Source organism: Hesperophylax consimilis, chromosome 4 (assembly GCF_061612785.1).
Source record: "Hesperophylax consimilis isolate HC1 chromosome 4, BYU_Hcon_1.0, whole genome shotgun sequence".
Classification (NCBI taxonomy): domain Eukaryota; kingdom Metazoa; phylum Arthropoda; class Insecta; order Trichoptera; family Limnephilidae; genus Hesperophylax; species Hesperophylax consimilis.
This window is the reverse complement of record NC_142839.1, coordinates 8,168,106-8,379,868: the sequence shown is the minus strand read 5'-3', so window position 1 is coordinate 8,379,868 and position 211,763 is coordinate 8,168,106. Positions and strand designations below refer to the sequence as shown.

General features: G+C 34.4%; 4 protein-coding genes across 5 annotated transcripts; 2 read left to right on the top strand and 2 right to left on the bottom strand.

The window, feature by feature from the left end:
- Window positions 1-1,853: 1,853 nt before the first annotated feature.
- On the bottom strand, window positions 1,854-6,705 carry LOC149424136 (oligosaccharyltransferase complex subunit ostc-A). The gene is made up of 2 exons (XM_089631177.1): window positions 6,480-6,705; window positions 1,854-2,866 (listed from the first exon to the last, which is right to left on the bottom strand). Exons 1-2 carry the CDS (start codon window positions 6,616-6,618, stop codon window positions 2,556-2,558), a joined length of 450 nt encoding a protein of 149 aa, XP_089487303.1. The 5' UTR covers window positions 6,619-6,705; the 3' UTR covers window positions 1,854-2,555.
- A 1,079-nt stretch (window positions 6,706-7,784) lies between these two features.
- On the top strand, window positions 7,785-109,116 carry LOC149424135 (SUN domain-containing ossification factor). Of its 2 annotated transcripts, XM_089651294.1 has the most exons (4): window positions 7,785-7,945; window positions 8,028-8,300; window positions 101,455-103,717; window positions 104,447-109,116. In XM_089651294.1, exons 1-4 carry the CDS (start codon window positions 7,875-7,877, stop codon window positions 105,632-105,634), a joined length of 3,795 nt encoding a protein of 1,264 aa, XP_089507420.1. In that variant the 5' UTR covers window positions 7,785-7,874; the 3' UTR covers window positions 105,635-109,116. The 2 variants fall into 2 exon arrangements, with proteins under 2 accessions (XP_089507420.1, XP_089507421.1); XM_089651295.1 differs by lacking the exons at window positions 7,785-7,945; window positions 8,028-8,300 and adding an exon at window positions 99,015-100,562.
- Window positions 109,117-112,340: 3,224 nt separating this feature from the next.
- Window positions 112,341-128,559, bottom strand: LOC149424134 (eEF1A lysine and N-terminal methyltransferase homolog). Its single transcript, XM_089631176.1, has 9 exons — window positions 128,363-128,559; window positions 127,626-128,187; window positions 124,389-124,529; window positions 123,706-123,824; window positions 118,118-118,310; window positions 115,728-115,908; window positions 114,305-114,634; window positions 113,174-113,302; window positions 112,341-112,648 (listed from the first exon to the last, which is right to left on the bottom strand). Exons 1-9 carry the CDS (start codon window positions 128,452-128,454, stop codon window positions 112,371-112,373), a joined length of 2,025 nt encoding a protein of 674 aa, XP_089487302.1. The 5' UTR covers window positions 128,455-128,559; the 3' UTR covers window positions 112,341-112,370.
- Window positions 128,560-192,478: 63,919 nt separating this feature from the next.
- Window positions 192,479-193,298, top strand: LOC149424133 (double-stranded RNA-binding protein Staufen homolog 2-like). The gene is made up of 3 exons (XM_089631042.1): window positions 192,479-192,520; window positions 192,633-192,848; window positions 193,074-193,298. Exons 1-3 carry the CDS (start codon window positions 192,479-192,481, stop codon window positions 193,296-193,298), a joined length of 483 nt encoding a protein of 160 aa, XP_089487168.1.
- Window positions 193,299-211,763: the final 18,465 nt, after the last annotated feature.

Below are 211,763 nucleotides of genomic sequence, written 5' to 3'. Positions count from 1 at the left end.
CTGTGGGAAGTTTGGTATCAAGACACTTTCAAATGTACAGGCGTTGAATTTAACTTACAACTACTTGTTCCAACTAATTTAATATAATTGATTTTTTGTGTCATTCAACGACGATGTTGCTATTTTATCAAGAAATTATTCTGCCAAATACCATCTTTTGAAAAATCACACATTACTGGCGCAGTGACAATGTCCGACAAAAGACTCAAATAAGCTTGGAATAATGCCTATAAAATAATTGACAGACCAAAGAGAGAATAAGCGGCACCAAAGTCGGTGCCAGCTCAATATTTTCATACGGCTCAGAGTCGACTAAATTAAACAACGGCTCAATTGAAAGACGGTTCAATTGAATGACGGCTCAATTAAATGACGGCCCATTTGAAAGACGGCTCAATTGAACAAAGGCTCAATTGAACGGGTGCCGTTAGCTCAGAGCGTGTGAGCAATCTCCCGATAAAAAAGAGTAACCATTCAAATAAGCCATGGTACGGCTCATCAAAAAGAGAAACTCAATTATTGTGCGACTCGTTCATGAACGACTCGCTTCTATTACACTTGGCTATGTCAGCAAGTGTAAGAATAATGTCTACAATTGTGCAGTTATTATATCCGACGCACTTTGACAGAATAAGATATAATTACAGTTTCCTGTTCAATCAAGATTTGTAAAACCAGAAATAGAAGGGAAAATGCAAACAAAAATCACATTACATACAACAGGTAAGCGATATTTAACTCAATTTCTATCTTAACCACTCGAACGATAGCTACCCAAATTGGAGTAGCTGTGGGTAGGTGATTTTTATGAATTTATTTCGAATTACCCGCTATCAGCTAAGATTAAACTTTTATCAAATACCAAAAGATGTCACTGTTCGTCTCATTAAATATTCCAGATAATATTTGGTAATGTGAAGTCTGCTTGTAGACATCATTTCAAATTATTTTCTTAAATTTAAACATCTGTTTACAGGATAAAAATTACTTTTTTATCTCTATTTCCATAGACATTTCCAGTAGACTATAGATGACAGAAAATATTTCCCCAAATAAGTACAAGTTGGGGCAATTTCGGTAACTAACGTACTAGCAAAGAAGTCACGAGTTTATAAATTTAAAGATTTTTTTAAATTTACTAAACCGAAAAATTCGGGATGGACGGTGAAATATAGGTGGATTCGTTGGCATCAAACTGCAGTAAGCAGTTTATACGCTTCCATATTGATTTTCGGAGGTATGAGGTATGTGAAAAAAGTTATTTTAACATGGTACATAATCTAGATTATAAAATAATTTATAATCTTACAAATTATTATAAAATTATAAAACAAAATAGTTGATGTAAACAGGAAGAGAGATTGTATTATTTTTATACTACCAATGTGGTTTGTAAGTTTTTCATCTGAGATTTGAGACGAAAAATAGTATGTATTTACTGAGCAAATTGTGTAAGGCTGCCTTTACATTCAGTTTTTACCCGTAAGTCGCTCACGTAAGTAACTTATGGCAAAATTACTAATATAAACGACACTAAGTCTCTTATCGTAATTTATAACAAGTTACAGAAGTGGTAAGAGGCACAAGTTTTTGACAGGTCAAATCACGTTTGCGCGAACTTACAGCCTTCTCACAGCTTATGAAATCAGTTTGATAAGTTGAGATGCTTACCGTAAAAAATGGTATAAAATATAAAAAAAATCTGTATCTGCCAATCATAAAACACCTCTTGTGTTGTTCGATTATTATTTACTTCTTTCCATTGAGTATATTTTAACTGTATGGCATCTAAACACGTGACGAGATAAATTAATACGTAATAGAAAATGGAAGGAATATAAATAATATGGACATTATTATTTAATGGTTTATTCAAATAGAACAGAAAAGTATTTTTAAGCTAATTGTAAGGGCTTCAAGCACCATTATACAACATAAAAGTTTCTCATTATAAATGGAATGATGATGTTGAAATTTTAAACATAATTTGTGACTAAACATACATACATATATGGTACAATTTCAAGTATGTACCAAACAAAGATCGGGAATACACACTTAGTGAAATAACACACATATTAAAGGGACATTACGCACAGTGTGTGAGGCAAACACTCGAGGTGCGCAAGTCAGGATTCTGGTCATGGAGATAATAGCACATGTTAATATAGAGGAACAGAACGTCCCCTCTTAACACTTCACAGGGGCGCAACGACGCTACACAACGACACTGGATCCTTTTGAATGGTTGTAAAATCTCAGCATCCACATAGCGCCATCATTAAGTCTGCACTCATGTATATTAAGAAGAAAATTAAAAAGTGCGTGTCTAGACAGATATGTACAATACTCTCTGCCTGCAAGAGAAATATTTTCCATAGTGCATTTTGCATAAAAATAACAATAATAACCTAAAATTTTAACAAAACTATTTCAGTCTGTTTATTGTGTATTTCTATACTAACCATTACTTTGAACTTTAATTTTACAACTTTATAGTAATTGAATTCCCGACAAAAGTTGGAACTGATGGTTTTACGATAAACCAATATGAATTAGGCTTGAAGGTATCCTGGCAGTTTCATTCTCATAAAGATCCAAGTTGTAAAGAAGGAGACGAGAATGCAGATGAATCCAACGGAGGTCAGCATAATTCTGTTGAGTTTTGGCGTGGAGGGGTTGTGCGTCCGGTCCAGGATGATGAAGCCGAGCCCACCCATGGAGAAGAGGAAGCTGGAGGCGAGGCCCTCCATGATGTACTGGCCGTTGACTCGGTTGGGCATGAAGGCCACAGGACGGGAGTGACCGTGCTCGTCGGTGGTTGAGCCGACGCTCGGTGGTTCAACAATGACATCGAATATAATTCCTGCAATGAAAATATAAAAGTTTAATTCTGATTGGTTCATAATGTATACACATCATGAATGATGGAGATATCCAACAAATAATAGAAATTTTTTGTTAATATAAAATAAATTATTAACCTCTTAAGGATCACGCCCGAGTATACTCGGGCGGCTATTATGTGCCAGAATTCGGAATTCATACTTAAGAAAAAAATTATTTTTTCACACTATGCACCACAGCATCAATATTCAGTCCCATTTTGGGCCCGAAATGGCTTTTAATGAGGATATATTTTTTAAATTTTTTAAAAAGAAAGACAAACATTCCCAGGTTACGAATAACCTGACAATATTTGAAAATCTCCTACTACCACCACAGTAAGCTGAAAATGTTGCTTGTGTTGTGATGGAGGACTTAGCCAGCCGAGGAATTGAACACACTACGCCTGGGTGGGACCCAAACGTGATGTCAACTCGGCCACCGAACGGTGTATATTTTGAGTAAATAAAATTCATTGATAAAAAAAAGGTGTTTTTTTTCCATTTTTAATTTTTAAATGATTACTGAAGGGGTTAAACAAATATAAGAGAAATTTGGCTTTTACACGTCATAATCTGACAGATAAGACGGACTAATTTTTATGATTTAGATATCTTGATAAATATCCAGAATCGCTGAACACTGTTAATACGCACAAAGTATGTAAAAAAACATTTCATACCAGTTTAATAACAATGAGGAACATCTATCTTAGCAGCTGGAAAAGCTAAATAATGTATTTTAATTCAATATACGGATAATTAAAAGAAATTATTAAGGCCATGTTTTGACAACACATGAAAGTAGGTGTTTAAGGCTATTTTTTTTTTATAAATTTTTTTTCAATAAAAGAAGAAAAAAACTAACTAAAAAAAACTGTCACATGAATAATAATGGCTACCAATTTTTATAAATATCTCAAAGCCAAGTATAATATTGAAAATTGTATTTGAAATAATTGATAGGCATCTACAATGTCAACGTTTTACTTAGGAATTTTCACGAACAATATTGAAATCTTTTCAAACTTCTAAAACCTAGCTCTATACACTGCACGTTGCAGTGCGCCTGAAGGTAGTCATGATTTCACTTCAAAGTGTTTTTTTAAAATAGTTTGTGCGTATTAATCACAGACATAGGAATTAATAGACGAGAAGATAATGGCGAGGGGTAAAATCAAATGTTGAAGAACGAAGGGAGTGAAGCTGACTGTGATTCGTCAATAAATCAATCTGACAGTAAATAGGCATCTCGCATTATAATATCACCATTTACTTCTTAAAAGTAAAATCTGCTTTTGAATGAATAGACATTTTTACATGGGAGCGCAAATTACTCGCCACGTTATGAACAAATTTGCGAAGTCCAAATTCGGCAAAAAAATTCGGTTCTATTTTCAGAGTCGAATATTTCGTTTAAGTATTTAGTTAAGACACTTTTATAAATGTTCATAATTTACTTCCCAGCAACCAACCAGCCTGTGTTTCGCGTCCAGACGTTTCTCGATGTGATAGTAACAACTGATTCATATTATACGATGTGAATATGCTTAAAATAAAGTAAAATAATGCTTATATATGGAATGTAATATGACAATTGGGTTTATTCTCTTTTTCACATCTATTTTTACAAGTTTTCATAGTACAAGTCAACATTTTGCCGTGTTATTTCGTAAAATGAACCGATGATGCCTCGACCATAGTTCGCACAAGAATGATGACGTCACGTTTTCAAATTTCACTTGAGGCCATACGCGAGCACAGCCGGCTCCAATGGAACCGGTATGGGGAGTGGGATAATACGCTTTTAATCACTTAGGGCAGGTCTACTAATATTCATATGTCTATGGTATAATGTCCAGCGATTCTGAATATTTACCATTTTTTTCAAACATTATTTATTTGGTTATGATTTGAGATTTTAACGGTCAAAAGTATCAAATTGACTTATTTTTCAGGCATTACGCCTTGTTGGGCTACCTCCTTCTTTATCCAACGTGTCAGACAGCGTTACAGTGTCAGCGTTACATGGAGGTGATGCGAAAAGAAGTTGGTAGCCTAGGGCACACTGTGAAGAGAAGACCAAATCGGTATCTACACGCTGAATCGCACCACAACCCAGCGCAGAAAAGAGTACGTAGGTGACCCGAGCAACCAGAATATTGAAGAACCAAAAATCGAATCAGAACTTATTAAACTAACCGGTGCATTAGAGCGAAACGGTTAACCTTCAAGACAAATAAGGCGAATCATAAGTGCCAAATCTACCCCAAAGTTAGACAGAAATGAACCAGAACCGAAAGGCTGCGCTTTCTTGCCTTATGCTCACAATGTGATGGACAGAATGGCCAGGCTACTGAGAAAAGAAAGCATCAAGACTGTCTTCGGAGACACAACAAAAATACAAGACTTACTGAGGCCTGCAAAAACCAAGTTTCCTCTTGACACAGGTGGGGTTTATAATATTTATTTTCAAGTATGTAAACTCGACCAGCCTGACAAATCGACAATTGTCAAGCATTTAATTGAAACTTACTTTTTATTTGTCTTGATAAGACCCAAAAAGCATAGAGCATGTCAAATTACAGAGGTAATTGAAATTCACAAAAATCCCATTGATATTAATAAAGACGACGGGACTAAGCTAAATAGTTCTTGGTATCCGGTAATTGACGGCTACATAACGCATAAAACAAAACGCAGAAAACCATTTTAAATTATACTGTAATAACAGCTCTTAGAAGATCGGAGCTGACAGCACGGTATCACATCTACATACATAAGCACACACTTTGCCAGAATCTTCGATTAAACATCTGCCCTGATGTTGGGACACTGTAAAGCTGTCCGAAAAGTTGGCTAAAGAAGGAGGTAGTGCAGCAAGACATAATACCCCAAAAATAAATCACTATGACATTATTTACTTATTTATTGAACCCCCGTAGGGCTTTTACGAACATGATACATGTTGAAAAGGTAATTCTTTACCAGTTGAATCAAATGATTGTTTTTTTTAAATGCGTATAAAAAACGGTAGTTGAAGGTAAAGTTTTACCGTTGAAAATTTACAAACACACAGAATTACATATCAGTGCCTACATATATAATAAATATCAGTGCAGTTAAGCGCACTTCAAGTGAAATAACACAAAACTGCGGTATCTAAATTTTATGTTATTATTATTAAAAAATACTTATCTTTTTTTAAACATAATACAGAAAGATATTAGTTATATTCACAATGTTGTATCAACGGATGTACAATATTTTATTGGTTCGGGCTAGTTAGGCGTGAAATTATTAAGTACCTACCTGATACCTGATACCTACAATCTAAACATATACGTTTAAATTAAATACACTGAATCCAAGCCAATCCTTGCTCAATCGGAAAGAAGCACAACAGAGTAAAATCCCATAAATATGATAGTGCTTTAAATAATATAAATTCACTTATGCTCGATTAATTCATTGAAAAATAATTCGGCGTCGATAAAATCTTGAACATACCCGCCGCACATAAAAATTAACCAATTCAAATAGTAATACCAGTGTTATATAAAATATTGTATAATTAAATACCGGCACACTAACCTCCTGTCACCAAAAAGTAAGAAACCAAGACAAATGAAAACATAACCATCGCCGAAGGTTGCTGAAGCCATGATGGCTTCTTTATTTTGATATTTGGAACTTCTAATACGTTATAAGGTAATGCATAAATTGCTTCCATGATTAGTTTTTGAAAAACAAAAAATCAGCAATAAGTTTCTGACGATTGTTATTTCCACTAGCTCGACGCATAGCTCGACGTGTCAAAAAAACATTTCTATGGAAAGAATCAAACTCAAAACTTCAGAGATAAAATAAGAAACGGAAATAAGTAGGTACCAGCGATACAAAATACGTGAGTGGTTTATTCATGCGCAATACGACCTGCAGGAAGCGTAAAATAATTAGTGCTTGGTGGTTCTGAATGCATTATTTATTTTTTAAGTTTCTACTTTTTTATAATCCAACCAACTGAAAAGTACTCCTACTAGCCATAGATAACACGCCCCGCCCCATATTGAAAAAAGTATATTTCAGTTTACCTACGAAATATCTTCAGGTTCCAAGTTCCAATTTTCCAATAGTATCATAAGGTTCTTAAACTGGACTGACACGGCTTGACGTCAAGGTGAGTGGTTTATTTATGGTCAAGAAGTACGTTCTTTATTATTGCACGATATTAGCATTTTAGGGATTCTTCTAGTCTCTGAATGTTTACGTTTTTAGTAATGTATTTCGATTATACATGGAATTTACACAAGTCTTAGCTTTTGGTTGGCGTAGTTATTTATTTAACTTGTGCTTTCACATTTGCACGTTTTTTTATTTCTCTAGCCTGTCGGTGAATCGGTAAGCAATCACAGAAAAGTTCCACACTGAGCTACGCTGCAGACCGTTATCTTACCATAGCGAACTTAAATTTCTGCAGGGTTTTACAGCACTCGGTTTATGTCGATTGCTTACCAACTAACGATCCTTTTGCCACAATTTAGTTATTTTTGTACGGATTGATGTTTGCAAAGTTTTGTTTCATTCTAAAGCATAAATAACTTAATTAACCCAAACTAAGTCTAAACTTATCCTAATAGCGTACTTTGGGCATCGTTGATCTTGTAGTGATTGTTGAAACGATGTGTAATTTTTATAATCTGTGCCTAAACGTGTGGTGGTTAGGTAAATATCTATCAATTTTTCCTGCAATTGTAGCATAAATGAACCACTCAAATTGTAGCGTTCATGATTGTAGCGCTAGGTTTGCATGTTCATGCGATAAGGCTACTAAACATCGAGACCGGCTAGTGTTTCTAGTCCCTCGTAACAGCTGTGAAGTACACGTCAGACTCAGTTTACAAATTTTCTTTGGTATTTTTGTGCAGTTTGTTGTTTTAAATAATAAATTCGTTTATTACAGAAAATGTTAATGTATTTTCAATTTAAATGTTTTCCATCATGGATTCTGGAAAAGGGAAAGCCTACAAATGGATATTTTTATTGAATTTTCTGTCAAGGTACGAATTTTTATAATTCTTTAATATACATAACCTATCAATGAAATGTTCGTTAAAATATTGTAATTTATTTCCATTTCAGGTGTATCATAATTACCTTGCTATTAACACAAGTGAATTCGTCAAGTGATAGTGTCAGTTCTACAAATAATAGCACAGTTGGGAGTGATATATTTGGTCAGACGTTACTGCCTGAAAACGAAAAATATATTCACGAAGAATCCAGCCCAAAAGTTGATCTAACGGAAAAGGCCTCTGAATACGCGAAGCAAAAATCGAACCCTGAAAATCTTGGTTCGCAAGAGTTTATATTTGCCGAAGTTTTATCTCAGAATTCAGCAGTTGTCAACGGAGGGTGAGTACTATTGATTGATTTTTTAATGTATCTAAGTCTGGGTGTCATATGGTTTTCTCAAATCAATTGATAATGCATTCAATTGTTCAAAGGTTCATTATTCTCACATTTCATATTTATTACACATTAGAACAATTGTTTTTAACTGATTAATTTAAAAAAGTACATTTCTTTATCACATCCTGTTTAAAAATCAAGTTTTACACGAGCAATAGAGCTTTTTTTCATTTTGCCAAAGTTGTTTATCTCTTTTTATCAATGTTTTTTTTTCTCATGAATCAATACTCATTGTAAAGCTATTTTTTTTTTCGATTATTTAAATATGTTTTTTGACGTCGTGTTGAAAAACCAGTTATTTTCTAACATAACAGAAAATATATCGATTCCTGTTGCTTTTGCGCCGAAATATCCGAACACTAGCAGGTTTTTATGAATGTCTTTCGTCTCTTATTAATATTTTTTATGTTGACCTTGATACCATAGTTTGCAAACCGAATCGATGGTCATTGCTAAACACCGTTCAAACTCACGAAAAATAGTAGAGTAAAACTATATCTATTTACTCTAATAATTATCTATCTATAGTATTGAAATGAGGTGTTCTGTTAATCATTAATATAATAAACTTATGTCTAGAATGCGAATTAATATTCTGATTATGCTTCTGCTTAAAAAATGATTCAGATTATTCGAACTAATTTCCTCTAATATCTACATTATTTTCCTTTTACGCAGTTCTCTGCAACTACTGCCCAACGCATTAGTCATTAAATTATTTAGTTATCATTATCAGTGACATGATTTAATAATAAAATTACGTTTAATAATGATATGACATTTTATTTTTTCTTCTGAAAGACTGTAATGTTTTTCCCTAATATATGTGGACAATGAACCATTCATATTTTGGTGCGATAGTTGTCGTGACCTGGCAACCCCGTTTATCTAAATCAGAAAAACTTTCAAACGATAAGATCTGGCTTCATATTTGCAGTATTTTTTTCTCATGCCAACCAATTCCGCTGTCATTTCCATCATGAGGTATGGATCTTTGAAATATCAATTACCGTTAAAAAATAAAATAAGACAATACTATCTTGTTGGTTCCATAAAATCTTAAAGACACTAAAGTGCACAGCACCTAAACGTTTTCTCGTCGTATTGTGCATTCTGATGTCTAGCTTTGGAAATATGTATTATCTATAGACCTCGCTCAATATTTTCTACATGTGCCTATTCTTGGCGATGTTTTTACCATTTTTCGTTCTTACTTTCAGTTTTTGCTGAAGCGATTATTCCGATTTTAATTTATTCGAACCTTTCCTACTACGTCTCTTTCTATCATGATCTATCAAATTGCAAAATTCGAAACGGCTTGGGACAGCTGTTTCACAATTGAGCGTAAAGCACACCGGCATTTTTTTATCCCCTACTTTGAAAATAAGAATGGGCCCGGCGGTCTGCCTTGTGGAACGCCCTTCTTCAATACTTCCTATATTGTGTTCTACACAAACATTTTAAAATTCATTAATGGTGCTCAAGTATCTCAAAAGTGTGTTGAAAATGCAGTCACGTTTTTCATTAGCATCTCGAGGCGTTTAGAAGGTATTTGTTAAAAAATTAGCTTGCAAAATATTTTCGTGTCAAACACTGCAGACGTAGCTATCGAAAGTTCCAAATTTAGTATTTTATTCCATAATTACTTGTTCCTCAAAATGAGTTGAAATGTTTTAAAAATAACTGACATTCTGTTTGATTATAATTCTTTTGATAATAATTTAATGTCGTATTTAGATGGCCTTACGATAATAATTTACATTAAATTATTTATCCAAATAGATTTTGAATGATTATTAATTTCAGACTTTTCAAAAGTTCGTTCGTTCACCCCGTTCACTATTAATTGACTACGAATAACTGAGTGCAAATTCCAGTTGATTACGTAAATCGTGTTAAAAAACCTTGTTTTGTGAATGGATCTTTATGATTTACAACACACTATAGAGATTACGTTTTAAACGGAATTTAGTACTATGATGTATGAAACATTTCCAATGATCACGACAAACACAAGAAAAGACTTTCTAGGGCTCATCTCCTGTTTTCGTGTATCAATGGCCGTTATAATTTGGACGCATCGCAAATAGTTTGAAATTGTTATGAAAGGAGAGTGCCAATTTAATTTGGAATCTTTCCATGCAAGATTTTTTTAGGTTTCAGAATAATTTGATCTGTAATCATAACTCAACCCCTTATCGAAGTCATAAATCATGTTAAAGTGCCTTTCCTTTCTTATTCAGAATCGGTAATAAAATGTGCGACTTATGGTTTATTGATTAGCTTCTTTTCAGTTCACAGCGGGAGTATTTGGTGCCATGCAATTATTGCTATCTTGATTTAGTATAGAATTTGCGGGAGTGTTTATTTATTTCTTTATTAACGCCATTTTAGGTGCTTTTACATATGAATAGTTAAACGTATATATTAATACAGTACATATTTATTATACATAACTAAACTGTCTCAGTAACGATATTTTGTATTTGTTAAGGCGATGCACTACGTCGTGTAATATTTTAAATTGAGCCGCTATCAATAACAACCCTTACGTAGATGGCGATAAGGTTTAAATTCCCGCTTAACACCATCCGCCTGTTTTGATTTATGCAAGATAAAAACATGGCCAAAAAGTGCCTTTTATTTTATTTTGTCGATGTTCACGCATAAATATTAAATTTTTTTTCGATCATTTTATAAATAACTTATTTTGCCACATTATACGATAAAATCATAACCGAAAATGGGTTCGTAAGTAGGAGATTTTGAACTTTAAAGCAGTTTTCATAGGCCTTATACATTATTTTTTTCTGGGCTTATAAAAAGACTTATCTAAAACATACTCGATTATTGCAAAGGCCAAGATGTATTCTACTCGCAGTATTTAATTAAAGCATCTGAAACATTTCTAGGCGACCAAATTTTCAAACCAAAAACACATGATTTTGCATTACTACGTATGACATCGCCTTAAGTGATAACTTAAAGATGTTCACTGACTTGGTATAATTATTTCCCTCCATAAGTATTCTGGGCAGTGAGGAATTCATACGGTAGTTAGTACCAGAATTTCTGCAGTGAAATACCCATTTTAATACTGAGAAAACGTAAGAATTAATTTTTATTTTTTCAATAGCTTGTTTGAATATTGCAATGTGGGTTCTAGACGGGAGAGCTGTATTGAAGTTGACTTCTAACAAAAGCAATATTATATACCATGATCGCATGGGAGTTGCAAGAACCATACGATTTTGCCGATCAGTTTTTGAGGCGGTCATTGACAAGAAAAGTACTCCGAGAGCTTTTTGAATACGGGGAATAGCAATCCAAGTAAAGGTTTGACTTATAATGGACCTATTACATTAATTAATGTTTCTTGGATTCGTTGTTCTTTCCATTCTAGTTCAACACGGTGCGATACTGTATAAATCTAGACGCATTTTAAATTACGTATTGAAATTGATAAAAAGGAAAACAATAATGCTAATTTTTTATGATCATTTATACCGCTTTATTTAAATTTAATTATTGAGTTGAAAAATCGGCAAATATTGTTAACGTTATCTAAATCAGCTCATAAAATTGCATGCGCCGCCAGATGGTCGCCAAGGAAACTCAATAATGTATTGTAGACATAGACATATGAATATTCATATGTCTATGATTGTAGATTAATTATTATTTACCTATTACAATCATTCCGAAAGTTTTGTAAGAGAAAAATATAATTTTGCTATCGATCTTTGTCTAGCTTATAACATTGATTGTTTGTACAATTTTATATCTGAATAAAAATCCACGATGATCATTAGAGCGAGATGATAAAAGCAGTGGCGTATTGAGAAATTCCCCGGCGAGCTTGTAATTGATTGCCTTGCTTTGGGTCTTTCCAAACATTCATTATATTACATTCATTACTTCAGTATTACAGAAATATTTTTCAATGCGCCACAATCTATCGTTGACACTTTTCATTTAATTCATTTTACAATTTCAATACATGTTTTGATCCATTATTTGCTACAGCTTGATATTGCCAAATATTGGTAAATATTAGTGGATACCGAGCCAAAGAAAGTGATAGGTACTTCGTGGCCAGTATGTCGTGATTTATATCTATAGTATAATCGATAACCGGGTCACAAGTTCATCACCAATTATTTTTAAAATAACTTCTGAGATTAATCTTGACATTGTTTATATGTTTTTACGACGTGAATATTTTCCGAAGCTCATTCGATGTCCATTACCTGACGTGAAACGTTGATGATTATTGGCTATTAATTTCCCATGAAATCGATTTTTTAGAACAATGTACCTAATCGTTTTACAACGGTTCGATTTTTCACAGTATTTTCGTCGTAGTTTTGCTCACGTGGAACTTTGCCAAAATCTCACGAGTCGTAAAGACGATAATTCAACAAGAAAATTATCAACCACACCTATTAAATTAAGACAATTCGACTCCCGTGTTAATCTTCAAAGAATAACAACCGATTAAAAATCGATCAAAATTATCAAATATTAAAACGGATTTAATTTTTAATTGCACATAGGTGGAATGCTGTATAAATAAAATCTCTGAGGTATTACGTAAAATCATATTATTTGTTCTGAATTGAATGTAAGGAGTATCGGGAGATATGAAGTACGAAGGTAGGTGGATGGAAGGAGAACTCTAGGACGACCCAGGAAGACATGTCACTGACAAGTGATTCACATACTTATGTCGTTGTATGTTTTTTTTACGCTTAGGAATATACAAATAAAAGTATGATTGTTAGATTTTCTCAACTTTTCCAGTTCAGTATCCATTAGTTGTGCCTGCAACCTGTGACCATCTGTAACTTATTTGCGTTCATTTCATGATACAGGTATATGTACAGACTTTATCGTGATTTATTTTTGGGGTATTATGTCGTGTTAAGCTACCTCCTTCTTTAGACAATGTTTTGAACATCGTTACAGTGTCCAGTGGCAGATGCGTAATTACACCGCAACGCTGTCCGAAACATTGGCTAAAGAAGGAGGTAGGGAAACACGACATATTTCCCCAAAAATAAATCACGATTATCCTTTTGGACTTGAAAATCTCAAATCATTATATTTGTATACATTATTGAACATCAATTAATTCATTTATAAATTGTTGAAAATTATTGTCGGAAATTCAGTCAAATAGTCGAGTTTTATTGGCATTAATTTCAGAGGCGCTTCGATTGGTTCGATTTAATGAGCTGTTCACTGAAAACAGATAACAACATGCTCATTTCATAAAACTGGATTAATATACAAATGAATAACTCAATAAATAGAAACACTGTTATCACAATTCGTTTGTGAATGAATATATTTTTCGCAAATGGGGTCGCTGATTTATTATTCTGTGTTCAAGTGGATTTTAAACGAAAACAGAAGGCCTTTTTCCGTTGAGTCTAGGTCATTTTTAGAATCTATTACAATATTCAGAGTATAATCCTAGTATAAAAATTCAACATCTACGCAGTTGACCAAAATCCAAGCACTCGACATTCGTCTGTACGACTCTAGGAAGCCACCTATTACAAATCATTGATTATATAAAGAGGCGTCACAAGTGCTAAACACTGCTGCTTGTTATAATTTATAACATTTCAAGGTAAATAAGCTAAATCTTGATTACAAATCGCACATACCTGAGATAATTCTGTCAATTTTTATGATATTTTACTCCGCCTTGTTTAGCGCGTAATTGTTATTTCAATTCTCGTAATCCACGCTGAAATCTTTGCAAAGGTCAACGTTTTTTTAGATTTCCGATAGTGCCTATCTATTGACTTATCTATTGTTTTTAAATTCTGCACAACATTCCCTACAGTCATTTCCCAATGGAACGATGGCACTTACAATTAATGCGCAGAATTCACACACGGATTTGATCGGCGGACAGATAGGCTCAGCCCGTCGCGTCGGTTTGCCGTCCGCATTTCCGTCACGAGCCGATTCGTGTGTGAATGTATTCAACGGATCGGCTCGCCCAGCATAACTTCGTTCGCAGTCGGTTATTCTGCAGGGTGGTTGTGCTTAATTTTTCCACTAGATTTCTGAATGAGTTTGGATGAGGTACTCAACTACGGAATTCATTTATATTCAGTATTTATTTATATTCTAGGGGGGTTATTTCTAGTTTCTACAGAATTATAAATTCCTTAAATTTCACCAGACTATTTTGAATTTCCCCCAGATTGGTTTCAGAATTTTACGACGAAGCTAAAATTTGAAAAATTCTAGATTTTATAGATCCGCCGAGCAAATCCGTGTGTGAATTCTGCGCCGAAACGGGCCGATCTGTCCGCCGAGCAGACCCATGTGTGAATTCTGCGTTTTAGGGAATGTTGTATGCATTAGCCTAGCTAAGCTTGTGAGGATGGGAAGGAAAATTGGGAAAAGTAATTTTCGGAAATACCTTGCTATTTAGATCTGGTTAGTAAACATTGCTAATGCCATTTCAAACCATGTTTGAATTCCGAATTGTTGTCTTTCAGTCTCTACGAGTCTCACCAGGCAAGAAGTACCTTTCATAGTGTTCGAATTTGGACCGCCTCGACCTGTGATCTTCATGCATCATATCATTAACTATGCATGTACGTTACTTGAATGCCACATAAGTCTCTGGGAACATCTCCGTCGGGCATAGTTTTCAGAAAGTTACTATCTGTCTAAGCAGTAGCCTAGAGTGATCGATTTTTTCTTCTGTTGTTTCCGCACTTGTTTGTGAATGAAATGGCACGTCAAACCTTCGCACGAGTCTATTGATGACTATTAAAATCTCCGATTAATTACCTGCTATAAGATTCTAACTTTCGCTTCGGCGGCAGTTTGATGACCATAGGGTAAGTTCCCAAAGAGAATGTGTGGATAATTTCTCTGGTCACGATCTGCAATGTACAATATTATGTATATCTGCATGCTCTGGGCTTCACACGTCGTTATGTCTCCTACGTCGTTAATAATGTAATAAATTATTATTGATACTCCTAGATCTCAGCTTTCACTAGTCTGTGTTTCTGCATGTTGTGTGTTAATGCAATTCGTGCAAGGTGTTTCCGACCTGCAACACTGTATTATTGCAGTTTCAGGAATTTAATGTTTATTCCTCAGAGTAAATTCCCAGTATCGCATCGGGGTGATCTGTATATTGCATTTCAGGGCATCAAGTGATAATTACTGTCGGTAAATAAGTAAATACCCAGAAACACTCAATTATCTATTAAACTCACAGAGCCATTAAAAAAAAAAAAACATTTCGTGTAAGTTTAATAACGACGATGTATTTCAATCACCGGAGAAGCAAAATAGGACATTTAAATAGCTTTTTATTCAAATTAATATACCCAGCTACCATACGGATAATTTTTCGTCTTTTTTTCACGCCATGTTTGTGACATGAAAATAGGTTTTTGGCTAGTTTTTTTTTTTTTTTTTTTTTTTAACTAAACCCAAACTAAGAACCTATTTTCAAATATTATAATAATTATTTTATAGTTAAAGTTATTTTATTAACCGTCAAGATGTCCGCTAAGTGAATACGACGATTTTTTGAAATTTTAATTTTTACGAAATGTTAATCAAAATGCATTATTTGATTTCTCGGGTGACGGAAATAGTTGTTCCTCATAAACTTATCGGAAGTATTTTTAAAATTAACTATATTTACCCTATTTTCTTCCTCTGCATTTAATTAAGTTCCTAATGCCGCACCTTTTTACTATCTCGTAACATTGATTTCTTCTTATTTATTACGCAAATATATTTGGATCCTTCTCAACCCTCCGTTATTTACCGAAACCATAATAATACACCCTTTTTAAAATAACGCATGTTGAATGGACGAGAATTTGGCAAGGATAATATCTTCCCTTACCACGCGGTTTCTGCAATGTTCCCCATCCCCTGCAATACCCGTGTACATAGGTGTTATATCTATAGGTTCTCTCTTAAAAAACATCTGCTCCATATTCCAGGTATCTCCAAGAGCGCGTGTATATTTAGGAATATCGTTTTAATGTAGTGAATATTTGAGAATTTAGCTATACAGACCACATTCGAATACCTTTTTAAACATTAAAATCACACAGGAGGTAAGTTTTTAGATTCTCACGGCCAAAAGCATTTTTGTTGTTTGTTTTTGGGGTGTTATGCCGTGTTGCGCTAACTCCTTCTTTAGCCGACGTTTCGGACAGCGTTGCAGTGTCCATCATCAGGGCAGATCCGGTATATCACATCTTCGGATCTACCGGATCTGCCCTGATGATGGACACTGCAACGCTGTCCGAAACGTCGGCTAAAGAAGGAGTTAGCGCAACACGGCATAACACCCCAAAAACAAACAACAAAAACACACAGGAGGTATTTTTAAGGCAAGGAAGGATAGGAAGTTCAGGCAAAGAAAAGGGTTTGACGAATGGGTAGGAATCTGGGGTTCAGTATGTTCAGAAGTAACAGACGCATGAGTCCATCCCTTCTAAAGGCAATGGGTCGAGAGAGTCTGCCTGGATATGTCAAAGGGTCTTCCTCAACCACCCTCTTCTAATATGACCCGCCACGCAGCCGGTGGGAAGACTTGTCCACCACCAAGACCTGGAGAAACCTCACCTCATGAATCCGGGCACCTCTGTTTATCACCAAAACGTAGCGAAGCACGTAGCGGAGCGTAAAGTTCTATCTATAAAACCAAGCAATAAAGTACACGAATATTATTATCACAGTAATATTGATGTGTTGCGCCTTGGTTTGTGGGTTTCAGTAGTTTTACTCTCTCTCTGGTCCAGACACCAACGTCTGTAATTTTTAATGATTAATATCGAATAAAATTACCCTTCGAAGTAATTCAAATTCATTTCCTCGTCTAAAACATGTACCCACTTGTTAGATAACACTCTCCAATGCTCAATAGTGTGGAAATACGGCCAGCTTTTCCAATATTGTTATAATTCCAATGTACAGTGTTTAGTGTATATCAATCGATTTGGATATTGTTTCAGTTTTCTCGATGAATAAGTTATAATTTATAGAGTTCCAGGAAGTGGAGCTTTTAAGCAAATGAGCATTCTCCCTCATCCACCCCGAGCCATTTTAAATTGGTAGGTCTACTGCACTCTGTCTGCTGTATCTACACGGGTATAAAACCTGTACTTTCACTTCGTCTAGGCAACCAACGTGTGTCAACCGGTTAACCTTTTCATTTCAGAAAGATTGCAGGAATTCCGCCCAAATGCCAAAAAAAGTGACCATTTTTAAACATAAAAAAAAAAATATTTAGGCTTATTGTATCGTTTGTTATCGTATGGTTTATAAAATGTATTTTTCCATGTAAAATAATCCATAATAGTATGTGCTGTGTTATACACGGTGTCCGGAAACTCGTAGTACAAGCGGGAAACTGGAGAATCTACACCACATGGGGAACCCAAAAAAACATAAATTTTTTTGATTTGAGCATTTTCAAAAAAAAAAAAAACCAAAAAAAAATATTTTTCGGCTATTTTAGGGTTAAAGTTTTTTCTGGTGTTTAGGGTTGAATAACAGATGTCTTAACCCTGCAGAGCAGAAATATTTTATGATTACACCGGGTTAAATGAAGGGTGATTTCAAAATAATGCTTCAAATCCGAGTTTCTTCATTTGTTTTACTTTCAAATAGTTTTAATTAGTTGGGTACTTTGATCTTCAGTAATAATTTATAAGAATTTGATTAAAAAAAAATAAAAAAAAATCAACTTCAAACTCGATTTACTCGATAGCGAAAGCTCAAATAAAAAAAAAAATACCACAAAATCGACTCCAAATGTGATGTAGATTCACCAGTTTCCCGCTTGTACTACGAGTTTCCGGACACCCTGTATACGACGGACCATAGATATATAACACCCATAGTAGACTAGATCGCCAATCACCCTTCCTCCCGTATAGCAGTGCCCGTAGTGATTTGAAGAGCCGATCCGCCATCTTGAAAAGGTCAGCCGTGATTTGCCTGCTTGTGTACAGTGGAGAATTGATTGCAAGTTTATCAAGTTTAATTAAATACTTTAGATTGTTTGAACCATGGTTGTGGCGTGTGCAGCATGGGGTTGCACCAACAGACGCGACAAGAAGAGAAAATTAGAATTTAATTAGAAATATAGTATATATTTCATAAAAAGATGTTTAAACAAATATTTATTTATTTATTTATAAATATATATACGCCTAAAAAGGCTTTTACATAGATAGTGATACATGATGCAGTGTACATAGGAAAATATGTATTATACAGGAGATATTGACAGTAAATAGATATAATCCATTTTAAAGAAGGTACAAAATACACACTTGTAAAATTGTGATTACAAGTATAATAAGAAAATATAAAGCAATATTAGTAAAACGTAAGAGTAACATAAAGTAAAAAAGAAATTACAACAACACTACATATAAGACAAAACATTAAAACTAATTTACCAACGCTACTCTAATTTGTAGGATTCAACAAAGTGTTGGTGTAGATTATGCTTAGTTCTATATATGGAGTCAATAAATAAATCAATAGCGCCCCCATACTTGTTGCCCAGATCATGCATCCTATTGGTCAGTGAGTGTGTCTGATAGTTGGTCGAGTATGTATTACAGAAAAATGTTATATTTTGTCTTGTATCCTTGCCCAGGTTGCTACAGTCGGCACATGTAGTTTAATAGTGGCAAGGATGGCAGGACTATCAATTAAGCTGTTAATGACTCTGTGTAACACAACCAGGTCTGAAATAATTCTCCTGTCAGACAGTGTTATTAGATGCAATTGATTCATCAAACTGACATAATTAATGTAATCAATAGGAATTCCGAGCTTAAAATTTACGTACTTAAGAAATTTGTGCTGAACTCTTTCTACATTATTGGAGTGAACTTTATATAAAGGGGACCAAATAGGTGAATTATACTCCAATTGACTTCTGACTAATGAAATATAGAGGGTTCTCATACAATCTATGGACTTAAAATTAAGTTAATATTAGTTAAAGTTCTGCAAAGGAAGCCAAGCATCTTTAAAGTCTTATTCGATATAGGTATAGTTGATGTGTTCAATGAATGACAAGTTTTCATCGAATATTACACCCAAGTCACGAATATGTGATACTGGTATTAATTTAATATTATTTAATGTATATTCATGTAGTATATTATAACTGATAATATACTACATTAATATAATAATATAGTAATAATAATATAATGTAGTATATTATAACTGATAATATACTACATAAAAAATATGTTCTTAATGTACGATAGAATGCATGTATTTTGAATTCCCGCCGTAATCTGACTCTTTCAAGATGGCTTCAAATTCCTACGGCAATGGCCGCCAGGTTGGCGATCTAGTCCACTATGGGTGTTATATATCATTGCGACGGACTCCCAACGTTCTGTAAAGTCATTGAGATTCCTCGGTAATTATTGAATAGAGAGCAAAAAATATGAACATCTGATCTGAGCAATATCACACGGACAAAAATGAGTATTGCTGATTTATTATTGGCAGTTTTCTAATAAAATGTTAGCACTTTACGAATATATCGGAACACGTGTTCATGCACCTGCATTTGACCTAATTTGTAATAACGAAATACGCAAATATAATGATTTTTAAAAAAACACGTGTTCCGACGTCGCGTTAATACATTTCTTTTTTTACTAAAAGTTTAATATGAAACAAATTCATCAATCAATCAATTCATTTGTTAAGGGCCCGCAGTTCCGTTTTTAACAAGATTAAGAATAATTTGAAGAGATTCTTTATAAATTAGCAATATTTTATATCAGTAAGTTTTATCAGTGCAAAAGAACACGCCGGATATAGAATAACATTTCCATCGAACTCTTAGGGCGAAGCTTAATGCCAAATCACTATTTTGATTAATCTTAATAAAGAATTGGTGTACATTATAAATACCAAAAAATATGCTTTAGATAAATTGAAGGTTTTCCAATCGTTTCGCTTGAGTAGAATACAAATAAAAAAATAAATAACTCAATAAAAAATATAAATGTAAGCAATTAAAAAATATTTTTTTTCAATAGAAATGTATGAACGCATAAAGGTTTAACTGAACTGTATTTGTAAAAAAATGCATTTTAAATGCTTTTCTAAAAACCATTTTGAATTTTGCATTTTAAATGCTTATCTCAATGCATTTTCCATTTTAAATGCTTTTTGCAACATTCTTCCTACTTTCTCCACTCATCTTTTTTTTAATAAGCCCCAAATATCAGTCGGTCCTCAACCTCGCTATGAGAGATAATTTACATTTGTCAAGTTGCTCCCTGGTAGGAGCCCTGGCCATACCATTACAAAAAATACTGATTCAAATACTGAACATGGAGCCATGACGCTGTAATATTAAATTTTAGATTTCTATGTTCTTACGTTGGCAACATTAGTCCCGCGCAAAATTTTTGTGTTTCATAATCTGTAGTCGTCACAGACATAGGAATTAATAGACGAGAAGATAATGGCGAGGGGTAAAATCAGCTGTTGAAGAACGAAGGGGGTTAAGCTGACTGTGATTCGTCAATAAATCAATCTGACAGTAAATAGGCATCTCGCATTATAATATCACCATTTAGTTCTTAAAAGTAAAATCTGCTTTTGAATGAATAGACATTTTTACATGGGAGCGCAAATTACTCGCCACGTTATGAACTAATTTGCGAAGTCCAAATTCGGCAAAGTAAATTTCTTCTGTTTGCAGAGTCTAGTTAGTTTCAGAGTATTTAGTTAAGACACTTTTACAAATGTTTCATAATTTACTTACCCCAGTAAACAACGATGAGCACACTTGAGAATCGCTATATTGTGATGTGATAGTATATGTTTCTAAAACTGATCCATATAATACGGTGTGAATAAGCTTAAAATAAAGTAAAATAATGCTTACTTATGGAATGTAATACGAAAATTGGGTTTATTCTCTTTTTCACATCTATTTTTACAAGTTTTCATATCACAAGTCAACATTTTGCCGTGTTATTTCGTAAAATGAACCGATGATGCCTCGACCATAGTTCGCACAAGAATGATGACGTCACGTTTTCAAATTTCACTTGAGGCCATACGCGAGCCCAGCCGGCTCCAATGGAACCGGTATGGGGAGTGGGGATAATACGCTTTTAATCACTTAGGGCAGGTCTACTAATATTCATATGTCTATGGTAGTCGTGGTATTTTTGGATTTACCATCATGTAATATGTTTGTTCTACATTGATGTCCATTATTAAATGACAAAATTGTTTAAAAATTCTATAATTATTTTAATTGTTTGACCTGAGAAACCATTTTGCATTTTCAATGCATTTTGAAAATATGTATTTTGCATTTTGCATTTGAAATGCTTTTCTAAAAACCATTTTGCATTTTGCATTTTCAAATGGAAAAGTTTTGACCCATTTCCATTTTGCATTTCAAATGGTTTTGTGTACCCATTTTGCACATCTCTGATTATTACATTACATAACATTTATATTTGTTTATTGAAAATTATCTAATAATATCATAATACAAAGCATATATAGGTACAGCGCCGTTTTTATGAAAAATAATCTCAAGGGCGATGTGTTTGGACGGTGTTAGGTATTATCGGCGCCTTGGCAATTCCACGCCTGGAGCGGACTGCTCCAATTGAGCCCGCCTAGGGCCGGCCCTGCATACGAATTGAAAAGACAGTACAACATTAATTAAGAAATTAGTAGGGACCCACCTACAAATCTGAATAAAGTATAAAAGTGTAATTTGCATATGTTTACATCAGTAATATTATGATTTCTGAATATTGTTTTGATGAAATACATGATTCATGCAATTTCATATGTTTTTATAGTTACAGTACATTCCAGCCCTGATGAATGTGAACCTACAAAAGTAGTTATTCATTAATCTTTCTAATTTTTCAGTCCATACTAACAATTTATCAATATCGTACATATTACTTGTGTATTTTATTTAAATGTGTACAGGTGTTATTATGTCTTGTCAGGTCGATATTATTTCCCAGCTAGGCAGATTGCCCGTTCTAAGTAACCAAATGGTGATGGTATTTCTTTACAATATAGCCCCCACATACCCAATTTCTACCTATTTATAACAAAGAAATAATTATTTTTGAAAATAATATCTTATACATTTGTTAAGCCGAAACGTTCATTATATGAAATTCCTCGATGGAAAAAAAAATCGCAAAATAAGCTCCGAAAATTATTAGAAACACGTATATATTATGGGCATGAAAAATTCACAGTGTATCTTTAAATGCAACTAAAGCACTTGTCGAGAGTTTTTTGCTCTATTTAAAACGAGTCGTGTTTTATTAAATATTTTCATATCTTCTTTTAACATAGCGCGCTCCGTCTAACATTCATATTTACACATCTCCCTTTAAACCCTTCTTTGAACGCTTACTACGGGGCCTTAAACGTTCATGATTGTTTACGTATATAGTTCCCTATGACTTTAACGGTATTGTAAATTAGTCGCCGACGATTGCATGTTTATAAATGCTTTGACGCTTACATTTTTATTATTATTTGCTCAATTTTATACTTGAGCGTCACCTCTAGAGCGCTGAAATTATTCAATTGTACCTATTATATTCTACGCTAACGATTAAAAGATAAAATAATTAACAATTAAAAGATAAATTAGTAATATTACCACTCGTGTAATTAAAATATAAAATAAATTTTTAAGTTTATGGATTTTTCAAAGATGGCCGGTAAAAATGACATTCTGAGCTGAAAAAAATAATTACGTAATTTCATGAAGCTAGACCTAGACGTGTAAATAAGGTAATCTCAATTTAAAGAAGTTTATGTATTTATAATTCCGTTTAACCATTTCGTTTTTGTACACGTGAAAAATCACGAGATTTCATAGTGGTTAGATTTGTAAAGCTGAAAGTTTATGTAAAGAACACACAAGAAAAAAGACTCTTAAATAATATTTTTTAGATCAGTTATGTAAGTTACCAAATTATGTCTGAATTCTTGATGCATCTGATCCAATTATGACCGGGCAGTGGCTGAGTTGGCATCGCGTTTGGGTCCCACCCAGGCGTAGTGTGTTCAATTCCTCGGCTGGTGAAGTCCTCCATCACAACACAAGCAACATTTTCCGTGTACCTACTGTGGTAGTAGTAGGATATTTAAAAATATTATCAGATTATTCGTAACCCGTCTTTCTTTTAAAAAAGAAACATGATTTTGAAAATGAGAATTAAAATAATTTTTTATTAAAATATTACCTACATTATAGTTAGGTACTTTATCGCTTGTCTGAATTCTTGACACAATCGATTCCAAATTTGAAAACGACAAATAAATTCAAAAAATTTCCGAGTTCATTGAACGAGATTATAATCACAGATGATAACCGAAATGAATATGTTTGATGTAAATAATATGAGAGTTGTATGAAGGGTTACATAGTGCAGCTGAATGAAACATTACTGTAGAACTTTCCCCACTCTGAGAGCAAAAACCGACTTGCATAGGTTGTTGCATCTATATGGAATGAAGAGTCTAGCGAATTGCGAGATGCATTCCGACTGCATAATACAGCATACCTTTCTTCTCCGTCTCAAGAGGCACCTGACGTTGGGTTCGTTTTTCTTATTACGAACCTTCGGCTGTTGGTAGGCTAAGGAGATTCGCTGAAAGACCGTGTACATTTTTTTAAAGGGTGTTTTTTTCCACATTGTTGAAAATAACAACCTGATTCTTTTGACCTTTATAAGTTGGCCTCCCCTGTAAACGGTTCAATTGAAGCTTAATTCAGTTTCGTTGACCTTCAGACGCTGTTACTATCAATTGACCGCAGTATGGGTACCCCTGGTTGGGAACCAATGAAGTGGAAACATGTTAAAAGATATTATAATACGAAAGATGCAGAAGTAATTGTTTATTTTGTCACTTTTTATCGTTGATTCCAAGTGAAAATCTTGATTTGAGACATTAACTCTTTGGAAGGCAGTGGGATAATAGCCACCACATTATATTTTCTTCATTTGCAAATGTGGTAAGGCAGTGTCCTTCCAACAAAATGTCACTGTGTAGCTACAGACCGTAGATATTATTAACAATCAAAAAGTGTACGTTATGTTAAACAACACTTTGGAGTGACATCTATCAATGTTACTCTGTGTCAGCTGCGAGAGTTTGTCGTATTTTTAAATTTTGTATGATTTTTGATTTGATCTCGCGAAAGTCTTTTACCTATTATGTTTTATAAAACCTTTAAAAGTACCTGCCATTTTTTAACTTTCAATATCATGGTGTTATAATTTGTAAAAATGTACGCGACTCAACCGGGCTCTGGGAGATTATTTACCAAGTCGTTTTCCAAAAAAGTTGGCAAAATAGAAATAAAAAAACGAATATGTACGCTTGCTTCTCATCCTTTCCTTACTTTAAAACTGTATTCAAAATAAGTAGATAAAAATGCACCCTCTTTAAGTCACTCCTTCCAAAGTGTTAATTTAATCCGTGGGAATATTTTTGATTTTTTTCTCGTAACCCAGTGAAAAACACTACTCACCGATTCGACATAAAATTATATTTTAAAGTACTTATGAACATACTATAAGTATTCTTGTCGACAGTACTGTTTTTCGTAGATAACATTGTTTGTCAAACGTTATACCACTTGAGAGAAATCGATTTAAATAATAATGCTTTCACTTGTGATAGCATTGCATAAATGCTCCAAACTAAGCAATTCACAAATTTCAGGTATTGATTTCACTTTAATCGCTTTATTTGATCGGATTATTGTAGTTTATCTCGCTTGGAATGGTTGTCATAGAGACGCGGCAATAAATCCGTAAGTGCAGCGGAGTGAATGCACCGCCACGCCCCGCAGAGCGATATGGGCAATGATAAAAGTTGACAAGTCGCCGCCAGCTTAGTCCAGCACATAATGCATTATTTGCCCAATGCACATAAGTGCAACCTGCACGAATGGGTCGCGACTTGTCGGCCTTTCTCCACTCCTATGGACAATGTCTCATGACGATTATTATTTATAATCAGGTTCGATTCCACGAGAGTCATTGATTTATTAACTGGTCAGGTTTATTTTGCTGTAAGCCATCTAAGTCATCTGCAGTTTCTATCCGTGGCTAGATGAAATATCCACAATTTTATAAAATTTACATTGATATTTTACTTTCGAATGTGATTGCTTGAGTCTGCGCCATGTGTTTTATTGTGTATTTAAAATATATATTATGTTAGGTACATGTACATACGTACCATTGCACCCATAATCGAATAAGTCGGGGACGCCCGTTGAAGACATGGCACGATCAAGTGAGTCAGATACTTGAGTCGGGCCATGTCAAGAGTCAGAATAATAGGAGGATATGTATAAGACGATGTATGAATGTGATGAAGCAAAGGAGTGTGTGCCAAGCCCGAGTTGTTGGGTGGTCCGTCCTCTCTGCCCACCCTGTTGGGAAACGACGTGATGGTTAGTTAGTTAGTATGAAATCATAAAGAACTAGAGCAGACCCATGGAAATTCACGAAATGTTATAATTATTATTGTACGATTAATAATTGAATCTTAGCTAAAAAACGCGAATTCTTGAAAAATAACGAAATCTGACATTACTTGTCAAGATTATCCCTAATCGTGCTGACACATTACGCTACACGCTTCAAAGCGATTTTGGACGTGACCTATTTCACATATAGACCTGTCACACCTGACAGATGATGTGTTATAAGCGTGGGCGTGGCGATGACGCTACGCCGTGGTCTGACAGCCAGGCGATATTTGTAAATAATGCGGGGTTTATATCAATTTAGGTAGTTGCCGCGATCACGCGGCTCTCAGTTGTCAAGGTGACATATCCCGTACAAAGAAATGATATTCCGCGGAAGCTTCCCAATTGATCTGACCCCCTCTCCTGCCATAGGGAGAGGAAGATTATAGTGTAGTGTGATACCCCAACATCTAATCTGTGTATGCCACGCCCAAAAAAGCTTTGATGCGATAACGTGGTCTGTCACTAGCATAATAAATTGAATGTAATGAAATACAAATTTCAAATATAGAATTAAAATAATTTTCTGTAAAAATATTATACTGTAGGTAGATACTGTATTTTCACAAACTGTCTGAATTTTCACAAATCAGTATCAATTTTGAAAATGACACGTTAATTTAAAACGAATCCGAGTTCATTGAACCAGAGATATAATAATAGACGTATTAAATAATAATAAGAAGGAATATGGGAGTGCACATTTTTCCGAGTAATATTTCAAGAAATATAAAAAAATATATATTCTTTAGATTTACAAACTTATTAGTGCAGTTGGTGGCCGCCATTTATTTTAAGGATACATGTGCAATTTTAAGTTCATTATATATTTGTTTGTTCCTATTTTGATCGTGTTAAAAATAGCTGCTTAGGCACGATTTATTCTAAAACGAAAACAAAAATCAAAAAAGTTACACCACAAAATCGACTCCAAATGTGATGTAGATTCACCAGTTAAATTAAAAATAATCAATTAATTTGTGGATAATATCATAAGCTACGACTTACGGCTGCGTGCATCATCATAATATTGATTATTATTGTGTCTGGCTCGCTTCTGTGAAATTAAGTTCCCTGGGTGGGGTCTTACGTCCCACCTGGGAGACTTACTTTAATTTGCTGCACATTATTTGCAGTTGAACATGCACATACGTACCTAGCACCTACACACAGTATGCAGCAAATACCACACACCACACACATGAGCAGCGCCGTACAAATGCGATGGCGAGAACCCTCCAATCTACAGTCTAGCCTAACACAAGCACAAGTCGACAGTGGTCCGCGTCGCGCGGTCGCGTCAATGCTGAAAAGGCAATACGCGAACCACGGACCGTACAAGTTTCCGTGTTTCAATTTTTAACATAGTGATCACTATCCGTCAAACAAGCAAGACAATTTTTTTAAAACCATGTTGCCCGCCTTTACTAAACATTAAAAAAAAACAACAAACATTTTGAGTGTTGTATAATTTAATTTAAATTGTTTGAGACGTCATAATTTTTTTAATTTTAACAGTGAGTGAGATATTATTATCGTTTAAGTGTACAATATTGATTGGTGTGAAGAGTTTTAATGAGTATTTACTATATTGTATGTTGTGTTTTGTAGTTATCGTGCGTTGGCCAAATTTATTGCTGGTCTGCTATGGGTACTTGTTTTGTAAATTGAAGGTCGCCAAATAGTTGATTACTGGTTTGTTATTAATGTTTTTTGTTGCGTATAAATTTGAATATCTAACGACAGAGTAGGTACTTCACAGATACGTCATATCGTATCTATTACAATACAGAAATAATACCTATCATATTTTTTTAATGTGGAAAAGTTCCCGGTGGATTCATTGATGTCATTCTAATTCCATATTTTTCGTACTGCTGGTTTTATAATATATTATCTTCACGATTGAACGTTAATATTAAGACAGGTGGGTAACTATTATTTAATATTAGTATCTTAATAATAAAAAAAATCTCCAACATACTCCAAATCTCAGTTGTATCGAAGCCAACGTTAAAGTTCACAAGACTCTCTTGTATTACTTTGATATACTCGACTTGTTATAGGAATTTTATATTTATTTAATTATTGCGATGTTATAAATCTCAGTTGCATCGAAGCAAACATTAAAGTTCACAAGACTCTCTCTTGTATTACTTTGATATACTCGACTTGTAGTAGCAATTTTATATTTATTTAATTATTTCGATGTTATAAATCTCAGTTCTATAGAAAACAAAGTTAAAAGTTCACAAGACTCTCTCTTGTATTACTTTGATATACTCGACTTGTTGTAGCAATTTTATATTTATTTAATTATTTCGATGTTAAAAGATGCATTCAATACATCTACAATATCTACATAAACAAAGGTATAGACAAAGTACAAACAATATGTAAAATCTGCAAAAGTTACCAAGAAATGAATTAAAATTTACCGGTCCAACTTTGGATATGGAATTTTTGCTCCTGATTTACCGATTCTTGGAGCTCTCAACCATCCGACGCCTGCAGTTCTATACAAATCGTCAGCCAATCTCATCTATGGGCCATCTCTGCTCATATTTCTGAAACAAAAAATAATAATTCACTGCTTTCCGATACCCCGGCTTCGAAGTGTAACAACTCAAAAAGCATAGTTTTAAGATTATTGGAAATAATATTTTGGACACGTTTAGTCTTATATTGTAGATCTAATTATTGTAGATATTAATGAAATTTGAGGATACCTACAAAATATATTTTATTTATTTTATTGCAATATTAAATTATTATTTTTAATATTAATCATTTTTCACTAGATTTTTTTTGTATTTTCGATGTAAAGTAAATATTATTGGGATTTAGTGTATGGTGGTGACTTATAATTTATTGTTATACTAAGAAATAATAATAACCACTGACATTGTAAAATAACCACAGCTCATTTTGAAACTGGTAGATATCTGTACTCTAAGCATTTCCTCATACTCAATAGTGCAAATTTTTGAGTTGTTACACTTGGGAACTGAGTTACCGATTTATGTAATATTTTTCGTGTGGACCAATTTTAAATTTTGCAATATTATGCATTGGTGTCGGCTGCACTTGTCCGATGCTTTATCTAATCTATTTTGTATGCGATTTCGTAACACGATCAAAAACATAATAATGTGTTGACCTTCTTATCTTGTTGTGTGGACATTATTCAACAGTTGGACATTTGGCAGCTACGACCAAGTGAAATGAAATGATTACATTATGTTAACAACATAAATCACACATTAATGTGAATGGACCATTTGATATATTTCTGAAGGAAGATGATTCAATGTCAACGATCTTTGATCTTTTATTTCAATTTCCCTTTTCTCCGGTAGATTGAAACAAATCCTTTAAAAATCTTTTTATTAGATACTGCTAATCATGGACTCCGTCAGAACCACAGACATAGGAATTAATAGACGAGAAGATAATGGCGAGGGGTAAAATCAACTGTTGAAGAACGAAGGGAGTAAGGCTGACTGTGATTCGTCAATAAATCAATCTGACAGTAAATAGGCATCTCGCATTATAATATCACCATTTATTTCTTAAAAGTAAAATCTGCTTTTAGATGAATAGACATTTTTACATGGGAGCGCAAATTACTCGCCACGTTATAAAAAAATTTGCGAAGTCCAAATTCGGTTCTATTTTCAGAGTCGAATATTTCGTTTAAGTATTTAGTTAAGACACTTTTATAAATGTTCATAATTTACTTCCCAGCAATCAACCAGCTTTGTGTTTCGCGTCCAGACGTTTCTCGATGTGATAGTATATGTTTCTAAAACTGATCTATATTATACGATGTGAATATGCTTAAAATAAAGTAAAATAATGCTTATATATGGAATGTAATATGACAATTGGGCTTATTCTCTTTTTCACATCTATTTTTACAAGTTTTCATAGTACAAGTCAACATTTTGCCGTGTTATTTCGTAAAATGAACCGATGATGCCTCGACCATAGTTCGCACAAGAATGATGACGTCACGTTTTCAAATTTCACTTGAGGCCATACGCGAGCACAGCCGGCTCCAATGGAACCGGTATGGGGAGTGGGGATAATACGCTTTTAATCACTTAGGGCAGGTCTACTAATATTCATATGTCTATGGTCAGAACCTTATTCAGGGTTTGGTAAATATCCAGATACGCTGGACATCCTTCTTACGCAGAAATTATTTTTAACTAGCTGACGTGTACCCGGCGTTGCACGGGGTTGTGAATAATTTGGAGTAAAGTTTTGAGGTTTTAAATTCTATGATAAACATCGGCTTTTCTGTACTTTCTATAAATACATTATGCTTGTATTGTATATTTAAACCTTCCGGAAGAAATTCTCTAAATGATAGTGAAAACCCTATCAAAATACATTCCGTAGTTTAGAAGAACTAAGCGCACAAACAGACAGATGTTGATAGCGACTTTATTTTATACTATTTAGAGCAAACACTTCTTATGCTGCGTATAAATAGAACAACATTTCCGCGAGCAAAGTCACAAATTATACGCATCCTTAGATGCCTGGATTTTTCTTTAAATGCTTAAATTAAATACTGCAAGTAGAACACATCTTGGCCTTTGTAATAATCCAGCATTTTAAGCCCAGAATTTTTTTTAATATCAGGCCCATAAAAAACTGTTTTAAAGTTCAAAATCTCCTACTTACTAACCCTATTTCGGTTATGGTTTTATTATATAAAGCGGAAAATAATGTTCTTTATTCGATACTCAACTTCGGAAAAATAAAATAAAATATGCCTTTTCTTGCATAAATCTAAAGAGGTTACTGGTTTAATTTAAAGCTTATCGCCATTTGCATAAGGAGTGTTATGGTTAGCGGCTCGATTCCAAATGTTACACGACGTGGTGCATCGCCTTAAGGATGTCCAGGTAAGGTAGTCCCAGAGAGAGTTCGTACGTGACGTCATCGTTCTAGCATCTTTTCTCCTTTTCGTTTTCATACAAGACTTGTGAGAAGGAAGAGGACGACCATCTACTACGTACGTACGACCTATCTCTGGGACTGCTAAATTTAGATATTTACCCAGGGTTTGTACAATGTACATTTTTTTCCAATAATTTGTCATCTGTATCGATATTTTTCATTGAAGGTATGTATATTACCTACTGTTTATAACATTAATTTTTCTCATTTCGTGCCTCCTTCCAATCCTCCAAGCATGTGTTCCAAGTCTTAACAAAAGAGTACCCCCTGGTGTACCTGTCTCACCGGGACAGGAGTGCTCCTGACTGGGGTGGTACAATCTTATCGTATTGTATTTAGCAGTGTTTTTTCCTCATTTCGTGTTTATATGAAATATTATGACAAGTTAGTCCGTAAACATTTTTTTTAAAAAGAAAGACAAACATTCCCGGGCTACGAATAACCTGACAATATTATAACCTACCACCACAGTAAGCTGAAAATGTTTCTTGTATTGTGATGGAGGACTTAGCCAGCCGAGGAATTGAACACACTACGCCTGAGTGGGTGGGACCCAAGCGCGATGTCAACTCGGCCACCGACCGGATAAATAATCGCGGTAATTTACGAGTAGGGTTAAATAATTTTATTTTTCTTCCTAAGGTAAGGCTCCTGTAGCGAACCTTTTGATAAGAAAATTTTGTAACCCGATCTGACAATTCTGTTATTCTAGGGATGAAGATAAATGATATTGCCGTGTAGGTAGGTACTAAACGTATTGGTGAAACAATGTTTGGTTATGAGAGGTTTCTCGATTTCGTCGTAAGTTTCGCCCTCTAAAAATAAAATTAAAAATTATTTAAAAAATTAATTATTTGGCCAGTGTCGGTATCTTGTCTTTGGTGATTTGGTTAGGTAATAGTAAAATGATCATATAATGTATCGGAAAATTTAGATTCATCTCAATAGTTGCGAGATACGATATTACGTTAACTAATATTGGTTTCGCCTTTCACGTGAATACATGGACCTGCATCTCGTTGCTACCATATTGGATATTGCTAAACGCTACATAACCTACGTATTATATACTAATAAAATAAGTATACCATTTATTAATTTAATATTTTTACCACCCGACTTCTCTTGGGATTTTTATTATATTAAAAAAGTAAATAATAAAATAAGTCACTTATTAAGTTATTCCAAAAATAAAAATATTCATCATAATCCATCAGAAGAGTCAATAGATGTCGCAAATAAAAATAAAAATGGATATATTTATCTAAGACACTATAAGGCCTTAAGGGAAGTTATTTTCTTCAGGGCCTCCTGTGTGGAGTAAATATAAAAAAAAAAAAAAAATCTAGATTGCATTTAATTTAATAATGTTGAAAATGAAGATAATTTTGGTAGTTCTTCGGGTCCCGCGTTTTCCAATATTTACTCTCGTGATGATAACGGAAGCTGAAAATGTTAGGTTGACTTTTTGAAGGTTTTAAAATCAGCTCACCGTCCGAGAGATTTTAGCTGCTTCTGAAATCACACACGCAGATTTTCAGCTGTATCTATCGTTATGAATATAATAAAATTTTAGGAGACACAGTATTAGGCTGCGTCAATTTTAACACAATATATTATATTATGTAAAACCAGAGTGAGGAATACTTGGAGCATGTGGATTAGTTTGTATATTTAGGAAGTATGTTTAGGACGGATGGGAAGGTTGACTTGAGATATTGAAAGATGGATAAATGCAGGTAACTCCATTAATGGAGGACTGAACGCAGTTGGCGCTAATAAAAATTGTCCAAAGAAGCGAAGCTAGCAGTCCACAATGGAGTGCTGGTACCTACCCTGATGTATGGCAGTGAGGCATGGAACTGGCAGAGAAAGGATGGAAGTAGACTGAATGCTGTATAAATGAGATCGTGTGAGAAATGTTGAGATCCGCAAAGAACGCAAGGCTGATGATTAAGAAAGGGACACTTAGATGGTTTGGGTATGTAGAGCGAATGAGCGAAGAAAGGAGTGTAAGGAGAATATATGACGCAAATGTGAATGGTATCAGAAGTCGGAGACGCCCGAAAAATACATGCACGATCAAATGAATAATAGAAGAGTATGTATGAGACGACGTGTGAATGTGAATGAGGCAAGTAGTGTGTGCCAAGACCGAGTTGTTTGGCGTTCCATCCTCTCTGCTTACTTCTGGTTAGTTAGTTAGTTTTATGTAAAACCAGTTTTCGCAATTAATTGGCTCATTTCGGACGATACGTTCCCTGGCATTGTTTCTTGTAAAAAAAAATATCGAATATTCCACCTACTATGCTGAGCAGTTGTAAAACTAATATTAAAACACTCGAACTTCGACAAAGAAGAAAATTTCTTGCAAATAATAAATATTATAAAGTATGATTTATTGCAATATCGGCAAAACAACATATTTTATTGTACAATATATAAACAGGTGGTTAGCACTAGGTGGCGTGTCTAAAGAAGATGTTAAAACAATAAAGTGTTTCTTTAGGTTTTCCGAAACTTTCGTCAGCTATTATTATTATTTCGTCAGCTATTGATATCTACATGATCTGAAATTCCTAAACGTGAAACATTCAAGTATCCCAACTTGTAATATGTGTATTTAATTCGTATTTCAAAGGACGTTGACACTTACCTTCAATAAAATACATAAGTTTTATATCTAATTTGAATACAAAGGATCCGTTACACAAACTGGATTTGCTGCCTAACCTCTATTACAACTTTAAAAACAAATTGAATCATTGAAATTTCTCCGTGATTCAAAGAAAATTGATACTTTAAATGTTTCACATTTTCTCTCTTTCTAAATACATCTATTTGAATTTCACTTATATTTTCGGGATTGAACGAATGCAAATCTTGAAAGTGGGAATAAATCCACTTCTCGACATCCGATCGAGCTGAAACTCTGCAGGTAGACTCGTTGTCGATGACAACAAGTCTACATGTATATGTGTATACACGCGGCCACGTACGCATTTCTCTGAAATCGAATGACATTACTGCAGTTAATATACGAAATAAAAGTCTGTTCTAGCCGATCGGGATTTGACTCAGATGTTAGCGCGGTTGACTCCAGTCACTGGGGAGGAAGGTTCAATCCTCCAGAGAATGTTTTAAAGATATTTGAAAAATTGAAGCATTGTGAAAAAAATACATCTAACATATAATTTAATATGTTTATAATTTACACACACAAAACTGTGGTTTTATTTATATTAATACTATCTGAAGTCCCCGGCTTTGCCCGGTACACCGAGTTTTTTTAAGTCAGGCGTTTTCTAATCAGTGACCTTCCTCTTGTTTTGGAAGTCAAGTATGCAAAATTTCATCTACCTCGGAATAAAACTAGATTTGTGTAAAAATCAAATCCACCCGCCACAAATACTATTCTTTATATAATATATCACTTGTATATGATTGTTTTTTTTTTTAAATTATATTTTCATCTAATCTCGTGATCCTACAAGAATATGTTCGTGCCTCGAAATGTATTACCTCGATACTTGAAAGATGGTGCGTTTATTTTCAAAGATCCCAAGCTCCTGGAATCACATTTTCATGAGAAAATTGATGAAATTGATAATATTATTAACTTATTAAATAAAAAATAATGACTTTTAACTTTCAATTCTAATCATAATAAAATCCTGCCGCTAGTCTGTGATGCAATTTCATCATGCTGTTCCATTCTAACCCACTTTCCGTTAGATGTCTGACTTTTCTATCATATTCCGAGACCGGCTCATCAAATCTCATCGGTAAGCTAGTGATGGGCATAATCGAGGCATGTTAATAATCGAAGTATTGCTCCCTTCACGTTTTGAGAATCGAATGTTTATATATTTTTTTCTTGTTTGCTTTAGAAATAATAGTATATTTTTTGTCTGAAATAATATATATGTAAATACAATCCTGTAAACGTTGTAATCGTTATTTTTCTTCTGGAATATCTCGATCTTGTCGTATCCGAGCGACGAATTCGAAGTATCATTATATCACAATTCACAACCTAACCTAACGCTGGGTATAAACACGAGAAAAGTTTCGCCAGCTTATCCACGAATTAAGGGAAAGGAACGAAGCATCCGCAAAAGGCGCGAAACGCCGCTCGCGGTTGCTTCGTTCTTTCCCATAATCCGTGGCTCGGTTTGCGGAAATTTTCTCGTGTTTATACGCAACGTTAAAATCAAATTCAAAAAATGTTTTATTATGGAAATTTAATCTCTATCAAAAGCTTTACGTAGGTAGGTACTTATATAATTTTCTTCGAAAATTGCTGAAATTTGACAGAGTTTAAAAATTTAAGCAATTTTTCCATCGCGCCGTTTCTCCACAGAATTAGGCAGGGAATGATGTGTCGTAAAACTCCGTCTTTATTATTGCAAATACTTTTCTGTTCTATGGCAGTGAGGTAAGGAATTGGCAGAGGAAGGATGAAAGCAAACTGAGTAAAAATGAGATCTCATTTACGCGTCCTTTCTCCATGTTCATTATGCTATTGTCGGCTTTGAGTTGATCTATCTAATCGATTGCTAATAAAATGGTTTTTAATTTTTCCACTTAAGGCGATGCCATACGTAGTAATGCAAAATCATGTGTTTTTGGTTTGAAAATTTGGTCGCCTAGAAATGTTTCAGATGCTTTAATTAAATACTGCGAGGAGAATATATCTTGGCCTTTGAAATAATCGAGTATTTTTTAGATAAGTCTTTTTATAAGCCCAGAAAAAAATAATGTAAAGGCCTATTAAAACTGCTTTAAAGTTCAAAATCTCTTACTTACGAACCCTTTTTCGGTTATGATTTTATTGTATAATTTGGCAAGTTAAGTTATCTATAAAATGATCGAAAAAAAATTAAATATTTATGCCTGAACATCCACAAAATAAAATCAAAAGGCACTTTTTGGCCATGTTTTTTTTCTTGCATAAATCAAAACAGGCGGATGGTGTTAAGCGAGAATTTAAACCTTATCGCCATCTACGTAAGGGTTGTTATTGATAGCGGCTCAATTTAAAATATTACACGACGTAGTGCATCGCTTTAAATAAAAATGCAAATGTTCGTTTGTTCAAAATTTAAATCTCCGAACGTTCTTCACCGATTGCTTTGAAATTTTGACACAACTTTGCATTTGAATACGCGTGTGTTTTTATATACCTATATGGTATAGACTTGACCTGTGACAGGTAAAAACATGGTTTTTTGAAAAAAAAAAAAAAAACAGCGCCATCTGTTGGACGTAAAAGCAACACGCACTATTGTTTTTTTCTATCTGCACAGACAGACTGGGCCACAGCAACGCTTAGTATTCTAATAAATGTGAAACATATTTATGGTTACTACATAATGTTATGTATCATTTCGAAATGAATAATCTCACTTCTACCCAGCACTTCTGTTAGCTAGCTGAAAGCGAGATCCAATCTGTCTATTGATTTCCGAATCCAATAACCTTTGCCGTATGAGTTTTGCAGCGCACATACGAAGATATCGATCAAATGTTAGTTAACGATTCAATAAAATAAATTACCGGAATTGACCTGCATCGGATGTGAATAATTTTATTTGAATCATATGGTTATTAGTTTGGTTTTAGTTATCTAATTAGGTATACCTATGCGTATTGTCTGCAAAAATAATCGCCTAGTTGCGTTATTTTGTGTTGTATGGTATCTAATTGATCTTATAGATTCAAGATATTATAATTAGTGTAGTTTGTTGTGTTATCTTTCGTAGGTACTATCCTATTACATTGTTAAGGATGGTAAACGTATTATGATGACATGCGGAAAAAGTTCGACTATTGTATGATAATATCATTAATGTTTTAAAAACTCAATTACATAAACATATACCTACAAAGAGTATTAGTACGCACCCGAGGGTTATAATCAGCGATTCTTGGTTAAAATATATTTTTAACTTAAAATATATCCATATATGAAGTCAAAAATGTAGATCTCATTTTGCTGTCCAATGATATTTTTTTTAAATTAAAAAAAAATATATGCCACACGTCGCAATGGATCACGTGATACGCACCCTGTCGCGTCTGTGCGGTGTTGGCCATAGGCGATTCATTATCAGACGACTAATTTAGTGAATAATAGTTGAACTCAATAGTTGTAATACGAATAAATAAGAGCTCCACCCCTGTCCCGATCTACCAACACCACCTACATCACTAGGTGGTTTTGAATTTACATTTGATAATCGCATAATTATTTTTATGATTCAGTGAGATTTTTTTTCCAATTGAATGAAAAAATTAAAACGATAATGGCTGTCGTATTATGCCAGTCAACGAACGTTCAGTTGGAATTTAGATTGACTAGCGTCAGGAGTTGTTTTAACGATGATTATATTGTTTATGAGGATGGTTTTTGTCACTGTAAACTTTGATTTATCGATTAATATTCCTAAGATTCTGCCAAAATTTTGAATTTGTTTGGAACTACGTGCATATCGTATCGTAGACTACTATTTATTTATTTTTCATTTCAAGTAATAATGTTGTAGGTAGGAAATCTATTAATCACTTCTTTATTTTATTTTCATATCAATTTTCACTATCCCGACCAAGAAGCCATCGGGTTTGAAACATGTAGATTATTATTAATTAAAAGTCGTGTTTACAAAGTGTTTCATTTTCATATAATCTATTAATCTCTCATAATATTCCATTTTCATCTGAATTATTATTTCAACTTTAATTGCTGTTTCTATAAATATGTTAGTGGATAATTGCAGTCGAAGATATAACAATTATTAAATAAGTGCTTTCGGTTGTGTGTCTCTGTGTCTGTCTGTAACTCAGATTCAATGAACTCTAGAACTCGTTTTTTTTAAATTTTCTTTCATTTTCAAAATTGGTTTTTAACAATTTATTTTAATTTCCATTTTCAACATTGGAAGAATTCAGAAAATCCATGATTTTTGCGCTAGTATAATTGTTTTTATGGGCATTATATATTCAATGATTATAAGTATTTGCGACGTTCTTTTTATGACTTTATTTTCGATCTATTTTTGCGTGGAAAGATTATTTTTGATTTAAATTTACGATTCTCTGTTGAAAAAACCGTTCCGAGGCTATTCGTTCAGGATTTCTGCTATTTTTGTAGGCGATTTGTGAATTTAAATAATATTTTTGCGTATAGGCACTCAACAAACTTTTAACACTTGAACTTTACTTCAGGAAAGGTCACGCTATTCTTTCTGGATTTTGGATATTTTTACAGACGATTTTATGATTTTTCAATAATATTTTTGTGTACAGACGCTATTCTTTCTGGATTTTGGATATTTTTACAGACGATTTTATGATTTTTCAATAATATTTTTGTGTACAGGTACCTACCAAGCAAACTTCTGCTTTGAAAAGTTTACTTCAGAAAAGGTCACCGCACTCTACTTCTTGCATGTACTATTTATTGTCCGCTGTTTTTAGTTTAACAGACGATAACAATTGACATTATTTTGTTCTGTTGAATTTAGCTTCTTGCCTACGTGCAAAAATTTGTCTTCCCCCTTTTAAAAATTCAGTTTTCTTTTGTCAAATTCCCCCCTATTGGATCTGCGTTCTCAGTGTTAGTTCTTCTTTACTTCTTTGTATGAGTATGTATTAATTCCCATGTATTCCTCGTACCCACGGCCAATGCCACTGAATCGTAATCTAAAAATACCCGCAACGCTTCATTGGATGCTTTATTTCGTCTCCTGTTGAATTGTTGATTGAAGTTTTGAACACAAAAACATAGTGCTAAAGTAGTACTCGTTCGTCTTTTTTTGTTTTCTGTTTGGAAGTTTTCAATGTGTTGTTTGGAAAGAAGAAAATGCCGAGGAATCATTGATATTACTTTACTGGTCGATGCGAGAAATGCATTATATACATAGGCACAGCACATTGGCGTGGCCAGTTTTGTTTTTTTAATACTTTCACGGAAACTGTTATCTACGCCCACTCGTCAATATAATCTCCCATAAATAGCATTATTGCATTTCTCTAATCACCAGTACAGTGACATTGATTGACTAGAAACACAATTAAATAGATAATATTATATTATTAGATATCACATTTTTATGAAGCTTTTCTTTGCGGCGTTACTTTTTATATTGTACCAATTTTACCAATGTATAAATGGAATATGTTAGCTTTGACATTATTCCAATGTTACCAATCTAGAAATGGAATACGTTAGCTTTGACATTGTACTCATATTAACATTGTATACATTGCATACGTTCGCTTTGACACTATACCAATATTACCAATGTACTAAATAGAATACGTTAGCTTTGAACATTATAACAATATTACCAATGTATAAATGTAGCTTTTACATTATACCAATATTATCAATGTATTAACTGTATCCGTTAGCTGACATTGTACTAATATTACCACTGTATACATTGCATAATATGTTAGTTTAATATTATACTAATGATACATGGAAAACGTTACTTTGACAGTATATCAATATTACCCATATGTAATTAGAATACTTTTTTATTTCTAAGAAAATTTACATTGGATGATACATTTTAAATATTATTTCAACCGCCCTGCTAGGGATGCCCCTGTGTTTTCAGTTATGGCGGGTGATGTTTACAGATTAAGATTTTGATGATATATATAATAGTTACTAAACTATACAATTCCGATTTAGTTAATATTTTATATGGCAAAACCTAAGTTTATAATTAATTAAAGATATTATTAAATTTTTAATATGAATTAAGTCAATTGAGGAATGTGAGAGATGTGTGGAGGGAGATTAGGGGGTTAAAGTGTAGAATGTATGGGTGTTGTAGTTGAAATGTATTGCAGATGTAAGGATCCATACAGTAATTTGTGTTTTGAAAGTATGTAGTTGACTTTAGCTTTGGTATTGTACAAATAATACCAATGTGTAAATGGAATACATTATCTTTGACATTCTACCAATATTACCAATGTAGAATGGAATACCAACTACCCAAAAAAGTAAAAAATATGATTTTTTTCATTAAAGTAAACGTTAAAATATTAATAACATTGGTGGTTTTAAACAAAGTTACTGTTTACCATAAAATATCGAAATCCATAATTAAGGTACATTTTATTACTTAATTTAAAATTTTGTAATAATTTTTTAAATAATAAAAATACTTTTAGTGGCTGTTTTGATATTGCATTTACGCAGCAATATAAAAAGTTAAACATTGATCTTCAAGGTGAATGTCAAGTGGTATGCATAAATAAAATTGAAAAAAGTGTTTTCGTACAATTTTAATGATGAATATTAATTCAGTTTGGATTAACCCTTTCAGCCCCAGTGTTAATTCAAATTAACATGAACTTTGTGAATTTTTTTACCGTAACTGTAGCGATTTAGAAAAGCCATGTTTTCGTTTTCTTATAGTTTGTAGTCTTTTCTGTAGCGTCTATTTTTTCCGCTCCGTTGAAATCCTTATTCCCGCCACAAAAACGATCAATATTTTGACATCTGCTGATTGTAAGTTTCATCGAATTTCTGCCGTCATTGATTACTTAATTTAAGGTGAGATATCAATATTTTCTACTCGAATTACAAATATTTTCACTCATAAAGATGTGTTCTATAATAATAACATCAGTTCAATTCACTGATCACAGTCATTTCCCAGAATATTGTAAATGAATCTCAATGTTCATTCAAATTAACACTGGTAGTGAGGGACATGTTTTCGACTAGTATGGCGAATTTTTAAAGATTTATTATCCCAGATTATTTCTTTATTTATGAATGAATTTTAGTTAAAATGTTATTTATTTGTACCTTAGTGATTATCACTACATTGTCAATGTGCATTTTTGATATGAAACCTTTATTTGTATTACTTTTGTGCTATGTTTATTTTACGTTACTATGTAAAAAATACCCTCTGACGCCCAATGTTAATCCAAATTAACATGGAAAAATTTCAAAAAAAAAAAAAAAATTAAATGCCAAAAATTTTCAAATAATTTTCTGAGGTATTATCAAGCATTACATATTTTATATGTGTGGAAACAATAATGCGGGTGTGAAAGGGTTACCGCAAATCGTTTGCAATGTACCTACATGCCAATCACTGCCACCTGTGCTTTGCAGCGCGCGCCATGTACCGTGCCGTTTTGGTTGCACATTTCCCGGTAGCTGACGAGGCACGTAGTTCGCATCCTCGTTGGACTGTTGGAGTGAAGGAGACGTTTGCTGACGATTCTCCAATCAGTCAAAGTGCTTCTCTCACTATTCACTGGCCACACTATCCTGACAAATGTTCACTAGTCAGAAGGGAATAATCACAAAATTTTACGTGACATTTATAAAACTCTTGTTTTTTCCTAGCAGTATTAGGGTCAGTTCAAGTTCTATTTAAGTTCTGTTTTTATATCACTAAGCACGGAGAAAAATGAGTATTGCTAATTTATTAAGAATCTCTTCAAATTATTGGTAATCCGGTTAAAAACGAGATTGCAGGACTTTGACAAAATAATCAACAGGTTTCTAAACTTTCGGAAACGTGTTCCGACATCGTGATAATATATTCAAAATGTACCAAAAGTTTATCAGGATAACAGTTAATTCATTCGTTAAAGTCCTGCAATCCCGTTTTCAACCATATTACTAATAATTTAAGGAGATTCTTATAAATGAGCAATACTCATTTTTCTCCGTGTGGGCTAGTTGCTTCACAGAACTGAAATAATAACAGAACTTGAATAGAACTTTCACAGAACTTATATATTAACTTAGAAATTTGAAGAATTGTTCAAATTCTATGAATAACCCGTCCGTTTTTAGTAACATATTTTGAAACCACATTCGGACAACAACAAAAAAAATATTTTGCGACGAAACTCCACAACATCCTTCCCCCTGATATAAAGCGAATAGAAAATTTAAATGATTACAAAACAAGAATAAACATCTGGCTGAAAGAGATTAATAAAAAACTCCGAGAAATGAATAACTTTAGTTCGCATCAGCACAGGTCACCCTAGTGAGGAGGACTAAGAAATACAATTTACTATACATATGTATAAAAATGATGTTTCGCTTACCCCCGCAATTATCAAATAATTAACAATCTAACGGACAAATCTGTTATTTTAAATGGATAAGAGCACGCGCTATCGTACACATGTTCCTATTTTTATAATTCTGTAATGACTATTACGAGCTCTGTTTTATCTGTGTTGGTCACTCTTCTAGAATCGTCTGTACGTTTAATCTAATTTACTGTTTTTCATTATAAATATGTTTGTTTCTTCGATGTAACTGTAGTTTTAAAAAATTGTTACTTAATTTTAATAAAAAAATCTGAACTTTGTACGGCCGAGAGGGTGAACGCTATGGGTGAAAACCAAATTTATCTTGCGAATCTCCACATTTTCACATGGTCACACATGTAAAATACCATGATTCTACCACATGTACGCCTCAGGGATCTCATTTTTACACTATTCGGTCTACTATCATTCTTCCTCTGTCAAGTTCCTTGGTTTTCACTGACTTACATCAAGTTTGGTATCACCACTCCATTGTGGACTGCTAGCTTCGCTTTTTGGGACAATTAACAATCTGTTGCACTTCTTTAATTATCTGGTCTTGTACAATATACAGGTGGGAATCTCATTTAGATTTATTTACAGTCGTGTTATCAGGATCTATTTGAAGGCCTATTTAATATTCTTATACCATTAATTTATTTATTTAATACGTTTTCGTCTCTTATAAACCATCGTTTTTATGTATATCTTTCCCCGCTTCTCGTCCAAAGTCAAATGTACGGAGTGTGTAGATCACTACGCTACAGATGCCATATTTGCTTTATGTAAAATTACCAGCTTTACGATAAAACATTTTTTTATTGAATACCGCACAAGAGTCCCAACTGCTCCCAAACGTCTGGAGCCAGCGATATTATGGCAGCCTCAATTGGGGTATGTTGTGAGGCTGAAGGTAGCGGGGAGGGGAAGGAGATGGGGGAGTACCTGGCTATTCAGATCTGGTAACCAAAAACGGCTAAAGCCATTTCAAGCAACGTTTTAATTTTGAGTGGTGGTCTTATACCTGGGTGATACTGAGAGTATCTTCCACTCTCTAACGTGCCGCAAGTATACTATACATACATTATTTTGAATTAATATACTGTGAAATAACACAAATTCATCGAATAAAATTTACTTGCGCACACCGGAATTTAATCTGCGACATTCGAATTTCCAGTCGAGAGCCTTACGAGTAGCCGGTCGAAAACCACTTTATTTCAGTTTAAAGTGTTGATATATTTGTAATCAAATTTTGATCACTCCTCGACATAAATCAAAAATGGAGTTGGCTGGTTTGCAGATACGCCACGCTATCTGGTAATTTGACAGCCACTTTGAAATGTGGTTTGTTCCTTCCTGCCCTTCCAGGGCTACACGGACGTGACTTCCTTTGCCGTTCAATGCACCATGAAAAGACCGTCTAGCGCAGTGATGGTATGCCCTAAAAATTCCCTGTATTTCGGATTTTGGGACGCGACGAGGCATAATGCAATCACCGAAAGATCAGACAATTTTATATAATATCTTAGAAAAAACTTTAATTAAACCAATAACATTAACATTAACTTTACTAGCATTCCGCGTAAAATTTCCATGTGTAGAATAAAAAGTTTTGCCAAGAAATGGGTTCCAAATTTTCCCTAGATTTTGTAGTGATTTCCCCTTTCCCTGAAAACTTTTTTCCCCTAGATCTAGGGAAATGGTATTTACTATTTACTTTGTTAACAATATAATTTTATATAATATCACTTACTTTATAAATACATACTAGTGGACCCTGGTAGACGTAATCCTGCCGCAGACCGCCTTCTATGTAGGGAAGTTAAAAGTCCAAAACTATTCTATATATCAAGCTGGAACCAACCATACACATTCACAAAATGTTACTGAAATCGGTTTGGCGGTTTCGGAGATTAGCGTGTACGAACACAGAGAGACGCGATTTTTATATAATAAGATAGTTTATAGATATATAGTTTAATTTTACCTTATCTATGTAGATACATGTTTTTAATGTGTATTTCTTATCCACTCAAGCGATAGCTACTCAAATTTGGGTAGCTGTAGACAGCTTACTCTAAGGTCAGCAGATCTAGATGTTAGTAATCGTCTAATCGAATTTTTTAGGTCAAATATAGCTGTTTACTATGATCGCTCTTTTAGTGTAACAGGCCCGCTCATCTGGTTAGACTTCCTTCAGCTCTTACAATCTCCAGAATTTGGCTGAATTTAAACGGGCTTTAAAAATAACATTATTTAAAAAATCTTACCATTTATAAATCTTAACTTCTTTTCAATATTTTGTAATAAGCCATATTCTAAAACTTCTGGTAATTGTTTGGTTTCGGTTGCCTCCTTATTGTACCTTTTTTAAAATGTCTGCTCATAAGATTCTCATTTCTGAGCACAAACTGCCTCCTGTTTTATATTATGTTTTAGTTTTAATATTCTTGTTTTGTCCTGTCCTGCTGTTATTGTTATTCCAAGTTTTGTCATCACTTTGCATAAACAGTATATTTAGTGTTATAATATTAGATCTGTATTGGGTAATGCACACTGTAGGAATTATTTTAAGAACATGACCACTAATACTAAATTACCGTTTTTAAGTTTGTTATAGTTAAGCGCACTTGAAGTGAAATGACACTAAACTGCGCTATACATATAAATACCATGTTATTATTATTATTAAGTAATTTTTATAATTTGCGTAAGGCACACTTACCTTTTTAAGCTGTCATACCAAAGATATTAGAATATTAGAAGAACGAGATGTGCTATGCGCAGTTCGTACTGAGTGGAATTGTTTTGCCGAGTGTCGCCGGTTTTGTTCACCAATACTACTGCACACCTTCGCTTGCGCTAAGGTATCCGCACTAATACATAGAACAGATTTCTGTGCGTACACGTCCCGATACCGTTCAAAGTACCCTAATTAGGTAGTACTCCGGCTACGGTCCGGCGGTCAACATAGCATATCTCTTTCTTCTAATATCTTTGTGTCATACCCTTAAATTAAATATACCATTCCTGAGAGAAAATCCAGTTATATCCAATTTGCCAATATGTCCTAAATCCTGTGTCTAAATTTCGCTAATAAACAATTAGTTAATGTTAATTAAGTTTTAATCTCAAGTGACCTACCAGGTAAGTATTTTCCTGTATATTATCTCCATAAATAGTTAGTAATAACATAGATCACTGTAGAAATGTATTATAAATTTGTACAGCGCCCTTGAGGTGATTTTGAACAAAAACGGCGCTATACAAGTCATCCAAATATTATTATTATTATTTATGAATGAATGAATTTATTTTAAACTTTCCGCTATCAGCCAAAATGTTCAGTTGTTCAAATACCAAAAGACGATTCTGTTTTGTATCGTGTAGTCTGCGTGTAGATGCTATTTTTGTTTTCTAAAAATTGAACATCTGTTTCATGTAGTAAAAATTAATATATCAAAATGTGTATGCAGCTGTATGTTTTCATACATTTTGAAAATGCATTTAAAAATAACTTTATCGGAAAAATTAGGATTTTCACTTTCTTCCCTGTCTTACGTGGTCTTGTTTTTTTTAATAGTAGGAGGGGGATCTGTGGTACACCACATAACATAGTATGTATATCTTTGTTTCATTCACTGTTCCTCCGTGAAAGCTCTTCTATTATATAGACTCTTGACATGATTGTCTCAAGTATTGTATTCTTGTCTACTTGGGGTGTTCTCGACTTCTTCTCACACCCACTTTTGCGTTTATATTCTCCCGACACTAATTTCTTAATCTTACACGCCCTCCTTTCTTATTTTTTTCACTACGCCTACATTCTTTTCAGATCTCATTCGTAGATAATACGTTCCACACGTACGTCTCAGATACATCAATGAAAATTATTCGGAACTCACCCAACCCATATTCAATCATCTTATTAACGTTTCTCGTGTCTCTGCATCCAATTGAACGACATTAGTAATTTTTAGGTCAGTCAGATCAAATGCTGTTATGGAAGGGCGCCCAAATTCACTCAAATTCTCTGCCAAAGCCGTGCATGGACATTAATCATACACAACCCACAGCATTAAATGTGTTTGTCGTAATTTTTACTACATATTATTAGAGTAAAAAGAAAAGTAAAAAAATATATAATTAAGGTATTTTAATTGTATTTATGTGCTGACGAATACATTTTGTAACGATTTAAAATGTACCATTTTCGATTTGCCGCCAAAACGACATGCTTGTTTTTATTTGTGAAGTGAACAGTTGGTGCCGTTTCGGAATGTCCGGTTTTGGATCGTTTTTTGTTATTAATAATTATGAATGAAAATGTTAAAATTATACATTGCAGTGCAATTATCAGAATCAGAAAAAATAAACTTTAAATCTACCACGCATTTTTAACTTATTCATCGTTTACGTATTAATGCGTAATTCCACATTATTTCTGAAGGAAACCTTAGGGCTTATGTCATCTTTGGAATTCCGATGCTTTGGTGTGAAGTCATAGTCATAGTCTAAGAATAGTAAGAAGTGAACCAGGGTCTTGAAGATAGATGAGATAGGCTGTGTAAAATGTCAACCGTGCGCAAATGTTACGGTACCGTTGATAAATCAATGCTGAGTGATCAACGACGCCAGTTCCTTGGAGCCAAGGCTGACCGAAGTACAGGTCTTGGCACGTGATTAAGTCAGTGCCATCGAACAACGGCAGTTTGCAAATGGCGGCGATTGTTGATACACGTTGTTACTGCTGATTTGTGTTGTTTTCCCGCAAGCATATTGAATAAACAGAGTGATTACACTATTTTAAACATCTGAGTTTACTTAGCAGGTCTGGGCGCACAGGTCTGGACGGCCAGACCTGTACTCCAATCGACCTTGATCCGAGCACCTTTCATGCATTCTCACACCGCATTTGTGTATTTTTCTTTATTATAAAATGCGTTTCATGTATTACAAAGTCAATTTCTACCGCAAGATTGAATCAATAAGTAGTGTTTTATCTTGGCGCGGGAGGGAAGGCAGTCAGGAAAACAGCAAGGAAGCCATGTTCCGTGTCTATAATCTGCCGCCCCCGCGTCACGCGGACAGACACCCGACCGCCCCACTCCTTTGTCTTGTGGATTTCTAACAAACTCAACTACAGGTACAGAACGTGACTAGGGAGTGTGCATTCATCCACTTTTACTTAAACCGGTAAAACTTTCCAGCAATACAGACTGACCGGTTTTTTTTAAAAATATTTTTCAAAAAAGTGAAAACAATAATTACTGGCATACATCCAAATTGGGCTGGCATAAAAGAGAAGCAGTAGAATAAATTAGTTTTGGAGCATTGCACGTATTTGTAGAATTCTATAGTTGTACACGAACTGTTGACAAAATAATGCTACTTTGTAGTTATGACTACAACATTGTGGTTTTTACGTTGTTACTTTATTGACACAACCCACGGAACTCCAAGTATTTAACAATGTTGATTTTTAAGGCTTTATCCTTGTTTGGCAGATGAGAAAGCAATTTGAACCTTATTAATATTGCTACTCCTAATTGTATTTACTGTTTTTTTTTTTGTAGTAGTAGCTTTATTTTTTAATACTAGTACTAGCTGACATGTACCCGGCGTTTACTTATAAATTGTTTGGGGTAAAGTTTTGAGGTTGTGAATTCTAGAGTAGGTACCTGACAACTGGTGGAAATACTATTATTGTATTGTATTAATTATTTGTTTCACTTGATCGTGCCATGTCTTCTTCGGACGTCATTGATCTCTTCAACCATTCATCTCCAAGTCACACATTCTTCTTACACCTCTTTCTTCACTTATATCTCATTTTACCACAAATAATTATTTGATTCATGTCTTCCTCGGGCCTTCCCGACTTTTTATGCCATTTAGTATTCACTTCATTTAGTATCATGAAATCCACATTGTTTCTGTTAAAAAAACTACATTATGTCGAGTTTAATTCGACTCCGTATCTCATTCCAGTGCAGAGATAATACTTAAGTCTTTCTCGAGGGTCCCTGACTTCTTCTATCATTCAAAAAAACTCTCTAAACGCTCCTGGTACTAATAAGAACAAACTTTGAAATTTTAGACAAAAATAATACAAGCAAAATATATGTATATACAGGGTGTATCGGCACGTACCCGACAAACTTTAACCAGCTATTCCTTAGCACATTTGGAGTAAAAAATATTATGGGCACTTTGCTGTCCGGTAACATTGTTTTTCAATTAAAAACAAAAAATAAATAAAAAATCCACACTCCGTCACTGTCATTGGAATTGTTTCTCGTGTTCAACAGCTGTTATTAGCAAGTGTGTCAAAAAGTGTCCTCGCTCTTTCGTACACACTAAATAATAATAGTTAAAAATGAGACGAATGGTGCCGTGCCATTTCGTTGTGATTGTAAAAGCGCGCCAACGTATGTACATACGTACATTATTCAACGAAACTCAAAAGACAAAGACGAAAGACAAAGGATAAAACATTGGTGACATGTGGTGAAAATATGAATAGTAAATTTTTTTATTAAAAAAAAATGTTACCGGAGAGCAAAACGCCCATAACATTTTTTAATCCAAATGTGCTAAGGAATAGCTGGTTAAAGTTTGTCGGGTACGTGCCGATACACCCTGTATAATGTAATGTTTCTTTGTTTGCACTGTACTCGTTCCTATACCAATCAAAAAATAAACATTTACAAAAAATAAACTAACTATTCACTCTAAATGCGAATAATCACTACACGTGATGTTTTTCTATGTTGCAGAATTTTTAAAATAAACAGAATACTTGTTCGTTGTAAAACAAGATAATACTAACAAATATATACCAGACATGAAAAAGTTATACACTTATTCCTTTATTGGTAACCGGTTTACTAATCCCTGGACCTCACCACCCTTATAACTTCTAAACAATAATTATTCTAAAACAGCAAACACAATATTATTCTAATACAACGAACTAATGACGAGGAAGCATTATTTGTATAAATCATTATTCTTAACATTGTCTAAAGACGAGACAGTTTCTATTGAAATATTGCAGACAAAAGAGTTAATAGTTAGTTTACCTTGTTGCTTTGGTAATAGGAATAACGAGTATTTATTACACAGGGTGTCCGGGGGGGAAAGTGCACAAACTTCGGGTGGTTATTTACCATACAAAAATATTTTTCCATAGAATAATATAATTGTTTCCATACAAAAAATTCGACTTTTGTACATGAAAATTACATTAAAATGTTTAAATTTCGAAATAAGTTTTTTTTTGCTTGTACTATCATGTAGAATCACCTACATAAGTTTGTGCATTTTACCCCCGTTCACCCTGTATTATAACGAGCTTGCCAGCGAACGTGGCTAAATGAGTCTGAAACAATTAATTTTCTACATATTACACGAGTTTGTTAAGCATTAAAAAAAACTATCTATACATATTTCAATACAATATATTTGATACTTTGACATCCTGCTTGGATAAGAAAAATCATAGTGCAAGTACTGCAAGTTATGACAGAAAGTGTGCGGCTTATCAGTAATAGTTGTTGATTTATTAAATTCTATTTTTCGTTATGTTATTTATTGCAACATATTAAGTAATATGTTATCTCAAATACCAATTTAATACATAGTAAATACTAGGCATAACTATATTTTATCAATATATTTACATTGGGAATATCCTAACTTTGAAGCTGATGCGCAATATTGGATATGCAATATTCTTTGTTTCAATACTAATGCGAGTAGAACACATCTTGGCCTTTGAAATAAATCTTTTTATGAGCCCAGAAAAAAATAAAAACCGCTACTTAAAAAAGTTCAAAGTCTCCTACTTACGAACCCCCCTTTGCGATTATAATTTTATTGCATAATGTGGCAAATTAAGTTCTTTAGAAAATTATCGTAAAACATTTAAATATTTGTGCCCGAACTGTAATAAAATAAAACGCACTTTTTGGCGATTTTTTTTTCTTGCATAAATCAAAATAGGCGGCTGGCGTTGAGCAGGAATTTAAACCTTATCGCCATTTTCATAAGGAGTGTTGTCGTTAGCTGCCCGATTTTAAATGTTACACGATGTGGTGCATCGCCTTGTCACAAAACCACCCATATTCTTTTTGTAACTCGATAAATAATTTTCATGCAAAATTCTAGAATCTTGGAAGTTTTGTCTTCTACGCATTCTTTGAAGAAAAATCTCAAAGGAAACAGATTTTATAACCGTTTGAGTGCGGTATCAATTTCCTTTGAAACATGAGTATGGTTGTATTTAACCTTTGACTTGATCAAAGTCTAAGGACTTGTAAACTGATATTATAAAAGCTGTGTAGGTAGGTATGTATGCTATATTTACGAACCACACTTTGTTCGGCTTAAACTGCAATGACGCAGACACCACCCATACTATTATTATTAGTAACATATTTATTAAATTTGGAGTACGTGCGTTGGAGCGTCTCCGTCTGACGTTATATACTGAAGTATTTACCTGTCGCCTCCTATTTACTATTATCAGAATAAACAGATTCACTCGGGACGTCGGCCAAGACTAACACAGACCGCGATCTAAATATTATCGTGTGATTAATTTTTCAATTTAATCAGATCTAGTACCGCTATTCGCGAAAGCCGATATGTACGAATTCTTTGCGATCGTAGTTCATAGATAAATTCCAGTTCAGTTCAGTTCAGTTCAGTTCATAGGTGTAGTGTAGTGTCACGATTGTAACCGTACGACATGTTGGTAAACGTTTAATTGACAGAACACACTTTCATTTGTAGAATTCTCATCCTTTATAAAAACATCGGATATGTTTTAGTTGCCACAAAGGTATTATATGACGAGTTAATATATTACTAAATATGTGCATTTTTGCCTACATTAACTTTATCCAACACGTGCTCAACTGATAACAATTTTGAATTCTTAATCTCGTAAGCAGTCGCATGCAAATCTTATATTTGCGATGCAGTCGTTGATGCAATATCATTATCTATTTAGGTATTATTTCAATGTTGTCAAACGACATCAAAGCTAATCTTTATAACGTAAAAAACAAAACAAAAAACAAACGTAACGTAAAAAACAAATAAACACTCCTAAGTGAAGACTGCACAAGGGCAGGCCGAGCACGAACGCGTGGAAGATGCCCTCGTCCTTTGTTTGTTTTTGTGAAGGAGTTGCGAGTCATTGGATGCATGCCCCACAAGAGACACTTCACACTCAATACCAATCCAAGCAACAACTGCGTGATACGAGAGTGAAGTCAATTGCATTCATTCTTCCTCGCCTCGAGTAAAGCATCACTGATAAGCCATTAATTATTCCCACACATCAATATATTATTTACCGGCGCTATATATGTGATCATAGAATGTTGCAAATTGATTTAGTTGATACTTGAGGTCTCGACCTAGTTGATGGCTGTATTTTATCAATACTCAAGTGGACTTATAGTGGACGTCCCTTTTACGTTTGTACTACGCTCGAGGCGAGTGATTATTGACAATTTGAACGGGAGTGGCGGACTTTATAACTGATTGGTTTGATTGCCCGAGCTTTACGACCAGCTCGTTTATTTGTCTCTCCTACGTTTGTATCAATATGAGCTCCGTTTTGTGGTCATACTGTTTGGTAGTCCATATTTCTGTAGGGCAATCGCCCTATAGATATTCAACATTCCCGTTCCCTGCGGAATGCTGGACACTGTGAGGTGCCAATTTGTATGCTAGCCGAGAGGCGGCTTTGTTGTGGTGTGGATATTTATGCTTTTGTCCAGTGTGGTATTTACCCCTGCAAAGAGGACATTGAGCCATATTAAAAGTTGTAATACTATGTTCGATGTTTTTGAGGTTTTGTTGACATATTTATTATGATGCATCTACTGTCGCGTTCAGTAATCACCAACCAAGAACAGTATCTGCACACTAAACGGTATTTAATCGGTTTCGATCATTATTCATCGGAAAATTCTCTACAATTGGCCCATTTTTATCGCAGTAATTTTGGTACTTTTATTTTCCGCTCTGATATATCTGCTTATCATTAATTTAATGACCCAGTATTACACTAAACTGGCAAATTGTACCGTCACGTTACAGCTACGCAATCGCATCCTCCGCTGTGCTCTGCGCTCCTTGCCACGGCTTGGTGGATCTGTAGTTCGTTCCCCCGTCCGTGACGATTTCGTCACCACGCGCTCCAGTTACAAAACTGATTCCGCATATTCATAATGATGTCCAAGACGTGGCTATCACACGTGATGCATGACGTTTCTAGTCCATCGATAAATTCTACTTACCGATTTACACGCGGCCAATTAACATCGATTTGTTTCTAGATTTTCGTCATCTTTCTGCGAAATCAGATTTGCACTTATTATCATCGGCAATTTTATATATATGTACTAGTAATTTTAACGAGTATTTAAAAATATATGATGTTGGATTTTATGTAAAGAAAGTTTATGTTACTCACCAACCCTGATATATGGCAATGAGGCACGGAACTGACAAAGGAACAACGAAAGTAGACTGAATGCTGTACAAATGATATTCTTAAGGCGTGTGTGTTTGGTTTTCTCCGAATAATGCAAGACGCGCAATATACAATAAAGAGATGCTTAGATAGTTTACACATGTAGAACGAATGAACGGAGAAAGGAGTAAGAAAAGAGATGATACGCAAGTATCGATGTGACTTGGTTGGTCGATGCACGCAAGATATTGTCAGATCAAGCGGTTCAAATACCTGTCATAGACGAGCAGAACAAGCCATGAAGGCTTTTACGTGTTTACAATGTTTAAGGTAAGGTGTAAGTGTGGTAAGGTAAGCTGATCAGGAGTACAATAATGAGTGTATATTACGGAGCATAATAGGCTGAGTACGGACAATATAAGCAGGTACAATACTAGTAATCGTTGAGAGTTGTTACATTCAAGTAATAGCTATTCAATAAATAAATATAATAATAATATGATTACAATATAGGTACTTAAGGTACTATGAAAGTAGTATGGAAAAAATATTTAGTAACATTGTTGATGTTAGTAAAATAAATATGAAATGTTTATTGTTAAGCATATTAGTATTTAGCAAACCTTTATAATGCCAGATTGGTTATTTTACAGAGCATAACTTAACATTAATAATGGAATAAACAAAAACGGTTTATTGTTAAGCAAATTTGTAATCAACAAACATTTATTACGTCCGATTGAGTGTTTTATGGAACGTAGTAAAAATTAAATAATGATAAAGTGTGCATGTAAAAAAAAATTTATTTTGTTGTATAGTTACAAATATTCTAATATATTGATTTTTATTTTCACTTTCTCTCTCTATCTCTGTCTTAGTTTCTGAAACTGAATGTTGCTCTATTTGGACATTTATTTGTTTAATTTATGACATTATCTTCTTTATTAATCCCGCGTGCTTTCAGTGTGTTTACTCTTTGTATATACATATATTCACTTTTCTCGTCTTTTCTAAATTGGTCCGACGTCGTTTTGCTCCGAATTCGTTTGACCGCGTTTCTGCTGCATTCTATTTTAATACTAATTTTATCGTTCACATGCATCGCATCGCCACAAAAGGAATGCAACTAAACCTTTTTATAAATATTGTAATCAGGGGTTAGTTTCACTTTCATTATTGGTCAGCGAAAGTAAACCCATGCTCCTACATTTAGAATTTTATTTGTATAAAAATATTTCCCTATCACCATCATACTTCACTACATGACCACAATTCTTTACTTTGTGTAATAAAAAATGCATACAAACATTAAGCCCGATTCATGCATTAAATTGTTAATTAGAAGTTTTTGTTGTTGGAATTTTGTGTGTGACGTTTTGTAAAATAGAAGATCTGTTTATATATTTTTGTTCATTTTACAGAATCATTCATTATTGTACCACAAACACATTTCAGTTATTTATATTTCAAATAATTATGATTACTTTTTATTGCAGATTGACAAGTTTTGTTACTTAAATGAAGTATAAGTTTTATTTCTAGTCTTATTATGTTGCACATTATTTTAATGCTAGAGCTGTCCCGTTAAAAAATATCGGGATATTTGCTAGTAAATCTAGTTATATATAGTAAGTAACGCTTTCTTGATGGTAAAAGTGTAAACCCTTGAAATTTCACGAAATATTACTTAACTTGTCAAGAAATGAAAGAAATATGAATTCCAAAAAAAGAATTAAAATAATTTTCTGATATTTTTTATAGTATAGGCAGGTAGTTTATCGCTTGTCTGAATTCTTGACACATTCAGTTCCAATTTTGAAAACGACACTTCAACTCAAAACAGACTGGCGTTCATTGAATTGGAGTTACAATCACTCACAGATAGACCCACAACCGAAATTATTATTTTGATGATATTCTTTAAATGAACACCTCTATAGCTCAACTATCCCACGTTTTCCCGACGTTCAAAGAGTAATATACGGACATTACAAACTGACAATTCGCTTTTCTCAATTGTATCGTACTGTCACCAAGCTCATATAATAAGGCATCAAACAGTTGGCCAAAGAACAGAAAATCTTTACGATTCCTTGTTATGTAATCCGGTATTTTTTTAGCCAGCCCTACTGTTCCAGTTCAAGTTACCGACCTGTTTTCGCTTCTGCACGCCGTCGCAGGTGCAATCCTTGACCTGTGAATGGGGCATAGTTGCATGTTGCACTTACGAAAGTGCCCTTATATCGCGGTACACCGTACTCACGCTCGACTGCAGTATATTACCTTCGATGGACACTTAAAGGGCATGTGGAATGTGAACTAGTTCTGTCACCTACATGAAACTCTGAATAAAATTAAGTCAAACCAAAAAGGCAAAAAAAATATCTTTGAACGCCGTTCGCTTAATACTTCAACGCCAAGAAAAATAAGTATATTTAGAATTGAATAGTTAGATTTTTATTGTACCTTTTTGATTAGTATGGCTTGGTTGCGTATTCTATCGTTTTTACCAAGATTAACGTCCTAGCGAAATACTTCAATTTATAATTGAAATTAACTTTATTCATTTTTGACACAATCCGTAAACGTTGCACAACTGTTGCAAAAATAACGTATGAAATTGAATTTTATCTGACGTAATTTTGAGGTATACAAAAACATGTCTCACCGCTACTAAGCTCATACATATTCCAATTTCGAACCTATATTATAATATTTTATCTCCCTCTCTCCGCTCCATTGTTTACCCTCGCGAAATTCTATAATATTATTAGTGCCATTTTTCAAAATAATTCCGGACATTTGGGACTCTTGGGCAGTATTATAATAAAAAATGTGAATTGATTGAATGTCATATTCTCTTAATTATGGATCTTTAAATTAAATTTATTCCTCGCTTGTCGTCTGATCGTGTTACATTGTGACGTCTTCTTGGATCAATAACATTAACAGCGCCACCGGTTTTGCTGGCTTGGCTCCCAAATGTTTCCTGGCGGTGCATCGTCTCGTTTATTTGTTTTTCTTATGTTTCTTATTACAAATGCACTTCTCGCCGGTCGTCCTATCCGAGAGGTCGAAATTCTTTTCGTCTCGTGCTTTCACATTCTAAGCTTGTGCCTAGACTCTAGACTTACTATATTGCATAATCATTTTACCGATCAGGAAGCACGGCGAATGAAAGATGTGCCCTGCTATGAGACGTTGACATTTCCATTGTGCATCCGCGATTTCAACTATAGGTCAATTTGGAATAATACATTGTATACCTATCCGAAGCCTCGTTCAAACAAGGAGAATTGTATTAGTGCGACATTATTATTGTTGTCAAAAAGTCGCCCTAAATCTGATGCTCTTCTTCGGTGTCCTAATACAGGGTTTTCCAATAAGAGGTGTTATTTTGATATTCAAAGAAACTTTTCCCGTAAGAGATCAATGGTTTCGTTGCTTGTGTGGCACGTAGCGCCGTCTTGTTGAAATTAAACGTTGTCCAGATCAATACCATCCAATTCCGGCCATACAAAATCATTCATCATCTCTCGATAGCGCAATCCATTCACCGTAACTGTTGCTCCAGCCTCATTTTCGAATAAGAAAGGTCCAATGACTCCGCCGGACCATAAACCGCACCAAACAGTCACACTTTGAGGATAGAGAGGCTTTTCAACAATAACTCTTGGGTTTTCCGAGCCCCAGATGCGACAATTTTGCTTGTTGACGAAGCCACTGAGGTGGAAATGGGCCTCATTACTCAAGATGATTTGCATTTGATTCACCCAAGTGAATTTTAATAATTTCAATGCGTTGTTGAAGCGTGTATCGTTCCATTTTTATTAATGGCGTAGTTCTACTTGTCAAATGTGAAAAAATGACAGCTTCAAAAGTAACATCTACCAAAATAGCGGGCTATTCAAAATAACACCTCTTATTGGAAAACCCGTATAATTAAAAATATACCTATATTATCTCCATCTCGATCGTAAATCTTAGTTTTATCAATATTTTAATTTTTTTTATTCTTTAAGTAAGTTTTCCGTAAGGCTCTCGAGTAGCAATCCAGTGGTAGCGGGTTCAAATCCCGGCGTTCGCAAGTATGTTTTATTGTTTAATTTTTATAACAACTTATTAATTTAAAATAATATAAATAGTATATTTTCGGCACTTTCCAATGTTGAAGATACTCTCAGTATCGCCCTGACGTGAGACCACCATTAAGAATTGAAACGTTGCTTGAAATAGCTTTATCCATGTTTGGTGACCAGATCTGAATAGCCAGGTTCTTCCCCACCTTTCTCTTCTCCATCTCCTTACCCTACCCAAATCCTTTAGCCTCACAACATACCCCAATCAGAGATGCCATAGTCTCACTGGATCCAGACGGTTTGGAGAAGTTCTTGTGCAGTATTCACATTATTTTATTTTTTAAATAACCTGTTAAATTTATTCTTCATTTGCATAAATCGGTATCTATATGTATCCAAAGCCATTAACACTTATTTTCTTCACTGCTTAAATCCTCGTAAAACCCAGTTAATTTAATTAGTCTGCTTATACGGCATTCGATATGCCACGTAATGTTACAAATTGGTCGAATCAGAGTGAAAATATATTTTTAATCGCTGTTTCAACACAACCGTGTCGTATGTTTATAATCGTACGTGATGTATTTTAACGGAAATTATTGAAAATTACGGTTAATTAGTTCGGTGAAACATGTCGCCAACACGCGGAAACGAAGAATCGCTTTTGTACGTTGCACAAAATGGTTACGACAGAAATTATGATATCTGCATTTTTTATAAATGCATCAGGAATTCACGACAATCAGCGTGATTCTAACCACGCTTGATTCAATTACAGAACCAGCCTACACATGAAGCATTTGGCACCAAGACGATGTTAGGAAACAAAAGATCACATTACGTCTCAATGTCTTGTCTATGATTTGACTCAATAGCCGTTTTTGACAGCACCGTAAATAATATCAATATAGTGTCAATAAAACAACCTAATAACATAACCCGCTTAAAAAAAAACAATATATAGTGATACGCTAGACAAAGTGGCAGTATTTGTGACGGTGGCAGTGAAATTAATCATTTGTAAATTGAAGTGCAAAAAGAGTATTGTCATTGTAACCCAAAATCAACTTTGGTGAAAACATACAATAACCATAGACAATACAAAACTATTTCGCCATAGACAATTTACATTAATTAATATATACTTAGGGGCATTTTTGTTCCAACATTAATAAAAATATAATTAATAAACCAAAAAAAAAAAAAAAAAAAGAAATAGAAAATGGCAAACACAAGAGGAAAGGGAGTTATAACGGAAACCGAAGAAAAATTTAACATTGATAAAATTATACAGATTATTGAAAAAAAATTTGAATCCATGAAAAAAGAAATTATATCAAAAATTGAAAAACAAACCCAGGACACTCAAAAAAGCATTGATTTTATGAGTAGTCAGTACGATGAACTAATAAAAAAACTAGAAATAACAATTATACAAAATAAAAAAATTGAAAATGATTTTGAAAACATAAAAAAGGAACACCAGGAAAAGAATATCATTATTAAACAACTTGAAATAAAAATTTCAGACCTCGAATACAAATCTCGGTCTAATTTCTTAGAAATAGCGGGCATTCCCCAAAAAAATGGAGAGCAGCAGATGGAGATAGTAAAAAGAGTTGCGGCGGCGGCAGGAATGGAAATCCAGCACAATGATATAATTGATATAAAAAGGACACATGATAGAAGGAACAATGCGCCACCGAAACTGCTAGTGGAATTTGCGGAAAAAAAGACAAGAGACAATCTTCTTTCTAAAAGGAAAAATATTAATTATGCAGCTATAAAAGATATCTCCACCGAACCAATCTATATTGCAGAGGAATTGAGCCCATATCAAAGGGAACTGCTCTGGAAAACGAAAAAATCTGCCAATGAAAAAATGTACTCCTACGTTTGGTTCAAAGATGGAAAAATAATGACGCGAAGAAGGCCAACCGAAAAAATAATTTATATAAAACATGTAGATGATATAAAAAATATTGTATAACAAAAGGGCACAAAAACGATTACGAAAAAAATATAAAAATGGCTGACATTATATTAACCTCGGAACCAAATGATCTATCGAATTTAAATAACAACTCTTTCAATATACTACACAAAAACATAAGAAGCATAAGAAAAAAATTTGATGAATTGCAATTTTTATTGAAATATTTAAAAGTTAATTTTCAAATAATAATACTTACTGAATGTTGGATAAATCATAAATACATGAAATTGGAAATTGCTGGATATACAACCTACTCAAGTTTGAATAACAAAAAACAAAACGATGGTGTAATTATATACATTAAAAATGAAATAAAAGCCGAAGTTGAAGAAATTATTATCACAAATGCCAATTGTTTAAAAATTAAAATCAGTAAAGAAAAAGCTATATTAGCAATCTATCGATCGCCCTCAACAAGAAACATCGACCCATTCCTTAAATCCGTAGACGAGGAACTCTGCCTTCTTAAAGAAACGAAAAACATATTTATTATTGGAGATGTAAATATAAATATTTTAGAAAATGGACACCCTAAGCGAATTCAATATCTGCAGATGCTAGCATCCCATGGACTGGAAAGCTTAATAAATGTTCCTACTCGAAAAGTGGACAACAGTGAAAGTTGCATAGACCATATAATGAGTAAAACAAAAGACATTACTCAAACTGTTGTATTTAATTCAACTATAACCGATCATTATACAACTATGCTTTCAATAAAAATAAACAAGTCAAATAAAATGAAGAAAAAACCATTAACAACAGAAAAAACAGAAATCAACTGGAATATCATTAAACATAATCTACAATGTACCGATTGGAAAAAACTGCAAAGCATGAACAATACAAATGATGCATGGAATTATTTCATAGAACTTCTTCAGAATAATATACTATCTAATACCACAAAAATTACTAAGAAAATCTCACACAAAAATGTACATATTAAACCATGGATTACACAGAATGTTATAAACTGCATAAGAAAAAGAGACGAGTTACACAAGAAAATTAAAAAAATTCCATACGATATACACATGTTAAGATACTACAAAAGATACAGAAACATTTGCAAAAAAGTTATTATGTATACAAAAGAAACCTACTATAAGAAAAAAATTGTAGATTGTAAACAAAATCCCAGGAAAATGTGGCAAATAATAAATGAAATAACCAGTTCTAAATCTGCCAACGTTACATCAATTGACGTGCTGAATATAAACAATGTTCCCAGGACATACGCTGATAATCCTGACCAAATACTTGAATACGTCAATAATTTTTTCATAAATATAGGATCAAATCTAGCAAAGCAAGTTACAAAATGTAACGAAGATGTACAAATAAACGAACCACCTGAGCAAGGAAATCAGCTCAATTTTAAACAAATTACAGCTGACGATATCAAAAACACAATTTCTTCTTTAAAATCAAATATTTCTTCGGGGGAGGACACAATCTCAACCAACGCAATAAAATATCTCTGTAAAGAACTTATCGAACCACTTACATACTTAGTCAACATGTCTATAACGAATAGCATATTCCCTACAGCCCTCAAAAAAGCGATTGTTATACCAATATTTAAACAAGGATGTAAAAATGACATAAACAATTACCGACCAATAAGCCTACTAAATGCATTTTCAAAAATATTGGAAAGAATACTAAAAAAACAACTCTTATCCTACTTAGAAGACAATAAAAAATTATCAAAAACTCAGTATGGATTTAGGGAGAACTTAAGTACTAGTGACGCCATAGAAAAAATTACCGATATGATCACTAAAAGTTTAGACAGTGGAGAAAAAACTTTGGCAATCTTCATAGACTTACAAAAGGCTTTTGATACAATAGATCACAAAATACTTTTTTCAAAACTTTCAAAAATTGGTATGTCATGTACAACACTAAACTTACTAAAAAGCTATATGACGGAGCGTACACAGAGCGTCCAAATTAACAAGAGAAAAAGCAAACCTCTCCTAATCAACCATGGAGTACCACAAGGAAGCGTACTAGGTCCGATATTATTTTTAATATACATTAATGATATCTGTAACCTAGAAACAAGAGGAAAAATCATTAGTTTTGCTGATGACACAGTAATTTTATTTAAAGAAAAAGATTGGATAAATACCTACAAAGAAGCTGAACACGGACTTGGTCTCCTGCAAAACTGGCTTAAAAGAAACTCCCTGACGCTTAATGTCAATAAAACAAAATATCTGACATTTTCTAAAACAGCCAGAGGGCAGCCGTCAGAGGACCTTAATCTCAAATTACATTCATGCCAAGGAATTTATCAAAAAAATCAAGGCTTATCATGCCTCTGTCCCACTATAGCACACTCCAAAAGCATCAAATATCTTGGAATTGAAATTGATGATAATCTCCGTTGGAACTCACATATAGATGTAATTACAAAAAAACTAACCAGGTACATATACTTCTTTAGAAACATTCGCAATATCCTCAATATAAACGATATTAAAAAAGTATACTATGCTTTGTGTCAATCACAAATAGAGTACGGAATAACTGGATGGGGGTCTGCCTTGAGCACTCACACAGAGCGGCTCAATATAGCACAAAAAGGAGTATTAAAGACTATACTGAAAGTTCCGCTTAGAACTCCGACAGAAGAAATATTCAAAAACTTCAATGTTTACAATGTACAGAAACTATATTCAAAAAATATTTTATTTAAACTGAAAAAAAACATACCCGAATACTCCACTGCCCAACATAAATACACAACCAGGGCAAAAAGCGAAAATATCCTGATTACTCCCAGTTTAAACACATCCTTTGGACAGAGAAATAATAAATTCCATGCTATAAAATTGTTCAATGCTCTACCAAATGAAACCAAAAAAATAAACGAAATGAGTATATTTAAAACAAAAGTCAAAACATGGCTTAGAGATCAAAGTAACAATCAACTTACAAACATTATGAAGACAATGTAAAGACAATTCAAAACTAAATACAAAAATTTAAGAAAAACTACAGGCCGCCTCAGAACAGGAAACCCTAGTGAGGAGGACTGTGAAAAAAATACAAAAAATATACTTATATTATACTTTAAACCTACATAATGTACAAATTTTGCTATTGATATTAATAAAAAAAAAAAAAAATTTAAGATTTCTAAGGAATTTTTCTTTTTATTTAAAATGTAACTTTTTAAATATATCTAAGCGAAAATTAACCCACTTCCCGACATCCGATCGAGCCTAAACTCGGCAGATAGGCTCGTTGTCGTTGACAATACATCCTATCAATGTGGTGGTAATCACTCATACCCCGCAACCCGCGGATATGTACGCATTTCTCGGAAATCGGATGACATCGTCGGTCCTATCCAATCGGGCTTTGGTTCAGTTGTTAGCACGGTTGACTGCAGTCCCTAGGGAGAAAAATTCAATTCTCGATGAAACCAAAAATTGTATACGTTTTTTGGGGGTTGATTTAAAAAAAAAATTGACATACCTACACTACACCTAAAATTGGTATCTTATCAAAATTAATAATATGTACTTTGTTATCTGGCACGATAAATTAGTGTTTTAATATGACATTGAATGTTTTTATAAAATGTTAGCGTCTTTATCGGAAGTAAATGAATTAATGCGGAAGCTTGGAGGCTGTGATCCCACTTTTCCTCCACAACATCTATTTATACTCCAGTTTTTTCAAATAGTTTTTCTTAATATTTGCTGAAAATTGGCACAGATTGCCGTTTTGCAGTGTAAAGTACATAACGTACAAGGTACAACCTACCAAGGCGCTAAATACAATACTGTAACTTCGTTCTAATTATGTTCAACTATTGCCTTACGAGCATTTTACACCATCTTTGGCGTAAAATCATTTGCGATTGTGGGGTCATCTTTTCGTATGGATCTGAGACGAAAAAAAATACGCTCATTCTATTTTGGTTCAGATTATCGTACAGTTAATGATGGCGGACGTTTATTAATTGTAAAGGACAAATATGCTTGCGTTTGCTCTGTGGTTATCTTTAAGGTGTTGCCATTCTTTGATAATTTAGTACCGTCCCAAAATATTATTTCTTCTCTAATGGTAACAACTATCTGTATGGAATCTTAAGCATGAAAATAATGATCGTGTAAAGCAAAGATTTTTCATATGGGTCCCGAGACCCGAAGTAATTTCTATTGTATGGGGATCGGTATGAAAACAAGCATAGTGTAAAACGTCCATTAGAATCTCGCCTCATATGCCACTGAGATTAATATTTGAGTTTATAGTCAACATACATGTATTTTTATTAATAAGATGTATTATACTAAAATAATATATGTACCTATATATAGTTTTGTTGCAATATTAACTGCTGTAATGTCATCTAATTACAGATAAATGCTTATATATCCGCGTGTGTATGCGTGATTGAAACTAAGGATACATTGTCATCTGCAACAAGACTATCTGCCGAGTTTCAGCTCGATCGGATGTCGGGAAGTCGTTTAATTTCAACTTCCAAGATTCCGCTTCATTAATACATTCATTCAAGAAAACAATAATGATCTTCAAATAAATGTATTTATAGCCAACCACCCCTGTTTTACTAAATGTGAAGATTTGTTTATTTTGGTTCATCAAAGCTAAATATTATTAAATGTGCATATTTGATATCAAGTAGATATATACTTTATATATACATATACATACTTTATACTCTACGAGTATAAACACTTGATCTCCAGCATCCCTTCTACAAAAACTCTCCGACCTCCACTAATATATATCGTTGGCTAACTGAATAATTTTTATAATGTTTCTGAAATTTCATACTTCAAATATCTGATTTTAAACATAACCTTTTCATTTATTTTTATAAAAAATAATAAAAATTTATGTTTCATATTTTTTAAATTTTTTTTAAGTTTTATAGAATTTCATACATGACTAATTTCAAATCGCATTTTTTTGTGACGAAACAACACGATTTAAAACAACACTTTTTTCTAACTATTATTTTGATAATTTATACTCGCAGTATCTAAAAATATGTGTATGTTTTTTGGCCCCAATTGGCGCATATCAGGAGATCGTTCGCTAATCGTAAAAGGAAAACGTGCCGCCGGGCGACCTTCGCACAGGCAGCGGCCCACAGCGCCTGCGAACTGACCTCACTCTTGATTAATTTGCTGACGAATTAGTATATACAAAAACTCCTTATCTATTGCTATGATTACCGAGTACATAGTACCTGGCTATTGCAAGAATTCATTCGGTTTTTTTGTGACTCAAGGTTTATTATCATTTCTCGCAGTGCAAAAAAAAATTATTCACGTTCAATATCCGCATATTATAATAGTTTATTATATACTTTCTTTTGACCAATCAGTATTTTTGTACACAAAATGTTTATGTATGGGATATTTAAAAATTACTTAGGAACTTAGGAAAGTTAAAATAATTTAAGAAATTATTTTAGTACCTAGCTAACCTACACCTAGGTGAGCTACCCTAAGCAATTTCAATACTTATGCTTCCCCGAAAATTTTGCTATATACAGGGTGAAAGGACATACCTAACTTACTTTAACCACACTGAGAATACTTGTTGATATATAAAATACTGTTGTTTTTATTAAACATCTTGTCAAATTATTCGTTTCCGTGTTAAAAAAGGGACTGCAGACCTTCAATGAATGAATTGAGTTCCTAACAAAGTATCAGTTAAAAACGATTGTTTTATGAGGACAGCGTAACACGCGTTTCGATAATTTCTGACTGACTAATATTTATTCAGGAAATTGGAATGCTATCACTTTTTTGACAGGATCATTTTTCTCCGTGCAGTTATTCCTGACATCGTTTGGAGAAATTTTTTTAATGATATTAAATTAAACGATTTTTTTCACATATCACTGAATAATCGCCTGACCCCTCAGACCGAGAGTCCAGTTTTTCAGTCCGGTTTTTAAATGTTTTTAGGTGAAGAAAAAACAACTGGCAGAAAAAAAACAGGACACCAAAAATTGATTTACACTTTTTATTCCAAATAATGTCAGGAATCACTGGTTAAAGTGTGTTAGTTATGTCACTTAACATCCTGAACGTACACACCCACATAGACGATCATGGGCTTTTTCTTCGTGCAATTGACGGCAAACTCTTTAAATTACGACTCGGCGATTTAACATTTTACGCCTTTCTTCACTGTGCGATTATTACGCTAGATGCGCCCTAAAATTTATTTATTGGACATTTAGTAATAAAACGACTAATACCAGCAATAGATTTTTTATCCAGTCTTGAAAGCATTTAAAAGTACAACAAACATCTGCGTGAGACTAATAATTGGGTGAAGGTCTGTTTAAGGATTTTGAAAGTTTTATTTCTGTAAAACCGTATTCTAAAATTCACAATGCTTAACAATGTTTATCCAACAGCTGTTTTCAATACTGAAAATATTTCATTCTTGAGCTCATATTATATTTGCTTTTGCTCAGGTCTTTTCTGATCTTTTAATGCATGGTTTGATTCGCGTATTGTCGATGTTATAATTTACCCAACACTGTTTCATATGGTTTTAAGATAAATATTATTGTGTGTCATGTTTACACAAATGTGAATTTACTGTTATTGTCAACGGAATATTATTATGTTATGGCTTTCGATCGTTTTGCATTTTGCCGATATAAAATTCTGCTTTTTAAATGATATCTACTATAAGGATAGGATAATTTTTATTAATTTATATTTATAATTGATTAGTTATCACGTTTCTACGATGAATAATTCATTAATGAACATTTTAAAAATATTCCGTATCCATCATCCAAAAATCAGTAATAAAACATCAAACTATCATCATAATGTGTTGATTCCTATTGAATTCGTGTTCCTAATACTCGTAGCTACGAGTGCCTAACAGCAGAGGTATAGTGTGACAAGATACAGTAATAACGATGACTGCCGACAGGTTGACAGCCAAGACAGATATCTGTTTCCTGATATCCTTGTAATGGCGCTCCCTACTCACCACACTCTGCTCCCCGCTCTCACCTGTGCCAGGAGCGTCGGCGTCGCGGCGCAGCTTCTAAACTCACCCACTCGTGTAATTGCTATAATTACCTACATCCCAATCCTGCTCGGTTTAACACACTCCACAATTATTCAAGCCGGTTTCGCTTTCATTCTAAATTACGAGAAATATTTCGTAAATGACTTAATTATTCTGCATGATACCACACCTCTTACAATAAATATTTTAAGACTTCCGCATTTTGCATTTCTACATACATATGCACACTTCCCTTGAAAACGTATTAGGATAATCTTTATTCATTTGTTGAGTTGAAAAAGTAATTACATTTAAAAAATACCCTCGATAAAAAAAAATCGCTGAGCATACTCAGATAGTTATAAAAAAATCAGGGTTTGTTTAAAGACGGGTTGTTTCGGAGAATTTGCACAATTCATCAAATTTCAACGTTCATTTTCAAGTTCTGTGAAAGTTCTATTTCAGTTCTGTTATTATAGACTGGTTGCTTGACATAACTGATATTTTTATTTATTTTTTATATTGCCGGTAACCCGGTCGTTTATTAACATCAATGGGTTATTTACAAATCATGTGCGCTACCCGACTCACTAGACAATATCTGTTCTGAGCCGGGTAGCAGTATCATTGCATATATTTTGTAAACAAATCAGTGCTTAATAAAAAATACAAAAGAATACATAAAATAATCTTGATATAAAATATTACATACATTTATAAAAATAATTGAACAATCTTTAGTGTGAGAGTTCTTATTGAGATGGAGTACCCCATAAAAAACCTATCATATGGATGGAGTAAAGTTGCATTTCAAAATAGAAATAAGTAAGAAAAATACTTTAGCAATTGCATTTGAAACATTAGAAACAGTTTAATAGTCTGTGTATGTGTAAAAAATAAAATAAAATAAAATTATAACACGCTCAATTGCTTCACAAAAATAATGTATCCATAATAAATACCTTGCAAGAAGGAAAGAAAAATGCAATAAAGAAAAAAAAGAGAGAAGAAAAGAGTATTCAATATATATGAGACACATTAGAAACCATTTTCAGTGTAGAAATTACATTTACTTAAAATTATGATAATAATTTATGATAATTATGATAATAATTTACTTAAATATATGAACACAAAGATTAAAAAAATCTTTCGCAGACCTTTGAACGTTGAAATTTGATGAATTGTTCAAATTCTCTGAAACAACCCGTCCTTAATGTTAATCAAGTAATTTGTTCTAAAATGTCGTGTTTTAGTAAATATTTTCACAGCAGTCGCTTGCGCCTATTAATTCTAAACGTTATTAATATTAGCGTTCCCATTTTCATAATTTTTTTAAGGTTTTGAAGCGTTGAAAATTTAATGTAAATGAAATGTGTTGTAAAAGTGCTTCCTAATGACCAGCAATATATCTTAGTAAAGACATTAAACAACTACTGTTATTATTGCCTCGTACATTAGTTTTACCAATAAATTATAATTTGTGTTAAGTTGTCGTAAAATTGACACTTACATTTTAATTTTAAAGTTTTACAATGGCATGTTATTGAGATTAAACGATGCTCAGACGTTTTTTCCTCCTTTCAAGAGCGAAAATTTAATTTTTCAAGAACATTTGTAAAATAAACTAAACGTTGGAAATGAATAGTCGAAGGGCAATTCATTATTTAAGTTTCATTAAAACACTGAGGATATTTTAAGCAAAACGCTATGTAGTTTTCAACTTTGCACTATTCTTTGGTAAAATGGTTGCGCACGTAAAAAATAAATATGCATAAAACGGGTATACGAATGGAATCTATAAATATATACGCATTCGCGTATACGTTGCGTAGTACCCAATTTTATTTATAATAAAGGTAAATGGTAACGAATAAAAATAGCATTTTCTGAGAGTTGGTGATGATTGTATTGTATTCAACATTGATAATTGATAAGAGCTGTGCTGCATCCAGTTAATGTGTATATTTCGTTAAAAAATTCCTCTCCGTGCGAATCTGTTGGCAACTTTCATATATCATACTGTGCGCTGATTTATTTCTGGGTTCGTCGTATTCTATGGAGGTCAGCTTTCTTCAAGTTCGCTTAACGTAACATGACATGATTGACAACCTTGAGAGCATAACACGTTACGCGTTCGCTTCTCATTTTGTTGTACGTGCTCTGAAAATAAGTTCGTTTATTTGTCTACGGGCTACGGACCGCGAGATCTTTGACACTCCCCCGTTACGCAAGACATCGTATGTTGTCCTGAAACCATTATCTTTCAGTGTTTCGCTGCCGCCTGAAAATACTTTCACGGCTTCTTCCCACGCCAAACAATTTTACTCACAATAATATTTTTTGCGACAAATTGACTTGATGAGTCTTTTCACCCTTTTGGAGTGCTTGACATATCGTTTTATTTATTTTTGAATACTAATAGATTCACAAATAAATAAAACTTCACCAATCAGTCTGTTCCTCACAGCCTGACTGAGATAATAATATTATCTCCATCCCTACCTCTCCCTGGGTTTCAAAGCACCCCAACCCAAATTTATGTTATTCGCCAGGGTAACTATTCATTGCTGACCTAATATCTCTTTCATGGAATTGGGACACTCTCTCCTCCGTTATAACTCGTATTTATTTATTTATTTATTTTACAAGAAACAAATAGCTTTTATTTACAATTCAAATATATAAACGAGGTTAAAAAAGGTTAAACCAAAAAAGTTTTCTACGATAATGTTGGTTAGAGATAAGAGTTGTATTTTGCCTTAAAACTAATATCAAAGTAAAGGGAATAGGAAGAGGAAATAGGATAAGAATAGGAAATGATCTCGATACATTCTATTCTTCTGCATTAATAAAATTTGTGATTGTATGCATTACTTTGGTGATTGTAATACTTTGGTTCGATATTTCTAAAGGTTACTGTTAATAATATTGAAATTATAAAATTGTGTTTTACTGCGCACATATAAGCGGCATCATTAAATAGTTTTTTTTTAAATGAATTGGTGAACCTCAGGAAATATAATCGCCACCGGTGTTTGATCTCCGGGACCTTTGCTAACCGGGCGACTGAGAACCATTGGACTATCAAGCTGAAGGTAAAATGGATCCTTCGTAACATGAAAAACTTAAATACAAGTATTAATAACCTCATATAAAATAATATAATATTAATGTATGTGAGACAAAATATCACGCCACTTGCTAAATATATAAAAAAGTGTTTATGCAAAGGTGTGCGTCGGACAGCATTTGCGTTTGAGTAAATACTTAATAATTTGTAAACAGTTTTGGCAGTTCCTTGAAACTGTATTAATGAGTTATTATAGTATTGCTCGTGCTTGCAACTCCACCGTTTAAGAAAAAACATGTTTTCTTTTATTCTTCAAAGTCATTCTTTCTGTTCGTTTTTGACGGCCAGTTTTTCAGTTAGCTGATACATCCTAATCACATTGTTTCATAGCCAATATTCATGAAGTTTTTGACGGCCAGTTTTTCAGTTAGCTGATACATCCTAATCACATTGTTTCATAGCCAATATTCATGAAGTTTTTGACGGCCAGTTTTTCAGTTAGCTGATACATCCTAATCACATTGTTTCATAGCCAATATTCATGAAGTTTTTGACGGCCAGTTTTTCAGTTAGCTGATACATCCTAATCACATTGTTTCATAGCCAATATTCATGAAGTTTTTGACGGCCAGTTTTTCAGCTAGCTGATATAAATATATATATGTAGAGACTAGATATGATGGACTCGCCGAACGTCACAGTGGTGCTGCCAAGGTCTGTTATCTATGTGAGGATATTGTGTCAGCGCTTTATTAGCAGCAGACACATACCTGGACGGGTGACGAACCTCGTGCTGGCACTATTGGTGGACGAGGTTGCGTCTCTCGCCGCAGGAGCTGGTCCAGTTTCTTCATCACCTAGGATTCTTGCTGCAGAGTCTCCATCTTCTATCTTTGTTGAACGTCATCTGTATCGTAGATATAAATAAATTTGTTCATGTTTTGTTCTTAGTAAAAATGGGGATGAATAGTTCTTGGCTAAAAACCTCTTCCTAAATCAACCTGCCCGATCAATCTAACAAACTAATCTCATCGGCTTAAACTAAGTACATGGATACATTTCAAAATGCTATCTAGGTATCTACTTATTTTCATAGTATTCAGATTTCATTATTGTCTTTGTTTCAGTCTAGTTTCATGATTGATTTTGTATTGTATTACTCGTACTTCTGAAATCGATCCTATTGTTATTGCTAAAAATATCTCTCCATCTGCTCTTCCATGTGGCAAAATGTCCCCTTCGTCCCACGAGTATCTCTAAAAACGCAAATCAAAATATCATACAAAGGTTTGCAAATAAAAAATGATATACGAAATTCAATAAAAATTCAAAGAATGTTTAAATGTCAGCAGTTCTGTTTTGATCAAATGTCATAGTGTGTTGTTGTATTTGAACACATTCCGTCAGTCATTATTATTTGGTGATTTTCTTTTTGAAAACATTGATTCGTAAATATTTTGCCAGGAGAACAGGAAACAGCGTTTCTGTGCGCTGTCGGCTTATGTATTTTTGAACTCGTAGAGTTTTACGGTATTTTGCGGTGAAAGAGATGATTGGAGGCGTTGTGCAATATAGATGTGAATGGTGAATCCTTGGAGAAGTATGTTCGCGAGAGATGGGAAGGCTAATAAATATACTGATAGGCTATCAAAGAATATTTAAAAGAAGTGTATTGAGAATATTATGTCGTGCAAGGGGATGAAAGAAAAAGTCGTGGAAGACTTCGCGCAGTCGAGTAAATAAAATGTATTTTACATAATATCCTCACAGGAAACCCCGAGGAAAATAATTTCCCTTATGGCCTGTGTCATCTTTTGGGAAGCTGTGAGGAGGGTATTTTTTACAAAAGGAAGGCGAGGAAGTTCTGGAAAGGAGGGATGTGTAGGAATGAGGTCACCAAAGGCCGTTTCCCTCAAAACTTTTAGTAGATACATAATATATCGGAACACGTGTTCATACACCTGCGTTTGTCCTGATAATATACAATGCTAAATGCGAAATATTAGAATTTTTATGATATTTTAAACACATTCGTGTTTTACTGAAAGTTTATTAGAAAACCTATCCATACAATAGTTATAGGTCTGCAATGCCATTTTTAACCGTATTACAAATAATTTGAAAAGATTCTTATTAATTTAGCAATATTTTATTTCAGTTAGTTTTCTCCATATATCACTGAGGGGAATGGCATAAAAGTTGTTATAAGGTTTCATGGTTTTACCCTTTGTGGGATCCTATTAAAACGTGACGGCAAATAATGAGAAATATGTATGCAACCTTTCGAACTTTGTTTTATTGTTTAAGAAAGTCTGCCTAGTTGTGAGTAATTGTGAAATCTGTTTCTTAATGGGAAGGTGTATCGATATATGAATGTCGATGGGAAGGTAAAATAGCAGTAGCTACGTAAAGAAGGGAGAGGAATTATGACATTTATGACAAAATAATGTTGAAACGAGAAGTTATATTGCAGAGTTGTGATTGTCCCAGTTTATATAGACAGGCGGTTAGTATATTCGAGAATCTTGTATTGATAAAAAAAATATTCTTGTAATTTTTTTTCTGTTTTTAAGTATCAAGGGATATTACAATGGTAGGATTTTGTGAAGCTGAAATTTTATGTAAAGAACACATCAGAATAAAGACCAGTTGCAGCATAATGAACAAAAAAATATATTTACAGTAGAAACTCTTTAACTATACCGCAGCCAAGTGGGGGAGTAGGTAGTACCCAAAATTACTATCCTCCTTATATTAGCTTGATTATTTGACATATCATTTTAGTATTTTACGTATTACTGCGCAAATACATTAGTTACCATTAATAATTGACTGAATAATTGGAATTTCTATAGTTTATAAGCCCATAAGACAGAAAAATGCATGGGGTCGTCGGAAGACTCACTTGGTTACAGACTTTTGTTTGGCATCTTGGCCTGTCGAGAGTTAAAATAACCTTTTTTTGTCTGATGTCTGATTTCTTGACACAATTTTGAAAATAATAATTTTTTGCTCTAATAAATACTATACAGTGGGTTGCCATATTAGTAGGGACACCTATGGAGAATGTGTTTTTCACACTTTGTGTTCATAAAACACAGATGTTTATGATTTTAGGTGCGGTTATTATTATTTATTAACAAGGATATTGAATTTTGAAAATTTAAAAACCGTTTTTGTCCTTAATCTAATTTTTTTTTAAATTATTATTTTTAAACATTATCGAACAAAAAGTTAATATTTCGTAATTTCGCCTTTAGCCGCAATAACAGCTTGTACACGCCGTGGTATACTCTCAATGCACAATTTTGCAGTAATCTTTAGGTCAGGACAATGATGCCACACCCAGATGAGGGTTTAGATGAGCTGCTGCTTTGTTATGATCACCTCCTTGGCAATCTTCCTCTTGGTCAGCTCCTACAGGTTTTCAATAAGGTTCATGTTAGGGGAATTCCCCGGCCAAGGTAAAACCTGCACATTTTTTCAGCCAGGAATGCAGTGACAGTCCTGGCTTTATGAAAGGGTGCGGAGTTGTGCATAAAGACATATTCCTGGTCACCAGGGAGCCATTCTCCGACTTGAGGCAGTAATCGATTTTCGAGTATTTGTCTGAACTGATCCTGCCTCATAGTCCCTTGCACGATGTGGAGGCGCCCCATCCCTTTGGAAGAGATGACTGACCACACCATGATACTGTTAGGGTGTTTGATCGTCTCTACAAGGTAGTCCGGATGAAATTTCTCTCCTGGGCGTCGTCGGAAGAACGATGTTTTTTCCAACAAAATTCGGAATATGGACTCGTCAGAGAAGCACACCCAAAAAAGGGCAATAATCAAACTAATGGAATTTTTTTAAAGCTTGAAAAGTACAAAAATGTTAATTACCATATTCCAGGTCTCTATAGTTATGTTTTGGTGTGCGTTGGCCCATTCCAGTAGTTTTTTCCTCATATCTACTGTGAGGCGAGGTTTTTTAGCTGGCCGATGACCAATGAGGTTCTCCTCAGCCAATCTCCTCTGGACTCTCCTTTGGGAGACTTCGATATCTTATTAGTTGATCATCAAGGTCAGACGAGCCACACTCTTTTTGCGGTTTTGGAGACAGACGTCTTTGATTTTGCGGTCAGTACGAGGTGTAGTGATTCGTTTTCTGCCACATTTCCCATAGTGATCCAATTCAAGGGGCAGGTTTTGATTGATTTTCTAATTTATCCTGTTAACCACAGACTTAAAAATAGTTGTAATGGCTGCTATTATCCTTTGGGAATGTTGATTGTTTAACAATAGTGTCTTCACTTCCGGAAATTTTCTTGGGGACGTGTCTGATGACCTAGCCTTACTGAAAAAACAGAAAATTGGACTAAATATGGAAAAACTATTCACTGAAATAAGATATGAAAAAAAAAATTACAAAATTAATAAATAATTAATAATTACTTACATTTTTGTACAGCTCAACTGTTTAAACTCGTAAATATAATTATTATGTATATTTATTTACCAGAACTTTAATCACGCATTTTCACAAAAATGCTGGCCACGTGGAAAAAACCTTAAATTTTCGAGGGATGTGGCAATTTCCAAGTGTTGCCACTTATTAAAAGTGTCAGTGGTGATACCAGCAACAAAAATAACGAAGGAATGGCCATCATATCCAAGTTATTTAGAAGTAGAGACAACGTAAACATAAAAATCAGGAAATATTGGAACTGTCCCTATTAATATGGCAACCCACTGTAGGTAGGTAATCTATCGCTTGTCTGAATTTTTTACATTATCACTTCCAATTTTGATTCGAAACAAATCCGAGTTCATCGCACCAGACAGACATAACTCCGATCTAAAATTGGAACCGTGAATATTGTGACTACATATTGTTGCCTAACTATATCCACCAATGGAAAACTCTGAAAGTCTATGGAATAAACTTTCAGAGTTTTTCATTGGTGAGTCTATGGAATAAACTTTCAGAGTTTTTCATTGGTGTATAGTATAATAAGTAGGCTCCAAATGAGAATTGCACTTTCTTACGTATTGGCATATCTATGGTTTTCAGGATTTGTTTTATACAAAAAGCCCGAAGATATATCTAGTGAGTGCTTGATTTATGCCTGCAACCGAATTTAATGTTTTTGACGATGTTTCAACGAGTAGTAGTCGTAGTTGAGATTCAAATCCGAAGAAATTAGGTGAGAGTAGGTACATATAAATTCGAACAAACCTTTACAAATAAAAACATACAATTAGGTTAGGTATCTTAAACGGTTAAACGTTGCGAGAAAATACAGTTTCCGAATGAAAGAGTTTTAAATCCCATGGATAAAAAATATTTAAATTTTGAGATTAAATATACGACTATGGTTAATGTGAGGGTTTGGTCGGTTACTCGTCTGAATGGGCAAGTGAAATATTTTTTTTGAAAAAAAAATATTCACTTACCCAAAAAAAAAAAACAACCAAAAAAGTCACCGGAGACCAATATTTCGCTAACATTATTTACCTCAAATGATGTCAGGAATCACTGATAAGTAAGTCAAGTAAAACACATAACACCCTGTATATATATGAATGGACAGTTGAGTGGCTGCCATCCGCCAGTGGGGCCCTGCGTCCAAACATGGCATCGGCCACATTCCTCGGCCGGAGTTCCTATGACAGAGAAAGCCTTCCTCCATACCAATTTCTCCGCGTTGGCTGAGAATTGCCAGGTTTCCCATGCAATGACCACTGACCAGTAACTGCCTACCTGGCCGGCCTCTTTTTTCATTAAAATGCACATAAACAAACAGTCAATTTTATAATGTATCAAGTTTCATTAAGATCATTATTTTATTGGTAATTTTGTGTACAAAAGGAATCAATTCAAAGATACTTTGAGTTTATTTGAACTAGAGTTGCGTAGGACACACTTACAAACCGACATTAGTATTTTTGATAATAACGGAGCTCTTCAAAATTTATATTCAGAAGCTTTTTTTTTTATAATTCACATTACTTTAATAAACATGTTTTTCATTTCGTACGTGCATTCATGTCAAGCTCTAAATTTGCATAATTGTTATTCTTGATGGCTCAAAAGTGGTAGGATTAGAGCTAATTAATTTTATTGACTGTATCTATCAATAAAAAAATCTGAACAACCAGGTTCTTCATAACAATCATATCATTACCTTCCCCTCGCTCATTTCGTTCCGTAAAATGAAACAGGTACAAATCGAAATCGATTACCTAGATACTGACCTACTAACAAGTAAAAATCTGGAATGCATTCTCATTTTTACAACCGGTGTTCCGTTTTAATGTGTGGCACCGGTTGTTATTCTCGGTGTCGAGAGAGATCGGAACATTATTATTTGAGGCAGGCCCACCGCGTGTACACACGTGTACTTTACCTAGATATATCAAATTAAAAGACTTTCACTTACTCTCTACTATTATCCTCTTGATCAGTTGGTCAAAGTAACCACGTTGGCCTACGGTACCTACTTGCCGGCGAGGGACACACCTGCTGCCTGCTGCAACGGTAATTGTAACTACTAGCGCTAGGCGAGAGTCTAACGAAACCGCCAGACACCTGGGCATATGATGGTGTGGTTCATTTCAAGAGATACGTTTTATTAGAGACATTTCGTATAGCTGTAATTCAGATTAATATCTGAAAAATAACCCTTTTTGGTAAACTTTGGTAACCCTTTCAGCACCACACATAGAAATAAATCGACTTTTGCCCTCACGATAAATTGCAGGCCTTAACAACTCCAGAAACGTCCTCATCATCGAATCCCGCCAGACCTCAGGATCGAGCGTCGAAAAACATTGGAGAAAAATATTGGCCCCCATAATTATCGCTCCGATATACCAATAAGCTTCAAGAAATGAAAATGTTTTATGATATCACTCTCCATTCTATATATTTCCTTTTATTTTTTCTTATGTTTTATTGGCTTTATCAAACTTACATTTTATATTTTATTTTATTTGTACTTACTTGAATCTCTGTATATGACATTGTAGTTATATTTTATGGAATGTGTGGGATTGCACTCACCTCCCCACATTCTGGAATAAATATTATTATTATTAATAAAACTTCAATTTAAGATTGTTTTATCGATTTCCCTTGATAATATATCATGACGATACATAGAATTTTCGTTGTAATGAAAAAATAATCATCATGATAATATATTCGTAATTTTCCAAAAGTTTATCAGGAAACCGTTAAATTGTTAATTCATTCGTAAGAGCCTGCATTCTCGTTTTTAATCGGAATTTCCAATTATTTTAAGAGATTCATAAGAATACATTATCAATAGTCATTTTTACTCCGTGCACTTTTGTTTCCATATAATAGATCATATTTTATGCTTGAAAAACATTAAATAATTATTTGATTTTGTACGAATTATTTATTTTTGTGCCTCAAAGGGTTGTTTTTTATTAGCAAGGGAAAAACCTATCACACAAACTATTGTTTAATTTTAAAAATATTGATTTAACATGCATAAATATAAAAATAACATAAAAAACAAACAAACATAATAATGAATCTCAGTCCAAGCAAAACAACCGAAACGGGATCTGTCATTGGAAATGGGATATTTACGGTATCTGTCGGTGGCCTAAGGATTGCAACCTATCAAAAAAAATAAACCTCATTAGTCTTCAATAGCCATGCAAAATACAGAGTTATTTTTTTTACAAAATCAAGAGTATTTTTTTTCATATTCCTGGGGAAGAACTCTAGGTATTGAGTGCCTATGTTTGAACCGCTATTTATTGAATCTTTCAATCAATATTGAATATCTCGCTCTAGATTCCACAAAAATAGTCCTTTAAAAGTTCGTATGAGAAAGGGTTAACGACACCGTAAAAAAGCTACAATTTTTTTATTTTTAAATATGGTTTTAAACGTAATTTTTCATGATTTGCCCGTGTATCTGGGGAAGCACTCGTTAGACGTTGTCGTAAAAGATACACATTTATTTCTTTTTTTATTGCCCGTACAGAATATCTACTGCTAAAACTTGCATGTATTTGAAGCATGTTTCGGTACTTATGTAACTTAAAACGACAAAAAATGAACTTGTGTACATTTTACGTTTTTTCCCATTACTTACTTTTTACTATCGAGGACAGCTTCTTTCATGTAATATTATGTACGCTGTACGCTGGATTTCGAGTCTGAAGTTTTCGAATTTTATCTCCGTCGAAGCGCCGACATTATGCTACGTATACATTCGGGATCCGAACTGCCGAACTGAACCTCAACTTATGGGAAAGGAACAAAGCAACCGCAAAGGGCGCGAAACGCCGCTTGCATTTGCTCGTTCCTTTCCCGTAATTCGGGGCTCAGTTCGCGTTTCCGTTCTCAAATGTATACGTACCATTAGATTTCGACTAAGGAGTGGGGGAATGTTTTTTATGCTAATTTGAATCGTCAATTTTAATTTGGGAGGCGGTTATGGGTACCATTTATTAGATAACTAACAACACTGTCATATGTCACCCCATGTGGTTCGTTACGTTTGGTGACTTAGCAGGGGTGCTCGGGTTCAAGGGGGGTGAGGTTTGTCGAGGTCTTGACAAACTCTGACAAAGTCTCGTCCGCCTACTGCTTGGCGGGCCGGATCGGAAGACACTGGTTGAGGGAGACCCGACCGCACCGCAGTTGGCGAAATGGACTCATACGTCCGTCCCTCCTGAACAAACTGACCCCCAAGACTCACCCCTCATACCTGTTTCCTTCCCAGAACATCCTCTCCTTTATTTAATTAATACTCTGCACACAGCATCCCCACAGATATAGACAAAGGCCATTATGGAAATTACTTCAGTCCGTTTTATGTAGATAGATTTTCAATCAAGTTTACTGACCTCTAACTCTACATTACTCGTATCTCTGTATACATTGTCGCGACCTCTACCAAGTTCATGCAGAACGCAAGAAGTATCTCGTCTCTTGCACCAGCAGTGCTTGCAACTAGTACCCAGTCACGGTCTTCACCTGAGACAGGTCTGACAAAGCCATCATTAGAAAGATATAACAGAAAGCAGTCAGAATCGAAAGTTGATCTTGCAATAAATCTGTGGAGTCACCACCGGCATCGGCACCAAGGAGTCAATGCTTGCGAATAAACTTGACCGGTTTAAAATTAAGCAATCGTTATTGCGAATATTATCCATCGATACAAATTCGCAAGGTTCCCAATAACCGTTAAAAAATAACTCTACCTGAAATTATTTTGAGGGTTATTTTCGATGAACGTTTATAGTAGTCCCAACTGTCTGTAGCCAGTGAGCCAGCCTCACAACATCCCCAATTGGGGTATTTTTAGGGCTGAAGATAGTGGCGAGCGGAAGGAGATGGGGAAGAGGAAGGTGTAGGGGGAGTACCTGGCTATTCAGATCTGATCACCAAACACTGCTAAATCCATTTCAAGCAACGTTTCAATTCTGATACTGAGAGTATCTTCCACTCTGGAACGTGCCGCAAAGATACTATATTTTATTTCAAATGAATAAATTGTGAAATAAAACCAGTTCATCAAATAAAGTTTACTAGCGCACGCCGGGATTTGAACCAGCGACCTTCGGATTGCTAGTCGAGAGGTTTACGACTCGACCACGGAGTTGTTAACATAATAATTTCTTCCATTATTATTCCAATTTTGCCATCACGTGTATAACACTGGATGATGAAGAAGAACTATTCAATTCAGCAATGGTTGAAAAAAATAAAAGTCCTGTTCAGATGCTTTCGTGAACATCACGCTTTAGAATAATATTCATAAAAAATATTAATAATTTTATCTCAGAGACAGTTCGTAGTAGTAAGTACCCACCCAAATTCCTGTCTTACGGAATTCGAATGCGACGTAATGTAAAATCACGTGTCTTTGGTTTGAAAATTCGATCGCTTAATGAAAAGTAAGAAGTCACATTATAAATAATAGAAGTGCAAAATCTCTTACTTACGAACCGCTTTTCGGAAATGGTTTAAATTGCATTATGTGACAAATGAAGTTCATTAAATGATGACCAGAAAAAAAAATTGTAACCGAACTTCACAAAATAAAATAACACGTATATTAAGTAATTACACTCAATTGGTCACCATGAAACAGGCAGCCGCCTAGTATGGTGATTCATTATATCTACTTTATGTAAATTTCAAAACAATGTAACATGTATTAAATAAATAAAAAATAAAAATTTTAACGATGTTTTTTTCTCTATAAATCAAGCCATCTGGGAGTGCCTGATTTCGCCCGATTTGAATCGAATGTTACACCCCGAGGTGAATCGCTTTAGAGATAAATATGACAAAAAATTATATTTATACCTTTATATTATTAGACGGTCCCGAAGAATGTTCAAATTTGTAGTTTTGCAGTAGAGCTGTTTAATGTTTCGTTTCTGTCTCATTTTTACTGTTTTTGAGAACAAGAAATATAGTGTTGTTTGAAATATGATTTAAGATTTTCACGGCCAAAATTATTTTTGTTATTTGTTTTTGGGGTATTATGCCGTGTTGCGCTAACTCTTTCTTTAGCCAACGTTTCGGACAGCATTGCAGTGTCCATCATCAGGGCAAATGTGTTATTTTTCAAAGATTTAAGATTTTCACGGCCAAAAGTATTTTTGTTATTTATTTTTGGGGTATTATGCCGTGTTGCGCTAACTCTTTCTTTAGCCAACGTTTCGGACAGCATTGCAAAAAACAAATAACAAAAAAAAGTGTTGTTTGATATTTTGCATTAACCTATTTATTTAATTGAAGAAATATATCAACAAAAACAATAAAAATCCAGAAACGAAACATTAAACACCTCTACTACATTATTCTTGAGGACCGTCCTGCAATATGTTCTAGTATTCTTGTAGTTCGACCCACAAATCAAAACCCTTCCATAACTCACGACATCTGTGAATATCTGTTTTTATTTATTTTATGACGATATATGAAAGTTTTTTGAAGTGCCCCTGAAGCGACATTTCAAATTTCCTTTGTCAGAACGAGTCAATTATTGTTATTATAGGAGGTATTTAAATTATTTTTTGGTTAAAGCCTAATACGTCTGTGCGCCTACAGCGTAGCACTTTGAAGATTGTCATTATTATTGTGTACCATAGCACTGTCTGTCTGTCTGTCAATCATCACCTGTACGGTCATTTCCTTCGCCTCTCGGTGTAATTGAACTTTCATTTTGTCTCGGTTTTATTAGCCGATTGTTGCTGCCATCCATTTGATCAAATGATGCAATTAAAATGCAATGGAATTATGGAAATGGCCGTTTGAATAGTTCTTGTCTGCTTTCTAAAAATCCACTTGTGTGGAAAGTGGAATTAAAGTTTGATTGGAAAACGATCATCATTGTAACGTTTCAGATTATATCGTTCAACTTTGTTTGATTGACTCTTGTTATCATTCATTTAACAACTTTACTCAATAAATATAGGAAAGGTAAGAATAGAAGGGTAAGTGAAATAACATTTTATCTTTAGTTTTAGATTAAAAAAATCAACGATAATTACCTAGGACGGGTTGTTTCACAATTCAAATGTAACATTGTTATCAAATGGCCATTTAGCGCCATTTTGACAATTGAAAGGTCCCCGTTAAATGCCGATTCTAAGTCCGTTTAAGCTTTTGACAAATTGCGATCATAAGAAGAATACAATTATCATGTTGTTAAACTTGTCAGCTTATTGCAATTTGATAGAGACCTTTTAAATGTAAAAAAAAACACAATATGGCGCTGAATAGCCATTTGATGCCTTTGTCAGTTTTGTCAATTGTGTCAATTGTGTCAATCAACGTGAATTTCTGCGAAACAACTGGGTCTCAATAACTGATGCCTTAATAATGCTCAATGATGTATTTACTATCTTTGTATTGCGACTTTGGTTGACTGAATCAGTAAATAATAACTTAGGAAGTGACGATAGAATTTTAAAAGAGGCATTGTCTCTCTCTGCCTTCGTTTGGAAATCACGACTGTTTGCTAATTATAAACGCTGTATCTACAGCTAAAAAGTAATTTCGCATGCCTGTATTCGATATTCATGCGGCAATTATCCGTAGCCAAATACATACAAAGTTCGCATTCAAGCTAATAGGCACATTTATTTTAGAGCACCTGACCGGCAATCAAAAGTCTGCGGGTTCAATTTCCGTCGGCGGCATGTATTTTTTCTCGGAAGATTTTTTCAATTTATGTAGGTGTTTTAGGCTAGTATTTATTGCTTAAAAATAAAATGTTATCCTTTGTGCTATGCATTATAACCTTGTCTCGTAAAATCTAGTTTATCTTTAAAAATAATTTATTTTATTATTCAGATGTATTTTTTAGAGTCTTTAACGGTTGAGGTATTCAAAATAGACTCAGATTACAAGCATTGTATTCTATTACAATCTAACCTTATTGTAATGACATATGGCGCCACTACTGTTTGACATTATTAGCACGTAGTTCTTTTTCAAAGTGACCTTACATTTATTTTATTTAAATATAACAGAATTCAAGTTATATCAATAAAGAATGTTATATCCTCATATATATATATATATATGTTAAGAGAATATATGACACAAATGCGAATGGTAGCAGAAATCGGGCCATGCCAAGAGTCAGAATAATAGAAGAGTATGTATGAGACGATGTATGAATGTGAATGAGGCAAGAGGTGTGTGCCAAGACCGAGTTGTTTGGCGGTCCGTTCTCTCTACCTACCCCTGCGGGGAAACGGCGTGATAGTTAGTTAGCATTTCTCTAATAATCTAGTGCTTATTGCATAATAGGAAAATGATCACAATAAATGCAAGTAGGTACCTGCATTATTTTGATATGCATATTACGAACTTCAAAAATGGACACTGCAAGTTTGTCCAACATCCCAAATGCAACATTATTTATATTTAAAGAAAAATAAAACAATAATTTTGTAAACATTATTTTATTCATTTTTATTATTTTTTTTATTTTATTTTATTTTATTTCATACTATTTCCGATCAGGTTTCGCCACCAAAGATTTTAGTAGAGTAGATACTGAAGAGCTTTCGGAGATTTAAGATTTTGAACCAACGAACAATTACTTTTTAAATTATAATGTCATATCACAAATAATGTATTTGCTTTATATGAAAATGTACTGATAACACTGTTGGCCGTGCGAATAACATATCTTATCTGATCCCAAGATGGGAATAACATATCTTATCTGATCCCAAGATGTTCCAAAAAGAAAATCTGGCCCCGTTAACCTTTTACCAAAACACGAACCTTGTGCTACGTATACATACGCAGGCCGAACTGCCGAACTGAACCTCGACTTATGGGAAAGGAAAGAAGCAACCGCAAATGGCGCGAAACGCCGCTTGCAGTTGCTTCATTCCTTTCCCCTAATTCATGGCTCGGTTCGCAAATGTTCGCAAAGGCTCGTAACGAAAATTGTTACATACAAAAACATGAATCATTATTGACTTGACTAGTGATGGATGAAAACATCCGATTCCGAAACATTAATAATCGAATCATGTTTCGAATTGTTCGTTGGGACATGATTAAGGTGGAAACACATTATTAAAACCCGACGCGACCCGATGAAACGCGATGCGTGTTGTTGAGTCGAATCAAATGTATTGTTTTCTTATGACCAGAATCACACTATGAACATCCGACATGGCATCGCGTCGGATGTTCATAGTGTGATTCTGGTCATAAGAAAACAATACATTTGATTCGACTCAACACGCATCGCGTTTCATCGGGTCGCGTCGGGTTTTAATAATGTGTTTCCACCTTTAATGTTGATTTGCATCTCGAAAAAAACACTCTACTTTTTTTTTCTGGAAAAAAACGATAAAATTTTTTTAGACGTAACACCATGTGTCACTAAATATATCGATCGTATCGAAATCATATACATACTTCGAAATGTTTCCAAACATGTTTAAATTTATTCCTAGAGTTTAAAAGGTTCGATTTTTAAAGTAATCGATATTTCAACAATTTATATGGCGATTAATGCCCATCACCGATTAACGAATATTGGTTTTATTATGTCAAGCTGGTGAAAGCGGGTGGAACTTGGCTCATATGCTCCAAACAAGTCCAAAGTTCCTAATACATTATTTGTTTTTGGGTTGTTTTCTTGCTATCACCTCTAAGTGGTTTACCGGGGTGTGAGCAAGTCTACTGTCTACCAATGGATCTATATTTATAGATTTGACATTTACAGTTTTTTCATCGTTTAAACCTTTAATGTTATGTACAAAATAATATCAATGACAAACCTTTGCACCCATCTTGAATAATACGATATTTGATGAGTCTATTATATAGTCAATATTCAATAGCATTTTCCTACTATTTGTTTAGTGTAATTTTACATTGATATTTTTGGTTAGTGAAAAAAGAGCAAATAGCACCTAAATTTAAAATATAATTTTCAACGCAAACAGGAGATGGAGCAGTGAAACCACACTGGATTGGATAATATGTTACTCGCAAGTTACTTTTTAAATTATTCATATTTTTAATATTTGAATTTCAATTTTGTTTATGGTAATGAATGAATCTTGGAAGCGGAAATTAACTCACTCCCCGACATCCGAACGAGCTGAAACTCTGCAGATAGACTCGTTGTCGATGACAATGCGTTCTATCAACTTTTGGTGGCAATCGCGTACGCACGCGGACATATAAGCACATCTCTGAAATCGGATGACATTACGGAAGTTAATATACGAAATAAATATCGGTCTTACCAGTTCGGCATTTTGCGTGGATGGTAGAGTTGTCGAATCCAGTTCCTGGCTAGAAAAACTCAATCCTCAGTCAAACCGTTTTTTAATAAAGATTTTTTTACATTATCCCCACACAGGAGGCCTTGCGGAAAATAATTTCCCTCAGGGACTTTTTCATCTTTTTTCAAGGAAAGGAAGGAGAGGAAGTTACGGGAAGTTAAAGGGTACGAGTGTTGGGTAGGAATCTAGGGATCTAGGGAGTGTGTCCGAGTTACGGACATATGAATATATATCTCCACTGCGGCGCAAGGCGTCGCACAGTGGGCTGAAAATCGCCTTTCATAGACATAGAGACTTGAATTTTCAAGGGTATTTTTTTTGGCTAGAAATGGATTCTGCTGATCATTACTATGCTATAAAATTTCGTACGAAGCAATTGCGTGTACAAATGAAGGAGTTATCATTTTTTTAAGAAAAAATTGTATGGCACTGACATTAAAAATGAGGCTATCTCTGGAATCATAAGGTTGGCCATTCTATCCTTACACACAGATATACTACTATTTATTCGTATTTTTTGACATACTTCGTATTGTGGCGCAACTTGCGATTTTTTTTTAAAAACCCTCAATTTGAAAAAAAAACTTTTTTATGTTGATGATTCATTTTAATGCTTAAATGCTTTACATATGAGTATGCTTTGTCTAGTTTACAATATTTTATTTACACTGCAACCCAAAATACTGTGTCGGGTCGAGAGACCAGTTTTTTTATTATATATGTAATAAAAAACAACTTTGTTTTGTACTGGTTTATTTTTTAATCAAAGATGTTTAAGGTACATGTAAAATAGGTTTTAAATTTGGTTTTCATATTTGTTATGTTAATACTACACTTCCGTGGAAGAGTTTGCGTTGGTTGGTTGGTTGGAAGATGAGTGTACAATATTGCAGTAAATTATTAATTCGGGTTATTCTATATGTGCTGTAGTAAGTACACTGGAGTTAGAAATTTATGTATGGTAAATGTGATATTATTTGCGTTAAATGGGAAACAAATATTTAATATAGTGGGATACGTAGAACTTTTGTATTTTGTAGTCACATTTAGAATTTTTCTAGTGATGAAATAAAAAATGAGCTTTGCAGCGCTTTGAAATATTTTTCTTAAATTTAAACACAATCACTATTTATTTAGAGCAAAGTAATACAACCGGGAGCATAACTACATAACCTGCCTATATTGACAGGTTATGTATATTTGAGTTCTTGTTTAGCTTAATAATTCTAGCATAATAATTTCTGCCGACCTTGGTTTAACATTTAATGAAAAACACATTTCATAGTCACCACACACGCCGAGATCTCCGAGAGATAATCACCAATAACGCGATGAATGCATAAATCCATGCAGCATCAGTGTGTCCGCCTCTTTAATCAACTCCAGAGATGATGAGATGTTCCATGTCTGAATATGTCAGTAAATATTTATTCAACGATTGTCATTTTTATTTCCCAACTTAAATTTGAGAGATAGCGGCGCAAACACTTTGCATTTTTAACCGTGACATTTTGTTTCTCAGATGTTGATTTAATACGTGGTCATAGAGCACACAATACTGTCTCCGTATTCCGTATCTCTTCGAGATGTGAAATGCTACGTGCTTACTTCGGCTTATGCAACCAAACCACTGTCATCAGTCATCCGAATACAATGATCTATCAACATATTAACATCTGTGTTTGTTAACTTCCCTGTGTTGTCTTTAAACATCACTTCCAATCACATTATTTGCTAAACTGAACAGAAATCATCCTAAACATTTGAACATAGATCTGGTTTTCTAGTAATAGACAGATCATACAATGGCTATATTTCTCACAATTTTATGAGACAGTCCCTTTTCCAAAAATGGTGATGCCTTTATTTTAAATATCTCCATGAATTATTTTTTTTGTGTCGGTTGATTGACGCTGCAGATGTTTACACAATTTTATTTATTTTGATTGACATTTAAATATTGATCTTTGATAAACACGCCTTTATCGTCGCTGTGGACTTGTAATACATATATCAAGTTTGCGTATTTTATTTGTGATTACTTTACCTACATGGGGACTTATTTTAAAGAAGCAGTCAAACAAATTAAAGATCGTGTTTTTATTCTAATAATATTATGCACAATCCATACGAGATCCCGTACATCATTAATTTTAATCCTCTGTCATAGTTTACTCTAACGCTTGATGTGAATTTAATGACTTTGTTGTTTTACAATCACACAATCCAATCTAAAAAATAGATATCAGTCAAATTTTATTTTCCAGCTGTAGTTTTTGTATTCGCTGAAGTGTCAACATTAAATTAAGTATTCATCACAATCTTCTAAATTGGACTGTCATGCCGGCGATGGTCTCTGAACCTGCGAACTTGCGTCCGTAGGCGGCCAGCTAGCACCGAGCATCAAGCGGTCTTCCCACCATCGTCGCTTGTTGTTACTGTTATAATACATGCTTAACGTTCATAAATAATGTATATTCATACGTAATATTCGTAACAATCATGCCCATCCTGCGGTACTTGGGACCTCGATCCCCCAAAAGACACGTCTGTTGTGGCAGAAGTGGGAAGCTGTGTTGGGTGTGTACCAGCAATGTACTGAGGTAGTATGGAATACCGCTGACAGATCGGTTGAAATGTTTCTTTCTTATGCATGCATCGTTAATGAGAAAGAGGGAGAGGATTCAACGGAATGAATCGGTCAGAAGTCCCGCCCAGCCGGCGCTCTGGGCGGCCCTTCCTCCCACACTTAAACCCTCACACTCTCCACTTCTAGACTTGTCCTCTTCCTCCGCATGGCCTCCAATAGGCGGGCGCGGCTGTGTTGCCATGCTAACATGATAATGACTGGGAATTATCTATAACATTTTTAAATACAGTTAATCCATCAATCTTTGACATAATAACACACCCCCTATTGAATACAATATGCAGGAGATATTGAACACGACGCGTTCCGGTATTCATAAACCTACGGATCGCCTTTCTTTATTCATGCAGTATACGAGTTACCAGGTAACACGAACGGTACATTTGCGATCAATTCAATTATAAATTTAAGCTGCTAAGTATATTTTAAGTTCACTTCTTAATTTCTATACAAGATTAAATTCTTTAATTTATAATTACATCGTGATGCTAAGCCACTAACGACTAAATAGTTATAACGGTCGTGTTGTCGAATTTCTTGATTTTAGGAAGTTAGAAAAATAGATTTATAGACAGAATCAATGGCTCGTTTACTATCGTGGGTAATATTAAAACGATCCAATTATCATCTGTCTATACATTAGGTACCGCCCCACACATTTTTATCTCGGTCGGTGGGTTTTAGTACAATACTACGGGCACCACATTGTAGCTCGGTTATAAATTCATATTGTGGCTTGTGGTATTGCTTACATCTGGGTTCACATTGAAAGAAAGTGATTTGACTGAATTATGAATATACTGCTTGTACCCCGTACCAGTAATTAATTTCATTTTGATTTGGTCACCTAAAATAATGTACTTACATAAAAAAATACGTAGAATATCTTACAATAATTAATTAAAAATTCATGAAAATTGTATAAATTACTGTTATATTATTATTTTCCTTGCGTCAATTGCGTATACCTATTCACCCCTGTGACCTGTTAAAAAAATTCCCAGAAATTTGACAGTGGTTTTGACAAAAAGGCCAAGCATAATTTTAACAATTTTTTTTTCTTGAAATTTTTCCACTGTCCGAATAAAATAAATACAATGTATAACTTGCTATTTCAAGGGAATAATTCTTTCATTTTAATATATTGAGTACTTAGACTGCTTACATTTTGGCATTGAATGTGAATAGTATTTAGAAAATAAACACATCTTAAATATTCCCAAATATTAAGTCCGAGGTCGGCAAGCAAATCTCTGAACGACGAATCCTTTTCTTATATCTCCCTAGTATACGTGTATGATGATGGCATCTACAGGGTGTCAGGGTGTGCGCTAACTTCGGGGTTGATTCTACGTGATAGTACATGTAAAAAAGATGGATAAGTTTTTTGCGAAATTTCGACGTTTTATGGTAGTTTTTAGGTAAAAACAGTTGAATTGTTTTCATATGGAAAAATAAACATTGTAATTTCGAAAAAAGTTATTTATCTTTTTTACTTCAACCATCACCTAGAATCACCTCCAGAAGTTAGTGCACTTTACCCCCGTATGTTAATTTAGGTTAGCCTGGAATAGTCAGGAGGGTATTGTAAAGGATTTTTCTGACCTGTTAAGGATAACTGGGAATGCAGCGTACTTGTACCATGTGGTTGCATAAGTTATGTATAAAACACCGATAATTCACCCAAAGTAACTTTTGCCATTTCTAAACGCGTCTTTCTTTGTCCGCGATATTCTATCTCTTACGTATGCTTTTTCGTATGGCTACTTTTTCCGCACCTTTAGGTACCTAACGCAACCGGAACCATTTTCAAATTCTCGGGTAGGCAATCTACGTGCCACGATCAAATTAAAAATATCAGGCAAAAGGGTAAAAAAATACTTGATAAAACCTGAAATGGCTTGGAAATGTAGTTTTTGTAGCCATCACACGCGACTTGCTTCTTAAAGCCTCCTTCGCGGGTAATAATTAAGTAGTTCATAATAACTGCTAACTACTTGCTGGTATGACGACCAGGGTTGTCAATTCGTATTGAACTCCCTAGATTGCGGGAATTTCTAAGATTTTTAAAGATTGGGTATATTGCGGGGAGAACCTTTTTGTGGGGAAAATGCGGGGATTTTGGACATTTCTTGATTATCTTACTACCATATTGGAAAAAATATTCACAATAATTGTGAGAATGTACTATAATTTCGTTTTCTTTGGCAGAATTTTTTTAAACAAATATCTATTTTTAAAGCTTAAACGAAAGAGAAAATCCGAAAATGACTAGATAATAAAAAAAAAATGTGAGCGTCTTATTATTTCATATACTTTTATTTTTTACACCTACACAGACAATTTTACTGTTTCTTATGTTTTATTTTTATTAAGCCCCTAATTTGTCTACAAAATAAATGTAATTATACTGCTACCCGGCTCAGAACAGATATTGTCTAGTGAGTCGGGTAGCGCACATGATTTTGTTAATAACCTTAAATAAAAAAAAAGTAATAGAATTTTGTCTTTGGATTTGGATGCTTTCATTTTGGAGGTAGAATTACGCATGGAACTTGTGGAGAATTGTTATTTTGTTCTCTCCAATTTAGGAATTTTGAGCACATATTGTGGGTATTTTAGAATGTATACATCGGCAACCCTAATAACGACATGAAACTGTATTGTCTGTTTTACAGATTGTTGATTTAGAGTCACAAACAGCTGATAGTTTTAGTTCGAGAACTTTGTCAGCATATTTCCGCTGTCCCGGAACGAAAAGCAACTCCTAATGTGCCCATAAGGATAAGCCGTGAAGTCGACCTATTTTCACAAACTTTCAGCACAGCGTTGTTTTATCTTCACTTTTATTGGCGTTAGAGCCGAGGACCGACCGCTGACACAATGGAGAATGAGGAAAACTTATTGGAATAACGTTCGCGATTAATTTTAATTGCAAGTACCTTGCTCTAAAACACGTTTTTGAGCGATAACCTAAATTTTTTTTTACAGGTAACCGTTAAATGTTTTTGCAGTGAAGATTGTATTTTGTTGCCTCATAAAATAAATCAGGTTTTTTCAGCACATATTAATTTTTTGCATTATTCTTCAAGAATTTCGTGTAATAAATAGGTCAAAAAAATCAGCTTAGTAATAATATTTGGCTAATTTCTATAGCGCCGTTTTAGCGAAAAATCACCCCAAGGGCGCTCTTCATCAACAATAATAATTATTATTGTTGATAACTTAAATTAATTCGTGTTGGAATTTGATGTATTCGGATATTACTGGCATTTTGGCTTATCTTACGATATTTATCAGCTGAAAATAGCTACGTTAACCCAAATATTTCAGGCCGAATAACCACTGCAAATTTCATGACGCCAGAACTCACGTTTTGAGTGGTTTTGCTGCCTCAGAACGCAGATCTGCTGTAGGTATAATTATGATGATTTTTTAAACGATTCCTTCCCGGGAAACAGTTTAAAAATGCTATTCTAATTATTCCAAGGGTCCCTCTTTTTAATAATTTTTTTATGTGAATACTGCGCAATAGTACCAACTACTCCCAACCGTCTGGCGTCAGTGAGACTATGGTATCTCCAATTGGGGTATATTGTGAGACTGAAGGTGGCGGGGAGGGGAAGGAGATGGGGGAGAGGAAGGTCCGGAATTAAAAATAATTGTGAACAGATAAATAAATAAAAAAACTATCAATCGCTTTAAAATTCATATCACCTTCTTAATAATTAATATCTCTTTTGCAATGGGAAATCATTTATTTTATTTTATTTTATTAGGAAATTTTTTTCCTGTCCTTTTATCTGCGGTGTATTGAGAGGTCTCGTGTATTGTGAATATCTTATTTCCGATATGGACGTGATCTCCGGAAATATGAATAATTTGTCTGTCCCGTCGTGTTGGCGGGCAGATCGATGCCAACCAGCCCGCCTGTGTACGGAAGCCAGGACTTGCTCCGCGCCTCCTGAACGTGTTCGGGTCTAATCTGCATAACTGGTAACTGCATGGAGCGACTAAACAAATTGCTTCAACCAAAATTAACTTGTAAAACACGCAGTACCTACTCACACATATGTTGCTAGTTGCAGTGTTGCCAACTCAACTACTTCAAAATATGCTAGAGTGATGGGGAAAATATGCCAGAAATATGCTAAATTCCTTTAAAAAATGCCAAAAAAAGCCAACATAAATTTAGAAAAATGCTAAATTACTAAAAAGCTAACATAAATTTAATTTAGAAATAAAATCAGTGAAGTAAAATATCAATATCTTCATCTTCATCTTCTTCATTAACAGCAGCTGATGTGGAAGGCTGAGAGACGGAGTGGTAACTTTCTTTGGTCCCAATGCAGCGTAGTAAGTACTTCGTCAGGAACAGTGTAAGAATAACAGCACTTTCCTGCTCTCTTTAGGCCAAATCTCACGTACAAAATGGAATTTAGGGTTCTCACCGCCGAACGATTTCGGAGTTTTGTTTTGACCAGACTAATTTGGCTAAATACACGTTCAATGTCCGCATTTCAATGCGGCAATGTTAAAATAGACATTGCAAACTGACATAAATCACCGAAGGGGTTATTATTAGCTGCATCTTTATATTTCATGACTTCATTCCAAAACTCTACAGTGGAAGTCAAGGATTCCCCTTTAATGTGAACTATGTTTCTCCATTGAGACACCAGTTTTTCAATCGATATCATTTTTGTTAGTTAAAAAATTGGTTTTTATTATTTTCATGTTTCTGTAAAAATAAGCCAAATAAATATGCTATATGCTAAAAGCATAATAGTTATGCTGAACATGAGTAATTATGCCAAATTTAGCATATAATATGCTAACTTGGCAACACTGGCTAGTTGCTATGCGCGATAGAGCAAATTGTGAAAAGTAAACGATAAATAAAATAACAATTTAGATACACACTGCGGTGTTTATACTTGTTTCGACGTCTCTACATACGAAAGAATTTATAAACTTTCTGTTAAGGCGATGCAACGCGAGATAATGCAAGATAATGCAAAATCTTGACTGGTGAGTAATAAATTGGTATCGTGTTTGGTTCCCATCCAGGCGTCGTGGGTTCAATTCCTCGGCTGGTCAAGTCCTCCATTACAACACAAGCAACATTTTCCGCTTACTGTGGTGGTAGTAGTATTCGTAACCCGGGGATGTTTCTTTCTTTTTGAATAAAAAAATGTTTTTTTATTGAAAATTTGATTAAAAATATTGTTTTGTTTTTTTTTTTTGTAAATCAACAGTTCATAAAATGGTTCGTTTATAGATGCTTTAATTAAATACTGGGTGTAAAATACGTCTTGGCCTTTGCGATAATCGAGCACTTAGTTATTTTTTTGACCAATTTTTTTGAGCCTAGAAAAAATATCAGGTCTATAAAAATGCTTTGAAGTGCAAAATCTCCTGTTTACGAACCCCTTTTCAGCTATGGTTTTATTGTTTGACTAAGTCCCCTGCATTGCCCGAGCTTTGGGTAGAATTTTTAGAATTAGATGTTCATTGATTTCCTCTTATTTTGAACGTCAAGTGTGCAAAATTTCATCGAAAGGTGGGAAATGGGGATGGGGTGGTTTTTACGAAATTTCATGATACAACCTTTCTCTTGGTTTGAAGGTCAAGTGTGCAAAATTCTATAAAATATCGGAATAAAACTGTAGATTGGTATGAAAATCATATCCGCGCCACCCGCCACATACACTCTTTCTATAAATCGATGTACAGATATAGAAGATGTGTGGAATTATCTTCTATAGATTATGATTTTGACAACGTAAAATAAAACTATGGCTATGTTTTTATATGCATAATTCAAAAGAGGCGACATAAGCGGGAATTTCAACCTTTTCGCCATCTTCGTAAGGAGTGCTTGATTTCGCCCGATTCCGAATGTTACAGTCGAAGTGGATCGCCTTTAAATGAGAAAGGAGTTGATTTGGATGAAAGAAGAGGTGTACCTGAAGTTGTGTGGTTTTATCTAATTCCTGCCTACCTTTGCGGGAATTGAACAATTAGTTACCTATCTTTAATATTTTTCAAGAATGGCCTATAATAATTGTTTATACTTCCCAATAGGTACCTAGTAGATTGCTCGAATAGATGTCGATGGAATGCCCCGTATTATGTGAAACACGTGATTAACCGATTGATCAATAATCTACGTTTTATCTGGTGTCGTACGACATATGAAACTAAGTTTATCGCTGGGGAAATTTGTTTATTATATCAATTATTATCTCCTCTGTGTAGGATTGAAGAGAACAACATTTTATTTTAAAAACATTTTGTATCAGTTAGATAACAATGTCATAGTTAGACATATTAGATAAACGGTGTTAGAAAGAAAATATACCAAGATTTACATTCAAATATATGTCAACCACAGAATAATTAAAATGTGCACCTGTATGAAACCAAAGGTTCCGAACGCAATTTAAGAAAAAAATTATGAAACTTGATTTTATATGAAACGACAAAAAATGAGGTAACAGCATTGATGTATTATACTAGATTAGCCCTGTCTAGCTAAATTCATTTTAAAAATAACGCCACGTAGCGTACGTCACAAATATGGAGATGAACTTAACAACCCAACTCTGTTTAAACTCCTTGTACAAGCGTTCAAACTCGTAAGCGAAACCATGGAGAATTTGTTGTCAGAGGTGTTGTAATATGGGCATAATTCAAATTTAAATATTTGGAAATGGGTTATTTTTGTGATTGAAAAAATGAACCTGCCCAGCATAGCTGAGAAGCAAAATAGCTTACTCTAGACCAGGGGTCTCCAAACTTTTCAGCCGGAGGGCCACATTGACTACTCCAGTGAGTTCGGAGGGCCAAAACTGTTTTAATTTCTAGACACCCATATTTTCGTCCACGGGGGGGGGGGGGGTAAAAGTAAAAAGTGCAGAATAAAATTTCCAGGGATCATATTTCTTCATAAATCAATTCACTCCAATCCCCCAGATATGACGTGAAATCCGTTAAGTTGGCAACACTGCGCTTACGCTAGTGTTCAATTACTAAATTGTGTTGTATTGTATTGTCACAACTGCGACATCTCATGGTTACACTTGTGGACGCAATGTATTGGTGCCCAGTACCTCGCCAATGAACATATATATTCGCACGAAAAAATTCGCGGTGAATTCGCCCCTTCTGATTAAGGTCTTAGCCATTAGTTGTCGCGGGCCTGATTGATGAAAATGGTCATAAGATGTCGCGGGCCCGATGGATGACACTGGCGGGCCGGACACGGCCCGCGGGCCGTAGTTTGGAGACCCCTGCTCTAGACCAACAAAAGGTAAAAACGCAATGCACAGTGCCCATTTCGCATTGCGACACAGTGCGTGGGCCTTTTCATAAATGTGCACGTGAACCAAACCAAAATTGTGTTGGGGTTATTTTTAAATTAATATGCCGTGTCTAGTCTAATTTAGTCTATGGGTAACAGTTATATTTTAGCGTTTAGACGCAAAAACCTAAGATGAGCAAATTTTTAAACCTTTATTTATGTTTGATTACTTTATTTAATATTTCAAAAATTAAATTTTTATTTTAATAATAAAATTTTGAAAGCGTATAAACCTTTAAACCTTTAAAATGATGTCTTAGAAATATCCCATTATTTGTATTTTATTTGAGAAGCGGAAATATACACAAATTCTTCAACTTTCTGACAGCATCTTTAGTAAACGTAAAGGTCAGACGCCCGAAGGGTTAAAACTTTCACATCAATGGCAATGGCCGCCAAGGGAACAATTAATTTAATTTTAACGGAATAACTAAAGATGCATTATTTAACGTTTCCGAAACTGAAGTAGGTACATATGACGGGTTGTTTCAGAGAATTTGAACAATTCTTCAAATTTAATGTTTCAGTTCTGTCTAGTAAACTGGCCTATAGTTATATAATAACAGAACTTGAATAGGACTTTCGATGAACCCGAAAATGAACGTTAAAATTTTATGAATTCTTCAAATTTTATGAAACAACCCATCCTTACTTTCTCACTAACATTTAACTAAAGTGCGTAAAAAGTGTATTTATGTATATTTACCTTATATTTCAAGCCCTGCCCTTTAGATTTTTAAATATTTTTAGTCCCAACGACATGGTGATTTTTATGGAATTTTGGAATGCTCCCGAGGTATCTAAAATAAGCTACATATTACTTATTTTTGAAGTTGTCGCTGAAAGAAATACTATTTTTGAAAACTAGATTAAATTGTCTTTGAAATGTATGCATTTGAAAATTAATTGATCTTTCTAAAAAAATAATTTTCTAATATCAAACGCGAAAATCTTAACAAAAAACCTACCAGGACATTTTGACTCGTAACGTCCATAATTTTTAAATAATTCGATATTTATAAAACATATTCCGTGTAGGTAATTAGTAATAAAACTGACACTTCGCTTTTTATGCCGTTTATACAATAAAAAAAATATAAATAATATTCTAACTTTCAACTGTTATGAAAAAATGCCGCCAATTCGTAACTATATATACACTTTGACAATTTTTAAAAATTTTATCCATGTAATAATGTATAAATATTTGATACAAACTGTAAAGAATAATGATTTATTTTTCCAATGACGAGCATATCACATATCTGAGCATTATAGAAAAAAAATATAAAAATACTTCTATAATGTATTGACACCCTGGTAGGCCAGTGCAATTAGCGCCAAAAAGGGGGTCGCGATGGAAGTAATTCCGGTAGTCCCAATTTTTTTATATGTTATATAAACTGATCCCCTGATGTAAAATCTGATTTTCCGACCTTGGCGCACCTGTGCTCGCGCCGCCATTTTGAAAAAACTGGCCGAAATCGGGCCAAAATCTAGTTTTTCCCAAATATCTCATTTCCAATGCAAATTTCGGCTAAAGTATCTTAACAAGTATAATATAAAATAAAATAACCTACAACTTTTGTTAATAAAAATTTCTTCTATCTCTATTAGGTACCGAGGTAGAAAGTCGTAAAGGTGCGTATATTTTTGAAAAAACAAGTTTTTTGCGCGACTAAGTTTGGTTTTTTATAAATACCTCGTTTCCAGTGGAATTTCATGAAAATTTTATTGGTACCAATTATGTAGAACATAAAATTTCAAAAAAAGCTGTCCCGTTTTTATGTTTATATAGTTTTTTTACCGATATAAAGAATCATTAATAACATTTGTGAGGGTATCGAGTCATTCTGTGGGATTGAATCAGGAACGTCAGAGCAACATGTAGAGATGAGGCCTACAAGAATTGAGAGGGATGATCGAGACGTTCAAACTCTCATTGATTGGTTTGCTTGCCATGAACCATTTCCTAAAACAAACGTGATTATGTCTATTAGCAGTGGCACAATCGGGGATAGCAAAGTCACTTGTCACATGGCTGAAAAGATGGGGAAATTAGGTATGTCTAAAGTTATCAACCAGAACTTTGGAAACCTACACTTAAAACGTAATGATGCTATCGTTTCTCTTGCGGCGGTGACCAGCAGTGTCAAAAATCAGGGTGTGACTATGGCAATAGATCCATTAATGCTATTCCATCGTATGTGTATTGCCAAAAAGTCTGAAAGTGAACTTACAGAATATTTTCAATATGAACTCTCTCCTGTACCATTGTCTCTTTTCTCAGAGGAAGGCATGCGCAAAGGAACGAAGTCTATATTTTATTCATCATTCAACCCTCTACCGAATAATACAGAACTGGGAAGCAGTAAAATACACTTAATTGATGGCGGATATTTACTGCACAAAGTTGTATGGGGTCGTACTCAACCTTTTTCAGTAATTTTCCAGCAATATGTCAGGTATGTACAAAATCATTATGGATCCAATGCAGTAGTGGTATTCGATGGATACCCAGATTCTATGGAAAAGAAAAGCACTAACGGGGTGGAAAGAGCACGGCGTGCCACGGAGTTACAACTTCTGCTGAAGTTTTGTTTTTTGAAAGCATGCACCCACAAGTGCCAAAGGAAAAGTTTCTGGGAAATGAGAAGAACAAGTCTCGTTTTATTTCCCTACTCAGAACCTCATTTGTACGATCCCACAAAACGACAGTACAAGCTGAAGAGGATGCTGACGTTCTCATAGTGAACACAGCAAATTCGTTGTCATCTCAACATGATGTAGTCATAATCGTTGGTCAGGATATTGATCTGCTGGTACTCCTCACAGCTCTCTCACCTCTCAACGTATATTACCAAAAAGTTCTAACGCGTTGTACTCGAAAAAATGTTTTAAACACATTGAAATAGTTGAAAACATTTTATTCCTTCATGCCATAAGTGGTTGCGATACAACTGGAGCTCCGTTCGGTCAAGGCAAACACAAATTTTGTAATATTCTTCTCAAGAACCACTCAGTGAATTAACTTGTTCGTGTATTTCAAGACCCAAAAGCAAAGACAGAAACAATCACTTTGGCTGCCGAACAACTATTTGCACTTTTGTATGGCGGCAACGAGAAATCAAATTTGGAAAATGTAAGGTACATCATTTTCGTCAAAGGAGTAAAAAAGAACAAATTCAATTTATCCAGGCTACCACCCACCAAAGATGCAGTCCAGCAACACGCTTCAAGAACATACTTGCAAGTGCAGACTTGGCTTGATCACGATAAAGATCCGACTGAATGGGGGTGGAAAAAGGATGCTGTTGGGTTACTTACTCCAGTAACAATGTTGAAGGAAGCTGCACCTCAGGCCTTGCTGAACTTCATATCATGTCAATGTAAAAAAGGTTGCGCTGGAAAGTGCACCTGCAGAAAGTCGGGTTTGAAATGTTCCCTACTCTGCATTCATTGCAATGGCAACTTCTGCGAGAATGCTGTAGAAGCCTTCGTTGATGACGATGACAGGAATATGATGACCCAGTCGCCACAAATTTGGGTGATCAGACAGATGAAGAAGCTATTCAGGGCCAGAAGTAAGAAACTATAGTCAAGGGCTCATACTTCTGTCTAAACTGATCTACCATTAATTTTATTTTTTGTTATGCTGACAACTTAACTAATAAAGAAAAGAATGTCAATAAATGTTAATTTTACGAAAATACCAATTTTTTTATCTTTTTTATGTACCTTATCATCTTAATTGTATTAATAATCTTAAATGTATGTTGTGATTACGTTGATAGGCTTGTCAGACCAAGCTGCGAGCACAAATGTAGTGGCTTGGCCTATTTTAGTGGTCTTCCCATTGGGAATGTATGGCGACCGATATGCTGAAATAGTCTATCTACTATATTTATAGCTAGGTCTGACACAGGCATGACGATTGTTGTCAACGTATATGTTCTTAGAACAATAATTGTTAAACAAAAATAAAATCAAGGAATGCCAACTTTAAAACACCTAACCTCAGTTTCAATTTTTGGCCTGGTTTTGGTGGATTAGAGTTTGGATACGTAATAGAGATAAAAAATATAAATTATATACCTATTTCTTTAACGAAATTTTATTTTCTACAAAATTATTATCAATAAATTTTTCACTAAATTGTACTGGAAACGAGGTATTTATAAAAAACCAAACCTAGTCGCGCAAAAAACTTGTTTTTTCAAAAATATACGCACTTTTACGACTTTCTACCTCGGTACCTATTAGAGATAGAAGAAATTTTTATAAACAAAAGTTGTAGTTTATTTTATTTTATATTATACTTGTTAAAATACTTTAGCCGAAATTTGCATTGGAAATGAGATATTTGGGAAAAACTAGATTTTGGCCCGATTTCGGACAGTTTTTTCAAAATGGCGGCGCGAGCACAGGTGCGCCAAGGTCGGAAAATCAGATTTTACATCAGGGGATCAGTTTATATAACATATAAAAAAATTGGGACTACCGGAATTACTTCGATCGCGAATCGCTAATTGCACTGGCCTATGGTCAGATCTGCCCTTCAGAGGCTATAATGGAATATGATGTTTGTGGCTATTAATGTCCTTCCGAGGCCTGAAGGATTAATGTCGTCTACGTTTTCTGTTCTTATCAAGTATACATGGATAAAAATGAGTATTACTAATACATTAAAAATCTCGTCAAATTATTGGCATTCCGGTTAAAAACGGGACTGCAGGCCGCGTAAATTAGTTATAATATCTGAACACGTGTTCATGCACCTGCGTTGGTCATAATAATATATAATGACGAAATGTGAAAATGTTTGGATTTCTATGAACACGAGTTCCGACATCGTGACAAAACATTGGTATTTTACTAAAAGTTTATCAGAATACCTATCAATTCATTTGTTGATGGCCTTCAATCCCGTTTTTAATCGAATTAAGAATAATATGAAGATATACTTAATAATCTAGGAAAAGTTTTTATCAGTCAGTTTTCTTCGTGTACCTAGTAAAGTGGAAATTTTTGCTTAGTATAAAGTACCCACCTGTCACTGTTAATATTATTGTTATAGTGTCAAACTTTGTCATTCCAGGGTGGAATTTTTGTTTAATTAATGTTCACCTCTCTTGTCTCCGTTCCCTAGCCATTCTTCTCTCCAGACCTCGTTCTAAGGAAGGAGGAAGATACAAGCACACCCACACCCTTATGATTTCGGTATCCTGTCATCTGGCATACTTACTTTCCACCTACATCAACGGTTGTTCATCTCAATTAGATTTTCATGTTCACTGTTCATTTTAATTATGTATGATCCATTTTTTTTACCAAAGGTTAGATACATGAAATTAATTTTAAAAATAGAATTATTATGCTTTTTACACGATGTTTTTTTTCATACCTGTCCCCATATGAAAACTATATCGGGACCCATATGAAAAATCTTTGCTCTACACGATCATTATTTTTCATAAACTTAAGATTTCAAACAGATATTTGCTATTAGAGAAAAAAAAATTTGCCTAATCAGTATTTTTAAAATAAAACGAAATAAACACGCAATAATTCCCCGTGATGTAGTTGGGTAAAAGGATGACTGACGATAAATGTCAAATTTTATAATGTCCGAAAATCGGTACCAAAATAGAACACGTAATTTTTTTTCATCCCGAATACATACGAAAAGACGACCCATATGGACGTGGAAGAACAAAAACGTCATCTAAAAGGCCCATCAAACTGCTAACATGGATTTTCGTCAAACTATATTGCAACTCCAATATTTTGTTTTTCTTTTGATAAAAAAATCTGAAAGTTATCTGTAATATGGAGCATGCCCCCCTATTGTTCTCATAAACATTTTCGATTATGAATTTTTGCTACGGATATTTATCTTAGCGCCACCATTCCATCAGACTGCTAGTATTTGTAATTACTGACGTGGTTCTCCCATATTGGTATTTACTATTTATACAATTAAATAAAACAATTCTGCATGGTTGTTGCTATGTATCAATAATATCTACGAACTAAAAATGAAAATCATTCATGTGCAAACAAAATAAAGACACCACGTTAAAAAGGCAATCCGAGCTATCATTGGTTGTTTTTTTTTCATTTCTTGTCAGAGATATAATTTTCTACATGGTGCCATTTTCTGATGTAAATTTTATGTTTTCCTCATTGGAATTCAATTGATAACACAATAATAATAATAATTTTCATTACGCTACGATCGCGAACATTCTTCAACGCGTCGTATCATCGCGCTATTTTTTGTTGATAAAAAGGGTATTTGACTGAATTAAATTTGCATCTAATTGGAGCAGCACTTTTGCCGAAGTGGCTTTATTTGAATGTAGTTTTTAATAATGGTGAGGACAAGTCTTGAAACACGGCCAAAAGCTGGACAAACCTCGTTCATTCGCGAGCCAACGTTTGCGATTTGCGCTCGTATTCTTGGCGGCAAAATATCAAGAAAAACAGTGTGAATTTTCTATGAGAAAACGGTTTATAATTTCTTTGAGAAAATATCTTTGTCCGTGAAAATAATTAGCATTTATTTCCACTTCTGAAATAATTAGGCGGTTTATTTTTATGTCATAACATAAAAAAATCTAAATTGTGTTTTTTTTTTGTCAAATTTTCCAGAAGTTAAATAAAACCTCTAAAATGAAATGCAATTAGTATCATCTCAAATGCTAAATTACAGTGATGTGTGCCATAAATATGAAATGTGTAAAACTCTTCGAACTTTTGTGAATAGATGAATATTTATAAAAATAAATTAATAGTGAAAATCAAAATGAAAAGTTCAGAAGGTGATACGAGACAATGAGTTCGTTTGGTTGTGAAACTTTTTTTATTTTTTGGTTACGAATTATGTAGTTACTTTTGTGCGTACGGTGTACCAAAATGTTGGGTAGACTGTACCAAGTGATTCTGTGTTTCTTGTTGGCGATGCAACCTGCCTCACGGAGCCTTTCTACTGATATCTACTTTAGGTAAGAAAGTAGAAAAAAATGAAAATCCTATTCCATATTGATTAAAATATTGTAGATTCTTAATCATAACACTGACAAAACTGAAATTGGCGTTCGCAAACCTCCGAAAATTAGATTTTGTGATATAAAAATAATTTTTCAATTCTTTTTGATGTAAATACAATATTTTGGCATGAACCTTCGTTTAGCATAAAGATAGTCATAAAAATATTACCCGGAGGATTTACAATATACATATTTTAATTTCTTTATATCTTTAGGACGGAGGTTTAGGAGATGCAATATTTGAACCCTAAAAATATGGGCAACTTTAGTAAATTTCAGTACTTAACTCGTTTTCGACCAAAATTGAAGATACGTATTTTAATTCTAATTCATATATATTGGTGGTTTGGCGTTTAAGGAATAAATTGCAAAGAATCACTACCGACCACTGAAATTCCCTGAAAGACGTGCCGAAAAGTTTTTTTTTTTCAAATTTTTCTTTTAATAATATTTAATGTGTTTGTTTATTTAAATGAAGAAGAAAACAACTTTTTAATTATTCTTTTGTTTGCTCTAATTTGAGTTGTTTTTTCTGTAAACAAACAGTAGTTTGATTGAGGGCTTTTTCCTTATTTTATTTACTTAAACACCCACGACTTTATACACAAAATATTTCCTAATGATTTGCTAACATTGATGTTTAGTCATGATTATGTTTAAATATTTTTTTAAGGGAATGTAATTTTGACATTTATTTAAATAAGCCTTAGCCAAATTTAAAAATTAATTAGGAAGCACTAACGAGATGGAAAAATCTTTATTTCGATTATTTTCTCAGATTATACTAATTTGTCAAATATCCTCGTGTCTTCCAAATTAATGTATTAACGATTTTGTCAAATTCCAGATTGGCCGAGACAGGACAGCCGGTGTTGGTTACTTTGGTAGACACAGCTGCGGCGGAGCTCACCAACAATGTGGCAGAGCTGCTGGACCTCGACAAGGGGGGCCAAAACTACACGGATGTGGATCCCGACTACGACAGCGCCCCCGTCACGCTGGAGGTCCCCAGCCAACTAGATAACTCCACAGCCAAAGTCCTCGAAGCTAAAGCTGTCGGTAATGAATCTCAAGAGAATCTCAAAGCTCTCCCCGTTGTCAAAGACATTCCCAAAGAAAAAGATGAAGAGAAACAAATGGAAAAAACGAAAAACGAAACAAATAATACAGACGATAGTTTGATTCCATCAACTAATGAAAACTCAACAGAGTTGGATGCCACAAAGAAGCCAGATGTGGTGGCAAAGCCCAGCGAAGTGCAAGAGGAGATACCCTCCTTTGCGGAGTGGGCACAGAAACAGTTGGAAGAGGCGGAGAAGAACAAAGAAAATGGTGTGAACCATTCCGCACACTCTAGTCAAGGGACCGCCTCCATCAATGTTAATCTTAAAGTTAGATCCAAGAACTATGCCTCTCCAGATTGTGGGGCCAAGATCGTAGCTGCCAATCCCGAATCTGTATCTTCTGGCTTTATCTTGTCTCCCAGTAGAGATGAGTACATGCTCAACACTTGCAACAGCCGTATCTGGTTCGTAGCGGAACTCTGTGAAGCTATCCAAGCCAAGAAGGTTGAAATGGCCAACTTTGAATTATTTTCATCTACTCCAAAGAATTTTTCGGTGTTTGTAAGTGACAGGTTCCCTACCAGGGAATGGGCTAGTGTGGGGCAGTTCATCGCCAAAGACGAAAGAGATATCCAAATCTTCAACTTGCATCCACACCTCTTTGGAAAATTTATTAAAGTTGAACTACACTCTTACTATGGGTCTGAACACTATTGCCCTATTTCAATGTTCAGAGCTTACGGAACCTCAGAATTTGAAGTGTTTGAAACTGAAAACTCACCACAATCCCAATCCAACCAGGCTGCGGATGATGATGATGATGACGATGACATACTAGAGGCCACGCCTGATAAAGAAAATGTCGAGCTTTCTAGAAACCTATTTGGTTCAGCTAGAGACGCTGTCATGTCAATAATGAAAAAGGCTGCCCAAGTTCTAGTAAAGAGCGGTGATTCTAAAAATTCATCAGAGAATGTACAAATTGTTCCACGAGACACCAAGAAATGTAAAACACCGAGCCACATCGTTGTTTGTGATAATTGCAGCAATTCTCTCTTCACCGATGTTTATGATTTGATGAGTTGTAAAAGTGACATCCTCAATGATTTGATTGAATCTCCGTTCCTTCATAATGCCCTCTGCAATACGGACATGTGTCAGCAATACGGCTTGGACTTTAAAAGTAAGAGAACATTGTCTTTGAAGACTGAGATAACAAGCTATATTTCAGCTCTGTTGATGCCGAGTTATGTGGCGGCCTTGTGCAATATGCTAGCCATTGTGGAGAAAAAAGTGGTACTTAACACTAGCTATGAGACTGATCTCAATGTTACCAGTAATTTGACAATAGACAAGAAAGTTCAGAATGTTGCTGAAACAGGAAAATTGAATGATTTATTACAAAACCCCTTTGCAATTTGTGAAGAAAATGCTGATCACCCATCTTGCAAAAACAAACCTACGGAAACTTATGAACAGAAAAATATAGTGCCGTCTATAACAAGTTCCATGCCTTCTGATCTAGAAGATGGCGATATAACAGATATAAAGCCAACCAAAACACTACAAAAAGATACTGATCAAGTAGAAGCCAGTGTGGTGACTGTAGGCTCAGCTTCTGAAAAGCCAATAAGCATAAAACAAACTGAAAAACACTACAGCGATGGACAAACAATTGAGGCTAGTATGATTAACAATGTCGAACAGAAAGCAACAGAAATTCTTGGCAGGGAAGAATCAAACAACCAGATTATTGAATCTGTCAAAGATCTTCCAGTGGACCCGGTCAAACCAGAAGAACAGGAGTTTGGTTTGGTCACTCCGCAAGAAGTGGATGCAGACAGTCTGAATCTGGACGGCATGGAAGAGGGCAATATAAAGCTGTCCACCCAAGATCAGATCACCCTGGACAATCTGCTAACAGAACTAGAACAGGGTCACGTAGACTCTGCCACCCCCTCCCCACACAACAATGCTGCACCAACTCTTCTCACACATCAGGGACAAAAAGAATCTGTCTTTTTACGGCTGTCTAACAGGATAAAGGTAAATAAATATATGTTTTTGAATAATATCGCCAAAAATATTTATTAAAATATCAGTCTTTAAATATCTGTCCGTCCTGCAACTCCAGTTCAATGAACTCAAATTTGCTTTGAATTTAAGTGTCATTTTCAAAAGTGATTGTGTGAAGAATTCAGATAGGGGATAAAGTACCTACCTATAACCTAATATATAAAACATTTTAGTAAAAAATTAGGTAATAACCACTGCCCTTTTACGCACAGATTATGGAAATTACACTTTGTTTCAACAATTACTACAAGCAGAGTAATTACTACAATTAATTAAGTAATTTATGTGTATTTATATGAAAAAAAAACTTTGGTAAAAGTCAAATCCATTCTAAAAAAATTCAAAATGGCGGCAAAGGAACGTTTTTTGGGAAATTTTGAACTTTGAATAAAAATGGGATTTTAATGCATCTTTTACCATCTCTCTCGACATAAATGTTTGTTTCTTGTAGTAATTAAGCTGAAATGAAGTCTAATTTCCATAATATGTGCCTTATTAAAAGTGCGACGGTTAGGTAAATATTTACCGAAAATTATTTTAATTCTTATTTAAAATTGATTTTTCAAGAATTCAAACTATCCTGTGATTTCTCATGGGTCTGCACTAGTATTATATACTAATTTAAAAGGTGTAATTTATTAATAGTTGTTGAGTAAGAGTTATTTGTGAGTAAGTAATGTATGAATTTGTCTGTTTCAGGCTTTGGAGAGAAACATGTCCTTGTCCGGGCAGTACTTGGAAGAACTCAGCAGACGCTACAAGAAGCAGATGGAAGAAATGCAGAAGACATTTGAGAAGACTTTGATCACCATGAATGAGGAGAGCAAGAAGGCAGAAGAGAGAGAGCACAAGAGCTCCGAAGAAATGATATTCCTCCAACAGCAAATTGCTCAGCTCTCCACGTCTGTTAGTTTATTACTCACAGACAGAGATAGCTTCTTCGGAAGTGCATCACTCCTCAAAGTTATGTTGCTTCAAGTGTTTTTAACTATTTTCGTTGTTTACATTTTCAAAAGAAATAATCCACCAAATCCCGTTCCCGAGAAAAATGCTAGTCAACTTCGAATAAAAGAATCTCGGGAAAATTCTAAACCCAGGAGAAGGTCTACTGAAGAAATAATATCGAGCCATGCGGCAGAACAGAGACAAGCTCGAAGGCGAAGGCTTTCTGAAGAAGCTCCGACTGTTACAAGACGAGGCACTGAAATAGGGGAAATGGACACCATCAAATTGGAAAAAAAGAAAAGGAAACGCAAGTCACCCATATTCCAACGGAGCAATTCCATCGCAGTTCCCACAGAAGCGCAGCTTGTTAATATTGTAAAGGAGTTACCACAAACTCCCGATAGTGAGATCTGGGCGAGGCCTGATATGAACGGAAGTAGAGTAGAAATTCCAATTGCTCTAGATGAAGCGGAGTTCATAGCCCCGGAACTGGAGATGGTAGATTTCAGTAAAATGGGAGAAATGAAAGGACCAAGTACCAATGGCATCACTCCCAAAAAAGAATTCCCTAAAACCAATGGATCCATATTTGGGATGAAAACTCCCGACAGTGATAAATCTGAAAAGATACGCAGACTCAGCTCTCCGGCTTTTTTCCGAGGGTCAGTCCACCGCCAGAGCTCCAAAAGTGTAGCTTCCAACCATTCAGTTCGAGGGGTTTCTCCCATTGTTGAAACACCAACCAAAGTAGAGGCCGAGGAGATGGAGGTCCGCTCCGAAGAGAGGCAGGTGAGAGCCGGGACAGAGTCTCCGCAGCTCAGTAACTGGTCTAGTATTGGAGATGTGTCGCAAGCCAGCAGTTCTGCAACAACTGACTCTGTTGTTAAAAAAAAGAAATCCAAGGCGAAATCATTAAAAAACATCTTCAAAAAAGTGTTTTAAAAGTTTCCAGTGACAAAACAAGTGAAAAGATTTAAAGACCATTTCAATTAGATTATTTTAGTATATTATTACAAACTATTTAATGAATGTTGTTAGTGTTAATAATTATCATTTCGGCATCATAATACACATTTTGCTTATTTACTCCCGAATGTCTGATTTCGTGATGCTAATTTAGTGAATAAAGACGCATTCAATTTTATTTATAACCTAGTCAACATTAAAATATAATTTATGAGTAGAGTGTATTATAACCTTACACAAAGAAGACGACTTTAAATAATGGTGAATAAACACCGCCCTCGAACTAATCTACAAAAGTGTGAATTTCTAAAAAGTGAAGAAGTTTAATTTTTATGGATCTTTCTTTCCCTCTGGGATAAAATAAATATTATGGTTCTATTTATTTATTGAAAAATGTTTGTACTGCCTATAATCACTAAAGTAATTGGGTATGATCCCATTACATTAAATCATTGACATCAGATTCAGTTAGTCGATATTTATGATTATTTCCAATATTTAAAGACAAATCTGATTTACAAGGTTTGTTAAAATAACAGAACAGGTATCACTTTAAAAAGGTTTCTGAAATTACTTAATTTTGAACACTGTTTAATTTTTTTCGGTGCAGCGGATGTGGAACCTAATAAATAATGGATGCCAAAGAATTCTTGTTATTTTTAAAGTTATGTTTTCTTTATAATATGAGAGATATTTGTCTGCAATTTATTCTTTTGAGTAATAATTTCAATGTATGGTGGTTAGCGCCATATTGGGTGACTTGTGTAAGCCAAATACGTCATAGAATACGCAAAATTGGCCTCCACACTTTTAAAAGGCAACCGATCGCTTGCTGCAAACTATTAAGTGATGAAATCAAGTATATTTAGCTCTCACTGTGTATTTAATATCAATGTATGAAATGTTTTGTTTGTTTCACACTTTTTTCATCATTTTGGTCAGAAATGGCCGCTTTCAATATTAGATATTCCATCAGAACTAAGAGAAAAACTGTGAGAAATACATACTTGCGTGCACCGAGTACAGTTGAGGGGCCCCACCACTTTCCCAACTACCCAAGTACACTAGAAATGTAGATTTGAATGGAAACCGATGTCACCACTGACTTGGTATTTTCTGGTTTTAGCCCATTTAGCACGCGCTCTATATCTCTTACACTGCCTGATATTGTATATCGCCATTAAATTTGATTGATATGAAAATTTCATAATGATATAAAACAAATTTATCATATTAAAATTGGTCAGACTTTTGCATCACAAAACACGCCCACATCGCATTTCTCGTGTTCTTTATTCTGTGCTTACGTGTAGTCACTAAAGTATCACTTACAAAGATATTAGAAGAACGAGATGTGCTATGAGCAGTTCATACTGTGTGGAATTGTTTTGCCCAGTGTCGCCGGTTTTGTTCACCAATACTACTGCACACCTTCGCTTACGCTAAGGTATCCGCACTAATACATAGAACAGATTTCTGTGCGTACACGTCCCGATAGTATTCAAAGTACCCTAATTAGGTAGTACTCCGCCTACGGTCCGGCGGCCAACAAAGCATATCTCGTTCTTCTAATATCTTTGATCACTTATGTTTATACTAAGTGCATAAATGTCTAAATTTAACAAAACATTTTTTTTTAATTACATGTGAAAAAAAAATTATGTCAGTAATAATACTAATAGTATAAACTTATATAGCTCAATTTTGTGCTGTTTCGCTTCAAAGTTGTCCCAAAGACAGCTGATACGTCATCGACGATCGTCCTCTTTCTTCTCACACGTATTATATGAAAACGAAAAAGACAAGATAACAGAACGATGATGTCACATACAACCTTTCTCTGGGACTACTATACATAATTATGATTTTATTGTTGTAATTGTGATACATTTGTGGTTTGTCATTATTGAAACGAGTGTTATTTTTCACATCAAATTTTTGATAGTTGTGTTTGCCTGTACATAATAAATGAGAGAAGAATCTTCTCTCTAAGAAGACTATCTGATATTTAAGATGTATGAATAAATGTTTGTGGCTGTGAAAAATCACACTTTTTTATGTTTTGTTTTGTTCAATCTGACTGTCTATTTTCAATGATTTTAATTGGGCTGGATTTGGATGTACTCTAATTTAGTTGAATATTAAATTATTGTTATTGTCTTTGTCGTTGTTTGCCAAATTGTTAGGATAGGATTCTTTAATTGTGTTCCTATTATTTGATGATGTACCTATGATCTTTAAAATGTCTAAGAATTAACCATTTATTTTTAGACAGATAAATTAAACTTATGCAAATTCATATACATATGTATTGCATTCTGTTAATTTGAATAAATAACCACTAATAGTGTATATTTAAAAAAAATCTACTGTCAGAAAATCTTACAGTTAAAATTTTCAAAATACAGATACTGAACTTTTCAAATATGTACTTTCCTGGCAGAAAATGTTCAATATGGTTGATGTTTTATTGAAAGGACTAACTAACATTGTGTTTGAGAAAAGACCCACAAAGATGATTCACTTCGTAAGACATGTAATAAGCCTAGACCCATTAGATAGTGTAACAATTATTAACTGAATCATAGTTAACTCACTAATGTTCGCTACACAAGTAGCGATTTTATTTGTCTGAACCGATCTGCGCAGATTTATCATTTGTGTGTATGATAAATTGTTGCAGTTTATCTGGTTTGCACAGTCGAACGGCGGCAGTTGCATTTTCTATTCGATATATTATTCAGTAGATCATTCTCAGCTGTGCATGACATGTTTCTCACGCATGCAGAGCACTGACAATTGACGCAGATATTGGTGGCTTGTAGAGACACTAGAGCCACCATAACTGCAGTTTGAAATCGCTACATGCTTTAGTAATGTCAAACATCTCAAAAGCTTCTCTTGTAAAATATGATTTGGCATTTTCGTGTTTTCTACCAAACATCAACCATATGCACGTGAAAGAAAATAATATGTATTTTTAAATTGCATTTTAGTAATTACTTTTAATTTTAACCGTTTTTAATGTATTTTTAGCTGTGTGTTTCATTTCTGTACAGGAAATGTTATTTAAAAGCTTTTCTTACTCTATGAGTAAAATTGTACTATTTTTTTTAAGTCATGTTATGCTATAGGATTCATTTTGTATGTTGTAAATGTAACTCGGACATTTATCAAAAAATATTTTTATTTAAAGTCGTAAACTTCCTAAGTATCCTTTAGTAAAAGACCCGCTCTAACCAAGTCTCAGAAATCCATAGCCCACTAATGTAGTGTGTTAATTTTACGGTTGTCTTATAGACATACAAGACATTCTAAATGTAGAAGGTTGACTTGAAAAGCGCCGATAGTGGTAAATATTACTTAAACCTTTAGCTTATTTCTGTTTCAATGTTCGGAGGAGTGACAGTGTTGTCATTAGTCATTGTATATATTCACAATATATTTTTGATCGAGAACGAGCTGGTAATTTTATTTTCCTGTTATCATTAACCCTTTCCTTGCAGTGCTAGAAAATCCCTCCAGCTCTAGTGCTGTGTACTCAGTGTACACTGTGTACTAGGTACACATTTAGGGCCTTGCTAATAAATGTGTTTAAAATTTGACACAAGTGATAAAAAACCATTAATGTGGGGTAAATGATTGTTTATCAGTAGAGTAAAATTTATAAAAACATATATTAGAAGGACCCTCGGAATTTAATAATTAAGCTGGTTAAAAATGAATAGTTTACATTTATTACTAAGGCCTGCCATACACCTTCAAGTATACTTGAGCTGAAGACCTGCACAAGTACACTTGATCGACCTTATAACTACACACCTTCAAGTATACTTGATTTGGTATCAGTTCTGGCGGACATCAGACGAAGTGGTTGTGCTGTCCTATCAATTTTTTCCACGGCGTCCACTGATGATGCTTTCGCTGCAATTGGACCATTGTTAAAAATGAAAGAAGCAAATAATTAATTATTTTTTCTATTAAAGAAGCCAGAAGGACAGAACAATGTACTGTTTGGTATAACGATTCATTGAAAGAAAGAGAACTATGAATATTCAAATATAAACTTAATGAATGAATTGAAATTCGCTCTGAAAAATTGGCACAATAATTTGCGTATGGACCAAGAACGTTATTTGGAAGTTCTGGCTGTCTTACAGTGGGTTGCCATATTAATAGGGACACCTATGGAAAATGTGTTTTTTACACTTTGTGTTCATAAAACACAGATGTTTATGATTTTAGGTGCGGTTATTATTATTTATTTACAAGGACATTGAATTTAGAAAAATTAAACACCGTATTTGTCCTTAATCTACGTTTATTTTATTTTTTTTATTATTTTTAAACATTATCGAACAAAAAGTCAATATTTCGTAATTTCGCCTTTAGCCGCAATAACAGCTTGTACACGCCGTGGTATACTCTCAATGCACAATTTTGCAGTAATCTTTAGGTCAGGAGAATGATGCCACACCCGGATGAGGGTTTTGATGAGCTGCTGCTTCGTTGTGATCACCTCCTTGACAATCTCCCTCTTGGTGAGCTCCTACAGGTTTTTAATAGGGTTCATGTTAGGGGAAGTCCCCGGCCAAGGTAAAACCTGCACATTTTTTTCATCCAGGAATGCAGTGACTGTCCTGGCTTTATGACAGGGTGCGGAGTTGTGCATAAAGACGTATTCCTGGTAACCAGGGAACCATTCTCCGACTTGAGGCAGTAATCGATTTTCCAGTATTTGTCTGTACTGATACTACTGATCCTGCCTCATAGTCCCTTGCACGATGTGGAGGCGCCCCATCCCTTTGGAAGAGATGACTGACCACATCATGATACTGGTAGGGTGTTTGATAGTCTCTACAAGGCAGTCCGGATGAAATTTCTCTCCTGGGCGTCGTCGGACGAACGATGATCAATCCAACAAAATTTGGAATATGGACTCGTCAGAGAAGCACACCTTAAAAAAGGGCCATAATCAAACTAATGAAATTTTTTGAGAGCTTGAAAACCACTAAAATGTTAATTACCATATTCCAGTTCGCTATAGTCATGTTTTGGTGCGCGTTGGCCCGTTCCAGTAGTTTTTCCCTCATATTTACTGTGAGGCGAGGTTTTTTAGCTGGCCGATGACCAATGAGGTTCTCCTCAGCCAATATCCTCTGGACTCTCCTTTGGGAGACTTCGATATCTTCTTCGTTGATCATCAAGGTCAGACTAGCCATACTCTTTTTGCGATTTTGGAGACAGACGTCTTTGATTTTGCGGCCAATAAGAGGTGTAGTGATTCGTTTTCTGCTACATTTTCCAATGTGATCCAATTCAAGGGGCAGGTTTTGATTGATTTTCTAATTTATCCTGTTAACCACAGACTTTAAAATACCTGTAATGGCTGCTATATCCCTTTGAGAATGTTGAGTGTTTAAAAGTAGTGTCTTCACTTCCGGAAATTTTCTTGGGGACGTGTATGAAGACCTAGCCATACTGAAAAAACAGAACATTTCACTCAATATGGAAAAACTATTCACTGAAATAAGATATGAAAAAAAAATTACAGAAATTAATAGATAATTAATAATTGTATACATTTTTGTATAGCTAAACTGTTAAAACTCGTAAATATAATTATAATGTATATTTATTTACCAAAACTTCAATCACGCATTTTCACAAAAATGCTGGCCACGTGCAAAAAACCTTAAATTTTCGAGGGATGTGGCACTTTGCGAGTGTTGCCACTTCTTAAAAGTGTCAGTGGTGATACCAGCAACAAAAATAACGAAGTAATGGCCATCATATCCAAGTTATTTAGAAGTAGAGACAACGTAAACATAAAAATCAGGAAATATTGAAACTGTCCCTATTAATATGGCAACCCACTGTAGTTACACCATTAATTTAAAAAAAAAATTATACAATTCTGCGACAAACTATATATCAACTACGTGAGAGAATGGCAACTTAAAGATTTCTCGTAACTGGCAGAAGTTACGAAGACCTCAAGTTTACTACTACAACTAGCTGAAGTCCCTGGCGTTGTCCGGGCTTTACGAAATTTTCGAGTTTTTCGAAATCTCAATGCATCCCCGACTTCTACCGATCAAACAACCTAGGAACACTAATAAGAACTCACTTTGAAATTTTCAATGAAATCGGTTGAGAAGTTTTTCAGTCTATAGACACGAACGAACATCGCCTTTTATTTATATAGAGACCACTACAGCCGAAGTCGATACCATGACTTATTCAGAGTACCAAAAGGCAAAACCAACGTCCTGGCAAAGCATAGCATGACGAGGGGAGTGGTGCTGTTGAACGAACTAGCAAAGAATTTAGATGTAAGTGACTGTTCTCTAAATAATCTAAAACAATTATTGAAGAGTCACTTACCTAAATGCTGATATGATGTAAAATTGTACTGTAACTGGAATGAATGTTCTGTTGTACAATAAAATAAAATATCACCTCAAGCACTCGGTCGCATTATTCCAGAAACGTTTGAAGCTAAATATGTATATATGTATAAAGTATCATACAAAGTATTTGAATATGTATAAGTAAAGTTGCTGTTAGATGTTGTGATGTTGATTGTTAAGTTTGATAGAACTTTCCAGCTGTCATGAGCACCATTGATAGCACATAATAATAAATGAACTTACTTTCTATTATCAAAAAGAAAAAAATAAACATTAAAAAAATAAATTTATTTATTAAATCACACATTAATATCCAAAGCTTCTAGCAGAGCGGGAATGTCAACCACATCCTCGTATTGCAACTTGCTCTCAATGGCTTTAGCGTTGACGGCTTTAGAAGCGGTTTCCAGGACATCTGCCCACCCAGTGATGGAGCTGATATTGGTGCAGTAGAACACCTCATTCACTTCCTGGGGCAATTTGTAGGAGGCAATATTACTGAAGCTTAATTTCAAGTCTCCCAGCACCTTCTTACGCAAGCTCTCGTCTCGGCAAACTAAATTAAGTACAAAAAAGCCTGAAAATAAAAATATGTTAAATACATATACAATACAAATTTGGCTGTAGAATGCAAAACAGAAAAACATATTTTTTTATCCTTTGAGCTTTAAATACATAATAATGTAGAAAAAGATTACACATATGGGTCAGATGGTGAGGCTTTAAACGTAGTATGGAATTTGGTTCTTGAACTCCAGGTTATTTTTCAACATGAGTCGTTGATATGTACTTGATTGGTGCAACTATATACATCTCCCTTTAACACATGTTCGCTCGTTCTCCCACCCAACTTGTTGTCCATTACCTGTCCCTGTCTGACATTGTGGAGTTCATACCTGAGTGACCTTACAGTCTATTACACTTATGCAGTGATCCCCCTGTGCCAAAATATCGATTCTCACCAAAATATACAGTGCAAAAAAGGTAAGTCAGATCCCTTCCCAATTTCACTGTTCACTTCTCCTAGTTTGAGTCACTTTTTACTACAGTCCACCTTACATAGAAAAAACCACAAATTAACTCATTTAAGAGATAAGCTTACCTTTGTCTCCAATGCAACATTTAATATTTTCGAGGACTTCATTCTCCAGGAATTGCTTTGGAGGGCACGACATGCCGACACTCATGTCTTTGCTGTCCACGTCGAACAATATGGCATCAAATTTGTCTCCTGAAAATATTAAGATCAAATTAGATTTACAAAATTTTATTTAAAGTTTACAAATCACGAGAGAAAAAACACTTAAATAAAGGAGGAATAAGTGGTACATAATATTTACAATTTATTAAAGACAAGGAAACTCAAAATAAGAAAATAAACAATTCTACACAAATGATTCAGATGTTGGAATTTGGAATATGTACATATAAAATGGCACACATGGTTCGTAACTAGGAGTAAGTACACTACTTATTACAGGCACTATGTCATAACTATGCATGTGCATATTTAGACGCAGACCCAAGTGGAAGTTTATGTGCACATGGATAAATAATATTTTATATCACCTATGAACGCGTAGATTATAACGTACGTTGCGTATAACCTTAAGTCATTTATAGTTTTAACTCTGTAGGACAACATTTATGTATCCATGTGAACATGTACTTCCAGTTGGGTAAATAGTCTGCGTCTAACAGTATGTATCACCATCATAGTTCACCTATTTTATATTTTTAGGAGGCTCACTGCAAATTCGTTCCTAAGATAAAACTGCAAGTGCATAAGACAATTAAAATTGGCATGCAGAAAAATGTATGGGTCTCTTTTTGGGATTTGGTTGCTATGCCACTATATTAATTGGTTGAATTTTACTTTGTACTTTCAAAACAAATTTCACAAAAACATCTTTCCCAAAAAAGTCATGCAGAAGAAATTAACTTACTGAAGAAAGTATAATATGTAGATATTTAGAACACCCTGTAAGTAGTAGACTTCAAAGTAATGTTAACTTGAAATAAAATTAAAAAGAAGATATTGAAAAAATACAAAAGTAAAAATAGGCATATCAAGTAGAACTAAAGAAAATACATTAAAAGAAAAATTACAAATTGGCCTTGGCATCCAAAATTACCTAGCATTTCTAAGTTTGATCAGTACCAATCTTCAGTTGCGCTGTAAAATATTAATTTAATTACGTACAATTTATTTGTACTTAATTATTGATTTTACCTTTTTCTTTAGAATTTTTAATAAATTCTATTCCGTCCTGTATCAAAACATCCAATCTCTCGTCACAATGAAGTCCGAAATAGGAGATAGCCACTTGGAGGATGGCGGGGTCGATGTCCACGGCCTGGATACTGAGTTTGGGGAAGCAGCGGTGTAGGAAGGTGCAGAGGCCGCCCCCGCCCAGCCCCACCACTGCCATCCTGGGGGACTCCTGCTCCTGCAGGTTCTGTATGGCCAGCTGCACTCCCACGGTCATGTAGATGTGGTGGGAACACGCCAGGTACCCAGGGTCCACCATCATCTTGAATTTTCCCTTAATTGTTCTCGTAACTGAAATTTAAAATTCAAAAGCAAATAAAAAAAATGCATCTCATAATATCGCCCAAATAGGTGACGATGTTATCTCTTCAGGTGTATGCAGTACATACTGGAAAGCTCTTGTAAGGTGTCATATAAGAAAATAAAAATAATCTCTGAAAAGATTAAATCATACAATAAAGACATGAGGGTGTGTTTTGTGATCCAAAAGTCTGACGATTCTCTGCTTAGATTTAACCCTTAGAAGTTGGAGCCATTGCCATTGCAGTGTTGAAGAATTGTGCCCACGCACATCATAAAGCACTGCAATTGCAGTGTCAATCTTATACATTCATTATGCCTTTGGATATTACTTCTACTGGGTTTGTTGTACACAAAAATCAAAATATTAGTTTATCAAGTTTGGTATTGTCTTCATATTGGCCTTAACAAAAATGTATTTTTATTTATTGAATATTTTTGCCGGTTTCTACGGGTCAATATGTAGAACTGTGTTTCACCATCATTACGAAAATCAAAAGGGATTGCGATGTATGATATCAGGTGAGTATAAGAAAGACAGAGGGCATGTTTAAGAGACTAAAACGAAAAGGTTAAGGGATGGCGATATATGATATCAGGTGAGCATAATAAAGACAGAGGGCATGCTAAATAGACTAGAACGAAAAGGTTCTAAGTCAGTGACGACATTGCTTTCCAATCAAATTTATGTATGTGGAAGGCATTTCTATTGTTCTTCGTTATTATATGGGTTAAATCAACTTCATATCTACTCGAGTGATTTTTGGCATATTATGCCAAGATTGCAAAAAGTTTCGAGCGATTGCTCGCCATAATGTTCCAAAGTTATAAAACCAAAAAAAATAGGATGGACGGTGAAATCTAGGTGGATATGTATCCATATTAATATTTTGAGGAATAGTATTAATTAAATAATATGGTAAATGCATATATACAACAACAATCGCTCGAGTGGATATTTCTGTACCCATGAGGCTAATAAATGTTGTACTACATAATCCGTCTAAAAACATAATAATTATTTGTTTTGCAAGAAAGTGTACATGCACAATACACGAAACAAATAAAAAAACAAAATGATTACCGATTTTTAATTTAGCTTCAGACTGTATAAGGAATGGATTCTTGAGGAATATCAGTCTGCGGAAGGTGTTACCCACTCCTCCCACCACATCTTCCACCACAAATTCTCCGGAGAACTCGGAGAAACCCTTGAACACCGTATCTCTCTTGCCCACGTCCAGTCCCAGAGACAGGTACGGGATCTGAAATAGACAGGAGGGCTATTAATACCTCGGCGCTATTCATAATCCTATTTATGTATGGCAGGCCATCAATCACATAACTGTCAGGAGGGCGTGATTACTTCGCAGAACAGCTGACGGTTGAAAGATTTATAGAAGACATTATCACACATGACCACTGGCCAGAACAGATTAATAGCAGCAGAGTTAAATGTATAGATGATTATTAAAAGCTTACAACATGCGAAAAAGTTGCTTCATAATTCTATTTTATTATAATAGCCAAACAGTTTTTCAGAACCAAAAGGTAACATTTAAATTAAATTTTAATTGTGTGTCGAAGAAATTTGTGATTACACACTGTTATAATGTATCAGAAATTTCAAATTTACCTATACTTTACGACATAAAGATTTCAATTCAGTCCAACGTAATGTTTAATATGTAACGGATCGCTTTCTCAATTTTTTTTATAGAGAAATTGTGTTTTATTAGATGGCTGTATACTATATTTTTTTTTAATGTATGTATCGCACAAGAGTCCCCACTGTTTGAAGCCAGTGAGGCTATGGAATTCCCAATTGGGGTATTTTGTGAAGCTGAAGTAGTGGGAAGGGACTATATAGATCTGGTCACCAAACATGGCTAAAGACATTTCAAGCAACGTTTCGATTATGAATGATGGTCTTCACCATCGTCGTTACCATGACGATACTGAAAGTAACTACCACTCTAGAACGTGCTGCAAATATACTATATATTATTATAAATTATAAATAACACAAATTGTCCAAAAAAAATTTACTTGCTCACACCGGGATTAGAACCCGCGACCTCCGGATTCGTAGCCAAGGATCATAACCACTCAACATGGAGGCTGACAAAATCATATTACATATGTATAATAATAATTATTTTGCATAATAGTATAAGCCACACATTTTCAAAAATAACAGAAAAAAAATTGTTTTTTAACAAAAATTACTGTAATGAAGGTATTTTTATGGTGATGAATAAATTTTCCGCTGCCAAAACGACAAGATCATATTTATTCGTGAATATGGCAGTGTTGACGTCACGCCGGGCCACGTTGGTGACAGCCGCCTTACCAGCGAGTGGCGTTTTGTAAGTCATAATGACGTTGTAGCCAGTTGGAATCGTTTCAGAAGGTGCGGTTTCAGATCGTTTTTAAAATCAGTAATAATTATGAATGAAAATATAAAAAATTACACATTTTTAGTCCAATGATCAGAATCATAAAAAATAAACTCTAAATTTCAAACTAAAAACTTTCAAAATTTTATCTGGACATTACAGTTGCCCTAGCATCCAAGAAATCTTCACTACTAATAAAAATATAAATCTCCGTGGACACTCAAAAAAAATTACCAAAACGCCTTTTGCATCTAATCCTAGAAAACACTTCCTTGCAAATAGAGTAGTGGATGCTTGGAACAAACTCCCACAACATGTCATCGATGCAACAAATATAAATCAATTCAAAGCTCTATTGGATTCACATTTGGAGAGAAGAAAGGACTTAGTTCAAACTTAAAACAACTCAATTACTGTCAAAATTGTTGTGAAATCAGATATGAGCGCATCAGCAGAATGCTGCCTGCTCATTACATAAATAATAATAATAATAATAATAAATAATAATCTTCCACACATTTAAACGCTACTCATAGTGTGTAAAAATACTTTATTCCGACACACATACGAGGGGGTACCCAAAAGAAACCGAATTGATGTTGCGGAGGGGTTTGTTTTTGAAGTACCGGGTTTTGCCGGTAGAACCGTGTACAGCTATTTTTCCCCAGTCAGTATCCCAAGCACTGCGCTGGAGAAGTCGTCCTTTCGGCTGTTGTAAATTTTTTGATGATGGTTGTTTTATGAGTTTGTCGTTTTTGCGATGGCTCAAAAACGAAAAGCACACAAAACAACACTTCTACCCTCTCGTATAACGAATAAAAAATAGAGATAAAAATAAACACGGTAAAAAATATTATGTGTGTGAATTACTTGGAATAACTAGACATTGTTATACTGTCTCCAACCAGTTCTACTTCACCTCTAATATCTCTTCCTTGAAATAATAATATATGGAGTGCAATAGATCCCTGCCTTTTGTGAGTGAGAACCCCCATTGAAAGTTGCATAAGTATTATAGTAATCATAAGTATCTACACAAAATTTTTCACTATCCAACAGTATTGCTTTTACTTACAGTTTTTTGCACCTCCTTGGTGAGGCCCTTGGGTGCCAGCGACTTGACGCTCATGGACAGCTCATCCTTGACGACCTCGAGACTCTGGTAGGTCTGATCACGGTGCATGCTGATGATGGCGAGGCGGTTGTAGCCTGCCGACTCCAGCAGTTTCCTTCTTCCCTCGGGCGTGGAGAACAACCAATCCGCCTCTCTGGACAAAACACAAAATAGCTTTTTAGAACCATGTATATATTTGGAGATAGACATGAAATGTCAGGATTACAATATGTCACAATCAGTTTGATTAAGGACGGGTTGTTACGGAGAATCTGAACAATTCATCAAATTTCAACGTTAATTTGCGAGTTCTGTGAAAGATATTTTCTATTTCTGTTATTATTTCAGTTCTGTCAAGCAACTAGCCTATAATGATATAATATCAGAACTTGAATAGGACTTTCACAGAACTCGCAAATTAACGTTGAAATTTGATGAATTGTTCAAATTCTCCGAAACAACCCGTCCTAACCTTTTTGCCTTGAATAACATATTATATTTACATGTTATGTTATGAATCGTAAAAACAGTGCAGTGAATCAAGTTTTAAAAACAAATGCGTCGCATTCTGTATTTAGAAGTTGTTTGTTTTGAAAATGTGTGTTGATGTAGATTTTTTTACAATAATACATTTTTGTGAAATATTACCTAAAGGATGCTGAGTTTGAAGTATAGTTTTGCTAATTCCATGAGTCAAATTCAAATGTATATTCAGAGTAACAGCGATTCATTTTAATTAGTTTTTTTTTACAGTGGGTAATAATATAAGTTAGTATGATATGCTTTAATACAATGTTTAGCTCGTCCTAAACCGTTTCTCTTGGTAAAATTACCGATTTATTAATTGCTCATACATATTAAAAAAAAAACAAAGTATTTTTGTGATAAATATTAATTGTGTACTTTATAAAGAAAAAATGTTTTATATCTTTAATTTTTTTTAAATTATTTATTCCGATTATAGATAGATAACAAAAACTTAAACCACCTATTCTAATGATGAGTCTATTCTAAGGTGGTTAGCCGTATAATGTAACTCGCGACTTTTGAGTGTGATAGAGTGCTTGAAGTTTAAAAAATTCGACATTAGTGATGTTGTTTAGTCCAAAACGATGTTTTATTTTTTTGATAAGAAGATTTTCGGGAAATTTCTGTTTGGTAGCGGCGCTGCACCGATTTCCTAAAAATCTTCATCTACAAGAACATCAATAATGCCATTTTTTTTAAATATCAGCTCTCCCCACGTATCCAATGCCACCAACGACAAAATTTCTACAAAGAAATTGTTTTTTTATTATTTTAATCTTTTTTACTTCCAAAAAAATGATCACAACTAAAAATCTTTCATTGAGCATTTGGATATGACCTGTGTGGATAAATGTGGAAATAATTCAAAATAATTAAGATTAAGCACCTTTTTTTTGAACACCACCAAAATTTTGTGTCACCAACAGTTGAAAACAATGAAAATATCTACCGTTCTCACTTTGTTTACCTATTTGATCTAAATCTAGAGAATGAATGGGGCAAACAACAGATGCAAATAGCTACTACTACTAATAAGAGCCAAGAGAACAGAGAACAGGAGGTGTGAATAGATGTGACCGCCGTAGAAGCTGCAGAGGAACTGACATGTTATTGCAGGTAGAGGTGGGAGGGCCCGACCACAGGTTACCCTACAAACAAATAGTTTTGCTTATTCATAACAGGCGAACGTGCAAATGCACCACGGGCCTTCTCCAGTAGTCCTCTACCATTTTTTTGAAAATTAGAGAATTTACACAAATAATATTCCATGTTTGTGGCAAGGCATAATCAAGATTATATTTTATATAAATGATATCAATGCATCGACGTAGTCAAAACCTAAAATTATTGTTACATAAACAAACTGTTTGTGAAATGGATGGGTGTGCTTGGGCTTATTTGTTTTGGGCACAGAATATTAATATTTTCAGTGCAATTTCTCCATTATAATTTGTATGGAATTATATATTATTATTACTATATTAGGAGGCTACTAAAAATTCTTAGAGTCTGGTGTCAACTCTGTGATCTGCTTCTAAAAGGGCTAATGTCTATTTTCAATATAAACATATACATATGTCTTTTCAATTTTGCCTCAAAATTGAGGCTACCTTCCGAATCCCAAAAGAACCTTTGATTTCGAGAAAGGATTTTTTAATTTTCGGGAGCCACTAATATGCTAGAAAATTGCTTTTCTTAAAATTAAAACTTGCTAAAAAGAGCAAATTCTACATAGGCCTCATGAAATTTGAAACACTGGCCATTTTAGAAGCAAGCTACAGAACTACAGACTAAGTATGAAGCTAACTTATAAAAAGAACCTGCTATTATTTAAATGGGTATAATCTTTTATTTAAACACATCTATTTGAATCTCGATTTTGTTTTCTCAATCGAATGAATGAAGTGGAAATTATCCCACTTCCCGACATGCGATCAAGCTGAAACTCTGCAGGTAGTCATATGGTGAAACCAGCCGGTCATTAACCCTTCAATGCCTCTGTTATATTCGTCAGAGGGTTTGAGTATTTCCACTTTGCAATAAAATCCGAAGAAATGGAATATTTCTGAATGTTTCCGAAAACTAAAAACTGTTTTTGAAAGGTGATGAAATAAACTTACAAATATTATTATTAGAAATAAACATACAATTTTTGAAATGTTAAATTTTTTAATACAAACATAAAAAAGTTTTAAAAGTGTCTCGCCTTATGTTTTTGCTGAACTAAAATTACTGATAAAAAAAAAACACTTTTTACTAGACAGTCCCCTCATTTTTTGGCATTTTATATAAAAATAACAATAAGTCATAGTTGTTTTCAAATTGCGGCCGGAACCTTTGCTTTCATAGAGGTGTACATTTTAATTCTTCTGTGGTTAACTTCTGGATTTGAGCGTAAAGCATGGTGTTTTCACTTTCTAAACCATAGTTCATGTTTCTCACCATGACAGTAAGGGAGACAAAATGATTTCTATAAGACCGTACGAGGTGTTCCTAAAAGCGAATAAATCAGCCAGAGGGGTTAATAAAAAAATGTAAGAAAGTTATAAATGTGTTTTAATCCATAAAGAAGTCACATTAAAATGTAAGAAAGTTATAAATATGTTTTAATCCATAAAGAAGTCACATTAAAATGTAAGAAAGTTATGAATGTGTTTTTACATGAAGAAGTCACTTTAAAATGTAAGAAAGTTATAAATTTGTTTAAATCCATAAAAAATTCCATTAAAATGAAATTTCACCATGAATTGGTTCCAAAAATACAAATATCTTAATTAATATTAATGATGACTGACAGAATACTCTTGTGAAATGGGATTAAAAAAAAATTGGATTTTTGCTGGGCGTTATTCTAATATAAAGGTGTTCCTGATGCATAAGAGAAGTTGTGGAGTTACACATAATTAAATTGAGATTGATTCAACTGTTAAACAGAAGTGTGTATGTTTATTATATCGATAAAAGATTTCAACAAGAAATAATAATATATACCACTTAAAAAAAGACTAAAAAGTCATGACCCATTGGAAATAGCGGAAAGATGCCAAATGTTACCGGAACAGCCACTAATCCAAAAGTTGTTCAACTCTGGTAGTGAAAGCTTGTTGATAATGTGTTTGGCTTCGGGCCAAGCCACAAATATCAGGCACATATCTCTCAAAAACAAGTGTTTGATCTCAAATCCTCGCTATTTCTGGAAAAGGTGGGTTAAATATAAACAGGTGCCTCCATCATCAGCAGTCACCTCTGTAAAACGTATTCATTCGCGTAATTCCATTTCAGAAATAGCCTCAAGTGCGACAAAATAAAACAATAATATTTTGTAGGTATATAATTATATCGCTAAACAAATAAATCAAATCTATATCGATTTGAAAGAAAACTGATTTCATCACTAATTTACTAAGATTTTCAACTCCTAGGCCCCAGACATGTCAATGAAATTGATAATTTGCTCAAGAATTTAGATATTGGAAAGTGTTTGATTAATTTCAACAGAAGGTAGGAAAAATTGATTTTATTTACAGCACACGGACACGCCCATAACACACTTTTATCTATTCAGAATTAAATCGACAGCCCAGAAGAACAATGTTGAATGTGCAAATTTGTAGTTTTGCATTAGAGCTGTTTGAAGTTTCGTTTCTACATTTTTACAGTTTTCCTAACTATCCCAATTATTTCCCGGATTTGAACCAGATACTACCAATCTCTAATTCATACTCAAAGTCGTTAATTATATTAGCAATATTAATTAAGATCCTGTGTGCACATCTTTTAGGTAGGCGCAGTTATCTTGAATTTAGCACATCGCTCACTCCGGAATCTTTAGTTTAAACATACCTGCAGGGTTAAGATCTATTATTTTTGGCAGCATTGGTGTAATAAAATTACATAACAGTTTACGAAAAAAACAGAAGGCATAAACCACAAGTAAACTAGTATTCAGAAGAACAAAACTGGTATTACGTATACATACATAATTCCCTTGCCTATCAAATTTCTTGGCATCAGTGAAAGCCCGCCTCCCAAATGAGAAACAAAATAAATTGTCTTGTCATAAAGATTTGAACAAATAAGCATAATAATATGAAAAAACTGGGTGATAATGTAATAGGTAAATAACAGCAAAATCAAAGACAAAATAAAATAAATTGCCATGTAAACACATCAATTTGTTTGAAACTAGCGATCTGCCCCCTGCTTCGCACGGGTGCAATGTGTAGTGTGGCGTCTAAGTGTCCAAGTGATTTAGCCACATGAACTATCCAATTCATTTTTGGCACTTTGACATTGACAGTTGATAGTTCCAAAAAGTTTGTTTAAAAATAATTAAAATAAGACTGTACTGCCAGTATCTACAGAATGTCCTGTTTGAAGCTGTTTTTTCAATAGACGGCACAAACAGATTTTGATTAGAAGTTACACGCAAAAGGGCTACTACATATAGTTGTCTACGTGAAAAACACTCAATGCTCGAACCTACAACATTGAACGTTTGACTTATTAATGGTCATTGAAAAAGACAGTTTTATTGGAAATTGAAATAGTTTAAATTGAAACGGTATATCCGTTGGTCTTAAAGGAACCAAGGGAATTAGAACAACTTCTCCAGTTCCACATCCGGTCAATATTGTACCAACTATTATGAATATTAAGTTTTTACCTGCAAACGTGTACCATTGCACAATTTGGGTGGATTAAGGTTCCGTAATAAAATAATAAGACACCCTACTTTCAACACCAATTATGTGGGGAGAGTCCAGTGGGCTGCAAGAAATTGCGAAATTCTGTAGGAAAATGAACAGCATCTTTAAGATCGAGCACAGTGTCTACAGAGTAGTATGCTTGCGTCGGTGCATCAAGCCTTAGACACATTACGCTATATTATGAAGAAATTTCCTAAATGACAGTGAAAACCCTATCAAAATCCGTTGCGTAGTTAGGAAGAACACAAACAGACAGACGCGGATGGCGACTTTATTTTATACTATTTAGAGATGTAAAATGAACTGAATTACCTTCCAAGTGGAACGATAAAGGCAGCAAACACTCCACTTCCTCGGGTGCTCTTCTGATCTAGCACGTGGACTGTGTACCGAGGAGTGTCTTCCCCAGGCTTCATCAGATCTAAGTAAACCTGAAAACATGATACGCCAACTATGTACGCAATGAAAACCATGAAACAGGTCTAGTAGTTAGAAGTTTAATAAGATTATTTGTTGATAATACCTTTATAATAAGATTATCATTGGGATCTTAAAAATTCATGTTATTTTTTGGCAAAATTTGTGATATTTTTGACGAAATTCGCGTTATTTTTTTGCGGCAAGGGCGTAAATTAATTTTTGCAACAAAAGTAATGTTATGTAAACTTTTAAGTATTTGGCAGCAAGAAAAGTGGCGGAGCGCCATAATTTTTTTTTTTTACAAAATCGAAAATGAATGACAGAATCTACATTGCATTTTAGAGGTGAAGTTAGCTGCCTTATGTCCTTATTTTATAAACCAGAAAATCGGCTGAAAAATATGCATTATTTGCCCCAAAGTGAAAATGGCAAAATTCGCATTGTAAAATTACGAATTTCGTATAAAAATTTGCATAGTCGCAAATGGAAAATTTTCAAGTCTCCAGTTATTACATTTGGTTAAATGGTAAAATGTATGATTCAAATTTGTAGATCATTTGCATATATTATTATACCTCATCTAGTCCCACCAAGCTGGAGTTGGTGAGTCCATTGGTGACCAGAGCGGCATCCTGTGCTGAGCGGACTATGGATATCACCTCCTCGGGGGAGGAGATCCTCTGCATCTTGTCTCCCCCCATACACACTTCCAGGATCTAAAAGCAATTCCATCCAAGCTAGATACAAATTTACATAAGAACATAATATTTCTATCCACACAATAACAAACTTGTTTGAATTTTAACTTTGCAATTTGATGAATTTTGCCGGTTGATATCTTCGTCGCCCGTCAGCTTACTGATGATATGTGCCCTAAATACTTTATTTCTTGTACTAGTTTCAGAAGCCCACCGTTCAGGAAAGCTGGTGGAATGCTTTTCGGACCCTGCCCGTATCTGAAGACCAACAGTGCTGTTTTTCGGGCTATAAATCATGTTTGTTTCGAGTGCAATATTAACATTGAAATTTGTTTAACTGTTCAAATCCTGTGAAGCAACCCACCCTTAGTGATTCATTTGTAAGGTGAGACTCAAGGAAATTAAAACAAAAAATTTAATCATCAAAACACCCATTAATGCATATGGATCAAAATTTCTAATAAGAATAATAATAATTAACAGTTTACTTGTTACAACCCAACCATACCTGATCTTACCCAACCTGAATTGACTCAACCCAACTATGAAATAGGTGAGCTTATTTTTCTAAAAATCGGAAATAAACTTGGAGTGAAACTTTTGAAAAATGTGATACGGGTTTAAGAGTAGTTAATAGTTATCTAAGTAAAATCTGTTAGTGAAAAAATAAGAAAATACACAGATTTAGGAAATGAAATTAATAGAATTTGGCATTCTCAGACTATACAAATATTACCATTCGTTATTTCGGCTACTGGCATTATACCTAGCTCTCTAATTAAAAATTTAGGCGTATTAGATTTATCAAAAAATTTATATATAAATATGCAAAAGTCGGTAATTTTGAATACATGTAGGATAACAAAAGATTTTTTAAATATTTATGTTGAGGGATCAGTAGGATTTGTAGGCCCTGTTAGAAGTTCTACCGAGCCGAACCCTCTGATATGAAAATATCTGGAGTCGGTGAATTATTTTCCCATTTGATCTCTGGTGAGTTGACGTGTTGTTCTTGTATTGTTTTGTATTTATTTTGCTTATATAATGCACTTACATAATGTTGATTGACTAGATGATCATTTGTGGAAAAGTGTGTGGAAGGGTTAAGTTTTTCCTTTGGGGAAGATTTAACCCGGACAACAAAATCGGAAGTTTTAAAAATATTCTAACTTTAAATACACAAAAAACCAAATACAAGTCAGCCATCTACCTCTCATAACTTGATTATTCACAATTGTGTGCAAATGTGTAACTGCAACCCCTTAGTAAATGTAGAAAACATCTAATTAATACCTAGGCGTAAAAATAGATAAATTTTTGAGATGGAATGATCGTGTCGAAATGTTGGTAAATAATATTAGGAGACTTATCTATATTTTTAAAGATTTCAGACATGTAATAACAAGGACAAATTAAAAATAGTTTATTTTGCTATAATTCAGTCTCTACTTTCGTATAGTATAGTGTGCTGGGGTTCCTGCCTGAAAACTATTATAGAACTACTTAATATTGCCCAAAAACTGATTCTCAAACTTACGTTAAAAAAATATCCAGATATCCTACACAGTTACTTTATAAGGAATGTAATGTCATGAATTTAAAACAACTATTTATCACTCAAACGCTTTGCAGATTTTTTAGCAATATTAGTTTTGCGAAAAGAACGCAGCAAATTTGTACTACAAGAATTGGCTCTGGTCTGAACTTTATGGCAATTCACACTAAGGACGGGTTGTTTTGGAGAATTTGAACAATTCATCAAATTTCAAAATTAATTTTCGGGTTCTGCGAATGTCCTATTATAACATTATAGGCTAGTAGCTTGACAGAACTGAAATAATAACAGAACTTGAAAAAATCTTATACAGAACTTAAAAATTAACTTTTAAATTTGGTATCTTATATTTTAACTGATATCGTGGGGTCCCCGGTTCCGATTTGACAGTTAGGGCGGTGATCAAGGAAGCGATCTAGGGTGCTCTCCACCACTGCCCCGATATTGCCTCCGAAAGCAGGGAGGTGTGTAAGGCCTTTAAATTGGCAGGGCAGCATAAATGGGATTCACGCAAATATCTACCTTACTGCAGTATGATATGTAGAAAAACGAGAGTAAAATTTGAATGATTTGAATTATGACAGATTGTTGAAATTATCGAGAACTAATACTATAAAACATATTATATAATTTTTATAGTGCCGTTTTTGTCAAAAATCACCCTAAGGGTGCTGTAAAATAAATTATGACCAGAAAAATTACATATAAATATATGTTTGCAGAGCGGCAGGAAAATGACATGAGACTTTGAGACTCAAAAGTGTGTATAAAATGAAACTATGGACCACAGACATAGGAATTAATAGACGAGAAGATAATGGCGAGGGGTAAAATCAACTGTTGAAGAACGAAGGGGGTAAAGCTGACTGTGATTCGTCAATAAATCAATCTGACAGTATATAGGCATATCGCATTATAATATCACCATTTAGTTCTTAAAAGTAAAATTTGCTCTTGAATGAATAGACATTTTTACATGGGAGCACAAATTACTCGCCACGTTATGAACAAATTTGCGAAGTCCGAATTCGGCAAAAAATTTCTTCTATTTTCAGAGTCGAATATTTCGTTTAAGTATTTAGTTAAGACACTTTTATAAATGTTCATAATTTACTTCCCAGCAACCAACCAGCTTTGTGTTTCGCGTCCAGACGTTTCTCGATGTGATAGTATATGTTTCTACAACTGATCCATATTATACGATGTGAATATGCTTAAAATAAAGTAAAATAATGCTTATATATGGAATGTAATACGACAATTGGGTTTATTCTCTTTTTCACATCTATTTTTACAAGTTTTCATAGCACAAGTCAACATTTTGCCGTGTTATTTCGTAAAATGAACCGATGATGCCTCGACCATAGTTCGCACAAGAATGATGACGTCACGTTTTCAAATTTCACTTGAGGCCATACGCGAGCACAGCCGGCTCCAATGGAACCGGTATGGGGAGTGGGGATAATACGCTTTTAATCACTTAGGGCAGGTCTACTAATATTCATATGTCTATGCTATGGACACATATTATAATAAAGATAAATATTAAAGTAACTCACTACTTGTGGGAGAAGTTTAAACTTAGTAACAATCACGGCGAAGACCGGCATCACCGTGCTCTCCCCGCTGTCGGCAGTTTTCTGTTCAGCTTCGTGGCATCGAACTATCCGGAACATCCAATTGGTGTTTGCAAAATATGCCAGCATTTTTCTCAAAATGTGATCTTGCAGCAGCGATATACAGATGTATCTCCCTCCTAACCTTAAAACCCTTCCAACTTCCCCGAAAAATTTGTCAATCCTCTCGGAAACTTCTTTGGAATCATCGGGCATCAGAGCATCAAGTGTACCTTTATCAAAAACGACACTGAATTGACCTTCTTCAAACATCATGTTTAGGGCATCCATGTGAATAAATTTCATGTCAGGACGGCGTTCCTTATTGGAACTTAGCATTTGTTTTATAGCAACTTGGGAAATGTCAATGTTTGTGATTTGTTTATAACCAACATCGTACAGATCGGAACTGAGAGTGGAGTTACCGCAGCCAACCATCAATACTTCGTCTTTAGGTTTCACATATTTGTGGATTTGCCCACAAAGTTCAGGATATTCACCATACCTGGAAATTATTTAGGTTACAATATGATTATTATCAGATTTATAAAATGATTACATTAGAAGAATCACTACACGAAAATGCAATGGTTTTGTATCGAAGGCTTCCTACGGATACGAATATTGAGTGCCCATAATCGGGGTAAAAAAATAAACAAGAATGTTATAGGTTAACTCACCACTCAAAAGCCTTCTTCCCTCTTTTCTTGAAGAAAGTATTCCAATATTCCTTTTGACTAAAGTCTTGGTGACTTTTAGGAAGTAAATTCATTATATTTCAAAATTTATTTGTATTTTCAGTGAATTTGACTCTCAACGTGTGTTTAGTACCCGTATTATATGTATTTTTCACAATGTTTTGAAGTTTTGGGTTTTGACAGCTCGTAACGTAACCACATTTTTCGACCCTCTGGCGGTAACCAGAATAGTTTTTATGCAATAATAACAAAGACCAAACTGTTCACGTTAAATAGACTCTCCGTTTTATTAATAGATGGCAGTAACCGTAGTAAACATTTCATTAATTTTTATTTCAAAGACCCAGCCAGTGATGCTGGACAGTGAACAGAGTATTAATTCGGTTTTGTATGAATGTTATTGAAGCTAAATCTAGGGTGAGGAGAAATTGCCTGGCAGCCATCTTGTATGACTAACTTTGAACTGATTTGTATGCAAAGTGCTGCATAATGAACTATTATTATATTTTATCGGGGTATTTGATGAGATAAGGAATGGGATACGTCATTAAAAAAATTAAGTAGGTTTGGCATTTTCCATACATTTTCCCCCTCACCCCGCGGCTTCTAATTTATCTCGAATTGCTCCGTCCATTAGATCCATGAATGCCATTCCGCTAAAATGAAAATCGGCAGATGTGAGTGAAAAATTCAGTAGATAGATTAATGACAAACATGGGAAGATCGTCAAAATATTTACAGGTGATACATCAGTGACGATATGCCCAAAATTTTTTCCCTAGATTTCAAAATGGGTTTGTTTGTGGTTTCTCGACTGCTGACAATATTTTCAGGGGAAATCAGGAAATTAAAAAACTTTGTTAATTTTCTGTTGTTTTTAGATGAATTAGATAGATTTTCAACAATTTTGTTGGATTTAAAACAAAATCAGTTAATTTAAAAAAAAATCGGAATCTTTCCAAAAATTTCAGTTTATTATCAAAAAAATTCGGTTGATTTTCATAACTTTCGTTGGATTTTCTACGAATATCGGTAGATTTATGCCGAAATCGGTAGATCTGCCGAAATTTCCGAAGGTATGGCATCGCTGGACTCAGCCAACAGTTCGTGTATGGATAATAATAATTCACACCGTATGGAAATAAAATGATGCAATAAATAATGATAATGCGCACTTGAAGTGAAATGACACTAAACTGCGCTATACACGGTGTCCGGAAACTCGTAGTATAAGCGGGAAACTGGAGAATCTACACCACATAAAGTTTTTTGATTTGAGCATTTTCACAAAAAAAAAAAAAACAAAAAAAAATATTTTTCGGCTATTTTAGGGTTAAAGTTTTTTCTGGTGTTTAGGGTTGAACAAAAGATGTTTTAACCCTGCAGAGCAGAAATATTTTATGATTACACCGGATTAAATGAAGGGTGATTTCAAAATAATGCTTCAAATCCGAGTTTCTTCATTTGTTTTACTTTCAAATAGTTTTAATTAGTTGGGTACTTTGATCTTCAGTAATAATTTATAAGAATTTGATTTAAAAAAAAAAATCAACTTCTAACTCGATTTACTCGATAGCGAAAGCTCAAATAAAAAAAAAATATACTACGAAATCGACTCCAAATGTGATGTAGATTCACCAGTTTCCCGCTTGTACTACGAGTTTCCGGACACCCTGTATAAATGTCATGTTATTATTATTATTATAATAATTACAATAGATCTGCTTGATAATTGAGTCAATTTGTTATCACTCTTTTTTGTACGGATAGAGGAAATTTTCAGGTAAGTCAAGTTTTCGAGAGTTTTATGGTACAAAAATTGAATTGTTTGTACTTATAGGAAAAATAATATTCTTTTATGGTAAAATGTTTTTTTAATCCCTTTTACTTCTACCATCAAAATCACCTTTCCATGTAAAATCACCTTTCGAAGTTAGTGCACTTTACCCCCGAACACCTGTATAAGTAATAATCTTATCATTATTATATATAGGTAAACGATGTACCCCAATTTAACAAATATATTTTTACAGCTCCCTTGAGGTGATTTTTCACGAAAACGGCGCTATATAAATTAGCCAAATATTATTATTATTATTAATCAAGCTGAGCTAGAGTGGTGTATTAATGCTGTATTAGTTTTATTATTGTTATTTACCTAATAATAAAATAAATAATAAAATTTACCGAGCCGAACCCTCTGCTATGAAAATATCTGGAGACGGTGAATTTTTTTCCCATTTGATATCTGGTGAGTTGACGTGTTGTTGTTCTTGTATTGTTTTGTATTTATTTTACTTATATAATGCACTTACATAGTGTTGATTGACTAGCTGATCATTTGTGGAAAAGTGAGTGGAAGGGTTTAGTTTTTCCTATGGGGAAGATTTAATCCGGACAACAAAATCGGAAGCATAAATAAAAATAAAATAATAGTTGTTTATTCCAGAATGTGGGGAGGTTAGTGCAATCCCACACAATCCATAAAATATAACTACAATGTTATATATAGAGATACAATTAAGTACAAATAATTTAAAATGTAAGTTTGATAGAGCAAATAAAACATAAGAAAAAGTAAAAAGAACTATATAGAATGGAGAGTGTTAATATAAAACATTTAAATATCTTGTAAGCTTATCATCGGAGCGATAATTATGGGGGCCAATATTTTTCTCCAATGTTTTTCGATGCTCGATCCTGAGGTCTGGCGGGATTCGATGATGAGGATGTTATTGATCCTTCCCCTCGTTCCGGCTACCCTGGATCTCATTAGGATCTCATGGATCCTAAATATTAATATTATAACATTGCTATATATATTGATGGTTGTGTATGTTCCACCCCATCCTATAATTCCATAATTGTATTATTGATTAGCAGCTGGAGTCAAAGTATGTCATTCTTTAAGTAAATCTTTATATATTTTTTTATTGTTATATTTTGTAAACGTATGCCCTTGGTCGATTTCAAAATTGATTATGTGGCATAAAATGATTTTGACTTTCCTGCTCTGACTAAACTACGAAGAGGATAGGTGAGTAAGTACCTAACTCCTATAACATGCATATAATACCAGTTCAGCGGGTTAAACATAGGGGTGGGTCAGGGCGTACAGTATGGCGCAGTGTGCAACGGCGAATGGGCTTATACTTGACACACTCGTACACTTAATATTGTAGGTATGTGTGAAATAATATACAAAAGCCAAACTTGAGAGGTTTCTGTTACCCCAACACTGGCCTTACAACGGCTACTGGGGAAATCGCATTAGTGATTTTCCTACCTACATACGTAGTTGCATTGAAGTTGTGAATGTGCTTACCACGTAAGAGGCACATATGAAGGGTGGTATAGGTGCAACACAAGTGTTTGAAGTGCAAGCTTTATCTGGTGATTAAACTCTTATCCTTAGGTGATGAACTCTTATTTTCTCATACGCTTATATCTAAGACAAATACAATAAGCGGTGTTAGGTGTTAAATATAAATATATTCTGATACTTTCTGTTCAGCTATTATAGGGACATCTCTTGGCATGGCGGGCAAAAAATACTTGTAGCAAACTTATTTTTTGGTTTTATGGTAACTCAGGAGAGTGGCACTTCAATACACTTTTCAAAAGTGATGATAAAATACCTAAAAACCTACCCCAACGTAACCTGTTTAAATTTAACGTAGTTTTTTTTCAGCACTTTTCATGACTTTTTATCACTATTTAAGAGTGTGTTGGAATGTGTTGAATTTCCACTGTCCCGAGATGCACGGTTCCCAACTTTCCACTAATTAATAAAATATAGTGGAACGAGCTACCGGCATCTGTTTTCCTCCCTCCTATAATCCGAGCCTCTTCAAGGCCCGCATTAACAATTCTCCCTTTCTACAGCCCCTACCTTGCTCCGCCTCACAACGCCGCCCAACCGGGTGGTGACATAGTTCCCCTGTCCGTGCACTCCACAGGCAGGGACACTCTTGTGAGGTGTCACATAAAAAAAAAAAAAAAAAAAAAGCTTCTGTAAAAACATACGTTAAATTCGGATGGGTTGTTACGCAGAAGTTGAACAATTCATCAAATTTCAACGTTCATTTCAGGGTTCTGTGAAAGTCATATTCAAGTTCTGTTATTATATCATTATAGGCCTGTTACTTGACAGAACTGAAATAATAACAGAACTAGAATTTTTTTTCACAGAACTTGAAAATTAACTTTGAAATTCGAAGAATTGTTCAAATTCTCCGAAACAGCCCATCCTTTATTTTCACAAGAATGTCCTACGTGTACTGAATCGGTACCTGCAAATAATAATTTAATAATTTGAACAAAGACAAGATTCTCAATTATCTTGTGTTTTTTCCTTAGATTTGGATTTTAGTAACATCTTTTAACCGTCGCATTCAATATATTTTTTTAATGCATCATATTATATTACACATTTACATAAAATGCCATATTGAACTAGTCATTCTTTGTTGTAAGTTATCATAATTACTTCCAACCTGCTGAAATATCACTCTCTGTAAATGTTGTACTCAATTAATTAAAAAAATATATATTTGTTTAATTTTTAACGCCTTTTCTAGGGGCTTTTAATATAGGAATAGTAAAAATGACATAGTTTTTTCTTTCTTTTTATACATAACTGAACTGCCATAATATGTTATATTTTCATACATTGCATTTTATTAATATTTTAGAAATAATAGCGCGTGTTGTTTTTACGTCCAGCAGATGGTGCTCTTTAAAAAAACGTTTCTTACCTGTCACAATTGACATCGAAATAATATAGGTATATAAAAACACAAGAATGAAAAGTATATAATGCAACGATTTAAGAGTTTGAACAAACGAACATTAACTTTTTTTATTTATAAAGATCTTTACACGTAATACGGATAAAGGTAAAACAGAAGGAGTTTGATGGAGTTACCGCGTCATATTATTTTAGAATACTAGCGATTGAGCTAAGCTTCTTGGGCTTATTGTTAAATCCGGGTCGGTGAATTTTCACAGACCACATTCTATGTGAAAATAATATTTGAATTCTGGATCTATCTGTCCAGAAACGCAAAAATTATTTTAACAATGGTCAACGTCTATGTATGATAATGAGATAACTCACCCCTACCATTATAGCCACTTGCGAAAGACGTGAGTATGTTGCACAATGCACAACCTGTACGGTTTCCGCTTTCCCCAGCCAATAAGCTTATTAGGAAATCTTCCCCCGACAAGGATTTGTGAGTGCAGTAGGGTTAATCGAAGCCTTGGGTGCCTAGTACTAGTAGTATCTCCTTTACCTGTGACCTGCGCTGTGCACATTACGGGTTGGGGGTGGCGGCAATAAAAGGTTTCCCCGGTGCCGTTGACTGCAACAACTAACAGCGGCTTCCTGCTTATCCAATAATAGGGATTATTTAGGTTTATGTTTTTACTATGCAACTATTTTGTGTGTGATTATTTACACGCGAAATATTGCGCTTGGATAGTTTGTAGGTACGTAGGTTCTGTGAGGTACCGCACGTTGGAGAAAATTTCTCTCATCATTGACACGATCCAAAGCGAAAAAAATGTCGTTTGGCTGAATATCACAGATAATCTCTTTTATTATTATTTCCAATATACCTACATCTTGAACATAAAATCTAAAATTAATAAAACATTTTTCTATTTAAAATTCACTTATAGAGAGCCCTGCATTATTGCAATCGATTTCATTCCATGTTCATAACAGACTCAAACGAACTAAATAATATTTGTCTTTATACGAGTAGGTATAATGTCCAAAAAAAGTTTATAAACTCCCTTCTACCACGCATGCACCTGTATACACGTATTTTTAGTAGCACCCTTTTTAAAACAGTTATTAGTGTAGATTTTGTTTCCGACTATAGTATGATCGTAAATTTTAGTTTCTTTAAATGTATGCAATGTTAGTATGTTTACGCCTTTTTATTATTTTGTAATCCTTTTTTGTAAAAACATGCTTAATTCTGAGAGAATATACCAAATACCAGAGCCAAGGAATTTTTCCTGGAATTTGGGGCTTCAGACCATAGGGGGCTGCCGAATTCAATAGTGGGGCGCACCTGCAAGCAGTTACAATACAGGATAAGCAGTTGTGTACTATTGAAGTAACTGCGGGCCCTGTACAGTACACCCAGCTTCTGAGAGGCTAACTTGACTCTGACTTCGATGGAGGGGACTCCATCTCTCCGTCTCTGAGCTGGTAAGAAATTAGAGTGGCACTAAACATATCAATAGAACGCATGTTGAGAAGACTGTTTTCGTTGAAAGAGACAAGATGGTCATTTCGATCCATTTTAGACGTAATCAGACAAGATTGGGTCTTTGAAATATTAATTTGGACCAAGTTATTCTTGCCACAGGAGAACCCTCCCGAGGTTCTCTCGATTTCGGGGACCGTCGATTCTCTGCTTCAAAGCCCTCTGAGCTGTTGGAGTTTGTGTATCCTTCGGGGGCTTGTCAAACAAAAACTATCATGGACTGTACTGCGATCCGCGTAGCAATGAATTGGGGCACACGACAAAAGGTCATGTATATGTGAGTTATATGTATAGCGAGCAAACAATTGATTTAAAACTCAACTGTTAACACAAACGTAATAATTCACAGTCCAATACTGATTTGATATGTATTAAATTTTGCATTTCCCTAATTATTAGTAATCCTCAGATTGCTTTCCTTAATGACCCGTTACAATCAGTTTGATAAAATCGCAGCTAATGTCACCCGAGGGACAACTAGTCTATTTTAATCCATCGCACGCGCTCTGAATTCATAACTCATTCCAATGGATCCTTATCACATGATTTGATTGCTGGTGTGCTACAGCAGGTAGGTATTTGTCCTTTTACTTGTTTTATTATAACATATATTATGTCCTACGAGTTAATCAATGATGTGTTATTTGTTACCTAGTACTTATATGCAAATAGATTGAATGTCCTCGGCATTTATGAAATACCTACTATAAGTCGAGGATGGACCGCCATACAACTCGGTCTTGGCGCGGTTCTTGTTACATTAATATTCTTCTTAGTAATTCTGACTCTTGACATAACCCAACTCAAGTATTCGATTCAATTTTTCGTGCCATTGTCATTGCCACATGTCTTTCTCGGGCGTCCCCGACATCTTCTACTATGCACATTCGCATAATATATTCTCCTTATAGTCATTTCTTTGTTCATCCGTACCGTAATAGAATAATGCATGCTCAAACTATTTAAGCGTTCTTTTCTTAATCTTACTCATTACGCTTTTATCATCTTTGCAGATCTCCACATTTTTAACAGGGTCATATAAGGTTTTACCACACACTATCCTCAAGGATTTGATTTCTACAGCATTCAGTCTACTTTCATACTTCCCCTGCCATCAGGGTTGGTATCAGAACTCCATTGTGGACTGCTACCTTTGCCTTTTTGCACATTTTTTGTTAGCGCAAACTGCGTTTAGTACTCTGGAGTGTCCTACATTTACTCTTCTAACCATATTATTGTAGCAATTCTATATCAACGTCCCAATATCACACTCCTATGCGACGGATTCAACAGCTAGGAAACAAATACTACGATGTTGATATATTTAGTATATACATCAATTTCAATATATAAGCATACCCTATTGAAGTTTTTTTCATCTGATTTGATCTTGATTTTATATTTATTTTTCTGCAATAAATTCTCAGTTTTAAATAGTCGTTTCCTGCACTATTTTCATGTATAATTTTCGTAAATATTTTTTATAAATATGTATGTAAAAGCCTTAATAGGCGTGAAATAAATAAATATCCCCTTTGGTCCTTCCATTTTTCGTAAACATACTTACCAAATACACAAATTAATCCACCTGCTCCAAGTATTCATCATTAACAACTATGTTGCACACTCATGTATGATTTGAGATTCTCCCGGCTAAAAGTATTATAGTGATTTGTTTTTGGGGTATTATGCCGTGTTGCGATATCTCCTTCTTTAGCCAACGTTTCGGACAGCATTGCAGTGTCCGTCATCAGGGCAAATGTGTAATCTGAGGTTGACGTGAAATGCGGGTTAATCTATAAAGATACGATATCGTGTTGCCAGCCCCGAAAAACGGGATGGTTTTCGGGGGTAAATCTGAGGTAAAGCAACACGGCATAATACCGCAAAAACAAATCATTATAATGTTGCACACTTTTTTGGTAATCTGTATTTAAAACACCATGACTTGAGACTTACGTGCATTCGTCATTAATTAATTATTCATTCATACTTACATCTTTCATCCTTAGAATTTGATTGTAGATCATGATTACAATGCTACATAAAATAAATCTACATACCACGGGACCGCTTTCGCCATTCAAACTGAGCAACCGCTAAGTTTAAATTTGACTATGAAGTTTATTAAATAATTAATATCATCTTGGTACCAAGCACATATTGAATCAAAACAGTATGGGGAAATATTAATGAATAATTCTTTGCTCAATCTGCTGCTAAGGCTCTTTTAAATCTAAGTAGAGTTGTGATTGGTGAAAGCGGCCGTTGGTATTCGTTAGTAGTTAGTAGAGTTATTTTGGAAGGTTTAAGAATATGAAACGAACAAATTAAATTGTGTAATTTTTTATAATTATTTTGTGTAATATATTACAGTTAAAACATACATTTGTGTACTACTTACTACAAAACTTGTAAAAATCAATAATGGCAATAATACTAATTAAAGAATTTTTATAAAGTGAATATAATTTTTATAAATTTTCAAAGAAACAATAAATTCTTGGATGAAAAGCAAAACAAAATTTCTGTCTGAAAACTGATGGATAATTTATAAGTAAATAATTGTTTATTTAACATGTTGAAAAAAATACGACTAAAAACTGATGTGTAAAAGATGAACATTATGATGCATCCTAAGGTTTGTAGAAAACATATTTTCTACGAAATCTAGATGCATCCATTAAATTGTTACACTGATAAATCATTTACTAGTTGGTACATTTTTTGAGTAAAATTTCATAATATAATTTAAAAAAATATATATTTAAGTAACAACAACAACGCAAAATTCTTGCAAACAATCTTTTAAGAACAAATGAGCAATACTGTTAAGCTAGTATTCTAAAAACATAATTGCGTCAAGTAAAGCTGGAGAAACTTCTTACGAAGGCAAGTGAATAAAAATATGCAATGATTTTTTTATGCTGGAAAGAAGATGCATGTTATTCATTAGATTACATAATTTTAAATTTAGTGCAATAATTTTTACATTGGTATATTTTAGTCCATTTTCAACAAATACTTTTAAATGGATTTTTGTATTTTCTTTGGTGTATTTAAAAAGTCTCCTGGGCGCCAAAATAGCGACAATTTGTAGGTATAATTAGATTCAACGGTAACACAAAAAATATTTTAAAGATACTTTAATTGTTAATTATTCACAACTATCATTCATTCATGCTCGGTATGAACCATCTACGGGTCAGAAGAGATGTGCATATTGTATCACACTTCTTCAAACTGATTCGTGGATGGTTTGAAAATCCGACTATCATGGAGAGTATTAGTCTCTATAAAAGGCAAGCTCTATTGATGCTGGTATAGTTTATACACCGCTTACTTATTATGTAATACCATTTTACAAATGTACTTTAAAACGAAATAAAATGTAATTTTGTAATGTTTTTAAAGGAATAAAATAAATTGAATTGAATTGAATCATTAGTAGATTTATCATCAGAGAGACACCTATATTTGTAACAAGGATAATTATATATGTTCAGTATTGGTGTTATGTAAATTAATCACAATAAACACTTCTAGTTAACCTACTAAGAGCAGATACCCCTAGTATCGACAGTCAGTCTCTGAGAGTAGTCTGTCAGAAGTGGTAGGTAGGGAATACCTACTGATTAAGAGAAAATACACCCTTAATCTGTGACAGTTAGTCAGAAGTGGTAGAGAGTGGAATACCTTCTGATTTTGAAGATCTAAGGTAGAGCTAATAGTTATAGAAGTACCCACCGGTACACTTCAGCTGCGGCTGATAGAAAGTGTTTTCCTGCCTACCATTGGGTATTTTCTTACACGTTTTAGTATTGTACTCCGTATAAATCATGGAGAGGCAATAAATGAACTTTTCGCTAACCATGAAGAAAAGGAAAAAGAATTATGTTCATTCCAGAATGCGACAATACCCATTTTAAATTACTTAGACTTAAGATTAATTTTCCCACCATTTTAATTTCAACACTAGCCCAATAGAATATTTCTTTATCACATCTGATATGTAAAATTCCAAATAAACAGCAAACAGCCTGGTATTTTATAATCACAATTTCCTTCTAGGATTAAAAATTATTTCTCTGTAATACGTTTTTAGTGTCGGTACGTTTTACTTTTAAGTACCTTTCTGAAGCCTCTGCATATTTTTTGTTGTTGTTGATTAAAATCTCTCAAATTTTATGGCTCTCAGCTTCAAAGACCGACTTTATTGCCCTTTGAATGTAATAATTGCAAGGATGCCGCTAACATATAATAAAATAAGAACTTGCAAATTGCAAAATGCAACTCTAAGATAATGCAAATACATTCTTATTGTTAATGTCACTTTCTTTAAAATTATTGTTTTAGGCTAAGAAAAAATATACCCCACACGGCAAGGTGGGCAAGACGTGGGAGAAAAATGCTTTAGCAAGGTCGACTTATTATGGTGTTTTTGTATTTTTATTTAAAAGGCAGATACCCCGAGTATCGGGACTGAGTGGGTCACAAGCACTGAGGCAGTCAAGTCAGTGATGTAGAGTCGTCGAGAGACAGTCTCGAAGAATAGTCTGGGACAGTAGGCTGCCACAAGTAGTAGAGAGTATTACCACAACTGATTAAGGGAACTTAGACCCTTAATCTGAGAGTAGGCTGTGATAGTAATCTATCAGAAGTGGTAGGTAGTGGAATTCCACTACTGATTGGAAATTAGACCCTATTTCTGGTACCTACCAGTAAACTTCAGCTGCGGCTGTTAGTTACTAATATTTGTGTTTGTATTGAATAAAAATAAAACAGTTGTGCTGAAAAGAAGAAGAAGAAAGTGTTTTCCTGCCTATCATAGGGTGATCTCGTACCAAGATAGTAGAAACAAATTAGACGAGGTAGAGTTTATTTGTAAAATAATTCCGACTAGGAGGTAAATGATATAAACTTTTTACAGAAGGTGTATATTATAATTGATATGTGGAGAGGATGGGTGATTCGACTTACCCTCATGATGCAAAGCATCGAGAGGTAAACTTTTCTCTAACCATGAAGAAAGGGAAGTAGAATTAGAAGAATCAGAATATATTACGAAAATGAAGGTAAATAGTATAACATTTTTACCATAGGTTTATGTTATTACTGTTGAGGTGTTTTATAGGATGGGTAATTTGTCTCACCCTCGTGATGTAAAGCATCGAGAGGCAAAACACTTAAATTTTCGCTAACCCTGAAGAAAATATAGAATAAGTAGAAGACGCAGAATTTATTGTGGAAATTCAGCCTAGAAGATAAATAGTTTTTTTCTTTTTACGGTAGCTAAATGTTATTAATATTTTCTGTGGTTATGGAACTGGGCGAGATGAATGTGTAATAATGCAATTGAAGTGTGCTGCAACGATGAGACTACATGCCACATTTCTCGCCTCATCGATTAAATACCTAAACGGATAGTCTAACTTCCCCCGTTACGTACGCCCTTGTCTGACTATTAAATAGATTAAATTTTAATGTAGTTCCCGAGTCGGATGAATAAACCAATGGGTTCATAATAATAGTAAGGCTGGGAATTTGTACTAGAATTGGATATTTCCATCTCCGTCATAAACGAAAATATTATTGGAAGGGATGGGTAATTTGTCTTACCCTCATGATGCAACGAGTCGAGAGGGTAAGACAAATATTTTTCGCTTACCCTGAAGAAGAAGTAGAAGATGTAGAGTTTGCTATGAACATAATTCCGACTACGAGATAAATAGTACCTAATACCTTTTTACGGTAGGTTTATGTTATTCCTGTTAGTGGAGAAATCTCTCAAAACTAAGGTGAACATCGGGATCAGTATTGGTCACATTCAACTTTTAAATAAACGTGCTTTAAAAGCAAGGGCAGTGTTTTCTTGTGTATCCATTAGGTGATTAGAGAGAATTGTCTAACCCTCAAGATGGAAAGAGTCGAGAGGGTAAGACAAACAATTTTCGCTAACCCCGAAGAAGAAGTAGAAAACGCAGAAATTTTAATGCAGATCCAAAGTCAAAAAGAAGGGTCGAATATATTACGGTCGAGTGAAGATATAAATGAGTTTTTTGGGTAAGATCAGCTAACGTTCCCGATAACAAATCAACGCACGTTCAAAACCAATAAGTACATAACGGTAGAGGTAAAGTAACGGCTGGGAATCTGTCATAGAATTGGCGATTTCCATCTCCGGCGGAAGAAAAAAAAACCAACAGAGTAAAATCTTGCGACATGATGCAGGTTAAACGAAAATGTGATAAAAGAGGTTGGGTGATTTGTCTTACCCTCATGATGCAACGAGTTGAGAGGGTAAGAAGAAGTTGTAGAAGACGGAGAATTTATCATGAAAATAATTCCGACTATAAGATAAATACTACATAATACCCTTTTGCGGTAGGTTAATGTTATTCCTGTGAGTGGAGAAATCTCTCAAAACTCACGGTGAACATCGAAATCAGTATTGGTCACATTCAACTTTTAAATAAACGTGCTTAAATAGCAAGGGCAGTGTTTTCTTGTGTATCCATTAATTAATTAAAACCAACTAGTATAATCCGCTAATTAAAACGGGGCAACTCTTAAGTTGGGAAAAAACATCATAACACAAGTTTATCGGGATAACGTACCACCATCAACAGTAGCAGATGCTACACAATACGTCATCGTATAAAGTGATGGGATATTCCACTATTTTTTTAAAGAAAGACGAACATTCCGGAGTTATGAATAACCGGGTGATAAATGAAAAACTCCTACTACCATCACTAAAAGCGAACAATGTTGGTGGACTTATCTAGCGGAGGTAGCGGAACTAAAGACGCCTGGGTGGGAACCAAACGCTATTGTAAACTCAGACGGTCTAAATATAAGGAAACTAAATTATAAAAAAGTGTCAAAAGACGTTAATTATGGTAGTTTAGTTTTGGGCAGGGATTGATAATATTTCACAAATTAAAAATTCGAGTAAAAAGTTTTCTGTCTATCGCGTGCTGCGTTAAAACTATAAATAATACAGTTTGCTTCGTGGTCAAGTGTTATGGCAGGGCAGTGATGGGATATCAAAAGGCCAACTAAACTTTGACTAACGGCTTAGACAATTTTGATGTCAACGGTGAGAAAACTTTAACAAACGGCAAACTAAACTTTGTCATTTGTACTGAAGGAACAACAAACAAACGTAAAAAAATAAATTGTTGAAACCAACTAAATACTAAATACTGCCCTCATAATTAATTTTAGGAAATCCACTGGAATTACCTGCGTACCACAATAACAGAAGAACCAAATTTCAAATGCGCCAATAATGATCATTTGAACGAGTTACATCTCAAACTACAAACGTGTCATAATTAAACAAAAAAATAAATAATCACATACCCACAAGTTGCGATTCCAGACTTTTGAATTAAATAAATGAAGTCTGGCGTAAATTAATTGATAATTATTGGATTTATGTATTTCTCAAAGAAACCTTGATAACAGTAAAATGTAATAAGTCCAAACCATATGACATTGTATTAAGAAACACCGGAATATTACATGTAAACCCATCATGAAAAATATATAGTACTTTCACAATGATAAATAATGCTGAAATCGCAAAATCAACTAAAAAAATATCATTCTCAATAACTCAACATACGTTTAACATACTCGAAGATGACTGTTGCAGGGTTAATAGAAGTAAAGAAATAATACAATTGCCGTTATTAGATCCTAAATTGAATGGACTCAATCGTGATGATTCAACTGCTAGCCATAAGCTTAGTAAAATATAAGATGTAATAGAAAACAACATGAATCCTGAAGAACACGTATTGAAAAAACTTGTAAAAAATCGTTACATATTATTTGTCAACTTTTTTATGTGTGTCTTTGATTTTTTTCTAGTTTTAAAAGAGCATCGAGAGTCAGTTTCTGAGAGTAGTCTGACACAATAGTAGGTCGTAAGTGGTAGGTAGGGAATACCGACTGATTAAGAGAACTAGGACCCATAATTTGTGATAGTAGACTGTCATAAGTGGTAGAGAGTATAGAGACCTACTGATTAAGGGAACATAGACCCTTAATCGAAGTCTATGATCTTGAAAATCTAAGGTTTTAGAAGTAAGAATATAGTTAAAGAAGTGAAAAGTTAATGGTTACAGAAGTATCCTACCAATACACTTCAGCTGAGGCTGATAAAAATTGTTTTCATACCACGATAGTAGAAACAAGGACTTTGGGTACAGAATTAATTAATTATTTGATGTTTCCATTCACGGTATTGAAACACACTTTTTAGTATTGGAAAGGATGGTTGATTCGTCTTACCCTCTTGTTGTAAATCATGGAGAGGAAATAAATGAACTTTTCGCTAACCACGAAGAAAAGAAGAAGAATTAGAGGAGCTAGAAATTATTTGTAAAATAATTCCGTCTAGGAGGTAAATGATATAAACCTTTTACAGAAGGTATATATTATCACTCGCTAACTCCGAAGAAAATAAAGAAGAAGTAGAAAATGCAGAAATAATTGTGGGAATAATTTCGATTTGAGAAGTATATGGTATAAACTTTTTAATTTAAGTTTATATAATTACTGTTGATACGTTGGAGAGGATGTGTGATTCGTCTTACCCTCGTGATGCAAAGCATCGAGAGGCAACACACTTAACTTTTCGCGAACTCTGAAGAAAAAAAAAGAAGCGGTAGATGCAGAATTAATTGTGTGGAAAGTAAATGGTACAAACTTTTTACAGTAGGTTTATATTATTACTTTTTATGAGTTGGAGAGGATGGTTGATTTGTCTTATGCTCGTGATGCAAAGAATCGAGAGGCAATACACTTAACTTTTCGCTAACTCTGAAGAAAAGATAGAAGAAGTAAAAACGCAGAATTGATTGTGGAAATTCCTACTAGAAGATAAAAAGTATTATCTTTTTAGGGTAGTTTTATGTTATTACTATTGATGTGTTAGAGAGGATGGATGATTCATCTTACCCTCATGATGTAAAGCGTCAAGAGGGTAAGACAAATAACTTTTCGATAACCCTGAAGTAATTCCGACTATGTAAATGTAAAAAAATTCCAATAAATTTTTTTAGTTTTTTAATTAATGCCAAATAACTAATTCTGGATTTATTGTACGTCAACCAACTGGGATCTTTTTCACAAAACTTACGTTCTGTAGCAAAAACCACAATGAAATTCAAACGCAAATCAAACTACTTCAATCGTCACTGCTTAGGAAATAGACTCTGAGGATAAATAATATCAAATTTTCCCTGGTTCCATAACTTGGCTAGACGAATGTGTAATAATGCAATTGAAGTGTGCTGCAGCGTTGAAGCTACACGCCACATTTCTCAGTTCATCAATTAAATACCCAAATGGACCCTTGTTGGGAAGTGAGTTAGCTAAGAGCTTCACAAATGCACTCATAGAGGAAAAGGGCAAAGAGCTTGCTTGGAAGTCCGCAAGATGGCAGCTAGTAGTCAGTAGTCGCTAGGACCATTTGGGCTGCTTCCATACAAAAATGGTGTTTGCAGATCTCATTGAGCCAGCTCCTAGTTAGGTCGACCATCAAAGTCACTCTTTTAATACGCGAAGTATTGAATATATCCCTGATTTAATATAAGAAGCTTATTCTCTAAAATCTCCTTCCTCGATGAGTTGGATAACTGTTTGTGGGAACACAACAATCCTCCCCCCACAACAACTCCCCCGTTACGTTCGCTCTTGTCTGACTATTCAATAGGTTTAATTTTAATGCACATCCCAAGTCAACAAGAATGGTCTAATATATTAAGTGTGAAAATATTAAGTTTTTGGGTAAGATGTGCTAACGTTCCCAAGAAAAAACTGTTCGGTACATACCAATAGTAACGGCTGGAAATTTGTACTAGAATTGGCGATTACCATCTCCGTCGTAAGGAAAAAAAACCATCGATGTAAACTCTTGCGACATGATGCAGGTTAAACGAAAATGTGATTAGAGAGAATTGTCTTACCCTCAAGATGGAAAGAGTCAAGAGGGAGAAGACAAATAATTTTCGCTAACCCTGAAGAAGAAGTAGAAGACGCAGAAATTTTAATGCACATCCAAAGTCAAAAAGAAGGGTCGAATATATTACGGTCGAGTGAAGATATAAATGAGTTTTTGGGTAAGATCAGCTAACGTTCCCGATAACAAACTAACGCACGTTCAAAACCAATAAGTAAATAACGGTAGAGGTAAAGTAACGCCTGGGAATCTGTCATAGAATTGGCGATTTCCATCTCCGTCGGAAGAAAAAAAAACCAACAGTGTAAAATCTTGCGACATGATGCAGGTTAAACGAAAATGTGATTAAAGAGGTTAGGTGATTTGTCTTACCCTCATGATGCAACGAGTCGAGAGTGTTTTGTACCAATGTACCCCATGCTATCATTTGTTATCAATTCTCAGACAGTATCGCTGTCCGTGCATTCCTGTAACGTAATACCGATAAATAAACTATATACAGAATTTATACCGAGTACTGAATCAACATTGACAATCACCTACCGGACCCTAACAAAAGTGGTGTCAGAAGTGGGATCCTCGAAAAAATATTTCCAGAAATATTGAGGAACTCTAACAGGGTTTGACGGTACAATTGGTGAAATTGTTAATTCACAAGGAAGCGAATTAAGACAAAGGACTTCTACGGCACATTAAACCGACAGGAACGTCAAATTAAAGAAGAACACATATATTATTCGACAATCCGCTGAAGCTGCTGGAAAATCTTCGTCTTCTGCTGAAGCTGCTGGAAAATCTCCGTCTTCTGCTGAAGCTGCCGAAAAATCTCCGTCCCCTGCTCAAGCTTCCAAAGTGCTGGATGCTGGAAGCTGATAACTTTAAATTGTCATTTTTTATGTAACTTCCTTAATATTCGTTACCCATTCTATTCGGAATCCTATTTTTCCTGTAATATAGGTTAATTTCATCTCTCTTGCCATTCAATTCTGCTCACTCTCAGGGTTTGACGGTACAATTGGTGAAATTGTTAATTCACAAGGAAGCGAATTAAGACAAAGGACTTCTACGGCACATTAAACCGACAGGAACGTCAAATTAAAGAAGAACACATATATTATTTGACAATCCGCTGAAGCTGCTGGAAAATCTTCATCTTCTGCTGAAGCTGCCGGAAAATCTCCGTCTTCTGCTGAAGCTGCCGAAAAATCTCCGTCCTCTGCTTAAGCTGCCGAAGTGCTGGTTAGATATCTTCTACCAACGACAAACTAAGCTTTGTTGATCCCAAGCGGTTTAAATCTAAGGAAAAACTCTCAATAACTAGTAAAATAAATTGTTTACCAAATCAAGAAGTCACTCATAAAAACGAAGAACCTCAAAACCACGAAAATCAACAATAACACACAAAAAAGTCTACATTACAGAAGCCTTCATCACATTCCACAAAGGGACCACCACCTGCACAAAGAATAAAGAAGAACCCTCAAAACTTGGAAGAAGATGAACGTGTCATAAGGAAGAAAATAATTATTTTAACGTCAATCTTTTATATTTTTTTAAAAAGCGTATGGCGGCCGTAGAATGAAGTTAGATGACTTCATTATCAATTTTAATGCGGCGTTTATACTTGCTAAACCCGATCAACACCATAATTTATTAGAGTACCTACACCGAAACACCTTACGGAAAAGCAAAAATCATGTCAGAAATTAAAGTAACACCTATTTTAATCTTTGAGAAACATCCTACAAGATTAGGTACTTCTGTCCCACTCAGTCTGTATAAAAATTCATACTTGAAGCTCAAACCTTTTAACGATTGCCTGATGAAAGTATAAGAGATTTTAAATTTCGCCTAAACATTTTAGGTAACCAATTTTTCAGAGCAATAAAATATGAAAACGACAATAAACCCCATTTACTAGTCGGCATGTTTAAGATGAAGGACGACATTTCCCTGAGAGTCTCGCGAGTTAACTACTCCAGACGACCATCATTTATAAGAAGATAGTGTAGGACGTCCCTTACACCCCGCACTTCACCTAGTTTAGTCATAAGTATTGTTTAGTAATTTATATTGTTTAAGTAATTAGTAATTGGAATGTTGTTAATTAATATGCTGGACCCAATCGCCTCCAGCAAATAAACTTGCCGATCAAGAACACGATCCAGTAATTGACATGATCGATCAATTAGGACCGCTATATAAACGGCCGCATCTTCCTTAGCAAATAAGTCTGTCTTGTTGATTGAATCTAAACACTTGTTTATTGTATTGCTGAACTTGATCGCTTCCACTTGAAATTGTACCTTACCTGTTGTTTATATTTTTGTAAAAACTATACAAAAAATAAAAGGATAATTATATCCAAATAAGAGATAATTTTTTTAATAAAAAATGAACGATAAAAGTTAACTGGCGCCCAGTACGTGGGTCATAAAAAAATCGAGGAAGCTGTTAAACTTGGCCGTAGCCAGGACTCCTTAGGTATTTTTATACCACAACGCGAAGGACCACCACAAAATAAAAAATCGTTAACTGAAGAAAATATGCTGAAGATAGCTGCAACAACATTCATGTAAGAACATTTTTCAATCGTTCGTCTGTCCCATCCGAATGATAGATCCTTTTCCCTTCCTTATCCAAAAGGTTAGAGATAAAATTAAAGTCTTTTTTACGTTTTAAAAAATGACACAGCCAAATGAGAGACCCGCTCCCCAATAGTCGGAGTCGATTCTGGAGTATAGCGGTTCTGCGCAAGATATCAATTTATTTATAAAATCGGCTAGGGGTTTCAATGTCGAAAGAGTGATTTCGAGATTGCGTGGCAATTCATTATAGGTGATCCTTATGAATGATAATGAAAATAATATTGAAAAAATCTTGGAAACATTGAAATTGAATGTGGTGACCACAAGTCGGTCAAATTGCTTCAGACCGAGTTAATAAACTTCAATCGGGACAATAAAGATTTCGGAACCCTGATTCACGAAATGAATCAGATATTATTTTCAAGATATTATTTTGAAGCTTTTTTTAACGACGTGCACTGTGGAAGAACATGTAACGCATAGCGAAGGTAACAGCAAGAATACTTCGAAGAAGCGGGCCGCCGAGAAGATGCTGGAGGAGCTAAAGAAATTGCCCTCGGTCAAGAAGACAGAGACTCTAAATCAAGAAACCTAACCTTCGTCGATTCAACGATTACGCGACACAAAATATGCTGTCCTTTTTTAACGCATGCGCGGATGATCGTGTCGTTCCTTGCCAACTCAGTGCTCACCTACCAGGTAAGTATTGTACCGTATATTTTCTCCATAAATAGTTTAGTAATAACATAGATCACTGTAGAAATGTATTATAAGTTTCTACAGCGCCCTTGAGGTGTTTTTGGTTCATGAGATAGCGCTCAAATTCAACCTCCCTGTCAACTTTGACGTCAAAAGCGAAAAAGGGCTTCCACATATGAAGCTTTTTTTAACGACGTGCACTGTGGAAGAACATGTAACGCATAGTGAAGGTAACAGCAAGAAGACTTCGAAGAAGCGGGCCGCCGAGAAGATGCTGGAGGAGCTGAAGAAATTGCCCTCGGTCAAGAAGACAGAGACTCTAAATCAAGAAATCTAACCTTCGTCGATTCAACGATTACGCGACACAAAATATGCTGTCCTTTTTTAACGCATGCGCAGATGATCGTGTCGTTCCTTGTCAACTCAGTGCTCGCCTACCAGGTAAGTATTGTACCGTATATTTTCTCCATAAATAGTTAAGTAATAACATAGATCACTGTAGAAATGTATTATAAGTTTGTACAGCGCCCTTGATGTGTTTTTGGTTCATGAGATAGCGCTCAAATTCAACCTCCCTGTCAACTTTGACGTCGAAAGCGAAAAAGGGCCTCCACATATGAAGCTTTTTATAACGACGTGCACTGTGGCAGAACATGTAACGGAAGGCGAAGGTAACATCAAGAAGACTTCGAAAAGCGGGCCGCCGAGAAGATGCTGGAGGAGCTGAAGAAATTGCCCTCGGTCAAGAAGACAGTGACTCTAAATCAAGAAATCTAACCTTCAACGATTACGCGACACAAAATATGCTGTCCTTTTTTAACGCATGCGCGGATGATCGTGTCGTTCCTTGCCAACTCAGTGCTCACCTACCAGGTAAGTATTGTACCGTATATTTTCTCCATAAATAGTTAAGTAATAACATAGATCACTGTAGAAATGTATTATAAGTTTGCACAGCGCCCTTGAGGTGTTTTTGGTTCATGAGATAGCGCTCAAATTCAACCTCCCTGTCAACTTTGACGTCAAAAGCAAAAAGGGCCTCCACATATGAAGTTTTTTTATAACGACGTGCACTGTGGCAGAACATGTAACGGAAGGCGAAGGTAACATCAAGAAGACTTCGAAAAGCGGGCCGCCGAGAAGATGCTGGAGGAGCTGAAGAAATTGCCCTCGGTCAAGAAGACAGTGACTCTAAATCAAGAAATCTAACCTTCAACGATTACGCGACACAAAATATGCTGTCCTTTTTTAACGCATGCGCGGATGATCGTGTCGTTCCTTGCCAACTCAGTGCTCACCTACCAGGTAAGTATTGTACTGTATATTTTCTCCATAAATAGTTAAGTAATAACATAGATCACTGTAGAAATGTATTATAAGTTTGTACAGCGCCCTTGAGGTGTTTTTGGTTCATGAGATAGCGCTCAAATTCAACCTCCCTGTCAACTTTGACGTCAAAAGCGAAAAAGGGCTTCCACATATGAAGCTTTTTTTAACGACGTGCACTGTGGAAGAACATGTAACGCATAGTGAAGGTAACAGCAAGAAGACTTCGAAGAAGCGGGCCGCCGAGAAGATGCTGGAGGAACTGAAGAAATTGCCCTCGGTCAAGAAGACAGTGACTATAAATCAAGAAACCTAACCTTCGTCGATTCAACGATTACGCGACACAAAATATGCTGTCCTTTTTTAACGCATGCGCGGATGATCGTGTCGTTCCTTGCCAACTCAGTGCTCACCTACCAGGTAAGTATTGTACCGTATATTTTCTCCATAAATAGTTTAGTAATAACATAGATCACTGTAGAAATGTATTATAAGTTTCTACAGCGCCCTTGAGGTGTTTTTGGTTCATGAGATAGCGCTCAAATTCAACCTCCCTGTCAACTTTGACGTCAAAAGCGAAAAAGGGCTTCCACATATGAAGCTTTTTTTAACGACGTGCACTGTGGAAGAACATGTAACGCATAGTGAAGGTAACAGCAAGAAGACTTCGAAGAAGCGGGCCGCCGAGAAGATGCTGGAGGAGCTGAAGAAATTGCCCTCGGTCAAGAAGACAGAGACTCTAAATCAAGAAATCTAACCTTCGTCGATTCAACGATTACGCGACACAAAATATGCTGTCCTTTTTTAACGCATGCGCAGATGATCGTGTCGTTCCTTGTCAACTCAGTGCTCACCTACCAGGTAAGTATTGTACCGTATATTTTCTCCATAAATAGTTAAGTAATAACATAGATCACTGTAGAAATGTATTATAAGTTTGTACAGCGCCCTTGATGTGTTTTTGGTTCATGAGATAGCGCTCAAATTCAACCTCCCTGTCAACTTTGACGTCGAAAGCGAAAAAGGGCCTCCACATATGAAGCTTTTTATAACGACGTGCACTGTGGCAGAACATGTAACGGAAGGCGAAGGTAACATCAAGAAGACTTCGAAAAGCGGGCCGCCGAGAAGATGCTGGAGGAGCTGAAGAAATTGCCCTCGGTCAAGAAGACAGTGACTCTAAATCAAGAAATCTAACCTTCAACGATTACGCGACACAAAATATGCTGTCCTTTTTTAACGCATGCGCGGATGATCGTGTCGTTCCTTGCCAACTCAGTGCTCACCTACCAGGTAAGTATTGTACCGTATATTTTCTCCATAAATAGTTAAGTAATAACATAGATCACTGTAGAAATGTATTATAAGTTTGCACAGCGCCCTTGAGGTGTTTTTGGTTCATGAGATAGCGCTCAAATTCAACCTCCCTGTCAACTTTGACGTCAAAAGCAAAAAGGGCCTCCACATATGAAGTTTTTTTATAACGACGTGCACTGTGGCAGAACATGTAACGGAAGGCGAAGGTAACATCAAGAAGACTTCGAAAAGCGGGCCGCCGAGAAGATGCTGGAGGAGCTGAAGAAATTGCCCTCGGTCAAGAAGACAGTGACTCTAAATCAAGAAATCTAACCTTCAACGATTACGCGACACAAAATATGCTGTCCTTTTTTAACGCATGCGCGGATGATCGTGTCGTTCCTTGCCAACTCAGTGCTCACCTACCAGGTAAGTATTGTACTGTGTATTTTCTCCATATATAGTTAAGTAATAACATAGATCACTGTAGAAATGTATTATAAGTTTGTACAGCGCCCTTGAGGTGTTTTTGGTTCATGAGATAGCGCTCAAATTCAACCTCCCTGTCAACTTTGACGTCAAAAGCGAAAAAGGGCCTCCACATATGAAGCATTTTATAACGACGTGCACTGTGGCAGAACATGTAACGCATAGCGAAGGTAACAGCAAGAAGACTTCGAAGAAGCGGGCCGCCGAGAAGATGCTGGAGGAGCTGAAGAAATTGCCCTCGGTCAAGAAGACAGTGACTATAAATCAAGAAACCTAACCTTCGTCGATTCAACGATTACGCGACACAAAATATGCTGTCTTTTTTAACGCATGCGCGGATGATCGTGTCGTTCCTTGCCAACTCAGTGCTCACCTACCAGGTAAGTATTGTACCGTATATTTTCTCCATAAATAGTTTAGTAATAACATAGATCACTGTAGAAATGTATTATAAGTTTCTACAGCGCCCTTGAGGTGTTTTTGGTTCATGAGATAGCGCTCAAATTCAACCTCCCTGTCAACTTTGACGTCAAAAGCGAAAAAGGGCTTCCACATATGAAGCTTTTTTTAACGACGTGCACTGTGGAAGAACATGTAACGCATAGTGAAGGTAACAGCAAGAAGACTTCGAAGAAGCGGGCCGCCGAGAAGATGCTGGAGGAGCTGAAGAAATTGCCCTCGGTCAAGAAGACAGAGACTCTAAATCAAGAAATCTAACCTTCGTCGATTCAACGATTACGCGACACAAAATATGCTGTCCTTTTTTAACGCATGCGCAGATGATCGTGTCGTTCCTTGTCAACTCAGTGCTCACCTACCAGGTAAGTATTGTACCGTATATTTTCTCCATAAATAGTTAAGTAATAACATAGATCACTGTAGAAATGTATTATAAGTTTGTACAGCGCCCTTGATGTGTTTTTGGTTCATGAGATAGCGCTCAAATTCAACCTCCCTGTCAACTTTGACGTCAAAAGCAAAAAGGGCCTCCACATATGAAGTTTTTTTATAACGACGTGCACTGTGGCAGAACATGTAACGGAAGGCGAAGGTAACATCAAGAAGACTTCGAAAAGCGGGCCGCCGAGAAGATGCTGGAGGAGCTGAAGAAATTGCCCTCGGTCAAGAAGACAGTGACTCTAAATCAAGAAATCTAACCTTCAACGATTACGCGACACAAAATATGCTGTCCTTTTTTAACGCATGCGCGGATGATCGTGTCGTTCCTTGCCAACTCAGTGCTCACCTACCAGGTAAGTATTGTACTGTGTATTTTCTCCATATATAGTTAAGTAATAACATAGATCACTGTAGAAATGTATTATAAGTTTGTACAGCGCCCTTGAGGTGTTTTTGGTTCATGAGATAGCGCTCAAATTCAACCTCCCTGTCAACTTTGACGTCAAAAGCGAAAAAGGGCCTCCACATATGAAGCATTTTATAACGACGTGCACTGTGGCAGAACATGTAACGCATAGCGAAGGTAACAGCAAGAAGACTTCGAAGAAGCGGGCCGCCGAGAAGATGCTGGAGGAGCTGAAGAAATTGCCCTCGGTCAAGAAGACAGTGACTATAAATCAAGAAACCTAACCTTCGTCGATTCAACGATTACGCGACACAAAATATGCTGTCCTTTTTTAACGCATGCGCGGATGATCGTGTCGTTCCTTGCCAACTCAGTGCTCACCTACCAGGTAAGTATTGTACCGTATATTTTCTCCATAAATAGTTAAGTAATAACATAGATCACTGTAGAAATGTATTATAAGTTTGTACAGCGCCCTTGATGTGTTTTTGGTTCATGAGATAGCGCTCAAATTCAACCTCCCTGTCAACTTTGACGTCGAAAGCGAAAAAGGGCCTCCACATATGAAGCTTTTTATAACGACGTGCACTGTGGCAGAACATGTAACGGAAGGCGAAGGTAACATCAAGAAGACTTCGAAAAGCGGGCCGCCGAGAAGATGCTGGAGGAGCTGAAGAAATTGCCCTCGGTCAAGAAGACAGTGACTATAAATCAAGAAACCTAACCTTCGTCGATTCAACGATTACGCGACACAAAATATGCTGTCCTTTTTTAACGCATGCGCGGATGATCGTGTCGTTCCTTGCCAACTCAGTGCTCACCTACCAGGTAAGTATTGTACCGTATATTTTCTCCATAAATAGTTTAGTAATAACATAGATCACTGTAGAAATGTATTATAAGTTTCTACAGCGCCCTTGAGGTGTTTTTGGTTCATGAGATAGCGCTCAAATTCAACCTCCCTGTCAACTTTGACGTCAAAAGCGAAAAAGGGCTTCCACATATGAATCTTTTTTTAACGACGTGCACTGTGGAAGAACATGTAACGCATAGTGAAGGTAACAGCAAGAAGACTTCGAAGAAGCGGGCCGCCGAGAAGATGCTGGAGGAGCTGAAGAAATTGCCCTCGGTCAAGAAGACAGAGACTCTAAATCAAGAAATCTAACCTTCGTCGATTCAACGATTACGCGACACAAAATATGCTGTCCTTTTTTAACGCATGCGCAGATGATCGTGTCGTTCCTTGTCAACTCAGTGCTCACCTACCAGGTAAGTATTGTACCGTATATTTTCTCCATAAATAGTTAAGTAATAACATAGATCACTGTAGAAATGTATTATAAGTTTGTACAGCGCCCTTGAGGTGTTTTTGGTTCATGAGATAGCGCTCAAATTCAACCTCCCTGTCAACTTTGACGTCAAAAGCGAAAAAGGGCCTCCACATATGAAGCATTTTATAACGACGTGCACTGTGGCAGAACATGTAACGCATAGCGAAGGTAACAGCAAGAAGACTTCGAAAAGCGGGCCGCCGAGAAGATGCTGGAGGAGCTGAAGAAATTGCCCTTGGTCAAGAAGACAGTGACTCTAAATCAAGAAATCTAACCTTCAACGATTACGCGACACAAAATATGCTGTCCTTTTTTAACGCATGCGCGGATGATCGTGTCGTTCCTTGCCAACTCAGTGCTCACCTACCAGGTAAGTATTGTACTGTGTATTTTCTCCATATATAGTTAAGTAATAACATAGATCACTGTAGAAATGTATTATAAGTTTGTACAGCGCCCTTGAGGTGTTTTTGGTTCATGAGATAGCGCTCAAATTCAACCTCCCTGTCAACTTTGACGTCAAAAGCGAAAAAGGGCCTCCACATATGAAGCATTTTATAACGACGTGCACTGTGGCAGAACATGTAACGCATAGCGAAGGTAACAGCAAGAAGACTTCGAAGAAGCGGGCCGCCGAGAAGATGCTGGAGGAGCTGAAGAAATTGCCCTCGGTCAAGAAGACAGTGACTATAAATCAAGAAACCTAACCTTCGTCGATTCAACGATTACGCGACACAAAATATGCTGTCCTTTTTTAACGCATGCGCGGATGATCGTGTCGTTCCTTGCCAACTCAGTGCTCACCTACCAGGTAAGTATTGTACTGTATATTTTCTCCATAAATAGTTAAGTAATAACATAGATCACTGTAGAAATGTATTATAAGTTTGTACAGCGCCCTTGAGGTGTTTTTGCACAAAAACGGCGCTATACAAGTCATCCAAGTATTATTATTATTATTATTATTAAGGGGGGAGAGTTAACTACTCCAGAAGACCATCATCTACAAGAAAATGAGCAGTTTTTAATTCAAGAATAAGAAAATTTCTATTTCAATACCAATTTTTTTTCTGGCATGGTTTGCAGATGCAGGTGAAAGGAGACGTTCCTATAGTTATCAAGGGAAAACAATGATCCCGGATAATGTTCGCATGCTAAGGTTTCATTTTGTATGAAGGCACGAGGATACAATAAACAAAGATACTTCTCGATTGCTTCTTTTTTATTATGATTTGTGATCTGTGAATAGTGATTCATTCACGCACTCACTTATTCATGTGTCATGGACCTTGTACTTTGTCATGAACCTACACATCTACCCATAGTTAACTTACAAGACTGATTGTAGCTTCCTTATTTATATTGATATCAAATAATTAGAAACCATTAAATATCTTACATAAATGTTTATGCTAATATCTATCCTCAAAAAATTGAAGTAATGATAACCAAAGGCCTTATTTGCGGTCTGCAGTTTTAATATAAGTAAATGAATTCAGTCCTTATCTCTTATTGGAAATACAATATTTGAAGTATTAATCAATACATTGTTACACAACAACTAATACAAATTCAGCAGAACTTCTTCTCAGCGAGCAGTCAAGTGAAGTATCACATCAGAATCAGTTCGGTTCAGTTCGTAATATAATCTACTTGTGATTAAAATGTAAACTAAGTGATTTAATTGTAAATTATAACTTAACCTCGAAATAAACAACCTAACAATAAAGGTGTTTTCATACTTCAAACAGGACCATAACAAGAAGAAAATAAAATTGGTGTCAGAAGTAAAGATAATTTAAAATTATTGTGTTTTGCGAATCTTCGGAAGTTGACGTTTCATCATCGACGGACAGCTGATTACCAATCACTACAAGTCCCCGACACAGTGAAAATTGTCAATTCACCAACCGATTGGTTGCAAACTCTCGGAAGTTGGCAATTCTTTATCGACGGATAGATGATAATTCATCACTACAAGTCCCCGATAGTATAAAGACTGCCATACAGGTCATCATTGATAACCTGTTGACGTTGCTGTGAAGAAAAGATCGTGAGAATAAATTCTGCAAGTTGCTGCTACCTTTGGGACAACCATTCCCGTAGACGAAAACCGCAGGAGTCATCATTCATCGTTCTGTTATCCTAACAGACATCACTGGATCCTTCAAAGCAATCATCATCGAAGAAACACCAGACGACATCAAGATGCTGATGCTGTCATTATTGTAAGTTGTTTATTTTGTATAGGTTACAAATTTGTATATATTATAAGAATTTAGTAATTAAGTATTATATTAAGTATAACAGTAATTAATTTAAAATGGCTAAAGAAGAAATAAGTAATTCTTCAATATTTAAAAAGGAACCTGTAACTATGAGTTTCCTAACCTCATTTATTTCTTCATCTACATATGACGGAAAATCAGATAATTTACACAAATTCATAAAAGATCTAAGAAAACTACTCTTACAGTTTAGCGAATGATTCACAAAAATACATGCTATATAGATATATTTGTACAAAAATTATCGGTAAAGCGGACGACGCTTTATCATGCAGACTAATCAACACCTGGGAAGAATGCAAAGAATTTCTTATAGAAAATTTAATAGAAACAAAAAATTCTACACACTTAGCAATCGAATTATCACAATGTAAACAGAGAAAAGGAGAATCAATAATTGCATACACTCAACGGGTAGATCAATTTTTTTCTAAATTAACACGAGCTGTCAGGAACGAAACGACGGATCAAAATGAATTAATCGGTAAATACGCGATGGTAAAACAGAATGCATTGCAAGCATTTTTATTAGGGGTTTTACCGCAGTATCGAACGACTTTAATCGCGAGAGAGCCGAAAGGTTATGAAGAAGCCGCACAAATAGCGATCAATCAGGAAAGATTAACTCAGGCAGCTTCCTTCTCAAACGATTCCGGTCAGGAGAGAATTTGTAACTATTGTAAGCCTGTTAATACTCGGGTGTTTCAAATATCTGAATATCGGGAACGCGATAGAAATCCTATTAAAAATAGAACTGAAACATATAGTAAGAATAATGATCCTAAATCCATTACATGTTTTTTCTGTAACAAACCAGGTCATATAAAGAAAAATTGTTATAAATTTAAAAATTCTCAAGGCAATAATTTGACTAAGAGTTCGGGAAACGAGAAATCCCAGCCACTCACTGCCGGAGTGCAACTGGCGTCGGTTCAGGCAGAATTTTAAGCTCTCATATTACAGCATACATTAGAATACCAATAAAGGAAAGTAATAATAGTAAAAAAATTGTGGAATTATTAATAGATAGTGGAGCAGACATTAGTCTTATTACGCCAATGGTTCTAGACGGTAATATATGGTGCGATAGCAGAGAAATAATTGATATTAAGGGTATAAGTGCGAGTAATCCAATAAAGACTCTCGGAACTGTAAAATTGACATTGGATGTCAATGGAAAGCTGTTTTCTCATAAAATGCATTTGTTGCCTCGGGGAACAAATGTACCTCTCGATGGGTTACTGGGAACAGACTTTTTAAAAAGGTATAATGCTAAGCTAGATTATGCGAAAAATAAATTGTTAATTGGTAACAATGCGATTCCGTTATGTTTTCAGTCAGATAAGATTGATAGGAGTTGTTATAACTCAATAGTAGTACAGGCACGTACTGAAACGGTTATCGAAGTAAACATTCTTAGTCCGGAAATAAAAGAAGGGATCATCCCTGATACAGAAATCGCGGAAGGTGTTTATTTAAGTAAATGTATTTGTAAGGTCAATAGTAATGCAAAAGCATTTGCTAGTGTCCTAAATACAACGGAAAAACCAATTACGATAAAGAAATGTTCTATTGTTTTAGAGAAATTTTATGAAAAAAGGTCATCAAAAATTGATGATGTGCGTTTTGCTGATAAGGGCAAAGCTTTAAATAAACGAATTTGTAAAGTGTTACAAGTTAACATCGCGTCCGATGAATCAATTAAAAGAATAAATAAATTAAAGGATAATATTAGAACTGAACACTTAAATACAGAAGAAAAGGAATCTTTGATGTCAACATGTTGCGAATTCAATGACATTTTCCATTTGGAAGGAGACGTGTTAACGAGCACTAATTCGATTACTCATAGTATAAATACAGGAGGTCATCCACCGACCTTTACAAAATCTTACAGATACCCCGAAGTCCATAAAGCAGAAGTAAATGATCAAATTCAGAAGATGGTGGATCAAGGGATAATAAAACCTTCGACATCTCCTTGGTCTTCTCCATTGTGGGTTGTACCAAAGAAAATAGATACATCCGGAAAACAGAAATGGCGAATAGTTATAGATTACCGTAAAATTAATGATCTGACAGTTGGAGACGCGTTTCCTCTTCCAAATATCTCAGATATTTTGGATCAGTTAGGTCACTGCAAATATTTTTCAACATTGGACCTTGCATCTGGTTTCCACCAGATTCCAATGAAACCGGAAGATTCTCCAAAGACAGCATTTTCCACACCTACAGGTCATTATGAATATACACGCATGCCATTTGGGTTGAAAAATGCCCCAGCGACATTTCAACGATTAATGAATAATGTTTTAGCCGATATCCAAGGAATTAAATGTTTTGTGTATTTGGACGATATAGTTATATATGCGGATAATTTAGAAACCCATGATAAAAAACTGAGAGAAATATTTCAAATTTTTAGAATACATAACTTAAAACTACAACCAGATAAATGCGAGTTTTTACGACATGAAGTAGCATATCTCGGACATGTGATTTCAGAAAACGGCGTAAAACCGGATATTACTAAAGTAGATGTTATAAATAAATACCCAGTACCAAAATCGACAAAAGACATTCAGTCATTTTTAGTTTTAGTTGGATATTATAGGAAGTTTATTGAGGGATTCAGTAACATTACCAAACCATTAACTAGCCTTTTAAAAAAAGATAAAACATTTGTGTGGGATAAACCTCAACAAGAATCATTTGATAAATTAAGAAATATTTTAACAAGCGATAGCATTTTACGATATCCAGATTTTAGCCAACCTTTCAATCTAACTACAGATAGCAGTAATTTTGCATTAGGTGCGATCCTGAGTCAGGGACAGATAGGTGAAGATTTACCTATTGTTTATGCATCTAAGACATTAAACAGAGCCGAATCTAATTATTCAACAACTGAACGAGAATTATTAGCTATAATATTTGCTGTAAAACATTTCAGGCCTTACCTGTATGGTAGGAAATTTAAGATCATAACTGATCACAGACCTCTAACATGGCTATTTAATGTAAAAGATCCAGGATCTAGATTAATTAGATGGAAATTAAAATTAGAAGAATACCAATATGAAATAATATACAAACCAGGGAAGTTAAACTCTAATGCAGATAGCTTATCGAGAATAATTCTTCAAATAAACAATTCGACTAAAGATACTTATGACGATTTTATCAACTTTGAGAAGTCCAATTTAGACCCAAATATTTATAGTTTTAATGAGATAGACGAATGTTTAATTACACGCGAAGACAACATTGGTCATTGTTTATCAGCGGACCTTGAAATGAATGACGGTATAGCTTTGGAAATATTAAATTTAATAAATAATTTTGATGAATTAAAAACCAATATACCTAATACTGGGGATATTTTGTATAGTACACACGGTAGTAAAGGCATTTACAATATGATAATAAAAACAAAACTTTTGGGATAAACCCGCATACAGAGACATATTTTTAGCTCTGAGAAATCTTAAGGAAAAATTAGAAAATGATAACATTCATACAATATCACTTCCAAGATTATGTTGTAAATACAAACATCTTAAATGGGAAAAAATTAAACAAATAAATCAGTACGTATTTAGAAACACTAGAATAAATATTACAATTTGTAATGATAAGATTATTATTCCAGAACCAGAAATGATAGAAGAAATTTTAAAAGAAAATCACGACAACCCATCCTCGGGACATTCAGGTTTTCATAGGACTTTCAATCGCATAAAAACTAAATATAGTTGGAAGGGAATGAAAAGGGATATTAAAGATTATATAAAAAATGCGAATCTTGTCAAAAAAATAAAATATCTAGGAAAAGAAATATCCAACCAATGGAGATAACTAGTACGTCTCTTAAACCATTTCAGAAAATTGCTTTAGATATAGTAGGACCATTAACCTTGACAGAAAATGGTAATAAGTATATTCTTACTCTACAAGATGATCTGACGAAATACTCACAAGCATATGCGATCTCAAACCATGAATCTGTAACGATGGCAAATAAATTAGTTACTCAATTCATTTGTAAATTCGGTATACCTTCTACGATTTTAACGGATCAAGGCGCAGATTTTACGTCAAATCTAATAAATTGTACAGCGCCCTTGAGGTGATTTTTCACAAAAACGGCGCTCTACAAATTATCCAATTATTATTATTATTATTATTATTAAAGGAAATTTCAAAACTTTTCAAGATAAAGAAAATTCAAACAACTGCGTACAGTCCACAATCCAATGGAGCTTTAGAACGGTCACATGCAACGTTAGCCGATTATTTAAAACACTACATATCAGACACACAATCTGATTGGGACGAGTGGATTGACATGGCTATGTTTTCTTATAATACTACACCACATACATCAACTAAGTATAGTCCACACGAATTAGTTTTTGGAGTAAAACCTGATTTACCTTCTTCAATTGTACAAGAACCAGAATTTAAATACACCTGTGATAATTTTTTGGTAGCAAAAATAAATCAAAAGAAATATTTGATAAACAGGTCATAAATAATGAAAAATATAAAATAGGCGACATGGTTTACCTTAGGAACGAAAACCATAAACCTAGACAGTGTAAAAAGTTAACTCAAAATTATACAGGACCTTACCAGATAATTGAAATTAATTCTACAGTTAATTGTACAATTCTTATAAAGAAAAAGAAAGTGAAAGTACATTTTAACAGAATTAAACATGCCTTTGTTGCAGATTAATCATCTCTACTGCAACCACAACTTTTTCGTTAGAAAACGTCAATTGGACAGAAATTGCATCTTCATCAGGCCTCTATTATAATCATATTAAAAATATAAATTTTGTAGAAAGTAAATGGAAATTAATAACATATCTAGATATAAGTGAATATGAGAAGAAAATAAAATTAGTTGATAGAATACATAAAGGAACAGAAATTATTTGTAATGGTGACATTTATAAAACATTAAGTTTATGTGAAAGTAAGTTCGTTCTTCCAGTATTTTGAAGCAAATTATTGAAGAATTGCATAGAGAACAAGACACTTTAACTAGTCTTGTTGGTCAAAACAGTTTAAGACGTCAAAAACGAGCATGGATAGACATAGGAGGAAAATTGTTTCACACTGTTTTTGGTACGTTAGATCAAGATGATGCATTATTTTATAATGAAGCCATAAATCATGTACATAAAGATGAAAAAGAATTATTTAATATTCTTAAACAACAAACACAAGTCGTTAAATCAGCTATAATAAATTTTAATTTTAATTTAATTTTGGTAAACTGGAAAAGTACACTAAGGACGTGAATAAAAACGTCTTCAATATTGAAATCAAACAAGATGTTGAACAACATTTAGCCCTTTTAACATTACTGACTTCAGAATTGCAAAGTGAATATTCTTCTCTAGTAAATACTATTTTGTTTGCAAAAAATTATGTATTGTACATCCATTTATGATTAATCCAACGCAGTATTTAGAAGAACTCATTAAATCTGTTCCATATCTACCAAACTCAATGTCTTATCCATTGCCTTTAAATTCGAAATTTGTTAATGATTTATTAAGTTTAGTAAAACTCGATGTTTTTACTGTTGATAAAAGAATTCTATTTGTATTATCTAATCCATTGTGTAGTTTTTTAAATTATAATCTGTATGAATTAATACCCTTACCTATGAAAAGACCAGATGGATTATATGTTTTCATTTTACCTTCAGTAAAATATTTAGCTATATCAGATAGTAAGACACAATATGTAGTATTAGATAATTTTGATAGTTGTAAAGAAATAAGTAATACTAAATTAATATGTGCTTCTAATAATGCAATGTACTCTTTATATAACAGAGTAATATGTGAAGTAGAATTACTAAATTTAAATAATCACATACCCACAAGTTGTGATACCAGACTTTTAAATTATATCACTGAAGTATGGCATAAATTAAATGATAATGATTGGATCTATGTATTCCCAAAGGAAACCTTGTTAACTATAAAATGTAATAAGTCAAATCCATTTGACATTGTTTAAAAAAATACTGGAATATTAAATGTAAAACCCTCATGTAAAATATATAGCACTTCCACGACGATAAATAACGTTGAAATTGTAAAATCCACAAAAAACATATCATATTCAATAACGCCATCTTTCAATATCCTCGAAGATGACTGTTGCAGAGTAAATAGAAGTAAGGAAATAATATATTTGAAATTATTACATCCTAAATTAAATGGACTAAATCGTGATGATTTAACGATTGCTAGCCATAAGCTTAATGAAATATATGATAAAATAGAAAATAACATGAATCCTCAAGAACACGTTTTGAAAAAATTTGTAAAAAATAGTTATGTATCATTTATCATAACGAGTTTATTGAAATTATTTATTTTGTATTTAGGATATAAGTTTTATAAGAAAATTAGAAATAAGAAAAATGCCAATTCGTTTAATAAAATTATGAATTGTATAACTTTTAATCTATGTAAACAGACTGTAACCGATGTACAAGTAGAAGAACAAGAAGATATAGATATTCAATCTATACCTCTGAGACGAAGCGCCAGATTACGGCATGAAGTATTATGAGATAGCAGATTCTCTGTATCTCATTTAAGGGGGGAGGTGTCATGGACCTTGTACTTTGTCATGAACCTACATATCTACCCATAGTAAACTAATAAGACTGATTGTAGCTTCCTTATTTATATTGATATCAAATAATTAGAAACCATTAAATATCTTACATAAATGTTTATGCTAATATCTATACTCAAACAATTGAAGTAATGATAACCAAAGACCTTATTTGCGGTCTGCAGTTTTAATCTTAATTAAATAATAGAAGTAAATGAATTCAGTCCTTATCTATTATTGGAAATACAATATTTGAAGTATTAATCAATACATTGTTACACAACAACTAATATAAATTCAGGAGAACTTCTTCTCAGGAGGCAGTCAAGTATCACATCAGAAGCAGTTCGTAATAAAAATTACTTGTGATTAAAATGTAAACTAAGTGATTAAATTGTAAATTATAACTTAACCTCGAAATAAACAACCTAACAATAAAAGTGTTTTCATACTTCAAACAGGCCCATAATACTGGGACAGTAGACTGCCACAAGTAGTAGAGAGTATTACCACAACTGATTAAGGGAACTTAGACCCTTAAGCTGAGAGTAGGCTGTGACAGTCATCGATCAGAAGTGGTAGGTAGTGGAATTCCACTACTGATTAAGGGAAATTAGACCCTTTATCTGGTACCTACCAGTAAACTTCAGCTGCGGCTGTTAGTTAGTTATATTTGTGTTTGTATTGAATAAAAATAAAACTTCAAATATTGAAGACAATATTAGTGATTTCTAAACGAAAATCTGAAACAGAAAAATCAGAAAAGGAAACGGTCACATCTGGGACACGAACCCAGGACCCTTTTCTTTCCGTGACAGTGCTCTACCAACTGAGCTAATGGGACCCTATTCCCCTCGGTCATTTTTAACTGTATCATACTTCGAATAAGAACTACCAACTACCCGTGCACCAGCCGCACCAGCAGAAGCCACAACTACAGCTGGAGCAGCACCTTACGCAGGAGAGCCAGATGGATCAGCTGGAGACGGTACAGGCCACGGTGGGGCAGATCCTGCCTGATATTTTTAGCAGTGTGGCTAACAGTAAAGAAAAGACGTCCATGTGCCTGGTCAATGAGTTGGCCCAGTTCAACAAGATCCAGCACCAGTACCTTCGAACAGGGACTTCGGAACAGGGCCCCGCCCACCGCAAGCCGTTTGTGGTGTCGCTGCGGTTGGGGAGTGGCGAGGGCGGCGGTCCCGTGGAAGAGTACAGCGCCGAGGGCAGCCGAATGTCAAAAGACGTTAATTATGGTAGTTTAGTTTTGGGCAGTGATTGATAATAATTCACAAATTAAGAATTCGAGTGAAAAGTTTTCTGTCTATCGCGTGCTGCGTTAAAACTATAAATAATAAAGTTTGCTTCGTGGTCAAGTGTTATGGCAGGGCAGTGATGAAAGGCCAACTAAACTTCGGCTTTCCTTAACGGCTTAGACAATTTTGATGTCAACAGTAAGAAAACTTTAACAAACGGCAAACTAAACTTTGTCATTTGTACTGATGGAACAACAAACAAACTTAAAAAAATAAATTGTTGAAACCAATTAAGGAGCCACTCATAAAAACAGCGAATCTCAAAACGTAGATACTTCAACCAGTCAACCGTAATGAACAGAAGTCAACACGTATTTGTTAGTCATAATAGTTTCGGTGGCAGCAGTGGGATGACTTCGACAAACGGCAAACTAAAAAAATTTATTTGAACCGAAGGAAGAACACAAAACAAATAAAAGCAATTTAGCGACCACACATATAAACAGGACATCTCAAAAATCCTGAGTTAAATAAACCAATCAACCATAACACATCACAGAAGCCTTCTTCACATTCCACAAGAGGACCATCACCAGCAGAAGAATTAAGAAGAACCATCAAGAACTAGGAAGCAGATGAACACATTGTAATAAAGATACAAGTTGATTTCTCTCATTTCAATAACAATAAATTATTTAATTCGATCAAAAAATATGATGGCTCCAGAATGAAGTTAGATAACTTTATCATTAATGTTAACGCTGCTTTTAAACTTGCTAAACCAGTCCAACACAATAGCTTGTTTGAATGCACAAAAGCCACTGGAAAAACAAAATTAATGTCAGAGATCAAAGTAACATCAAATCGGGAATCTTTAAGTGACATGAAGGATTGCTTCTGCCCCATTCAGTTTGTGGCGTAGTTAAAAGTAAAACCCCAAACTCTTACATGATGCAAGTGTAAGCGATTTCACATTCCGTTTAGACGTATTAGACAACAAGTTCGTCTGGGAAATAAAATATTACAACGAAAACATGTGACAATTATTAAACGGTATGTTCAAGATGAAGAATCACATTTGTTTGAGAGCCTTCCTCGGAGGCTCTTTCTTAAATAAGGAACTTAGTAAATTATTTAAAAAAATAATAATAAAACTACCAAATAATTGGGTCACCCACAGACAAAGGGAGCGTTAGAACGCAGTCATGCAGCTCTAGTCAATTACATGAAACAATACATCTCTCCATCTCAAACTGTTTGAGACCAATAGATGGATTATGTATTTTCTTATAATCCAACTCCCCAATCTTCTACTAAATTCTGCCCTGATAATTAATTTGCGGAAATCCACTGGAATTACCTGCGTACATCAATAACAGAAGAACTAAAATTCAAATGCGCTAATAATGATCATTTGAACGAGTTACATCTCAAACTACAAACGTGTCATAATTAAACAAAAATTTAAATAATCACATACCCACAAGTTGCGATACCAGACTTTTGAATTAAATAAATGAAGTCTGGCGTAAATTAATTGATAATTATTGGATTTATGTATTTCCCAAAGAAACCTTGATAACAGTAAAATGTAATAAGTCAAATCCATATGACATTGTATTAAGAAACACCGGAATATTACATGTAAACCCATCATGAAAAATATATAGTACTTTCACAATGATAAATAATGCTGAAATCGCAAAATCAACTAAAAACATATCATTCTCAATAACTCAACATACGTTTAACATACTCGAAGATGACTGTTGCAGGGTTAATAGAAGTAAAGAAATAATACAATTGCCGTTATTAGATCCTAAATTGAATGGACTCAATCGTGATGATTCTACTGCTAGCCAAAAGCTTATTAAAATATAAGATGCAATAGAAAACAACATGAATCCTGAAGAACACCTATTGAAAAAACTTGTAAAAAATCGTAATATATTATTTGTCATCTTTTTTTATGTGTGCCTTTGATTTTTTTTTACTTTAAAAGAGCATCGAGAGTCAGTTTCTGAAAGTAGTCTGACACAATAGTAGGTCGGAAGTGGTAGGTAGGGAATACCGAGTGATTAAGAGAACTTAGACCCTTAATCTGTGATAGTAGTCTGTAAGTGGTAGAGAGTAAAGAGACCTACTGATTAAGGGAAAATGGACCCTTAATCGAAGTCTGTGATATTGAAAATCTAAGGTTATAGAAGTAAGAATATAGTTAAAGAAGTGAAAATTTAATGTTTACAGAAGTACCTACCAGTACACTTCAGCTGCGGCTGATAGAAATTGTTTTCATACCACGATAGTAGAACCAAGGACTTTGGGTACAGAATTAAATAATTTGATGTTTCCATTCATGGTATTGGAACACACTTTCTAGTATTGGAAAGGATGGTTGATTCGTCTTACCCTCTTGTTGTAAATCATGGAGAGGAAATAAATGAACTTTTCGCTAACCACGAAGAAAAGGAAGAAGAATTAGAGGAGGTAGAAATTATTTGTAAAATAATTCCGTCTAGGAGGTAAATGATATAAACCTTTTACAGAAGGTGTATATTATCACTCGCTAACTCTGAAGAAAATAAAGAAGAAGTAGAAAATGCAGAAATAATTGTGGGAATAATTTCGATTTGAGAAGTATATGGTATAAACTTTTTAATTTAAGTTTATATAATTACTGTTGATACGTTGGAGAGGATGTGTGATTCGTCTTACCCTCGTGATGCAAAGCATCGAGAGGCAACACACTTAACTTTTCGCGAACTCTGAAGAAAAAAAAGAAGCGGTAGATGCAGAATTAATTGTGTGCAAAGTAAATGGTACAAACTTTTTACAGTAGGTTTATATTATTACTTTTTATGAGTTGGAGAGGATGGTTGATTTGTCTTATGCTCGTGATGCAAAGAATCTAGAGGCAATACACTTAACTTTTCGCTAACTCTGAAGAAAAGATAGAAGAAGTAAAAACGCAGAATTGATTGTGGAAATTCCTACTAGAAGATAAAAAGTATTATCTTTTTAGGGTAGTTTTATGTTATTACTATTGATGTGTTAGAGAGGATGGATGATTCATCTTACCTTCATGATGTAAAGCGTCAAGACAAATAACTTTTCGATAACCCTGAAGTAATTCCGACTATGTAAATGTAAAAAATTTCTAATAAAAATATTGTTTTTTAATTAATGCCAAATAACTAATTCTGGATTTATTGTACGTCAACCAACTGGGATCTTTTTCACAAAAATTACGTTCTGTAGCGAAAAACACAATGAAATTCAAACGCAAATCAAACTACTTCAACCGTCACTGCTTAGGAAATGGACTCTGAGGATAAATAATATCAAATTTTCCCTGGTTCCATAACTTGGCGAGACGAATGTGTAATAATGCAATAATTGAAGTGTGCTGCAGCGATGAAGCTACACGCCACATTTCTCAGCTCATTAATTAAATACCTAAATGGACCCTTGTTGGGAAGTGAGTTAGCTAGGAGCTTCACAAATGCACTCATAGAGGAAAAGGGCAAACAGCTTGCTTGGAAGTCCGCAAGATGGCAGCTAGTAGTCAGTAGTCGCTAGGACCAGTTGGGCTGCTTCCATACAAAAATGGTGTTTGCATATCTCATTGAGCCAGCTCCTAGTTAGGTCGACCATCAAAGTCACTCTTTTAATACGCGAAGTATTTAATATATCCCTGATTTAATATAAGAAGCTTATTCTCTAAAATCTCCTTCCTCGATGAGTTGGATAACTGTTTGTGGGAACACAACAATCCTCCCCCCACAACAACTCCCCCGTTACGTTCGCTCTTGTCTGACTATTCAATAGGTTTAATTTTAATGCACATCCCAAGTCAACAAGAATGGTCTAATATATTAAGTGTGAAAATATTAAGTTTTTGGGTAAGATGTGCTAACGTTCCCAAGAACAAACTGTTCGGTACATACCAATAGTAACGGCTGGAAATTTGTACTAGAATTGGCGATTACCATCTCCGTCGTAAGGAAAAAAAACCATCGATGTAAACTCTTGCGACATGATGCAGGTTAAACGAAAATGTGATTAGAGAGAATTGTCTTACCCTCAAGATGGAAAGAGTCGAGAGGGAGAAGACAAATAATTTTCGCTAACCCTGAAGAAGAAGTAGAAGACGCAGAAATTTTAATGCACATCCAAAGTCAAAAAGAAGGGTCGAATATATTACGGTCGAGTGAAGATATAAATGACTTTTTGGGTAAGATCAGCTAACGTTCCCGATAACAAACTAACGCACGTTCAAAACCAATAAGTAAATAACGGTAGAGGTAAAGTAACGCCTGGGAATCTGTCATAGAATTGGCGATTTCCATCTCCGTCGGAAGAAAAAAAAACCAACAGTGTAAAATCTTGCGACATGATGCAGGTTAAACGAAAATGTGATTAAAGAGGTTAGGTGATTTGTCTTACCCTCGTGATGCAACGAGTCGAGAGTGTTTTGTACCAATGTACCCCATGCTATCATTTGTTATCAATTCTCAGACAGTATCGCTGTCTGTGCATTCCTGTAACGTAATACCGATAAATAAACTATATACAGAATTTATACCGAGTACTGAATCAACATTGACAATCACCTACCGGACCCTAACAAAAGTGGTGTCAGAAGTGGGATCCTCGAAAAAATATTTCCAGAAATATTGAGGAACTCTAAGGGCCCGTTCCCACTTCCGTTTTCAAATCGGGGGCGGGTCCCGTTTTCAAAACGGATGCCCTAGTGGCTGTAGTGGATGTATGGAGCTGTTCACACTTGTCCGACACGATTTGAAAACGGATCCGACATTTTTTGTCGGATGGCTCGCCTACGCAGCGCGTCCGTTTTCAAATCGTGTCGGAACACGCTCGCTCATAGTGTTGTATGGAGCTGTTCACACTTGTCGTCCAGTCGTTCCGGCAGAGTCCCCGCCAAACCCCGACCCCTCCCCGCCCGCTCCCTGTCGCAAGTAAGCAGGCACGCTGCGGGCTTGTATTTGGTTATTTTGTTAAGTAAATAAATCAAAACTACAATAATGGATAAGGAAATAAATCCCGAAAATTTAATACCACTGGTCGAAGAAAGAGTATGGTAATATTTTATCTTTAACTAAATAAAAACAAAACACTTGGTGTACACAACTTTTGTACATCAAAATTTTTATTTTTATTTTTTTAGTTGACTTTTTTTAAATTTTAAAGCTTTAATGAGATGCACGGAAGAGCGTATTAGTTTAATAAACACATAATAAAAAATATTTGAGTTGTTATTGTTTTCTTACTTTAAAATATCGATAGCCTTTCTTCAGGACAAATGCACTTTCTCAATTTTGTATTTTGATATGTTAAGCTCTCTGAAACTCATTCCAGTAGATGGTTAAAGGAAGTGATAGACATTCTCTTAAGCCATTAAGCGCCCTTGAGGTGATTTTTCATGGTGAAAACGGCGCTATATAAATAATCCAATCATTATTATTCTAAAATAATTAAAGAACTTTAGTTCATCACTTCTCAACTCACCAATTAACACTTAGAAAATTCCTACAGAAAATCATTCGGCTATGATTGGGTGTACCCAAAATTTTCTTTTCACTTTTTTCCTTCTTTTTAATAAGTACAACATGACAACAAGAGCTTCATCGTCGTCCATTGCGCACCATTACTGAAGAATGAGCAAATAACATGTTTTTGTTGAATCGACAATTATTTTTTTTTCGTAGAGTATAGTCCGTTTTTAAAACGGTAGTGTGAACAGGGCCATTGGCCATCCGTTTTTAAAACGGGACCCGCCTCCGATTTGAAAACGGAAGTGGGAACGGGCCCTAACAGGGTTTGACGGTACAATTGGTGAAATTGTTAATTCACAAGGAAGCGAATTAAGACAAAGGACTTCTACGGCACATTAAACCGACAGGAACGTCAAATTAAAGAAGAACACATATATTATTCGACAATCCGCTGAAGCTGCTGGAAAATCTTCGTCTTCTGCTGAAGCTGCTGGAAAATCTCCGTCTTCTGCTGAAGCTGCCGAAAAATCTCCGTCCCCTGCTCAAGCTTCCAAAGTGCTGGATGCTGGAAGCTGATAACTTTAAATTGTCATTTTTTATGTAACTTCCTTAATATTCGTTACCCATTCTATTCGGAATCCTATTTTTCCTGTAATATAGGTTAATTTCATCTCTCTTGCCATTCAATTCTGCTCACTCTCAGGGTTTGACGGTACAATTGGTGAAATTGTTAATTCACAAGGAAGCGAATTAAGACAAAGGACTTCTACGGCATATTAAACCGACAGGAACGTCAAATTAAAGAAGAACACATATATTATTCGACAATCCGCTGAAGCTGCTGGAAAATCTTCATCTTCTGCTGAAGCTGCCGGAAAATCTCCGTCTTCTGCTGAAGCTGCCGAAAAATCTCCGTCCTCTGCTTAAGCTGCCGAAGTGCTGGTTAGATATCTTCTACCAACGACAAACTAAGCTTTGTTGATCCCAAGCGGTTTAAATCTAAGGAAAAACTCTCAATAACTAGTAAAATAAATTGTTTACCAAATCAAGAAGTCACTCATAAAAACGAAGAACCTCAAAACCACGAAAATCAACAATAACACACAAAAAAAGTCTACATTACAGAAGCCTTCATCACATTCCACAAAGGGACCATCACCTGCACAAGAATAAAGAAGAACCCTCAAAACTCAATGTGTCATAAGGAAGAAAATAATTATTTTAACGTCAATCTTTTATATATTTTTTTAAAAAGCGTATGGCGGCCCTAGAATGAAGTTAGATGAATTCATTATCAATTTTAATGCGGCGTTTATACTTGCTAAACCCGATCAACACCATAATTTATTAGAGTACCTACACCGAAACACCTTACGGAAAAGCGAAAATCATGTCAGAAATTAAAGTAACACCTATTTTAATCTCTAAGAAACATCCTACAAGATTAGGTACTTCTGTCCCACTCAGTCTGTATAAAAATTCATACTTGAAGCTCAAACCTTTTAACGATTGCCTGATGAAAGTATAAGAGATTTTAAATTTCGCCTAAACATTTTAGATAACCAATTTTTCAGAGCAATAAAATATGAAAACGACAATAAACCCCATTTACTAGTCGGCATGTTTAAGATGAAGGACGACATTTCCCTGAGAGTCTCGCAAGTTAACTACTCCAGACGACCATCATTTATAAGAAGATAGTGTAGGACGTCCCTTACACCCCGCACTTCACCTTGTTTAGTCATTAGTATTGTTTAGTAATTTATATTGTTTAAGTAATTAGTAATTGGAATGTTGTTAATTAATATGCTGGACCCAATCGCCTCCAGCAAATAAACTTGCCGATCAAGAACACGATCCAGTAATTGACATGATCGATCAATTAGGACCGCTATATAAAGGGCCGCATCTTCCTTAGCAAATAAGTCTGTCTTGTTGATTGAATCTAAACACTTGTTTATTGTATTGCTGAACTTGATCGCTTCCACTTGAAATTGTACCTTACCTGTTGTTTATATTTTTGTAAAAACTATACAAAAAATAAAAGGATAATTATATCCAAATAAGAGTTAATTTTTTTAATAAAAAATGAACGATAAAAGTTAACTGGCGCCCAGTACGTGGGTCATAAAAAAATCGAGGAAGCTGTTAAACTTGGCCGTAGCCAGGACTCCTTAGGTATTTTTATACCACAACGCGAAGGACCACCACAAAATAAAAAAATCGTTAACTGAAGAAAATATGCTGAAGATAGCTGCAACAACATTCATGTAAGAACATTTTTCAATCGTTCGTCTGTCCCATCCGAATGATAGATCCTTTTCCCTTCCTTATCCAAAAGGTTAGAGATAAAATTAAAGTCTTTTTTACGTTTTAAAAAATGACACAGCCAAATGAGAGACCCGCTCCCCAATAGTCGGAGTCGATTCTGGAGTATAGCGGCTCTGCGCAAGATATCAATTTATTTATAAAATCGGCTAGAGGTTCCAATGTCGAAAGAGTGATTTCGAGATTGCGTGGCAATTCATTATAGGTGATCCTTATGAATGATAATGAAAATAATATTGAAAAAATCTTGGAAACATTGAAATTGAATGTGGTGACCACAAGTCGGTCAAATTGCTTCAGACCGAGTTAATAAACTTCAATCGGGACAATAAAGATTTCGGAACCCTGATTCACGAAATGAATCAGATATTATTTTCAATAATAATAAAAATCTCAGATCAATATGGGCCAGTGAGTGCGCAAGTTCTAATGGAACCATATAAAGACACGGCACGTAACACATTGTTAATTTTTTACCCACACATATTAAGTGTGCGAATTTAACGAATGTATCGAGATACGTATGTTGGAGACGCATGGCGAACTCTACTATAACAAAACTAAACATGTCCCTAATTTCCCACAACCAACGCAAAATAAATTTCTCCCAACTCAGTTTGGACAAAATAACTTCAATAGGCCCTTTGTTATGTACCTTTCTAATACTTGTACAACCTTTGAACCTATTATGCTTCATTCACTATCTATTATTTGTCCGTCGCACCAATGCATATCAAAATCAACATTTTGATTGTCGCCATATCTCTTGTCTATTGTAAATTTCCATGTTTACTATTAATTGACTTTATTTACCACACTAGTTAAATACAAGATTACTATAAGATGCATTACGCTCTGTTTCAAGGCAGATTCATTCTAGATTTCAGTTTGGAAACATTTCACTTAGAGACATTTAACTCTGTAAAAACTCTACTATATAATATGTAACCATAAACAATTGTAAGACTTACAAATAAAATTATAAAACCGTGTTAAGTGTTTTCATCAATAGAATCCATAACAAAAAATTGGTGTCAGAAGTGCGATATGGTCTAAGTTAATACTACATGGAAACATTATTTCGATAATACTGTAGTATTCTTGACTGTAACAAAAGAACTCTGGATTCTACGAGTAACTTTTAATTATTTGTGACTAGTGACGTTGTTGCAAAAAAAAAAATTTTGCAAAAAGCCGAACAGCACCAAGAAGAAAGAAACAAGAAGATTCCCAAACATCCCTGGATCTTACCACAAACACAACAATTCTACACTTCACCTTCACCTTCACATCGCGGACCTGCCTTGCTGAGTATTTTTGATAAAGTACGTTGTTGCCCTTTGCTGTGCAAATAGCCGAAAATCAAGAAGATTCTACACCTTGACGTCGCACGTCGCGGACCTGCCTTGCTGAAGATGGAATGGTTTTTCATATTTTTGTAAGTTTGATTATTGTTTCATGAATTCTAAAGAATCTCATACGTAGCATTTAAAATCTCTTTTCTTATTATTAATTTACAATTATCGCTTTGTTAAAAATGACTGAACAAGAAGTATCTCTTCAATTTTTAACACAATTCATTAGTAAATTTGATGGTAATACAAATAATCTTCACACATTCATTAAAAATTGTGATTATGCTTATAAACTAGCATCTAAAGCTCAAAAAGATATTATTTTTAAATATATTCAAACCAAAGTTACTGGAAAAGCTGATTTAATAACATCATGTAGAAATTTGCGTACATGGGAGGAATACAAAAGTTTTCTTGAAGAAAATTTTGCTGATTCGAAAAGTTTTCCACAACTATTATTAGAGTTGCAGACATGTAAACAAAATAGAAATGAGAGTGTTCTCAACTTTACACAGAGAATTGAAAGGTGCTATTCAAATTTAATGAGAGCTACTAAAGCAGAAACTGTCGACATCACTGAATTAATAGGAAAAAATTCTATGATTAAACAAATGGCTCTTCAAGCATTTTTAATGGGCGCATTACCGCAGTACAGCATTATTTTGAGGGCTAGAAACCCAAAAACCTTTGAAGAAGCTTCAATATTTGCAATTAACGAAGAAAAAATGCTCAATTTTACAGAACAAAGTAATTCAAACCAAAAATTTTGCTCTATTTGTAAAAAATCAGGACATATATTTATAAATTGCTTCCACAATAAAGATAAACGTGTCAACCAAGTAAAATCATTTAGTAACTTCACTTCAAAAAATTCTCAGTGCAAAAATAATAATACTGTTAACACGCATCGAAACATCACAATAACGTGTTTCTTTTGTCAAAAACGTGGACACTACAAAAAAGATTGTTGGAAATATAAAAATTTCTTAGAAAAGAAAGCTTCGGAAAACTTCCAAGACCCTTCGTTCCCTACCGAAACGAAGAAGGTCAATACGTTACAGGTAGAATATTAAATAATCTCGAAAATATTACAGCATATATCAAAATCCCCATTAAAGAATGTAAAAATAAATATGTCAAACTATTATTAGACAGTGGCGCAGATATATCACTAATTAACCCTATGGTTTTAGATGGTGAAACAGTATACAATGATAAAGAAATAATTAAAATTAGAGGAATTAACGCTGAAAAATCGACTGAAACGTTAGGATCTGTCAAATTGAACTTATTATTCAACGGTATCCCAATTTCTAATAAGATGCATTTATTGCCTCGAGCAACAAATGTTCCACTCGATGGACTTATCGGAAATGATTTCCTAAGAAAAGTAAATGCCAAAATTAATTACAGCAACAATACATTATGTATAGGTAAAAGTTCTATGCAAATCCATTTTAAAACAAAAAGTTCGGATGTCAAAAACAATAATTCGGTAATTATTGTACAGGCTCGCACAGAGACCTTAGTTGAATTCAATGTTTTGAATCCTGAAATAGGAGAGGGACTCGTTCCAGAAATAGAGATTATGGAAGGAGTTTATCTTTGTAGAAGTATAACAAAGGTTAATTCAAAGTCAAAAGCAATTACGTCTATTTTAAATACGACAGAAAAAGCAGTAAAAGTTAAGAAAATGGAATTGATATTGGAAAAATTTAGTGAAAAAGATAGCAAAATGTTAGAAGCTGATTGCGATGATAGAACGATAAAAAGGAAAGTTAAATGCAAAAATAAAAACATTTTTCAATTCAACAAAATAACAGAAAATATTGATAATAGGTACGAACTTTTAAAAGCATCATTACGGACTGAACATTTAAATAAAGAAGAAGAACGATCACTTTTTTCAATTTGTCGAGACTATAACGATATTTTTCACTTGGAAGGAGATACATTGAGTCAAACCGATTCGATAAGGCATGAAATAAATACTACAACACAGATTCCAATACACGCAAAAACATATAGATACCCCGAGGTACATAAAAAGGAAGTAAATGATCAAATAAAAAAAATGTTGGACCAAAGAATAATTAAAGATTCAAATTCAGCATGGTCATCTCCTTTGTGGGTAGTGCCCAAGAAGAAAGATGCAACAGGTCAAGTAAAATATAGAGTAGTGATTGATTACCGTAAATTAAATGAGGTCACTGTAGGCGATGCTTACAACTTACCCAACATCACAGAGATATTAGATCAATTAGGACACTCAAAGTACTTCACCACCTTAGATCTTGCATCAGGATTTCACCAAATCTCAATGAAACCGGAAGATTCACATAAAACAGCATTTTCCACCCCTCTAGGACATAACGAGTTTTTAAGGATGCCGTTTGGGTTAAAAAACGGTCCTGCAACATTTCAAAGGGTTATAAATAACGTTTTAGCTGGTATACAAGGAATAAGATGTTTCGCATACCTAGATGATATAGTTATTTATGCCGATACAATAGAGACTCACGAGGTTAGGTTAAAAGAGGTATTCCAAAAATTAAGATTACACAATTTAAAATTACAGCCTGATAAATGTGAATTTATGCGTAATGAAGTCATGTATTTAGGTCACGTTATATCAGAAAATGGAGTTAAACCAAACCCAGATAAAATTCAAATCATAAAAAATTACCCTATTCCAAAAAATCCAAAAGATATGAAGTCATTTTTAGGACTTGCTGGATATTACAGACGTTTTATTAAAGATTTTAGCAAAATCGCTCAACCTCTCTTCCAATTATTAAAGAAGGATATTCCATTCATTTGGAAGGAAAAACAACAAGAATCTTTTGATATACTTCGAGAACATTTAATTCATGAACCAATATTACAGTTCCCCAATTTCAGTAAAACATTTAATGTCACCACAGATGCAAGTAATTTTGCTATCGGTGCAGTATTATCTCAAGGTGAGATTTCTAAAGATTTGCCAATATCCTTTGCTTCCAGAACACTAAATAAAGCCGAATCAAATTATTCAACGACAGAACGTGAACTTTTAGCTATAATTTATGCAGTTAAACATTTTAGACCTTATTTGTATGGTGTAAAATTCAATATAATAACGGATCATAGACCTTTAGTTTGGTTATTTAATACAAAAGACCCTGGCTCTCGCTTACTTCGTTGGCGTTTAAAATTTGAAGAATATCAGTATAATATAATATATAAACCCGGAAAACTTAATTCTAATGCCGATGCGTTATCTAGAATTGATCATTCTCAAATATTACACTTTAGAATAAACCCTGAACCAAATTCTTACGAAGAATTTATAAAGTCTCATTATAAAGATAAAACCATTATTGACTGCAAAAATATTGTTGAAACAGACGAATGTCTTCTAATACGGAAAGATAATTTATGTAACTTTATTTCCAATGATAAGGAAATGTCCGAAGGTTTGTCTATGGAGATAAGGAATTTAATCAATAATCACGATGATATAAAGAAAAGTAAAACGAATGTAAGAGATATATTATATTCAGAACTAAATAACATATTTAACGTTTACCATCTTATAACAATGGAACATTTTTGGGATAAACCAACATACGAAGATATTTTCTGTTGTTTTCTTAAATTAAAAAATGTATTAATTTCACAAGGAAAGAAATCGCTTTCAATTCCTGAACTAGCTCGCAGTGATAATAATTTAAATTGGAATAAAATAAAAACTATTATTTATTACGTCTTTGCAAACTCCGGAATCATGGTAACTATTTGTAAAAATAAAATAAGTTATCCAGATCCCAAGGATATAGCTAAATTAATAGAGGAGAATCACGATTCTCCACAATCAGGACACTCGGGGTTTCATCGAACGTATAATAGAATGAAAGAGAGATATAATTGGAAAAATATGAGAAAAGACATAAGAAACTACATTAAAAAATGTGAATCATGTCAAAAAAATAAAATTTCTCGTATAAGATTTATTCATCCAATGGAAATAACTACAACTTCTGAGAAACCTTTTGAAAGGATATCTTTAGATATTGTAGGTCCGTTACCCTTATCCGAAAATGGAAATAAATATATTCTCACGTTACAAGACGACCTAACAAAATTTTCGCAAGCATTTCCAATTCCAAATCATGAAGCAATTACTATTGCAAAGGAGTTAGTCAATAACTTCATTTGTGTATTCGGAATACCAAATCGAATTCTTACAGATCAAGGAAAAGATTTTACGTCAATTATTTTAAAGGAAGTTGCAAAACTATTTAAAATTAAACAAATCCAAACAACAGCTTATCACCCCCAGTCCAACGGTGCATTGGAAAGGTCTCACGCGACCTTAGCAGATTACTTAAAACATTACATTTCAGAAAAACAAACAGATTGGGACGAGTGGATAAATTTAGCAATGTTTTCGTATAATACAACGCCTCATACCAGTACTAGGTATACGCCATACGAATTAATTTTCGGTTTAAAACCAGAACTTCCAACGTCATTAACACAAAAACCTCAATTCAAATATACATATGATAATTATGTTGACAATTTAAAGTTGAAACTGAACAAATCACAAGAAATTGCACGCGAACATGTTCAAGTCCAAAAGATAAGATCAAAAGAGAACTTTGATAAGAACATTTCTAGTAATGAACTTTATAACGTTAACGATTTAGTCAATTTAAGAAACGAAACAACGAAGAGTAATCATTCCAAAAAATTATCACCTAATTATCAAGGCCCCTATAGAATTGTTAAAATTAATTCGAAAGTAAACTGTACTATACAAATAAAGAAAAAATATGTTAAAGTACATTTCAATCGTTTAAAAAAGGCTATTGTTTCAGATTGATGACATGGTTGCCTTACGGTAATGGATTCAACTGGACGCAAATATCTTCGTCCGCAGGGATATATTATGAACACGTTAATATGATTAATTTTATAGAGAGTTATTGGAATGTAGTAACATACATTGATTTAGACATATATTTTGATAATAAGTTAATATTAATTGATAAAACATATAGCAATATACAACTATTATGTAATGACGATAACATCATGCATAAAAGTTTTTCTCCTTGCGAACCGCATTTAAATATTTTACATCAACTAATAATAGTATTAAAGCAAAAGGATAAGACGCTAAAACAATTTATAGGACAACCAAAAATAAGAGTAAAACGTGGTTGGATAGATATGGTAGGTACAGTATTTAAAACTGTATTTGGAACCTTAGATAATAATGACGCGCTTTATTATGATGAAGCAATTGATTCTCTAAACACAGGTGATAAAGACTTATATAATATGTTAAAACAGCAAACTCAAATAGTGAAAACAACTATAACAAATTTTAATAATACGATAACTAATCTTGAAAGAAATGAAGAAATATTTAATCAAAATTTCGTAAAATTAAAGTCGTTTACTACAAACATTAGCGATGTCATATTTAATTTAGAATTGAAGCAAGAAATAGAAAAACATCTTACCCTATTGAATTTAATCACAACAGAATTACAAAACGAATATACGCTTATCATAAACGCATTAATGCTTTCCAAAAATAATATAATACACCCATTTATTATCACACCTCAGCAATATATTGAAGAAATAAGTAAGTCCTTGCCTTATTTACCGAATTCCGTATCTTATCCTGTCCCACCAAATATAAAAAATGTTAATATTTTAATGTCAATGGTAAAAATTGACATTGCATATGTAAATAGAAGAATAATTTTTGTTATATCAAACCCTCTGTGTAGTTATGTAAGCTATAATTTATACAAGTTAATACCTTTGCCTATGAAAAGACAAGACGATTTATATGTTTTTATTATGCCTAATGTTAAATATTTAGCTATCGCCGAGAGTAAAACAAATTATGTTACTCTTGATAATATAGATTCGTGTAAATAAACCATTTTAGATAAAGCGATTTGTAAAACCACAAACATTTATTATAATCTACATGAAAGATCTATTTGTGAAACAGAATTACTAATCGAACCTTCTCATATGCCTCCGAATTGTGAAACCAGAATAATGAATACGATTAACGAAATTTGGCATACTACAAATAAAGGAACGAAATGGATTTTTGTGCTCCCTAAACCAACATTGGTTACAATTAAATGTAAGAATTCTGAACCAACCGATGTTAAATTACAGAATACAGGAATATTAATTATAAAGCCAAAATGCAAACTTTACACTAGTTCAACAGTGATTGTTAATGTAGAAGACCAATATTATAATATATCAAATCAAACAGCTTCAAAATCAATAATTCCCCTGTTCAATATAACTGATGATAATTGTTGCAATATAAATCAAACACAAAATGTCAAAATAAATATTCCATTAATAATACCAAAAATATTTACTCTAGATAAAGATGATTTAATTTTAGCAAGCCATAAGTTAAATAAAATGTACGATGACTTGGAAAATATACCCGAAGACCATATTGTAATTAGAATTATGAAAAATAACTTTTTTTCCTATGTATTTTTAAGTTTAATAATCATTTACATTTTATATAAACTATTTAAGTGTTACACATCTAGAAGAGATCATTTTAAAGGTGATTCTCGTGTAAGATTAATAAATTACTTGAACATTTGTAAAACAAAAGACAAAAGAGAAGCAAACGTAGAAATGGAAGAAAACGTTACCGGGTCCACTGATGAATCCCTAACGCTCAGACGAAGTACAAGACTTCGAACTGATGTGAGATAATGATGGACGCCACATTATCTCATCTTAACGAGGAAGGTGTTATGTACCTTTCTAATACTTGTACAACCTTTGAACCTATTATGCTTCATTCACTATCTATTATTTGTCCGTCGCACCAATGCATATCAAAATCAACATTTTGATTGTCGCCATATCTCTTGTCTATTGTAAATTTCCATGTTTACTATTAATTGACTTTATTTACCACACTAGTTAAATACAAGATTACTATAAGATGCATTACGCTCTGTTTCAAGGCAGATTCATTCTAGATTTCAGTTTGGAAACATTTCACTTAGAGACATTTAACTCTGTAAAAACTCTACTATATAATATGTAACCATAAACAATTGTAAGACTTACAAATAAAATTATAAAACCGTGTTAAGTGTTTTCATCAATAGAATCCATAACACCTTTAATAACTCACAACATAATCAAAACAGTTATAGGCCGAACCATAACAATTTTAATGCAAATAATAATAATTTTAATAACCCGGACATGTTTAAACCGTGGCAACGCAATAACTTCGTGAACAACAGGCCCGGACAGAACCCCTGGGTTCAAAATAATAACATGTCGCAACAAAATAATTTTAAATATCAGGGTAATGCCCAACGCCGTAACGAGGACGTTAGTATGAGAACAGCGCCTATGCCGCACTTGTCCAGCGGTCCAGTCATAGAGGTGATGGACGTACGGCACAGGAGCTATTTCAGTGATCAGGAGAACCAGGATTTTTGGGTGAGCGAAAGAGATCCCCAAGAAACCTAGTTCAACTAAACCACATAAATAATGGACTTCCATATATAGAAGCTCCATTAAATATAAAAAAATTAATTGATACTGGTAGCTTTAAATCATTCATGAGTAGAGCCTTATGTAATAGATCGTTTTTGATTGCGAATACATTGACGAAGAATTTTCGGTACAAACGGCGCACACCACAACGACTCATAGAGGTACGGTTGTAACGCCATTTTGGAAAAAGGTGTTTGGTTTTTTATTTTTGATTTCTCTAAAAAATACGATGTCTTAATGGGAATAGATATGTTAAAATTAAAGAATGCAACGCTAATGTTAAATAATAATAATGTATTAAAAACCTTAACAAAACAAGTTTAAGTTTAACTATTCCATGTAATGGACATGACCGAACTTGACGAATTATTGGAGAATAATAAAGATTTGTTTTCTGAAGAATTAGTATCTAATTGCTCACCTAACGTAAGGCACACAATCAAATTATTAAAGGAGGAACTGGTATATCAGCGTGCTTATAGGTTGCCGTATGAGCAGAGGCTCGAGGTTGAACGGAAGTTGCCCAACTTCTTAACGATGGAATTATTAGGCTTAGCAACTCGCCATGGGCAAGCCCGATACACATCGTTGAGAAAAAAACTCGATCAAACAGGAATCAAAAAGTGGAGGATGGTCAGACTACAGGAAACATAATGAACAAACGCGTAGCGACAAGTTCCCCCTCCCAAATATTGAAGACATGTTTTCGCAATTACATGGGAATAAATATTTCTCATCCCTAGATTTACCACCAGACTAAAATGAGCACTAAGTGGTTACCACCAGATCAAAATGGCCGAAGAAGATATAGAGAAAACAGGATTTACTATCCCTAATCAAAATTATGAATTCGTATGAATGCCATTCGGGTTAAGAAAAAACCCACCGGCCACGTTTCAACGCATGATGAATGATTTATTGCGTAAATACATAGGTAAAATTTGTTTAGTGTATTTATAGGATGTAATTGTATATGCTAATGTTATGTCCCAAACGCACCACCACTAATTGCATTGTGACATTCCATTAGTGCACCTAACTAACTGTGCTTAAAGTATCTCCGGTATTGAAATTAAGTTTCCGTCAAAACTTTAAACATAATAAACCAATCTTTATATAAAAATCTTCAAAGTGTTCTTTAATTAAAATTGGTACATAACAATTTTGGTGGCAGCTGTGGGATAACTTCTACAAACGACAAACTAAACTTTGTCGGTCCTTAGCGGTTTAAACCAAAGGAACAAACCACAATAAATAATAAAAATAAATTGTTTACCAATTAAAGAAGTAAATCAGATAAAAGAAAAAAAACCAAGGCACCTCAAAACCTTGAGTCACTTCAACAAATCAACACCAAACGAAGTCTACGTCACAGAAGCCTTCAGAAGATCATCATCCATCAAGGCCTTCATCACATTCCACAAGAAAAGAGGACCATCACCTGCACAAGGACAAAGAAGATCCCTCAAACTCGGAAGAAGATGAACGTGCTGTAAGGAAGAAAATTATTATTTTTATGTAAACCTTTTACGCTTTTTTACAAAGCCTTGCCAATTTTTATGCTTTCTTACAAAGCCCATACATAAATATAGACAAATATTTTATAAATTTCCAGTAAAATTTATAAATTGTCAAATTTTAAGCTTTCTTACAAAGCATAACTCTCATAACGACTTGAATGTCAAAATTTTTATAAAGGTCACAAGATATAGACAAATATTTTATAAATTTCCAGTAAATTTTATAAATTGTCAAATTCTAAGCTTTCTTACAAAGCATAACTCTCATAACGACTTCAAAGTCAAATCTTTATAAAGGTCATTTTTAACGAATAATTTCCAAAAATGAATCCAAGTATTCCCAAAACCGAATCGACGAACAGCAATGAATCTAAAGTTAACCCTCCTCTATTTACAACCAGTGAAAATCCAAAACTAGAAGAAATTTGTAGCAATATTCCAATACTAATTCAATCTACAATTCCCAAACTAGAAGCTAATTATCAGATTGTTTCTGAAATCTTAAATCACAATCAAACTAGAGAAAAACGCGGACTTTTTAACATTGTAGGATCTAGCTTCAAATACTTATTCGGCACGGCTGACAGAGATGAAGTCAAACATTATGATTCACTAATAAATCAACTCAACAAAGACGATTTAAATTTAAAGAACAGACACAGATAGTTCAAACCACAATATCAACATTCAACAAATATATTACAAATCTAAATCAAAACGAAAAACTGTTCAACGAGAACATTGAACAAATTCATTTTTTCACCAAAGAAATTGAACGACGACAATTGACCAATTCAGAAATAAATATTATTATTGAACATTATATAACATTATCAAAACTTGTATCAAACGTTGAAATTGAAATTTCTACATATACAGATGCAATTTTATTCTCCAAATCTAATATTTTACACCCAGCCATTATCTCGCCATTTAATCCAATAAAACTTCTTCAACAATCCCTGTCACATTTACCACTTGGTACTTCATATCCGTTTAAACCGGAGATGAAACATTTTCCTTACATAGCAGACCTTTTAAAATTAAATGTTATCTATTTTAACAATAAACTCATGTTTCTTCTAATTAATCCCCTAGTGAGCGAACACAAATTTAATATTTTCCACATAATATCTCTCCCGATAAAGAACGTAGAAGACTTCCTATTCGTGGAACCAACGTTCAAATATTTATTCATCACCGACTTAAAGGACATCTATACGTCTACGAACAATCTAAATAACTGTCGTATTGTCGATAACACTAACTACATTTGCGAGAAATTTAACGGCATCTTCACGAGTGCCACTCATCCAACGTGTGAAACGAGCATGTTGAATCCATTAACTACACATATATCGCCTCTTTGCAATATTAAATTAACTAAAAATCATAAATACGAAATCTACCACAAATTAGAGAAATCTAATTCCTGGATTTTAATGTTGTCCAAAGACGAAAATGGACACATTATTTGCAATAACACAATCAGAAAAACAGTAATACTAAAAAATACAGGTATTATATCACTAAACGGAAATTGTAAATTATTTACAACTACTACTAGACTAATCCCCGCCCAATCATTCATTAGTGAATTCGAGCACATTCTTCCATCATTCAATATTCTTGAAGATGAGTGTTGAAAAAAGAATCGATCCAAGTCAATTAATAATACTATTACACATTTACACCTACTTAGACTCACTAATATAAGCTTAGACGAATTACAACATTCAAGCGAGAGGTTAAAAAGAATACAATTAGAAATTGAAGATACTCAAAAAGACACAATTTTCCATAAAGTTGTAAATAATAATTATTTCATATACACAATACTATCATTAGGAAAAATACTTCTTTGTTATATAATATATAAAATCCTTAAATCAGGGTGGCCACAAAAAACGGATTTCAAAATTCCCTGATAATTCCAGGTTTTCCAGGGCAGTTTCTATATTTTTCCCTGATATGTTTTATTTGGTATAAGGACATATCGTTCAAATTTTTTTTTTAAATTCGTAATGGATAAAATATGGGATGTGCAAGGTGCTTTTATGAGTGGAAGGGGGTGCATGGACCAGATATTCTCATTGCATATGCTCACCGAGAAGTTTCTGGCAAAAAACCAGAAACTTTTCTGTGCCTTTGTAGATCTACAAAAAGCATACGACCGAGTCGACAGGAAAAAGCTATGGAAGGTGTTGTCCAAGTATGGAGTGAATGCGAATCTGACTCAGGCCATTGTGTCTCTATATGAGGGAGGCGTTGCATGTGTTAGGGTGAACGGTGGTTTTACGGGGTGGTTTGATATCACAAAAGGTGTTAAATCTATGGATAATTGTATGCAAGAATTGAAAGAGGTGGGATTGGGCGCGAATTTGAGTAATCTGAAAGTATGTTGCCTGTTGTATGCTGATGATGCGGTGCTGATTGCTAATAGTATGGATGATCTGCAGTCTCTCGTGTCTAGGATGAACGAAGTATGCGTGAAGAATGAGTTAATGATGAATGTAAGTAAGTCTAAAGTAATGGTGTTTGAAAGAGAAAGTACAAAAACAGTGTGCAATATAGCTGTGAATGAGGAATACTTGGAGCAGGTGGATGAATTTGTGTATTTAGGAAGCATGTTTACGAGAGATGGGAAGGCTGACAGAGATATTGAAAGAAGAGTAAATGCAGGTAACTCCATTAATGGAGGACTGAACGCAGTTGGCGCTAACAAAAAAATGTCCAAAGAAGCGAAGTTAGCAGTCCACAATAGAGTGCTGGTACCTACCCTGATGTATGGAAGTGAGGCATGGAACTGGCAAAGAAAGGATGAAAGTAGATTGAATGCTGTTGAAATGAGATCCCTGAGGCGTATGTGTGGTAAAACCATGTATGATCGTGTAAGGAATGTGGATATCCGCAAAGAGTGCAAGGTTGATGTAAGCGTAATGAGTAAGATTAAGAAAGGGACGCTTAGATGGTTTGGGCATGTAGAGCGAATGAGCGAAGAAAGGAGTGTAAGGAGAATATACGATGCAAGTGTGAATGGTAGCAGAATTCGGGGACGCCCAAGGAAGACATGGCACGACCAAGTGAATCAGATACTTGAGTCGGACCATGTCAAGAGTCAGAACAATAGAAGAGTATGTATGAGACGATGAATGAATCTGAATGAGGCAAGGAGTGTATGCCAAGACAGAGTTGTTTGGCGGTCCGTCCTCTCTGCCTACCCCTGCGGGGAAACGGCGTGATGGTTAGTTAGTTAGTTAGAAATTGGTCCGCGCACAAAAATTTGCGAAAATAAATCATAATATTTCGTAAATCTGAATCTAAAAGTCAGCCGTGGCGGTAAAACGCCGAAAAATGTATTTTTACGTGGTTATACATCGTCCTAATTAGTATTATTATTTTGTAAATCTGAATCGATTTACACTGGAATGTTGTATTTTTTCAAATTTATTTCGAATATCCGAGTTTGAAGGGCCGAGAAAATACGTTTTACGCGGATATATGTCGTAGTTTTACGAGTTTACACCAAATATCTGTATTTAAAGGGTCGGCCGCGACGAAACTCGGCCACGAAATTTGGATTTACGCGTAAATGTATCGTATATTTACGAATTTATTTCGAATATTTGAATTTAAATGGCCCCCTGCGACGGAAATCGGCCGCGAAATTTCAATTTACGCGGAAATATATCGTATTTTTACTAACTTTACTTCGAATATCCGAGTTAAAAAATACGGCGCGACGGAAATCACGCCGAAATATGACATATTTTTACGAATTTACTTCAAATATCTGAACTTAAAACGCCGGCCGCGACGAAAAACTGCCGAAAAAATTCGATTTACGCGGAAATATTTCATATTTTTACGAATTTACATCAAATATCTTAACTTAAAGGGTCGGCCGCGACGGAAATCGGCCCCGCATTCTCGATTTACACGGAAATATATCGTATTCGACGGAAATCGGCCGCGCATTCTCGATTTGGACGGAAATATATCGTATTTTTGCGAATTTATTTCGAATATCTGCATTTAAAGAGCCGGCCGCGACGGAATAAGGCCGCGAATTCTCGTTTAACGCGGAAATATATCGTATTTTTACGAATTTAAATTCAGATATTTGAAATAAAGGGCCGGCCGCGACGGATATTACCGCGAAATCTCGATTTACGCGGAAATATATCGTATTTTTACGAATATCTCAATTTAAAGGGTAGGCCGCGACCGAAATCGGCAGCGAAATCTCGATTTACGCGTAAATATATAGCATTTTTACGAATTTATTGCTAATATCTGAATTTAAAGGGCCCGCCGCTACGGTAATCGGCCGCGAAAATAAAGAAATAATTGGTATTAATACGAATTTACAACTAAAATACCACCCGGATTTGAAGAGGCGGCCGAGAAAATCGATTTTCGGCGTATTTTTTTTCATAAAAATTCGAATTACGTGGGAATTCGTTAATTCGAAATTTGATTTTTGATGTCCCGTGGATTTCGAATTAACGAGGTTCTACTGTATTGACACTTTGTAAAAATGTTGGTAATGATGATCTTTAAATTTTATTACGACCGTACTGGGTGTCCGACCCTTTTGACACTTTGTTGTAACTTTGCTAGCTTTTTCTTTACAGATTTCGCACCTACATAGTATGGGGGAAAAACCAAAGAGGGTGGTTTACGACATGATTGTGTTGCAAGGGCTATTTACGAAAATAATAATAAAAAAATACCTACTTATCTAGTTTGTCTTTGTCGGCATATCTTTTGTTACACACGCCGCAAGTAAAAGTAATAAAACACAACTTAGGGACTTCACAAATCGTAAATAACGAATTTCGTTTTATTTTTGGAATTCCCTGATATTTTAAGAATATTTTGAAATTCCCTGACATTTCCCTGATAATTCCCGGTTCGGTAAAATTCCCTGATAATTCCCGGTTTTCCCGGTTTTCCAGGTCTGTGGCCACCCTGTTAAATACATAAAAGACCTCTATTTTAAGAACAGGAATAATAACTATGTACACCCAATAGAATATAATAGACAAAACTCACAACATCCTTCAATAAATGTAAACCCAATTCTCAATATGATAACTTGTTGTAAAACACGTCAATGTTCACCAGAACGTGACATAGAATTAACACCTGTAAACAGTACTACACCATTATCACCTGTAAACAATACTATACCATCAGCACCTGTAATAACTCCTTTGCGCAGAAGTGCACGCTTTCAAATCTCAAAGCAATCATAAAGATCCTTTAATCTTCCCGAAAAATATTAAAAATTGTATAGAATCATGAAAACAATTCATTTAGACTTAAGATGTAACATATTTTTATAAAAACCAAGGTAAAAGGTATTAAATAATTTTAAGAATAATTATAATATCCGTGGTACAAAACACTTTATATTGTATAAACTTAGATAAAATCTTTCGATATAAGACACTTTATATTATATAAACTTATACACTAAGAAATTCACTACTTAATACTTACATCGTAATTACTTTTGTATTGTGAAATTATATTTTAATTCTTCAAACTATAATTTCAAATTAACGATGGGGGTGTTATGTCCCAAACGCACCACCACTAATGACATTGTGACATTCATTAGTGCACCTATTGATTCATTCTTAATGTATTGTATACGGATGTATTAATGTCATCAACAGATGCCTCAAGCACAAATATCTAGTTTCGCCAAATTCCAACAACCTCTTAATTACCCAAAACTACAGCTTTCATAATTACTTTTGGCATATATTGGCATACAATTTGACGTTTTCACCCATGGTATTGGAACACACTTTTTAGTATTGGAAAGGATGGTTGATTCGGCTTATCCTCTTGTTGTAAATCATGGAGAGGAAATAAATGAACTTTTCGTTAACCACGAAGAAAAAGAAGAAGAATAAGAGGAGATAGAAATTATTTGTAAAATAATTCCGTCTAAGAGTTATGTGATATAAACCTTTTACAGAAGATGTATATTATTACTCGCTAACTCTCAAGAAAATAAAAAAGAAGTAGATAATGCAGAAATAATTGTGGAAATAATTTCGACTTGGAAGTAAATGGTATCAACTTCTTAATGTAACTTTAAATATTTACTGTCGATGCGTCGCAAAGGATGGGTAATTCGTGATGCAAAGCATCGAGAGGCAACACACTTAACTTTTCGCTAACCCTGAAGAAAATAAAGAAGAAATAGAAGAAGCAGAATTAATTGTTGAAATAATTCCGACCAGGAAGTAAATGGTACAAACTTTTTACAGTAGGTTTATATTATTCCTTTTTATGAGTTGGAGAGGATGGTTGATTTGTCTTACGCTCCTGATGCAAAGAATCGAGAGGCAATACACTTAACTTTTCGCGAACTCTGAAGAAAAGATAGAATAAGTAGAAACGCATAATTGATTGTGGAAATTCCTACTAGAAGATGAACGTGTCATAAGGAATAAAATTATTATTTTAACTTCAATCTTTTTTGTTTTCTTACAAATCGTATAGCGGCCCTAGAATGAAGTTAAATGACTACATCATCAATTTTAATGCGGCGTTTAGACTTGCTAAACCCGATCAACACCATAATTCTACACCAAAAGACCTTACCGGAAAAGCGAAAATCATGTCAGAAATTAAAGTAACACCTAATCCTTAAGAAACATCCTACAAGATTACTTCTGTCTCACTCAGTCTGTAGCAAAATTCATCCTTGAACCTCGAACCTTTAAACAATTGCCTGATGAAAGTGTGAGAGGTTTTAAATTTCGCCTAGACATTTTAGATAACAATTTTTTGTTATGTCCCAAACTCACCACTACTAATTACATTGTGACATTCCATTAGTGCACCTATTGATTCATTCTTAATGTATTGTATACGGATGTATTAATGTCATCAACAGATGCCTCAAGCACAAATATCTAGTTTCGCCAAATTCCAACAACCTCTTAATTACCTAAAACTACAGCTTTCATAATTACTTTTGGCATATACAAGCATATACATATGTATAAGCCAGCACCAAATTATTCACTTCAGATCACTCCGTGTATCAGTTCAAGACTCAATTCTAACTGTGCTTAAAGTATCTCCGGTATTGACATTAAGCTTCCGTCAAAACTTTAAACATAATAAACCAATCTTTATATAAAAATCTTCAAAGTGGTCTTTAATTAAAATTGGTACAAAACAATTTTGGTGGCAGCTGTGGGATAACTTCTACAAACGACAAACTAAACTTTGTCGGTCCTTAGCGGTTTAAACCAAAGGAACAAACCACAATAAATAATAAAAATAAATTGTTTACCAATTAAAGAAGTAAATCAGATAAAAGAAAAAAAACCAAGGCACCTCAAAACCTTGAGTCACTTCAACAAATCAACACCAAACGAAGTCTACGTCACAGAAGCCTTCAGAAGATCATCATCCATCAAGGCCTTCATCACATTCCACAAGAAAAGAGGACCATCACCTGCACAAGGACAAAGAAGATCCCTCAAACTCGGAAGAAGATGAACGTACAATAAGGAAGAAAATTATTATTTTTATGTCAACCTTTTACGCTTTTTTACAAAGCCTTGCCAATTTTTATGCTTTCTTACAAGACCCAAATATAAATATAGACAAATATTTTATAAATTTCCAGTAAATTTTATAAATTGTCAAATTTTAAGCTTTATTACAAAGCATTACTCTCATAACGACTTGAAAGTCAACATTTTTATAAAGGTCACAAGATATAGACACATATTTTATAAATTTCCAGTAAATTTTATAAATTGTCAAATTTTAAGCTTTCTTACAAAGCATAACTCTCATAACGACTTGAAAGTCAAAATTTTTATGAAGGTCACAAGATATAGACAGATATTTTATAAATTTCCAGTAAATTTTATAAATTGTCAAATTCCAAGCTTTCGTACAAAACATAACTCTCATAACGACTTCAAATAAATCTTTATAAAGGTCATTTTTAACGAATAATTTCCAAAAATGAATCCAAGTATTCCCAAAACCGAATCGACGAACAGCAATGAATCTAAAGTTAACCCTCCTCTATTTACAACTAGTAAATTATTTAATTGGATCGAAAAATATGACGGCTCTAGAATGAAGTTAGATGACTTCATCATCAATGTTGATGCGGCGTTTAGACTTGCTAAACCCGATCAACACCATAGCTTATTAGAGTACACTAAAAAACAACTTACAGCGAAAATCATGTCAGAAATAAAAGTAACGCCAACGTGGGAATCCTACAAGATTACTTTTGTCCCACTCAATCTGTAGCACAATTGATACTTGAAGCTCAAACATTTAAACAATTACCCGACGGGAGTATAAGCGATTTTACATTTCGCTTAGACATCTTAGATAACAAATTTGTCCGGGCAATAAAATACGAAAACGAAGATAAACCCCATTTACTAGTCGGCATGTTCAAGATGAAAGACGACATTTGCCTGAGTGCCTTCCTCGGAGGAGTCTCGCGCGAAAATCGCACGCTTCTTCTTATAAAAGATCCACAGACGCACTTAGAAGCATCCGAATTCTGTCAAAGAATAGAAAACGAAAATAAAATAAATGACGAGCGGGAACTGTTTACGAAAAAACCTAACTATTGTACATATTGTAAAACTAACGGTCACACAATTACGAACTGCTACAAAAAACTAGACAGAAATACTAATCCACAAATTAACGACAACACATTTATGGAAAGACACAAACATTCCATTCACGTCCGATAACAACAATCAGTTGGACCCTATTAATAATAAGTAAATAGTTAAAAGATCAATATTTGTAACAACTAGTTTTTGGAACCTAGTAATTAATAAATACATAGAGATTGCAATAAACCTACAATCAGTTGGACCCTATTAATCAATAAGCACATAGTTATAAGAACAATATTTGTTAGTTCTAATATTAGAAAATTATTTATTATATAAGAGAGATATAGAGAAGTGGAATTAGAGTGAACATTGTAGCCGGACCAGACAGTATCGCTGTCCGTGCATTCCTGTAACGTAATACCGATAAATAAACTATTTACAGAAGTTATACCGAGTACTGAATCAACTTTGACAATCACCTACCGGACCCTAACAAAAATGATGTCAGAAGTGGGATCCTCGAAAAAATATTTTCAGAAATATTGAGGAACAGGGTTTAACGGTACAATTGGTGAAATTGTTAATTCACAAGGAAGCGAATTAAGACAAAGGACTTCTACGGCACATTAAGCCGACAGGAACGTCAAATTAAAGAAGAACACATATATTATTCGACAATCCGCTGAAGCTGCTGGATAATCTACGTCTTAAATAAACCAATTACAGAATTTATACCGAGTACTGAATCAACATTGACAATCACCTACCGGACCCTAACATTGATACTGGTAGCTCTAAATCATTCAAGAGGGGAGCCTTATATAGTAGATTGTTTTTTTAATTGCGAATACATTGACGAAGAATTTTCGGTACAAACGGCGCACACAACGACTCATAGAGGTACGGTTGTAACGCCACTTTGGAAAAAGGTGTTTGGAGACAATAATAATAAAATGAGGTTTTATATTTTTATTCCTCTAAAAAATATGTTAAAATTAATGATTTCAACGCTGATGTTGAATGATATTTATAATAATAATAAACATTTATTATGAACCCCAACAAAACAAGTTCAACTATTCCATGTAATGGAAATGACCGAACTTGACGAATTATTGGAGAAGAATAAAGATTTGTTTTCTAAATCAGTACTCGTGACCAACGACGAATGCAGCATACAAGGAAAAACATTTAATATGGGACGAACTATCAACAAAGAAACGTTAGTCATTACGTACTCCAGAGAAGAACTACACGTATTACAGCTACCCATATTACATGTAGACGAAATAGAGAAACCACACCAAGATTCCAGTACCACCACCAACGTGACAGAAACCAATGGAAGTCTACATATCACACTAACAAGTTGCCTAATAATAATGGCAATTGGATATATCCCATGGAAACTGTGTAAATTTTTCGAAACCCGAAGGAGTTTCCATTTAATTTATTTCCATTTAATTTAATTTACTAAATCTGACTTCTTCGGGAGAAGTTGCTTAGTCTGTCGACGTCACTTTTACATTGCGCGTTCTACCACAAAATCCAATTTGTTCAACAAGTGCGTTTGTCAATTTTTTATACAGCTTCTCTCTGATTCCTCTATCGTTTTCTTTCACGGAATCGCGCAACTGTCATTAGAAACTTAGATTATTTTTTACGCGCGACGAAATAAACGACGGATGATCGTGTCGTTCCTTGCCAACTCAGTGCTCACCTACCAGGTAAGTATTGTACTGTGTATTTTCTCCATATATAGTTAAGTAATAACATAGATCACTGTAGAAATGTATTATAAGTTTGTACAGCGCCCTTGAGGTGTTTTTGGTTCATGAGATAGCGCTCAAATTCAACCTCCCTGTCAACTTTGACGTCAAAAGCGAAAAAGGGCCTCCACATATGAAGCTTTTTATAACGACGTGCACTGTGGCAGAACATGTAACGGAAGGCGAAGGTAACATCAAGAAGACTTCGAAGAAGCGGGCCGCCGAGAAGATGCTGGAGGAGCTAAAGAAATTGCCCTCGGTCAAGAAGACAGAGACTCTAAATCAGGTAACCTAACCTTCGTCGATTCAACGATTACGCGACACAAAATATGCTGTCCTTTTTTAACGCATGCGCGGATGATCGTGTCGTTCCATGTCAACTCAGTGCTCACCTACCAGGTAAGTATTGTACCGTATATTTTCTCCATAAATAGTTTAGTAATAACATAGATCACTGTAGAAATGTATTATAAGTTTCTACAGCGCCCTTGAGGTGTTTTTGGTTCATGAGATAGCGCTCAAATTCAACCTCCCTGTCAACTTTGACGTCAAAAGCGAAAAAGGGCTTCCACATATGAAGCTTTTTTTAACGACGTGCACTGTGGAAGAACATGTAACGCATAGCGAAGGTAACAGCAAGAAGACTTCGAAGAAGCGGGCCGCCGAGAAGATGCTGGAGGAGCTGAAGAAATTGCCCTCGGTCAAGAAGACAGAGACTCTAAATCAAGAAATCTAACCTTCGTCGATTCAACGATTACGCGACACAAAATATGCTGTCCTTTTTTAACGCATGCGCGGATGATCGTGTCGTTCCTTGTCAACTCAGTGCTCACCTACCAGGTAAGTATTGTACCGTATATTTTCTCCATAAATAGTTAAGTAATAACATAGATCACTGTAGAAATGTATTATAAGTTTGTACAGCGCCCTTGAGGTGTTTTTGGTTCATGAGATAGCGCTCAAATTCAACCTCCCTGTCAACTTTGACGTCAAAAGCGAAAAAGGGCCTCCACATATGAAGCTTTTTATAACGACGTGCACTGTGGCAGAACATGTAACGGAAGGCGAAGGTAACATCAAGAAGACTTCGAAAAGCGGGCCGCCGAGAAGATGCTTGAGGAGCTGAAGAAATTGCCCTCGGTCAAGAAGACAGTGACTCTAAATCAAGAAATCTAACCTTCCTCGATTCAACGATTACGCGACACAAAATATGCTGTCCTTTTTTAACGCATGCGCGGATGATCGTGTCGTTCCTTGCCAACTCAGTGCTCACCTACCAGGTAAGTATTATACTGTATATTTTCTCCATAAATAGTTAAGTAATAACATAGATCACTGTAGAAATGTATTATAAGTTTGTACAGCGCCCTTGAGGTGTTTTTGGCGAAAACGAAAACGGCGCTATACAAGTCATCCAAGTATGATTATTATTATTATTATTATTAAGGGGGGAGAGTTAACTACTCCAGACGACCATCATCTACAAGAAAATGAGCAGTTTTTAATTCAAGAATAAGAAAATTTCTATTTCAATACCAATTTTTTTCTGGCATGGTTTGCAGATGCAGGTGAAAGGAGACGTTCCTATAGTTATCAAGGGAAAACAATGATCCCGGATAACGTTCGCATGCTAAGGTTTCATTTTGTATGAAGGCACGAGGATACAATAAACAAAGATACTTCTCGATTGCTTCTTTTTTATTATGATTTGTGATCTGTGAATAGTGATTCATTCACGCACTCACTTATTCATGTGTCATGGACCTTGTACTTTGTCATGAACCTACACATCTACCCATAGTAAACTAACAAGACTGAAGAACCTCAAAACCACGAGAGTCACTTCAACAAATTAACAATCACACACCAAAGAAGTCTACATCGCAGAAGCCTTCATCACATTCCACAAAGGGACCACCACCTGCACAAAGAATAAAGAAGAACCCTCAAAACTTGGAAGAAGATGAACGTGTCATAAGGAAGAAAATAATTATTTTAACGTCAATCTTTTATATTTTTTTAAAAAGCGTATGGCGGCCGTAGAATGAAGTTAGATGACTTCATTATCAATTTTAATGCGGCGTTTATACTTGCTAAACCCGATCAACACCATAATTTATTAGAGTACCTACACCGAAACACCTTACGGAAAAGCAAAAATCATGTCAGAAATTAAAGTAACACCTATTTTAATCTTTGAGAAACATCCTACAAGATTAGGTACTTCTGTCCCACTCAGTCTGTATAAAAATTCATACTTGAAGCTCAAACCTTTTAACGATTGCCTGATGAAAGTATAAGAGATTTTAAATTTCGCCTAGACATTTTAGATAACAAAATTTTCAGAGCAATAAAATATGAAAACGACAATAAACCCCAATTACTAGTCGGCATGTTTAAGATGAAGGACGACATTTCCCTGAGAGTCTCGCGAGTTAACTACTCCAGACGACCATCATATATAAGAAGATAGTGTAGGACGTCCCTTACACCCCGCACTTCACCTTGTTTAGTCATTAGTATTGTTTAGTAATTTATATTGTTTAAGTAATTAGTAATTGGAATGTTGTAAATTAATATGCTGGACCCAAGCGCCTCCAGCGAATAAACTTGCCGATCAAGAACACGATCCAGTAATTGACATGATCGATCAATTAGGACCGTTATATAAACGGCCGCATCTTCCTAAGCAAATAAGTCTGTCTTGTTGATTGAATCTAAACACTTGTTTATTGTATTTCTGAACTTGATCGCTTCCACTGGAAATTGTACCTTACCTGTTGTTTATATTTTTGTAAAAACTATAAAAAAAAATAAAAGGATAATTATATCAAAATAAGAGTTAATTTTTTTAGCAAAAAGTGAACGATAAAAGTTAACTGGCGCCCAGTACGTGGGTCATAAAAAAATCGAGGAAGCTGTTAAACTTGGCCGTAGCCAGGACTCTTTAGGTATTTTTATACCTCAACGCGAAGGACCACCACAAAATAAAAAAAATCGTTAACTGAAGAAAATATGCTGAAGATAGCTGCAACAACATTCATGTAAGAACATTTTTCAATCGTTCGTCTGTCCCATCCGAATGATAGATCCTTTTCCCTTCCTAATCCAAAAGGTTAGAGATAAAATTAAAGTCTTTTTTACGTTTTAAAAAATGACACAGCCAAATGAGAGACCCGTTCCCCAATACTCGGAGTCGATTCTGGAGTATAGCGACTCTGCGAAGATATAAATTTATTTATAAAATCGACTAGGGGTTACATTGTCCAATGTCGAAAGAGTGATTTCGAGATTGCGTGGCAATTCATTACAGGTGATCCTTATGAATGATCATGAAAATAATATTGAAAAAATCTTGGAAACATTAAAAATTGAATGTGGTGACCACAAGTCGGTCAAATTGCTTCAGACCGAGTTGATAAACTTCAATCGGGACAATAAAGATTTTGGAACCCTGATTCACGAAATGAATCAGATATTATTTTCAATAACAATAAAAATCTCAGATCAATATGGGCCAGTGAGTGCGAAAGTTCTAATGGAACCATATAAAGATACGGCACGTAACAAATTGTTAAATTTTTACCCACACATATTAAGGTCGGGTTGTTTCGGAGTATTTGAACAATTCATCAAATTTCAACGTTCATTTTCAAGTTCTGTGAAAGATTTTTTCAAGTTCTGTTTTTATTTCAGTTTTGTCAAGCAACTAGCCTACAATAATATAAAAACAGAACTTGAATAAGTCTTTCACAGAACCCGAAAATAAACGTTGAAATTTGATGAATTGTTCAAATTTTCCGAAACAACCCGTCCTTAGTGTGCGAATTCAACAAAAAATACGGCTCTTTGATTTCCCACAACCAACGCAAAATAAATTTCACCCAACTCAGTTTGGACAAAAAAACTTCAATAGGCCCTTTAATAACTCACAACATAATCAAAACAGTTATAGACCGAACCATAACAATTTTAATGCAAATAATAATAATTTTAATAACCCGGACATATTTAAACCGTGGCAACGCAATAACTTCGCGAACAACAAACCCGGACAGAACCCCTGGGTTCATGTCGCAACGAAATAACATGTCGCAACGAAATAATTTTAAATATCAGGGTGATGCCCAACGCCGTAACGAGGACGTTAGTATGAGAACAGCGCCTATGCCGCACTTGTCCAGCGGTCCAGTCATAGAGGTGATGGACGTACGGCACAGGAGCTATTTCAGTGATCAGGAGAACCAGGATTTTTGGGTGAGCGAAAGAGATCCCCAAGAAACCTAGTCCAACTAAACCACATAAATAATGGACTTCCATATATAGAAGCTCCATTAAATATAAAAAAAAATAATTGATACTGGTAGCTCTAAATCATTCATGAGTAGAGCCTTATGTAATATATCGTTTTTGATTGCAATACATTGACGAAGAATTTTCGGTACAAACGGCGCACACCACAACGACTCATAGAGGTACGGTTGTAACGTCATTTTGGAAAATAATGTATTAAAAACCTTAACAAAACAAGTTCAACTATTCCATGTAATGGACATGACCGAACTTGACGAATTATTGGAGAAGAATAAAGATTTGTTTTCTGAAGAATTAGTATCTAATTGCTCACCTAACGTAAGGCACACAATTAAATTATTAAAGGAGGAACTGGTATATCAGCGTGCTTATAGGTTGCCGTATGAGCAGAGGCTCCAGGTTGAACGGCAAGTTGCCCAACTTCTTAACGATGGAATTATTAGGCTTAGCAACTCGCCATGGGCAAGCCCGATACACATCGTTGAGAAAAAACTCGATAAATCATAAATCAAAAAGTGGAGGATGGTCAGACTACAGGAAACTTAATGAACAAACGCGTAGCGACAAGTTCCCCCTCCAAAATATTGAAGACATGTTTTCGCAATTACGTGGGAATAAATATTTCTCATCCCTAGATTTACCACCAGACTAAAATGAGCACTAAGTGGTTACCACCAGATCAAACTGGCCGAAGAAGATATAGAGAAAACAGGATTTACTATCCCTAATCAAAATTATGAATTCGTACGAATGCCATTCGGGTTAAGAAAAAAACCGACCGGCCACGTTTCAACGCATGATGAATGATTTATTGCGTAAATACATAGGTAAAATTTGTTTAGTGTATTTATACGATGTAATTGTATATGCTAATGTTATGTCCCAAACGCACCACCACTAATTACATTGTGACATTCCATTAGTGCACCTATTGATTCATTCTTAATGTATTGTATACGGATGTATTAATGTCATCAACAGATGCCTCAAGCACACATATCTAGTTTCGCCAAATTCCAAAAACCTCTTAATTACCTAAAACTACAGCTTTCATAATTACTTTTGGCATATATAAGCCAGCACCAAATTATTCACTTCAGATCACTCCGTATCAGTTAAAGACTCAATTCTAACTGTGCTTAAAGTATCTCCGGTATTGACATTAAGTTTCCGTCAAAACTTTAAACATAATAAACCAATCTTTATATAAAAATCTTCAAAGTATTCTTTAATTAAAATTGGTACATAACACTAAGGATAAAAATAAGCACCTCAGGCGTTAAGAAATGATATTAATTGCTCTTTGGGAAGCCAATTTAAAAATAAATATGAACAAATGCGAATTCGTTAAGGAAGAAATTAAATTTTTAGGCCATATACTGAATAATAATGGGTAACAACCTGACACCAGTAAATTAGATGGCATACGTAAATTCCCCTTGCCTAAAACAAAGGCAAATAATTTTTCGCTAACCCTGAAGAAGAAGAAGAAGAAGTAGAAGACGCAAAAATTTTAATGGACATCCAAAGTCAACAAGAAGGGTCGAATATATTACGAGTGAAGATATAAATGAGTTTTTGGGTAAGATCAGCTAACGTTCCCGATAACAAACTAACGCACGTTCAAAACCAATAGGTAAATAACGGTAGCAGTAAAGTAACGGCTGGAAATCTGTCATAGAATTGGCGATTTCCACCTCCGTCGAAAGAAAAAAAACCAACAGTGTAAAATCTTGCGACATGATGTAAGTTAAATGAAAATGTGATTAAAGAGGTTAGGTGATTTGACTTACCCTTATGATGCAACCAATCGAGAGGGTAAGACAAATAATTTTCGTTAACCCTGAAGAAGAATTAGAAGACGCAGAATTTATTATGAAAATAATTCCGACAACACCTTTTTACTGTAGGTTTATGTTATTCCTGTTAGTGCAGAAATCCTTCAAAACTAAGGTGAACATCGGAATCAGTATTGGTCACATTCAACTTTTAAATAAACGTGCTTCAATGGCAAGGGCAGTGTATTCTTATGTTATTATTCATTTATAGGCCATTATTTAATTTAAACCAACTAGTATAAGCCGCTAATTAAAACTCTTTACCAGGGAAGAAACATCATAACACAAGTTTATCAGCATAATTTACTACCATCAACACTAGCAGATGCCACACGATACGGCATCGTATAAAGTGATGGGATATTCCACTATTTACACGAATTATTGGAGAAGAATAAAGATATGTTTTCTAAATCAGTACTCGTGACCAACGACGAATGCAGCATACAAGGAAAAACATTTGATATGGGACGAATTATCAACAAAGAAACGTTAGTTAGTTAGTTAGTTACTCTAGAGAAGAACTACAAGTATTACAGCTACCCACATTACATGTAGACGAAATAGAGAAATCACACCAAGATTCCAGTACCACCACCAACGTGACAGAAACCAATGGAAGTCTACATATACACTAACAAGTTGCCTAATAATAATGGCAATTGGATATATCCTATGGAAACTATGTAAACTTTTCGAAACCCGAAGGAGTTTCCATTTAAGGGGGGGAGAGTTAACTACTCCAGACGACCATCATCTACAAGAAGGCGCAGGAAAGCAGGATGTCCTTTACACCCCGCCTTCACCTTGTTCAGTCATTAGTATTGTTTAGTAATCAATATTGTTTAAGTAATTAGCTATTGGAATGTTGTTAATTAATATGCTGGACCCAAGCGCCTCCATCGAATAAAATCCGGTAATTGACATGATCAATCAATTAGAACCGCTATATAAACGGCCGCATCTTCCTAAGCAAATAAGTCTGTCTTGTTGATTAAATCTAAACACTTGTTTATCGTATTGCTCAACTTGATCGCTTCCACTTGAAATTGTATCTTCCTGTTGTTTATATTCTTGTAAAAACTATTAAAAAAATAAAAGGATAATTATATCCAAATAAGAGTTCATATTTTTTTATAAAAAAGTGAACGATAAAAGTTAACTCCCGTGAATATTCTTCTGCAAATAAAAGATCCACAGAAACACCTGGAAGCATTCGAATTTTGTCTAAGAAGAGAAAACGACAGTAAAATAAATGACGAACTGTTTAGAAAAAACCTAACTATTTATATTTATTTAAATATATAAATCAAAATAAAATGTCGATAATTCCATTTTTCGGTCTTCTGGTCAAGGAAATGTAAGCGATTATTATCTTGGAAAGATTTCAATATAAGAAACATGATATATTGAAAATAATCGTAAGAGAGAAAACATGGATAAACCAATCACTTGAATCGGACCATGTGAAGAGTCAGAATAACAGAGAGGTATGTATGAGAAGATGTATGAATGTGAAGCAAGGAGTGTGTGATAGTTTGTTTGTTTGGCCGTCCGTCCTCTGTGCCTACCCCTAAGTTAGTTAGGCATGAAAAAAAGGAAATTCCAACAAAAACTTTCGTAAAAGATGAGCAGTTTTTAAATCAAGAATAAGAAATAATTTCGACTTGAGAGGTAAATGGTATAATTTTTTTTAATTTAAGTTTATTTAATTACTGTTGATGTGTTGGAGAGGATGGGTGATTCGTCTTACCCTCGTGATGAAAAGCAACACACTTAACTTTTCGCTAACTCTGAAGAAAAAAAAAAGTGAAAGATGCAGAATTAATTGTGGAAATAATTCCGACTGGGAATTAAATGGTATAAACTTTTAAAGATTGGTTTACATAATTACTGTTGGTGAGGATGGGTGATTTATCTTACCCTCGTGATGCAAAGCAACACACTTCACTTTTCGCTAACTCTAAAGAAAAAAAAGTGGAAGATGCAGAATCAATTGTGGAAATAATTCCGACTGGGAAGTAAATGGTATATACTTTTAAAAGTTGGTTTACATAATTACTGTTGGTGAGGATGGGTGATTCATCTTACCCTCGTGATGCAAAGCAACACACTTCACTTTTCGCTAACCCTGAAGAAAATAAAGAACAAGTAGAAGAAGCAGAATTAATTGTGGAAATAATTCCGACTAGACATTAAGTTTCCGTCAAAACTTTAAATAAAATAAATTAATCTTCTCATAAAAATCTTCCAAACGAACTTCGTTGCGTATGCAATGTTGGTAGACTTAGTTAAGTGAAAATCATGTCAGAAAATAAAGTAACGCCAACGTGGGAATCCTTGAAGACTTCCTACAAGATTACTTCTGTCTCACTCAGTCCGTAGCACAATTCATACTTGAACCTCAAACCTTTAAACAATTGCCTGATGAAAGAATGAGCAATTTCACATTTCGCCTAGATATTTTAGATAAAAAAATTTGTCAGGGCAATAAAATATGAAAACGACAATAAACCCAAGTACTAGTCGGCATGTTTAAGATGAAGGACGACATTTCCCTGAGAGCCTTCCTCGGGGGAGTCTCGCGTGAATATCGCACCCTTCTGCTAATAAAAGATCCACACACACACCTAGAAGCATCCGAATTCTGTCTAAGATTTTATAAGGTTAAGGTTATAAATTTATTTAAATATATAAATCAAAATAAAATGTCGATAATTCCATTTTTCGGTCTTCTGGTCAAGGAAATGTAAGCGATTATTATCTTGGAAAGATTTCAATATAAGAAACATGATATATTGAAAATAATCGTAAGAGAGAAAACATGGATAAACCAATCACTTGAATCGGACCATGTGAAGAGTCAGAATAACAGAGAGGTATGTATGAGAAGATGTATGAATGTGAAGCAAGGAGTGTGTGATAGTTTGTTTGTTTGGCCGTCCGTCCTCTGTGCCTACCCCTAAGTTAGTTAGGCATGAAAAAAAGGAAATTCCAACAAAAACTTTCGTAAAAGATGAGCAGTTTTTAAATCAAGAATAAGAAATAATTTCGACTTGAGAGGTAAATGGTATAATTTTTTTAATTTAAGTTTATATAATTACTGTTGATGTGTTGGAGAGGATGGGTGATTCGTCTTACCCTCGTGATGAAAAGCAACACACTTAACTTTTCGCTAACTCTGAAGAAAAAAAAAGTGAAAGATGCAGAATTAATTGTGGAAATAATTCCGACTGGGAATTAAATGGTATAAACTTTTAAAGATTGGTTTACATAATTACTGTTGGTGAGGATGGGTGATTTATCTTACCCTCGTGATGCAAAGCAACACACTTCACTTTTCGCTAACTCTAAAGAAAAAAAAGTGGAAGATGCAGAATTAATTGTGGAAATAATTCCGACTGGGAAGTAAATGGTATATACTTTTAAAAGTTGGTTTACATAATTACTGTTGGTGAGGATGGGTGATTCATCTTACCCTCGTGATGCAAAGCAACACACTTCACTTTTCGCTAACCCTGAAGAAAATAAAGAACAAGTAGAAGAAGCAGAATTAATTGTGGAAATAATTCCGACTAGACATTAAGTTTCCGTCAAAACTTTAAATAAAATAAATTAATCTTCTCATAAAAATCTTCCAAACGAACTTCGTTGCGTATGCAATGTTGGTAGACTTAGTTAAGTGAAAATCATGTCAGAAAATAAAGTAACGCCAACGTGGGAATCCTTGAAGACTTCCTACAAGATTACTTCTGTCTCACTCAGTCCGTAGCACAATTCATACTTGAACCTCAAACCTTTAAACAATTGCCTGATGAAAGAATGAGCAATTTCACATTTCGCCTAGATATTTTAGATAAAAAAATTTGTCAGGGCAATAAAATATGAAAACGACAATAAACCCAAGTACAAGTCGGCATGTTTAAGATGAAGGACGACATTTCCCTAAGAGCCTTCCTCGGGGGAGTCTCGCGTGAATATCGCACCCTTCTGCTAATAAAAGATCCACACACACACACCTAGAAGCATCCGAATTCTGTCTAAGATTTTATAAGGTTAAGGTTATAAATTTATTTAAATATATAAATCAAAATAAAATGTCGATATTCCATTTTTCGGTCTTCTGGTCAAGGAAATGTAAGCGATTATTATCTTGGAAAGATTTCAATATAAGAAACATGATATATTGAAAATAATCGTAAGAGAGAAAACATGGATAAACCAATCACTTGAATCGGACCATGTGAAGAGTCAGAATAACAGAGAAGTATGTATGAGAAGATGTATGAATGTGAAGCAAGGAGTGTGTGATAGTTTGTTTGTTTGGCCGTCCGTCCTCTGTGCCTACCCCTAAGTTAGTTAGGCATGAAAAAAAGGAAATTCCAACAAAAACTTTCGTAAAAGATGAGCAGTTTTTAAATCAAGAATAAGAAATAATTTCGACTTGAGAGGTAAATGGTATAATTTTTTTAATTTAAGTTTATATAATTACTGTTGATGTGTTGGAGAGGATGGGTGATTCGTCTTACCCTCGTGATGAAAAGCAACACACTTAACTTTTCGCTAACTCTGAAGAAAAAAAAAAGTGAAAGATGCAGAATTAATTGTGGAAATAATTCCGACTGGGAATTAAATGGTATAAACTTTTAAAGATTGGTTAACATAATTACTGTTGGTGAGGATGGGTGATTTATCTTACCCTCGTGATGCAAAGCAACACACTTCACTTTTCGCTAACTCTAAAGAAAAAAAAGTGGAAGATGCAGAATTAATTGTGGAAATAATTCCGACTGGGAAGTAAATGGTATATACTTTTAAAAGTTGGTTTACATAATTACTGTTGGTGAGGATGGGTGATTCATCTTACCCTCGTGATGCAAAGCAACACACTTCACTTTTCGCTAACCCTGAAGAAAATAAAGAACAAGTAGAAGAAGCAGAATTAATTGTGGAAATAATTCCGACTAGACATTAAGTTTCCGTCAAAACTTTAAATACAATAAATTAATCTTCTCATAAAAATCTTCCAAACGAACTTCGTTGCGTATGCAATGTTGGTAAGACTTAGTTAAGTGAAAATCATGTCAGAAAATAAAGTAACGCCAACGTGGGAATCCTTGAAGACTTCCTACCAGATTACTTCTGTCTCACTCAGTCCGTAGCACAATTCATACTTGAACCTCAAACCTTTAAACAATTGCCTGATGAAAGTATGAGCAATTTCACATTTCGCCTAGGGATTTTAGATAAAAAAATTTGTCAGGGCAATAAAATATGAAAACGACAATAAACCCAAGTACTAGTCGGCATGTTTAAGATGAAGGACGACATTTCCCTGAGAGCCTTCCTCGGGGGAGTCTCGCGTGAATATCGCACCCTTCTGCTAATAAAAGATCCACACACACACACCTAGAAGCATCCGAATTCTGTCTAAGATTTTATAAGGTTAAGGTTATAAATTTATTTAAATATATAAATCAAAATAAAATGTCGATAATTCCATTTTTCGGTCTTCTGGTCAAGGAAATGTAAGCGATTATTATCTTGGAAAGATTTCAATATAAGAAACATGATATATTGAAAATAATCGTAAGAGAGAAAACATGGATAAACCAATCACTTGAATCGGACCATGTGAAGAGTCAGAATAACAGAGAGGTATGTATGAGAAGATGTATGAATGTGAAGCAAGGAGTGTGTGATAGTTTGTTTGTTTGGCCGTCCGTCCTCTGTGCCTACCCCTGAGGGGAATGGCGTTATGGTTTGTAAGGTATGAAAAAAATGAAATGCCAACAAAAACTTTCGTTAAAAATGAGCAGTTTTTAATTCAAGAATAAGAAAATTTCTATTTCAATAACAATTTTTGTTCTGGCATGGTTTGCAGATGCAAGTGACAGGAGACGTTCCTATAGTTATCAAGGGAAAACAATGATCCCGGATAACGTTCGCATGCTAAGGTTTCATGTTGTATGAAGGCACGATGTTACAATAAACAGATACTTCTCGATTGCTTCTTTTTTCTTATGATTTGTGATCTTTGAATAGTGATTCATTCACGCACTCACTTATTCATGAATTTAATACATAGACTGATAAATTAGAGCAATCCGCTTTGTAGTATACCTGACCTAACACGTTGCTCTTGATATTATTTTTCATAAAAAACGCGTTACACAAAACTACAACTCATCCAAATATTGTTGACCACAGTGTCTACCTAGGCGTCTACTGGTTTTGACAAAATTTTACTCGCGCCAGGCGCCGATCGGCCCGGGGCCGGCCCTGCTGACCGTTATTAATTGTATAGTCAAACACCCCATTGTTAAAAAAAGTATAATTTATATCAGATACATCTAGTAAAAATAAAATCAGAAGAATTACGAGTCTGCGTACACATTTATTGATTAGGAGAGGTGCACTTTTATCAGACCCAGTGCCTTTGCTCTAGTCTCGACGCTCAAATTTAATTATTTCTGATTAACGCTTTCCTCAAATCTCAAATGTTTCCATGGGGATCTTTACGGATGTAGGTTACTTATATTTAAGATTAATATAAACAGGTCATACCATAGGTCAACCATAACATTAGCGTTAAGTGCCAGATTTAATTTTTCTATACCATAAATTAGTAACTTCCTGAGGGATTCCTCTAGAAAGATTTGATATTTTAATAACACGTTCATCAGAAATAATTCCAATAAAACCCACGGAAAGATTGATTTTCTATTACCTACTTGCAAATACGCGAGCTAAAATAACTCTTGCTCTAATTACCAATCACATTTATAAATTTCTATTGGGTTACTTTTAATTTATATTAAAAAAAATGAATTTTAAATAATTAGACAAATTAAGTTTGAAAACTAATAGAAAGATCTGTCAGTAATAAAGCAGATGATAACCTAATTTTTTGTGTTACCGTAGAATGCTAAAACAATGGACTTCTAATAATTGAAATAGTTATGGAACAAAATACGTCCAAAGAAAATATCAAAAATTACATTTAAAAATAGATGTGTTGGACTCACGTGAAGCAGATAACAATATAAAACTTCTTCAGTAGCAGTCTTCCGTACATTGCAGGGTTAGAGATGTGATTTTTCTTCATTTCGTCGGCGCCTTGTACATGTTACGTCCAGCATCTTGAAAGTCCTCCCGAATATCCGTTGAATGTTTTCCTGAACTTGATAATGTATTTTGAAATATTCGCAGTAGCAGCTTGTGTGGGCCATCGCGTCTCTGGCATATTATTAATTTCGTAGAATATATGAATAGCAGAATAGGTGGCAACTTGAACACTCGTCATTTCCCTTGTGAACTTTCGCAAAAACCTTTCAGCACTGTTGATAATATTCCATAAAGGTGATCTGCCCAGTTTAATTTATTGTATCTGGTTCTGACTTTAACGGTTATACCCCTCCATGCCAAATCTCGGAACCGGGAACTGTTTATCGGTTGGTTTACTTTTCGGGTATTTTGTCACCTTCCCTTCTTGTTGCTGACCTCCATTTGTTTTTACTTTGCCGTCGTAAAATAATCCTGTGATACAGCGGTAGACATCTCGCAGAGGTAGGATACAAGGTCGGTCTCCTCCCAGAAATCCAGAATCTACTCCAGTTGTTCCCTCCATGGCCACATTAACGTTATTTATCCTTAAACTGATTTTATTTTAACAACGAACTTCACTTTGGAAAATCAGATGTGACTATCTTTATTTTACAGTATTTATTTCACTGACACTGACTTAGTTGAACATCAATCTCAGACTGAACTACTGACCAGGGTAGTTCCCGCTTTTATAGGATGCCAAAAGTTGTTTTTAGTTCAAAATGCAATTAGTGACCAACATGGTGAAACCAATGTATTGTTATCGCTGCAAAGTGAAAGTTAATATTTGCATTCTTAGAATTTCGGGTTCACGGCACTAACGACCGTCGATTTATTATCGTAGTTCTGCTAACTGACCTTCGAGACTCATAGTTACTTATGAACCTAAGTTGACACTAATGACAAATGGAATTTACTGGAAAGGTTCTAGGTAAATATGATATCCGTTGTTAAGAAGACGATAGATCAGGAGTTCTCAACAGTTTTGTGAAACGAATTCTTGATCCGGGTCATGTGAAGAGCGAATACAACATAAAAGTAAACATATCTAGGAATTTGAATCAGACAGAGATTGTGTGGCGGTCCATCTCTTTTGCCTTCCCCTGAGGGAAGATGGTAAGGTTTGTTTATGATGTTCACACACATAAAATAATGTTCGATCGGTTCATTTTATTTTTATATTTAACTAGCTGACGTGAACCTGGCGTTTGTCGGGGACTTACAAATGGTTTGGGGTAAATTTTTGAGGTTGTGAATTCTAGTTTACCTGACAACTGGGTGCATTTCTCATCTCATTCCAGTGCAGAGATAATGCATTAAGTCTTTCTCGAGCGTCCTTGACTTCTTCTACAATTCAAATCACTCCTTACACTTCTGGCACTAATAAGACCAACCTTGAAACTTTCAGTGAAATCCGATTAATGGTACAGAAACGCACACGGGACCAACAAAGAGACAATCATTTTTAAATACACAGATATCTACAATTTTGAAAATACTGCCTAATAAGTTGCGTAACTAGTCGATTCTAAAAGATATTATCCTGATGCAAGGGATTTCAACAAACTTTAAAAGATTATTTAAAAACTTTCAAACTCTTCAAACCACAAGCTGACAAATCTATGGAAGACTAGTATTAAAATCTGATATGCATAAACCTAATGTAAATCCTATTTTATATGTACTATATAGTGGAAGATATACTCAGTATCACCCTCGTCTAAGACCTCCATTCAGAATTGAAACGTTGCTTGAAATGGCTTTGGCCGTATTTGTTGACCAGATCTGAACAGCCAGGTAATTTTTTTAAATATTTATTTTTTATTTTTTTTTATATATACAATAATATTATTATTGGGTTTATAAAAACAGTTTATTTTTAAACAAGTTCTGCTGTGTAATTATTATTACGCGTGACAGCTGTTTCGCCCAAAGGCATTATCAAACTGTGGGTAGCCCACTTACAGACGATACATTTATATTATTTCTATGTAGGTATTTTAAATTCAATTACTGATTTCTTAATTGATTTCTGTGTAAAAATTAAAAAGCTATTCTAATTAATGAACAAACCAATATAATTCGTTCACCCCTACTAGATATCTTCAAACCCAGTGCAAATACGAGTGCACATTGAAGTACTTAATTATACTATTAAAATAACCCTATGAGTCATCGTTTGGGAATAACTAACATTAAGACATTCAGTCAAATTTAAACATTACACTAATTGGGGAAACTTTACTAGGGTAATAACCATCAATAATTTCTAACATTTTTACACAGAAATCAATTAAGAAATCAGTAATTGAAATTAAAATACCTACCTAGAAATAATATAAATGTATCTGTATATATGTATAATATGTATGTATCTGTAAGTGGACTACACACAGTTTGATAATGCCTTCAGAGGGCGAAACAGCTGTCACGCGTAATAATAATTACACAGCAGAACTTGTTTAAAAATAAACTGTTTTTATAAACCCAATAATAATATTATTGTATATATAAAAAAATAAAATGGAGTTCTACAAATTAAACTTAATAACAATAAAAAAAAGCCAGGTAATTTCTCATCTCCTTCCCCTCCCAACTACCTTCAGCCTTGCAATATACCCAAATTGGGGATGCCATAGTCTTACTGGCTTCAGATGGTGGGAGCAGTTGGGCCTCCTGTGCGTACAATTAAAAAACTTACCTTTAATGAAAAAAAGTTATTCGTAGATTTTATTTTGGCTTCTCTGACGAAGTGGGCATCGTGTTGCGAACCCCTGCAACGCATCATACCCCCGAATCGGGTATCGGTAATAAAGCATATAAACTTAAATAACTTTTATGACATGACAGTCGAAACTCTGAGAATGAATCACCGCTTGTCGGTAAACGCATCCATTTTTAACAGCTAACAGTAACATAATGATTGGTATTTAGTAAACATTTTTAGAATTTATTAATTATTATCATAATATTGATAACTATTTACACAGAAATAAAACAGATTGATACGAGTAATCATTGATGTTTATATAACCTCATTGCGAGTAATACTATACTTTGAGCTGGGCGGGAAGCAGCTGAAATACCAATGATAGATTTGGACATTTTCACTTTATCATTAAACAAATAGAAATTGTTGTTACCGAGTTATGTATGATAACTAAACTAACTAACTAACCATGACGCCGTTTCCGCAGGGATAGGCAGAGAGGACGGAACAAAAAAAAATCGTTCTTGGCACACACTCCTTACCTCATTCACATTCGCTCATCGTCTCATACATACTTTTCTGTTATTCATTACATGGTCCGACTCAAGTATCTGGTTCACTTGATCGCGCCATGTCTTCTTCGGGCGTCCCCGACTTCTTTTATCATTCACATTCGCGTCATATATACTTCTCACACTAATATATACGTTCATTCGCCCCACATGCCCAAATCATCTAAGCGTCCCTTTTTTAATCTTACTCATTACACTTATATCAGCCGTGCATTCTTTGCGAATCTACACATTTCTGACACGACCATAAGTGGCTTTACCACACATACGCCTCACGGACCTTATTTCTACAGCATTTAATCTGTTTTCGTTCTTACATCAGGGTAGATACCGGTACTCCATAGTGGACTGCTGGCTTCGCTTCTTTCTACAATTTTTTGTTAGCGCCATCTGCGTTCAGTCATCCATTAATTGAGTTTCCTGCAATTATTATTATTTTTATATCTCTATCAGCCATATCCATCACTTGTAAACATACTTCCCAAAATAATAATGATTTAAAAGCTAAAGTAAACTAATTTGTAAAAGCCCCTAAAAAGGGCGTTAGTAAATATAAAAACAGGAAGGTACTAAACATAGAATTAAGAAGAATTCAGAATACACCCAAATGCATCCAAATATTTGGTCAATCGGTCCTTAAATTTCCAATATAAAACTGTGTTTCACCATGATTACGAAACTTAAATGAGATGGCGATATTCGATGTCAGGCGAGTGTGAGTGAGACAGAACGTGCTGAATGGTCTAGAACCAAAAGGTATTAAGTTAGTGGCGATATTTGTTTCAATTTAAAATTTGTGTGGGACTTTATGATACTAAACAAATTAAACGGATTTTAAATCCATCATAATCGTTAATTGGATGTATGATTGGGGACGAGAATTTATCTGATTAATTTGTGTAATTTCACAAACTACTAATTTAAAATAATATATAGTATATTTGCAACACATTCCAGAGTGGAAGATACTCTCAGTATTGCCCTGCTGTAAGACAACCATTCAGAATTGAAACACCGCTTGAAATGGATTTAGCCGTGTTTGGTGAACAGAACTGAATAGCCAAGTACTCTCCCACCTTCCGCTTAAACATCTCCTTCCCTTCCCCACTACCTACGGCCTCACAACATATTCCTATTGGGCACGCCATAGACTCACCGGCTTCAGACCTTCAATCATAATAAATTAATCAAATACATAGTGAAATATACTTAAATGCTTTTGTATATTCTTTTAATTTATAGCGAAATATAAATAAATGTTAATATTTTTTTTTAATTTATATACAATCTTTTTCTTTATCGGCAATCTTAAAACTATTCAATCAATTAAAATTAAATCACTACCTATAATCTTAGATTGTTTGTCACATGCAGGATATCAATCATACATAATCTCACCAACAAGAGAAAATCTGAATAATTCCACGACTCTAGATCGCATATTTATCAAACCACACAAACACGTTATAACTAAAACAACTCTTAAAACAAACATTACTGACCACTACCCAACATTCTACGGACACAGCATATTAACCACAAATTCAAAAGTATACTCTAAACTGTTGAAATAAATGAAATTAATTACATCACATTAAACAATTTACTTCATTCAGAAAAATGGGACAACATACTATCAATAGCTAACCTAAATTCAGCATTAGAATTATTTTATAAAACTCTAGAAGCTTATATTTCGAGGAGTACAAATAAAATTGTTATCGCTAAGAGAAATTATAAAAAAGTTAAGCCTTGGATCACTGTAGTACTAATAGTCTCTATTAAATAAAGAGATAAATTATACAAAGAGATGTTAAATTATCAAAAAGCCTGTCAAATAAATAACACAATAATGATGCCTTTTATGAAAACGAAATATTTAATGTATAGAAATTTACTAAATAGGTAAATAAGAAATTGTAAAAAGAAGTATTATTGTGAACAAATTGATAGTGTAAAAAATGATACAAAAAAGTGGAATATTATTAACGAAATCACGAACAAAAAAAAAGTATCAACCGATGTTAGTGAGATTATAATAAATGAAAATATTATAACTGACAAATCGGCCATTGCATAAAACTTTAACAACTTTTTTACAAATGTAGTAGATCAAGTACTTGAATAATAATAATACTCTAGTAAAATTGATAATACCCGTAGACTCATATTTACACTTACTCTCAACTAACGATTCAATTAACTCCTTAAAATATTTTCACCCATCACAACAAATGAAATTGATAAACACATTGACGGTCTAAAATCAACAAATTCTACAGGAATTGGTGGTTTATCAGGTAACACACTAAAAATAATAAAACATTACATTTTAACTCCATTGCAACATATTTTTAGTATATCCTTAAAAGAGGGACATTTTCCCGAACAATTAAAAATCTCTATCATAATACCAATTCACAAATCGGGAGAAACGCACATATAAGACATCTACAGACCTATTTCCTTGGTCTCAAACCTCTCAAAATTATTTGAAAAATGTATCAAAAATAGAATAATGAATTACCTAGAACAAAACAAAATTCTGTCCCAAAATCAATATGGCTTCAGAACAAAACTTTAGCGGCTGCAAAATTTTTGCAGCCGCTAAAGGTTTTAATGCCACACGAGTGTTTTTTAAACCAATTAGTTCTTCTCTA

Coding starts and splice junctions, on each gene's coding strand:
- LOC149424136 (XM_089631177.1), bottom strand. CDS start 6,618: ATGGAAGCAATTTATGCATTACCTTATAACGTATTAGAAGTTCCAAAT. Junction 2,867..6,479: donor TTACTTTTTGGTGACAGGAG/GTTAGTGTGCCG, acceptor TTTTCATTGCAG/GAATTATATTCGATGTCATT.
- LOC149424135 (XM_089651294.1), top strand. CDS start 7,875: ATGTTTTCCATCATGGATTCTGGAAAAGGGAAAGCCTACAAATGGATA. Junction 7,946..8,027: donor TTATTGAATTTTCTGTCAAG/GTACGAATTTTT, acceptor TTTCCATTTCAG/GTGTATCATAATTACCTTGC. Junction 8,301..101,454: donor TCAGCAGTTGTCAACGGAGG/GTGAGTACTATT, acceptor GTCAAATTCCAG/ATTGGCCGAGACAGGACAGC.
- LOC149424134 (XM_089631176.1), bottom strand. CDS start 128,454: ATGAATTTACTTCCTAAAAGTCACCAAGACTTTAGTCAAAAGGAATAT. Junction 118,311..123,705: donor TTTATCGTTCCACTTGGAAG/GTAATTCAGTTC, acceptor TGTTTTGTCCAG/AGAGGCGGATTGGTTGTTCT. Junction 115,909..118,117: donor CCAAGGAGGTGCAAAAAACT/GTAAGTAAAAGC, acceptor TGTCTATTTCAG/ATCCCGTACCTGTCTCTGGG.
- LOC149424133 (XM_089631042.1), top strand. CDS start 192,479: ATGATCGTGTCGTTCCTTGCCAACTCAGTGCTCACCTACCAG. Junction 192,521..192,632: donor ACTCAGTGCTCACCTACCAG/GTAAGTATTGTA, acceptor TTGGTTCATGAG/ATAGCGCTCAAATTCAACCT. Junction 192,849..193,073: donor AGACAGAGACTCTAAATCAG/GTAACCTAACCT, acceptor TTGGTTCATGAG/ATAGCGCTCAAATTCAACCT.